Genomic DNA, 288,358 nt, shown 5'->3' on the forward strand with positions numbered 1-288,358 from the left:
GTATTTTACGATGTCACAACAGCACTGAGAGACCTCCTCATCCATCTGGGAATTACGCTGTTAGTGGTATTTGATGAATATAACATGAACCTAAGCCTCTAGCCCTGCCTTTTGGCCAGGTCATTCAAAACCTTCTAGGTTCAGGAGGACAGTTAGGGAACAGCAAGAAAACCTATGTCTTTTAAAAGAAAAGGGAAAAGACAAGAACCAAGTAAAATAATGAGATATTTTTAAATTCATATCAACTGCCAGGTTAATCTTTAAATGCAGTGGAGAAATTTAGTAGAATTTCTAGCATAAGAAGTGAACACTCTTTAGATTCTGAAATAACACTTACTTATTAAAAGTAATAAATAAATCAAAAACAAAAACAAACAAAAAAAAACAAACAACAAAAACAGGCAGACATGAGTCCAAAGGAAACGAAACCTTAATAAGATAAAAAAGCTTAGGAATATATCCCTGTTGTGACAGATTAGAAAATGGTAGCTAATATCAATTTTTGAACACGTTTTAAAACACTGAAAAAAAAATCCCATGATCTGTACCTAAATCTTCAGTTCTTGCTCTTGTGATGCCTTCACTTTGACAGAAAGCTCTTTAGGAATAAGATTAGTCCTTATCTGACAGGTACCAAATCTTAAAGAGCTGGAGATGTAGTAAAATATTTTCAGGTTTTCAAAATATAATCATCAGTACTGCATAAAACACGCTAAGAAGCAGATTTTAGTCCAATAAGCAGGTTTTAATCAATTTTTTCATGACTGACTGGGAACTGAGGATACCTCTAGATTGGTAAATATAAAAGAGATATCAGAGAGTTTTGAGTATTGAATCTCCTCTCCTCTGTCTTAATTCATACTTATCTTGCTTCCTGGCCCTGATTTGGACCACTCTCATTAGCTCACTCAAAGACAACACCCAGGTGTGATTCTGGCAATAGTTAATTCCAGAGATCTCTTTATCAATGAGCAAGACTTTAGAAAGGGGATTCCCTGATTCCCCTCACACAGAGCTTTACTATAGTCTTCAAGCAGGCTTTGCATCTTCAAACATGCACAAGTGTCTTCCTGCCATGCCCCAAGGCATAGTACATACATAATTATGATCTAATAATTAAGTCATTAAGGATAATGATGTTTAAAAAGTCATAAAAAGGGATAATTATGACTTAAAGCCACAAGAACATCACTTAGAGGATGTTGCACTTAGAGGAAATGTCTGGCCAAATACTACATAGCTCAGACTCAGCCAACCTGCTCATCAACAATAGCCTGATGGGTTGACCTGAAGAAAGATGGATATGTCTCTTGACATCAGGGAGAGGGCCCGTCTCTCTCTTATCCAACATTATACAAATAGTCCAGGGGACTACATGAGGTTTAGAAAATACATGCTATTAGGAATATTTTGTACAGATCTGCATCTTCAGTGTCCTTTGATGCAAGCAACCTTGACTTCCCTGATTTTAATTGTCTTCTGCTATTGAGGGACCAAAGCAAATACAGTAAACACATTTAAACAGATAATTACTTTTGAATCTTTCTGCCAAGCTGTACTCCACACTAAGACTATTTCTCTGGCATTCATACCACCTCACCTACCATTGTGCTTGAAAGAGGAAACAGAACACAGCAGATCAGATGAGACAGACAGAGGGTAAGAGGATCCCACCCATGATGTAGAGACATCAAGAGTCATAGTGACTTAGGGTGTCTACTTGTGCTTCCCCAAAGAGACACTCTGTCTCCCCATTGCAGTCTCACAGACGATCTCCAAGGTTGGAAAAGTAGGCAGTACACAATACAAACTCATCTGGAGAATAGTTAGCATGTTAAGTGTAACTACAGATCTATTATTGTTGTCCTGTTGTCCTATTTCAGGAAAAAAAAACAAAAACAAAAACAAAAACAAAAACAAAAACCAAAACCATTATTCTAGGCTAGTTAAATTTTTAGAATTTCAAAAAAGATTTAAAAGGAATGATCACTCCAGGTGAAACTGTTCCTGCTGATGTCAATGGAAAGGTCCCCTTTCCAATTCCATCTTTGCAATTAATGCAAAGGTTGAAGGATTGATGTGTATGATGAGAAAAAAAAATGACCAGTTAATAGATGCACAAACATTATGGAATATTTAGAAAGTTTCTGATCTAAAATTCTGAGAATATGTTTGTAAATTTGTACTTTGAAGGCTGCAGGGAGGCGTAAGAAAGGTAATGAGCCCACAGTTATGGTTTATGGCAACAGAGTCAACAGCTTTCATCTTAAGTCTTATCAAGAAGTGTCCTTCAGGTTGCAGTTATTAGGGTAGATGTACCTTGTTCTCAAACTTAACAGTCACCATCAGTCACTATACTGTGTGGTAAAGTTCTAGTTTTTCTTTAGCCTCATCATGATCTTTGAATAAAGCAGACATTTAAGTATTAATAGAAATTATAGGAACCGAGTTGTATATTCTTTCTAAATACTTCTGAAAATTATTTTGCTCATAAATATTTATGTTTCTTTTTAAATCAGTTTAAAAAGCCTTACAAAAATTGTTTTTTCTTGAATACGTTCAGATTCACTCTTTCTCAGTGTTGACCCAAAATATTTCTACCATGAAAGAAGGCCATTTTCCCTCTACTTTCAAGCTAAATATGTACAGCCAGACTTTTCTCAAACACTGGGTATGAAGGATGGCCCAAAATCTTTTTTTATTGCATGGACTATGGGTAGAAATGCCTGAAATACTCTGGTATGTATTTTAAAATGCAGGAGAAGATGATACAAATGAGAGGAGTCTGTAAAAAGTGGATAGTCTCATTCAAATAAGACCTCACATTCTTATGACATACGTTTAATTGTCTGCACAAAACTGCCCCACAAGGTCCTCACTGTCACTCTGTTTTCATTTAAGGCTTGAATACTGTTTTCCAAAGCAACGTATAGGATTTTTTATGAAGTAATCTGCAGAGTTTGGATGTATCAAGAGTGCCCTTTTAATAAAGGACACATAATATTTCCTGGAGAATTTATTTTCTCAGGTCCTTTCTGACAATTCTGATTTACATATCACTAGTACCACTTTGCTAAAATATTGAACTTCTGACTTTATATGAGACCACTTTTCCTCTCCTCAATTTTCTAAGGGAAGGATGGATACAGCAATGTTGTGATATAAAAGATCATTTAAAATTACATATAAGTATAGATGTAGCTCCTCTAACCTGTTCCTGGACTGTTAATTTCTGGCTTCATAGTTAAATGGCAGAGCTTTGAATACATCCCCAGACTTTGAAGTCTGTTTATAATATTGGAGAAAACTAGCTATATAAACCTAGATTATGTATGTAAAATATGTTGCTATTTATACATAAAATGCTTACAAAAGAGTTACAGAGTAGCATCAAAGACAACTACATAAATGTTCACAGGCAATTTTTCTGATACATTACAAACCCTGTTATATTTTGTAAATCAAAAAAAGTTTCAAAAGACAAAATACATTTTGCATGTCTTTCACTTATAAATACAGCCAAATCAGATAAGAAATGTTTTCCATTGCTAACCCGGGCCAAGAATGCAAACTAACAGTACAGTTCGCAAGGGTCTCACTGAAAATAGCTGTTCTAAATATGTGGTTAGATTAAGCTGTCTAAACATTTGTAAAAGCTCAAGGAAAGCTATCTGGAAAGGCTGTCTTTCTAATTGTAATATTTTCATGGAGTATGACTTTTATTGGCTACTGCATTTAATCCCCATTGGGTCTGCTTCCCTTCTTCCAGTGCTGAGGATTAGGCAATAATTCCCAGTATCTTGAGACATACAGGCCAGACCAATTAAAATAAAGCATATGTATTAAAATTCTGATTACTGCTTCTTCTTTTGTTTGGAAGTATTGAGCAGACTTACAGATTGTCCTAAACCTCTTAGGAAGGGAATTAGGACTGCAGACATGAACACGGAAAAACCATGTCCCTATGTTCTGACCATCCTAATCATCCATTTGCTACACAGCGAGGATAGAAGAGCTAAGCAGTCAGAGGCTGCGCTGCAAGATCTGGGTCACCCTGCTGGAACATGTTCTGTTTTGGGGCACAGCTTTTCCCCGCAGGTTGCACTCCGTGGGTGGCCCCTGCGCTCCCCCGGCAGCGTGCAGGCGTGCAGCCCCACTGAGATAAAAGGGTGGAGAGCATTGGGTCCTAAATCAGTTCCAGCAGGTGGCAAAACAGATCTGATAGATGACATTGAGCATGTAAATAATAATCTCGTAATATAAACCTGTTCTGTGGGCATTTTTCTTTAAAGCACGGTTGTGTCAGCAGTACTCGAGAGACAGAAGAGGAAATGAAAGCCGTGAGACCAGCACACTGTTCTGCTCAACCACAGACTCTTGTTGTTTTCATTAAGAGAAGTATCTCACATATTTGCAAATCTTGTCATCTTGTCATTCACCAGAATGCCATTTCTATAGAGCTGAACAAGAGCTTTAAGGAGAGTTGAATACAGATTTACCAGCATAACCACTGCCAGACTTGGTGTGAATAAAGGGTGTCAGCACTGAAATACAGTGAGACACAATAATCAAGGTCAGAGTACAGTTTTAAAAAACATATAAGAAGGATCACACTGAACTGGGCCGAGGGGTTTCACAGACTTGTACAGTGTGCAGTTCCAGCACAGATGCCTTGCTGGTTAACGTCCGTAAGCCTCAGGTGCAGTTGACATCTGAGGGACAGATAGTAAGAACACAGTTAGAAAGGTGTCTTTTCTCCTCGTTTCCAACCTCACAGGCACAAACGAGACAGTGTAACTGACTCAGGGTATTCTTAATGCTGCTTTACAACTCCCTTGCAGTCAGCAAGGTAATTTTGGACAACAACCAGCTTCACCCAGAGAGTCTAGCACCTCCTTCAAAGGCAGCATTAAGGGTACTTTCTGCGTGTATGTAAGCCCTACCAGAGAACTGCAGCTCTGTATATGTTACTTCTCAGTTTTGTGCGTATATATCCATGTGCACACATACACGTGTGATCTGAACAAACACACTGGTGTAAATATCAAAGCAGTATTTCCAGCTTTGGCAGTGGGGAATCTAGCAGTCTTGTACGTTGAAATCTGAAGCCTAACTTAACCTCTGAAACTCCTTGCACTGAACCAAACCACACAGTATACAAGGGAACTACTGGTACCTGTGACTGGATTCATTTTCTCTAGACTTTTAAAAACAAGTATACAGGTTTATAGGACCAAGCACACACACATGCTTTGAAATGAGGACTGTGTCCTAGCAAGCCTGTTTGTCTCCACTGACTCTACAGTGAGTCAGTCCAGCGTGACTAGCTCAGGTGCAAATGGATTCTGTCTACAGGGTTGCAAGCAACTCCTTCAGGTGTCCTTCAGCCATATAGTAAAATCAGAGTGTTTACCAGGTGCATTTTACTTCTGCTTCTCATATACCTCCTGGAAAATCTCAATTTTCTAGAGCCATTTTAAATTATTATGCCACATAAGTCAGTAACTTACCACTTACAGACTTCACAAAGTATCCCATCTTTTTGTTTCATCTGAATCAAAATATTTCAACTCTGTGTCCTTCATTTCTCGAGATGAAATGAGGTCTTCCAAAATTTTCTGAGGTCCCTTAGGCTTTAGACATGTTGTATGTTCCTTAAATAACTTTTAATAACCCCCCTTTCTACCTTAGTTGCTAACCTGTAGCATTAACCTCTATCAAAGGCTTTCCCTCTAGATCAGTTTACTCCTTATGTGATTCAATCTCTTTGTTTTGGCATAACATATTGCTTTCATCTTGAGAACCTTCCCTCCGTTATTAACTACATTTTTTTTTTTTTCACAATCACACCTTAACCATGCAGGTTGCAGCGGGGATTACTTACGAGTAAGGAAACAGCTTTTGTTCTGTACTGAACTATGCTGCACTACTGCTGGAAGAAGTACATGTAATAGAAGATGTGGTTTACTGAGATGTATAGTAGTCTCACTGCAGATGCTATACCAAATATTACATACACATCTGCTAAATTCCAATATTCCACAGCTGGTGTATATTTTCTAATGCTAGAAAGCTTTAGAGGGAATTTCTTTCCGATTATTAATCAAATTCTTAATTGTGGTGTGTCCTTTACACATTGTTCTATGCTTTACTCTTCAATGCAGCCAAGTTAATATTGCTATCAAATTATAAGTTTGTATTAGAAGGATTTTTGGTGTGTCAATTTTTCAATGAGTATCAGAGTGAGAAACTTTCATATGTTAATAATATACACACATTCACTAACAACCTAACAAACATCACATTTCCTTTTTGGGAGATGCTACTATATCAGGAATATATCTGCAGTAGAACAGCTGACAGGAATCCCACTAAATTGCACTGACTACGTTTTCTACACTCCCTTCACTTGCCATGTGCAAAGAAATAATTTGTTCTTGGTGATCACCTCTAACAGCAGGGAGAGAGGTGAAGTACTTAAGTTTTGAAATTCTCAAAAATGTCATCCCTTTTATTCTATACATTCTAAATCCCTATTTTTTTCTCTCTCATCCATTCTTTTATGCTTCCACTTAATCATTTATAAAAATTTTCCTTTTTTTTTTTTTTTTTTTTGAAAGCTCCCATACTTCTAAGGCTAGAAATACATAATTAGGGAAACCTTCGTGAACCTTTCAAAATAACTTATCTCCATCTGCAGTTAGCTCCTAAATCAAGGCCTGATTCCTAAACAGCACCAGAGATTCTAAATCCCTCATGCAATTCCTCATTTATGAACATCTATTTACACTGGGTCTAACCCACTTCTTTCATGCTTGCCTTACAAATTGATTTTGGATGCCACACAATCTGCAGACTGTTGGTTTTGGCTCAGTACAGTTGGTTGATACCGTTCTCTGCAGTGGCTGAAGAGTGTTAAGTCATCTCAGATCTTTAAGGATGGTATTACCCTAGAGAACAATACCACATCCTCTCAAAGGATTTATTCTTAGAAAGGTACTTCAGGTTAAAGAAATACCTTCCAACTTCCCTATCAAATGAACAGTGCAGTTGCTTATGAAAACTGAAAGGACTTGACATATTTGTTTTGCATGGAATTGCTTAATGATTTTGCATTTCTCTCACCTTGAGCAATGGTGCTAAATCAGCCTTATCTCGTTTTACTTATATTGGTGTTTTTGTTATCTGTAATTTTAAATCCACATAAGTTAACTGCAAGCTATGATATTTTGGCTGCAAAAGTCTTCCCACCATCATTTTTAAGATTTATGGGAGTATGTTCAGTGCTTTTAGGTATTTAAAGAAATTCTTTTTAAAATGCCTCAAATCATGGAACTAGATTTTACAGGATATTTTTTACTGAAAAGTGCTTGGGGCAAATGGCAAGCAAAATGCTCCTCCCCTTCGATACATCAGGTCCACCATCATAGTAACAAACATGCCAAAAGTACTGCAAGAGTGATTGAACACCCACAGAAAACTTCGATCAGATGTAAAAAAAAACAATCACTGTGCTGCAAAGTTGCAATATAAAGAACACTGGGATGCAATTTATTTTTAAGACATTGCAGCCAAAATAACAATAGTTTTATCTAGAATATGCAAGAGAATCTCATAAGAAACTGTCAACCAAATCAAACCTTATTCAGTTTTTAGGTTTCACTAAGATAAGACATTGCACCAATTCTCACTCGGTATTTTTAAGCAATTATCCTTTGTGGCTATGGTAATGTGCAGATACAGAAGCAACACAGGGCAACTATTTTAAAAGATGATGTGTATGTACATGTTATTAAATTCAAAATCCCCACGACACTGAACTTACATCAGAAACAACAGGTCAAAGATGACTTGTTTTATGGCAACTAGAATACTACTCAGCTACCTCCGCTTACTGCATATGTGCATTCAGAGAGGGTTGGGTTAGAAACTCCAGTGCTATGTACAAATGTTCATGGAAACTTCATCATGCAAGAAGAGATAAGTAAGTGTATTTGTGATTAAAGTGATCTGCTAAATCAGAGCCACCACCGCCCAACTCATTCATGACCACGAGGTCATTCATGGCTCGCTCTGTTACTCTGACCTTTTGCTAAATTTAACATATTTGCTCACTATGTTCCTGTTACTTCTCATGCCGTGAGCACCTCCAGTCATTCTCCTAGCCAGTCAAAGCCTAGATCTGGTATGCTGATTACAGAAATTGAATACAGTCCTGACCACTCAACTACGGGATTATTCACACACACTTGTATGATGCATATAATGTGTAATTTGTGGTGATTCACCAGGCCCAGCTTCCCATCTTTATTATTCTTCTAATATGTAAGTAATTTGTAACCTATGCTCGTAAAGACAGAAGAGTTCATTGGTGGTGTTACATGCTTGTAATGCTTGATGTTATCTTATTCCTCATCTGCCCTTTTTATGTGAAAGAAGATAACAACTCTATCTTGTACTGCAAATAAGATCAATTTCTGATGGAAATCAAATCCACTGCAGTAGGTAGTAGTGAATTCCCTTTTACACAGCTGAGCAGGAAGAAATGCATTACAAATGTGAAAGAATTATGCAGTGCTGAGATTCTGCTAATCTTGAGGGCAACCCTTGACTGCTGTGACTAGAACATGCTGTGGGGACAACTGTTCCCAATTGGAGGAGGCCTAATCAGATGAATAAGGGCTGCAGGATGTGGGCCCAGGTTCCCCCCAAGCCATGTGGGATGTAACGCTTTCAAACCCCAAGGCTGCCTTCTTCGTGCAGAAACATCTGTTTTCTGTGAGACCAAAATCACTCACTAGTTGCCTAACTCTTAGATGTGTCTAGTTTAAAGAAATCACCCAGGCAATTAAAACAACTAGTTTCCTGAAAACTCATCTGATGGATGTGTGTCGCCCTTTATGTAGTGTTTCCATTCACTCCCATGTGAATTCTCTGATGATGAGGGAGTTCAGATTCTGAGTGACATTATCCTTTTGGTTTTAAGGCACCTGCAACATGGTCTCTCATGGGTACAGTAAGAGTGGAGTTCATATTGCAGTCTCCCTCAGTAGAGGGCTCTTAATAGAGCTTCCATCCCTTCCTGTTTGCAGGAATTTTGCATTATCACTTGCATAACCGTTTGTGAGCAATCTCCTTCTATGCCTCTGAAACTGGCCAGTTCACTACTGTGAACTGACACCAAAGACACATTCCATGTAGTAAAGGTCTTCCCCTACTACCTAAAAGAAATGGTTTACATATATTATTAAGCACTTCAGACTGAAGTAAATACACATTGCAGTCTTACGCTGTTTCTCTTTCAAAGTCAGTCTGTAGTAGATTTATAAATGGAAATGCCTGATTACCATTAGAATCTGTAATTAATCTTTCAATTGCAACCTGACAACTAACAAATCTACAGAAGCCAAATAAAGAAGGAACAGTGAAATGACACATTTGAAGTACCACATGAAAAATGGTACCAAGTGCTTGAGCTGTTTGTGTTTAATTCTTTCTCCCAAATACCTGCTCATTCATCTGCCCTTACATTAATACAGTGGGTATGTAGGAAGGCATTTGGAATGCCTCCTCACACATTTATATAGCTGACAACTCCATTTTTGCTTCTTTTTTAAAATCCCACCAAGTGGAACTGTTAAGCTTCATTAGCATTAGTTAAGCAGCCTTCATTCACCAAAGCCACCAAAGGCCCAAACTCTCACTTAAGGCTTTTTTGAACGGTCAGGGAATCCAAATGTTATTCCTAGAAATAAAACAGCATGCTTTTCTATAAAGAAGACAAAGTTTCTTCTCTCATCTAGTTCATCACCAGTTGAGACAATGAACTTCAGTCCTCTTGATGGTATACTTTGATATTTCATTATCCAGAAAGCAATGAAGACCTTACAAAACCAGCTCCAGTGTTAATCCAAGGTTATCCTTCCAAGGGACCAAGTTGTTTCCAGACAAGTCACCTCTAGATGGTAATCAGTATCTTCCCATTCTCCAGTCCAACACCCCAAAGTCACACTTAACAGGCTGCGATTGTATCTTCCAATTCCTGACGATTTTCAGTCAGTGGAAGCTGAACTGCTCTTGAGTGATGTTTTAGATCAGCTGAGACATTCTGTTACCATATACAGGAGTGCAGCTCCCATCAAACACTGTGCTGCTCTGTCCTGGAAGCAGAATTTGGGAACAGGAAACTGCCTTTTTTGATATGTTTCCAAACACTTATGATGTAGAAGATTGCAAACTTAAGATGTTTTTCACCCCATAAAGGTGAAATACTTTACCTCGTTATGAATCACACTCAGTTCATTAAGTTCAGCTTCTTCTCTCATTTCCTCCTGCCCCCCAAAATAATGAGCTTCTTACCTTTAAGAAAGTGGTGTGTGCTTAACTTCTTTGTCCATCTTGAAACTCAGGTACAGATCTTGTACTTGCATGTGGCTAAAGAAGAAGGAAGGAAGAAAAATCTTGTTCAAACACTAAGCTGGTTTATAAGATATATAGGACCACTTATTCAAAACCAATTTGCTTTCCTTTGTTCCTTGGAAGTTATCTGTAATATCCTAGATAAGTGGAGTAGTAGTTGAGGAAGATTTCTACAATAGTAACATTATGGCTGGAGTAACAGAAGCTATAAAGGCAGCTCTATAAACATAATGTGGAAACAAAGAAAAAGTTAATTGTAACAAAACCAAGGTAGCAAACAGAAGAAGAAAAAAAAATATGGGAAATCTGGCAGAGGTAGAGCAGTTTGAGGTTAATATTTAGAACACTTCCTCGAGTACACTGAGCAGAATTATGTAACGTCCATCACAAAGGAAGAAGGTCACAGACAGTAGTGCATCTTCTTTCTGCTTGACAGCTCCAGCACAACATCATTTTTCTCTTTTTTCTCTAAGTATTTATGTACCTATGAACTCTTCAGAGAACAACAGGAAATTAAAAAAAAAAGAGAGAAATTAATAATATGTATGGAGACATGACTTGTTGCTATCACTATTCACATAGTGAAGCAAAATCGGGGAAATTTAGAAGAATTAAGACTTAAACCAGAATGAAATATTTAATTAAGATTTAAGATTGCCCTTCACTGGAAATGCAATGCTTCTCTTCATAGATTACAGGCAAACTAGGGAAATCGCCACCCTTGGACTGATATTCACTGGCAAATGCTGGTATTCAAAGCTTTACATCATAGTTTTATAATAAAAAAAAATTCTTTATAGAAACTAATAGCAATTATGAAATCTCATCCATGCGAGCGATGTGACTAGTACTTGAAATAATAAACCAATGAAAATATCACGAGGAACAGCAATGCAGTGAAATGAGTTTTCCAGTGGGTGTTTCCTTGGCTTAACATTATTTGGAAATATATATAGTTAAGAGGAAATTCCAGATGTACATAAGAAAAGCCTTTCATTTCTTTCCCTCTGCCAAATAAAAAGACAGTGTAAGTGCATTTAAGTTAGACATTTAAGTTTTCCAAAATATACATCAGTCCTCCCAGAAAGAAAAGCAATGTGGATTCTTGGGAACTTCCTGCAGTATTATATAACAGCCCCAAGGCGCTCCTGCGTTCATCTCTCTGCAGCTGAATAAAAGAAGTGCATCTAGTTACTGGGAGGGACAGTCGCATTATTAGACCATTCAGCTGTAATGAACAGGGTTAGGAGGTCAACAGAAGGCTGCCTATGTTTAAATGCTGACAGGCATTTCTCTATCACCTTTTCCTCAGTGGAATGCTGCAGTTGCATTTGATCCCCTTTCAATTCTGGTAGAGCTTTCTTCTTTTCAAAGTTAACAATTTAGGGATTATTCCTGAAAAAGTTGCTACTGAGCTCATGTCCGTTTTTGAAGGCCTACTGAATCTAATACACAGAGCAAAAGCGGAAGCAAATCCTTGAGACAAGTTCAACTGTCTTAGTAAAGACTTACATTTCTTCTTATGAGTTCTAAAAAAAAGGCTAAAAGCTATTCAAAGCTCATGCAACTTTTTGGGGATCCCTCAAGGCATTATTGTTTCATCTCCATGCTACCCCCACAATGTATTTTCCTCACAGACTGCAGGAGACTGCAGGAGGCTTCACAAGATGGTACTCTGTCCATTCACAGCAATGAGAAAAATCTGATACTGAACTGGTCACAAATGCCTGAATGATAACAAATCAGGAACATTTGTCTTCTTTGTGCTCGCAGAGACTATTCAAATATATACATATATATATCATAGACATGATTTTTCAAGGTCTCTGCTGACTGACTTCAGCTACTTATACATCTCTTTGACAGGAAAGTTAGCTGTCCATAAGCAAACCAAGTGGAGCTCCGTGGGTGCTAGGCTGCTCAGTGGTTATTGGATACGTGCAAGAAATCACCTTTTAGCAGAGACTCTGTGTTCTGCCTGGACAGGATGGCATGGACTCTCTAACCAGACAGTGACAAGATCCTGAGCTAAGTTATGCACTTGATCATATTGCAGTTACTTTGAGTTGGGCTTTTCATCAAAAATTTCATCAAAATACTGCAGCAATAATTTTACTGAAATCACAAAACCAAAATAACAGAGCACTTACTGTAGATAATTTCTTGTAGACCTTACCTGCAGTACACTATTTATACACACTGAATACCAATGAATTAAATTGAGTTTAAAATTCACAGTGGCAATGCTCTGTGAAACCTAGACTTAATCTAGTACTGCAAACATACAATAAATGTATGCAATGCATTCCAGTGCTATTAGGTAGGGTTTGTTGCATTTTGAAATGTGTAAACACCTGTATTATGCCTGTCTACTTTTTCCATGAAAAAAAAATGTGCCCACAAAAAATAGAGATTCCAGAAAGGTTCTGGGTGTCAAAGCTTCTAACTATGTGAACTTAATAAAAAAATAACACAGTGCTATTTCATTATTCTAATAACAAAATTGTGTATCCCATTCACCTGACTTTATCCGTGGATGAGGTTCAGACACTAATGTCAAGCAGAATTTAGAGTTGAAACTCTGGAAAAAGACTCTGCAAAAAACTCAATGAAACAACCTAAAGCATTCCAATAGCTTGAATTATCTGAAATAGTAACTTTTGGCTGCCTTTCTACCTGATGGCTAGACATCTCAAAGGGTTATTCATCTTCTCTTAAAATAAACAACAAAAATACACCTGTGATCATGACCCTAAAAATCTCTCAACATACTCTAAAGAGCATCTAGGATGACCAACTCTGCAGAATATGTCTCTGCTATGGACTTCTAAAACTGGGGGAGATAAATACCATCCTAATTTTAATGGGTGATTTACGTCTGAGCATAGCCTACATGCATTTAAAGGGAAGTTTCACAATGGAACACAAAAAATAAACTAGGAAAAAAACTGAAGAGGAATTAGATTGAACATCTGTTTTACAGCACAGACTAGATCACAGAATCGCAGAGTCTTTGAGGTTGGAAAGGACCTCTGGGTACTGCCTAAGCAGGAACAGCTACAGCAGTGCCCAGTGCCATGTCCAGTCAGGTTTCAAGTATCTCCAAGGATGGAGACTCCAACACACCTCTGGGCAAGCTGTTCATTCAGTGGTTATCTACAACAGAGCATCAAAATAAGACAAGACAGTATACGGAACAGTGCCTCACCCTGCAGAGAAAGGGCTTAGGGATTATCCAAAACTACTAAGTACGGAAAAATGTCAGAAGTTGTCTGACCTTTATTTTTACTGAGAATTTCTAGGTTTTGTCACATAATTAGTCTCTGTTTTCTGTCACACATGACAGTGATGAAAACAATATATCCTCATAATTCATATTTAAGATAAAAAAGGCCAATTCTGATATTATTTAATACACATGCAACCTAGTCAGCTCTAAATTGCTTGCTGGTTAACACATTTTATTACACACCCTAAGACTTAATTTTACACACAGACCAAGGAAAGGCAGACTTGTATTTTTTAAGAGTGAAAACACCAGAAAATTATGCTGTAGTCTAACAGGTCCACTTTTGTACAAAGAGGTTTGTTTCCTTATGTGGCTCATACAGACTTCCCAGACTTTTTATTTTGGGATGGGGATGACTGACGGACTTTTCACTACTGACAAATCGCCAGGTCTGCTTTGGTCTTGGGGCACCACTCCAAACTGAGGACTCTGCCAAGGAACAGAAGAGGGCACAGAGCACCCTGGGTCCAGGCAGATAGTGGGGGAGCTGCCTACCTCCTCAGCAAGTGTTCAATAATGTTAAAAATTGAAGCTCCTTGATGTTCCTTTCCTTCTTGTAATTTTACCAATACAATCTCTGTCACTACAAATAGATAGTTCCCTAATTAAGGACTAAACCAGTTAAGGAACTGGACCTTAGCAAGTCTCACCTTGTAACCAAATGCACTGTCTCAATACAGAAAACACACTGATCAGAATGAAACTAAACTTATAAGTTCCCTTTCTGAAATGAATAATTACCTATATTATATGCCCTTCAAAGAGTTTCCATTCAGAAGTCTTTAATTTTATCACCCTAACATTTTTTCCTTCCTTTCCTGGGTTTTATTTGTAAATGTGTTCTTAATTATAAGAAAAAAACATTGCCACACATAAGCTATGCACGCTATTGAAATCACGGCTGCTTCAACAGAGAAACACTGGAGTTTCTCACACAAGTATGAGAGGCAATAGTATGTATGTCCACACCACATTCTACTTTTACATATTAGAACTGATTTAAAAACATTTTTTAATAGGTCCATTTTATTACCAAACTGAACCAAAATATAAAAAGTGAAATAGAGAGGCTGAAACAGAGTGAGGTCTGCATACCAGAGCAGTCATAAATTTTTTGACATATGGCTTCAAATGTATCCATAACTATTTTACAATCATATTTTAAAAGATATTTTTATTTAATGTTTTTTTTTTTTTCAAGCTTGCTCCATTTTTTTAATTTCTACAGAGTATTATGTTTAATTTCTTGACCTAATTATAATTTGCACCCAAGGTATGAAATACCATGTCTTAAGCCATTATAAGAAACTAATTAGTCTTCCTCCCTGTTGTTTTTGTTTGTTTGTTTGTTTGTTTTTTTTTATTTCTTTCTAATAATAGTTGTTTCCTGACAGAATAAAGAAATCAAATAGTTTGCATCCACATACTGTATTAGGATCAGTTATTCATAATTCCAGAAACACTATAAGCGGTGCAGTTAAAGAGCTTTTTGGATGGGGACCAGCCAAGGTTTCCTCCAGTTTTGCTTCTTGAAATACTCTGTATCAGACAGACTCACTCTTCTAACAGCTGCTTCTACATGTCTCGTATCTAGTCAATGCATCTTCCAGAATAACTGCTGTTCATTAAGTAAGCTATATATTGATAATTGTCTGTGCTTTTGGTTTAATTCACATACTGCAGCACTGTATTTTACTTGACATGTTTCTTCACCTACCTTTGTTTTTCTGTTGTGTATTTCATCCACCCAGTCTTTCCCATCTCCCCTAAACATCAGTGAATTATAAACCAAAGATGCCTTTCCACAGTCATCTCTTTAATTCCTGTCTGCTCTCTCCCTAAATCCTTCAAGCCTCAGGCCCAACTTTACTCAAGCAGCTTTGCAGTGACATAACATCTAGGTCCTCAGGCACTGACCACATGAAACTCTGCCAAGTCCTGTACAAATACAAAACAAAAGGACTGCAAGTCCTAGAGAACTTATAGTATGGCTTCATCCTGCTTTAGGACAAAGATCAACACAGACAAAGGGTGCAGTAAAGGAACCAGTAAGGCAATCGGGTGATGGCAGGCAGTGGGATCAGCACAACCTCAAGTTATCATCAAGTATGCTGCAGACAACCTGGCAAAGCAAATTTTATGGAGAGAGTTAGAAATGCAGATTTCCCTAAATAACTATCATAATAAACAAAGATAAATTTTAAAATGGTGCACTGGAATGTATCTAAATGTATAGCAGATAAAGAAAGAAATGGGTTGAAGGCAATGATAGCCAATTCCTAGTTTTATCTATGTTAATTTTTACTTTTATTTTAAAATTTTTATTTTTACTTTTCTTAGGACAGATCACTGTAACCATTTTTTGCTATCAGTTTCCTATTTCCTTCTGCTCTCTGCTTTTGCAATGGCAAAATCTTTTCTGCCAAGATCACAGCCTACCACCAGTTGCATCCAAAAGATCAAAACCTCTTTTTGCACATAGAACTCCCTTCAGCTAAACATAATTGCACTCCAGTTCAAGATCTTTCCTTTGTAGGTACAAATGCAAAATTGTAGCCTCAGATTATAGACCGTTTCACATTTGTGTGATTCTATGAAGTGCAGAAAACACTTTGGACATCTAAAAAAACTTCTGCAATCAAGAAAAAATTTCGCATCGGAGACAGTATTTAAGGAAGGCAAGCCAATGGCATGACGGTAAGGAGAGTTAGAAGGATAAAATCTATGTCATTTTTAAGAGCAATAACAACATCCAAGTCAATAATTTCCTGGCAGTTAATGACCAGACAGATTAAGATCTCCTCCAGATGGCCATTAACTGCCAGGAAATAGCCAACTCATTGGCCATTAGTGCTTATAACACCATTAGGATACTGCTCTTCATTAGTCACATTCACATGATGTTACTATGCACTGAGGATGTGAATGTAGCAGAAAATCTTAGTTTGAAAAGACAACAGAATGGAACAAAACCAGCACTGAAACAGATGGATAGTTTCACTTATGCAGGGCTGAATTGCTGCTAGAACGGTAAGAATGCAATGCACATGGAAATCACTGTCAGCAATGTAAGCCTCGACACACTAATCCACTGAAGTGCATTCTCTTATGTCCTGAAGGGACCACCCCAAGGGGTGAAAGGTTAGTCTCCATGCCAAATCAACCGATGGTTTCCCTGCTAAAATGTCTAAAAAAGTATGTGACTGTTGAGATTAGGTTACCTGACCAGTATTAACAGGACTAAGACAAAAATTCCAAAGCATAGAAAGCACAACCATTTATCTTTAGGGCATGTACACACACACACACACACTTTAGCATCTTCAAAGAGAGACTAAAATTTCTTCCAAGCAAACTCTAAACATTCTAATTTACTACAATTTACATATAGTTTGCTCTCTATATGCTATACTATATTTTATATATAGTTTACTATGGTTTGTAATAGTATATTATAGAATTATAGTTTTTTGGATCATGTGTTGTGTGTATATATATATATAACTCCTTCTAGCTACAGCTAAAAAAAAAAAAAAAAGTAGTAAGACTAACTGGTGAATCCATAGTTAATTTGACCCTTATTGTTCATAAAATCTAAATCTAGATCCTTTATATTTGAACACATTTTTTATGATTCTTTTCATGTATATGAACAAACATATGAACATCTATGAACTGAAAAGGAAACAATTTGTGAAGTTATAAGTAAAATAATTGCAGAAAAATAACCTGCTAATGTCACCAGTGCGAGATAACTAAAGGGTAGCAGAATTAAGAACTGTCTGCAAAAGAACAGTGAGTGCACCTAAAACTGTATTAGTTTTACTAGTCTTAACAACAGATACAAATGCTCCTGCTTAGTCATCAACCAATCGTTTTCCAAAAGAGATAGGAAGTACAGTCTCACTGTGTCTCTCCCAACTCCAGATAGCATTTTTGCAATGTATTTTACACAAGGGGCATATTAAACCTTACCTTGGAAAGATAAAGCTCGTGAAGAACTCACAGGTTTTTCTGCAAAATTAAACATCACTGATTGCTCACTTGGTACTAGTGCTTCAAGGCTTTCCCACTGCAACCTACAAGGCTGACACTGCAGCCAAGCTTACCCATTTTGAGAGACATGCTAAATAATACTTTGAGAGCTAAAAATTATTAGAACACTCAGGTGAACATTAGAAGAGCTGCCAGCAAGGTCTTCTCACCAAGATCCTGCACACCATGTATTGCAGTTTCCTTGAGCTTTGTGTCCTGAGTATGCTAAAACTTGTTTCCACCAGATGCTGCAGACATGTTAAAAGCTTGGCGAGCGCTTGTCTGACTGGGTCAAAGCTGAATTCTTGAGAAAAGAGGATTTTTTATTACTTTTTTCCTTTTTTCTGCATTATTTTACTAGAGTAGATTATATTTGTAGTATGTTTGCTGGGGTCTTCATGGGGGGATATACAATTCAAAATAAGCCAATGCATTTAAAAAGATAAAAATTAAAGCTATTGAAATGAGTACCCCCAAAAATGCCAAAGATTCTCAGTTGCTTTCTGAAACACAGAAAACACAGACAGAAATCCCCCCAAATAAGTCATTCTAAAAGTGCCTGGAAACTGATGTTTTTTAAAGGAGAAGTGAAGGAAACTTTAGTAATGTGAATATGTGTAAATTAATAATTCTGGATACAACTATTGTGAGCTCTTATGATAATCCATCAATTAATGAGGAAGGCTATTGAAAGTGTATGTGAACAACTGGACCTGGCAAGCAGGCAGGGTAGTCACTAAGTCTAATCTTAACACCTTAAAATAGCTTATTCCTATCTTCACGTACATTCTGAAAACAAACAAACAAACAAAAAAGTTAATGCGGCCACTTGCACTGTTGTAGCTCAGTGGTGTAATGACTTAACATGGCATTGTCTGACACTCACCAATTTGTGGTGAACAACTGGAATGTAGGTTGCTTCTTCAATGCACATAGCAAGCTGCCCCTCAGCACACGAGTGTCAGTCCATAAGGGCAGGATTTCTTTTAATCCATTCACTCTGTATTGGTATGCTAATATGAAAATAATTTCAAACAAGCTCAGAGGAGACTTCTGAACGCCTTGTAAATCAATGACTTATCATGCCCAGATGTACTACATAATTTTTCATCTAGTTACTTGTTCTAGTGATTTATATGCTTTTCTTCTGTATGTGTCCTGCTAGGCCTGTTCTGGTGAGCAGTCAGCTGGTTTACTCACTACTTGATTACCTCATCCCTTTTTTAGAAAACAAAACTCCCTGCCAATTACAGGGTACAGATGTCTTACAGAGTTCAGTGCTGAAGAAGTAGAAAATACTTCTCTGTGCACTGGCAAAAGCAATGCCAGAAAGATACTTTTTATAATGATGAATCACAACTTAGGTTCCAACTTTGAACAAGTTAGACATAATGCAATCAGGTTGTCACCTACCTCAGGCAGACAATATACACAGAATTTTCTCTTCATCTGTTGATGGCAAAATATCTACTGACTTCAGAAGGGCCAGATTTTCACTCCAAAATTTTTCACGTATACTAATTTGTCTCATTAGAAATGTTAATATGGGAAAAATCTGACAGTGATATTTTCTCAATTGATTTTATTGACAATAACATAAAATATTGATTTGTGTATACTGTCACTGTGTGACTGAGTATCCCGTTAAGGAAGCTTAGGTGAGGATATTTTACAAAATAGCTAGCTGCAATGACAGTGCAATAGGAGGGTGGTTCTGAAGAGAGCACTGTGGACAGCAAATCAGGAGATCCGTTTCTATAGCCAGTCCTTCTGCCAATTATCTGGCTGGGTAAACACCTCCTTATCTATTAACAAACCTAATAATTGGTGCAGTGTCCCTCATTTTCCCCTTATTTTGTGATGTTTTCCAAGCATTTTTCCCCATTACTGGATAAAGATATGCAAAAGACAAACAAATGGTAAAAGAAAAAGAGAAGGTTTCCTCCCTTTTTTATTAGGGAGAGAAAAAAAAAAACAGAAAAAGAAAACCCTACCACATGGACCCACTATGTTCTTGCCAGAGGGCAGTAAATGTCAACACTGTAGTGTATTTCCTGCTTTGAAAATGAACCAGTTTAATTCAGAGCTATTAAACTGCACAGCAGTGGTAACCCCTTCCTGTGTGTTGTCTTTCTGTTAGGCCAGTCTCTTAAATCATTCAGCTCTGCTGCCTGCTAGAGACTGAATCCTCAGCAAACGAAACTACCCTTGCAGTCAGATTTCTGCAATAAGGCTATGCTTTGATCACAGCCTTCCTTCTTTCCCTAAGGATGAGTTAACCTCATAAAAATGCATATCCTGCCCAAATGTTTGTTTGCTCTCATTTATTCCTTCTTTAATACTAATAGCAAGATCACTGAACAAACAAACTACTGAGCCTGGGTATAAATACCTTCCCTTCAGTGGCCATTTGTCAAAGGTGATCAAGGCCATCCCACAAATCATGCTCGACTTGTAGGCTGGGCAGCTGCTGTTTTTCTTGTGTTGGTTCAAAGACACCCATTGAGAACAAGCATCTGGTCTTGGAGAGGGAGCAGGGACATGAAATCTGAACAGTATAAGCAAGACACAAGTCTGAGGGTTTTTTTTAAATCTATCTATAAATTCTTCTGTGCTCTACCCCAGTATAGATAGTAAAATCGTTACTGGTAATGTAGCCGTGTGTGTAACCGAAATTGCCTACCACTAAAGGCTTTGTTCAACACCACCTGAATTTAGACCTGATAGTGCAGCCTCCTGCCCTTATCTGTACCTCACTGAGCAGCATACAGGTAGTTGTGGAGCAAGACAGGGAAGGGTCATCTATAAAAGACCTTAGAGCAAAATCATGGCCTTATTCTCTATTTTATAATAAAATGTTATAGATTAAGTTGCATGGACCACGATCATCTGAGAGGTAGACAGCCAAAGTGTTTTTCCCCGAAGTTGAAACAAATAATTGAGTATACGACACAGGAGACAGCCCCTAAGTGTTCAACGTACTGCAGCTGCACCCAGACCCTGTCCCCTGATGAAAGACTGAGACTTAATGCTCCTTATAACTACCTTGGGGAAAAAAAAAAAAAAAAAAAAAAAAGACTAGAAAAGCAAAGATACAAAGCAAATATAATGCAGTCAAATTCATGTTACCTTTGCAACCTTATCCACTGTTATTTCCTCACTACTTTTACCCCTTTTAACACAGAGTTCATGTTTTCTTTGGATTTAGAGATTTTGAGTTGCATTGGCTCTGTCAATGACACCGGGTTTTGAGGGGATTTTCTGGGGGGTTAAGTAGAATTCTGTCACAGCAGAAAAGGTGCCAACATCATCCAGCCACTGTCACAACTGGAAATGTGCTGCCAGCTTGAACAGAAAGGTCAAGAAGACTGGGATGTTCCCACACCCAATGTGCCTTTCCCATAGATAAGGGGAAGTGTCACAGCTGCAAAACAATGAGAAGCTTGTGCTTAACCATCACACATAAGAGAACCCATGAAAAATTGAAAGGCATCTGATTACAATATTAGTAGTAGATAAGGAAATGTTATTTCAATATGCATCCATCTTCTCTTTCTCCCCTAAAGGTAATTCTTAATAAAGATAATAAAACCATAAAGCTGTATATCTCTGCAAAACAGATAAACAGACATAAAAATGAAGGAGCTACATATGACTGCTTTAATTCATGCAGCAAGGGTGCCTGGAATGCACTTATGTCAGAGGTAATGCGATGTTCAATTTTAGGGAGTTATTAACTGATGATGATTAGTTAATAAACATTAATTCAGCCCTTCCACTGGGACAACAGTCTAAATTGCAATGTCCTTATCACCTATGAAAAATACAAAAGGCCATGTGCACTTTTATAAACTGAGTCAAAGCAACAATTATCTCTGGCAAAGAAAGTCTCCCATGGCACTAGTACTGAAAATCTGGCTCCATTCTGTTGGTAACAAATAATTGACTCTTATCTTGATTTGATTAATTGTTTATAAGCGCCTGGACATGTCTCTGTGGCCCTTAAAATACTGGCAGAGCAGTTAGAAAGCAATAAGATTTTGTTTTGGATGGACAAAACAGCACCCGAAGTTTGCCTTTAAATGAAATAGCAAGTAGTCTACACCCTCATGTTAAGTCTTCAGGACCTGGCAACACAGAATAGATGGATCTGGGAGAAGGCAAAGATCTTCTTGGCGATGAGTCTTTCATTAAATTAATTTTTAGTGGCATCCAACAAATCAATGAAGAACAAGAGTTCCCAAGCTTCACCATTTGTCCATCCTCATGAGCAATATTTTTAATTATGTTCATAGTGGTAGCAACAGCAGCTCCAGTTCTGTGCCTGGGGCCTGTGAAAGTGTGTGGGGAAACAGTTTTCCAGCCCTATCTCACACTCTTATGTGAAGGAGGATGTGGCAGAGGTGGCAGTGGCAGCAGCAGACCCCCCCAGCCGCGCACCGCTCGCTAGCGCAGGAAGAGGCATTTGGGTGGCACTTTGAAGTAATACCACCAACAGCTATACCTAATGTGGAAAGTGACCTGCAGAAAGATAAGTCTTGGGCATAAGAAATGAGAGCTTTCCTGTTCCCTCTCTTCTGGCATAGCCCAGGGTAAAACAGGGAACGAAAGCTCCTCCTCTCTAATATCATCAGAAAGCAGTTTCATTTGATCCAAAGCGGCTGTATAACATGCCGACATCTGCATCCAAGCTACTTCCTGAGGTCAACAGGCCTGAATCAGCTTAAGCTAAAGTGGAAATCTAAGTTTCCCCAAAAATCCTTATCTTCTCCAGGGACAGTTGAGACCTTTAAAATCGGGTGAAATCATTCCACTTTCTGCGTTTCCAAAAAACCTGTCATAGAGCACCAAACCCAGAGTTCTGCTGTTCAACATCCATCTGTGACCTCTGAAACTTCAGTTACATCCTTTTCTTCCCCTTTCTGTAAACATATACTTGTTCCATCTGGCAAGGGGAACCATAAATCTCCCCTGTCCCTACTTGCTATTCTGGCATATCTGCCGTAGTTCACACAGACAGAGTGTATTTAGACAAATGGCAGAAGAAAAACACTTCTGCATGCGTATAAGCGGAAACCTCGGCTATGAACAGTGTTTCTACTGTATTACTCTGTGAGTTCCTGATGCCGCACATCTTGAACTCAGCTGCACCTTCTGTCTTTCAGCACTACGTTCATTGTTTCTTCATGACTGCTTTCTGTCAGAAATACAAGATTAGTGGATGAAAAAAATGCAGCAAATACCACCCTTGAATTATAGCAATCTGCCTTACAAAATCTCACTTACAAAATTAATGTGAGCCAGCTAGCATGAAAACAGTCTCGTGGACTGAAAAACTCCATGAACATAAGCAAAGGGTAATGATAAATAGCTAAGTACAGAGGTCAGGGAGACAGCTAATGGAAGATTTAGGGATCAGCGTAAATCTGTTTTTATTTAAAGAATGCATTTAGGATCAGGAAAAGTAAGGGGATACCACATAAATGTAATTTTTAGATGTTACTAAACTGGGAGGAATGTCAACCACCAGTGAGAAGGGAGAAATCATGCAAAGTGTCTTTGATCAAAAGCAGAGGGTGAGAGCTTGGTGAAACCGTGTCTGGGAGAAATATACATCTGGGGGAAAGGAAATAATCTGCAAAAAGGATGTGTACAACAAGGAGACACAGTAACAGGGGTGCTGAATGGCACAAACAGGTAATAGGAACAGTGAAGTAGAGAAGCCATCATATTACAGCATGGTACCCAAGATGACCCAAGGTTCAATTTGGAGTTTCATGACACACCTCCACACCCCCCCACACACATCCCCATCCCCCCCATTCCCAATACAGTTATGGTGGCACTGGTGGGGCACCAAAGGCCTGGGAGAGAGAGGCAGGCTAAGGAGATTGTTGTTTGTCCAGGTTCCTTTCCCTCCACATCCATGAGTGTAACAGCATCGTGTACGTTCTGTCTCTGGGGCAGCAGTCATGAGGATTTATGGCCTTGCTGTGAGCATACAGCTTCCACTGCCACAGACTGCCCTCGCTTCTGGGCTGCAGCTTTCTAGTGCTGCAAATCAGAGTGTTCAGGGAAAAAAAAAAAAAAAGGTCTCTGATAAAAAAGATTTGGGGAATCAAAGCAGACTGTACTGTGAGAAAGAGCATAGTCCAAAAACTGTTAAGGTTTTGTATATGTAACATAGGAAGAAATACTACTATTTGCTAGCAGGAACTACACCATTTCATTGTTGTTAAGTCTCATCATATTTACCGCTTTTTAAGTCCTGAAATATAGTTATGCAGAAATCCCCCCCCTTTTATTTTTTAAGTAAACTGTAACATTTATTAATTTTTAAAAATCTTCCTGAAGACCTGGTTCAAAATTTCACTTGATAATACTGTTATACAAGCTTTTAAAACAGCTATATGTACTGGAATGAGATCACAAAAGAAAAGAAATTGTAAGGGTATTGGGAAGGAGAGAAATAAGGTTATACTCCATTAAGGTTATCCGATCAAGGACCTTGTCAGGGCCAAAGGGGATGACACATGAGGGGGAAAGCAATAAACAAGAACTCACAGACACACAAACCCGGAAGACAAGGAATGACAGAGGCAATGTTGAAGACCAAAAATCTTCAGTCACTAATTGATGGGCCGTTAATAAATTACAGGCCTAGGTTTGGAAGAAGCCAGTCTGGGCTTTGTAACTGATAAGAAGATGAAAGCAAGAGGAACATAAGGTTTTGGGATATTCCAGGGGTGTCAGTGGGACTATGCCAAATTTAAGGAATGTTTAGGGAAGGGGGCTGGGAAGGAACAGAGAGGGACTTGGCAGAAAAGCGTATAAAAGGGGCCAGTTGCATGTTATACATCGTTGGTCAGTACGCTTGTAAGACTGAACCCTGTGCCTGATCCCTGCAGTCTGTCCTATCTGCTTATTAAATCCTTTCTTAATTATCTCTCTCCACAATGTCACCCTCTACCCGGTGTGAGCACTGTCAGGATGAGGTGCCCACAGCCAGTGCGGCACGCGTGGGCCGGTGTGGGTCCAGCTCCTGGATTCAGCCCAGGTGTAGGCCTCGGCGGCCAGCCACCGGGCGGGAATGGTGCGTGTCCCAGACACCGGCTGCTGGGAAGGACCGGAGCGAGGGAAGGGCTCAGCACCAGTGGCCCCAGTCCTGCAAATGGGAAAGCAGTAGCTGCATCCGTCGACCTGGAGCAGAGACCCCCAGGTCTCTAGGCAGGGGTCCGGTGGATGAGCAGGAGGAATCCCCCAGCCCCAAACATGCTGGAGGTGTGACTGCTTCTAATATCCCTTAACAGAAATCATGCAAAAATATTAGAATTCTAGAATACTAGAAATTCCTTGTCACATAAGGCATGCAAACAGAAGTGGCATATCCCATAACACTTGGGCTCATCAGCCTCATGAGTCAAAATAGTTTTTCTTTTCTGTCCTCCTGTTACAGGACTCCAGTCATGTAGACACTGATGGGTCTAGCATGGCCTTTTAAGACTTACTTTTGTGGGAGATACAGGTCAAGAGCCATAATAGCTCGTGACTGAAATGTAAGGCCAGAGAACACCCCTGAAGCATTACTCAGCTCGTGCTCCATACTAGGATTTTAACTGCTACATGGCTGCACTTGAAGGAAAGCCTGGGACACCCAATTTATCCCTTGCTGTATCCAGCATCCAGATTCTCTGCCCTGTGTAAGCACTCTGGTGTTGAACCAACAGCTGAGAGGGTAGGTGGCAGTGAAAGCAAGAAGAACACACCCTGCAAGAAAAGATGACATAGGAGTAGTGACGAGCTGCTGCAGATCACTTCAATAACTTGAAAAAAGACAGAAATTTAGGAACAAGCGACAGTGAGGTCTCCACAGTAGGGGCTGGAGGGAATTTCCCTGCAGTGACAGGCCTGGGAAAGAAGCCCTGGAGTAAAATTAGGGGAGGAGCCTGTCCAGGTAAGCATAATTCAGTTCCTGGAGGAACAAACAGAAGGATGAGTAGAAAAGAATAGACAGGCAATAACTTGTTTTATACTTTCAGTAAGCCAGAACTGATGAGGTCTAGTCTTAATTTGAAAAATGGGCCATGTATGATGCTGTTAACTACCCCATGGACACAGTGGAAACAGAGGCAGAAACAGGTTGTTTTTCAATTAGCAACAAACATTAGGTACTTCAGAGGAAAAGTAAGAAATCCTACATCAGACAAAGTGTTGTTCTGTTTTCTAACAGAGATTGTCTCAAATCCAGAAGGAAGTGGTTTGATAACATTCTGATTTTTTAGTATTTTTTTAAAACCAATAACCACCACAACCCTGAATGTTCTTATTAACCCTGTAATTCTGTTAAATGGTTTATGAATCTTGTCATATTCTCAACATCAACAACCTCCTATAGCATGAGTTCCAAATCCTAAATACATTTTTGGTCAAAAAAACATTAGTTTTCATCAGTCTTCAATTTGCAAACTTCACATCTGCATTGAATGTCCCCTTCTTCTCTCTTAATATTAGAAAACCTAGTGTTCCTGGATCTGCTTAAGTACCATAATCTATTTTGATAAACAAAATAGTTGTCACTATTAGCTCACTTCTAATGATTCTGTATATCATTTGTGAATCCTCTCTATATAAAAAATCCCAGAATACATTTTTCATTAACTACCTTCTGTTGAAGTAGAATGAAACATTTAGTGTGACATCTGGACCTTACCTGTGGTACTAAACAATAACCAAAATCTCTACCTCCACAATTCCCTTTACAAAAAATAATGTGACAATATAGTTAAAAATCATCATCAATTAATATGTAATTTAAACACAGTGGGTTTTTGTGTCCCAAACTACTGCCCTAAAGATAGATCATTCAGGGACATGCCCAGCAGCTGGATTTTCTGTTTTGTCAAAAGAGAGGTTTAGACAATCAAATGCTCATCTGTCCAGCATTCTGGATGTAGCAATAGACCCTGATCCTGTAATTTGTCCTTTTAGCTACCGTTTGTCTATTCTCACAGCTAATAAGGTGGTCGTTACATACTCACTGCATCTTTGCTAGAAGACATTTAGCTACCTATAATTTTAAGTCTGGCTAGTTAGTTTTGCTCCTTTAAAGAGAGGAGGCATCATGAAAAACCTTGACTTTTAAGCATGAAGACAGCAACGGCAAAACTTTTCTTGCAGAAACAGTACAGACACGGATTGGAAAAACTTCTTGGGGGACTATCCATTCCTAAAATCCTGGTCTTTTTTGAATGTATCTTTGTGGTTTAGTCTTCTGTGGTTAGAGGAATCCTCCCTAACTATCTGTCAGTAACACAGACGACATCACAAACATTCTCTAGCCAGCTTGTTTATTTCTAAAGGCATCATTTTTGCAAGAAATTCAATCAGCATTTCATATGACCTGCATATTTGCAAACCTGGGACTTGTTATACACCCAGATGAGGTTTTAAAGCTAAGAACCTTGTAACTTCAACCACCCTACCTAGACAATAAAGAAAAGGTACTTCTTAGTGTGATCAAGGCTGCACAACATCTTGAAGGTGCCTATTTCTCTTCATTGAGAAAGGCTATGATGAGTATAGGCATTGCTTAATAGAGGCAGTAAGGAACTAAAATTGGAACGAACCCAGGCCTATCTTTTATTTTTGTACATTTTCAGAGAAACTCTCAAACTCTTTCACTTAGAAGTAATCTAGCATCCACTCCTGTACTTCATCTCTTAAGAACAGTTCTGGACTCTGCTGTTTTTGTGGCATGACCTTACTTCAAATTTATATTTGCTGTAGTATCAGATTTGCAGCAGATAGGTCTATTTTCATTATCCCTAGTATTTCTAAATATGCTGCAGTCAGGTAATTACTCTATTTGGGATACAAGAAAAATATATTTACTGCAATACTGGCAAACCAGGACATAAATTCCAAATGAAAGATAAGCACCATCATACCTAGTAATTATTTTGTACATGGAGGAATTTATAGCTACTTTCAGAATGATGTGCATCAGTCTTATAAGTACTTTTCTTAGGCAAACTCGTTGAATGGCATCAGCTCTGTGCTATGAAGCAATGCTCTATCATTTTGAGTTTCTCTTTTTAGGCATGGCACTTATATGTTGTTGACTTGTTATGAAACAACTGGGCTTCAGGATAAAGGTATGTGTTGGGACAGCATCCACTAGGAATAGAAAGAAGTCTACAGAACAAATAAAACAATACAGCAACACTTTGTGAAAGATGACCCAGGAGACACCTCGTTCATAAAATGAATGCCTCTGATGGGATTCATAGTACTTCCTTTAAAGCCACTCCACAGAAGTCCCTTCTATCATCCATAACACTTTTGACATCCGGTGAAAAAAAGATAGTGTATTTTTTTTCTCTGTGTACACTCTTACTATGCTTCATAGACTGCTTGGAGAGGAAGAAATTTCCTGTGCCAGGCTACAGATTGCAACAAAAAAATTGGATCCCTTCTGATCCACAGTCCCTGGAACACTAATCCGTAACAGCCTGTGAGAAACAAATTAGAACAGCCAAAAAAAGCTAAACATTCCTGAAACAATAGATGCTTTTTCTTCTCTTCATTTATCTATCTGTAATTACAGATGGAACCTGTTACCACCCATTTCCTCAGTTAGGAAATGGTTCCTCTGTACACTTTGTACTGCTTCTCAGATGCTCTGGGTGCATTTATCCAGACAGTTATGAGTCAGTTCTCACCCCACTGCAAGCGAGTCAAACATAAGCCAGCTATGCAGCAGATCTCTTATGAATATTATGAATAAAGTCATGGATACCTGCAAATAAATCCAGTGAAAAATAGATTACCTGAGCCTGAGTGTAGCACCGAGCTGCATAGCACAGCTCCCCTGCTCCAGACCTGAACCGGCTCACACGTGCTATGGACAGAGAAGCTCACATCAGTCTGAAAACACTGTGGAGATGTGCCCTTCTATATCATCTGCTTGTAAGCGGAGACTTGCTAGATAAGATGGTCATGGTGCCCTGTTACTTACGTGTATACAGTTTATTTCTTTCAACACTGCATTATTTACATCCAGCCTAATGTTAGCCTCCAAAAAGCTACATGCCAGGCCATTCTGCATAAAAGTTTTTGCTGTCTAACTTTCTGTAAAGGCAGTGAAGAAAGAGAAGCACCTGGACAGTTAGTTTATCTGGTCTGAAGACCATGTGTAAAATAGAGATGCTTCTTTCCCATCAGTTACACACAATCTCCAGATGTTCAGCTACTTTCTGTAGAGTCCCACATGATTTACAGGAAACAGAAAACGGACAACCTTTCTGGCTGAAAAAGTTACAGCCTGGAGAGATCATTTATCTGACTAATGTCTCATTCATCCTCACTGAACTGGAGGCAGAACGGTAAGATACAGACAGTTATTCAGGGCACCAAAAGTTATCACAGAACATTTCATGTTCATGCAGTGGAAAGGGGAAAGGCAAAAAGATTCATTAGAGGGCATAATATGATGAGTACATTTCCTTACACATGCTGTTTATTTTGCACCGATCCTCTTTCTAATCTTTCTAAAGCCGTTGCTTGAATGGACACCTGGACTCAACTCCCTTTGGGTTGGGGACTGCCAAATAGACATGTACATCTGACAGAGACACCTGCATGCTCTTGACTTGCTACAGAGCTGGCTGAAAGTTGAAAAGGATGGGGTGAATGCAGAGGCCAAGCTCAGGGTTGAAGCTGGGAGCAGGAGGGTGGGCTCACCAGTGCCCTGCGTAGGCACCTGGAAGCTGCCCTGCAAGCTCTTGCTTTCCCTTCCCAAACTTTTCTGATAGTTCATCCTACTGCTTCACAGCAAAGACAAAAACTCAGTTTTATTTGACAAGACACATTCCTGTAGGGCACAAAGGCATTCTTTCTTACCTAAACCTTGTATCTGAAGAAACTGACTCTCTTTTCCATCTACTAGATCTGAGTGTAATCAAACCGTAATAACACATTACATTCTAATACCGGCATTATGACTGAAAATAAGCAGCTTGACTCATACACGTTCAAAATCTTTCACTCCAAAGACAGGAGAGATTGATTCTCAGAGAGATTTTAATAGCTCAGAAACAGGAATTAAAATATGAAACAAAAACTTCTAATTGTGCTTTCATACTTTTCACACAAGGCACACTTTGCTACCTTTGCTACAAGAAAATTACTAAGAAAGGAAATTACATAAGCAGGTGAACATAAAAAATACTAATTTTTTGCCATTATATAATTTTTTCCATTTCATATTACACTAATACTCCACAGAAATTATTCCAAGACAAGTTCCTATTTGACCAGACATTTGGAAAAAAATGTGCTGTTTTCTTTTTTTTTTTCTTTTAATGAGAAACAAATAAGGTCACTGTCTTTCTGATGCACATAACTTTCATTACCATGAGCTACAAGTCTGTATTAAGAAAATCTCTCCTGAAGCTCAGTGAAAGGGAATTTATACTTCTGAAATATATTTCATTTATACATCTTAAATACACTGCAGATATTCTACTCTAGACACTAATATGAATCTTTGCGTTGTCTATAAACAGCCCTTACACTTTTTAAGGAAAGCAAAACCATGTAAAGAAACATGAAGAATTGTTTGACACCAGATGATTGTGCTGCCATCCAGAGGGACATCAATGGGCGGGAGAAATGGGCTGACAGGAGCCTCATGAAGTTCAACACAGGGAAGTGCAAAGTCCTGCACCTGGGGAGGAACAACCCCAGGCACCAGTATGTGCTGGGGACCAACCTGCTGAAAAGCATCTTTGCAGCAAGCAGGCAATGAGCCAGCGATGTGCCCTCATGGAAACAAAAGCCAGTGATATCCTGGGATGCATTAAGATGACCATCATCCATGGGTTGAAGGAGGTGATCCTTCCCCTCTACTCAGCACTGGTGAGACACATCTGGAGAGCCGGGCCCGCTTCTGGGCTCCCCAGTAAGAGACGTAGACATACTGCAGTGAGTCCAGCAAAATGTGACAGAGATGATTAAGAAATTTGAGCTTCTGATGTAAAAGAAGAGGCTGAGAGAGCTGGGACCACCTAGCTAGAAGAGAAGGGTCAGGAGGGATCATATCAATGTATACAAATGCCTGATGACAGCACGCAAAGAAGAGCCAAACTCTTTTCAGTGGTATCCAGTAACAGGACAGGAGGCAACGGGCACAAATTGAGATGCAAGAAATTTTGTTTAGACATAAGAAAAAACCCTTATTTTACTGTAAATGTGGTAGCACACTGGAGCAGGTCCCCATCATTGGAGGTATTCAAAACTTCACTGGAACCAACCCTAGCGTCCTGCTTTGCGTGACCCTGCTTTGAGCAAGGACTTTGGTCTTAAACACCTTCAGTGGTGCCTTCCAACCTTAACCATTCTGTCATTCTGTTTCCGTAAGGGGTAGAGTACTGCCCTAATATTAATATCAAAATTACAAAGTCAAATACATCTGGATTTTGGTTAGTGTGAAACTATAGTAATCAGTTTTATCTTCACAAGCTGCAGGAATAGCTTGCTTACCAGAGAGCGAATATGTGCATGTTGAACTGAAGGGATTAAGGGCAATATGTCTTAAAGCAGATGAATTGTAATGCGTCTCTTCATGCAACTATGCCAGTAGACCAGAACCTTTGTTGTTGCGGTACCATCAGGAGATCGACTTCCTCTGGGCTTTCTAACAGTCTGTGCCATCAGTTCTAACAGGTGGAAAAGGACTGAAAGGCTGTCATTCTGTCCCCTTTTGCTTGAATTTAAGTGAAAACATAAAGAATAATGTCATTCAGAACCAGGCCTCTTTTTTCAGTGATCTTACTATGCTTCCCTGGTACCCTGCAACCAGTATTGTGCTCCTCCATGCCAGAGGAACCCAACCGCACCAGGATGGGAAATGCAGGCAAATATCCAGCTTAGCAGACATGTTCTGACACTTAATCCCTACAGCACAGATGTCCTAGGGATGAAACGTCAGGGTGGAGAGTGAATTTTGTAAGAACAAGAGCAGAGTAAAGACTTTTTCATGCCACCTGCCTTGACTTGGTTGTTCCTACTACTCTTCCCCCAAACTGTTAAGCCCATCCTACAAAAAGCTATATTGACAGGACCTTTTATCAGCAAGACTGGACACCTCAAACAGGATGAGTTTTTTCAAATAAATACTCTTATGCTTCTTTAAATATTATTCTTTAAGGATCTGCAATCTGGTGTTAACTAGCCCTTCTCAGACAAGCAGTCAGAATGGATTCAAACTATTTATGCAAGTCAGCATTGTACAGACAAGCCCTGTGCAAAGAAACATGGATGATATTCTTTCCCCTAACAACATGTATAGATAAGACTCCTTTTCATTCTGAGTGGAGAACTATGTCATAAATATGATTAATAGTGTATCATGTGAAGGAGTGATTGTAATAAACTGAGGCATTGCAAGAAACACATCTTGATAATTAGAAATGACAAGATGGAGCATTTACCACATAACTTCAACCCTCAAAAATTATTTATAAAATCCAGAGAACCTTTAGTCTTAAGGTATAAGGAAGCTGAGAAAATAGTTATGTTTAAACTTGTCTGCAGATGTATGATAAATAAAGCTCTACAGCACACAAATCACTTGTATATACCTACCAGCTGTCTCAATGTTCTAAGGAATTTACCTTTGCCCCCAGCATCTCTCCTGAAGTGATGGATGGGTTTACACCATTCTTGCAAAGTTTTGGCATTTCTTCATTTTCAATTCATGATAGTGAGGACTTACTCTGATCTGCTCAAATTGATTCAGATTTGCAGGCCATGGGCTAGTTTCTCTGAGTAAGAGATCTCTGTATGAAGATCTGTCTGTCTCATCCAGTAAAAAAAGAAAAGACCAGCAGATGACAAACAAAAAACAGAAGTCAGCCACTGAATTTTAGAACACATGACCATAGGAGCAGAGCAAAGCCACAAAACATTTTGCAACGCAAGGAAGATCCACAGCAAAATGCTAAAAACAAAGTACAGTCTGGTGACATAGAAAACGCAGTGTTAAATGCACCATAAACATCTTATGCTCCTTCAACAGGATAGACCATGCTAGAAGAAGCACAGATGGAGAAAAGTAAATACTAGAATTGCATTTTGTGGGACAAACTGATATGGCTGAGGCTTTCACCTGATTTGAAGGTAAGTTAGGTAAACAAACACTTCATATCTATTATCTGTTGATTTTTCTGTGTCGAAATAGTGCGTGGAAAAATACCACTAAAATGTTAATCAGCATTAGCAGATCAAGAAAGCATGACAATTCACTGCTGGTGGAGATTTAAGCAGCTGAAATCTAAAGATTCTCAGTAAAGCATGACATGTTGAGAATTCATCTGGAATGTAAATATGATACATTCATGAGGGCAGAGTACAATACTTTGGCTGACTTCAACAGCTGGTTGCAACATACCAGAGAGATGCAGTAACAAAGACGTGCAGTATTTTTAGGCTGCAAAGTCTTCATTAATTCACATAAGGAGGCAGATGGAGCCTCTTAAATATCAAGTACTCCTTTCTGTCAAGGATCCCTTACCTGTAAATAGCTTGACTTCAGTTTAGTCGCGTGTCTGCAGAAATTTTCATATGCCACAAAACCTCTAATGGTTAAGTTACCTTGAATAACTAGGGATACAGATTACCTCAACAAGTGCTAGCTGCATTCAAAATAATCACAAACCCAAATACTTTGCACTAAAACTAAAAATGCACACTATAATAGAATAGGCTCCACTGCAGCAAGCAGCTGAAGTCAATTTGTGTGGTTTCTATACCTGATATGAAAAATTACACTTTTTGGTTTTGTTCTCTTCATCCCTCTCCTTTCCTCCTTTCCTTGTTTCTTTTCTTTTTATTAGGCTTTTCCACCTTTTCTGCTTTCTCTATTCCTACACCTTTGAACTTTCCTCTTTTTTTTTTTTTTTTGTTGTTGTTTTGTTTCTAGGACAGGAGAAAGAACAGAAGAAATAAGCTAGGACCTTAAACATGCACATCACAGTTTTTATTACAAAAAAATCCACATTTTGCTAGGACTGTCTTCAATGAGGACAGTCAAAAAAAAAAAAAGAATGCAGGAGGAGAAGCACCACAGCACAAGCTATGGTCAATTTTTCCTGCAGTGACATATTGAGGAAAGCACTGCCAAGATTTCTGCAAAGGAGTGTGCAGGTCTGGCTATTGTTACAAGCATATAATTCTCACTCTGAGGTTTTCAAAGAACTGCAAATTAAATCTTGGTGAACCAGCTGCTGAACTCCTTGGTTATCTGGACTGTAACTGCTGAGGCAAGAAGGAATACCTTCTACTGGCCAAGCATCTCTGGGCCTCAGTTGGTTTCAGCTGCAAAAGGAGGGTGTAGGCTTATGCATTTCTCCACCTGCTTTTGTTCACCTCAGATAAGCCCCAACATCTGAAGCTACAAAATGGTGCTGTGCTATCTCTTCTCCAACTCAACTTCACATAAAGCAGTTGTAGTTTGAGAAAAACTTAAGTCACCATTAAACCAAATATGATCTCTCATACAGGGACTGACACAGACAGCGATTATCAAAAAGTCTCTGTCCCCCTATTCCAAGAAAAAGCCTCAGTACAGCCCATCCTAAGCATTTATAAACCACAAGTCAGGCCTCCAGAAATCAAGCTGCTCCAATATATGTATGCATATTTTTAGACATTGCCTACTGTTTCCATTCATTTTTCCAGGAAGCCTCAGAACTTCAGTATGTAAGTAAATAGTTTGATACTTACTGCAAAAGGGAAGCAGCAAATAACACTCCCTTGCTCTCCGTGTGAGGGAAGCTCCATCTATCATACCAAAATCCCCCACACCAGGCAGTGGGTATTTTAGCCAACCTCTCCTATCTCCTCTAGTCTCATCTGCACTATTTCATGGGCCTTCTCAAGCCTCCTCCCAGGCCATCTCTTTCATCTCCTCAGTCTGTCTACACACTCACATTACCCTATATCTCCCCCCACTGCATCCTACCCATCCAGGCCCTTCACATCTGCAGAATACAGATTTGGGGGTTTTTTGTTTTGTTTTGTTTTTTTGTTTTTTTGTTTTTTTTTTTTGGGGGGGGGGGGGGGGCGGGGCGGGTTGTTTTTTTTTTGGTTGTTTGTTTTTGTTTTTTAAATAAGTTGCAAGTGTCTTTAAATGAGTAAATTAAGAAAATGGCAGCCATTCTGCTGCACTCTGACTCCACTGAAAGTGATGGTAATTTGCAGTTGTTTTGAATGAGGAAATAAAATCCCCGGAGATGGAAGGCAGGAATAAGGAAATGACATGTAAATCAGGGACACGCCTCAGTATCATGAGACTAAACTCATACATACATGTCACAGAGAAGAATAGTGATATGTTCACTTATACCATGGGTGAATTTGGTCCAGAACACTTATTTTTATATTTATGAAGATGAAGAAAAGCTTTCTCAAAATATTAAAAAGCAGTTTTTGCAGGGTGTCTGCACAAATTATCACAACTTCAACAAAAATATCTGTATCATTTTGCAGCCATGGATTTCTTTACGTGCTGCAATGAGGCAGTATTTTATACAGTTATGACTTTGTTTCAGCATTTGCATAAAAAGGTTGATGAAAATCAAATTATAAGGACAGATAATCCATCTCCAGAATTATATCCACATTAATATTCTTACTCAACTCATGTATGAAGTTATAGTAAAACCCTGTCCCTTTTTCATCAAAAATCCTCAACTTTAATTATTTCTAACATTTATCTTGGATATATAACAAGTTACTTTAATGTATAACTCAGTTACAGGGGTATTGCTAACATTTTTAGCTCTCTAAAAACTATATTTTGTGGTTTATGGTGTTTGTAGTCCACAATGCATCAAGTGAAATGCAATCTTTGCAGGATATTTATTATTTTACATACAATCTGATAATTTCCATCTAATCCTTCTGCTGTTTTCAGTACACCCCAGTCCTTTACCTTGAACTTCTGGAATTATATAGTAAGACCTACAAGCAGTTTCAAAACAAAAATCAGTGGTTATCATTTCCCAGTTAAAACAATGATTTTCAATGTGAGTTGTAATCTTTAATATTGCATCTTTATTCAATGCCATCCTAGTAATCTAACAGCCTTATTTCTCTACTGATTTTCCACCTCTGTTCACTGAACTTTGGGTGCCTTGTCTTGCCCACTGTGTAAGAAAAAACTTATTTGCCCTTAAATTTACTGAAATATTTAGTTAATATATGCTTCCTGTGATGTTTGCATGGTTTAATCATCAGTAGTCAACAAAAATCTATATTTTATTATTCCCCCCAAAGCATGAGGAAAACTATTCTTTTTAAAAAAAGGGTAATTTACTACTACCACACTTAGTTTTATGCCACTGAAACTTCACAGTGATAAAAAGTCAGTGGTGTTACACCACTACAAAACTCACGTTGTATCAGGCCCTTGAATGGAGATCTACAAGAGGAAAGTTGTATGGATAAATCTGTGCCGAGTACTTTTGTACTAGTTATATTTCACCTTTTCATTCTGTTATATTATGAAAAGGTCCAGAAAAGTTAAAGCTGCTTTAGACTTTGTTACAACACCTTTACACAGCTTTTTCTTTAAAAGACTTAGCTTGATTTTTTTTCTAAACCTATCAATCTAGACATAATGTGCAGAAGTTCAAAAGAACTGACTGCCAGGTGTCTGAGCTATGGGAACTGGTAATGCAGCTACCCTTGGATCACCTCTTTAAGGTGAGTTTTAGAGAGCTGACACTGGCAGAGAGGCTGATCATCCAAGTGTGAATGCTACCAGAAGCCCAGAAAAAGAAAAGTCTCATGCCTCTGTACAGGTGACTCTGGATCTCTTGCTGAAATTAAATACTGCTTAGATAAAACAGTAGAGAAAATCAACAATAAGAGGCAAACTTTACCTCTGCTTTGCAGAAATCCTCAAAACTTTTCCCAAGGAGGAAGACATCAAGCACCCACTGCTCCTCCATAATTATGAACTTCACAGCATGGTTGCTGTTAGCCATGCTCAGGCAATTTAAAATGCAATACACAGCTAGAACAATTTACAGATGCATTATTCACCACTTACTCTTGTTAGTGAAGGATGTGTGAAGCATCTTCCAACTTTAAGGCAAATGCTATATAAAGTTCATCAGACAGAGCCACTTCTTCATCCTGAAACAGTGCCTGGTTTTAATTGTAGCATTTACTGCAATGAATGAGAGTTTAATCTTCAAAGGGAGACTACTATTCATGAAATAGTTGGAGAAAGTTTTACACATAAATTCTGTTTCATAATTTCCAGATCAGTTACACACATAGGATAAAAGTGTCCCAGCAGCTCAGAATGCTCTGCCCACAACATCTGTAGATTTAACCAGATCATAATTTTCTGTTTAGGAGATTCTGCCAGATTATAAAAGGTGGAGAAGGAGGAATAAAAATAACTTTAATAGTATCTAAAAAATGGAGAGTGGTTTTGACAATGGAACATATTTTTGGGGGGCAGTGTCGAGAGAAAAAGAAACCATGTCTTTGAACATAATTTGGAAACAGGTTCTCCTCAGAGGAATGGAAAGAAGAAAAGGAAAAAAAAAAAAAAGAAAAAGAAGCTGTTGTCCCAAGTCTAGGGATGAAGGCACACTGCAATATTTCTAACTAAAGGTCGCTGCCCCCACGAGCATCCTCCTACAGACACATACTGCTGCACTGAAACAACACAAGGCTCAGGGTACAAATGAAGCAAGACTACTTTGTTAGATTTATTTTCGCATAGAAGAATCCAATCAATGTGTCTAACACTAATTCTCCTTTGACAGTATTCCCTTTTAGAGAATGTGGATGGGAGGTGGAGGCAAAGAGCAGGAGCCATCAGGATTAGAGAAACTCCTCTGATGGGTAACATTAGGAAGGCCCCACCATCTCTAGATGAGGTTTTGAGCAGGAGAAAAAGGTGACCATGAAGCTCCACTGAAAAAAACGTACTAGAATAAATGCTTTCAGGGGAATACTTTTAACAAAATTGCTGATTCAAAATAATCAAAATTTTCACTGACAAGAGTGGGTTGAGACAGCAGTTGAACCAGGGCAATGAAGTTGGCTGGCACCTGGCAGAGATGGTTTTCTATCAGCCCAGAATCTCAGTTCTGCATTTCCCCAGTCCTTCAGTCCCTGATGCTTCCTATAAGGAAAAGAGAAGGGGCAGGCAAGCAGGCAGCAGCTAGATAAGAAGTTGCATTGCAATTCCCTCTAAAAGTGTTTTTTCTCTCTCTAAATGTTTGGTGGGTGTAGCTGCATTATTTGCCTTCCTTAGTGGCAACCCTGACATATAAAGGTCCTGTCTTATTCCCATCTCCTCCCTTCTCAGTTCCTTATTCCTAACCCTGCATCACAATTCCCAGCTCTCACCATGAAAATGCACTCTTTTTTAGCACATAACAATGATCTTATGGCAAAGACAACAAACAGTTATGTTAGTACAACTGAGAGGGTTTCAGGAATAGGAAGGAGGAGCCAGGAGATGAGAAAGGGCAAGAACTTCTTGTCTCCAAAGAAAACACACTGCAGAGCACCCTCCTGAGATCTCAGCCGGCTTCAGCCAGGCTCCTGGCTCTCCAGAACTAATCCCTAGGCCTTGGCGCGACACATCTGCTCCCTCTCAGCATCAGCTGCATTTGCCATACTAATGTGAATTTCGCAATACTAGCTGTTTTCTGGTAGCCCTTCTGCTTTGGAATTACAAAAATTTCATTTACATTAAAAAACAAACCAGAAAGAGCATTTGTGATTTGAAAGACAAGTTTGATAATGTGAACCCTGATGACTCAACACATCTAGAAGGAAAAAAGCTACATGAAATTAGTAATTTGTTAATGGCTTGATTTCATGTCTTAGTGGACTGACTCATCAGCATAAGGCTTAATATCTGCGGCACTCCCATCTGCACTTGACTAGGTAGGACACAGGGTTGCTTTCCTTCAGTTTGTATATATAATGTGAATACAACTCAAAACAGAGGTGCTTTTCTCTATATATACACACACATGCCCACAAAAAAAGCAAAATATTACAAAATTAAGAGAGAAGACATTGGCTTTATCCACTTCCAGATGGAATAAACACATCAACCATATCAATGAATTTGAGAGCACGTGCTCTTCTTTACTATGCTCTGCTGCCAGCACTATGGTGGAAGCAATTTCATGATGCGTGGTGGACTACCATAAGAGCTTGCTCTTGCCAGCTGCACACTCCCTGTTACCTTGGTTGTGCCAGCTTTTACGTTGTTCATCAGAGTTCTCTGTGAGCCAGTGTAACTTACGCAATGCACAGAAACAACCTGGCAAAAAATGAAGACACTTCTGCTGTTCTAGTGAGTCAAATCAGTTCAGCGGTGAGCCACTAAGCAACAGGCTCCACCAAGGAGAAAGTAATCTCAGTGATCTTACACAGATCATTTTCTCCTTTACCTCAGCTTCCTTTTTTGTAAACGAGGCTCATGCAGAAAAAGGTATGCTATTAGAAATGGTGTTTTTCTTCTGAATGTTCATGAACTTCATCCAGTTGTTTTAGACAGACTTGTTTCTGTTTTCCCAAGTTCTGAGTTTTCTGTAGTTAACCAGAAGCCAGTTACTTGGTAATTAGAGTCTAAAGAGAAAGAGGTAAGCAGTATCCTCCTAGCAGGGTGCCCACTGTCCGTGACTAGCAGTGAACTACGCCAGTATGCAAGGCTCTAGCTAGTATTGCATAGCCATGTGCTTTGAAGGCCTATCAGCCTTTGCACAGCTGACTGCTGTTCTTCCAACATAGAGCTACTTCTCTGCTGTAGCCTGCAAAAGGTTTGAGCACAACATGGCTTCAGGAGACAGGAGGCTATGAACCAACTCAGCATTCCTAGCCAGCTGAAATCCAGTGCCTTGATCTGGATTTTGAATGTAAGTAAACTTTGTTTACACGCTGCCAAGGTCTCAGACAGATGTTTCCTCCAGAACCAGCACTTTTACAAAGACAAATTTAAACCATAATTCAGATCTTTGGAGATGGTATTGGTAAGAAGAGTGGTAATTCAGCTCCTGGCCTTGTACTCAGCATCTTCTTCAGTGTCCCCTGATTTAAATTGTAAGCCTGATACACTAAAATAATCCCCACTGGAAACAATGGTTTAATGAAAAATATGAAACCTTTCAGATTCTAGGAAGTGTTATCAAAGCCATTAGTAGCCACAGCCAAGGGTATTCCCTCCTTCCACCAAAGCTATACATGTTCTCAGGAGGCATATGCATCAGGAAGTGTTTAGATCAGTCAATAACAAAGGCTTCTCTCTCCATAGACTCTTGTTTTCATCTTCTAAGTGTAAAATTTCCTTTTAAGTGAAGTCTGTAAACTTCGGATACAGAGGTATCAGACAGCTAGTATTTTTACTCTATAAAAATCACAATTTGAATAGTCATCAGTAAGTTATTCTTATGACAAGAAGAAATCAGAAAAGTCAACAGTTTCTACTAGTTAAGAATAAACCCAAGCAACCCTTTCTAGATTCTTTATTGCTATTATCTGAATCTTGAGATTTAACATTTAGCCTTACTGCAGCACTTTACATAAAGCAGTCATATCTAAATAACAAAGGATCTCTCCGATGCAAAGAATGCGTGGCTTGATATGTTAGTGATTGGCCCCTTGCTCAGTATATCTGTTCATAGATTCACTACTCTGAGTTGTCATGGCTCAAATTTGACTCAGAATAGGTCATAAAGGTCATTATTATCTTAAGCACTAATTCCATGTATTTCAACGTTTTGGTTGGAAGATCTGTAACACAGAATATGCCAGGATTCCTTTCAGAGGCTGACTGTACAAATGCAAACATTTTGGTTTGACAAAGCCATTACGCAACTTAGTCTCAACTCACATTCACAATTCAAGTTCAAATAAGCCAGATAGTGGGATGTTGCACTTTATTTCAAACCTCATCAACAATGTGCAGCACTGTGTAGTTTTCATTTGTGTGAGATTCAGAACATTTTCTTGTCTCACCTTTAGTTTGTACCTAATGAATCTCATTTAGAGTTTGAGCCTAACCACAGAATTGCTTCCTAAATTTGCTGCACAGGTCATGAAAGTTGAACCCCATATATTACACAAACACATAGAGAGTGACTGGGTGTGAGGAAGACTCATGAACTACCAATACAAACAAATGGCTACAAATAAACAAGAAGGAAGAATTAAATCTAGTTCTTTTAAAACATTTATAATCCTCTGTGAAATATTTGGCAATTTTTTAGAGAAAGGACATTGATGTAGTCCAGAGAGATTCAACAGGAGTGGTTAAATTTGATTGTTAACATGCACAGAATGTCTGGAAAGACATGAATACCATAAAGTGAAATCTAAGCTTTTAAAGTCTTCAAATGGTGTTTCATAAAGGAATAGAACAAAAACAGCAGTATCACTCCAGGAACAAAACAGTGCATTTTGAAGAGCAATAATGGAGCAATAATGTTCTTTGCTTGTGGTTTTAGGACTAAAAGCTCTGTTTGCCTACCTCTATGGTTATACCTCGCTTAACACTAAGGAACCCCAAGCCCAACTCTGAGCTCTTTGGGTATTTTTGCTTAGATATCTGCATCCCTTCATTTATACAGATGACGTCAGTATCCTGGCTGCACTGAACTCAGATCCAAATGTTCAATTCAGTAAACAGGGACCACATGCAAGCCCTTTCAATTATTGTGTCATTTCATATATTTTAAAGATCAAAAAAACACACGTAAGTGAAAGTACAGATCAAGGTTTTTTCTTCCACTAGAAAGTGCTGCTGTTGTGCACATGCGCTGCCATCTTTACATGAGCGTGGAAGGGTGGACACATATATCACAGGAAGAGTGTATGTATCCACAGTGAGTGTGTTCCCTGTACACTGCATTACATTTCTGAAGATGTATCCTATTTCCTCTCCTCCCCCTTTTCGGTTCTCACTTTGGGCCTTATTCAATGGCATTATTTTTACATTAAGGGGAATTTAGATTGAAAATAACCATATGTTACTCTGCATGACCCTTTACTATGGCTGGATCCTGGTGTTGGAGCTCTGATGTTATCAGACTGACAACAAACCTCCTGAAATTCCAACACTCCCAGGGCAAAGAGCTCCCAACTTCAGCACATGGTTGTAAGTGACCTGACAGACTCTACCCGCCTGATGAAGCTAGACTGAAATGTTCTGTCCTTCTCCATTTGGCCTTCATTTCTGGCCACTAGACAACCTCTGCTGCTGTAAATTTCCACCAACTCATTTAACTGACTCAATTTTGAAGCCCCACCTTGTCTGCTAAATTCAGTAAGCACTAAACATTAAGAGGAATGGGAGCAGTAATTTTTCAAAGTAAAAGCATGAGCGAGACATAAGGAAGACATTAAGATGACGGAGGACACCCTTACACTGTGCAGTGGAGTATGGCACAAAGATCCTCAGACTGTCATGCAACAAATCAGCTCCAGAACAAACAGCAACATAATTACACCAGAACCACAGTTTGTGGGCTCATTAGCCTTGCTGAGAAGCACCACATCAACACAGTTACAATGTTTCCAAGACTCAAGATCCCTGGTTTTGTGGTTAAATACAAATAAAATTCATTTCTGTTAATGCAAAACTTTGAAAAATTGTGATTTTGGCAAAAATAATATTAAAAACAAACAAACAAACAAAATCCAATCATTTTAAGATACTTATTGTGGGCATCGTTTATAATACACAAGGCTAAATTCATACAGACAGAGGAACAGCCCCAAAATGGCTCTAATGTCCTCCATAGCACAACTTGTCACCTTTGCAGAAGAGTGCAATTCATTCTTCTCTGCTTCACTGTGAGTAAAAGTTTGCACTAAAGCTTTGTCTCCTACTCTAAGCAAAAGTGGTTAACCATTACATTCATCCATTTCCACCATTTCCAGTACCCAGACAACTACTAGCCACAGAGAAGGAGACTGACACTGTGGTGGTGATTAATGAATTCTTTGGAGAGGTTTTGGTTTCAGCTCTTAATCCAGTACATATTTCAGAGAAGCAGTTTCAAAGACAAGAAGAAACCACCCTGAATCCCCTGCAGCCTACGGCAAAATGAGCTCCACAGGAAAGAAAAGACCACGTTTCAAATTCCACTCCCAAACCTGGCAAAGAAATAACTTAAGGAAAGGTGCTCTTTTTCCTTCCACGCTTCAAAATTAATACTTTGACCACTGTCTTACAAGGGTGGGCTACAAGGGTGGGCTTCCAGGGCTTAGCACTAAGTCCTTTGAATATTGTTTCTGAATTTATTTTAAACATGCATCACCAAATTCACCCCACTACCACCATTAATCAGTCAAATGCCACTTTTCCCAGCTCAGTTTGTCCCCCCTCAAACATTTATACAAATATATTGCTACTTCATCATATTAAGCATCTTCAAACTGCATCTTTGTCCTCTAATTATAAGCAACAGCACTTCAGTACTATAAAGTCCAATACTAAAAAGATAAATAAGCTTTTACTCTAAGAACTCGGCTAAAATTTCTAAACTGATAGTAATCACAAAGTCTTCAGATGCAAGTAGTCATCATCTTATAAAAAAACATTTATATTACACATCTGCTCATTTCCACGAACTCCTCTCCAAGATTAAGGTAATGCACACAAGGAAGCTGACAAGAGCTAGGGAAAACCTCCCAGCTGCAACATTCACTTGTGCCGGCTGTACCTGAATGTGGTACACTGTAATTACTCACGTTCTCATCCATATCTGTTTACTGAGGCAAATATTACTTAACCAGAAGTGTTTTGCATCAACTGAATTTGTTTGTCTTGTTACATTTATTTTGATATATTCATGGCTTGTATCAGAGTACAGTAACACGAACAGTATAATTAATCAACAATAAAAATAGACAGAGCCTAATCTTCTCTAACAACCATTTCTGTTCACACGAAGACAATCACACACAGAGTGCAGCCTGTTCCTTGTCTTTGTTTTTCCCAAAGACTCATCAGACACTCATCAGGAATGAGACATGGGCTAAACTGCTATCAGCAAGGTCCCAAATGCCTTCTCTCCTTAGAGTCCCATGTCCTGGTCCCACTGATGATTGGTGGTGCACCTTTCTGAGGACCAACCCGTAATGTCTCTGCTGTGTTGGAGGGCCCATGTCTTTCATCCACTCAACAATCTCATATACGTTCATGAGGCCATGACAATGGCTACCTATACGGCACGTATAAGGTGCTCCTTAACAGGTCAGATGGCCTTCCTGACAGAAAAGGAGAGACAGGGAAGATCACCATTAAGATACAGGGCTAACTCTATGCCAGGAATGCCTACCAGAATGGCGTCATGTTAGCTGGCTTGGGCACATGGAGATATAATACACCCTTGATACAAAATTTACCACAAAATAAACTTTTTTTTTTTTTTTTTTTTTTTTCCCAGATATGCTGAACACCACTCTCTGAAGTAGAAGTGGTTCTTATTAACCCCTTTTTTCCTAAATCAACATGTTTATTTTTAGGACTTATGTAGGTATGCAATACAACTTACTACCACTTGCAGATTTTTACGGCTGTTGAACCATGCCATCTGCTGGCTCTCCTGAGAAAGACAGACTGGTGAGAGCTCAAAACCACAAAGTGCTCCCGGGGCTGAAAGGGACCTCCAGAGAGCCTTCTGCCCAAATTTCTGTGGGAAAGGATGGCCCTGCATATGTCAGGCTGCATCTCGACTGTTTCCAGAAAGGAAATTCCACCATGACTTTGGGCAACTTATTTCAATATTAACTCTTCTCACAGTGAAGCATTTTTCCCTTACATCCAGACAGAATTTCCTGAGGCAACTTGTCTGTTGCCTCTTGACTTGTCATTGTGCATCTTTGTGAAGACTGCCTTCAGCCTCCCTAGAGATACCTTTTAACATATAATATTTGATTAATTTAATATCTGAAGAATGTAACTAGTTCCCCCCAAGCCTTGCCTTGCCTTGCCTTGCCTTGCCTTGCCTTGCCTTGCCTTCCTTTCATTTCCCTCCCCTTCATTTCCCTTCCCATTTCCCTCCCCTTCATTTCCCTTCTCTTCCCATTTCCCTCCCCTTCATTTTCCTCACTTTACTAATGGTCTGTAAGACAGGTCTGGCCCTCAGTTGCAGCTTTGTGCCACCAAATACAGACTTGATGAGACCTTAGAACAAGAAAGTAGATTTTCACTTATCCTGCAAGTTGTACTGTCTGTGTAACATTAGCAACAATCAAAAGCAGGCACGGAATAGTCCCGTTTGAAAGAGATCTTCAGGGGGTCATCCGATTGAAACTCCTACTCAAAGCATAGGTCTAGCTATGGGCAACTGCATCACAACCTGAACAAATAGGCATGCAATTTGTCACCCTATGGAACATATATCCTATTTCAATTAGAAGTCAGCTGCTACATTATAAACAAATGATTAATACTAGACCAGGATAAATGAAATGCATGTTTAAACACACTTCAGTGATAATATTTTAAGGGACTTGAGGCTAGACTCCACTAATATCCCCTTTATAAACAACAAATTCTAGTGGCATGCCCTGAAAAAGTAGTTTTGATTTTGTATCTTGACCCTAAGTAATTTTTAATTGCACAGAATAGAGATTGAGGGAACAAGAGAGCTCCTGGGGGGGGGAAAGATAAGTTTGCTGTATGCAGTGGCAGTGAAATTAGATTGCCACTTAACATGCAGAACAGTACCTATAATATTACAAGGATTTCACGTCTTGTGAGGAAAAATACACAACACCAAATTGATCATTTTCACTGAAAAGTGAGAGAAGAAATGCAGGATAATTTAAACAACCATTCTAAATTAAGTCTTAAAATTAGAAGACAGAAAAGCTTAAGACTACTAGGACTATTTTCTAAGTGTACTTGAGTTGTCTCCTTCACTGGTTTCAATTACATCAGGATCAGGAAAACAGTTCCATCCCTTAGTCTGATTAAGACTGGTTAAAATGAATACCAAGAGGATGCACCATAAATATCTATATTTAAATAACGTGGTTTAATGGAAATATGTTCAAATTTTTTCATGTTTACATTTTTATCATATTAAAATTAATTGCTTGTCTCATTTCCCATAACTTTTTATTCACTGTGTTAGAGTCACCTTAATCATAAATTGTAAACACCATGGTAGTACTTTGCAACTGGTTTAATTAACTAAAATGTATTTCAAGTGTGGTGGATCAGAAAATGGTCAATTTATCAGAACATTCAATCTTAAAAATTTTATGGTTCACTAGCAAAGGTAATATAATTTGTAAGTAACTAGAGGTGATTGGTTTTGCATATCTAACCACGCCTTGGAAGTTTTAGAATTAGTAGCTCTCACCTTCTACATCTACTTATTTGGAAGAGGAAAGAAATTTTGTGTTATTCCAAATTCTGGGTTGTTTCAGATCTCTGAATTAATAGCTTACTGAGCTGAAATAGTTCACCTGAAATGGAGGAAAAAGCTCTCTCTGTCCATACCAGCTGCCCAGGTCCATGGCTGCTGCCTCACCATCTCCACCATCTGACAAGACCCCTGCCTGATGTCCCCAGCCAGCTGCTGGGCCACCCTCCTCTCCTTGCCACCACACCACGGCTCTGCTCGCACCCCCACCAAGCCCTGTCTGCCACCACACCAGATGACACAGACCTTACTTCCCACCCCAACAACTACACCTTACTTTCTACACCGATAGATTCACAGAACCCTGCCAACGACCTCACTGCTGCCCAGGACCATGTTACTGTCCCCACCAGTTGCCCAAGCCTCTGCTCAGGGCTGCACAAGGTCCTGCCTTTGCCCTCCACAAATCCCTGCCTGCTGCAGGCAGCTAGTCCCGTGGCTACCTATTCTCCTGTTCCATCTCCATAACCCTACCCCACTCCCTGATGTCCTGCCTTCCCCACCAGACCTATCGCCATCCCTGCTCTGTCCCAGCCCACCCACCCCACCCCGTCACCCTGTCCTGGTCCCTCTACATCCACCCCCACCAAACCCAGCCTACCCCTGCTGGGTTGTGATGTTGAGGATATGGAGCCAAACCATAGTGGCAAGCACTTCCCGATAAGTTTGCTTACTTCATCTGGGTGGAGGACATGTTTCCACTTGGTTGGGAGTCAGGAGCCTCACCCTGTCAGCATTTCTGAGTCATGAGCCATGCTTCCAACATAGCTGCTTCCCCAGCCACCATAGCTTAGTCAGGTTGTTCTCCAAGCTTCTCCTGTCACAGCTGCTCTCCCTTTCCACCTTAGTTTAATAGCTTCTCACTCTTCTGAAGATAAAGGTTACTAAGAGGAAAGGAGTCAGACTACCCTGCAGCTTGTGTGCTGCATTACATCTTACCATGAGAAAATGCTTATCAGTGACCACCACATTCAAACCACTTTGCCAGAAAGGGAAGTGGAAGAAGCAGCTAATGCTAGAGAAAGCACCTCTAGCCTCCGGGATGTGCTGGCCCCTTTTGCTTGTTCCTTGATGAGTATGGTTCTGATAAACTGTCTCACAACAGCCCTTTCTGAAAGACAGGGTGGTTTCTAAGACTTTAAAAATCCGTCAGGGGAATAAACTTTTTATATTTCTCACGGTGTTATGGAAAACAAAGAAAATGTATATATCCTCAATGCAAGCACAACTGTTTGGAACACAAGACACAAATTTCAAGCATGGAAAAATAATCAGAGAACCCTAGATCCTTCATGACTCTTCAAATCATAGGGAACGAATGTTTACAGCTAATTCCTAATGTCTTTTTATTTTATTCCAGGGAAAAATCAGATTTCACAGTTGAAGTAATTGAGCTCCATCCAGCAAAGCAGGTGGACACCATACTTTGCAATTCCCTGGGTAGGCAGAAATTTGTACACAGCACAGGCCACTCTGCACTTTCTGTACCGAAGGATCACCCCTTCAGCACAACTGAGTGGTTAGTGCAAGCACGTTCTGACTTAGCACAAAAAGAGTCTGCTCACACAGGAAGGGCAGCCTGGGCAGTGAAAAGGCAGTACAACACAAACACATTTTTATCCTGGAACTGTAACCTAATTTAAGAAAACTAATAATAATAATAATAATTATTAAAAAAAAAAAAAAAAAAAACAAACAAAAAACACAGTTGAACATTTAATTTGGCATTAAATTTTTTTTTTTTTTTTTTTTTTTTTTTTTTTGTGATTTCTTTTCCACAAGCAGAGAAAGAGCATTGTGAGGTGGATCTGGACAAGAAGTAGTTTTACTGTAAAGGTTTTTTTTAGAGTTTGGAATTGTTTTCTATCTCAAATTGTAATGAGAAGTCAAAACCAAGAAAATATTTTTTTAAATTTGAGCCAGAGCACATCAGTTATGAAGTGGCTTATACATGCTGCAGTGTAAGCAGCTGCTCCCTCAAAGGCTGAATACACAGTATTCTGTTTCAGAGAAACCAAGGCATGTAATAATTTTATAGGCTTTTTCAAGTCTTACAAATGTTTCTCTTAACCTATACCTCTAACCCTCTATTGCACCCTTGGAATTAGGTCATGTGCCTGCCACAGGTCCACAGACAAGACAGAAGGTGATCCAGTATGTCATTTACTATGCAAGGACATATCCAGAGACATCAAGTTCCTACATTTAACAGAATATTGTTTTCAGCTAAATACGTTAGAAAGAAGAGTACGTGGGTTTTGTCATATCAAGAAAACAGAATTTTAACTATTATCAATATTTATAATTTTGTTTAATAAATTTTGTAGGAGTTTAGTATTTATTTCATAATTTCTATTTGACATATTTAATATCTCTTCATGTATTTTTAATACTGTTAATTAACAAATAGGTGTTACAAGATACAGTTTATACAACATAAGGTTCTAATATTTAAATGAAATGACAGATTGTGATAAAACATTTAGTCTCTAATCATTTCTTGGTGTGCATTCATAGCACAACTTTATCAAACCCAGAGGTTGTTTTGTTAGTGTTTCTACAAGTAATAATGGAAGTACTTGGACTTTTTTCTAAGCCACACTAAGTGTAAACTGCAGTCATTCTGTGTGGTTTGAGCTGATATTATCTGGGCTCTCCACAGTCACAGTGTTCAACTCCGAACTCTCGACCTCTTACTTACACCCATCCGGAGTCCCGTCTCAATCACCGTCAGAGCTGATGTGGATTAGAAAACTAGTCTCACATGAGCAATGTTATCAGTCTTGGCAGTTCGGGTAAGTGCTCAGGTTAATTCAAGCAGCAGTTAAGAAATTTTGTAAAGGTCACACAGTGATAACCTGTTCTGGTTTGAGCTCAGAGGGCAACTAAGCACCACACAGCTGCTCACTCCTCCCTTCCCTCCCAGCGATGAGAAGGGAAAAATAAACAAAGATTAGGATTCTCTATAGGACAGGGAGGGGCAAATCAACCATTTTGGTCATGGGCAAAAAGCAGACTTATTAGGGGAATTTAAAAAAAGAACATAGATTTATCACAGACACTAACAACAACACTTAACAGAGTAGGGAAGTGAGAAGCATTGCCACATCTTGCAAACACCTTCCCCCACCCTTCCCTTCTTCCTGGGCTCAGCCCTACTTCCAATAACTCTACCTTATCCTCCCAGTGCCACAGGGGGCAAGGAATGGGGGTGCAGTCAGTGCTGCCGCTTCTTCCAGCTTCGGTGAGTGGAGCCTCTGGAACTTCTCCCCCTGCTCCAGCATGGTCCTCCTCTCACAGGAGACAGTCCTCCACAGACTTTTTCTGGTGTGAGTCCCTCCCACGACCTGCAGCCCTTCCTGAGCTGCTCTGGCATGGGACACCCCTGCATGATGCAATCCTCCCAGCGCTGAACTACATCAATGGGGGCTGCTTCTTCCCACAAGATCCCAGCCTTCTTTGGGCTCAGTCACCTTGGTCATCCATGTGAAACCCCTCCCAGGCCATAAATCAGTGTCTGTTCCACCGTAGATCTCCATGGGTGGCAGGGGGGGTCCGCCCTGCCATCTCACCACAGGATACAGGGGGGTCTCTGCTCCGGCACACCTCCCCCCTCCTTTCTTCCTCCGTTCCTCCACTGACCTTGGTGTTCACACAGCTGCCACAACTCCTCCTCACCAGCCCCACTCCTCCTCACCACGTCCCTTCTTAAATATGTTATTGCAGAGGCTCAGCTGATTGGCTTGGCTTTGGTGCAGAGGTGGGGCTGACTTGGATCCAAGGCAGCTTCGAGTAGCTTCTCACATGGGCCACTGCTGTATTCCTCTCCCCTGCTACCAGGACATTGCCTCATAAAAAGGACCTGCAAATAATGCTTTAAAATAAAGTAGATGAAATTCCATCTCACCTATCGTTTTTTCCTGGCCTCCAGTACCTCTGTGATCTCTATGAACTTCAGTGGGTTGGAAATAAAGATTGGATGTTTCCCAGTGTAAGGAAACAAAACCACATGCTCTTACAAAAACAGAAGTTCTTACTGCTCTGCTGTGTGAATGAGAAAGTTTTTACATTTTCTATCAAACCTAATATTTTAATTGCAAAGACAGCTTCTCAAAGCTGTGTTGAACTAACTCCTAACTCCATTCTAGTTACTCCTACAGTCACTCAGTGCAAGTACCTACCTTGTAATGCCTGAAAAACTTCCTAAAGTGGAGTGGATACTCCTCCTTTCCTCCATATCAGACAGACATCTCAACTGAAAGATTTCAGCCCCAATTCTTCCTTTATCTACCCCAAGTTCATATGTCCTTCAGATGTCATGGCAAGATTGCCTTTAAGCTGAATCACCAGTGACACTAACATAGACTGGTCTGTCCAAAGGGGAGTTAGTGGAAGGCGTAAGTAGGCATCCTGTCCTCAGGAAGGGTAGCCAGATAGATACCCATGATGCAGTAATGGCTAGTAAAGCCCGTCTTTTCCTCTTCAGACTGTTCCTACTAGGTATTTGTTACTTTCTGGGTTCAGGCAGAATTCAGTGGATAGACCAAGTGGGTGTGATGAGCATCATGCAAATTTTCTTTTTCTGCTGGGCTCTCTGTAGTGAACAGGGTTGCTTAGCACACTTCCCTTTGGAGCTACAGAACATACAGGGCAAAGGACGTGTCCTACTTGCTTCACAACTGGGTAAGATAACCTGAAACCATACTAAACTTGTAGAAATATGATGAATCTCATCCTTCTTGTCATTTTCCACTGTATGATTATCAAGGCTAAGAAAAAATACATAGCTATGTGTATATAGGTCTAAATATGCAACGCAAGAACATTTTTATTTTTGATCTTTGCTATGTATCACTGTTTCACAAATACGCATACGTTTCAGTTGAAAGAAATAAATGGGAAATTTCCAGTTCAGGGAATACAATTGTCAGCACTAAGAATGTTTTTCTGGTCTGTAAATAGAAGGTTTTTCTTTTTTGTTGTCATTCTCTTTGCTGTAATGACTTCCATGTTGGGCTGCAGATATAATACATTTCTGCATAAAGCAGACTGTGCTCTTTGCCAGAAAGGGTGCATGGCTTTGAAAGGAGACATCCTCAGACAATAAAGTAACAGAGATGCCTTGTTTAGAACTACAGTATATCTGTAGCTTAAATTTTGTATATTAAGATTGATTTAACTGGGTGAATAAGCTGAACAGCCTCATTTGTTTAATCAGTATTAAACACATGCATTGTAACCATATATTACCATAAAATTTTATAAAACATATAGAGGACAATGACTCTTAATATATTCATTATTACAGCTTCTATACTTGGTGCTGTTATGATTATTAATAGTACTAATAAAAGTAACTATGATTTTCTCTTAGGGAAATACAATGGACAAGAAACAATTCTGGAAGAACTTCTTTTAAAGAAGTCACAACAGAAGAAAAAAATATCACCAATTCATTACAAGAAAAGGTTGTTTGTTCTGACAAAAGCAAACCTTTCTTACTATGAATATGACAAAGGGGTAAGAATTTTTTTAAGTAAACTGATCTAAGATTTTTTCCAGTGTCACCTTATTCCTCTGGTTTTCTTCTATGAAACTTGATTACACATTGTGTGTTATAATGCAAGGTGTACTTTGTTTTGAGTAGGATTGTAGAATATCAAATCGTAGTTTTAGTTCAGTTCAGGAAAACTCTTAGCTGCAGGCTTAAGAGTGTCTCTATTCAGAAAAACTCTTGCAGTTGTGCATACCACTGAGCATCTGTTTGTCCTTCCAAAGAGAATTTAAGCAAGTAATTAACATTGGCATATGTGTACACATTATCTGGAATAAGGACGTTTTCCTTGTTCAGGCTTCCCTCTGAACTGATGTAAATAACTGGCATCAGAAGTTACTTGTATGAGGCACAATTAGTTCAGAATCTCACCACTCAGCTGCACAAAGCAGATGGTTAAACTATCCTTGTTTCCTATGGAGTGACTGTATATCACAACAGGGTGGCTTTTCACTCAGATCATCTCCCATCAGGAATGCAAAAATATGTCCCAGGCAACTTATTTTAAAGTTTTTGCTCCTTTTGATACATTTGGACTCCTCCTGTGACTTACATCCTATTACAAAACTGCAGGGAAGCTCAGTGAGAATAAGCTCTGTTACCTTAACAAAATTACAAATGCCACAGCTAGGCTTCTGGTTTGCACTTAAGGTATTTTCCTTTTATTTCCCCCTAGCCTCCTCTTCTGCCCCGTACTCCTGCAGTTTCAGCAAATGCTCCCTCAGATGTAGGTCTGTGTCCTGTAATTCTTGTAACTGACTTAGAAAGGAATTTGATCAGTATATTAGATACAGATAGGTCACCAAGAAGTTTTTTTTACTACCTTTCTTTAAAGTTTAACAAACTTGAAGCTATGGCTTGTACAAAATTGTACAACAAATTTTGCTTGTGCAAAATCGTACAACATTGTCAAACTAGAATACTTTATATTGTGTTAACATTAGTTTACAGTCTGCTGTGGTTTCTTTTTTTTTTTTCTAGAAAAAAGGAAGTAAAAAGGGGTCAATTGAGATTGAGAAAATCCAATGTGTTGAGACAGTGAATCTTGAGGAATCAACACCTCCTGCAAGACAATATCCTTTTCAGGTTAGCCATGAAATCTGTTTCATTTACATTTCATGTGAGGTATGCCAATCATCCTAAGGTTACACTTAGTGTTCCTGTCCTAAATTGTGATACCTGATATTTCTGACTGCTACTGATATTTACAGCAAATAGAAAATCAGTCCCTGTTACTGAAGTTGTGACTTTGCTGAAATATTTTTAATTAACTGTGATAGAATCTAGATTAAGTCTTGTTTCTTTTCTGTTCAAAGGACTATCAGATATCTGCTTTAATATTATCTGGAATATAGAAATCACTCCACTATGTCATTATCACTTATTCTAAGTCAGAATTAAGCACTCAAAAATTCTTATTTTAATTCTCACTCTCTCTTTCTGCTTCTTTTTTTTGGCCTCAATACCAAGTGCAGGATTTGACCACTGACTGCCTGATTACTATTCAAATGTGCCACAGTCACAAAATCCAAGGCTGTGCCTTGTATCAGACGATGCAGCTGCACAAAGCACTGCACATATTCAAGAATTAAATGTGATGAGAAAACCATAACTTCAAATTTGCTGCCTTTCATGTTTCAGTTGTCCAGCTCAGGTTCCTCATAGAGCCTCCATCAATCTCAATTCTGTGGGCAGTGGGACATGCAGAAGTGGCCACAGATCCCCTTTGGGAGTGCCACTGCCAAACTGTGCAACTGCAAGCAGCCGGCTGCTAGAGTGAATAACTGGTTTTCTGAATACTGCCTTAATTCATGACCCTACAATAACTGCCATGCCTAAGGGCAACCTCATGAGAGCTACTTAGTATTTCACTGCCTGGATGATCCTAGGTGTCATTTTAGTCTTCCTTTCCCTTCTTCCTCCTGCAGTTTTGTGGCACTGAATGACACATTTATGTTAAATTAGTGTATTTTGTCAGGAATGCATAATTCAGTTAAGTGGGGAAAAGAGTGTATGCTATAGTTACAGGATGGAGGACTCTGTTCTGGTAAACAGTATCCATAAAAAGGACTTGAGGATCATGCCATCTAAACATGAATTCTCAGTGTGATGCTGTGGGCAAAGGAGCTAATGATATCCTTGGACATGGAAGCAGGCACATATTCAGTAAAAACATTCAATATGTTTTTACACTACTGTGATCACCAGGAGAATACTGTATCTAGTTCTGGTGACTATAAGTGAAGAAAGATGTTGTAAACTAAAGAGAAGTCAAAGGAGAGACTTGACAATGACTAATAGATTGGGCAGGTAACATGTTAAAGAGAAAATCTCACAGGGCTCCACCATTTCACTAAATAAGGAGACCAGAAGCAAATTGGTGTCATGTATACTTACCAGTGTGAGTATGCATTTAATAACAAGAGCTCTTTAGTCTAAGAAAGAAAAGCAATACAGTGGTATTTGAAATTCAGTGCAGATTACTGAAAAAACATGTACATGGGCAAGAGAAACCCTGATCTAACACAGACACACACACAGTCACCCCAGTACTAAAAATGATCCAAAAAGCAAAGCAGATGTTAGTAATTATTAGGTAGACATCAAACAAAGCTATCAGAAGATAGGTTAAAAACAAGCAAAAGAAGCTGACTGTTCATATTGTGTAGCTAAGTTGTAGGACTACGCACTGCAGGATGTTGTAGATACTAATTATTTGCTTAAAAGGCAACTGAATGTATTCACAGAAGAAAAATACCTTTAAAAATGTATTCAGTATAAATGCATCACCTTTGGATCAGGATTCCCTGATCACTGTACAGCTGCCTTGAGCATATAATCTGCTTCAGTATTTGTTATTGGATGCTGTCAGGGATGGGTTCCTGGCCTCTGTGAGCATTCGGTCTGGCCTTGTGTAACATGAATGTGGAAAAACTGAAGTGGAAAGAAAGAGTTTACATGTGGGCTATAAGGCTTTGTAGATAGAAGATGGGAATAACCAGAAATATTTGATTCTGTCCTTTGTTTCGGCAACTGTAATTTTGGACACAAGCCACTTTGGTTAACCATATTCATATTCATATTCATATTCATAGTCATAGTCATAGTCATAGTCATAGTCATAGTCATATTGTATGACATAAGACATATGACATGTGAAATGTATTAAATATGCTTGTATTAAATATACTTGTATGAAATACGTGAAATATATTAAATATATGAAATATGAAATATTTATATGAAATGGCAATAATATGAGTGACTTCTGAGAAACACTACTAACTTGTCGAGCTCAATGCGGGTCCACAAAGCCAATGTTTTTGTTTCCCATCCCCTTCTCCATTCCTCTCCTGCATAGTAAACACACTTTCAGGCAGGACACTCTTACTACACCAGCTTTCCCAACCTCTTCCAGGTTGTGTACAAGGGTGGACTCCTCTACATCTATGCCACTAATGAAGAGAGCCGGGAGCGGTGGCTTGCAGCTTTGCATAAGGGTAAGACTATTCCTTTGCGTACCAAAATATTCAATAACATGAGGAGAGATAGGAAAATACTCCTGCCTCATGATTTTGTGCCATTCTTTGTCATTTGTTTTTAGTCTCTTTCATACTTCAAGACTGACTGGTTGAAATGCATGGTCTTTTCAGGAATGGATTAGAAATTTTAAATGCTGAAGGTTTTAGTGAGAAATAAGCCAAATTAAGGTTTTTCTTTATTATTTTTCATGGCCATTTTTAAATCCTCATCATATGTTCAGCCTTTACTGATGGAGATTAATAGAGCACAGCCATTTCTGATGTGGCTAGTATAGCACTTACCTGCATGAATGCCATTTTGATAACCAATACTGCTAGTGGTTTTTTCTTTGTATTTTACTCCTTTTTTTTTTTTTTTTTTAAGGAAATTTCTCTTGTTTTCAATGAAACAAAGCCACAGTCATGCAAAGCTAAAGTTACAAGCAGAAAACTCTGTCCCTGCATAACTCCAGTGAAGGCAAAAAACTCACATTGAATAGGGCAGCCCACACACATGCTGGCCATTGTAGGAACAAAAATACATAATCTATAATGGGCTGTGAACAAATATCCTCCCCAGTTTTAATTGTAAGCTTGTATATGAGCTACCTCTCTGTGACTCCCTTTTCATACACCAAAATGAGGGTATGTCAATTAATTAAATGAAGTTATGAAGAATATGGACCAGAAGCACTTGGAAAATTACACTGAACCTTCTAGAAACCAAGATTTTCAGTAAGATCTTTTAAACAAAATTTGTGAAGAGTAAGGTTGCATGAGTGTTATATTTTGTAATGCTCGTGAGACAACTAATAGCACAAATATTCAACCACCTACAAGCCTTTTAAAAAGTGTATAAAAAACACTTGTCATGAAGGTATGTCCTGATCTTTTCGCAGCTCTCGCAAGTTCAGGAATCTTGGGTTTACACTGGCTCACTGCAGTCCAACTGAAAACCTGTCCTGACAGAACCCATTTTTAAAGTCTTACCTTACACTTCCTACATTTCTTCTAGATACCTTTTGGAACCAAAATTGCCGTTACAGTTTACAGAACTAATGTATCACTAGCTCAGTGATGCTACTGGTGCTATTTTTCTAGACTAAGGCAGTACTACAGATATAAAATAAGTATTTCTGTGATGGTGTTCCCTTTTGATGTGCTTTAATGAGAACTGTATTTTAACAGATAAACATTTGTTTGGATTTGCCATATGTTGTATTGAGTATCAGTGAATATAAGTTTCTTACAGTAGAGAGTTCTAGGAAAACAGCATATTCTGGTATATGAAAATGTTTTCTTTTAATTATTTTTATTATTGATAGTGAAATCTTCATAAGATCCATGATTTTGTATTATAGCTGTTGGATCCTGTTTTGTCTTCGGGTGTCTTGTTGGATTGCACTGTATCTATCTCCTTGACACCCAGGTTTCTTTCTCAAAGAAACAAGTAGCTGGGGGTATGGATTTCAGACTTGAGTTTGTGTAGAGGAATATGGTACAGAGATAAAAATGAGAGCAGGATATGTGTCTAGAGTCACTTTGGGGTCCCATGGCTTGGCGCTCTATTGATGATAAGCAACACTCCCATTTTGCAGCCTGTCGTGTTCTCTTTGGTTTCTTTGTGCTTTCCAGAAATTAAAGATAATTTAGATTTACTAAACAAGTACCATAAAGAATTCTTCATCAGTGGGAAGTTTCTCTGTTGCAACCAGACCTGTAAAGCAGCCCCTGGATGTATGATTTGGGAGAAATGCAATGAGTTTTTTTATTTGTTTGATTAGTCTCATTGATGTTTTTCACAATACTGCCAAATCACATGGACATTTAAGGCAGTGTAATCAATATTAAAGCTAATCTATTTACCCCTTTTCATGTATGTGCTAATCTCTTCTTAACATCAGAGCTGCTGTACGTTGTAGCTTATAGTACAACCGGGGGAAATACACTAAATTATATCTACTGTGTTTGATCAAAAAGTTAGTGACATTTTTACCTACAAAATAAACCAGATGGAATTATTTTTGTCCTTATTCTTAAGATATCTAGCTAAATTGTTGTATTATGCTGTAAGACCCTTGTAGTGGTGAGGTCCAATAACCTGGATGGGTAGGAACAACAGAAGTTCAGCACAGGAGTGTGTATGGATAAGTGTAAAATAATGCAGTTTCATTAAAAATAGAAGTAAAACTCTTATATTAATATATAATTATATTTATATGGATTTTCTTCTAAACAGTGTGATTTAATTTGCAGCATTTTTTTTTATTTTAACATGCTTGACTAAAGCTTTTTTTTTTTTTTTAGAAATTATTCGTCATTATTTATGTGGTTTAGTTTTTATCTGTAAAGACAGAGAGGAAAATTTGTAAAGCAGTACCTTCTTAGGTGTCACATTTTCAGAAGGGAATCTGCTCATATCTATGTACATAGTTAGCAATGGAAGGCCACGTTTGGGAGAGGGAACAGCAGTTTATGAGTATTTGGGCTTCAGCCTTTCGAAGCTCGATTGTTTGGAATTGTAGAACACTGGTAGATCCACTGATTTCAATTGTGACTGACCCTTGGTCTCGAGCATTTGCAGTCACAGTCGAAAAAGTATGAACCCGAAATGAAAAGTTAAATACAAAAATGCAGGTGTGAGCAGTTAGGAACCTGATTTAGATCTATGAGACTGCTTGTTACAGTCATTTGCTTTTGAAAATTGAAACTAGTGATATAGCCTTATTTACTATTGTTACACCACTATGGAACACTAGATAATGTAGAGTCATCAGCTGATTTGTAACAGTAATTTTAATAGCTTCATTTAGCTTCCTGTTACAAAAACAAATAGGACCATGAAACCACTGGTCAGTTTCAAGAACAAGGAAATACCTCATTACCAGTCATGGGTGGTTTAGCCAAGAGAAGAATTAAAACCAGAATTTTTGTATATTGAATGCTTTGTTTATGACTGAAATAATAATGCATGCAGGATAATCTTCTGTATCTACTCTAAATTTGTTCCTGAGGATGCTGAGATGTGCAGAACACAGGGAGACTGTGTGCATAGGGACGAGTCCAGACAACGTCAGTCTTGTAACCTCTGGGTAATTGAAAGCAGTATTTCTTAATCACTGCTTCATAGACTAAAAGTTTCAATGAAACAATTTGAAAAAAAAAAAAAAAAAACAAAAAAAAAAAAAACCAAAACAACCCAGAATAAAAATAAAGCATACGTGTGTTTACCTGTGTATGCAACCAAATGAGCTAATAGAACTGGGAAAACCACAGAGCTAAATACAACCACAAATTGCCCTGATTTGTATTTTAGCATAGATGAAAACAATGGTTGATGGTTTTTTTTAAAGATATTGAGATGGTGCTTGAATTAAGAGAAGGTTGGAAAATACAGACCTAAAGGATGATGATACCTCAGGGAGGTGAAATGTCAGCTGTCATGATGTTATTGTTGCCACTGTATAGATCTGCAAGTGAGAAAGCCTCAAGAGATAAAGCCTTAGTTAAATTCATGGTATTTTATTTAATTCTCTTTCTCTTCTAGATGTGACTCTGTGTTGCACAACTGGGTCTGTGAAACCACTGCCTCCAGTCCCTCAGATGTTGGTAGGTGAAAACTTTTGAGTATCTGGCTACAGGGAAAGACCCAGCATCCAGGTGGAAGGGAGGGAAGTGAGACGGCATGAAGAGTTGCAAACAGCCACTCACTGGAACCTGGTGTAGACCTCTAATCTGCAGTGCAGACTCAGCGTCCTTGTGTCCACCACTGTGTCAGAGGGGACTCATCTTCCTCCTCCCTGTGGCAAACTGGGAAAGTCTCAGCCATATTAAATTCATTGTAACATGCTGATGGCAATAGTGGCTACAGCCCTTGTAGGGATGTCTTTTATTTTATACACTTATTTCCAGTGGGACCAGGGAATGCCATCAAAATCAGCTCTCTAGTGTGCAGGAGGTGCCCATTCATAGAAATGCAAAAAACTGCCCTCCACCACCCTCCCCAGTGAAAATGGTGCTTATAGTACTTGGGGAAAACATTGTAACTGAAGATGCGAATGAATACAACTGATTTGGGTGGGTGAGAAATGGTGATGAAATGCATTTATCTCAGGCAAGTCTCAAGCTGTGCTCCTCTGAGGTTGGGTCAGGAGTACAGATGCCTCTTTAGGAATGTCTGTTTAGCACAACTTCACAGAGGCAGCCTCTAACTTAATGAATTGGGAAGTGCACCTGAGCTCTTTATGTGCTCTTACCCAAATCTTGACTTTATATCACAGAAACCCAAGAGTGTGGTGTCCCACCAGCAACCACTGGGCTTTACTGTCCATCTAAGAAAGGCAGGCTTTCACAGACCCAAAGAGACAAACAGGACACCAAAAAGTACTACTTGTGCTTGATTCAGCCTGAGTCCTCTAACACAGCAGCTGCTTGATGAAGAAAGTCAACAGTTGGCAGGATTAAGAATAAAAGTGAACTGGCAGATCTGCTTCTATGCTTCTTTCCTCATCTATCTCATCCTGTACAAATACAAGGGCAATCATGAGATCTTTGACCTTAGTTTTACCGCCCAACCTTTTAGGAGGTAACAAGGATAAAAGAATAGAAGAGACCAAAGTGGCTTAAGTTATGATGTTTTATGTCTTGGAAAAGGACTAACAGTATGGTCTGACTGTGTATACACACATAATTACACAGCCTCCTGCAAATTAAACCAGATTGGGTTTCAACTCATGGGATTTTAAAATCTGTATTTCCAGCTTTATTTTAATTTGTCTTTCTTTCTGTATCTTTAAAATACAGTCTCAGTCTATTTTCTACCTTCTGGTTGGTAGCCAACCACAATGCATCAGGTCTCTCTCCCTTCCCCTCCGGAAATGAGAAGGGACAGAGAGCCAGGCTTGGGGTTCGAGATAGGACTGGGATGGGGAAAAATACCCCTTTATGATCACGAGCAAAAGGCAGACTCGCTAGGGGAAGAAAAAAAAACCATACATTTATTACAGACACTAACAACACATAACAGAGTAGGACAGTGAGAGGCATTGCCACATCTTGAGAACACCTTCCCCCCACCCCTCCCTTCTTCCCGGGCTCAGCTCTGCTCCCGATATCTCTACCTCCTCCCCCAGTGGCGCAGGGGCAGGGAATGGGGGGTGCAGTCAGTGCTGCCACTTCCCTTATCTTCGGTGAGGGGAGTGTCTGGAACTTGTTCCTCCTGCTCCATCGTGGTCCCCCTCTCACAGGAGACAGTCCTCCACAAACTTTCTCCGACATGAATTCCTCCCATGGGCCGCAGTGTTCCCCACACTGCTCCGTCATGGGTCACTAACTTCCTCTGACTGGATTCTCTCCCACGGGCTGCAGCCCTTCCCGAGCTGCTCTGGCGTGGGACTCCCCCGCATGCTGCAATCCTCCCAGCACTGAATTACAGCAGCGAGGCTACCTTTTCCCATGAGACCCCGGCCTTCTTCAGGCACAGAACCTTGATCAGGCGAGCAGGACCAACAGGCCATAAATCAACGTCTGCTCCACCGTAGATCTCCATGGGTAGCAGGGGGGGCCACCCTGCCGTCTCACCACAGGATACAGGGGGGTCTCTTCTCTGGCACACCTCCCCCCTCCTTTCTTCCTCCGTTCCTCCACTGACCTTGGTGTTCATGCAGCTGCAGCAACTCCTCCTCACAAGTCCGACTGCCCGTCACCATGTCCCTTCTTAAATACGTTATCGCAGAGGTGCAGCTGATTGACTCAATTTCCCAAACAGAAGTGGAGCTGACGTGGAGCTGGGGGAGCTTCGAGAAGCTTCTCACAGGGGGCCGCCCCGATAGCCCCCTCCCCTGCCACCAAAAAACTCCACCACTCACTCAACCCAGGACACTGTTAATCAGAAAGTAGCTTAAAGAAAAAGAAAAAAATGCGGAATTTTTATGTATACAGTTGACATGAACAGTCAGGGCTTTAAGAAACACATAGATTATCAAGAGACGGAAGATAAAATCACAAGAGCTGTAAAATGGATCTTTAAGAAAAACTAATAATAAAGACTTGGAAAGAAGCTATGAACAAAGAATCTTTTGACATTTTTTCTGATAATGAGATTTGAAAGTAATAGCATTGTGAACATGCAGCAGCATAACTTCTTTTGAATACCGTGGTCTGTTTTGCCTGGCTTCCATCAGGAGATGCTTTGTCTATCTGGAGAGATCATCAGTCATGCAAATCTGCTGCTGAACATGCTGGCTTCTGCTAGGTCTTTATGATTTGTTTTTATTATCTGCTTGAGTTCAGAGAAGTTATTTTGAAAGGGAAATTTTAAAAGCAGGGACATGACAGATTTCAGATGGATACTTCTAAAACATGTTTAGTAAATGCAGATATAATAACTGCCACATCTGGTTAGAACAACTCAACTTAATTTTCCCAAGTTATATGATCTAGTCAGTTTAAGAAGGCTAATACTGGCTTCTCGTGGTGAGAAACAGTCTATATGTAGTCACAGAGCTACTTCTATAAGCCCTTTGCAGATTTTCATTATGTCCTTTTCATCTACTCAGTTTGATCTTCAGAGCACCACTGTACCCCAGCCTTCCTTCTGCCTACCTCCCAGTTCACGTCTCTCACCTCTCCAGCCTCTGCAAGTTTTGCTCCCTTGCTTTCTTCCCAACTGACCAAGGTCATTACATTTTGTACGAGATATTACTTTTGTATGCTTCAGCAACACTTTCAACTCTGCTGGTGCCTGGAACCCACTGTCTTTGTACTGGGAAACGGTTCAGGTAGGCCAGACCAATACTGCAGTAGGTCAGATAGAAGTCCACTGCGTGCACACACATATCTTCTTATCATTAGGTATTGGACAAGTTCTGTGGAAGCTGAAGTGATCTAGCACATGTTTCCAGCTGTACAGTAAGGGTGCAGTTCTGCAGATAGTAACCGTTCCCCATATGCACATTGCAGCTGAATCTCAGGTTGTCACCTCGATTCTTTCTAGATGACAGTGACACAGTCATCAATATGAAAACCCCAGTAGTATCATGGCCAGAATATTGGAAACAATAAGATCTACTCAACTACTGCTAGGAAATTATCTGGGGCTTTCAGCAAGTGTTGGGAATGGAAAACTGTATATATCAAACCAGAACATTAATCTGTACCAGGTTACAGATTAAGTCCATCCAGAATATTGCAATACATAAATACACATCTAGCAGTGAAACCCAAAGGGATGCAAATCTGATATTCTCATCTTTGGCTGATTCTTCTCCCTGGCAGGCTGGAAAAGCAAAACTCATTGCTGTGTTAATAATTCTCTATACCATTTAGTTTGGCCAATGCTTTGAAATTTCTTCTGTTCATACAAGGTGATGAAAGTTCTGCCAGAGGATAACGCTCTGATCATTCCACAAGCAAAACACAGTAAATCAAGAAAGAACAATTTAATCTCCAGAAATTACCAAGGCCAAATGTCATACGTGCACATCAGCTCATAAGCACCTGTACTGAATATCAAATGCTTTAAAGAGAAAACAGTTTAATCTCTGTAATTATCATTTTCTCCATCTTTTATGACAACTGCAGGAAACTCTAGTTCTGTCATTATTCCAGAAAGCAAATGGGCAGTCTAAAACTTGAATCCTGCCATACACAGGCCCTCAAGCTATAAGCTCCTTTCCACTGATCAGATATGACTTTGTGGGTTCAAGTAGCAGTACTTGATGAGTAACAGACCTACTTCTAGTCAAATTAAGAGTACTCTGATATGAGTGATACCTCTTTAAAGAATGAGTATCTTCACTGGACCTTAGTGAGATCAGATTGAGACTTTGTGTGTTTGCAGGAAGAGATCATGTGTGTCTTCTGGCTCAGTAGACTCAATCAGGCATTCATTTGGCTCTTTGGTTTCTCCTTGTTTAAATTAAGTAAAGAAATGTCAATAAAGAGAAAACAAACAAACATACAATGCCATGGGCACTTGGATTTAAAGGAATCACAGCCCGTTTTAGGCCACTTGGCATTCTTCCCCTGCATTGCATCACAGTGATTTTCAATAATAAATAGGTGGCAGTTGGAGCCTTTTCTCCCAAGTCTTTCTTATTTTCCCTCATCCTTTGCTTTCAGTGTTTAAAGTGTACTTTACTCTGCTTTTAAAGAACTGTGATGTCTGGATTTTCTCAGTTATGACATTTCCCCTATTTCTAAATGCATTTCAGTGCCTTAATTTTAGATGCTCTTTTGTCCGTGATTTGATTGATGTCACCTAACTTTAATGTCAGTCTTCTCATCCAAGTAATTCCTGTGATGAGGCAGACTCTTCTGTAGGATGACATATTTCACATGAAGACACAGGTCAAAGCTAGGTAAGATGAATCACATAGTTATGTACCTACACTTGTTTAACTCTGCACAGGGAAAGTTGGGCACCAAGGAATGGAATTCCTTATATCCAACATGCTTAGCAGAAAAACATCAATAAAACGAGGTAAAGAAAGTGCATGATTTAGAATTAACAAAGCTTTTTGCTTTCAGTGATTAGCAGTAACAATTGACTAATATTTGTTGGGCTTCATGTTAACACTATTGATCAAAAGTCATTCAAAAAAACAAAGTTATTTTATAATACTCTGATGGGACCTTTTGATACAACAGGACGTCATTGCACTTAGTTATGGTAAAGCACAATTTGGTCATGTGGTGCCCAAAGCAAATGAATTGCAACAGCTCATTAAGTAGTATCAGCTTCAGATAGGTGTCAAGCTTTTGATAAAAGTCAAGTCTATCACGTAATTCTAGTACCGAGAGCTTCCTATTACAGCCATGTCAGCCTCCACTCAGAGTTAATTGTTTCTGGTGTCATTATCATGGAATTTGGTTCTGTTCTCACCTGTCTCACAAATGTGAAAAACAGTATCTGGGCTGTGCTTCTAAATGGATGAGGTAAAGCTGCTTGTCTGTGCCCATCTTCTTAGCTTTGATTAATTTGCTTAATACCATTATACATGTTGAAGATATAAGTGATTATGTACATGTCATGTGTTATTTCTTACTGTACCCTGTGCTGCATCTCCTTATAATTTTATTCCCTCTGTCTTCAAAAGTGGAAGCGTAGAAGCCTGCCTCCGGTGATATCACCAAACAAGTCACTCCTGAATATGGCTGTGGCCCAATGCAACTATGAACCTGAAGGAAATTCAGCTATCCGGCTTGTCAGAAGCAATAAATACTATGTATTGCAAGATGAAGATTCTGACTGTTGGAAAGTAAGGGATTTGGAAGGGTAAGTACGCCCTGAAGAATACTTCTGTTCCACAGCCATGGTCTTCTGCATATCTCTTCTTCATAGAAAACAGGATCTATGTTAGAATTACCTTAGTAACTTTTAAGCTTTGCTCTAGAAGCCTCAATGTCTTCTGTACAACTCCATTTTCATTACCATCCTTGGCTGCCAGGTTGAGTAAGATTTACAACAGTCACTGCCTAGTATTCTAGCTAAGATAGTATCCAGTGGCCTTATTTTTGATATGTAAATGAAGAAGGGCCTGTGTAAATAGAAGCTATCTATTTTTTCCTAACTATTTAGTTTAAGTGAATAAAAAGATACAATCTCTCCTCACAAATGTTGCCTCTTTTGTGTACACAAACCATCTTTAAACCAACACCATTACTATTGCAATAGCAGTGACAACACTGGAGACCAGTGAGAACTGCTGAGGCACGTATCACTTCAGTCTCTCCCAGTTTAGCAATATTTTTCCACAAAGACAGGGCACCCCCCCATCCTGCACAGAGTTTAATTAGTCTCTTTGAGGTTCACAAGTGGAGGAATCCCCTTCAGCAACTTAAGATATTTTTCATTAATATCCAGCTGAGGCAGGAAAGAGCATCTCTTCCCAAAGTATTAAATGAGAAACAGCTTTAGTAGCACACTGGAGACAAAGGCAGTGAAACAGTCAGGAGCTGCCTGGAAGAGATAAGATTCCTTGTCTGTCTCATGATGGATATTAACTGAGTTTGATTTTATATACTTGATAGAAATGTGGAAGGGAGGAATTTTTGAGCTAGGGGATGCTCAAACTCATTTGGAACAGAATGAAAATACTTGAACCACTTATAATTCACTGATTAAGTTTACAACTCCAAGAAAACCAACAAATAAAGCAACCTTAACTTAAAGTAAAGGTAACTCACAGTATTGGCATACTGTTCTGGATAAAGAAAGCAGCACACAACCGCAGCAACTCAAAGACAATAATAAATTATTAAGCTGTGCTCTTAAATGCCTTCACTGGACTGTTTATGGCTATGTAAAAGCATATGATACAGATAGCTCTGTTTATAGAGCCTGAGTAGAGGGCTCTAAGACGAATGAAAGAGTGGAGAGAGATAAAGAGAAATGTGGGGCATTTACGGTTATTTCTTTGTCTTGAGACTCTAAGACTTTTGCAGTATTGATTCTGTAAGGACAAGTCACATATACTTCATAACAAAACCTTTAAATTCTGCTTGAGAAAAGATGGAGATCATGTTTTCTTGAATGTGGTAGGAACGAACATCAGGATTTACCTGTTTCACCTGTTTTCATGCACTCGAATTTTTATTCTCACTCTACTGAAATCTATGTTAAAGAAACTCTTCCTTTCTGCGTCCATCCATATTCAAATATACAATCTATTCCCCCTATTTATTTTTCTGATGGGCACAGCATTCAGCCCACTCCCTTACAACTACAGATGCCTGTTGGCCCCCATAACTTGGGTCCATTGTGCCATACTGCCAGCTGCTTTAAGTGGGAGCTCAGCTGTACATATTCACTTAGCTTAACTTCTCAATTTCATCTGGCATTGTGTCGGGAAAAGCACTGAGCCTTCCTACTGACTTTCTGCGTTCAATCTGGGATACTCCACTGGCACCCATCAATCACTGGCATCCTGCATCACAGAAACTGTGATGGCATGTAATGAAACTGTCGAACAGCTGTTCCAGTCTTCCATATGATGAAGCCAATTGTTGAGGAAGAAGCCATTTTAATGAATAGCGAAAAGAATGCTTTATTGAAATGTAATTTTCTAAAACAAATTACTTCTGTATTATTCTACGTGGTAAATAAAAGCATAAAAGTTTTAACCATAAGCATTTATGTTAGTGGCATTCTAAAAAGTGACTCTCTGATTAATCCCTTTTTCCCATTTTAAGTAACCAGATTTAAGATGCAGTCGTGTATGACAACTAAACTGTGAGCTGTTCATTTTGCAGGAATGAAGGTTTTGTACCGAGTACTTACTTGAGAAAGTTATCTCTGAATGATGATGAGCCAAGGTGAATAAATATGCAGCGTTCCACTGCTTAAATGTTTTCCTTACCACTCTAGTAAGGATAATACCATATTTCTGGAATATTTTTCATTTTAAATAAATAAATGAGTACTAAGCATAAACTTTCCTGAAAGGTGTAGAATCAGATACAATTTATTTTCTTGACTCATACATTAATGCAAAAAATATCAGTTGAAAATCTTGATTTCATTTAAATAAATAGGGTTTCGTCACTGACTTCAATGATGCTGGGATTTCAATCATCTTTGTACTCGTATTTCAGCATTAAATCAGCCTTTCTATCACTCTCATGCCACTGTATGTATGTACAGAGTAAAGGGGATCCAGGTCTGTCAAAGTGATACATTAGACCCATCTTTTCCTTTTTAGTAAAATGACATGACATTGTAAGCATTAAATGTATGCCCAAGTGTTTGAATGAAAATCTGACAGAAACATAGAAGATTGTGTCATAGTAAACCATGCTGATTCAGAGGTTCCATTAAACCCCTCCCCTACTCTTACAGTATCCTGTAAAAGGCAGGAAAAATAAGAATCATTACTATTTCTGTACAAGAGATTATTTTAGGGCCTCTTTTTCTGCCACATGAACTCCTTCTGTTGTCTGTCATGCTAAGAACATTTATTTGGAAAGTCTATGGTTGTGCAGTTTTGGAAATCTTCCATGTCAATTTTGAAAAGGTAGATGCAATCTCTTCATAAGGTCACTAAAGGGATATGTAGTTTCATTGCCTGTTACAGCACGCACAGAGAATATTTGGCTTTTCGACACATTACACAGTGCAGGTGGGAAGCTGTATAAGTGTTTACCAAATTGTAAAAATATCCAGACAATTAAATATGTCTCAACCTTTTGAAATATTCAGCTTAGACCATGGCATAACTACTCAAAAAAATGATGTAGTATGACTTTTAAACCAACACATGTATTTTTCATAGCTCGTTTTTCACAATTTCCACATGGCTTTTTGTCTTTGCAGCAAAAACTCCAGTGTCAGCGAACAGATGGCAGAAGAGCAGAGTATTGCTAAGCATGAGTGGGTATATAGACTGTGTCTTCATAAGAACTAAATGACTCTTTGGGCAGACACTGTCATTCCACTTCACATGTCCACTATACCCAAAGCAATGGTATTGTATGTATGGCTGTCATAATAATGTTAATAGATATTGTCATCAGCAACATCACTGCCCATAGATTTCCAAAGACTTTAATGTATTAGTTTTCAGACAAAAAAAAAAAAAAAAAAAAAGGCATTTAGACAAATCAGTATAGTATGTTAATAAAGGGATGCTTCACATAAGTGAACTGCTATTAAAAAGGCTTCATTAGAACTCCCTGAACTGACCTGACACAGCATGTTTGGCTTCTTTTCTCCATTTGGGATCTCTCAGTTTACTTAGATATTATGGCAACCAGAACATTCAAGATTAGAGGAGAATTAGGCACCTCTCAGCTTTTAGGGAGACAGCTGTGCCATGGTCTGCAGGAGATAGAGCAAACTGCCACAGCGTTAATGTTGCAGGATTCTCCTCCAAGGATTTTGTCTAAAATCAGTCACAGGGTGGGCCCAGATATTGCAGGAGGAGACCCACTGCATGGATGAGAGGAAGCAGGTTGGAACTGGTGGTTTACTTTTTATCTCATGGCCTAAAATAACACATGCAGGACAAGTCCCAAGTCTACTCTTTGGCTTTTAAAATCAGTTTTGAAAATATTTATGATGTCTGGCATTTTTCATGTGTCTGCTGTGCCTTATTCAGAAATCAGCCTGTGAATAATAAACCCAACATTTCTCTTTGCAGTTGGTATGCTGGCAATATCTCCCGTGTCCAGTCTGAGCAGCTGCTCCGTCAGAGGGTCCTACATACCCTTTATCGCTTGTATACGAACAGACATGGAAATGTTTCTGTGTCTGTTGTCTTTGCTATACTGTGTAGCTAGAGGATGCTGATGTTCTTCAAATAGCTGTAGTATTGCAGAGTGTTAGAAACTCCTGTGCTAACTTGGTATTGACAAGCATACCTTCAAAAATGCCTGGATGCATTAATGGCTCTTCCACATAAATGAAGAAACGATGCATCTCTAAAATACACTTAGAACAAAGCCACATGGTGCATTTTTCCTCAAGGCTCTGCTTTTTGGTTTTACATCTAGGCCTGTGTTGTTTGCTCCAGTGTGTCTTTTTCTGCAGGTCAGTCTAGAGGAGTCCTCTGTGATGGTTTTATGATATACAAGTGTGGAGAAAGAAGTTCACCCAGACAAGCAGACAACCCTGAGAAATCTCAGTGCTATGCCCACTGACCGTTGGCTGGATGCAGCTGACCAGGAGCAAGGGTGGAGGGCACGACAGGGCTAGTCAGGTGTACAAGCCTTTACAGCAGACAAATGCAGAAGGACTTGTCCATGCACCTTTCTGGAGGGGATCCAGCCTCAGCCATGTTTTGTGCTCGAGTGTGTTTTGTAAACAAGTTTTCATCTTGTGGCTAGCTACTTTCTCACAGCCAGTCTTATTGGTACTCAGCCACTAACAGCTTTGATATAATCCAAGCCTTTGGGAGCCTTGGCTCAGTGTCATTCCCCTTAGACCTGCAGCATAGGTTAAGGAATTAAATTCAAATGTGACAAATCACTGGAGAAAGGCAGTTATGTCCCAGTCCCAAAAGGTTCTGCATACTCCTGACTCCATTTAACTTTAAGGGAACATGAAGTTTCTGTTGAACTTCACAGAAATGAACCTTGGTCTGTATGTGAGGTTCTAGATGCCTTCTTTCCTCCCTGTAAGAGCCATTCCTGGCACATTAGAGGTGTGGCTGTTAAATGAACTCTGAAAACCAGAATTTCCAGCCCAGTATGGTAAACTGTTAACAGAAGTACACATGGATAGTGAAACTTAGGACTGGAGTATCACATAAAGACTAAAAGTAGTCCAAATACAATAGAGTGCAGTGAAAATCTTTCTACTTATTCATTAATTCAGAAATACTTTGACATTAGAAAATACATCAGTCTAATACATTATGTAAAGGAACTCTGTGTGGTGGATAAGAGCTCTTATTCAGGTGGGATGTATGTGGCAGTGTTTGGGTCTTATAACGTATACCACTTCTGGAGGGTACATGAGAAAGGATGGGGTTAACAGCTCTCCATCTCTCCATTTCTAAATATGTATCTGTGCACCAAAACAAAATTGCAGACTACTTGCTTCGTGTCTGGGCTAGGGTACAACTCACCTAATTTTAAACAATTACAGTGGGATACCATGACCAGTTGTTCTGGGTTGAGTGAGTGGTGGAGTTTTTTGGTGGCAGGGGAGGGGGCTATCGGGCCGGCCCCTGTGAGAAGCTTCTCGAAGCTCCCCCAGCTCCACGTCAGCTCCACTTCTGTTTGGGAAATTGAGCCAGTCAGCTGCGCCTCTGCGATAACGTATTTAAGAAGGGACGTGGTGACGAGCAGTGGGACTTGTGAGGAGGAGTTGCTGCAGCTGCATGAACACCAAGATCAGTGGAGGAACGGAGGAAGAAAGGAGGGGGGAGGTGTGCCGGAGCAGAGACCCCCCTGTATCCTGTGGTGAGACGGCAGGGCAGCCCCCCCTGCCACCCATGGAGATCTGCGGTAGAGCAGACATTGATGGCCTGTTGCTCCTGCTCGTCTGATCAAGGTTCTGTGCCCGAAGAAGGCCGGGGTCTCATGGGAAAAGGCAGCCCCGCTGCTGTAATTCAGTGCTGGGAGGATTGCAGCATGCGGGGGAGTCCCATGCCGGAGCAGCTCGGGAAGGGCTGCAGCCGTGGGAGAGAATCCAGTCGGAGGAAGTTAGTGACCCATGACGGAGCAGTGTGGGGAACGCTGAGGCCCGTGGGAGGAATTCATGTCGGAGAAAGTTTGTGGAGGACTGTCTCCTGTGAGAGGGGGACCACGATGGAGCAGGAGGAACAAGTTCCGGACACTCCCCTCACCGAAGATAAGGGAAGTGGCAGCGCTGACTGCACCCCCCGTTTCCCTGCCCTGCGCCACTGGGGGAGGAAGTAGAGATATCGGGAGCAGAGCTGAGCCCGGGAAGAAGGGAGGGGTGGGGAAGGTGTTCTCAAGATGTGGCAATGCTTCTCACTGTCCTACTCTGTTATGTGTTGTTAGTGTCTGTAATAAATGTATGGTTTTTTTTTTCTTCCTCTAACGAGTCTGCCTTTTGCTCGTGATCATAAAGGGGAATTTCTCCCCATCCCAGTCCTATCTTGAACCCCAAGCCTGGCTCTCTGTCCCTTCTCATTTCCGGAGGGGAAGGGAGAGAGAGGTGCTGCATTGTGGTTGGCTGCCAGCCAGGCCCAAACCATGACACCAGTACTTGACATTACACTTTAAAAGCCTGAAGTTCACTGAAATGCATCTCAACCTCATTGTTCCTTGTAACCTTTTTTTTTTTTTTTTTTTTTTTTTTTTAATTAGGGGAAAGAAGGTGCTTTTATGGTTCGGAAATCTAGCCAAGCAGGAATGTATACTGTGTCTGTATTGAACAAGGTTCCTGAGTAAGTATCCAAAGAATGTGTACCATTTCTATGAGCATGCTATGGGCATGCTGCTTGGTGTCACCAGTCAACAACAAAATCTCTACACCGTGCTAAAAGTAAACCTCGCGCCCGTTCACATCATATTAGTTATTTGAACTCGTACATGACAGTGGATCCCTGAACAGGGGAATGGAGGTCCAGAATTATCTCATCTAAACATAGGCTTGTAATAGGCACATACTCTAGGGGAATTCCAGGGTCTGAAGAGTGAAAGAGAAAGAGGGGAAAGGGAAGGGGAAAGGGAAGGGGATGTGAAAGTGAAGGGGAAGGGGAGGGGGACTGGGAAGGGGAAAGAAGGAAAGGTGTTCAAAATTAGATGTAGAACCATGGCAAGGTCAGTATATGAAAGTACAAGTACTAAACATCAGACTACATTACAGTATATAGCAGAAGTCTCCAATGAGCTAGGAGCCTGTACTGCAAAGCCAGAAGTTGTTAAGGGGGAAAAGCAGACTGAGGTAAATGTAACAGTCTTCCTGGTGACATCTACTACATATTTTGTTATCTGGCCAGTGGGAATGCTGTGGTTCATTCAGCAACTAACTAATTTATTAATGCATGGACTAGAATGCACTTTGCAAGGTTTTGACATGTACTGCACTTTGTGATGTTTTTCAGAAGTAAAAAAGGAGCAGACATTGACATGTGCATAAAACCCCTGAGAACAAGTATTACCTCGCTGAAAATTGTTATTTTGAATCAATTCCCAAGCTTATACACTACCATCAGCACAACTCAGCTGGTAATCCCATATTCTCTCTACTTGATTGGCTCTATCTGAGGCTTCTGGACTTCTCAGCATTATGGTGAATCTCTTCCAATATTGAATACTCTAAATCTTGAGACGTCTTTTGAGAGAATTTGGGTGGAACTTGATCTAACATATTCACAATCAATACAGTTGCTTTCCTTTGCTGTACAGTGCTTTTTGGTATTGTACTACCTCTTCTTAAAACACCTCTACTGGACTAGCCCTTAAGAAAAGAACATTTTCAATCTTGTGAAATGATGCAGCAGCTGCTGAATATTGACTATTGAATATATGTCATTACCTGGATGGTTGTAACATTGCAGACAAAGGGGAGTATTAGTTTCCCTGTATTTTCTTTGATTTTGGAAGACTCATGTGTATTGTGACCTTTAACAGTTTTTCTTTGTAGGTATGGTGACAAGGCTCTGGCATGCAGCATCTACGCAAGTAAATAAACTACCACCCACAGCTTCATTAGGAAATGGTATGGAGATAGCTTTCCTTTTTGAAACTGGTGTCAGTCTTGGACACCAAGAAAAAAAATAAGCAGAAAATTATGACTCTTACTTCTTTTAGGCTTGCAGGAGGTTGAAGAATCTTTGTTTGGTGGCCATTTCTGCTTGTCAAGGCAGGAGACAATGTGAGAATTTAGAAAGGATGGTCTTTAGGTCAATAGTTCCTTCTGTAGTTTCCTCTTGTCTGGTGTAGCATTGAAGCTTTATGGTTCTATGAAACAGGGTATCCCTTCCTACAAATGCATCTAGTCTACATCCAGGGCAACGTGAATGAAAAAGAATTTTAAATAAACTTTTATGTTGTGCCCTTTTTAAGTCATTTTATGTCAGGTCTTATATTAACTGTGCAAGACCTTGCCTGCTTCCTTCCACAGCACATCCGAGTCATGCCCATTCTTCACCTTTGCCACATTACCTGGCAGAGTAATACTTGTTCTCCAATCTCCTACATAAAAATATATCATCATCTGATGCATAAATCTTTCTCAAATCTATTTAGAAGGCTTAAACCTAAGCAGTAGCAAAAAACACTTGTAGGAAGTGCAGTCTCCTTCCATAACACAAAACAAGGCTGAGAGACAGATATGTTGCTTCAGTGCTGCATGGTTCTGCAACCCTCCAGAGAAAACAACAGCACTGCATGTGGGGGATATGTGTCTTAGTTTGGGCTGAAGTAGAGTTAATATTCCTTTTCAGGGACTAGATGAGTGCAGTGTTTTGGATTTAGCTTTGGGTTTGGTATGAGAAGAATGCTGATAGCACACTGATGTTTTCAGCTGCTGACGAGACTTCAAGGACTCTCCGACTCCCCATGTCCTGCCCATGCGCAAGGGCACAGGGAGCAGGGAGGGAGCACGGCCACAGCACCTGACCCTAACTGGCCAGTGAAATATTCCATATCATGGAACGTCATGCTCACTGTATAGAGGAGGGGTGGTTGGGAAGGAGCTCTCTCGCTTCCGGGATTGCGATTGTGGGATCTTGGTATCTCGGGGTCGCTGGCCGGGAACGGGCTGGGTATTGGTTAGCGGGTGATGAGCAATTACGCTGTACATCACCTGTTTATATATCTCTTTTTGTTTTCCCCCATCATCGTTATTGTTCTCATTTTATTGCCATTATTAAACTGTTCCTATCTCAGCCTGCGAGTCTCCCTTCAGCACTCTAATCCCTCCCCCATTCCCAGGTGGGGAGGGGGAAGGGAGAGTGATTAGCTGCGGTGGTTGGTTGCCGATCAGGCCCAAACCACAACAATATGACACTTGCATTTGTCCATTTTTTTTGCTCAAGAAATTTCTTTTGTCCCATTAGGAATGTGGGAGATGAAACAAGAAGAAATTGTCCTGTTGAGAGATCTAGAGAGTGGTCAGTTTGGAGTGGTGCATCTGGGAAAGTGGAAGGGACAATATGATGTGGCCGTAAAGATGATTAAAGAGGGAGCGATGTCAGAAGATGAATTCATAGAGGAAGCTCAGACCATGATGTAAGCTATGACATTTCTTAATTATTTGGAAATAATGATGTCTCCAAACATTAATCAGTAATGTATAGCACACACATGAAAGAGAATTTCCTCTTAAATATAGCCTTAATTAGCAGTGAGTACATCAGGCACAAGCTAAATAGATAGCCATATAGGATATTTGAAATATTATCAGAAGAACTTCACAAAGATCGATACAGTCATCTACAAAGCTTTCAATTAACATCTCTTCCACAACTTATGTCACTTAAAACTCTTTCACTAGCATTAGTACAGAAACAGTTAGAAAGCTGTTCCTGACATCCTGCAGGTAGGATTGAGAGACAGATCAATAACAGAAATGCCAGAAATACAAATATAAGACTTGAAGTTTTATTCTCTCTCTCCAAAGAGGTAAGGATGTTAGAATTTCCAGTGAAATTCCATGAGATGATAAACACAGCATATGAATTCAAAAATATTTCTTGTATCTTGTATCGTGAAGGAATGCACTACATTCCTGTCAGTTAACCATTTGATATGATCAAGTTTCTCAATGTGAAAATTTTGCAACATGCTTTTAGTAGAACCATTAAAGTAGACCTTATCATTTATTAGTCCTTAAGGTCTACAGTCCAGTCCACCAACTCAGATTTATTTTCTCCCACCAGTTAGGTTGCACGTCTACACTGCTAAATCCTATTTCGGGTTTTGACTATAAAGTTGTCATTTCTTCAATACTGAGTCTTCTTTTGATTGTCATCAATACTGAGTTTCAAAGTAGTCAGCAGAAGGACACTCAGTTCTTCTTGAAAAGGAATATTTGAAGCCTGAGATGGTACTTTATCCAGTCTCAATAATTACTTTCAGTATGCCGTATTAATATTTGAAGAACAAAACTTACAGAAATGCACAAGAATCTCCATTTATTCTTTGACTATTTTATTTTTATTTATTTCAGGAAACTTAATCATCCCAAACTTGTTAGACTGTATGGTGTATGCTCAAAATCATATCCCATCTATCTAGTGACAGAATACATGCCTAATGGCTGTTTGCTTAGCTACCTAAGGAGTCATGGGAAGGAACTACAAGCTCTTCAGCTTCTGGAAATATGTTATGATGTTTGTGATGCTATGGCATTTCTGGAGAGCTGCCAGTTCATACATAGAGATTTGGTAAGCAATCCCACGGGAGAAGTGGAACAGGGAAGGTAGGGGGACAAGTTAACACTAGGCAGTCCTGCCCCTCAGGATGACCCACAGCTCTGTAGGTGCTCATCCCAGAAAGCATCGAGGTCAGATGAACAGGAACACGCCGCTGGTTTGGTACAAGGCAGCTCTGGATGAGCAGCACTAAAGCCCCAGGTGAACAACGTGCTCTGCTTCAGAGCTGAGCTGACAAGTCCTCTACAGCACTGCATACTGTGCTGCTGGCATTTATGGGCTCTAGCCTCACGGATTTATGCACCACTTGGCAGCACAAACATCCAATTGTAAAATTACTCCACTGAAGTAAAGGGTTCTTTCCAATGATGCTGTAGTCCTCCAGGAGACTGTGGTACAACATTAAAGATTCGGGGCCCTTAGATTGTTTTCTGATGAGCTAGGGATTTATCTAACTGGGAAATATTTCTCTTATAAAACAAATGTGAACACTACTAGAAAAAACTGGAATTTACTCTGGTACACTGCAAGCAGGAGCAGAGCTTGGAAGTCTGCAACTACCTAGCTCTTTAAATATCTGCCAGTTTTCCAGCAAGTATTTCAAGTTGCTTTCAAGAAAGGGATTCGGCCTTTCAAGGACTTGGATCAAAAGTTTATACAAAACTTAGCTTTCAAAAATGCTGGCATTGGGGAAATAACTGTTATTTTACTGGTCTATTGAAAGTGAACATAGCCAAATTTCTGGTGCATTGTGCTTCAGAGTTAGTAGCAGTATTTTGCCTTCTAACTCCAGATGTTGGAAAATCTGTGTTAATGTTACAGCCTTGTTTAATTTTCCAAAAAGGGTGTAGTCTCCTCATGTAGCATTTTAAATGTCTTGTTGGTGCTCTCAAAGAATTGTCTTTACGTGTAAACAAATCTGTTAAATACATACCTCACCAACTTTCACACTCTGATTCAGAAACCAGGAGTATCAGACAACTTAAACAGCAGAATTCAAGTTGTAGATATAAAGTCAGTTTCCCAAAGACTGCCTGCGCACTATGGGAAAACAGAAATAAAACTTTGAGCTTGATTTCAGGTTGAAAACTGTAGATGCAAACTGTATCGCACAAATTAATAACCAGGCAGGCAGAGAATACAGCCTTAGATAAATGTTCTCAAGTGATCATTTGCAGAACTAGACTTATATTGAACGTCTCATAAATCAAGCTGTCCAAAACACCTTTCATTGCTCCACTCTGCTTATAGTGCATTGCAAATAATCCAATCAATGGTTTTCACTTTTTGATGTCTTGATGAATTCTGAGACTACTGAAGAGAACCCTGGAGTAGGATGCCATTTGAATGACAGGGTTTAGTTTCTGGCTCTGTTGCTGTTTTTCTAAGTGAACGTAGGTTTCTCACCTCTGTTTCCTCATCCCTCAGTGTCCTTAACTGTAAAGCTGGGATAATGGTAAAGGATGTTTTTCAATCAATAGTCAAAAAATGAAATAAGAGAGCTATTTACTGTTCCCTTATAGTTCCAAACTTAATTGCTTCAATCAATGAGTGTCATTATTCATGGATATGTTAGAGGACAGAAATTATTATTAGCAAATTATCAAGACATAACATTATTTGATGCTCCTCTTTGCATTATTCCCAGTCATCTCTTTTATCATATCTCTACTTAAAGGCTGCTAGGAACTGTTTGGTTGACAGCAATCTTACTGTGAAAGTATCTGACTTTGGGATGACTAGGTAAGTAAAAGAATTGAGACCCTTGTGAAACTATGATGTTAGTGTATATATAATTTACTGCCATTGATCATCCAGCAACTGGCTGTTAGGAAACTTAAGTTATAGGGTGTGATACAGCTATTTGTCTCTCCTTTCCATTAATGATCATAAACCATTATGAAGTTAGAATAAAGTCATTCTGCTATCTCAAAAAGTTAAGGCTTAAAAGCAAATCACAGCTGAGAGATTTCACTAGTAATGTTTGTTAGAGAAATCTGAATTTATTTCATGTACAAGATTTTCACCTAATTTGGGGGCCAAACATCTTAATCAGCAGCCTTAATGGAGAGAAGTTGGAGAGGATGAGCAACCTAAAGCACATGTCCTCTGAGAAGAGGCTGAGGGAGCAGGTTGTTTATTCTGGTGAAGAGGAGGCTAAGAGAGGATCTAAAAGCTGCCTGTAGCTACTTACAGTTACAAGCCTGATGGAGCCAAATAAGTCTTATCAGTGCCAGGTGATATAACATCAGACTTCAGCCACATACTGTAGCTTGGTAAGTTCAAGCTGGGCAGTAAGAGAAGTTGTTTCCTCAGGAGGGTGGTGGAACGGTGAAACATGCCAGCCAGGGAGACTACAACATTGCAATCTTTGGAGGCTTTTATGACTTGGCTACGCAGAGCCATGGCTGACATGATCTGATGTTGAGAGTAATCCTATTTGAGCAGGAGTCTGGGTTGGATAGCCTTACAACAGGCATGTCTATGATTCTGCATTATTTCACTAATAAGTTGATAGCAGTGATCTGTTCTATAGTTTGCAGCTGATGTTTCTATCAGGTAACCTTTGAAAATTTGGGATTCTACCCAGGCTTTTCTTAGGAACCTTGTGATGTACAAGGAAGAAGCAATAAATAGTACTTCTCTGAAACTTGGCCACAACCAAGTTTGGTTCTTTCCTTGTAGGTATGTTCTTGATGACTTGTATGTGAGTTCACTAGGAACCAAGTTTTCAGTGAAGTGGTCAGCACCAGAAGTTTTTCAGTACACCAAATTTAGCAGCAAGTCAGATGTATGGGCCTTTGGTATGTATGGAATTTGACATACAAATATGTATTCATATATGCCATTATATTTGAATTTCCTTTGCTTGTTAAGCAAAAATGCTAGACTTTTGCACAATGAAGGAATGTAAAAAGCCATTATAACTTATGCTCTTGTTTAATATTTTTATGTATCCAAGCCCTATCCTCTTTGGAATTTTAGCCCTACTGGTTTTCTTTTAGGTACATAGAAACTCTGCCTGCTCCCCATTTGCTATATATGTGTTTAATATGGCAAAGTAAACTGTTCACAGTTGAGATCAAACGATATCTTTGGCATATCTAGACCATAAATCAGTGCTGCCCAAGTCAAAAGAGCTTTTCTGTTAGTCGCAGAGGTCAGAGTGGACTCTCTGCATAAACCAGCTATGGAAGAGAGTCGGTGTGAGCTCGGACTCTGTATCTCAGCAAAAATAAGATGTGTTTGCAGATCACTTTCTATCCAGGAATTTCAAACATTTGAACTTTTACTTCAGTGGTTTTCAAGCTATGATTTACAAATCCCTGGAGACTGCTCAGTGTTTCCAAAAGTCTGAAAAAGGTGTCAAAGGAAAGGAAGCCTTTTGTGAATGGGCTTAAATTCCACTTATATGGATTTACTCATCCAGTAGGAAAACTTTGGCAGCTGTCAAGCTGATGAAAGATTGGCAACCCACTGTTTTTGACATTGAACTGTCTTGACATGAAGTGAATAAAACAGGTGAAAGTGTTTCAAAATGTTAGGCTGCTTCTTATCTTTAGCTTCAACTAGTCTCCCAATATTAACAACTCTGGTAGAGAAACAGCTCATTCATGCCCTTTATAGGTTGTTTATAATATACACGATTAAATCAGAAGTTGTTTTTTCTGCTGATAAGCTTTCTTTTTGCTCTTATCAATGAAATCCTGGCTCTAGATTTTATTGTCATCAACTTCAATATTTGAATTAACTTCAACAAGAAAGATTATTTTTCCTTAGAAGGTCTTTCCTCATTTTAACACTAACCACTGATGCAATGGAAGCAAGGGGAGAGCAGGATCCATCAGTTCTTGTTTGGTTGGTTTTAACCAATGAGTCTTTAAAGGGCAAAAAACTGGACTGATCTATTCATATCCCAAAAGCAGACATCAGAAAACAAACATTTTTTTAATGTTCTCATCAGAGAAAGCTGGGATTCAGGTACCATTTTATTCTGAACCTACTGTGTTGTTACAATGATCCAGTCTTCAAGATGAAGGGAAGTCATAGTTCCAATAAACTTCTTTTTCAAAAAAGAAATCACTCCTGTCAGTATTATATATCATTGTGAAATAAATATTTCACATTTTTTTTTTACTTAATGTTTGGCATGATTACCATATGTTTAGTTACAACAAAAATTGTTTATTGCAAAGCTATCATTATGAATTAGTGATTATGATATTATCCAGTGTTTCAATTGCTTCATTGTAATCCAATTTTTATTATGTATATTATTTTATTATTATTTATTATTATGCGTAACCGATACTATTAGGTATTTTTAAAACTTTCTGATACCAAAGGAGTGTATGTCCCACTCACTTAAAAAAATCAATAACATTTATCTTATTATTTTATGAAAACATAGATACCTATAGCTGCTATTTTGTTTTTCCTTCCCTCTTTGTGTACACACACATACATGTTTAAGAGGATGTTTGCATGCATTTTCTAAAAAACTCAGTCCATGGATAGCTGTCTTCAGTTTTCTCTATCATTGTCCACATTAAATATATTTTATAACTAACTTTATTATCTAACTTTACCTTCTTCTGCAGTAGAAGTTGTTTTATATCTGAGTACAGAATCAAACTTATGAGTCATCTCCATACTTTTCTTTGGACAATATTCTCTGTAAAGAGTCTGATTGGTTATATGTTACATGTGTGTCTTGTGCTGAGAAAAAGAGATTATCTTGCATTTCTTGACTTTCATTTCTTGAATTCTATTGCCATTAATATTTTTGCAGGTATCTTAATGTGGGAGGTGTTCACTTTGGGAAAGGAGCCCTATGAGCTTTATGATAACATGCAAGTGATTGAGAAAATTTCTCAGGATACAGACTTTATAGACCACAGCTGGTTTCAGACATCATCTACCAGATAATGTACAACTGCTGGCATGAGGTATGTATATCTGCACACACAAAATGGAGAAAACAAAGTAATCGGAGTTACCAGGAGTCTCTGTTGATAGCTGAACTAATGTTCATAGTGAAAAATATCCCTTATAAAAGCCATGGCTTGCATTGTAGTACATTCTATATAGCAGTCCAGTTCTGGACATTGTTAGTACAGGAAACGGGGCATAAAGGAAGATTGGATCCCTTCTTTTCAGAACCATATATTTAAGTAAATAGCAGCAAAATACCCTTCAACATCAACATAATATACAGGATGGGATTCTTTTCACCTAATTATAATGGTTTAAATTTTGGTGCTGAGCTAAGCTAATTGGCTAAACGTCTTCCTTGTTTCCATGACCATTACTGGCACCTTTCCATGGTCATTTGTCCTTTCTACAATAGCCACCACAGAATAAAAGATATCTGCTTTCCTATACAGAGATCTTAAACAGCAAATGTAGGTGAGACCTCTACCTTTTTAGATAGATAAAGTTATGTGAAATAGCCCCACCCTTTAGAATGAAAAAGATGTGTTACCCCATCTGTGAGTCTTCTAGAAGTTGTAAGTCAAATATTGCTCATGCTCATTTTATTTTGAGAGATCTGCATCTTCCCTGACAAGAATTATCCTGATTTATTGTTCCTCTTCATTTAAATTTTAGTCAACTGTCTGTGGACCATGACTTGTTTCTCACAAGCAACAAAGAACTGTTTGGCACATTGTTGGTGATAGTGTGAAATGACAGTGATGTTTTGAAGGGGGGGGGGGGGGGGGGGGGGTGGGGTGGTTAATATAATTGTCAGAAAAATTAGAAAACTTATATTTGAGGACGTGTTAATTCAAAGAAAGAAGATTAAACTACCACAACATAGATATAAAAAGTAACTTTATTTACCTCATAATCATCACTGTCTTTATGAATTTCTGCATGCTAAAATCAAGAAAAACTAATGCAAATTACAGTTCCTGAATTATTTCAAAATTAAATAACCATGCCCATCATCTTTGCTTCATTTAGCTACCAGAAAAGCGACCTACCTTTTATCAGCTCTTGCCATTTTTTGAGGCACTGAGAGAAGACAAAAGAGATTGAAAAAGAAGATTCAGAAACAGATGACTGTGCATACTGCTTGCATACCACCTGTCTCCTGTGCAAGAGCTAAATCTGAAATGTGTCTGACATTAGCCACCCCTATTATTCTGCATATTAGCGTTCTTCTCATTTAATCAGGGAGCTGACCAAGAAGAGTATGGAGAAAGCTTTTGTGGCACTCTGTGGGTGGCAAAATTTGGAAGGATAATGTGGAAGAATATAATTCATTTTGTTACCATTGTCTCAAAAGACTTCTCAGACACTGACATATATATACCCATTGTGTGCACTTCTTCAGTGTTTCCAAGCTGTCATTATTTGGCCTTAACTGGAAATGTAAACAGGGAAATATATGCTTGTTAGGTTTTCTGATTATCATAACTCTTCTGAATGTGTTTTTTCTTTGTAATCACTTGAAGCTGATGCCTGAAGTCAAATTTAGAACTGCTGAAAGTGACCGCAATCTAAATATAGTTTTGCTTTCAATTACTTAGAAATTACTACTGGTAAAATACTATATCAGTTTGCTTACCAGTACTACTGACTTCAGTTTCAGCCCTCAGAGTGTACATTTGATTTGGAATTTATTCTCAGCTACGTATCTATTTGCAACTTAGTAACAGCTGAGGTGTTTACTGGAGTGTTAATGCTTCCTGATACAGGTAAAAATAGAGAAAAAAATAAAGTTTTATGCAGAATTCTATGGTCATTGTGATAGTAAATGGTAAATTTCCTGATCTCTATAAAACCTGAAGAGCAAAAATTTTAAGAGAACTGAAAATGTTATTAATATAATTGCTTGGCCAAATATTTTACTACTGAGGAGGTGAAATTTGGCTCCTGATGTTAACACTTAAATAAGAGCATGCAACTTTCAAATGTGCATAGCACTACACAAATTAGTGCTAACTTCAGTAAGTCTAGAGATACCAAATACGTTCGAAACTACATAACTATAACAGAGGCGTCTAAACTTAGACACTGACATTTATAAAATGCTGATCTTATATGTATAAAATAAAGGGGGTTTAAAATAAAGTAAGCTCTGAAAAAAAAACTCTCCTCTCTCCTTATATTTGAGCTAGTTCAGCGTGTGATGCCTCTAAGAGTCCAAGTAGCGTCTGCTTGCCCTTTCCCTGCTGGAGCTGGCCCAGCCCTAGCAGGGACCCCTCTTCATATCCAGTCTGAGCTCACTAAGCTAAGTTTAGGTGAGAAATGCAGGGTGCATTCATGTGGGGAGAGGGGAGAAAGAAATTGAGGTCTCTGGCCAGCCAGAGTCTCCAGCACCTGTGCTTGCTGGCGTTGCCTGGTCCCAGCACTGGAAGCTGGCTAGCAGAGCGCACCCTGCCCACGCAGGCACCTGAGAGGTGTTTGAGGGAGAGCAGCATTTGAGGTCATGCACATGAAAAGAAATATTGGGAGGGACTCTTTTCAGGGGGTGTCATGATAGGACAAGGGGTAACAGTTTTAAACTGAAAGAGGGCAGATTTAGATTAGATATAAGGAAGGAATTCTTTCCTGCGAGGGTGGTGAGACACTGTCCCAGGGTGCCCAGAGCAGCTGTGGCTGCCCCCTCCCTGGAAGGGTTCCAGGCCAGGTTGGACGGGGCTGGGAGCACCCTGGGCTGGGGGAAGGTGTCCCTGCCCATGGCAAGGGGGTTGGAACTAGATGGTCTTTAAGGTCCCTTCCAACCCAAACTATCTGATGGTTATTTGATTCTATGGTATGACGTTGCTTGTGCATCAAGCTGGGCCAAGGAGTGCTGACCCAGAGAAAGGGTCAGGAAGGAGTGCTGACGCAAATAAAATATGAGAGTAGAGTGGGTCCCCCCAGCACAGAGGGTGTGAGGTATTGTTGGGGCTAATGCATGCAGCTGATTTTTATATATAAACATTGTCCTTTTATTTCTGTTCTTCCAACATCCTGCTGTAATTTTTTAGTGGCTTGATGTGTTAGCAATTCTGAATGCTGTTTTTTTGATTCATAGCACAGCTTTTAAAATTAATTGCTCTTAAAGGAAAGCTTTGCCTTAATAGAAGTGTTAATCTTAACAACAGAACTGAAGATGGCTGGTATGACTAATTACATTATTTGATTGTTTCCAGATTTGTCATTCCCTTTTTCTGGTACTGCACAATAAGTGGGAAGACCACATATAGTTGAATTATTTATCTTTAAAGTTCAGTTAATGTACTAAGGTTTGCAGATGTTATGTCAATGGGATATGTGGTGTAGGTAGGCAACTTAAAGAAAAATTATTTTTGTTCCTTTACATTCCTGTGTATTTTGCAGTTAATATCATCAGCCTACCATTTTGAACAGTCTCATTTAAGGGTCTTGTCTCTTAAATAGGAAATGAGTGTGGAACATTAGGATAGTGTTTTGTGAGCCCATAGTCTTCAGCTCTGTGTTTTCAGTTATATGTTTGACCACTTTCTAGAGTTTCTGATAATTTTGGAGGCCCGTGAGTTTAAGAGTCCACGCATTTGCTGAACATTTTTCATGCAGGCTCATGTTTGCTACTGGTTCTTTGTCAGAATTCAGGACTGAGTAGACACCTTGTGCCTTTCAGTGGCCCTGGTGTGTACGGAACAGCAGGTGCAGCACAGGACCTACAAGACACAGAATCATAGAAATGTTGGCTGGAAGGGACTTCTAGAGGTCATCTAGCCAAAATTCTCACTCAGAATTGGACTGTCCCCATGGCTCGATCAGCCATGCCTTTGTCTACCTGATCTCTGAACACACCTAAAGGTGCAGATCCCACAGCCTCTCCCAGAACATGGAATAGGCAACCTGTTCCAGTGCTGCGCTACCCTTCTTGTGAACAGCTTGTCTTTTTCAGGTGCAATCTGAAGCTCCCTAGCCTCAATCTACCGCTCCCCATCTGTAATAGTGTAATTTGTATTTGTAGTATGCAATATTTCTAATGCAGTATTTGTAACAGTGAAGACAACGGCTAAGGTGCTGGGAAAAAATCATTTAGTATTAAGGAAGTTTATTCAATTTTTCGATGACAATATAATACAGAGATCTTTCCTTTTTTTTTTTTTTTTTTTTTTTTTTTTTGAGGGAGCTTGGGCTATTTGGTCTCTACAACACTTATCAAGCAAACAGTTAGAAAAATAACTTATGTTACAACTTCCTAACAAAGTTCCAGTGCTTGTTAGTCTTCATCCAGTATCCATTTTACATTGACACAGATTTCCTGAAGGTGCAAAAATTGCAGTTATTTGATATCAAACTGAGTTCTTCATCACTAAGATTCTTCTGGTGGTCGGGTTTTTTTCTCACTGTCTATTAGATACACTTCTGAGGTCTCCATATGGAAAGATCAAGATGTTCCTCATGGGCATTAGGAGTGTATGAGTTATTCTTATGTCTGTCTTGATCTGTATACGACTGTATATTTTCAAGCTTTTGTATCTCATTACAGAGAAAGAGAAGCTGGATACAGCATACTTATGAAAAGCAGCACAAATAGTGTGCAATATTATGCTCATAATTCATAGAAAAGCCACAGGACACATATATCTTCAACTTTTGCATGTTTTCTATTTACCACATAAACAGTGGATTTAGTTGCTGTTGTCTATGAACCAGTAGCTTAATGGTCAAACAGAAGACATTATGTTTGATGACATCCATAGTGTTTTGGTCCTTGTTAGGCATTATTGCTAAAAATTAAATGAAAAACCCAGAAACCCTTAGTGTACCCAACCTCTTCTAGAATGACGTTTGTGTCTCTTCAGATGGTTTAAAACCCATGTTGCTTTTTCCCTCTTCTTTGTAAGGGTTCACATCTTCACAGTTTGATCCTGCTTCACTCCTACTTTCTCTTGCTCTCCTGCAATGAAAATTCATTTTATACTAGAAGCTCCTGTTCTGTTCAAATCCTTCTGGAGCCCCAGAATCCCCTACTGTAAAATATACTGTGTTCAACTGGAAGTATTTTATAAAAGGAATTGTGTTGGTTTTAAGGGGAACTGTAGAAAAACTACTACATTCTTAGAAAACCCAATAATGGAGAGACTTAGAAAACCCAATAATGGAGAGACTTAGAAAACCAACCCAGCTAGACTGATGTTAATGCGATAATATTTAAGGAAAAATACATTACTGGATGGCCTCCGACAAGATTATTGAAAACTGCAGGTGCTGATGACTGTAGGCAACGCTGCTGTTGGAGAAGACACTGTGTTCCCAGCAGGCCACTCCATCGACCTTGCAGCAGGGTTGGCAGAAGCCTGGCCACGCCACAGCTCTCTGTGGCCACAGCGTCCAGCTGCCTTGGTTAAACTGATGATGAGGGGGAAATTGCACCATGGTGCCAAAACTGCTGTGAACTGAAAGGCAGGGAGCTGAACCTTTAGATATCACTGTTGATGGGAGGGGGATAATAAGCTTTAATTCCTTAACTTGCCTCAGTTAGATTTGGCAGCTTATTTGTAAGCACTCTGATGGTTCAGTCATTGTGACACCTCCCAAGGCTCATGATCAGAATATCAAAAATATTACTCACTTTTTGCGATCTCTCTGCCCAGTGATGATCAAGACAACAACTCCAATGACAACCAGGCTGATGACCACCCCAAATACGATTAACCAGATGGTGACTGGTGGTTCATAAGGTGTGGCCAGGGTTGGAAGTATTCCCACAAACTCCAGCGTGTTATCATCCAGTCTGAAAGCCTCATTGATTCGTCCCCGAGACATCCTGCCATCAAGAACAAATTCAAAGTTTCACACATCTATTGGAAGGCAACCTACAGTTTTCAGTTTTTTTATAAATATCCAGTGTGCCAAGCTTCCCCTGAACTGCTCAGTTGAAAAGGTTGCACAGGAGGTACTGCTTAACCCCTGTTCCTTCTGGCACAGGGTGGTGAGTGACAACCACAGTAACATAACCTGTTGCAGCCTAACTGACATGCTCAGACACTGTTTGAACTCTAAAACTCAGTCTTAACGTGTATCAAAAGGAGGCAAACAGCCTTCTGATCTCTCTGTATTTTGCCCCTCTCTCGCTTTACCCTAAGTTTCTTGGCTATCCATAAGCTTCTTGGATATGCGACAGAAAACCACAGCTTTGACATCTTCTTACCTGTTTCTCTCCTACAATCTTTCATAGTTTTGATTCTCATGTGTTTCACTGCCCTGAAAACCCTTTCCCTAGTGTATTTTCTGTGCCTGCTATTCACCAGACAGTGGCTTTCATAGCCATATTCTTCTCCCTTGGTTCACCAACTTATCTCACTGCTTTTTCAACCCCATTTCATGTTGCTGCTGATTTTATATTTGTGCCCTCTTCATTTCCTACTGTACATTATCCATGACCATTTGCAGAGTTGCAGTTTTACTCATAATATTTACAGCAATGACTTACAGTGGTGTCATATGGTGCTATGAAGGAGCTCTTCATTGACCTGTAAGTGGGAACTAGCTCCTGCTCTGACCTCTTGTTTTCTGTATAATCAAATACATCTGGCTGGTTTTCTAAGACATCATTATTCTGGAGTTCTTGCTAACAATAATTCTTGCACTGAATTTTCACTAATGAGAGGAAGAAAACGTGTGCATGAACACATTGTTATTGTGCTCTGTATTTCAGAATATAAGATAGTTCCTGTTAAAGTTTGAGCAATGATTTCCTGGCAAGGTATGATGCAATAAGGTGTGTTACAGCAGTTTTACAAGCCCTCTGAAACATTTCACATTGGCTGTTGTCCAAGACACCATCAGATAGATGGACTGTTTTCTTTCTGTCATAACAGTTTCTCTCATCCCATTATTTCCATGCTAACTGCAGAACTGACTTTATCACCCTTTCTGCCTCAGCTTTCCCTTCCACTCTTTCACCTGGTGGTTATTTGTTCTTTTGTTTTGTTTTTTTCCTAGAGAGCAAAATCTCACCTGATGGCATTTTCCACGTCAGCTTTGGGCACAGTATCACTGATATTACCTGGCATGCTGACAGTAAGGTAGAAGGAGACCCTTTGTGTCTGCTCCCCAACATGAATGTCTGTAATCCTAAAAAGAAACAGAAGATAAAGGGTTTTTTAATTGTTGAGATATTAGCTTTAAATTCAGGCAAGCGAATAGTTGTGTTTGATCAGCAATGCCAGGGTGTTAGTTTATGCTGAATGAATGCTTCCTAGTGACTTTAACTGGGAAGTGAAATCAATTTTCCTGACATCATTTCTTTTTCTATGTGCTAATTCGTTACTTTAGATGGAGAGAATCTACCCTGTACCTAAGACAATCGTTGCTGTAATTTTCCAAAGCACATAATCAGCAGCAGAACAGAGTACTTGGGGCAGGTCTCATGAATGAGGTAGTAGTAACAAGTGAAAAAAAAAATTCTTTTTCCTTTTATTCTGCTGGGAGTAGATCCTGGATGTTACATGACTGATGTTCTGTAAAGTAATATCAAATAGCTTAAGTAGATAGCTTCTGAAAATTTTCTAACAGGCCTAATAAAAAGGGTTGTTTTTCTTACCAAAATCAATTTCAGATGATAGATTTTATGTTTGTAAGTGAACCTATATAAGATTAGTAAATCTGCACAGAATTCTAGTGCTTTATAATCCACAAGTTTATCTTTCATTGGCCCAAAACTTCTTGGATATTCAGTATCATACACACACATTGTTAGAAATTTTTATTTCTAATAAATGTAGCTTCCCTGACATTCCCATATAGTTGCCCGGCACAGATTCTCAAGGCTCAGTTCCACCACTGATAAGCTGTGGGAGACAAAGCCTTCTGCATCCCCTGAAGTTACCTATCTTTAGCACATTACTCCTAAACTTCAGACTCCTGAATGAAGACAAAAAACAGCATGTAACCAAGCTGGCATCTTGTCTTTTACAACCAGCTGATGTTTGACACTGTTTGTTGTCACCTTACATTTGACAGAGGGCACAATTAATTCCACCAAATCATGCTGCTAGTGAACCAGAAGCAATATAGACATATCTGGCACAATTAAGCAAGCCACTCACTGGAAGTTGACTTCCTGTTGCTTCACCTCTGCAAAGTATTTTCTCATGGCATAGGCAATGGATGACTTGAACAAGAAGAGCTCACTTCCATCCCATTCATACTGCAAAAACAGTGCAAGAGAAATTCATCAGAAATGGCAAGCTATCTGACACTAAGAAATCATTCTAAAGAAGAAATATCAATTGTAATGCTTGGCATACACTTTAGTATTATTTATTTGTGCCATGATAGCACTTCAGGAACCTACTCAAACCTTTTAACCCTGTTAATCTGGGCACTCTGCAGGAGAATAACCAAGTGGGTATCCCTGCTGCCAGATACTGCATCACGCTGTCCCTCTGCAATTTCTGGTACCTGGGAATTTCTGGTAATTTCTTTACATGGGGCTGCTGAAGATGCTGCAGTCTCAGCCCATCTCCCTGCCTTACAGGGAGCAAAGGCAGCAGGAGCAATATTGTTCTTACTGAATATTGTGCATTCTGTTTGAAGTCTAAAGGTTTCATAATTTAGATCTTGTTTTAATCACATAATTTTATTTTAAGACCTGTTCTTTTAAGGAGGAGAAACTTTAGGGTGGGGTTGTTGTGTGAAGATGGCTCGTTTATATGCTTGATGAGCTGGGACTTTTGTTTGGTGTATGTTTTGTTTCAGTAAATAACTCTTTGCATCAGTATTTCTGCAGCAGCCATATATTTGTTGTTTTTCCCTGAAGAATTGATAGGTGATATAAAAAATGCACTGCCTGTTTACAGCCTCATCTCAGCCTGCCTTATGAGTCCAAAGTTATTTGCAGTGGAAGTCAAAAATAGCTTCTCTGGGGTGGGAACTAACAGCTGTACAGGGGGCAAAAACCACCCCAGGAGCTGATAATGCAGCCTGGTCTGTTGTGCAACTGCGTGTGCACAAAAGGAAAATTCCTGTTTGAACTCTGTGGCATTTTTTTTTTATCCCCTGAAGGCCTAGATTTGATTGTGTTTATGGTACCTGAGTAGGAATGACTATAAATGCTGTCAGTGATAGTTTTACACAGTTCATGACTTTCTCGAGTGTCATTCAGGCAGGTGTGGTGGAAGGCAGCTCTGTTGTAACAGGCTATGTAAAACCCAGCTACGTCTTTCAAGCCTGTCCTCCTCTTGACACTGGTATAAAACAAACACAGAGAAATACCCGTGAGGAAAGGGCAGGAGAAGCCCGCTGTTGTCAGTCCGTGCAGGATCAGGCCCCAGGAAAGGGGCAGGTAACCCAAAGCCGCTGCAAGCGGGACAGCGTGCGGCTGGCAGGGGCTGTGTGGCTCCTGCTAGCAAGGGCTGAAGCCCTGAGGCACCTTCACCTTGGCAAATGCCTGCAGCTCCCTCCTGCTTGCCCAGTGGCAGGCAAAGCCCAGCGCCCAAGCACCGCTCCTTGTTACCGCCGCTGCCTCCGGCAGCTGGCAGCATTCACCGTCACAGCCTGCGATGCTATTGTGTGGGGTTTCTCAATTTTTCATTTATCCCCAACATCTTTAGGCTGAAGTGCTTGCTTTTTTTTTTTTTTTTTTTTTTTAAACCAGTAGCTAATTGAGCTTGATTCCTCTATTGCTGCTTTCTGTACTTAGCATCTTAGCTTTTTAATAATTTATTCATTTCCGCAGTGTATATTTTGTCTTTTTCAGTCTAATGTATTTTAATTGCCACTGTGCCTCTCAAGTGCCTTTATAAATACCATTACTGGCTGTGTGGATGGGAAGTACCTGGCTGGCTTCTGATCTCTGTTTGAGTAATGACTACCCACACGCCTTCCCTAGGCATCTCAGAAACCTACCTCGGTGCTCGCAGTTTGTTACAGAGGCTGCTTTGCTTTCAGAGCAAAATGAACTTTGCCAAGCACCTCTGCTCTGTTATAGCGTGTTCCCCCCAAGATCCCACATGTGACTTGAAAGTGTAAGTCTGGCCTCTGATTCAAAAAGGATTTTCCATTGTAAAATACATCTAACAGCTCTCCGTTCCCTAATGCCGACCTGTGCGCCAGCCTTTTACAATGTAACCACATTGACTGACCCGGTGGGGAATTTTGAATTAACGATTGAAGAGGGGTCCTGCTTTCAAGTGGTGGTCAGGGGACTGACACTTCTGGAACCTTTTATTTTAAATAAGACAGACCCCAAGTGATTCAGCGGGGGTCTTGTACAGTTTCCCTTGGGAGGGCACTTTCATCAGGCTCTGGCTGAAGCAAAGCTGTGGGTGTTTCAGCCCCATCAGCTACTCTGGTGATCCAGCAATCCAGCTGCAGCTTTAATCTCATCAGCCTGAAAACAATTAGCAGGGTAATTGCAGCAACACACGCTCTGGTACAGCTGGCGTAAGCTCATCCACGAGTCTGGGTGCTTAATTTGCCAGAACTTTGGGCTATTGAAACTTCCCAGCCAGTAAGAGCCAGGGTATGTAGCCGAGGGTGCAGGACTGCCTGCGTGAGCTGCAGCTGCCCCCGCTGCCCCCCAAACACAGATCTCCCTCAGCAGAGCAGGGGGACCTTTCCCTTTCTGCTCTAACCAGTGCTAAAAAGCAGAAATACAAAAAGATTTGCTGGCATACTCAGAACCCTTTCTGCTGTCCCAACGGGTCAAAGCAGCTCAAAATACATCTTAACCAAACCATTGCACCGCGTTCCCAAATTCTGTGCGCTGTGAGCCACGTAATGCAGCCAAAACATCGTGCTCTGTGTAGTTAGGCTGAGATTCCTGCCTGCCCGAGGTTCCCCCTGCCTCTTCTCTATGCCAGTTCATGCATGTACCATTACCTGCCACTGGCTACATACCAGCATTCAGTCACGTCCCCAGGAGCTCGGTGTCAGGGAAATTTGTGGGGAGGCACAAAGATACTAAACAAAAAAAGGTTTCTTGCAAGCTGGTGATGAGGGCTGGCTTTGAGCAGAAAATGCGTGGCTTGATCCTCAGAATTTAGGAACCTACTGTCCATACAATAATTCAAATTAAGTAATCTGTATGAGATTGTTTTACAGCTGCTCAATTGCACAACAAAAGACTATGATGGCAAAAGGCAGGCATAAAAATGATATTAAGCTAAACATTAACCATAATGACTAATAAATGTGTTGTAATAGGGAACCTTTTCATGCTGTTGATATCAGTTTTGAATTGTATCTAACTCGACTCAGCGGTCTAGGAAGCAATAAAACTCCAGTGGAGCTTGCATGTGAGAGAGTGATAGAAGTGAGAGCATCAATTCATATGAAAAATGAGCCCACCGTATTGCGTCCTTGCTAGTCCAATAGGTTCTGACATGCAGGTCTAAATGACCTGCCTGATGGCATACTCGTTCTTGGAAAATTACTAATGTTCTGCAAGGTGAAAATGGCTATTAACAGGAATGAAGTGTCTGCACTTAAGCCTTCTGTGCCGCCTCCATGAGATTAGCATAAAGAAGCACAGCTAGAATAAGGAGCACACTTGCAGCCTGGGTTAAGCAGATGGGCTAAGCCAATGCTCTGTTTAAAATCTTAAAAGCCATCTTAGGCTTTGATGAGTTTTTTCAGTTGCTGTAATATATTTTATTGTACCAGCTGGCATAACTGGGGAAAGCAGACAAGCACTCGGGAATTAAAGCCCTTCTCATCGGAAACAGAAGCAGCTGCACTGTCCCCTGCAATCCTAATAACAAAGCTGTCTCTGCATAAGGGTTGGAGGGCAGGGAGGCAGGTGAATATATCAGGGCCTGGAAAGATTACAGCAAACAAGCAAACAAAAATCTACAAAGGAATGCTGACAGAAGTGTTTCAATGTGAAATCAAAAGCATTTGAGAATAGAGAGTGGGATTCAACTCCTCTGCTTTAGCCCCACATTTAAAGGTGAAGTAGCTGCTCTAGTAACAACTTCTGAAGGCAGCCACCATAGCCATGGTAATGGAAATTAGAAGATATTAGGTAGAGGCTTTATTTAGACACTTCAGCATAGCTGGGAAAAATATAGCCATTTTCAGGTACATAGGTTCCCCTATGCTAGCCCTCCAGTTCTGTCCTGTAGCAGGTAAAAATAATCAGTACCTCCACAGAATAACTCAGCTCATCTGTCTTTCTTAAAACAGATGGGATCACTCCCTGTAGAGGTCCCTCCACTAACTGTAGAGGGAGTCTTGACCACAAACTCAAACGAGTCATCTTTTATGTGATAACCCTTCACCTGAGCTGATGCCACTCTTCAGATACAAAGATCAGCTACACCCTGCCTTATTTTCTGAGGGCCATCAGCACAACATCTCTGTTTCCCGAGCAACGGGAGGAGTGCCACAGTGCAAACACACTTACCGCCTGGTCCCCCAGTGCTGACTTCAGGCTGATGCGCACTTTGATGGCATTGCCAGAATCTGGTTTAAAAAGAAACAAGGGCCGTGTCAGAGCTGCAGCGACAGAAAGTCTGTCCCTGGGAAATACTGGGATGGCTAGTTTCCTCGCAGATTCCCCTGATCCCCCTGGTCAGCTGGGTGGGATTGGTCTTGGTTCCCTTCAGCCATCTCTACTGTAAACATCCCCATCTGAGCTGTCAGTCACCCAAGTCTGGTTTTGTAGTAGACAGAAAGAGCAAGCACAGTTAGAGAGCAGTCTTCTGGTCTTTTTTAGACATCTCCCAAAGGAAATGCCTCTTTCCTGCCACTGGGAATGAGCAGCTCAGATGTAGATGTTGGTGTCCTGTTAGATTAAACGCGCAATTAGAGACTGGCACAGCACTGAAAGAGTTATGGTGCTCTCCAGTACTGACATTGATTACACATATATAACCTGGGTGGTTCAACACTCAGTGTCACCACAACAGGCTGAAAACCATATTTTTTCCATGGTCTCTTCCTTTTCCTCCCCTTGAGCTCCCTTCTATTACTAGCACATAACAGCAAACAAAATAGTAGCAATTTTTCTGTACCGGTGTGCCCTTATGCCCCCAGCTCAGGGTCCTCTGGCTCCCAGGACTGGTGGCTCCCAGCCCTGCAGAACAGGAGCACCAGAGCACTGCTCTCAAGCAAGCACTGTGCAAGTGCAAGCCTCTGGTTTTTCTTGCCTCTGTGCAGCCATCCCACAACCTTAGTGCTGCCACTATTAAAAAAAAAAAAAAAAAAAAAAACAATAAAAAAACACCTCTATTTCTGAAAACTGGGTGAGGCTGTGACAAACTTCATGTGTGCTGATTTCTCCAGCTTTGGCCATGAGGAAGCCAGTCTGCCCTCCCATGAGTAAAACGTACTGCTCAGTGTGTATTTCCCATAACCCTGCTTCTCTAGGGAGAAGAACCTTCAGCAGCTACAAAAGAGAGGGACTTTGCCTATCAAGGGTTGTGAGGACTACCGAGTGTACTTAATTCACCCACAAGCCATACGTACATGGAGCCCAGTCTGTTTTCCAACCAACATATCTGCCAGAATTGTTTTTTTGCAGCCACTTATATAAAGGTTCGAAGTAGTGGAGCAAGGGCGCTGCATTCATGTATTTCTCTCCTGTTACACTTTCCAGTGCTTGAGTCCAGGGCTTGGATCTGCCTAATTCAAGCAATTGTCTGTGTATGTAGAAGGATAGGTAATATATGTTATTGTCATGTTCTATCTAAACATCTAGCAAAACAATCTGCAATTGCTATCAAAGTTTGCTCTTCTGCTTATGAATTCCCTCCTTCCTCCCATCACTCCTATTAATAAAAATAAACTATTTTCTCATTAACAGGCAATTAAACCTTTGATGTTTAGAACCTCTGTGGATATAAACTTAGTCAACTTATCAAAAGAAACTGAGAAGATATATGCTAAATTTTCAAGCCACGTTCATTCTTGATGCAACCTCATTGATTCCATAAGCTTTCAAGGATGAATTAGGCTTTGTTATACCCTGATTAATTAGGTGTGAGAAATTTGCTTTGTTACCTCAAATTCTGACCAGCTGCTCTGGAGTTGGTAATGTCACATGTGTGAAGAGGGCCGGTATGGTTAGCTGCCTTGCAAAGTGCCTCCTGAAACTGGAACTGATAGATGGTCCGGGTGTAATACCTAAAGGAAGGGCAAGGAGAAGTAAGGCACAGGTTTTCTTGGTCATCTGGCAAGGAAACCTGCAAACCCTTGGCCTTTGGAAAGCTCTGCTGTGTCAGGCAGCACTCCTACTTGGGAGGCTGCACTGCAAGGAAAGAGGCCAATGGATATTTATAGGTTACACTAACTCAGATTTAACGAAATGGCAACATCAAATGTAGCAGAAGAGTCCCAAATCTGTTCGCTGACACGTAAACCAGGAATGAGTAAGGTTTTTAAGGCCCAACTCCACCACAGCTGAGCCCTGTAAAATGAGATGGCTGGGACATGGGGGGACGTCCAGAATTTGGTGTGTCAGGGCTGCATGTGCATGGCCCAGGTGACAGTGGCACAGGGCATGCTGTCTCCCCAGGAGGCAAGCACCACATACAGTTGTGCTCCGACCGGTTTGATGGAAGCTCAGCAGCCTCCTCACTGCTCAGAGACTGGCTATGGAGCAGCCACTGATGTCCACAGAAGAACTTCCACTGAAATCAGGACTTTAAACGAAATAAGATTGTGTCCTGAGACTTTCCAGTAGATGTTTTAGGTAGTTGGGGCTTGTTCTGTACCCAGAATGTAAATCATGAATTATACACTGAGCTACCTTATGAATGAGTAATCATTGGCCACATGAAACAGCACCGCAGGGTCACAATAGGTTTCATCATGAGGGACTGGTTCAACAACACCAACTATTGCTCTCCTGGGGATGAAGGAAAAACGCAGGATTTCTGTTAATAGATAATAAGGAAAAATAATCTGACTCTGCTCTTCCTCTGTATTGTCTGATATGTATGGGCACCTCTCACTTCTAAACAGAAGTCCATACAGCTCCCAGTAATCCCAAACGAGTACGGCTCCACAGCTGGAGACCACACAGAAGAAGCTGCTTCAAAACTGATAGTGCAAGGAAAGGAACTGTATGATAGCATGGTGTGCAGGGAGTAATTAGTGGCATGAAATAATCTACAAAACATAAGCTTCACACACACACCTCTCATGCCCTGGTCCATCTGGAGTTTGAAGACTAACGTTTGCATTTTTATGCTGGGTCGGTGCATGCAGAGACTGGGTGACCCAAAAGGTGTATGGCCTGCTGTGCCACTGCGGTGGGGATGAGGTTTCTCTTTATTTTTCTCTCCCGAGAGCGTGTTTCCTGAGCAGTACTATGGAAACAAACCCATGTCCTAAATTCTGAAAATGGTAATAAGCTTACATGGAAATATTTTCCAATAAACCTCTATTTCAAGGTCTTGTTCCAGAAGAGAGCTTTGCAGTGCCACTACAGCAGATGCGATAAGCTTCCCTGAACAATTTGTCATTCTCCATTTCTCTGACATGTCTGCTACTTTTGAATAAATCGAAGCTGACTGATCTTTACAGTGGGTCAGGAGGCTTGCTAATATCAAGTTTTATTACAGATTTTGTTTGCTGATAGAAGCTCACTGTTTGCATTCATGTTAGAATGCAGACTATTTTCAGTGTGGGGTTTGTTTGGTTTCTTTGCATTTTCTGCCCCCATGTTAACCAACCCAGGAAATGACAGACTCCAATCTGAATCAAACCACTTATTAATCTTGAGCTCCAAGGTACTGAAAATAGATTGGCTGGTGGGCATAATCTGAAAAGACACCTCTGGATGTTATTTGCCAAGGCAACTGTATTTTCTTGACCAACAAAGGTGGTATCTTATTGCATAAGAAAGGAAAGAATCGGTCTGGAGTCTTTCAGACAATTTGCCTCCAAAACCACTCTAGAATGTGGAGGAAACGCAAAGCAGAGAAGTGTTCACAGATATTTGGTAGATTGAGACCTGTATACTTTTCAGGCTGGCAAGTAGGATGAATTTCATCTTCCACTTGCCCTTAAGGAGGTGGGGAGCAAACCAGAGCATGAACCCAATGACTTATGGAAGAGCTGTACTTTAGCTACAAAGATGTCTTGGGGGAATGGAAATGTTGATCCTGGGATCTGGAACATGCCATGCGAAGGCCATGGGCTGCCTTTATCAGATAAGATGATACTAGAAATGAGGAGAAAGTCTGCCAAGAAGCAGAGCAAATTGCCTGGGGCTGTACACAGTGTTAATGGGAATATATGGCTTGTGAGATGTCTGCACCACGTTGGGTGTTTCTATCTGGTATTCTACTGGGCTTTGTAGAAACTCCCTGAAAGACAGATCCTGCTCTATGGGGGCACAGGCACCTCCGTACGTTGAGTAACTATTAAGGGTTGATTTTGCAGGTTCATTTCAAAAATTCCTCTTCATTTCTCAAACTTACTTCATCTCCCACCAACGCTTTGTCCATTCCTGCTTTGTAATCTCACCCTTAAACACCATCCACCTCCACTTCTCCAGCATGTAAGTAAAAGGCATTGTTCCAACAATCGTTAGTGCTTGTTTGAGCAGAAAGTTGATTTCAGTTTCTGAAGAGAAAAGCAGTTAAGGTAATGGTTATGGTAGCAATTAGTATCTGATTAGACAGCTAAAGTTGCTTCCTTTTACAGCTAATGCTTACATCTGGTTTGAATTACAGATTTTCACTAAGGAAAAAGTGGAAGGAGGAATACTATTGAATAAAGAAAAAAAAAATGAAAAAAGATCACTTATGTATTATATTCAGTTTTGTCTCTCTTTCTTTTTCCCCTACCTCTTCAATAACCTAGCCCTTGGCATTTACATTTCATTGTCCTCCACTGAAAACCTTCCCAGGCTCTCGGGAATTTTGAGCTGAAGGCTTTGGTACATCTCCATCCTTATAAGGTAATACTCAGAAAAGCCAGACAACCTGCATTATAATGCCTACCTATTTGTCCACTCAATATTCACTTAAGTGGGAGATGTAAATCTCAAGGTTTCAGTTTCATTTGAACTGCTAAATACATACCTTGGTAGAGATATGTACGGATTTATGCAACAGAAATTTAAAAGACTATTGGAGGTTCATCTAAATGAACTATGAAGATTTTGGGATGAGTTGTTCAGTACTGAAGGTAAAGAAGTGCTAGCTATTTGTTTCTAAATTATGTAGCAGCATTATAAAGTAGCAATCCTTGCTTCATGATGTGATTTGGGGAAAAAAACAGTATTTCTGGTAAGTTAATGGGGTAAGATTTTCAGAGGCCTTTCAGTTGATCACTCAGTTTGCAGACACAATCTTCTGCTACAGAAAAAGGCCTGCAACTTAAATATATAATATTTATGCATTTATTTACCTTCATCCTCTTGGAAAGTTGGCTCTAGGAGGTCAAGAGATTTCAAGTGCTGAGGAGTGGCTGCAGAAAGTGACATAATTTCACCTACTGCTTCATGGAAGCCCTCGTTGGCACCGTCTCTCAGCAGGAAGGGCTGCACAGAGTATGCCATGTCATACTCGATGTGGCCCATCTCATGGTGCGCCGTCAGGAAGTCGTCCATGGTCACCTTGGTGCACATCCTGATCCTGTGCACCAGAGTCAAATGTTTGTGGTTAGAGAGATGGTGGCCTGGCCAGCTGCTACTCAAGCCCTGCTGGACACAACCATGGGCCAAAGCAGCTTCCAGAGCTTGTGAACACCCCTCGCCCCTCGCAAAACCCAAGCAGCCACAACATAGCATGGGATGCTGTTCCTCCTGCAAGAGAAAGGCTTGGAGGGGAACTTGGGAAAACACTTTCAGTCACCTTGAAGTTGTGCTGGAAGTAAGAAAAAATTGTTTTGTGAGAAGCAGCTGCTCTCTGAAACTTGGGAATAAACTCACTATGTGCAATGGAGTATCCACCATCAAACTTAGGCAGATGGTAGTATAAAAAATCTGTGTGTCAGTGCCTCCTGCTACTTCATCCTCATGTAGGTACTATTTAATAAAGGAATTTATTTCAAATAGGGTTTCCTTTCATCTTCCCCCAACTTCTGAGGTGTGAGGTGTGTGGCTGGCAGCTTTCACGAAGGCTCTTCTGGGGACCAGGCTCTTTCCCCAGTTAACCATGGATTCTGCAAGAAGGGACAGAATTTGCCCCAGGAGACTTCATTGTGTGGGAACTTGATGTCCCTCTACTTTCGCGAATATGGAAGAGATTGATGGATTTTCATGAAACTGGATATATCTGCTAAACATAGACAGTGGGTTCACAGGAGGTTTTCACTTGCTACCCAGGGACCCTGTGCCATTGCTGCAGAACACACTGATGTCCACAAATCTCACAGGTATCCGTAAGCACCCACGTTTCTGCTTATTCCCTAAGCCCTATAACACGGTAATTATTTCTCTAATTCATATAAATAATAGTCATTTCTTTGCTTAAATTTGAGAGTAGTCCCTAGGTCTTCACAGAAAAAGTTGCACAGAAGGGTTTACAGTCCCGCAGGGTCCCTACTCTCTTGTCTTCCTTCACCCTCTTATCATCCAGAAAAAAATTATAGATAAGGAAAAATTGTAATTTAAGCCAGCATGGTGCACCGTTAGTGAAAATATGAATGTTCCAGGTGATGGCATAAAAAGGGGTCATAGTAATTTCAGTACCTGTAGTCATTTTTCCCCAAATCCCATGCAGTAGGATGGCAAGCAACCTTCCTGTTGTCAGTTGGCTCTGTGAGCATAGAGTTATTCCAGAAGCCCTCAGTCATTTTGTCAAGGCCAATGGAGGTGAAGAAGGCCTCAGCAGCTTTGAATATTTTAATTGCATCCCATTTCTGAAAAAGACACCACCACCATTAACCACTGCTTCTGCACAGAGCCTGTTACTGACAGACAGTTTAACGCAGAGCAGCTGACTTCATATTTATCTCCCAGAGACTTCAGGTCAGCACCTGACTTACTGAGAGGAAGACAGTAGTGTCTGCCTTCAGCACTTCTGTAAATTCTGCTGAGATCTGGAATTAAGTGTTTTCCCCACAAACAAAATAGATTTCTGCACTCAGAGGTTCAGCAGATAGCACCTGACCCAGACCAGAGAAGCCCTCCATAAAAGAGAAGGCAGTGAAGATAAAAAATGCATTCCTGTCTGTAGCGTGTCAGATACGGGATCCAAACCTTCAGCCCCTTCAGTCAGGGTCAATTCATTATAGGAAGTGGAGCTGCATTCCCAGCAGCTGAGTATGAGAGGGGATCTCCGCCAGAACCATAAAACCTAGAAAATGTACCTATAGGAGTCGCTTATCAGCCTGTAACTGCATATTAATGTCTAGAATACTTCTGTCATTCAGCAGTTTTATTATTCTACATAGCAGGAGCTCTACATTTACCGGACTGAGTTTTCACAGAGATTTAGGTGGCAGACAGCTCAGTTGGATGAGAATCCTAAATTGGGCCCATCCACCAACAAGGATGAGTCCAGCCTTTGCCTCAAGGCTCTGTAAGTAATGCTTCCGTCCCCACAGTGGCACTTCAATATACAAAAATTTATGACTACAAGGGGGTCTGTACTGTAAAATATAGGTGAGATTAATGCAGACGAGTGAAAACTGCTTATGAATCAAATTTAGCTATTCCTTCTCTTGCCAGCACAACTTTTGAATGGAGTTCTGGTCTCTGTGAGAGGATGGTAGATTTCAGGTGAATAATCACATTTCAGAAATCAAATTCTACTGATCACCTTTTGTTTTATAAAAGGACTGAAGTTTAGGCAAGACTACAGAGCATTATCTTCACCCATGTTCTCAGTCTGGTAAAGATGCTGTCATGGCTGTTAGCATTACAGATCTAACACAGACCTTATGCAATTATCAAAAGATAACAGGCACCATTACAATTTCCTAGATGTATCCAAATAAAGAAGACTGGGAAAAAAATCCTGCAATACACAAACAATTTTATTATGGTAGTGGCTGGCAAAGGTCATATTTGATACTAGCTAATTCTATGAGTCCTGAAACATTTATATGTACAAAATATATCTCTTAATGGATAGGTGTCCCTGAGGAAAGTAGACTTGGAGACAAGATTAAGCCAGCTGAAGAGAGTGGAGAAGAAAGAGAGAACAGCTAAGGGAAAAGGTACAGTGGAAAATGCATGAACACATTAAGGTGAAGAGCAAAAAAGGATGTGGAAAGCAATGCTTTGCTGGTGGTGTGTCTGCCTTAGGGCAGCTATGATTTTCTAGAGAGCAGCTGACGTGGTGTATAATTTTTATACCATTTAGACTTGTTACATAATGCATATTGCATAAAGGCATGTCTTACCTTTTGAACCATTGAAGAAGTTACATCAATGTTTGGTTTGGCTGGATAGGGAACAGTCAAGGCATACAGATTTGTCCAAAATCTACCCCACATATCACCTTCAAAAAATAGAGAAACACAGAAATACTTTAAATGATTGATTATGTATTGTTCAGAAGCGACAGACAATTCTATAAATTGTGTAGTGTCATAAATAGGCACTCCTATACATCTAAACAGGTCTGATTCAGATGTGGAGGGGACCAGTTCTGGGAAGTCATGCATAGGTCAAACTCAGATCAAACATCCTTTTATTGCCCAAGATCAGCTATTCTTGAACAATACACTTTGAGGGCTGATCATCTTCTACTCACAACTGAACATCCATGTTGTTAGTCCATGTGATTGCCGCTGCTGTGTTCATGTATGTTAGAGTTACAGCAGCTTGATCTTGTATGCTCTGAAAGCAAGGTCATGAAGTGTTGGACCTTAGGATAAGATTTAAAAGGAAAACCAAGTCTCTCTGAAACTATCATTTCTAAGGAAGACAAGTGCTGCAGAAGGGAGGGTAATGTCCCAGCCCAGTGTTAGAGTTTGAGCTGGGTGTCACCAGCTCTAGTGAGGATGAGGACACCCGCCTTCCCTGCCTGCCTCTGCTGCTAAGCATCTCAGTCATCTCTGCCAGGGACAACTTCTCCATTTCTCCTCTCCCCTTCTCTTATCTGTAACCTGTTTGTTAATATCCTGATTAAACAGGCGTATTGCTCTGTTCCCTTGTGCCTTGAAGGTGACTGTCCTGTGTACGAAGTCAGGCTTGCGTGACAGAGCCGCACTGACGTACCCAGCAAGTGAGCAGGGAGGCATCCCGTGGAGCTGATGAGTTCAGGGCCGTAGACCTGCTCCAGCCGGTGCCTCACATAGGCATGCAGCTGCTGGTACAGAGGTTTTATCTGGAGGTAGAGGAGCAGAAGGAGACAAATTATTTTCTCTTTGCCCTACACCACTCATCCCTCCTAAACAGAGAGACTGAAGGTGTCTCTGATGAAATTCTCCTGGTAATTAAAAGCACCCCAAACCTGCATCTGAGCTTTCCGCCCTGCCTCTAGGCTCAAGCACTAAGTCTAGATCCTAGCCCCAGAACTCCTGATCAGGTACTTAGGTACTCAGTCCTGCTCCCACTGTGGACCCTACCTGGAGCAGAGACATGGATCTGCAGAGCTCCCTTTTTCCCAGCCTTTGGCACAGTGCAGCCTGAGGGGACCAAGCTGGTCCTAGAATGGCTACAGAGGTAAAAAAGTCATGTATGTCCCCCAATGTCTGTTAACCCCATGCAGACTGAGATTAGCCAGTTTAGAGCAGGTCTCATCTTCCTTCACAACATCAACAAGTGGGCCCACCATCACAAAACACAACCCTGCAGCCCAAGTGAGAGCTTTTTCCTGACTCTACCTGCTCAAATGTCTTCTCAACATCTTCAACCAGCTTGTCACGGCTGTATTTGTATTCTTCTGGATTCTTTGCTTCATAATTTGCTCTCCAGTAATCTCCATAGTCAGAATAACCTGTAAAGCACAGATGCATCACATCAGGACAGCACACATGGCACTGCTCAGGTCTGCAGGAACAGTGCAGCTCCCTGCTGATCCCATGCAGACCCACAGCCTTCCCCCCAAAGCAAAGAGGCAAAGCGCGAGATGCTCTGGGCCTAGCAAGGAGGTCAGTGCTCCCACGAAGCTCTGTGCCATGAACATGCAGGTACAGGAGATTTCCAAGAAATGCAAAAATTGCAGTCACAGCTATCTGCTGATTAGAGTCATCCCAGCTGGAGACGGAGGTCAAATGAAATTGTCATTCCTGACTGGAGCTCCTGCGGCTATGAGGGAGAGCAGCCTCTCTTCAGGATGGATACTAAGGGGTCCTCACAGAAGGTATAAGCTGGTGGACATTGAATATGGGCCCCTCCTACAGCAACAAAACCGCCAGGGCAGGTGTAGACACCAGGACTGAAATTCAGCTCCCAGTTCCACTAAGTCTTCCAGTCCACTAAGCTCCACCAAGCCTGGAGTAGAAATGGCTCATAGCTGAGGTCTCCTCCTTAGTGGTATGGAGAAAGATCATAATGACCATTTCTTAATGCTTGGGGTTTTTTCCTGTCTAACTATTTGGACTACAATTTCTTATTCCTGGTGCCTGGCTCCAGCTTGACAATTTTCACAAGACAAGGAGTAAAGGAGAGTGCGTGATACAGCTGCAGTTTTACCAAGAGACAGATGATGTATCTATTTCAGAAGCTATTTTAGAAGACCCCCAAAGAAAACTAGCAGCCACCTGCTATCATTCCTTGAAGAGACAGTTTGCTGTGATTTGTGTGGAGATCTCTGACTGGAAGCACACTTCCCCTAGTGCAAAATCTTTTTTAAGCACCTGGCTGCATCTGCTGGCCCAGGCCTACCAAATCTGATCATTCTGGTTGTAGTTTAATGCTTATAAATGTACCAATGCTAGTGGTTGATGCAAAAAAATCAAGACTGATAGAAAAGAAGAGATGTTACCAAGACTCAGCAGCACTCACAAGCTGTTTAAATTCAGCGTGCTTGCCCATAAGTCACAAGCAGTGCAGTCCTGGGTAAGGTAGTATGTAGTGAAAGGCACTGAAAAATTATGGTGTTTGGGAAAGGTGCCAACAAAGACATCTTTTTGTTCCAGGCTGGTGACAGACCTCTGATCTCTTCAATGGCACCTGTCTGCGTCGCCTCTCACTTTGCGATGTGCACACCAAGAGCAAATTATGTGCAAAGCGCTGCTCGTCAATGTGCAAAAAAGTATGTGCTTTGAATTCCTGCACAAATTGTGCAAGACTGTGGTATGTTTGCTAATTTCTGGAAGTCAGAAAAAAATAAGAGAAAATTATGACTTACTATTAAGCTTTGCCACCTCATTTTTAAGTTCAACATACTCTTCGTATAAGGGTCTCATCATCCTGCCAACATCAACTCTCCAGCCTTCCCAGGCCCACAGTCTCTCATGATAATCCATGCTGTTAGCCATAATAGCATCCAGACCTGTCAGAACAAGAAGATAAGTACTAGGCCTTGAAAAAGCAGAATATTTTTTTCCTTTCGCAGCAGGCAAATGAGCCAAAGTGAAAGAAATTTAATGAACTAAGAAGAAAACACTTTGTGTTTGATATACTGAAATATCCCATTATTTTATTGCCTCTTTTTCTGATTTAAGGTTTTCCCCTTCTTCTCTTTAAGAGACATGGAGCAATTCATGAGTCCCTTAAGTGCTCTCTCTACATTAGCTTCCCTTAAGTTTGTAGTGTTCTTGGGACTGGCCTCACTGCAATATTGAGTCCAACAAGACTTTGATGACAGGAAAATAAAACAGACTTTCTGTGATGTCAGGCAGGCTGTCACAAGCAGTCTGTTACACAAGCTGGGCAGCCCTCTCCAATTTTTGTCTACTACAAGTAGGAGACAGTATGTCTCGTGGGCAGTAGGCCTGCTGGAGGTCCTTGAACTTCAAGGTGCAATTAAATCACGACTAAGTTTTATATAGCAGGATATATCTATTGAAACTACAGCCTATTCTCTTGCAGCCAGGAGTCACCCATGGGCTTTTTCTTTTTGAATCCTCAATGTAAAGGACACAGCAGGGACAGTGGGTAGTACCGTACCTGGCTCCAGCACCAAACACTCAGATGGTTCGTTGATTTTACAAACGGTCCCGGTGCTGTAGATGGTACTCATTGTATTTAGCACAGTGCTCAGCTGCAAGTTAGATGCGACACAGCCCGTTAGAAACCCACTCTGTGCAAAATAACAGCCAATTATGCTAATTCCTTAAGAGCTGGATACAACACTTCACCCATCAGCTTAACATCTAAGCATATGTTTAAGCTCAGCAGAGATGAATGGAAGAATTTGCCTAAATGCGTTACTGAACCAGGACCTAGCTGGAAAAGACAGATAATCTCCCAAATATATGACGTAATCTACAGGTCCTTAATATCCAGACAGAGCTCAGGATGTAATGAGCACAGACTGTCACGAGAGACCTATCAATACAGAGTATCAATAAAACAATAAAGTTTAGCAATGCATTTCCATGAGTATGGACCCACCTAAACTTTCCAGGTAGGTCATGGTTTTGAATGGCAGCAAAAAGGGCCCCTTCTGCAGCTGCTGCCAGGCTGACTGTTGCTTCTGATTTTTAACATCACACTGATTGCATAGATCTGCTTATACTCCATTACAGAGAAGTTATGGCTCATGCCTTGGGTCAGCTGAAGGCCAAATACATATGAAATCATTCAGCTCTATCTCAAAAGTTATGCTACATAGCTCTGTTTGGGTTTTGTTTTGTTTTGGTTTTTTTTTTTTATGATTTCAGGTTTTCATACCTCAAAAAAAACATGCACCACTTTTAGCTTTTCCTTTAGGACTATGTTACTTCTCATTTAAAGCTATAAATCAGAACTATGTAGTGGGAGGGGTAGTTAATGACTAGCTCTAACTTTATCTCTGTCAGAATTAAAATAAGTGGGTGCCCAGGGAAATTTTTGTATTGGTGAAGAATATTTAAATATTCCTATGGAATCCCATCAGACTGTACAAAATGTCGCTTTTCAAGCAAGAATAAACAATTTCAGCCCCAAAGGACATTTATCTATTAAAGTGAAAGTGTCTAAACAGGGAGGATACTGAAGAAAATACCTCCTCAACAGAGACAGCATTACCATCAATGCACTGCTGTGCTCCAAAATAAATATAAGTTTGTATGAACTGTCAGCATTCCCACCAAGGTAATCTGTCTTTCCAGAAACACATCTCATTGGGATCAGACAGGAGATCCAGCCAGTCCACTGCTTTTCTTGTATGGTGGTTAACACTGCTGACCTTAGCAGAAAAATCTCAGGATCCTTCTATAATCAGGACTGTAGGAACCCCTAACTCAATGTTATGTTTCAATTTGATCTCCAGAAAAAAAGAAACTAATTTAACCCTCAAGTGTTTAGTTACAAATCCCTTTTGAGTCTGCATAGCTGCTCACTCCAATTCCACATATAGTTGTTATCCATATACATGCCTTTTACAGGAACTTGTCAGTGGAAATGCCAGATCTCGTTATAAATCTTGCTAAATCCTGCTGGCCTTCAGCAGCTTGCTGTGTAAGGAGGTCACCAACCCTCCCCAATTTCAAGCATCCCAGGGTTCCCACTGCATAGAAACATCCCTTCTTTTTCAGAGTTTGATAATGCAACATGTGCAGAGAAAGAAAAACTTCCTCCAACTTTTTGACTCATTGAATATTCTTTCACCCATCTCTTTCTGCTCATTGCCCCAGGCCTGGACTTAACCAAACACTTACCACAGGTCCCCTTTTCCTCTTATGACTAATCCATCCATTTGTGCAAGGACAACCCTGGGGGGTGTGTGTGTGTTTGAAATTCATTGCATGGATTACACGGCAAAACTGCTGACTTGAATGGGAACCAGCTACCTGAGCCAGACCACCCCTCCAGTCCTGTATTACGATGAGCACCTTGTACAGGTACATACTGATGCTGGGACACAGCACCATCCCAAGATGAGTGGGCTGGTGATACCACCGTGCCCTTGCTTAAGGGTGTTGGAAGCAGCTCAATTCACCCGACAAAAAGGAACTAAATTCAGCAACTTACTCTGCTGTATTTTTCCGGTGACAGCACAGATGATCCTCTGTCCTGGAGAGCCTGGATCTGGAGCCTGGTGAGAGCATCTTGGATGCTGGCTAACGGGAATCTGCTGGCGTTCCTGGAGGCCTCGTCATAAAAGCTGGACCACTTGGCACTCGCCTCATTCTGAAAGGGGTTCACACAAACCCTGAATCACTCTGACAAAAGAGCGAAGCAGCCTGATGTATTCAGTGGGCAAAAATATTACTTCTGGGGAGAACTTCACTTGTGGAGACTACCTGTGGATTGCATGTTGTGCACTTACACTGTGCAGTGAAATGGCTGGAGAACTTTTTGACTTTGCTTTATTCACACAACCAGACAATGACTTTTAGTTGGAAATAACAAAAAGTAGGACTGCCACCTCACACTATGCTTGTTATAACTGATCCAGCATCTCTTAGCTTTGTTCCCTGCTACTCTAAATCTCCACCTATTCTCCCTTAGTGCTTTTCTTCACCCACCTCTGTCTATCAGAAGCCAGATACAAGCCAGGGCACAAGAGGTCTGTGACGCAGATGTCACTCTCTATTTCTGCTTCAGTAGTGGTGACAGACAGCAGCCAAGATATTGATATTGAATCTTTTTGTGATGCAAATATTACTTTCTCCTGAAGTTTTGGTAAATAAAAGATTACACTTGGGCATAGGAAACTCTAAATAGGTGCCTAAACTGGGTGTGCAAAACCTCAGTGTTTTGCATGAGTTGCTACTTTTACCACTGCTGCAGTTACATACCATGACACTTGAAACTCCCAAATTTCAGTGCACAGTGTAACACCATAAGAATATTATTTGGATTTTGGATTGTCTTATTCACTTCTTTTTAATGTGTTTGTACATATTTTAGCACATCAGCACCCATCCCAAATGGCAACAAGAACAGTACTAATTAACATGAGTCCTTGGGACAGTTTTAATTAATTGTGCTCATGCCAGAGCTTCCAGGGTTGTGGAGAGAGCACCGGTTAATGCCTGTCCCTCCCTGCTGAGGCATCAGGAAATACAGATGTCATATTGTGCCCAAAGAGAACTTTCAGGCACACTGCACCTCTATGCAAACACACGGCGAGGGTTGTCCAGGCCAATGAATGATGGACCCTCTGGACCTGCCTCAGGCTCTGGCGGAAAGAGGTAGTGGCAGATGTAAGCCCTTGGCAGTCCCATCCCCACATCTCCCCCTGTCCGTGCAGCCCCTCTGCAGGAGAGCAGCCATCACCGGGAGGCTTTCCAACCTCTCCCCTTCACCAGAGCAGAGCAAACCACCCTGCCGCTGCTCGGCAGCTTGCAAAGCTCGGTGGGCAAGAGCTTGATAGGCAACCAGAGGAAGAGCATCAGTGTGAAAAATCTGTTCCTGAACTACTTGTCCTGAGCAGGGACAGAGAGGTGCCTTAGGAGTGGCAGGGCAGAAGAGGGGGCTCTTTGGCTACAAAAGCTGGGGGAAAGAAGTTAGCTTGCTGTCTGATTTTTCCCCAGCTAGAGGAACTGGTTGATAAGTCAGAGGAATAGTTGCAGGGTTTGTGGCCCAATTTACAAGGAAAATGGATGAGAAGGAGCCAGAAGACAGTATTCATTAACTCTGCTCCTCCAGCAGAAAGGGAGGAGGGGATGGGAGGAGGTTTATTACCAGTGCTACTGAAGAGATCAATCGAGAGAAAATGTTCTCTCTGAGCACTGGACTAATTGGTCCTTATTGCTGGTATCTCCTCATGTATTTTATTATCATCTCATTAATGCTGAAAGTACTATACGGGGCTTTCATTTTATGTGTTTGGAAATGTTACAGTTTAAGTACCTGGTGCCTCAGAAAACATTCCAGATTGACAATGATTAGTCATTAAGATTTCTTCCAGCAACTAGTCTCCTCATTTTAATTAAGAAATATGATAATTAAAACATGTTTTAATTAAGCTATAAGACCACAAAGTGGAAGACTAAAACCATTATGCAAAAGTAGATGTAGGATATTTAGTTAAATTTTATGCCCTGAATTGTTTTTCTCTAAAGCTTGAGTTAACTTTAAAATACACATAGCTACAAAATTCAGGGTGGTTTTGTTCATTTTTAAAGGCTCCAAGGTTACGGGATGCTAGGCTGAGGCATGGCGTTATCAATAACCAGCCAGATCATGGCTGATTGCTCTTGATAAACACAGTACTTGCCTAGAGACCCCATTGACTGGGACAGCTAGAGGCTGGTGTTGAGAAGCAGGGAGAACTGTGTTGCACGATAGCATAAATACAAACGCTGTGGTCTTCCCTACAGGTAGAAATTGATTTTCAAACCAACATACTGGACCACTATATTAGAAACTCCACTGCTGGCATTTGGAAATACATGATCTCACTTCATTTTTCCCTGTTTAATACCTCCAGGCAGTCTACCAACAGACCTGACAATGAAAAGAGTGATGGGGAGCAGGAGAGAAGGTCCTCCACTGGGTAAAGTGTGTGGACCACTATATAAAACCATCAGCAAACATTTAATAGAATGCCTACATTCAGAAAATGTTTGCACATTCGGTGAGAAGTAAACCAATTTCAGCAACAGAGGAGAGAGTGTTGGCCGTTTCAGTAAAAGCCCATTGCTACTTCAGTCTTACGAAAAGTGGGAGACCTGAGCTCACGTGGGTGCAAGATTCGAATCCAGCTCCCTCGCTCCGCAGGGCAGCACCTAGGCCAGGCCCTGAGAGAAGACCCTCTCCTCTGGGCTGTTCCCTCTCCAGGAGGAAAGGGGCCCTGCACAGAAATGCCACACCAGGAGGCACCGGTGCTGGTGGACCCCGAGCAGAAGAAGGTGTCTCTCTCCGTCCAGCTCAGATTTTGGGGCCAAACATGCAGCGTTCCTTTGCCTTCTCCCTCCTCTCTCCATGGTAACTTGAGGTGATGGCTGGGGACAAGGCCAGGCTCCGGCCATCCCCGCGCAGTGCAAGGGCAGCCCAGGCACCAACCCTAGGCTGTAGAGACTGATAGTGGCCCAGGCACCTCCACGGAGGCACTGCTACGTTAGAGCAAGCCCCTCTACCCTCCTGAAGTGAAACCACAGCTAGCAAAGAAGTAGCACTCTAACTTCAGCCAACCTTGGTGGAACCAAGATAAACGAGGAAGTAGCTATCAGATTCCTAAAACAACAGTAAAACTCAAAGGACCGTGCACTTACCATTTTCCTCGCAGTCTCCTCAGTGATGTTGGTGTTGTAGTTCCACGAGGCAAGGGAGCTCTCATAGCTGACATCTTCTGCCCTCCTGTTAAACTCTTCTAGAAACGTTTGGGCTTGTTGTGTGACATCCTGAGGTGTTACGACAGTGCTCAGACCACAGAGAAGCCAGAGGTGGACCAACATATTTCCAACTGGGCTGACAACTTTCCAACGAAATAGGTTTCCTCAGGTTAGTGTCTTTGTTGGGCTCTGTCCCATCAGCTTTCAAGCATGGCTACTGTGAAGAAAAAAGGCTGAATCCAATTTGCAAGCCTTTTATAGGTTTTATCCATCGTAGGAGAGAAAGGAAAAAGTTTTATATAAAAAGCCAAATAAACAAAAGTCAATGATTAACTTTGGAAAAACATAATTACTCCTTCCATTTTATGGCCTTCTTATAAAAGGCTTTTACTTTTGGTTAATGTTTCCCAAATGTGCTGTCAATGATACAGCTGGTCACTTTATCTATAGCCTGCTCATGTCTTTGGTAGCTCGGAATCTGTGAATCCTTTAACAGGTTGGTGATAAACTGTAAAAATATTTAGAAACTTCACTGAAACACCAAGCCATGAACCTTAACTCCCAAGCAGGAAGAAACTACAGATAGCCTGACACAGGGTACCTGGCTGAGTGTTTAGGCCCATGTTTTAAACGGCTTTGCAAAGCCCAAGTGATTTGGAGACTATAACTAATCTTCAAAGCAACTGGAGCATATAAAAACAGATTTTTAAACATGTTCAGTGAACTATCAAAAAGTAGCAAGAGATTTTGTGTGATCACAGCACCTTGAACAGAGACCTAATCTGAACTATAAATCAACTGGATTTAAGTACTAAGGTGACTAAGACTACTAAAATTACTCCAGTTTAATATCTAAATACCTTTGCTAATCTAGGTAGGAACCTAGCACTTACTGCAAATCAATTGAAATGCATTAATTAGTTCTGGAAATGTAGCTTGGGTTGAGTGTTATTGACCAGACAATACCTTAGTACTTTTTAAATTAGCCTATTTCTGGTCAGGATCACTAGGTTTGTTTGTTTTGGGTTTGTTTGCTTGCTTCTTGTTGGGTACTTTTTGAGATGCCACTCTGCAACCCAGTCCATGAAATTGGTTTCCAGTTCCTGGCACAGCTTCTTCAAAACCACGATGAGTCTGTCTACATGGAAGCAGCAGCAATCAGGCCATTCATTGCCAAACCCCAAGAAAGGAGTTCCAGCCCTCCCATCTGTGACTGGCTGAACACAGCACAGCCTCAGCAGGGCCACCAGCAACAGGCATTCCCAGCAAGCAGAGCTAGAAACCCGGGACCTTGAGGAAGCACCTTGCTTCAATATCTTCTGATACCTGTGCCCTGTGGACCAGGGACAAGTGATCTCTGTCATCCATGTGCAATCCTCTAACAATCTATTTTTTATCAAGGGAAAGACAACAACATTCACTCAACCCTTCCCCAGAGGTCACGTTTCCTAAATTGCATCTTACTCTTCTTGATGCCATCCAGACTTGCCACATTTTGTTCTTCCTCAGTGATGGTCTCCACATCTGATCATAACCAACACCTTATCAATGATCAGTAGCACACTCGCCGTCTGCATCTTACATGCTGTGCCTTGCTGATACACCCCTTCTTTCTGAGGCATTAGCTAACATTGACTCATACCCCAGTTGTGACCTTTCTAGTAGCATTGCTACTTGCTAAGCCATTCACTTTTTTGTCTCTGTACATCTGGTTCTAGGGTGGCACTAATTAGTGTATTTTTAATTTGTCTGGGCTGAAGTCCATCACACTGATTTCAGACCATTTTTCCAATTTTTTGTGATAATTCGGAATCAAAGGACTCCTGTTGTGGCAATGCCCACAAACCTGTTAATAGATAGGTTTTCTCTTCCCACATTCAGATCATATGGGATACAGCAAGGCCCAGGAGAGCTATCACTTAAAACAGCCCCTATTCTTGACTGGGAACCATGGAGCCTGTTTTTTAAGTAATTATGTGCCTTTTGTGATTCTTGTCTAGGTCATCATTCCTTAATTTGCCAGTGAGACTGTCACATGATGAGATGTTGAAAGGTTTTTCTGTTGTTGTTTTATCTGTTGTCTGTCAGAACAGAGAATTACGTCTATTATTACCTTGATATGATTACTTCTACAGTAGAGAACAGGGACTATGTTAACTATTTGCTTTAACTCTTTTATTTTCTCTTCTATGCTGGTAAGTTAAGAACAATCACTGGACCCAGTACTTTTTAGGGTACTGAAACAGGGCTGGCAGATCCAAAATTCCCTTTTTATGTGCAGGTGTTATTTTTTTTCCCTTTTACAGTGCTCTGGTGCCTTCCTCAGGGGCATCCCTGGTAGCTGTTGTCTCCCTGCCGTGGTATGGAAGTCACCTGCACTCCTCGCTTCAGCCCGTGGCTGCCACTTGCCCATGCACAGCCCTGAAACCCCCAAGGGTGTCTGCATGACCCAGGGGGCCCCAAGCAGTGGGATGCTTGGGCGATACCTGGAGGGGAGAGAAGGTTGTCACCTCATTTCGTATAGGGAGTGCATCTGCACCTGCATTTAAGCCTGTGTGCAAGCACTGTGGTGAGCTGACAATGCAGCAGGGAGAGTCACACTGTATTGTGCTGCATATTTCAGCCTTATTTCTAAGTTTTTTCCTATTTCATACCTAAATGCAATACTTGACTCATACCTGAGGAATAATACAAGAATTACACAGCATCTCTCTTGCCACTGCCTTAACACAAGGGAAAAACCTTGAAGTTGTGAGATGAATTAGCACAAACATGTTTTGGAAAACAGTGCTACAGCAGTGGGGAGCCACCGGGCTCCATGCACATCATACTTTCATGGATGGATTTGCTCCCATTTGAGCAGACACATGGGAGATGACTGAATACAGACTTGTTTGTGTCAGCCGTGCCACCACAGCAGGCTTTCTGCAGGGTGTCCGGGCTCTGAGCTGGGAGTGATTTGTGTAGCCTGAGACACTGACAGCAGGTCTACAGGGAGAGGATGCCATCCATTCTCAGCTGAGATGGTAGCATTCCTTGGGGTGGACCTTCAGGCTGGTCTGGAAAGCTGGTGAGGGCACGGAGATAGTTTGTGCCAGAGCAAAAAGGAAACAGCAAACTGAGAAAGGGAAGGACCTCAAGCCTTTTCGGGAAATCCAAACCTCCAGCAAGGGCAGCAAGGCACCAGCCATTGGATTTGGGTGATAGGAGAAGAGCAACTGGGAGTTAAAATCTGGTCTCAATCAAATACTTTGTTGCATGCGACGGTGGCCAGCCTGCTTGGCTCGGAGCAAAGACAACTATGTCAGTTTGCCACTGTTACAGTACAAAGGCTGCGGGTAACCCAACATAATAACACAGGTTCCTTCTCCTCCACTGTGCCAGTCCCCACCCTCCTCCCCTTGGGTCTGCAGCGTGAGCTGTGGTTCCCAGCTCCTACCTGATACTCCCAGTCCTGTAGTCCCCAGGGTTCGAGTTGTCTGACATCTGTTTAAATAGCTGCCCACCAATGCTCATCTGTACCCTGGCTCCGTCAGAGCAGTTTTCTGCCTCATCACTCATGTTGTTGGCTGAGCTGTGCTATGAAACCAGGACTGCAATAACAGAGAATTGCATTTTGGGCATGCCTCAATAAGAAACTACTGTGTTGCATATTGGGCACCACACACCCTTAAAATTGCTTAAAATACCATTATGAGGCCATTTTTCCAGGCAGGAGCACTGCTTAAACTCCCTGCTTCACTTTGCCGTTCTGCACAGTGCATAAAAGACGGACATAAGCATTACTCAGTGACCGATTTGCAGAGGGCTGTGGCTGCACGGCGCCGGGGATGCCTGGCCTGGAGCATCCCCAGGGAGGATGAGCTGCCACAGGACAGACAGCCACCCCACCGTCTGCACGGGGCTGCGGCTGCCCCACTCTCTGCCACTCCTCTGCTGCTTGCCAAAGAGCGGCTCACATCAGTTAAATACCTGGCAAATCCTTGCTCTGAGGACTCTCCGTAAAGTGGCTTTGTGGAGGCAGTGGACGGCCTGGGGTGGCTTCAGCCCCTCTCCACATCGCCCTGATACAGCAGCGGTGCTTGGAGAGGGGCTGTGCTGCCGCAGCCGTACCTGGGCATCACTGGGGGCCAACCTCAGATCCTCCCTCTCTTCCTTGTGCTTCAAACTGGGGGCTGGGCAAATAGTCCTTTTAATCCCCCAAGGAGCAGCCTTTTTCCCACATGACTAACTCTTCTGCATGCGTGACATCCGCCTTTTCTCGGATGAAAGCCCTCCCGCCGGTGCTGGGGCCAGGGCGCTGGCTCCCTGGCTCACCAGCTGCCCTCATCCCCTGCGACAGCGTTTTTCCCCACGCTGGGAACCCTCCTACAAGAGGGGGTTTTCGTGAGATCCTTGTGTCAGCTCTCTAGGTGGGGAGCAGAGCTGTGTGGTGGCGAGGAGGATGGACATCTCCGCTGCTCTGCAGGCAGGCACAGCCAGTCCTGCTCGACCTCCGAGCCACCCGGGACCAGCTCCTGTGCCAAAGACACGCACCAGTAGCCAGTCTCATCCCCAGCATCAGCAGTTTGGGCTTGGCTGGTTCTTCCTCTGCAGGAATGAGACAGGGCAGATCAGCAGCTGGTCAGATTAATTCCCCATTGCCCAACAGGAATGGAGATCAAGGCGATGAGTTCAGAGCACTGAGAATTCCCACCCACTGCCTCACACTCAGAACCTCTGTCTCACAGGGGAAGAAACAACGGGAGGCTGCTGCCTGGCTTGCACCCCCCTCCTGCAGCTGGCTCGGCCATGCGGCCATATCCTGGTGACCTCCTGGAGCAGGGAGAGGTTTGCACCTCACCAGCCCAAGGCTGGGGCCACTGCCTTGGATGACTAATCTGTATCCCTCCATAACCTCCTGTCCCAAGACAGGCTGCTTCTCCCCCTGGATTTTGGACTTAAAAGAGAGAAACTGTTGCCTCTGCACCACTCCTTTGTGCTCCAAGGGAGGTGCAGGCTGGTGGCTGTTCCCTGAACCAAAGCATGCTCAGCATCACCAAGGGGGAAAGTGCCCCATGGTCAGGGGCAAGCCCCAGATCTGAAGACAACATCAGGAGCTGTGTAAAGATGCTGTCAGTTGCTTGAAGCATCAGGAAACCAAAGTGGTTTTGCAAGGTTTAGGAGAAAGCTTTGAAGCTGCATGATTTTCAGGAAGGCAGGTGAGTGTACAAACCTGCAGGTTAACTTAGGATATCATAAAGTGTCATTGCTGAAAACCAAAATCAAGACCATATGTTAAGAAGGCAGAGGAGAGAGGAACCACTCAGGGGCACAGTAGTCTGTATTCCTTACACCTTGTCCATTACAAAAAGCCACCTCACCCCACAAATGAAGGTAAGGGTACTGATCCTGTGAAAAACAGCTTTTCATCTAGGCAATCTGTGTTTCTCATTTCAGTTTTACTAAGGCAGGAGTGAGTGGTTCCAGTTCGTTTTACAGTGACCATGTGTCAGCACATCAGCACCTACAATGTTGTTTAGATATAATATCACAGAGAACATTAGTCCAAAGTCTAAAATTCCTGTTGGTCCACAACTGATAAAAGCTACACACTGTAATTGGTAGCAATTAGAATATAAAAGATAGGAGAGAGGCAGAAGCTGATAGATATAATGCCAGAACACTCTCAACATTTCTCTAAAATCAAATGCTTCCATTTAGCTATTGCTGTGTGTAATGAGATGCTTTGATAGCTTCAGAATGCCACCTCTAAGGAAAAGGTAAACACAGTAGGAAGGAAGAGGACAGACTAGCAAAATCAAACTTTTCTTTTTGATCTTAATTCAAATTCAGTTCCTACTGAACCTGCTGACTTTACTGAGAACAAAGTTGAATCTGCGCTATCAAGGTGGAATTCCTGTCCTATAAAGGTGGATTGATGCAAACATCAATCCAGCCACAGGATATCCAGTTAAAATGCAGGTGCATTATGCTAAGTGCACTCACAGTGCTTAATGTATTCACAAAACAGAATATACTGACACATTTGTACTGGCAAGTGTGTATCAATCACCACTGTCAGTGTACTTTAGCTTTATGTGATCTGAAAACTATCAAGTTCAGTCCACCAAATAAGGCATATCTAACAGCACAAATTTTTCATTAGCAATTGTCCAGTAACATAGGAAGCTGTGGTATCACTCTGTTGCACACATCCCTTCTTGCACACCACACTAAGAGGAAATAAAACTCATGAGTTGCCAAAAGGAACTATTCACCAAAAACCAAGCACAGATCGCTCATTGCTAATGGATTGTGGACAGTCGGTCAATGAATTTTCTATCAAAACTTGCTGCATTTAAAACAGTTCATTTCATGAGTCATGGGTTACTGCACTGATGACCTGACAAAATTTCTGAGGACATCTGAACCATGTTTTTAACAGTATCTAGAAATACAGACTCCCGCTTTTCACTGGGAGTTATTTTAAGTCTTTGTTGCACTTCTGCCCTAAACTTTAAAGTAATTTATTTTGTTTTCCCACAGGTGGGAGGTTACATGTGAAAAACTCTTTCTGTCAAGATGTGATAATGCTCCTTGCTTGATCAAAACTGATGCCCGGTTCTTGGAACCAAATTATCAAACCGGAAGCTCTTGTGCTAATGTTGTGATTTGTAATAATTTGGTAATTTCATTCTCACAGTGATGAAGGAACAAGACTTGAATCCTGCCCTGAGGCTCCTTGTGCCCACTTCACCCTTCTGTTTTGTGAACAGCAGCAGAAACAGTGCACTGGCTTCAGTTATGTCTTCCCTCAAAATGCAGGACAAAGGTGTCCCTTACAAAGGCAGAGCAAGGAAATGGTTCTCCATGAAGGTCACAGTGACAGACAAGTGTCCTACCTGGACAGACAAACAGGAGCACATGGTCTGCAACAGGCCCATGAGGTCACCCCTCCAGGCTCTTCAGCACCAGCAGAGCCCCAGGGGAATACTGGGTCCAGTTGTGAGTACCAGACTTCAAGGTGGGCTAACAGGGAGATGTTTAGGGGTGAGTACCACAGGCAGACTCTCTCAAGACTTTGAACACTGTCCTGGAAGAGAAGGGACAAATGCTGATGTGACAGAAAAAGCTTCACTCTAGTTTTGTCCAACACAGAGTAAGCGTCAGCTTGCAGGACAGAGGGGGTTGGCTTTCCTTAAAGCAAGTGGCAGAATGGCTCGAGTAAGGACTTCAGCATCTGCTCACAGTTTGCAATCTTCCCTAAATAAACATTGATAAACAAGGACTACTAATTTAATTCACAAAACCAGTCTGTGGTCAATACTGTGCTGAAGGTTGTGCACAGCAAACAGTTGTGTCACAACCAGTGCGGTCCCTAATTTAAGGAGGGCACTGCAGACTTCCTGATCTCCAGCACACCAAATGTGTAGCTAATGACTGACAGCATGAACAACTTACTTATGCATGATTTGTGCTCATTCTAGCCTCGACTTCAATACACTCTCTCAAGTAAGCTGAACAGAACTGTAACGTCCTTCCTGAAATGTCGACTTGCTAGGGATGTGAAGCTAGCGATAAACGTCGCAGATTTTCTTCAAACACAACTTCCCTGACTTTATTGCTTCATTTAATTGGATTTTCTTTTCTCCTCTCTTTCCTCAAATGCGGCTCTTGAAAATGAAACAGTTCGGACTCAGGCACACCATGGTCCTTTGTCAAAATTCATTGGCACGGCACAAATGTAACTGAAAGCAGAACCAACTCATTGTTTCAGGAAGTAGTTTGCAGTATAGTCTATATTGCTTGTTACTCACTTCACTTTTTATTATCAGGTCGTTTGACAGCAGGTGGTTTAGAGAAAAAAAACAATGAAAGTTACATAAAACATCTGGGCCAGATCCTCAAGGGATATAAATTGTCATCGTACCATTTGCAGGCTCTGGAGGACAGGCTTTACCAAATCAAAGTGCTCTTTGTCTTCTAATACGATCCTGCTGCACAAAGAGACCAGAAAAGAGATTTATTTCTTCTGTAGCACTGTGCCCTTGATTAACCTAGTCTGTGGTAGCTATTTCGGTGAAAGAGCTAATACCAACAGTGACTTCAAAGTGTTGCTGTTCGTGTATCATTTGCTTCTCTCAAGCCATTTCCTGTCAGCAGAGAGGCAAGCAAGATGTATGCTCTGGGTGAATCCCATATCATCATTAGCAGAAAATTACACCAAACTGCTGTAAAGCAATTATGCGGCTAAGAGGTGAGCTGGGAGGATGTCAGTGATTAAATACTTACCTCCAGAGTCAGCCCACATCATGTAATGTTTTGTTCAGAGGCTTTCAACCTATTTTCAAATCGCTGGCCAGTGCCATGGACTGAACTGAACCTCCACTCAGGCCTTGAGAAGTATCTCAAATACATTTAGCCCTTTTTCATATCAGGTTAATTTTATTTTGATTATCATATAGTACAATACAGTAAGACTTAACTGGTAGCTCAAGGTTGCTCTTGCACCACCAAGCTATTCTCACCGAAATCTTTCATGAGTTCTTGCAGACATGCTGCAGTTACAGTAATCCATTGTGGTCACACTGAAGTGTAGCTATCTGTCATACAAAGAATGTGGAAAGTGTGAAGGTTTAGAAATGACGGGATCTGAATTACCTCAATAAAACTCTGCCTGAGTGAAAGACCGTGCAGCAATGGCTGAGGAAGCAATAATAACGCTGTACTCTATCTTCCCTCCAAATGATCTCAAATGCTGGTAAGCTTAATCTTTGACATTCCTGTGAGAAATACATCTCCATGTTGTGGATGGTAATTCTGAAGCACTGAGATATTATCACTAATAGCTGACTTTATTAATCCTTTTCCAGAATGCAGCAGCACACCCTCCCACACACAGAGAAGATGCAATCCATGTCTAGAGGGACCCACCAGCAGGACATCAAAGACAACAGGAGATCACATGAGGCAAATGATCAGTGGGTTCCACAGTTTTATTTTGAATTTAGCCCTCCTCTCCCCACCTCCTTTGGCCTTCGGCTTCTCCCGCTCAGCTTCCTCCCTTCAACCCACTGCTTCCTCTTCTCCTCCCCATTCCTTGTACTCAAGAGCCAGCGCTCAGTCAAATGGACAGCCAAAGGTGCTCCATACAGCCAAAATGCTGAAGGATTTGTTCCCTGGGAGACAAGAAATCTTTGTACCCTTCAGGAACCTGGATAGTCCTTTACAAGCAGCTTTTACCCTGTTCCTGTTGGTGAGTCTGATGGAATAACTCTAATAAGTAAATGGGTTCTCTAATATTGCCTCCGAACACTACACTGGAAACACGATGGCTAATGGTCAAATCCTGCCTCCAGTGATGTGGGCAGCTGCTTGGTGACTGCAGATGCCATATTTTGCTCCAACACACTTCCACTCTCTGTGTAGAGTTACCCACACATACAACTCCCCTTCGCTGGGGCCCAGTTCTTCTGAAATCAGTCAGAATTCTATCACTGATCTAAATGAGAACAAGATTAAGGCACAGACAGCACAGTCTGTATGTATGTCTGACTTCAAAGTAATCCAGCAGTGCAGTTTAGGGTCTGGCACCATTTGATGCCCTCAACCCACAGCCACACAAACAGGAAACACAGGTCTGAATCGTCTCTGGTGACTTGCCACCGCCTACATGTCCTCATTCGGGCCAGGTGCACCAAGCCCAGCAGCTGGTGTTTCAAGCATTGAATCTTTTCAAAAGCTACCCAGCTGTCACATGAACATTCATCTGACCCCGGGTTGGCTATGTCTTGGAAATATAGTCTAGTTTTATTACTAAAAAATGTAAGGAAGGTTTTTTCAAAGAGCTGCAAAATGCCCTCATAGATTTAATGAGAGCTGGGCCACTAACCACAGGTTGCACCTTCGGAAAATCTGCCCTTTGTTGCAACTTTTAATTTCAACAAATTTAAAACTTCTGCAACTTTCAATTTCCAGGTCATGTAATCTGTGACTTCGACTGCTAATTGAAAAACACTTTTAGTATCAGATCTAAAGCTGTAGATGACCCATCCGCTTTTTAAACCGCTCTTACAGAGGCTGTGAAAGCTTGCTTTTTTTTATCTCGATAAATGAAAACTTTCATGCACTGACCGCTATTCCATCCAAAGGCATATCAGCAAATAGAAGTCATTTTACAGAGAAACTTTTGCATATGGCTTGAAAGAAAGCCCAGCAAGAATTGACAATGATAGATGATCTCCCTAGCGACATTCTGGAATAATGCAGTTTCACATTTATATCAAGGAAAAACAAGCAACGGACATATTTAAATAATCATTAAAAATTAAATGCCTGACACAAGGCAGGTCTCAACCCTGTTCTGCGACACATCTTCTGGCAATCTTTAATGGGTATCATTTGAGGTCTTCTCATTTGCTTTGCTCATGAACAAAAGCTTTGTAATGGAGGTTCGAGTGTATCTGTTATCAGCAAAACGTTCCCTCGAGGGAAATTAAGTGAAAGGACATTTTTCTTGTCTTCATGTTTGACATTCAGGAGTAGTGATGAGATAAGGTAGGCACAGGAGTCTTTCAAAAAACCACCAGATAGAAATGGCAGCATTTCATAAGGACGTGAACCGTTCATCATCTGCTGCAAAGACGCCGTTAATGTGGCCTGCTTTTAAATCCAGCACTTCGCAAGGAATCCCATTTTCTACTGTTACTGTTACTTCGTCTTTCTCTTCTAAATTTTCTCTCTCTGTTGACTCTTTATTCTTTCTAAAAAACAAGAAAGAGAAAATAATCTTATTCTCTTGACCTGCAGAAGTCCTCCATGACTCCACAGACAGAAAACTGCACATTTAGTCAGAAGTTTATCATAGGTTATGTTCTGAAAGGCATAGTCTGGTGCACTTCTTTGCTGTTGTAAATATACCATGGAAGGTGAGAGGCCCACAAATTGGAAGACCTGGTTTAGTGGTTTGCAGTCAGGATTGGGAATCAGAAAACCTAGAGTAAACACGTTGTAAGTATGTTATAAATATTACTTCACCTTCTTATTCTGTAAAATGACTGGAGAGTGCATAAGGAAAAGCTGGTGAAAAGGAAAAACAGAAGAAATATCCAAATCTGGTTTTGCTTTATGTCAGGAAAGACTGGACTAAACATCTAGTCTGACCCTATTAGGTATGTCATAGATTCCACCCCATGAAGTAGACAAATTAAAGCATACTTTTTAGAAACAGATCAGCTTTAGACTATAGCCTCCAAATGTGGAGACTTGAGTGCTCTCACACTCCTTGATGATCTTCTCCAAAAGTTAGGTACTCCTAATGCTGTAAATCTGCATTTTTAGTTCAAACTTCATTAACAGCCACCTTCCTACTCAGTATTTTACTCTTTTGTTTTCTAGATCAAACAATTGCACAGCTTTTACTTTTCCATGCTCCAGTTCTCACCAAAAGCATATTAAAATAGCTGCTGAATAAAATTATCTAAAAATTCAACCACAAGATGACGTAATACAGAAGTATCAGTCAACATGTCATGATGTTCCTTTAATTCCAGATTTATTCTGACCTTGAGATCTACTAGTTCATAGTTGAAAAACCTGCTGTACTTTACAGCCTGCAGCATCAGCGGTTTCAGAGGATAAGAAACTCAAAGGTCAGCTCCACTGCTTCTTCCTATCCTGCAACATGTACTGTTAGAATCTGACTCAGGACAATCATAACAGCCTGACTCAGTGTAACTGCTAATAACATCCATATTAACAATAATAAAATTATATTGGCTTTGGGGAGATTCTTGGCATTACAGACTTGCTAAAAGTAAACACAGAGGGTAGTAGTGGAAACCTCTGACTGCTGCATCTGCTCTTACAATGATAAAAGGAGCGTTCTTTAATATCAAAACTGTGAGGGCAGAACATAAAAGAAGATACTAAGAAGCAGGTTCAAAAGAAATGAGAGGAGTTGGAGATATGTGGAATTTGTTGCCATAGGAATTCAGGGAAGCTAAAAATTCCTGTGAGTCGAAGGGGAGACTCAACAAGTTAAGGGAAGAGAAAACATTGTGGGTTACCCAGTACACAAAGACCAAATCCAGCTCAGGAAGGCCCCCAGCTGCAAATTAGATGCTAGGAGAGTAATAAAGGGAAACACTGTGTGTGCTTACTCTGTTTTCACTCTTCCCAAGGCAAATGTTTATGGCCTCTGCTGCAGACAGGATTTTGGGGGGTAGGGGTAGACATCAGTCTAGTTCAGCATAGCCAGTAGAGGATGGTCCTGCCCTGGATATGTGCCAAATCTATTATCGGAGAGGGAGGTGTCCTACTGCTGCAATGACAGGAGAACAAACATAAGGCTGGGAGACAGTGTGCCTGATCCAGCTCTCTGCAGAGTCAAAGGCTACAATCACATGGACCCCTTCAAGCCGCAGGCAGCTGCGGCTTCAAATTTTACGTGTTGGCAGTGATGTACAGTGAAGACCTAATTAAGAAAATCTTTCAGTTCAAGAAATGATGTGTGAGTCTAACTCATTACTGAAACTCCATTATGAGCCAATCATGTGCTTCCCTGCCGCCTTGAGTATGAACAGCCCGAAGCATGTGCTTTTGGGCTTATTTGAACTGAGGTATTTAACTGATACTTTAAAGGCCTATAAAGACAAACTGCCAGATTTCTGAAAAGTCAACACTGTCCTTGAGGCCAGACTTCCAACACAATTTACTAGGCAACAGAGCTGCCATTATGTCAGCTCTGCACAGGTTTCCAAGAAAACTCATTACTAAACATGCTGAAATCTTTGACAACCTGGTCACATACTTTCATGCCTGAAAGAGTTGAGCACTTTTGAAATTCTCTTCTCTGATGTCTGGCTCTTCTTTCAAGAAGCCAAATAACCCAGACCATCCCTTTTACCTCTCCAGTCTTTACAACAGTAGATGGAATAAATGTATGTTTGGTTTACCCTCTCCCTCACTCCCCTGCCCCTGCCTGAAGATGCCATTGATGTGAAAGAAGGGTTTGAGTTCAGTCACACATGAATCTGCACTAAGGAAAGGTTATACGTAAAGGCAGAGTAGGGAAACAGAGGGAGAAGTGAAAAGGAGCGTAAAAACTAAAAGGACAACAAAAGCCTCAAACAGAGAGGATGTCAAGTGTCTGTAGGCAGGCAACAACAATCCAGATTACCGGTAGCATGACAATAAGAACATGTAGTTCACACCATATTGAGGGGAACTGCTCAAGCTCAGCTGAGTTATTTTGAAAATAGAGGGGGGGGAATGCTGTCTTTCAGCATGATATGAAGCACAAATTATTATTTTAGCTAGAAAAATCATAGTTATTTAACACTACTTATATTACACTTATTTGAAATGTTCAAACACTCCCTTTAAGTTAGGCACTATATAGAAACATAGAGCCATAATACTACACAGAGGGCAGGTATGGGCTTCAGGTAGCAACATTATTCTCCAGTTTTACAAAAGAGGTTGCCTAGGTTCAATGAATGAAATAACTCAGCTCATACCACATGGAAGGTTGTGACAGGGCTTATATTATCCACAGATCCCAAGTACCTGTCCAGAATCTTTCCCCAACAGCATCTCTCATCTACTGTTTGTGGAATTTTGGGTTTTGAAAACAGAAAGGGGTTTATAAATCATGCAGCTCTTTTGAATGCAAAATATAACTGAAGGGATTCTGACTACACTACTGAGGGTTCTCTATGAGAGGCACTTATCCTTTGCAATAAGTGCTGTTTCTCTGAGGTCTTTAAACATTGTTCTTCAAGGTGATAATTAAGCAGAAAGGAAAAGTCTCTGCAACACACCACTTTTCATATTTGAATCCCTTGTTCTATCTGGGGATGCAGTATACCACCATACAATCAATAATTTTAACATTATCTAGTTGTCAGCAGAAATCTACCCTTTTTCAATTCTTCTGCTGTTCCTGCATGACTCTGTTGCTGAAGTCATAATTTTGTGTTAACCTAACGTCTGTGGCAGCCTAAGGCATGGCAGAAGCTGAACTTCTATGGTAGAATCTCAGCTCAGCTGAGAAATTTCTATTCTTTATGCCCAACTGTCAGCCAACAGAGAACGCAGGATCAAAACTCCACCTACTCTCTCTTGCTCCAACATGCTCTCACTATGGCAGCACGAATAGCCTTCTCTCTTTCACCACAGGGCAGAAACTGAGAGGAAAAGAAGGTATCTCTCTCCTACCCTACTGCCAAACACCAAACACCTAGGCTCATGGGCAGTTCTGGTCATGAACCTGTGAAGGGCTGGGTACTTTGGACTTGTCAGGTCATGAATGGTAGGTGACACCATGCAGCATTCCGTTGAGCAGGCCCTCTTCAGCCATTCATTAATCGTTATTGTGTCCTCTGATGAGGCTTCTCAAACTGGAGCAGCAAATTTTTTTTAACCTTGTCAGCTTTTGACACTGCCGTCCTGGAAGGGGCACAGTCACTGTGCCAGCCTTCTTCCTCTTGGTAGCTATTTGTGAGAAAGCTTCTGTGAGAAGAGGCTCACCTGTGGCACACTAAACCTTGAGAAGAATGACAGAAAATATCTTTGTAAATATATCCAGCTAGGTGGCCTCCAGGACCATATTCTTATAGTCCCTATTTCCTCATTGCACCCCAACATTACTAAGGCATCTATGCTTCACAGTTAAAAATGTTAACCCCTTTCCTTGGAAGAGAACACATGGGTTACTTTTACTTATGGAGGGGGGAGGGGGGAGGGGGGGGCTACAGATATAAGTTATCCGAGTTTGATCTGAAAAGCAAAACCAGCCCAGCTGACTTAACTCTCCAGTATTCAGTTAAAACAGGAGAAAAGCTAAGCTGCTTACTTCTTGCGTTGCTGAATCCCTGCAACAACGAGGAAAGCAATTCCAGCCACAATGAGACAAAGAACAACACCAAATACGATAAGCCAGACAGGCGTGGAGGGTTCAACAGGAGGTGATAAAGTTGAGGTTATCTTCAGGAACTGCAGTGTTTTGTCACTCAGTAGGAAGGCACTGTTGATTCTGTCCCGGTTCATCCTTGATAAAAACACAAAGAAAACCAAAACTCTTTATAAAGGTATTTTATAAATTAAAAAGATAGAAGAAAAAAAAAAGAATTTTCATATATGTGCTAGAAGTCTGTCAGGGCTGAATTTGATTCAGCATGATGTTGGTAGGATTACACAGACCCACATACAAGGTTTTGAACACCAGACTTCTGTACGCATTTATCTGAAAAATTGGGAAATACAGATGAGATCTGAAGTACAGTATTATTATTTATTTCTGTTTTGGACCATGTGCTGAAGACATAGCAGGCTGTAATCTGTAAGGGTGTCTCTGTTGTCTCGCTCATGCAGCATTCACGATTAGCATGGGAGTGGCAGATCTACCCTGCAATGTTCAGAGGATTCACTTCTCCATGCCCCTTGGTGCCTCAAACTGAACCACCCTGCATGTTATGGGCCGGTACATCTGCTCTTGCTGCTGTAGATTTTCTTAGGTCCATGAAGCACAGGGTACAATTTAGTCCAGAAGAATCAACCCCTATTGCCAACTTATGTCCTTCTTCCCTGCAGGACGCAGCTAAAGGGATTTGTACTTTGCACATTTTTTCCATTAGGAGAAACTGTAAGTCTGAGAAATGCACTTTTTTCATATATGTAGTAAAACTGTTACCCTTTAACAGATATCTTCACCCACACTCACTACTTCTAAGCATTTGAAGGTATTTCTGGATCTGAATCTAAGTAGCCTTAAGAGGCTTTAGCAGTATCTTTCATTAGTTTTTTCAAAATGATAAAATTTTGAGAAAATGTATTACATATATCGGTGTTGAGAGATTCTTTTTGATTGCAGTCATATGACTTACAGCAGCTCTTTCTTGTATACAATTCAATTTATTTACCATAGAGCAAGTATGTCCTAAGAACAGATATATGGGAAATACAGGTAAGATTTTGCAAATTTCTTTTCTTGGAAATCCTAACATTTGACTGTCCCTTAAACAGGAGTTTCTTAGCCTTAATGGAAAGCTAACATTCCTGGAGAGGATTGAAAGCCAAGGCATATTATAAGGCTCATTATACAGTAAGCTGTCTTTGATTCAGAAAAGATTTTCATCCTTACTGATATGAAAGGATCATTGTGAGCAGCTGAAATGAGCATTGTTCACCCTCATCTAACTGCTGGAGTTACAGAATTATGTGCTGAAACACATGCAGGCAACCACAGGTACATTTCGTGTTTGTATATGTATAAATATATCTTGTGTATATTTATGTAAGATCTTGGGTCTCATACAGAGATCTGAGGAGGTTTGCCTTCCCCTTTATTCTTACTTTGTAGAGAACCTCGTAAAATAAAATTCTAGTTCATGGGTAGTGCTCTTATGTGCTACTGTAGTATGAAGAATCAGAATAATGGTTTAGTATAGAAGCCTGCAATCAGAAGCAATTGAATAAAAAGTATTTTAGTATTACAGACTGTTTTATTTCTTGTTTCTAAGTTGGGTAGGAATTAAAACTTTTCATAAATAGTATATTATTTATTGGGTGACAGACAACAGTTAAAAAACAAACATACTATAATAGCATCTAATTTCTGTGGCAAACAGGGCACATAAAAGACTTAAATAAATCAGCTTATGCTACTGAATTTATCAAAGAATAACAGAAATGCAAAACCCCTGCATTCCAGCACTCTTACAGAGAGCTTCAGTGAATAAATAATCTGCTTCCTCCACTAATGCTATGAAGCCATTGTTTGGTGTCCCTGTAGGAAATAGTTTAATCTGCTCATAAGCTTAAAAGTTAATCTTTCCAAAAGAACACATACTCATTCATCAGGAATTAGGCATCACACCTCCACAGAGATAACATGAATTTTCAAGACAAAGTACAAAATGCCTAAAAACAAAGAGGTCTGTTTTCCACTCTGCTTGAGAAAAGTACGTGAGTTATGCTGCTTGTGGGAGTCATCCCTATAAAACCCTTTTGCAGGTTTGGTAGACCACTGAAGTCAGATTACCTACTTTTTCTTTTCCCCTCTTCAGCTCCACACTCTTGCTTTTATTGGCTACAGAATGTGATATTTAGGAAAAAGCAAATTGATTTGTACCACATGGTACTTTGTACAAGCAATGCTCAGCTATGATATTGACTGGCATTCTAGAAAGAGCTGGTATGAAAAGAATGTGAGTATAAAATTGTTTAAGCCAAACTGAAACAGAGCCAGCTCTGCTCACAAAGAGTTCACATGAGCTCTTCTCATGTGAAAGCTGATTTCTAAATTAAGTCAGATGAACTGTACTTGAGAAGCACTGAAAAGTAGCCTATGGTCACTAGTCCGGGTGTGGATGTGCATGTGGCATTCAATGAAAGTTAAATTATATAAATCCCACCCAGAAAACGTGCAACTCTGCCACCTGAGGGAGAAGGCTCTTGCATGGCAAATGTAGCAGCTGGATGTGAGCAGTGTATGTGCCACACACTGACAGCAAATTACAGGTAGGGCTCAAGGGACTAGAATTCTTCTGAGGCTCCAGCATTGAGAGACTCCATCCAAAGCTACAATCCAAAGGCTCACCCGCTTTGCATTCTGTGGGACTGTTCAAAATCCTATAATCTCACATACATGAAAGAGTAGTGACCCCCTGGTGTTTTAACTACTTGTATTAGTTCATTCTTAAAGAGGCACAAGCCTCATTCTTACAAGGCCCAGAAAGAGAAAGCATCCAGGAAGGAAAAAAAGGTTGCAGAAGCAGTGACTGTACCTGATGGCTGCCTCTACCTCACTTCCAGGAACAGTTGTCACATTTTTGGAAGAATCTGTGACCACAAACCAAAATGACACCCGATCTGTCACATTGCAGAGCAGCACGTTGGAAATTCTGCAGATAGTTAAAACAAAAATCATTAAAGAAGCAGGGAAGGAATTACTGAAATAATTTAGATTTTTTTAAAATATTGCTTTCATCTGAATGCGGAAAAAATCTTCTTTTTAAAAAAGTTAACAGTTAATGCTCAAGGAAGAAATATCACTCACAGCATTTCCCATTTCCCAATGTGATTAAAAAAAAATAAATAAATAAGCTTATTGAGACCAAACTTGAGCCTGCAAACAAATTTCTGAATCTATTACAAACTTGCATGGTCTTGGACATACATTTAGGTTAATCAAATGGAAAAATATATATTTAGATCTTAATCATCAGTACTATGACAAAGGCAATATAATGGGGCAAATGCATAGATGAACTAAGAATTTTGGTTTTGACAGCTAATAAATACCAAAGGAAACAAGCATTTGAGATTCCCCACATGATTTTCAAGTGAGTGCAGTCCTTCTACAGGATACAGTTGTTGTCAGGAAAAGCAATGAAACTGATGTTATTTTTTTTGACATCTTTATTCACAGAGTCAGGCATAGAATGGAGTCAACAGGCTAAATTTAGACATTCTACTGGCACTGGCTTATGTTCTTTAGCTTATGTTATGACAAATATCTGTTTTAAGAGGAGATTGCTGAGCTTTATTTGAAGTTAATAGTGGAAGGGCACAGGCATGCATACTATGTAAAAAGTGTGCAAAATATCTTTTAAATATCTTTTTTCAGATTCTTACAAATTTGTTTTCTACCACTAATACTAGTAAATGATGGAACTATCATTAGAAAAACCTCATGGAATAACATCAGCATGAGTATTTAAACTAAAGAAGTGAAGGCTAGTACATTAGTATCATAATAATAACTGAGGCTAGGTAGTATCCCTGTGTTCTTCTATCTGTTCCTAGTTTATTCACACAACCAAGAAAAAAAAAAACAGCCAAACTTGTGTAACAAACAGGAATTGTAGAAGGTGGCATTTATCACAGCATGGCAAGAAACAGTACGTATCATAAGAAGACAGCCAAAGCCTTTATGAATTCAATGACACCTGGAGAGATAAAAATGGAAAAAAATATTCAGCTCTCTACCATTAATAAATAACCCAAAGAATTTGGCTCAGGATTCAGATTTACTGGCCATGTCCAAGCAGCGAGCAGATATTTTGAAAATCCAGGATCAAGAATTAGGACTATTTTTACTTCCAGAGAGCAGCCCGGACTTAGGTCACTTTTGCACAAGGTCTACCTGGCCACAAGCACAACACAGCCGGCCTGTCTTGACAGACTCTGCTTGGGATGATCAGACTTCAGATACTACCTGATGTTCTGGAGACAGGAAACCTGCATTGAGCCAGCAAAGAAGAATGCAGCCCTCTTAATTAGCTGCAGTGATGTTCGTAATTCCCATTACTAACTACCATAATTGGTTTTAAGGCTTGGGCTGTCCATCATCAAAATGTAAGTTTTAACATTGCCTTTCCAGACTGTGCTCTTCCTCAGGGTGACAAATCCCTGGCTGCAAACAAGCTCCTCTGCCACAGACCTCTGTTTTGTAGTGCCATCTGCTGGGTAATTACAAATGTAATTAACAGACCTCTGTAGCCTGAGGAGCGGGAAGCATGAGGTAGGAAGGAACATAAGGGAGCCAAAATTGCCAATGAATGCGTAGTCTCCATCCAGAAAAGAATGAGTTTGCTTTTAAGGCAGGACAAGCATTGCCTTTATCACAGTAGTTCATTGTGGACATTTTGCAGAAATATTTTACTTGCTACTGGAAGCTTTTTTGGGTGGTCTTTTGGGTGTCTTCTGTAGTTCAACCTTTTATTTTACAGAGAAGTTATATCTTCCATAGAAATATGCAGTAAAATGGAAAGCAATGATTTTGCAGAGCTGAAATACCCACTTTTAGCTCTCTGAGACAATGTCAATTTTGCATATACACAGAATTTATATGGATAAAAGCAGAAAAGCCATCCTCTGGAATTTGAAAAGATGTTCACATCAGTTTGCTGGCAACAGTCAGATGAAAGCAGATTTATTCCTCCCCAAAAAAAAAAGCAAAGCACAAAATTTACAGGAGTTGGGGAAAAGAGTCTACTTTTGGCTGGTGGCTGACACTCTTGCTGACTTCACAGAATATCTAAAATTGTATCTGCAGAAGAAGTTTTCCATCAGGAGAATTTGTAAAAGTAGGACCTAGTTACTGCAGTTCTTAAAGCCGGAATTTCTGTGGCACAATCAAAAACTGGTTCAGGCAGAAAATCTGTGTTGCCCTACAGATGTTCTTGAAATGGGGTGAGGGAGGAAAGTTTGATTACCAAAGAGAAAGACAAATTTGGTAGATAAAGACTGGCAAAACACCTTGACTTTCTTATTCTCATTCAGAGACTCAAACAGACTCTTCAATCTGTGGTATTCCCTACAGTGCCAAGGTTTGCAGCACGAGATAGGGCAGCTGGTCATCATTAGGGGCAGCATCTCTCTCTCTAGAACAAACAGCACTGAATCAATTGGGCAGCAAGGCTTACACTAAGGATACGTAGATTTTTCCTCCTTTCTGCTCCCTGATGTATCTAAAATCCTCGCTTGATTATAACCATGCAAAACCTGGCTTCACTGCTGCCGTTTTTTCATCAGCAGAATGTGAGTGCTGTAAATCCTTCCGGGACTCAAAGAGAATAATACTGCTCATGAGAAGTTCAAAGGGGATTGACTAAACACTAAAACAGACTGGTTCAACAAGCAGCAGTGTGGCACTTTCTTTGCAGCAGGTATGCCTTTTTTTTTTCCCCGCACAGGTTTGATTCACAGCATGCAGAAGCATTACAAAACTATGCCTTTATACCATTTAGAAATGAGAAACCTGACTTCTCCACACACTATGCGAATTAAGTGTATTTGTAAACATATACGTGGGCATTTTTTTATTTCCTTAGCAGGTGAGAGACTTTTGTCATGGAGGTTATAGGAGATTGTTGTCATGAAATTGACAAGATTCTGGTTCTGCCTTATGGCACCATGGCAAAAGTCCAAAATTACATTTCCTTTAATATACGCAAGTGAACAGCAAGTGGAGTGCAGGAAAGCCTGACAGTTCCTTGGCCTGAAACATCGCCACTGTTCCTTACGGAGATTTATAGCCTAATGTTTAGGGCTAAGAAAGAGCTGCCAGAGACTCAAAGGGAGCTAGGTGCCTACAGTGCCCAAGCCCTAAGTGCCTATCTCCATCTCTCCTGAGAGCATCAGGCCTCTTCCAACCAAGTGCTGGGCAGCTGCTCCTGCAAAGGACCGTTATTTTCTTCCTTTTTGTGAACTGCAGCCATAGGATCACCTTGATGTAACAGCCTCAACTCTAGAAGCTTATTTTGTTGTTCTAAATAGTCACAATATTTTTAGTTTCAAAGTAGCCTGTCTTAGGAAGATGGATCATGACGATGAAATTTTTTCTAGTCACTTCATGGAGAAAACTGCAGCTTTTTAAATCTATAAATGGGGGGAAGATATACCAAAAGTAGATTCTGCTACTTGAATTAAAGTAAATGTGATGACATTCTTTCTGCTCTAAAGGTTAACTAGTCTCAGGCCCAAAAGAGATGCATATTATTTCAAATTAGTCACAGATTAGAGAAACCAGGGCTACTAACACAGATTACAGACAATCATTTGAGAGATCAAAGGTTGGCTTACATAGTTCATGAATGTATGCATTGAGAATTAATTGAAAAGCCATATATAGAACAGAAAATAAAGGGGTTTTATTTCTCCACTGAAAAAGAAGTAATTCTTTTACCTGTATTAATAATACTGAGTAATTTGATGGATTCTGTCTTTCTTCTGTTTCACACAAACTGGAAAATTTGACAAACCTTTCAAACATTAAACACAGCTCCATGATTTATTAAATTTTAGTTTAGAAATTAACTTTAGAGAACCCAAGATGTAATCCCAATATGCAATCCTGTCCATTCTGCATTCGGTCACTCAGTGGTTACACAAGAGCAACAACAGCATCAACTGCCGTGTCCAGCACCCCACTCAAATGCTTGTCATTACAAGTTGGCTTCTATCCAGCTTCAGAAGCCTAACAAAAGGTGACTCTGAATCTCAAAAATGGTGGGACAAACTGCAACAATGGTTATGCTGATCCACCAGATAAATTATTTCAGGGCCTGATCCAGTGTGCTGAAGTTAATGGCATTTGGTCTCATGTGGGAGCTAGTTGTGGCTGTGAGTTACTGCTGGGATGTGGGTGTGTTAGAAATTAATGGGATGGTAAAGGAGAGGTTTGTCACATCCCGATTATGACCCTGTGCAGAATTTATACCCTGGCAGAACCACTATTTGGTTATGCAAAACACTGGTAAATTTTTCAGAAGTCTTTATTTTAACAAAAATCTTTAATTAACCACATGCAAACTTTGGGTAAATTTAGATGCTACCAGAATGCAGTCACTGTTTGATTTTTCTTTTATGACAGGATAATTGATCATTGATCTTTTGTAGCTCCTGAAGAAAACCTGTTGACATTTATTTGTAAAAGCTCCTATAGTGTAATGTAACTTATTTGCCACAAGTTCCTCTTCCTGCTGCCTCCCTCTTCACCAAACTGCAAGCCCCTGCCACTATCCTTTCCAGCCATGTAAAAGTGCATTATTTCCAGGACTTCTAATAGGATGGAGGAGGCTTTCATAGCTTTCCTTCTCCCATACAGCAGGCAGGTTATTTGGGGTGTATTGGGAGCTTCATCTAGCTCTCCATCACTGAACACTGACTCTGAGGTCCCTTGGGATTTGAGAGAGATCTATGGATAGGAAACTTCTCGGCCTGTTGACTAGTAAGTTGCACCAGGTCTCAGAGCTGCACAGCCATCCTTCGGTTAACATGCTGACTACACATGACCTCAAAGGTATCTAGAAGTCCTAGAAGAGTTATCAGTTATACCTCCAAGGTACACCCCAACAAGTTATACCCCATGAAGAAGTCCTACACCATCGTAAAAATAAGTAAAGATGCCCACACCTAGCTATTTCCCAATACTATCCTGACTTCTCCTCTGACAACCATAGTGGCAGGAAATTATTGATGTGTGCATCTCCAAACTGGAGTAACACTGACATTATCATATTCATCCATAGGAAGAACTGTCTTGGTAGGAAACTGAATAAAGTGAGCATAAATTCTGTGATTTCCCAGAGTGGTTAGAGATAACTTCCATTAAAATCTTAACTCCTTTCATACTGGCTTGATTTTTTCCCATTCCTGCACCAAGTTTTCTACTATTACTTGAGTCTGTAGAGAGCCACGGTGCTTGAAGAGGAAGATCATCACTGGCTTTTGACACAGGATTTTTTGCTTCGTGAAAGCACCAATGACTTTGAATGAAGACAATGATTTTTAAAAAAAGGACCTGGGACTAAAATAAGTATACAAAAGCAAATCTTTATGGATCAGATACTGCATGAAAACTCTGTTAATTTGAAAACATGAGAAAAAGCCCTGCATAATCACTTTTAATTAGCTTGTATCTTGAACTCATTTTTTTCAGTGTCATTTTAATTGGGTGCAGTAGCATACTTGGCTATTTTTGTTAAGCTTGGTGTAATGGCTCTCTTGCTCAAAGGAGACAACTTCTGATGAATAAAAATGAAACAGCAAGGAACCAAGCACTCCTATTACATAAAAGGGGAAGTTACCTTCTATTTAAGACAAAGTGCAGCAGCCACCACAATCATCAGGTGACTAAAGTTAACCAATACCTTTGCAAATGTGGAATATGTTTCATTTACTGCAATAACAGCCTGAAGCAGGTTTGTTTTGTTTTGTTTTGGTTTTTTAAGTAAATTGAGAACCTTATCCTCATTAGCCTACCAGAACTATAAATCTTTCCTTTAAGATTGAAAAGCAATGGAAAAATAATAGGCCTATACAAACACACAAGGTTTCTCATTTAGGAAAAATAAGAACACACTGAAAATACAGTTTGCTAAATGGTCTGTCTAATCTGGTATCTAATTTCATTAGTAGCAAGGATCAGAAACCTGAGAAGAATATACAATACCTCAGTGTAGATTTAATCCCCGAACCAATTAAAGGCTGATTTATGTCTGAACTGCAACATCTGAAACTTCCTGATGCTAGGTAACTCAACCGCTCCAATATTAGGGATAGGTACCCCCAGCAGAACACAGCACTAGCATAGCTACCTACCTTCCAGTTCTCTGAGTCAGGTCATCTTCAGCATACTGCTCAAGCTGTGCTCTAAGAAAATGTGCAACAAAGCTGTTTATTCAAGGATCTGTAGTGCATTTATTGACCTTGCCAGTGTGTCCCTTCGCCTCCCCTCAGTATGGCCTCCAGAAGGTATTACGTCTTACTGCCAGATTCTGCTAGAGTGAATTGGCACAACTGAGTTCCACAGCTGTGTCACTTCACATCAACAGGGATACTGGTCCAAAGATTGAACATTGCTTAAGACAGAGAGAGTTTGATGTTTAACATGTATCTGGGTGTCAGAGAAATATACTGGAATGGTCTGTTTTCAGAAGCTGTGTATAATGGTTTCTAAAGCTCAGTACAGCAGAGAATGGAACACTACATTCAGCACTGTTAATATGTATAAGGCAAATGAGAGTGGATGCTTACTGAGTTGTGCTTTTGCTGGAATATCTTCTCATTGCAAAAGCCACCATTGCTTTGAAGAGGTACTCCTCGTTAGCATCCCAGGCATACTGTAAAGGAAGGTGGAAAATAATCAGTTTCAGCACTAGTGCTGGCATTAAAGAGATGGAAAAGAGTCACTGAACTTTAAATACTATATTGATCAAGAAAATTAATAAATTCTCTGGTTGGCCTATGAAAATAAATTCCTGCCCATTATTTTGTGTGCACAAAGGACTTTTTCTAATGGCTGTTATAAAGTGCAATATAAAGTGCAAAAAATGTTTCCAAAAGCTGACCAAACTGGAAATGTAAAGTTTCTTGTACCAAAGACCAGGCATATTACTAGAATTCTCCCCACACAGCTGCACCCATGGCCTTGCCTCTTTTGCTGGATAAACCCTGTTAAAGTAGAAAGTTTAAATCTACTCTCAAAGGCCATTTAACTCTGTCCAAAAGTAAAAAAAAAAATCTAATGTTGGAGGTAGTCTCTGGGAGTTGCATGTCAGGATGCCAGGAAATAAAATGAGATTATGGCCTTATTGCTGCACATCATCCTTGCAACAAGAAGACAGACTCAACTACAGTACAAATTACTACGTCGCACATGAGACAAAAGAAAGAAAATAGCATCCTTACTACTTCAATAAAAAGTATTATAAAGGCTCAAAAAACTCTTCTCTGTGGTCTTGAAAAACCATTCTTCCATAATTTTGGTTTTCTGAGATAGCTTCACTAGGTTCCCCTGGGCTTTCATTCACATATGCAATTCTAATGACCTGTAAGAACTGCATCTATTATATTTTAATAACAAGAGGCATGACTGAGGCATACTGATTGAATTTCACCTTTCAGCAGATTACAAAGATTAATAGTTTCTTGGAATTATATTAACGGAGGTTAGAGGCAGCTTTCTTCAGTCAATCAGAACACAAATCTAATCTTTAACTTCCAGCGTTAAAAAAATCTGCAGTTATCCAAACCAGAAACCCAATGGTGTGGATACCTAACCCTGTCGACAACTTGGACCTACATTTTCATGGGCCTTTATAACACATTCAAAAACCAGCAATGTACATCAAAAAACAGTAAACAGCATTGAAAATGTCAAATCTTTATTCTGGTTTTTAAATTCTGATTTTGGCTGCATGGAACTGCAATCTCTCCACAGAAAGAATCCAACTTCCAGGCATCAGCTCTCATTTTGCTCTGACATCATGCGGACCGAGAACCTAAGCAGGGCAGAAAGTCACACTCATCATATTTATCATTCCCAGACAAATGATGAGTTGTGAAATGGGCTCTCCGAGATGCTGTAGGACATGGGCAACAAAGCTGAGCAACAGACAACTTGAGTAGCGTTAAAATCCAGATGCAGTGCTGAGAATCTATGTTCTGACTCACCACTTGCCTTGTGAATGAAGAGAAGTGTAAGCATACTGTGATAATGCATGCCAGTCTGGGAACTTAAACTAGAAAAAAAAAAAAAAAAAAAAAAAAAAGGCAAAACAAAAGGGACTCTTTCAAAAGAAACTATAAAAGCCTGTATTTTGATCCCACTGCACTGATGAAAACGTGACAGCAATGACAGTGACTAGTACTAAAAAAGGTAATATAGTAGAGGAATTAATATAGATGAGAGCCATAAAACTATTTATTGTAATTTTAAAGACATCTGTATTTAAACAATTTGCACAATTTGCAGCACTAAAAGGGAAAATCTTCCTTTTCCTGTGTGTGGTACTATTGACTGAATCCCTACATGCCATCTGCAGTCTTTGAGAACAGGTCCAAAAGGACAGAAAAAAAATCGTTTGTTATCCAGTGGATTAAACCAGCTGCAGAGCTAATTTAATCAGCTGTCTTGAAAACAGATAATAATGAAGCACACTTCATTTCATGCTTACGTGGACACAAATGCAATGCAGCATTACCAACTATAGGTACTTGATATGTTTAGTGCAGTACCTGTATATGCGTACAGTTCATCACTATCCAGTATTCAGTTTTCATAAATAGTGCAGTAGCCTAGAACTTCTGTAAGTCAGAGTAACAAAAAGGGTATCTCAAAATAGGCAATATAATTCATAGTGACGAACTCCAGCCCCAGCTGAAAGAGTAAGCACTTTAAAACAGACAGAATAAACAAAAAGCTGCAAGAAATGGAGGAGGAGACCAGCAGAGAAAGCTCAGCAGAAATCAGGGGTCTGCTTGAGTGAGAAGATGCTGCAGACAGCCTTCTGGGCAGAAGGGCAAGAAGCCCCAAGAAAACACTGATCAGACAGGAGGTAGAAGAGATGGAGATGACTGTGGGCTCTATAGGAACAAGAACCTCTGTACACAACTGCATGCAGGAATATGCGGGAGGGCAACATAACGAGGAGGAAAACTATGGCAAGAATACCTTTAAGCTAATAAACTGAATGAACTCAGGACAAGTGGGCACAAATTGCCAGAAGCCAATTTCTAATCATCAGCTTTCTCCAGTCAGAGGAACAGGCTCAAAGAAACCTGAATCATTCTGCTATGGGGCTTTATCAGTGTCATCCTCATCCTCCAATTGCAAAGGCCCAGACTGCAGCTGATGACTGAGGATGTTGCTTCTGTTGTTACATTCCCATGAAGTGCAGCTATTGATACACATTTTGTGCTGATATAGAGGAAATGTATTGAAGATCATTTGCAACCACACACCATAAACCTAAGGTAACTCGTGAAAACTTACATGATGGTATCAGAACTATTAATGTTTACCATCTTTGCTCTACAGAGGAACAAAGACTTTAGCTCAGTTGGACCTGGCATCCTTTATGTTAAGGAGGAGCAGAATTAGACACAGCTGACTGCGAAAGCCAGTCTTAAGTAAATTCCTGCTAGTGAAAGAGGTTGATAATGGGTAAAAGATGATGAGCGTAAGTTGTTGCTGGGGTGAAATGCTATAATAGTGCTCCAAGAAAGACAAAATTCAAGCTAGTAGAATGAGATTATAATATTACAGGTTTGCCCAGAGCAACCTGATCTAATTTCAGTGTTGACCTGTCTTTGAGCAGCAGGGGGCTAGGGACCTTCCAAGGTCCCTTCCCTCCTGAATGGTTCTGTGTTTTAACTAGACAGCCATTCGGACTGCAGTGTGGCTACAGGCACATAAACCCACTTCTGGGTCCCATTTGGTGGCAAAATACGAGGTGCACGTCAGTCTTTCTCACTTTCACCCTATACCCTGGAAACAGCCTGAGTACATGAGCCAGAAGGAAAGTGTATCTTCTGCTTCACCTGGCTGCAGCCCCTGAGCTGCCAGCTCTTTGACTCTTACAGTTGAACTGAGTGGTGACACAGTTACATAGACTGCACATCACTTCTGCTCACTCCCTAGTTGTCCCTGACCCTTATGAATTAACTCTCTACCACTTTGCTAACTCCAACTAGTGACTAGCAGCTATTCCAGAAGCCACCATCCTCAGACTCATAAATCACCTTCCTTTCATTTATGCTTACAGACACCATGTTTCCTCCCACCCATTAGCAAACAATGTCTCTGTCAAGTACACCCATTATTTGCAAATCAAATGATAACAGGTAAATACTTACTGTATCTTAGCTGCTCTTTCCAGCTCCATTGTGATAAGAACTATATAAATACACTAAATGGAACTCCCTGCCTCAAAGCACAGCCTATCTTGTGAACAAATTAAAAAAATGCTGTCCTGTCTTTATCGGCCTCACACAAAGTGGACGGCATGCACTAAACCATGTGGAAAACTACACTAACCTATATCCTATGCCCCTAAATGTACATTGGAGTTACCCAGCCAGTTCTAGAGCAAAATGCCCACAGTATCAGGGGTTTCTGTTATCTAGCTTGAAGTGACTTAGAAATGAGTGAAATGGAATTCAGTAGCAGAGCGTCATACCAAGATATTCTAAGCTGGTTGTGTCCTACTGTGATACAATGACAGCATTATGCTTTTCTTTGCTAAAATAAATAAATACAAAAGTAAAGTGTCCCAAATTCTTCAACCAAAATAAATTTCAGTTTGATAGTAGTTTCAGTTTTCAATTTCAGTCATTTGCTGAGAAGACTGTAATAGATATGAAAAGGAACTACTACCTGTGCACTTAATAAATTTTTCATTATTTGTGGGTAACTTTGTATGGCATCATACCACTTCCAGCATGTTGTTGTCCTAAAACGCTGTTCTAGACTGTCCCATTCTTAGGGCTTTCACACACTTTGTTATATGAAATAAACTACTATCTATCTACAAAAAACACTAGATTCCTCAGTTAGTACTTTTTTCTTGTAATATAAAGCGCCTCTAAGATTAATGATTTGTATCATACCCTTTTTAGATGAAAAATACAAAAATCAAAATGATCAGACAAAATCCCCTTATTTTACTATAGTTGGAGAAGCAAATAGCACTAAGAGCATTACTGGGAACTGCACTTTTCATTCTTTGCTACTATTTTGGACCAAGATTAAATCAAAATATTAGCAGTTATCATCAAGAGCAGCTTCAATAATGACTTTGACATATTTTCAGCCATAGGATTACACTATTTTAAATGAATTTTTAAACAAACCAGGCTCGCACTACTGTTTAATTGAAGTCTAACCCAAGAGAATTTACTTCAATATGAATTTCCACAGACAAATACTTTAGCACATATCTTGAATATTTCTTCCCAATTTGTCTGGTTTATGAAGTTACCAGTGGAATTAGGTCCCTGAAAATGTTAGTTTAAATTACCTGATATTTCACGGTAATTTTAGAATGGCTTCTACGGTCATAGGGAAATTCTCATATCTCCAGTCTCTTATAACATGTAACTTACTGCCTTCTGTTTCCCAAGGCTCCTAACATAATCAGACACCAGAATTACAGTGGAGATGACAGTCTAAGACATTTCATATCTAATCTTATGCTAAGCCCTGTAACGCACTGTAGATTTGCCCTAAGCATTCAAAACTGCAAATGAAGTACTGGGCTCTGCCGTATTTCATAGCACCTTAGATCAGGAAGGACGATTTGGTCATCAAATGTCCCAATCTTTTACGTATCACAGACCCTTTTTACTCACACCAGTACTTTCTCATTAAGACCAAGGACTTGAATTAAGCCAAAGCATTTCAGTCCTCATGAGACTAGCCTGTGTACCACAGGCAGAGAAGAAAGGCCACTATCCAAAGCTCTACATTAGTAGGGGACTGATGAGATATGCTTGAATGATCTCTACAGATCATGCTTGTCTGAGAGCCTGACATAAAGTCCCATTTCATAAGCACCTAACAATATTTTCCTCCTCTTCCCAGACATGCTTGACTCTACAATTAGCACTCTCAAGCAGAAGTGCTTTTCCCAAAATACAGGCTTAGATTTATGTAGCACCTCTCATGCATAAAGTGCAACATCTCTACTTTTTTTCCAGGAAAAAAAAAATCTTTGACAGAAAATTATCTTTATGAAAAGGCAAGCTTTATACTTTTCTTAAAGGATGCCATTTCAAGCAGCAGGCCATTCAAATGTCAAGAAATGGATGCCTGGATCATGACTTGAGCAAGCTATTACAATTAACACTTCAGAACAAATTGCTTCTGCTGCCTTCTGAAATTTTACAGTATTTATTACTTCTCTTTTGGTAGATATTTAGTTAGGAAGAATATGTGAAGACAGATACTTTACTTACTGCATTATCTCCCAAAGCTGTTTTGATACTAAGCCGTACTTTGAAAGCATTCTGTGCATCTGGCACAAAGAGAAAAAAAAAGAAAACATGTATTGATAGTCAGCCAAAATAGCATTTTTAATCATTTACTTCTCTAAATATTTCACAGACGACAGCTTCTAAATGTGTCTTAACAGATCACCTGGTTAAGAGAACAGAAGTTACTAGCATGAAAAAAGCCGCAGCCCTAGAGAGTCTCAGTGAGGTTTACCATGGCCTCTTTAAGTGAGATTAACTTCCATACATAATTTACAAACTCATAAAAGCGAATGCTTAGTATTTCAATCTTCAAACTGGAGACAACCAGTTAAAATAAAAATCTGGAAAGCTGGCAGCTTTGTAGGCCTAAACTCATAGCTACATTTACCTGGGGAAGGATGGGAATCAGCTCCAAAACATACCTGGCTTGCAGAGCTCAGCATAAGCAACGGCAACTACAGAGAGAGTAAGCAGCAAAACCCGTAACATCCCGTCAGTGTGGAAAGGTTGAGGCAAAAAGAAGTGAGTCTCCCCTGCAAAGCACTCTTAAACTTTCTGTGACCCAGGATTAAAGCATCAGCAGCACAAGTGAGCAACCAAGTGAAAGGTTTAATCATTAACCCCCGTTATTTTAGCTAAAACAGGCACTAGAAACAACTGTCTTCTGTTAGTTATTTACTCCCTTCCACTGTAGTAAAAAAAAAAAAAAAAAAAAACAACAAAAAAAAACCATAAGTTTTCAATTTTCCTTCTTCCTTTTTAGAGTAATACAAAACTTCACACAGTGCTCCAGGCCAACCTTTTTTCCCCGAAGATGGGATGTCAGACAGGCACACAAAATGCCTGAGGGACGTTGCACCAGAGCAGCCGGCAGCTGGGCTTCTGGGAAACTGGCTGGCCCCACAGAGGGCCCCTGAGGATAAAGGCAGACTGGGCACTCTTTTCATCCCTCCAGAAGAAATATGTGACGAACATATAAGCCCTGGCCTCAAAAAACAGGGCTCCAGATTTGCTCCTCATTTGCCTTCAAACTCACGGCACTTCTGAAGGGCCGGTCTGGTGGCCCCAGTACCATGTGTGTGTCATCCCCCCCCTTCCCCAACCCAGTATCTCCCGCATCCTGTCTCAGGAGCTTGTCTGAGCCCTGTAGAGCCAACACCTCATTCCACACAAAAATCCCCACATCCGAGGCATTGCTTTGCAGGAAAAGAACAGTTTTAAAGGTGGTGAAAGACTTTCTTGCTGTTGGAGGATCGTTACGGTAGCAACTGGAATAAGAAGAGCTGCAATAAAAGGACTTCATAGGAAGCACGCTGAATAAGGACATACTCTCGTTTTGTAGACATGACACACTGGGTATACATATATGCATACACATATGGAAATATTTTAATGATGCACTCTATTAGTCAAATATTTACCAAGATAAATAAATAAATGCAGAGGAGAAAGAAATCAGGAACTGGAATGTATTACAAGTACTTGAACAGTCTTTGCAATCTGGGCAGCAAACCAGGATTATTTTATTCCACTCTGCTGCTGTAATTCCCCTGTAGCCACTCCGATTAATGGTTAGTTCATAAATTGAATATCGCCTCACGATGACTTTCAGTTGGTCCTTTAGCACTGAGAAGTGTGTCTTGAGGCTGCAAACCCAAAGACCTTCACAAAAATGATTACCAGTGAGAAAATTTTACTCTACTGTGGGACTCAATTTATGGAAAACAATAACCAGTATTTACTACCTGAGAATACTTGGACTTTCAGGTAACAGAGACCTTACTGCTTCATTAATTTAATCTTATTTTTAGAAGCCACTGTTAAAGGGCTTGATATCCCATCTTTAAAAGTCATTAAATCAAGCTAATTCCTGGGCATCTGTTTACTCTCACTAGGCAACCAGTTCTGAGTACAAAACTATTGGATATGTTATCTGCTTAGATGTTCAATCTTCACCTATGAAAACAAAAAAGTGATATATTCATTTGTAATGACACCTTAAATTAACATGCTCTATGTACATGCATTAAAAAGAGAACACTAAAAAGTGTACAGATGTAGGAAAGACTATCAATTCTCTGTAAAACTTGTAATTTAAAAAAATCTTAAAAGAACGTGAATGTAATCAGTTTAATGCTAAATTCGTGTGTGTTGCTTCAGTAACAAACATTTTAACTTTTTTGTTCCTTTGGGGAAAATACTGGAGAATTTAGGAAGAGAGTGGAAAAGCCAAGTGTTGTTTCCCTGCTGCCAGAAGGCAAATGGAACTAAGCATCGATACGTGGCATCACCACTTCTGCCTGCTGTAAACCCCTGTAAATCAGTTCTTTCCCTCAGAATCACATGGAGCCAGTGTCAAAGTACATCAAAGGCACACGACGCCCAGCAGGAACAACCTCAGAGGACATGACTGGGTTCCCTGATCAGGGCTGCTGACTTCCAGCCAGGATGGCTGATTTTCCCCAATTTGTCTTGCTGGCAAGCAGCAAGACAAATTATTTTTTCCAGCGAAGAGGGGAGGAGGCCAGGAGAAGAAGCAGTGTGATAAACACCCCAGCTCAGAGCTCACAGGGAGAGCATCGTGCAGTTGATATATACGTGCATGGCAACTTGGATGCGTGCCAAAGGCATCCAGCTGACTGCCCGTGTGTTTATCCGGTTGTATATGCACAGGGCTCTGCACATAAGCAACCGATTGCTGCACATCTATAAATCTTCTTCCAAAGCCAGCATGTTTTTTAAATGAGCCGGGTAGACACACAAGCCTAGACCAGGCGTTAGTAGAAAGCTCTTTTCTTCAAAGCAGTGACATTTTTAAACACCATCTTAAAAAATACTGTAACTTTTCAGGTTACAAATGGAGTATATCAGCACAATCTAAAAAGACAGGCATTCTGGAACTTCATATCTCTGTAATAAATCTACACGTGTGGAAAACATTCTGCCCAGCCTCTTTTCTCCCGGTTTGGCCAGGTATGTAGCACTGTTTAAGCATGTCTGCATTTGTTTGCCACTGATTAATCACTCACACATCAATTTGCTTGAACAAATTACAATCTACATGTACATATGTGAGGTATGTTTTTAATTCAGTAGTTCGTGAGGTATTAAATTTTTAAATAGTTCCTCTTTCACAATAACTTCTTCCTAACAGCTATTGAACTACAGGTCATAGCCATGCAAAATCTCACGCATGATCTGCACCCGAGAAGTATCATTGAACTAGTGCAAAGAACTATTTATTTTCTTGTACTAAATGGATTTGTCTCCCCAGTTGAAAATGACAGTATCTCTATAATTTTTCCTCTATTTTTTTTCAGTGCTTGTGACCTCCAGAAATTCATGTATTATCTGTATGTATATACTTAACAGTATACCATAATTTGGACTTCCAAACAAAGCAAGAGGACTGAAATTTCAAGAAAGCATATGACTTGGTAAAGCAAACAAAACCCTTCCATCTTCTCAGTGTGATTAGCAATGAACTCTTCCGCTCCTTTCAATGTCTTTGAAATGGAAAATCCCAGGAAAGTAAAATATTGATAGCTATCATATAAGTTAATTAACAGCTATGGCCAAACTTAACCTCAGTTTTCAAATTTGACAAATTAACAGTTTTAAACTCTGAGTAAGTTAATCTTTAGTCTTAAATAGTTCTGTTCAACTCTTATGAGCAAAGAGTCAATGTGCTACTGTCAGCATTAGTCACTCATGGAAATGTACCTGGAGAACTGCAGATCTAATTGTACACCACACTTTGCAGTTCCCTGGGGGCAGTGGAAACGATGAACACTGCACATCTCCTGCAGACTTGGTGAGATTAGGATCTAAGCCAATGTCAGTATCACCCTATAGACCAGGCTGGCTGATACAGGTCCAGCTTAAGTCTCATTAAATGGGAATTTTTCCAGTAACTTTTGGTGGAACAGAGTGTTGAATGAGAACTGCCACCGCTGCCATCATTGTAATAATGCAAAAGTGACTTACATTGCCACAGCGTTTTTATCAGTGCTCACAGAAGTAGACAGCATGTGAGAAATGTTTTACCCCTGGAGGCAGCAGTGTAGCCACTTGGCAGCATGTGGGGGAAGGATGCGCTTCCTCAAGTTCGCACACGCTGCCTTGAAATGCACACTTTGCGACAGAAAGCACCCAGGGCTGCCCACAACAGAGCTAGCACTGCAAATGAACAAAGAGAAACTCCCAGCGCACAGAGGAAGGTGAAGGATGGTGCTGCTGCCGCCACTTCGCTATGAAGTTTATAGCGCAATCTACAGCCCTGAAACATCAATGAAAACTGACCCCTTCCCGTGTCACACCCACGCTTCCTAAACGCCTCCTGGTCAACATATAATTTCTGAGTGGACCAGATCCATGCTAGCGATTCACTGCCATATCCCACACATTCTCTTATGTCCATTTCCTTCAGGCAGGAAAATAAAGCTGTACAATTCCATGAGGAAAGGTACCACTCTTGTACTGGAGCGTATGGCAGAAATTACAATAAGGACAACTTTTAAATAATCTGCTTGCTTACAAAATGTATCTTCTGGGTTTTTTTTGTTCCCCCACATGGGGCTTGGGCATACAACCAAGAGAGCGAACACTTCCTATCTACTGATGTCAGTCCACAATGGTAGGAAATACGAAATGGAAACTAGAAGAACCACGTGGAAACAAAGTGCAAATGTGTGCCAAACCGAGTACCCGTACTCTTGCTCAGAGAGGCCTGCTGCACATGCGTGGTTCTGTGCATAGATCTTAAGAGACATGCAGAGATTTACAATGCAATATGGTACGTAACTTCAAGTGGCAGGGTAAAAGTTTCTCTGTTCTGTGCTATCATGTGAAGTATAATCAGTGCACCCAGTATTGACGTTCTCATGATAGGGCTCACATAGCACCATACAGTGCTGGTGTATTTTTCTTCAGGAAACTTTGAAGAGTGAGTTCCACAAACTTTTTGAAGGTTTCCACAAAAATAAATTGTGCTTGAAAAGGCCTGTGGTCTATAATCCCAGTGTAAGGGCTAACAGATACTGACCAGAATGCTACATTACTTTGGGTATGTGAACGGCTCTTGCCTGGAATGGCTGTATTTGTTTCTTTCTGACACTGTATCTATGAAATTGTATGTAATTCTGCACCTGTACTCGAGTATCAAGCTGCTGTTATGTGTATAAATAAGAATAAACAAAATCGAGAAAAGTGCAATTATTTCTTTCAAACAGGCACGATTGCTTCTTCCAGAATAATTATGAATATCCGTAATAGCTGATGTATTTTGTGTTTTCTTACAAAGAGATCCTCCCTTTCACTACTGAAATGTATAAGCTTAAGATGGTTCTTTACCCAAGTGTATTGGGAAAATGCCGTAACGAAAAGTAACATACTAATGAAAAAAATGATTGAATTTCTCAATTTTGACTTATAGAAAGTTTAAAGGAAGGTTATTGTTACAGCACTTACTCTGCTGAAAGGATGATGAAAGTTATAGTTGTAACTCCTCAATGAAATAAGATTTATGAAACACATTTGGTTCCGTTTTTTCAAGACTTTCATGGGTGTCAATGATTCATCAGTTGTAAAATGCACAATACTGCCATCTTCTGTATCTAAGCAGCAGCAATTTACGTGCTATTTTACATGTATGTTCTGCACAAACAGTAAAAGCAATAGTGATGTCAACTCCTCCATTTTAAAGGGCAATCTAGAATCTGAAACATGGTTATGTAATAGCAGTGAAGTCATGGTCTGAATATTCATTGGTCAAATAGCAAATGTATCTGCTGACTACAGCAGTCACATGCTTGCTTTGAATAACTTCACTGAACTTCAAAATAAATAAGAGGACGCTAATTATGCTGTTAAGAAACAGCACAATGAGTCGGATTTTGACAAAGCCTACTCTGGTATGCTTTGCTGCCAGCAGCTCAAACTACTTACGCGATATACTACCTCTAGGATATATGAAGTAAGCTCCCCACGTTGTGGTTTATGACAATAACTTAGATCTTAATCAACAATGTATGTTATTAATAGCTATGCAAAACATGCCCAAATAAAACATATGAATTCATTGACTCTGAAGGCTGCAATCTACAATGCACGTCACTGAGGAACTCATTACTGACAACGTACATATTTCAACCCACCGTATCCATGACAGTCTGTGCATTTTAACTCATTTTCTGCCATGAAATACGTTTATAATCAAGACAAGTATTATGCCTCAGAGATGGTAGTGAAAATATATCATCAGTGTCAGTTAAATTCATCAAAATACCAGTCTGGTGTGCCCCTGCCACACTGGAGCTGTGACTTCTCTCAACTCCGAGAGGCTGCAGCCCACAGCAGCCATCCATCACACCTTCATAGCAGCCAAATCACACTAGAAGCTCAACTTGTAGCAGGCATCGCACACCTCCTGCTTCCACACGTATTTCACAAAGTAACCGACACAACTTGCAGAGCACAAACTGTCAGCTGCAAGTTACTGCAGCCTGGGAGCGTCCACACAGCACCGACACTGCGACCTGCGTAAGAAACCCAGGCTAGCTGCTGCACCGTGCACCACACGCACTGCTTTACTCAAACAAGGCTGGGAAAATTACAGATAACCACAGTGAAAGCCTCAGGGGACTGAATCTTTTCTGGCCTTTGAACAGTTTAGTAAACTGGAATTTCAAGCGCTACTTCTCCATGCATTCACTGAACCCCTAAGTGCTTTCGACAGAAGGAATAACGCAAGATGTGAAAATAGGTCTGCTCTTGTTTTCTGACTTTTGCAGGGGCAGCTCTGACAGTGCACGCCGAAAGCAGCTGTACTAGTCCGTGGTAAGTAATCGCTCTGAGCTGCTTCTCCTTCCCCCCCGCACTCCCTTCCCGGCTGGTTGAGGCTGTTGCCTTCAGACGGCTACCACAACCGGCTGAAAAACGGCTGAAAACCGGCTGGAAATCCGCGGCCGCCAGCCCCCGTGCCCGCCAGCCCGCCCCTCAGCCCCCGCCGCCCCCAGACCGGTAACGGCCCCGCCCGCCTCTGGGGGCCGGAACCCCAGCGGCTGCCAAGCACGCGCTGGCACCGCCCCCTCACCGCGCCCCGCTCAGGCGGCCGGAAGGGATTTTGCGCCCTTCCGCCGCGGGGTCACGTGACATCCCCTTGGTAACGCAAGATGGCGGCGCCCATGTTGCTGCCCGAGTCCCCTCTGGGGAAGCTGAGGTGAGGCCGAGGCCGGTGCCACTGCCGGGCCCCTCCGCCGCTTCCAGGGGGGAGGGGAAGGGCCGGGGGGGTCCCCGAGGAGAGTCACGGCCCAGCCCTGGCCGAGGCCGCCCGGCCGCATACAGCGGCCGCGGCTGAGGCCGCCTCGCGGCCGGGCCTGGGAGTGGCGCAGCTACTACGTGCGGCGGCGACGGCCATGGCCGACCGGCCGCCGCCGCGCGTGCGGGGGAGGGGGAGGAGGAGGAGGAGGAGGAGAGGGGGGGTAACCGGCGCTCGCGAGGGGCGGCGGTTGGGCGCGCGGCGTGGCGCTGGGGGTGGGAGGGAGCGTCGGGGTGGGGTGGGGGGAACCGGCATGTGCGTTCCCGGGCTGCGCCCCCGCCAGCCCCACCGCCCGTGACGGGGCCGCCGGTCCAGGCTGCCTCCGGGAGTTCGCAGACACCCCCGCTCCGCGCCTGCTGGGGCGGCCTCGCTCGCCAGGGCTGGGGGCCGGGAGCCGGGCCGGGCCGAGCCCCAGCCCTCCGGCAGCGGCGGCGCCGCCGCTCCGTGCGCCTCGACCGCTTGCCCGCCTCCTCCTGTGCTGCTGCGGCCCTGCTGAGCTCCCCTCGCTGCTCTCTCTCTCCCTTCCTTGGGGCTTCAGGAGCACCTCGCGGAGGCCGGCAGCGGGGAAGGAGGTATCCTCGCTTGCCTGCCTCGGGCACCTGCTGAGCGGAGGAGACTGGTTCCAGGCGGGTGGCGTTACAGGAGGAGTCGCTAGGCTTGCCTGAGGGAAGGTAGCCGGCTCAGGTGTGGCCATCGCACGCAGCCAGACACTGGCCTTTGAGGGCAGGCGCTCAGCCGCGGGGATCACCACCGTGGAGTTACTGATGGCATGCACGGCTGGCGAGGCCGTGAGTAACCCTGCACGGAAGCCTCTGGTTAGAGATGTGGGTGAGGTTTTTGCTCTCTGAGTTAGACCTATGGAATCTTTTAAAATCACATACTCTGAAATGGGAGGATTTTGATCCTCCGTCAGTATTTGGCGTGGCAGAATGACAAGAGTTGAAGATCACCCCACTTTCCTATTTTTCCATTATGAACCTGCTAGAAAGAAGACAGCTAGAATAAAAAATGACAGAAAATGGGTTGATGTGAAAAGGCTTTCAGATGCTTAGAGGGTTTTTAACCATAATGAAAGCAATGTGCTGTTTTTAGGCAGCCTTGCAGAGCTGTTAGAAGAGCATGGATGAGTCTGGCTATGCTTCAGTAGCAGAAGAGTAGACCTGAGCATTATCTGTGGCGGTTAAGTGTGATTTTTGTTATCTATATATTAAGTCTGTTGCCTGTAGAGAATACTAAAGGAGAAGGAAAGGGATGTGACTTAACATTTCATACCTAGTAAAAGAGATGAAGGCTAGAATGTGCTGAAAGGCATGCCAAAATTATAGGATAGGAGATCCCAAAATTTTTCTCTCTAATCTTACCTAGTGACCAAGTTTCAGGAACTGAGAGAGATTTCATGGAGTGGGTGATAATTCCGAGTACTGCAGAGCTCAAGAAGGATGACATTCCGTGTGTTATGTCCAAATGTGGTCGTTGCTGCTGCCCATGTGCAGCTCCAACAGCATAGCTACTGATTTCCTTGTCATGTCAGATGTCCCTGTAGAATTGCTGGTTCATATGAATAGCTGTTAATTTTGCCATTTATGGGATTTTGGACTGCTGATATAAACTGAGTGCATGTATGACAGTAAAAGTCTTTTGTTTGGATGTTTTGACATAAATAATATTCTCTCATCTTCAGCCATCAAAAATACAGAGCTATTCTGAAGAAAGAAAAGCGAAAAAAAAAGCGTCAGGCGCTTGCCAAACTAAGAGATTCAGGTAACTGTGAAGTGTTTTGTACTGTCAGTGAAACTAGTAGTGATTTTTTCTTTTCTTTTTTAAAAGGATATAATTTTGTGTATCTTTGTTGACTATAACATCCAGTTATTTAGATGCATTGTTTTGTGTTTTTTCTCAGAAGCTACAGAAAAAGATGAATCGGTGTCTGAGGAGGAAGAGGAGGAACTGGAAGAAGAGGAGGAAGAGGAAGAGGAAGAAAAAAAACTTGAGGCAGAAAGGTGAAAAATCAAAGGAATGGCATATACTCAGTAGATACATTTGTAGGCAATTCTATTTTGGTACTTTGGAAAGTTTCAATATAGTCTGTAAAATAGAATTATTTTTATATATTTCAGGCTAAACAGTTTTTCTCTAAAGCCTGAATGATTCCTATGGAATTTTCTCTTAAAGAAGATTAGATAAGCTGTAGTTATTGCTGAACTAGTAAATTTGGATTGTATGCATGACAGTTGCATGAGTTGTGGGTAGTCATTACATTTTGTCTGAAATGGTATGTGGTTTCCTTGGTAGACAAAAACTACATGAACAGTGGTTGCTGAGAGAAGAAAAGGCCCAAGAGGAATTCAAGCTTAAGAAAGAAAAAGAAGAGGCTGCAAGAAAACGTCAAGAAGAAGAAGAGGTGATGTATAAACTGAGTCTTACAGTTGTGTCTGGCAATAAGGTAGACTTAGTGTAAGATCTTTTACTGTTCTGTAGTGGATCCAGTTTTCTTGATGTTGGTAAGCTTGAAAGCATAAGCCCTTCTTTCTTCCATTCTAGAAAAGCAAAACTAAAAAGGGGAAAAAAAAAAGACTTGTTAAAAGAGTTTCTGTCAAGAGATTTAGTTGCTTAAGGCTGGATGAAAACTTAATGTTCAAGGAGTTGTATTACAATATGATAGTTTTGAATTTGACTGATTATAAAGCATTTGTTTCCTTAAATAATTTTTATTTTTATTTTTTTAATCATAAAGAGGAAGATCAAAGAAGAATGGGAAGAGCAGCAAAGAAAAGAGAGAGAAGTGGCACAGCAGAAGCAACAAGAGAGGAGAGAAAGAGAGGTGATTCCTGGCAGTGGGAGGATAAACGTGTTTACATATCCTCTTACATTATCAGATGCAACAGTCTATGCATGCTGAAGAGGGATTTTATTCTAATTGGCAAACGTATAAATTTGTTAGTTACTTCTCTCCGTTCTGTCCTAAAACTACTATTCACTGTTAAAGAGGATCTAGTGAATCTATGTACCTAGAAGGGTAACTAGTATTAACGCGTCTGGTTGTTCACAGTATGTAATTTTTTACATCAGTTAAATACAAAGGCACGCTGTGAATGCAGGTTCTGATATGTGCACTTTTTGCATCGTGCACTAAAGATAATCCTTATTTAATGTCACAGCTGAACACAGTCAGTGTTGAAGAAAAAGCCCAGTGAGGATATGGAATATGGAATTACATTGCTGCTGTTCCTTAACACAGTTCTTAATCAAAAGATATATTACAGCTCTTCTTTACCTGACTCCTCCAACAGGATGTATCTTTTTTTCAGAGCTCCTTCGGTAGAGAAAAAAATGATACTGAAGATACCAGTCATTGATAACATTTTTGTTAACGATACATTCTTCTTAAGTTTTAGAAGTAGAATGACCTGGATATAAGATGTCCTGTACAGAAATCCAGCGTGAAGACTGGCCTATCGCCAGTAAAGGGTGATTGCAGCTTTCTAGGATTCGGTCATTTTAGCTTCTCCATAATCGCAAGATTCCTGTCATTTCACTGGGAGGTGTCTTGCTACTGTGTCTGGTAGCCACAGCAGGAGAAGAGAGATGAGCAAACAGTATTGTCTCCTGCATTTAATAGTCGGTCGTGTCACTGATTACGTAACACTTGCACGAGGAATGAAAAAGAACAGCAGTTGTTGTATTTCCTATCTTACTTCCTCTTGTGTTAAGTGTCCATTTGACCCTTTGCAGAGTAGGGACAGAAAGTAACGGTTGTGCCCTTTATTTAAGGTTGAGATACACTTCCAAGAGAGCTGAACAATGGTAGCAGCAGGATTTTGTTCCTTCCCTCTCCTTGTGTCTGGGTTTGCCCAAGCCCTCAGTGAGCTAATCTGGTTCCTCGAACTAGATGGAAGCTGCTTTCTTCTTTGGTTGTTGGTTTGGTTTGGTTTTTTCTGGGTTACCATTTTACTGGTTTAGTGAGGGCATTGGCAGGTGCCCAGAGGGAAACTGAGTACCCAGCTGGGCGCAGAGCTGCCCATTTCAGCAGCAGAAAGTTGTTCAATTGATTTGGCCTGTCTCTTGAAACAGCAGTTTATTCAAATTCTGACTTACTGATTAAAAAAAAACGTTTTCTAAAATTAATTAATTCTCTTCAAAATTATAACAGTGCTACTGTATTTTCTTGTGTTGTTTATGTTTAAACATTTTTTTGGAACTTGCTAGAATAATTTGTCAGAACTAATTTCTAGCCAGTTTTGGAGAGTGACTATTGATTTGCTCAGCCCACTTAGAAAAAGGAAGGGAAAGAATGTTCTCATTGTTTTCCTGTATCTGGAAGGCTAGATACAGTGAGCTTATGATATTAAAGTTTCTCAACAGTTACATGTTTTGCTTTAACAGATGGTCACCAAGCAATTTGTTTTTTCTGTGTGTTACGTAGAATGTTCTAAGTTTAAAAGTTTAGTGCAACTAAAGGATTATGAACTTAACTATCCAGACTGAGTACTAGAGCAGGAGATATATTCAAGTATTCCATAGTTCAACAGTAGTTTTTAAAAAGAAGAAAATTGATCTTTTTAAGTTGTCAAGCATTTAGATTAGAAAATGATCTGCATGAGGGTCTTGTCTGATGTATCCTTTAACAGCTCTTTAGTACATCAGTTGCTACAGAGCAAAAGTAAAACTTCCATTTTTAAAACAAACCTCATCAAACTTTTATTATGCATAATCATTGAGTATTGTAAATTAGGTTCTTAACTAAAGAAACCAGATGTTTTGCGTGTCCTCAGGGTTTTCACTAGTCCTGTGTTTGCACCATTTATAGGCAGCTGTGCAGAGGATGCTGGATCAAGCTGAAAGCCAGGTATGCTCAGAGACTTTTTGAGAAAGAACTGAAAAGTAATTTAATTGCCATCCGGTGTTTGCCTTCTAGCACATTGTCCATCTGCTCTCAAGAACCTAATGGCCTGAATAAATTTAATATGTAGTGGCTTGCATGAGCTGTAAACAATTATTTACTGGGTGGAACATAATTAAGCATATTTCTGGCTGGTTGGTGGCAGTGCAGTTGTGCATGCTTATTTCTGTTCAGGAGATCTGAGTCAAAATGAATCTGGAAATACTGCTGTGTGCTGTTGAAAAAAACACTGTGTGATGGCTTATTTGTGAATTAGAATTCTAAATAAATATGTCATTCCTTCTGGGTGGCAAGACAGACTTGTCTTTTTAAGCAGATGGCAGGCTCTAAATAAAAGGATTCTGCAGTAGAGGAGAGCATAGATCCTAAAGGGGGGGGGTGGGGAAGGTGGGGGAGGGAGAAGCTGACTGCTTGGCTGCCTGGAAGAGCATGGATTTCAAGCTGACAGTGTATAGTAAAGAAGACTGCAGTTTTCATTTGAACCTTAGAGGGGATGAATTCAATCTTTCCTATTAAAGAATAATTTGGCTTTTTACTCCTGTCATATGGTTAAACTTACGAAGATTCTTGCTCTGCTTAAACCACTGCATGAATCTGAAAATTAAGTTTTAACCTAGTTAACGCATTGTATGTTGATTGCCATAGCTACATTGGAGTTGCATTCAGTTCCAAATTATGCTTAAACAGTTCTTCAGGTAGTGAATCTAACTCTGTTTCATAATATGGGTAGAAAAATGCTCTGAACTACTACCTGCCCAGAGCTCAAGATGCATTAGCAGGCATTTCTGCAAAGGAATAGGCAGAAATGTGGCATGTTAGAGACTTCATTAAAGTATAAGTTCAGGGTTCAGTTACTGTTGAAGTGACAGTGCTGTTCAGTTGAAAGAAGATTATGGCTGAGTCATGAACAGAGCTGGTAATAGGGTCAAATGCTGCTTGTAAATAAACAGAGTTTACAGTTGATTTAAAACAAGAACTTAGGTATGTCAGCTTTACAGATCTTTCAGTTAACAAAACAAAAATTCCCTTTTTAAAATATGTGTTTTGTTTGTAGTCAGTCAAGGCTTGCAATTTGATAATCCCATTTTGAATTATGTAAAGCCTAATGGCCCAAGATGATCAGTGTGGAGGCTTTTACTTCCAGTGGTAAATCTGAATTGATTTTTTTTTTTTTTTAATTCTGGCCTTTGGCAGGTTATTTCTATTTTAGCCTTTTCTAGTTGCATAAAAAGCGGTAATTATAACCTTACTAAGTTTTGAGCTGTTGCAGAGACAAATAACTAAATAGTCCTAGCTTTATATCTGCCAGATATATAAAGTGTTGCTCAGCGGGTCCTGCAGTGAAGTGGGTAATGGGCTTAGCTGAATGGAAAGAACCTGTCCCAATATTTGTAATTCTCATGGATAACAGATTAAATTGCTGTTTGAGGAGTAAATATATTGCAACTCTTTTGGTTTTAAAATCTTAAGAAGCTTTCCCTTTAGCAAAAGAAAACATCCAGTTTTATTTTTTGTTGTTAAAAAAAAGTCATGAATACAGATTTGTTCTTAAAACTGAACAATTACCAAGAAAAGAAGTTCCTGTCACCGAAGACCCCAGACACTGGGCAGCTTTGTAAAACAATGCTTAAAATAGCTTGCCTTGTATTCATAATTGCATGTGGATTTAATTGATAGTTTTATTTTGACATTACTCTTCTTTATTATTTCATGACTTTTGTGTATTTTAATGTTTATTCCACAGCTGGAGAATGGTGTGACCTGGCATAATCCAGAGCCCCCTGAGAATATAGGAACAGAGAAGGATAGAGCAAATTGCCCATTCTATATTAAAACAGGTTCCTGCCGATTTGGAGACAGGTAATCAATTGAGTATTTCCCAGCATAGAAGCGTTTTGGAGAGGTGAAAGGGAAGCAGCTTCATTAGATCATATGCAAACTGAAGAAAAACTGCTATATAAATTACTGTATGTGGTTCTGTTACTCATGATGTAACTAGACATTGAGAGCAAAAGCATTGTCTGACTGGAATTGAACTGTTTATTGTTATGGCATATTATTGATGGTGCATTCTGGTTACATAGGTCAAGCTGACTTTTCCTTAGCTCTGACACATGCACAGATATATTCAGACAGAATATATTTGGTTTCTGTTATTAGTACAGGCCTGATATGTCAGATGATGGGTTTTTTATCTTGTTTAATTTGCATATGCTACATTGTCTGAAAAATAGAATAAAATTTCAAATGGACTAGAGCAAGTTAAGGTACATCTGCACCGTTTGGAAAGCTGTTGTGTAGCTTCCAGAATTTTCCTGTTTATATACTGTTGAAATGTGTTTAAATTTAATGCTTGATTCTTGTATACTGTTACGGGTGCCCCGTATCGAAAGGGAAGTATAGAAAGAGGCAAGAACAGAGGACAAGAAGATGATCAGAGATGGGGAGCAGCTTCTGTAGGAGTGGCGGCTAACTAGTCTAGACTTTACTTTCAAGGAGATGATGGAAGAGGCCTGTGGAAGATGAACATTGAATTCATGAGTAGAATGGGAAGGATTATTTGCTTTCATTATGAAACAGTTTAATTAGGTATCCCTGAGTGTTTACCAGCTTTTTTAAGAAAAAAAAAAAATACTTTCTCCTGTGGAACTTGTTGCTAGAGGACATAGAGGAAGCCAAAAGTATAGATGGGTTCATGAAGTACAGGTTTGTCGGTGGCCATTAAAGATGATGACCTAAATGCAGCATCTGTCTAGAAAATCGTTGAATTTTTGTGTGTGATAAGGAAGAGCCAGTAGCTCAGCAGGGAAGGACTCTGATACTTAGTACGTGAATCTTCAGCATAAACTAATAAGGCTATTTTATAAACTTGTATCACCGAAACACGTGGTCCAGCTATAGTAGTTTATCCTAGAACTAATTTGTTTTAGTGTGATGGATATTGTGGATAATTATGTGGTAATCCAACTCGATGGAAGCTTCAATTCCACATCTTTTTTCTGTTCTGTGTGTTGAATTCCTAAATAAAACTTTGGCCAGATTTTTCACTGCAGACAGCATTTTTACTTTTCAAATGTTTAGTTCTTTGTAATCTTTGCAGTATTTTTGTTTCAGTGGTATTTAATGGAGGCAGCCTCCTTGGGTTAATTATGGATTGTATAAAAATCAGTTTTGCTTTGAACTATGCATAGGGTTGGTAAATAAATACTGAGAAGCATCATATTCTGCCCTTCTTCTCTCACCTATAGTTGTTTATCTCAGCTACCTCTCCTTCATCTTCCTTCTTCCTCCTCACAAACCCGCTTCCTTCACATTCTGGTCATTTTAACCTCTGGTGACTGTAACTTGAAGGATTGAGATACAGCTAGGATAAGAATGGGTTGGAAGCTGAAATGGACCACGATGGTGAAAAATTGAGAGCCAGTGTTATCAATAAAATAATTGTTGAATCTTGTCAAAGCTCACTGTGTCTTGCAGAAGCTAATACTGGCTAAGTTCAGTTATGAGTTTCCCCAGTAATTCAAACCCTAATGTTTTGTAGTAATACTGGGCTTTGGGCCGTGCATTTTCCATGGGGTTCCTTTTCTGTCATGTGCTATATTAATTTTGTGTACAGACAATATTGGTTGGGTATAATATTTTGAGTTCTATCATTCAAATAGAACAGTGAAAGGTGGCAGCTTCTAAAATGTTTTAAAAAAATAAATTAATTGTCTCGGGTTTTAGTTTTGAGTTCTGTTGTTTGTTTTTTGAAGTCTTAAGGTCTCAACCAGAAAGTGAGAGTCAATCTCCGACTGACTGAATGTGGAAAGAAACTTCCTTTCTGAAGTCTAGGTTGTAATTACCCATTTTGAGACCTGACCTCCCTCCAATTTTTCTGTGCTTTGTCACTGCTAGATAAGAGAGTAGACTAGTCTGACTGCTTTTCTGATCATGTCATAAAAAGGAGAAATGTGTTGGAAAGTGCATGACCCAGTTGCTCGGGGAAGTGTTTGAAATGGAGATGATAAATCACAGGGAAATAAACATGGAGGCTAACATCTGTGTTCTTACTGAATCTAAAGGTTTGTAGGGGAGAACCATATTGCAGCGTATGAGGGAAGTAGCTGAATGTGACGGATGGTGAGGGAGATCTAATACTTATGGCTGCCAAGAAGATACAGATTAAGATAAGACTTACTGAGAAGAATAATTTTTTACAAGTAGAAAATACCAATCTTGTACTCATCCAACTTCAGATCTAAATGTGCTTTCCTTCCCTCACTCCCTTCCCCTACCCCTCATATGATGATGACAACTTCAGCAGAAGTTGTTCAGTTTGCAAAAAGAAAAGCACGGTCTTGCTTTAAAGCGTCTCAAAAGATTGTCAGCAGTCTTTCTATAAAGCCCCACAGAAATGGGGCCCCACAGAAATGTAACCCTAGTAGCCCTAGAAGAAACTGCTTTAGCTCTTACCCTGTTACTGGTATCTACAGCTTTTGCAGACATGCTTTTTAAAGCAAGAATGTATTTGTGCATGGCAGAAAGCATTAAGGTTATACACAAACTCATTTCCGAAAGATTCGTTTTAATAATTGAAATACGTTGATCTTCCACTAATGGATTTTCTTTTGTAATAACTGTTACTCAAAATGGCAAGTGTTTGAAGTTTCAACAAGTGTATATTCTGCTGAAAGTGCTGATCTTTTCACTTTCTTTCTTCACTACAAATGTCCAGGTGTTCTCGCAAGCATAACTATCCAACATCTAGTAAGACACTACTCGTCCGGGGGATGTTCATTACTTTTGGCATGGAGCAGTGCCGGAGAGATGACTATGACACAGATGCGAGTCTCGAGTACAGTGATGAGGAGACCTACCAGCAGTTTCTGGAGTTCTACGAGGACGTGCTCCCCGAGTTCCAGAACGTGGGGAAGGTTGTTCAATTCAAGGTACGTACCTAAGTGTAATAGCTTGTTAAATATGTAACGTATACCACGTAAGTTGTGTTTTACCAGCCTTAACAGGAATTCTGTCCAGCATGCCCTAGCTAAATCCCATGTACATTAGAGAACTATAGTGTCCTTACAACAAACTGTGCATCTCTCCTGTCACCTGTAAACTCGCCGCTGCTGTTACAGAGCATTGTCTTGCTCCGAGTGAATCTTTTCTCCCGTTCCCCCAAACTGTTATAAAAGTTTGTACTTTTATATTGCAAATTATTCATACTGTTCCACAGTGCCTTCTCTACTTAGCCCGTGCTAAGATCCAGAGGGTCCCCTAAGATTGTTAGACGATATAAATATATGTGGGCTATTGTATTTGTGCCTAAGGAATGAAATAGTGGGGTTTAAAATGTATTTGGACCATAAACCCAAACAAATGTAATTTTAGGACTGTTTGGATAAAATAAAATCAAATTACAGTGAACTGAAAAGGTAGTAGATATTTCAGTAGGAGGAATTATAAAAAGGTAAGTTATGTAAATAGAGTTGAGATTTGTCATCCATCTTTCATTTGTGCATTTGGTTTGCTGAACGTTCTGCACTGCATTTTTCCCATTTATATTATGATTTCTTAATGGGGGGAAAAAAGAGGGACCTCTCAATGGAGACCTCGGAGACAAATGATGTGTGTTAACAGTCCCATGTTGCCCCAAAATATGCAGCTTGGATGGTGAAATCTCATTGTAGCAGAATCTATTGCAGCATCCCTTTCTGCTTGCCATTCCTGAGTGGTTTCCTGCAGTCACCAGGAGGCATGCAGTGCCTTTTCTCCTTTTGTTTCCATCTACTGATAGCTGCCTCAGAACTGAGACTGTATTAGCATTTCAAGCCAAGAGGAAAGTAGAAAAAGTGAATTTGCAATAGTTGTATAATGAGCTTTATGGGTGAGAAACTTTCACTTGGTTAGAGGAGTATCCCCCCCATGTTTTGACTCACGGGAGATATTAGCAAGCTGTGCTCCATCCTAGAAGACGGGATGTAGATTCCCAGTGGAGCGTGGGTTGTAATGCTGTCCTACCATCAAACTCCGATCCTTGACTTTGTTTCATTGTTATATGCAGCTGTGCTAAATTGTACATACTTGGGTCCCTATGACTAATAACGGGGTAAGAGCTTTTAGCGTAGCATTTTCTTAGCTTCTGAAGCAATTGTGCAACTGTAATATGATTCTCATGGGCATTTCCATTATATTAGAGATGCTTAGAAATGACGTGTTGGCTGCAGGGATCTTAACTGCGATCAAGCTGAGTCTCTGCTATCATTTAGAATCGGATTATACGCACCCCTCTTCAGCTGACTTCCCTTTCCAGTGTAGCGCAAGGTTTTATTCTTGCTGTTCTTTCTGGGAAGCCACTCCAGAATCTGGCAGATCCTGACAAACACACTTCTTTTCCCACCCAAAAATGTCCATGGCAAAATCATTCTCGCTTGTTTTTCTGTTGGCGTTCTTCATCTCAAACATTTGGACTGCTTATTCTGTAATATTTAACTGTACAGCTGCTTCTTGTTGTGTCTGAAGTCCTTGCCTTACCAGAGCACAGAGCCGTTCTCTGAGGGTCCACCAGTGCCGACGTGGGAAGAGGCCTGGGGGCAAAAGAGGCTGGGCTCACTGTTCTGCCCTGGAGAACTGGGTTGTAGCCTGCTTGGGCCTGCCCATCTCAGAATCTTTTGTAACTAGCAACAAGCTTTTTTGGAAGTTAAATTGTGTATTTTTGAGGGCTTTAGATATATTTTGAATGCTAAATCATGATGAAAAAAGGTGTTTTGGAATTGCACAGTGAAAGCTAGTGACTTCAGATTTTCTAACTCGTCTCACAGGGATGCTGTGAAGGTAAATTGCTCTAAAGATTCTCTTGCTATAATGAATTTCCACATGAGGATACTGTTTTCAGAGCAGGCTTTGGCTATTGCACAATAGGATTGGCCCAGACAAGTGCTAGACAATTGAGTACAAGCTGTCTTCTGGACCAAGTGAAGCAGAGGTCCGAGAGTTAAAGCATAATGCTGGAAACAGTCACAACATAAGCCAGAAGGGCTGGGTTTGGTTTTGTTGTGGTTTTTTTGTTTGGTTTTTTTGTTTGTTTGGGGGTTTTTTGTTTGTTTGTTGTTTTTTTGTTGTGTTTTTTTTTTGTGGTTTTTGTTTTTTTCGGGGGGGCTGAAACTAAGCGTTCTGAAGGAAATCATATAGAAGTTCATAGTGATGAGTTGTCATAAACTGGAAGGGCAGCCATCTCCGCATGTGTGCGCTGCTGTATAGCATAAACCTTCTGCTGAGCTTACTTAACGTTTCCATCCCCTTAGGTCAGTTGCAACTATGAGCCTCACCTGCGAGGAAATGTGTATGTCCAGTATCAGACGTAAGTACTTGCAATCTTCCTAAGTTTTAGAACTAAACTCCAAAGTCCAGTAATGAACGCTTTGTCGAGTCCAAGTGATTCATTCCCCTGTTGTAATGGGAGCCTAAGTTTGGTAAGTAACATCTTAAATGATTGTATGATGGTAATGCCGTGTGTCATTTTCACTTTTTAAAGGGAGAAGGACTGTCAGGCAGCTCTTGCTCTATTCAGTGGACGATGGTATGCAGGCCGACAGCTTCATTGTGAATTTTGTCCCGTGACAAGGTGGAAAACTGCTATATGTGGTGAGTCACACAAACATTTGGAGAAGAGAGCGTGTGTTATTGGAAGAGTACTTAATGGCAGTGAAAAAGAGGGAATTAACCTGTAGCTTTCAGATCTGCCTAACGCTGTAGTTAGTTTCTGTTTTGAAGACAAATACACTAGCTGGCTTGTGTGGATCTAGGAAAGAAAAGGAATATTCATACCATGTCACCTAAGTGTCTGAATCGTTCTAGTGGATTTACCTTGGACTGGAAAAGAAAGTTTGGATCCTGGCTTTGGAAATAAAAATCTTAAGGTGAAACTACAGGAAGTACTAATTTATCTCTTCAAAAAGCAGTGGCAGTTTCTGAACCACCAGCAGTTCTAGCAGTAACTATCGCATTTGACTTATCTGTATTTACATTCTTAGATTAAGGTAGTAAAATTATTTATGAAAATTGTTTTAAGCTAAAACCTTCATACCAGTTAAAAAGTTAATTCCGAGGAAAGTACATATTGCAAATTAATCTTGTGTGAATGGAACTGGTAGGTGGTCAGATGCATGTTTTTCTGTTTGGAGAAGCAAAATTCAGTTGATTAAGTTTCTTTCCAGTAGGTACATAATGAAGAAAGAGACTTAACAGGTCCGGTTCATAAAAAAGCAAACCCTAATTTGTTGCAGGCTTATTTGAAAGGCAGAAGTGTCCAAGAGGGAAACACTGCAACTTCCTTCATGTATTCAAAAATCCAAACAATGAGTTTTGGGAGGCCAACAGAGACATACGTATTTCTCCTGAACGGACTAATCAGTTGTCTAAAAACTCTGAAAGGAGAAACAGAACGAGCCATCGTGATGACTATTACAGCCGGTCAAGGAGAAGGGGCAGCCCAAGCCCAGATCATTCTTACCGGAGAAACGGAGAATCCGAGAGAAAAAAGAATCGCCGCAAAAACAAGAGAAGGCGCCGATCTGGAAGGTCAAGAAGCCGAGAGAGGAGGAGATCTCGCAGCAGGGGGAGAAAGAGGAGAGGCCGCAGTCGCAGCAGAAGTCATAGTCGAACACGCAGCAGGAGCAAGAGTCGGAGTTCCTCTCGATCCAGGAGCAGGGGTAAAAAGAGATCGAGCAGCAGAGGAAAAAATAGTGAAACTCCCAAAACAAAGTGAGAATTACTTTTTGAAATTGCTAATTGATCAAACATAGAGCTGACAAAGAAATCTTTCCAGTAGGGCACCAGATACATTTGAGTTTCAAATAAAGTGTTCTTGCACATTAAAATGTTTCTTCCTAATAAAGGAACTTAGTTTATTGTGTGCTAAGCTTCAGAAAATATATAAGGTGTGAATGTCAAGTACTCTAGCTACTCTGTCCCTCTGAACTGCTGCAACACCTGGACGCATACCAAGTACAAATAGAAAGAGAAGTAAAGCTTATTTGGTATATGCTTATTTCTGTGTTACGTGTGTGTTAAGTGTTTACTGTCCTTGTAAGGAGTTAGTACAGAACAGCCAGCGTGCTGTAAATTCACACCACAGCATACTGCAAATTGAAGTCTGTGTAGAAGACTGCCATTTATAGTTTCCATCTGTTTATGGGAAGTCTCTTTCTAGACTGAGTAAATATAATCATGTTACGAGTTGGAGAAAAGGGATCTAAAAGACATCACTGTTTGTACAATACTTGCCCAGTAGGAGCTTTGTGGTCATAAGTGTTGGATTTTTCTCTCTCCCCTGACTGAGCTGCTGAGCTAATTGCCTGTGGGGATTGCGGTAGGCTAAAGCCCAGTAGGAAGTACACAGAAAAACAATCAATTTATTCAGTACCTTAATCCCCAAGTAAGAGTGGAGACCGTGCACTTGTAATCCTCGAGTGAGGATAGAAAATACTTTGCATACCATTTGTAGTTGAAAACCGCGTGCCTCAGTTGCGATGGAGTGGTGGAAAAGCGAACCCCTGGTAACCGAAGATGCGCGTGTGGCTGTGAAGGCTCAGGATGGTCGCGGAGTGGCTAAAGAAACCAAAGGGTTTGTACCTGAAACAATACTTGAGGTTTCGGGGAGAGGAGGGCTTAAGGCCTTCTTAGGCTTATTTTGCAAACGGTTTAAGGCACCTTACTGCTTAGCTCCCCTGTGGTCAAGGTGGAGGGTAGGGTACATAAAAATGACGTTATCAGGAAGAAACCTTTTTATGATGACAGCTGTATTAGCAAAGTACCTGCGATTAGATAAATCCTTACCAATATTTCTTCACTTTAATTTAAAAGACCTGTGCTGTTAAATGGACTGTACTTCACAGTGCCTGACTTCAGGTGTTTGACTTGGGCTCCGAGGTGTCCTTAGGCGCCTGGAGAGACCAGTTTGTGGCACTGAAGGTGCAGGTGCCCAGGACAGCCTGCAGAGATGCCTCCCTTTGCTGAGCCTCTCCTTGGGCTCCTCAGGCCTTCAGAGTGCAGTTCAGGCCACCCGTGAGAAGCCTCGAGTAGACATGACGTGCTCCCAAATAGGTAATCGTTACGGCTCCAACAATGTAACATAAAGTCCCGTAGAAAATCTGGATTTCCAAACTTTACGATAGCATTCTTTACAGCAAGAATGGGTTTTTTTTCCCCAGGATAGTTAAGAGTGAATGAACATTGCTTCTGGATATAAAATATATATTTTTGCTTTTCTAAATGCATACTGCACCTAGCATGCTGATTATACATTCTCCTTCCTTCATGTGTAACTGTTGTCCAATATGGAGTAATACAACAAAAGTGCTATATATTGATGTTCAGTTCAAACCCGACTTTCACTATATAGTGTCATAACTGTAGGCAGAATTGTAGCTTAGTTAATTTGATTAAATGTTTTAGTTATTAACAGATGTAGGAATTGTAATTTAATAGCATAACTTTTGAAATAGTAACTTGGTTTGAAAGGCGTTATTCAAAGGATAGACAGCACTAAGTTTTAAATTATATTTGAGAAATTTGTGACCACCAGTCTCCCGTCACGTATGCTTTTCCGACTGGACCTTACAGACAGATTTTCCCCGAGATTTCTATTTTTTCATTGGCGCTCCCTCGTCTAGTTGGGTTACTGGCGTGGAGCGTGGCAAACTGGGGTTCATTTCCCCGGAGCAGAACTGAACGGGCATTTCCTACTCGCCGGGGCGCCCCCGGGGCAGGCCAGTGCCACCTTCCTGGGGCCGGGGAAGGCTCTGCCCGGGAGGGGCTGGCTGGGGCCGGCGGTAGCGCCTCGCACGCCCGGCGCCACCCGGCACTTGGCGCTGAGCCTTGCCCCGGCGCAGGCACGTAGCCAGCCCAGATGGAAGCAGTGGGGAAGGGGGTGGTGGGAACCCCCGGTCAGGGGGGTGAAAAGAGCAAAGCAAAGCCTCGGTAGGGTTAGGAACCAAGTGCCAACTGAGACCCGTGTGAGAATTCCACAGGTAATTAGGCTCCTTGTCCCCACAGTTTTGTAATGGGATCTGGGAAGCTGAGCTGCTGTATTTTTTTAAAAAAAAGTTCTTATAATTAAAAAAAAAACAAAAAAAAAAAACCACAACCTTGCTCAGAGATGCATGTAAAAATTTTAAAATACTTTATTTCTGCTACTATAATGGCTGAGGCTTCAGCTTTTTTTTTCTTGAGGTCTGGACCCAAAGTTACTGGGCATACCTGTGCAGTGCAGGGCTGGTAGCTGTAATTATCATTCACTTTCACAAGCAGTCTGTTTATTACACAGAAATTGAGTGCTGTAGATCTGACATTTAGTTTGCATTTGTTAGCATGAAACCTGGAATTCAACCAGTTTTCTAACTTCAGCGTTCATGTATTTCAGTACTGTTTCCCTACTTCATAATCTTAAGTAGTGTTATGCATGGTTTTGTGTTTATTAGACAAGTGAGCTATTTATTCTGAAGAGACAAAGAGACTAGAAGTTTTGTCATGTTAAGCTTAATTATTCTCTTTTTCCAAAGGGGAAAAGCCCCAGAAGAACACAGAAAGGATTTAAATTTGCAAGGAATAGCTTGTTCTCGCTGCGCGTTGCTCTGCGTATTCCACATAACAGGACCTTATAAAGTGAATTAATATTGGCCAACTTTTGTTTTGTTTTGCTTATAACGACCACTTAAAAGCGGTGGCTTTCCAAATTCTCTCTTTTTCCAGCTGTGACTTCTGCCAGGATCGCTGTGGGGCTTCAGAGTGACTCCGAAGGCCGGGGCTAACCCTGTCGCACGCGGTTGGTGGGTGAGGGCCGGCCGACCAGCTCGTTTCAGAGCCGGGGTGCGGAGCGGGGGTGGCCCCGGGCAGCGGGGGGAGCACTGGGGGTGCAGCGGGGGGGCACAGCTCCCCATGCTCGGGCCCCGAGTGCCTGCCCAGCTTTAGCACCTTCAGGGACAGCGTGGCTTTCCCGGATTCAGTTTTGCGTTCCCACGATCAGAAATTGCCCCGGAGTTTACCAGTGACGTTCCTGGGGGCTAAATAACAGTTTGGGGTTGCTTTTTTTTTTTTTTTTTTTTTGTCTTGTTCTGTTGGTTTGTTTGGTTTTGGTTTATGTTTTTAAAAAAAAAAAAAAATGTAGGAGTCTGCTTAAAGATGCAATTGCTGCCTGTCCTGGATCAGCACTTCTAACAAAATATGAAAGTCTGTGCTAGTGAGCAACTTAAAAGCTTCATTTACTTTCTTACATCATCTAAAGAGCGCAGCTGATTTTGCTGTCACCGTAAGTCGGTTGTAATTAAAATAAGCCCTGATGATTCCACATCTCCTTCTATTCAGCACTGATGTATCAGCTGAATTCAGAATTTAAAAATAAAAGATAGAACATTGACAAGTTACGCTCGGTTAAGCTAGGAGAGGGATGACCAAGCCAGCCGTGCAGGCGTGGCCGACGGCAGGCGGGCACTGAACAAAGGCAGCCAGGGGTGCCCCTGGTCCTGGCCTTAACCCCGGGGGCAGAGCAGGCGCTTAGAGCGGCCTCTTCGGGTGAGAGACTGAGAGTTAGTGATGAAGTTGAAGGTGCTCTAAGCCAACAATCGCTTGCCTAAACAATCCAGAAATTCTAATTGGTTCTGTAGCTTCCCCCCGCCCCTCCCCTGTAAGACAGGAAACTTGAGGAAACAAAAACATTATATTAAAGAAATGCCCTAAAAAGGGTAAGTTTTCCCCCTGCTTTTGTTGATAGTCAAACAGTTCAGTTCTTTGCAAAAGCTGGAGAACAAATTAATCTGAGGAATTTGGGGTTGAAACTAGGATTGTGAACGTTGCATTGACTTGCTCGTAATTTCATGTAAGGAACTGAACATTCCATCTGTATTACCCAGAACCCTCTCTCAACATGTGGTTTGTTTTAATCTTCAGATGAAGTGGCACTACCGCATCAGTTTAACATCCACTTTAATAGATTTCATGTTTAATGTGGTAAGCCTTCCAAAAACTTGCTAATTTATTGCTTTCTGTACAATTTAAACAGATGTAAATAACTAATCTTGGACACAGGATACTCACACATTTTTTAATAAAGTGCTCAAGAACAGGTTAAGCACTGTAATAAAATTTCCCTTTTTTTTAAGCTAGCACCGAGTAGCCTCTTCTTTCCTCTGCACACACCAGAACTAATCACATACAAACACACAGCAATGGTGTAAAAATGGACATTTATTACAACTCAACCAATGTGACAGACGGAGGTCAAACAGTTTATTTGTCACAATCACAACAAAGCTTAATCCAGCCAAGCACATACAAGTGACAGTGTAAACCTCAAAAACATGTTTAATACATATAAAATTGCTTCGTGTTTGACTTAAGGTAATTTTACCCCTTCAATCTCACACGCACGGTCATTCTGCTGCCACTTTATCCGCCTCTATCCCTACACCTTGCACACTGAGGAGGCGCAAAGCCCCGGTTTTGCGTGCCCTAGGATGAAGACTGGCTCCAGCCATCCGCTCTGTTTAAATCCCAGACAGGGCCTAAATAGACAAATTCTACCCCGGTGCGTTCGCAGGCTGCCCCAGCACTGCCCCAGGTGGTCACACCAGGATCTGGGGCCGGGGACTTACAAGGGGCAAGGCTGAGCCTCTCCCGGCTGCTTAAATTTAACCCAGATGGCAGCAAGCCCCGGTCCAGCTCTGCAGCTGGCTGTGTAAACGTTTACAGCAGCTGGGCACCTCCGGCAGCACCCCCGAAACAACGGTTTGGAACAAGGGGTGGTGACAAGGTGGTGCTACGCAAGTGACCGAGCCCCAACCCAGACTCTTGCAGTGAAGGGGGGGGAAGAGCCCAGCGCCTGCTGGGGGGGTTGCACAGACCCCCAGCACAACTCGGCTACTGCGGCGTGGGGCACTGCCTCCTCCCAACTCAAAAGCCTACAGCAATTTTCTGAAGTGAAAGGGGTTTAGTTTATAATTACTGAAAGTCTGCTAGAAGTGTCAAAATACTACTTGGTATCGCTTTCTGTGGCCTGCAGTGCATCTACTGCACCAATCTAATATTTAGAAGCTCTCACTGCAAAGTAGTTGGTTCAAACGCACACAGTGCAGGAGGTTCATAAGGGATGGGTCACACCTTAAGGGTGTAAGTCAAGAAAAGCAGTTAAAATGACATTGACAATTTGTGTGGTTTGGGTTTTTTTTTCAAGGTACCTATACACCCATTAAAGCATAACTATAAAACACCAATAAATACAAATTAATCTGTAGAGTTTGGAAGAAAATTTTTAAAAAAGTCCCTTTTGGAAGGCTCCTTCTTTTCCATCTTCAAACGTATCCAATTCTCATTACGCACCTCTCTACACAGTCAGAAAGCCTACCTCCTTTCTTGTGGTTATGGTCAGAGCAAGCGAGTATCAGATCTAAAAAGTTTCCTTATTTGGAATTATTTTTATTAACTACATGCATTCCCTTTTTAGTATAGTAACTTGCACAGTTTTGCTCAAGGTAGCTACACATAAATACACCTTAAGTTCTAGTGAGTTGATCAGTTTAACTGCTTTTTGCAAGAAAACTGCATCACCGTAACAGTTTTTACCAGTTTGATATGCAGATCCGAACAGGATTCTTTGGTATAATGACAAATTCAGTAGTAAACAGGTACTTCCAATCTTTATGCATCAACTGAAATAAGCAGAATTATCACAAGCGGTGACTAAAATGTAGATGAGCAAAAGTCTTTGGTTGCATAAACACAATTTCTACACCATGACATTTCATATTTGGAGTTGTCTGTGTTGTGTTTTTTCATTTAGATATGCTATGTCATAATGATACATTTATTTCCTGAAGTCAAGTTTGCTTATAAAAAACAGTACACTTACTGAAGTCAAATGCAATTTTCCTATAAATGCAGTGAAGGGAGACACTGAGTCAATTTAAATCTAATTCCCTTTCATTTATGACTTTTGGACTTTAGTTTCTCATTCCCTTTTCAAAGGAGTATTTTTCTCGTAGGCCTGAATGAAGCAGCTTAGCAAAACAGTAATACTGACAAACAGCATCTTACACCATTAGCTAAACATTACAATGAAGGCAGTGAACATTTACAGTATGAAACACTGAGATGTCAGCAGCTGAAGTGAAGATTTATGTCAATCCAATTTCTTCAAGTACACTACGTGGGGTCTCTGCTTCCTATGGAGGGAAAATTTGAGACAGTGGTAAATGGACCCTGTGCTTCTATGGAACAGTACCGTACATGAGTTAGTATGAAAGATGCTTAATTAAAAAAGGGAAGCTGATCGACATGAAAATATAAGAGTACTGCAGTTTGCAAACATGGTATTAGCTGCACTTTTCAAAGAGCTGTTCATTAGCGTGTCATGGTTCACAGGAAGAGCTGGTAGATTTTATTGCCCTTAAGCGTAATAAAAATAAAGCAATTCAGATGTACCAGCAGGGAAAAAAATCTTAACCCAGTAGCAGAGATATGAACCGGGGAGGGATGGGGAAGCATTTTGTAATGGAGCCAGTGATTTTTGTGGTGAATTGTTTCATGGGTCTCAAAAACTGTTAGAGAAGAATGCATAAGTGGACAATCAAATGAAATGACCAATGGCAACTAAGATACAGTATCCCTTATGCTCTCTATAAAGAGTCAAGAGTTTTTACGCCAGTCCCACACTTTTCATAAAACCAGGTCAAGGTACCCTGGTACTCCTGGTGTCGATGAATTGACCTCTACAGAAATGGAGGGAGTGCCAGGATTGGAATTGTATTATTCCACACCAGGCAAAGTTTTAAAGTTAATTCTAATATTAAAAAGTTTTGTTTAGGTGGAGAGCAAGTTGTTTAATACAAAATTCCAAAGGGCTATAATCAGTTTTGTATTCAGTATTCCTATGGCATCTGAAATGATAGTTTAATTAGAAACATCAGGCTGTCCTTTTCCATAATTATTATTAACAATATCATAGTAGATAAAAAGGGATACTGTGTCCTTATGGAAACAGTTTTAGTATCCAGAGTATGAATAAACTTACTTTAGCATCCTAAAACAAGACATGCCATGAAGCAGAAAAAAAGGCAGACAATAGTTAAGGCAGCAAACAATTTTTTTTTTTTTCAACTGCTTTCTAAATATTTATTTAAAAAAAAATTGTCAGTAAAATACATAAACATCTCAAAGCTTGCAAATAACACCAGAATATTGTCTCTATCAACCTTGACTACATAGCACAAAATTATCATGTTTACAAGCCTCGTTCGGTTCATGTGTAAGGTGATGTAGTATTGAAGGAACAAGCTATCATATTTTAAAGGCAACTTCATTTGAAAGTAAGTCAGTGCTTGGAACAGGCCACCTCTGAGCACTTCCAGATGGCTTCCAAAAATCCAGCAGCAAATAAGAAATTGCAAGAAAAAAGCAAGTTAAAACTGGAAGCAAGACAGTCGGTGTATTAAAGATGTAGCATTTTTTTTTCTTACTTATGCAATATTTAGATACTCTTAGAACTGCAGTGACCTTGATAAAGCCAGACAGGATGGCAGGATTAAAGATTTACATGTGCATTTTAACACAAATCCCCCAAAAGGAGACACTGATTGAAGAAACGGCTATGTAGCATTTTTAATATAACCTGTTTTATTATATTCCCAGATTACTTTGTTGCATTCATTTTAGAGGATGGGCATCTCCCTTATCTACCAATTTAAAGCATTTTTACTCCAAAAAAATCCTACATTAACTATGGCAACAGAACTCAAGAGTATTCTACCAGAATATAACTTCTCAAGCATTTCAAGGTCTTGAAAATATTTGTAATAAAACAACTTTTCACAGTTTAAGTTGATTAGGCAGCAGTGGACACGGTTACTCAGTGGTGAAACAGGATATTTACTAAATTACCTGAAAAAAAAAGTTGCTCAATAGCCATGAAGAAATACATTGCACTGCTGCTACTGTCTTTAGAGCAATTTAGTATTATTGTCTCCGCTGCCAATTCAAAGTTGTGGGTAATTTTCAATAGGCATATACTTAGATAAAGATTAAATTTATTCAAGCAATTCTAGACCATTGGCTAACAAGGAATTTAAAGCAATGCATTTCGAGGACAGTGGCTAGTCATCCACAGGCACCTCACCAGTAAAACTCCGTAAGATTTTAATACTGGAGCAGTAACACTGAGGCAGACATGCCTCCTTATGTGCACATCAACAATGTAATCTCGAAAGGAACACCTAAAGGCTAATGCGTTTCACTAGAGGAATAATTTCATCAATTAAGACTTTCACGAAACAAAGAGAATTAATTATATTTTGTTCATATTATTTGTTTTAGGAAGTGTCCAACATTTTATCCAATTGTTACAGAAAACATTCTGCAGTATTATACACTACCTGCAGCTCAGAATCACCCAAGGCAAACAATGCGAATTTGAAATATATCAGAACACAGATGAGGAAAAAGAGTCATTCACATGAGACAAAAGTGCATGCAATACTTTATTTCAAACATGCCAGGAAAGCTAATTCATTACCTAGTCATTTAGAAGCAAGCAGCTGTATACAGATAACAGGAAAAACAGCATCTCATTACAGCTCAATGCACAGCATTTTAAGCCAACAGGCATGAAATAATGCAGGCTAAAGCAGCATTAACCAGACATTCAAACACACTGTTAATGTCTTACAGAAAAAAGGCAAACTTGGAAATGGAAAACCACTCCTATGATCTTATTTTCTAAGATTTCAGAATGCTGCAATTCCAATCCAAATCTTCTGTCTAACCCCCTACATGTCCCATTTTTATGTCAGTTTAACATTTAAAAGGTAGTGCATTACCACATATAGTACGTGGAACTAGCTGTTTGTGATTACTCACAGTAACCACCTCCTTGCTAATTACATTTAAACAATTTTCAAAACCAGCACTGGTTCTAGGTTATGAATTATTCTCTTCTACTAGGCAGAGAAGGCAAAACATGCCCTCTCACTCTGCCTACAGTTTTAAATTGAAAGGTACTTATTTTTGTCCTCGTGGCAGTTCTCTGATACAGAAGGTAGTCTGCATTTAAAACTGGAAATGCCAGTTGAAGAAAACATATTTGAAGTATGCTGTTGGCTTTAAAAAAAAAAAAAAAAAAAAAATCTTTCCACCACTATTAATTTGTAAAGCGATGAACTTAATCTCTCTTTCAGTAGCAGCAATTGTTCAATAACTCACAAAAGCATTTTGAACATTTAAATACAAATATTGTGACTTCGGATTTATGTAAGTCATTCTCTTTGCCTTAATCAATTCTGCCTTCCTCCTCTTTATAAGGTAAGTCACACTGTCATGCCAGTCTCAGAAAAGGATACTGGTATGTGCATCTTTAAGACGCAAGGTCTGTGTAAAATCGTGTGTAACATCATTTAATACTAGTGTGTATACACATTTCACATACTACTACTCCTTCACTAGTTTCTCTGTAAACATTAACTTCACCTACAGGTTTTAAGTGTATATTTAAATACCACCACAACTTTTTTGAAAGATAAGCACAGGTCAAGTAACATTACGGTATAGGTGTTGCAGTATATAGATGTTTAGCTCAGAAAATTCTACAGCTCTCTTAAGCATAAGACTTCAAACTTACACACAATAAAAAAGTTAAACCATATGCCAACAAGCACAAGTTTTGTTGAAATGAGACATGTGAAGAGACAACACTTGTAAAACAGAGGGGGAAGAGGAAAGTACAACAGTAGAGAATGGTTGTGGTATTCTATTAGATTCAAGATGACTGGATTCACCAAGCTGATGATAATGTTCTGTCATGAGTAAGTCACAGGTCTATCTCCTCTGAATTTCTGCATGCATGATGAATGAAGCCATTTAGTACACTGGGACATTAAAGTATTCATGACGTGGCTACAAAAGAAATGTACATATTCTTATACATAATAAAGGTGGACAGATATGCAAGAAAACAAAAATATTATCTCACTATTGTATCTCTGACATGAAAAGGACATTTGATACAAAAATACAATATTGTATTTCTGACTACTCTAATCCTTGGGGGGTAGGAGGTGGGGGGTGCAGGGGGAACTGTCATTTTACCCCCCCCATACTTGCACGTTGGGTCCAACAACATACAGGACAACTTCACACCATAATTACCGTGTCACGTAAGCTCAGAGTTTCTTCTCAGCCAAAAATTACTTGAAGCTGAGATCCTGTTCCAGAGAGGGAGCACCCTCTGTATCTGCCCCATTCTAGCCTGCTCACTAGACACCAGCTATTGGCTACTGTCAGAGACAAGGCACTGGGCCAAGTGAACTCCTGACATCACCTACCACATCTGCTCTGATAAACACACAGTGCTAACAGGCCACTGGAACACGGCTGTGAGCAGCACCGTGCCAGGGCAGTACAGCAGTGACATTACTTGCAACAAAAGTTATTTATCAAAGAGTGCCTGTTTAAAAAATGGTAGGTACCTGAGAGACCTCTCACAGCAGGCAAAGTTTTATTTCCTTTTGAATTAAAACTTTGGGTTTGCCACCAAACCCAATACTCGTATATTACTAGCATGAACATTAGCATACAATTTGCTGAAAGATGAGTTAGAAAGCAAGCATTACTCAATTTTTTGTATTAAAATGAGTGCCCTGAAGACAGATGACATTTTTAATGGAGTAATAGCCATTTAGGAGTATCAGCCCCACATATGCCCATTACACATCTTCTGGGAGGAACAAATAAAAGGCAGAAAATGCAACTCTCTGCATTTCAGTTACCATCTTTCATGACGTACCAATTAAAATCTTCAACCTATTTTAGTATCCCACTCCCCAAAACTATGGAAGTATTGCAACAGAACAGAGGAAGTTCCCATGACTTCTAAACCTAACAATTTTTTCTGTGCCATCTGTTTATTCACATGTTCAAGATTGTATATTTTTAATTATAATCTCCAGTTACAAAAAAGCACAACCAAAAGATCCTAGAAGCTTTACAGGATTTATACTGCTTTTGAGTATTAGTAATCTGAACTTTATTTCATAGTACTTAAAATTTTTCTGAACAAGACAACTACAAATACAGTTGATCTCAAAATAATAGCACCTACAGCTCAGTGACAGTCTCAAATAAGTTGTATGAAGCCTGCTGTGATTTTTGGTAGAACTCAGACTTTGGTATATAATAGATTACAAATGTGGATTTTAAGCAGCAAGAGAGATGTTAGGAGTTAAGTCAAGTGTCAGCCTACATTAAAAACAAAATGCCAAGGCATATTCCTAACTGGAAAAGGAACTGCATGATGGCAGTGTACAGCGGGAGTAGGAGCTCCGACTAAAAAGAAAATATTAACTCTAGAACTGCTGGAGCCTCCACAAAAAAATCCCCAGAGGTACTTATGGAAAACTTCTGCTTTACTTACACTGTTGGTGTAACACAGATTCATGAAGACAATTGAAAATTGGGCATATTGTGACAAATCTCAAATGCCCAATTTTTATGGTTTCATAATTTCAGTTTTTACCTGGAACATATATGCACACATGTCATTGATTCTCCTCCTCCTTGAAAAAAACCTCGTTTCTTTCAGTGTTTCACCCTTAGAAACCTGGAGCCATCAAAGGTGGTGTCTTCACCGAAAGGCCTGTCAAATCTCGTAACAGATTTCTCCTTAATTTTACAATCGCTCTCTGGACAGCGAGAAGCATGAGCAGCTCATTTGCTAGCACTCTTATGAGGCTGATTACCATTCACTGTTACTGTGTTCTAAGATTATCCCAGGCTGTGAACATTCTTTAGCGCACTCTTTAGCCTGGAAGCGCTGCCATGTTACCTTTTACACAACTGGTATCAACAAATAAGGACATGAAAGTGTTCATTTCATGTTTATCCACTTGTTACCTTTCATTACTTTCAAAGTTTCTACTCTTCTCCCAGATCCCCAGGCTATTCCCCACTCTGTTCATATTTTCAATGGTTTATAACTTGAGGAATTAACTGTCTTTGATGCAAAAATCCTGGTACACAAAATTAAGATGATTGATTCAAATTACTGTTGTGGGATTAGTGTCTCATCTTGACAGAAATTTATTATCTACTGATAAAGCAAGATAGATTGTCAGGTAACAATATGAAGAAAGTAGTTATTTCGCTCCTGGCAGCTTTTTAGCTTACAGAACGTGTAAACACCACCTGCAACTAGACTAGCAATAAACTGACATTGCAGAAGTGAATCTAAAAGATTAAATGGAAGACAACAGGAACTTAGATACAAAGCGATAAACCAGCAAAATTGTGAGATAGAAAACACTGCAGTTTCAGTGAGACCCCTGTACCGCACTGAGGACGTCCCAGACCATCACACACAGAGGTTCTGGCACTGTGGGCAGCCTGACAAACAGCAGAAAGGAAAATAAGGTTTAGCTAACTATCATGATCTAATGAGTTTATAAATTAGTTGATCCAGCACCTAGGGGAGAGGCAGTGGTATCCCTACAGCACAATACGATGGCAAACTAACATGAAATACTACCTCTGGAAAATCATCCCTTATTTAAAAATGTGGATGTAAACCGTTTATCTGGCTTTAACACATAAGTCTTAGATCCTAGTTTTGCCAAAGCAGTAATAGCTCTACAATACAAGCTCCACATTGCAATTCCACAATGTTTTAAAGTTACTGAAATCCATCTTTTTCAAACTAACATCTGTGTTTACAACCCATTTTAAAAAGCTAATAATACTCTCTGAAATTGTCAGCCTGAGTCATTAGAGATTTTTTAATTATAAAAATGGTAGAGTTGATTTGAGTCAACAGAACTATTTAGCTAGCCCGGCCCAACCAACATTTTTCTCAGCCAACTTTGTCATGACCCAACCTAATTAAAAATCATAATCAAACTAAAATTAGAAGGGATTTCATTTAATCCAGTCCCCCAAAGAGCATACCTGTAACATTCCTGAGAGATATTTAATCTGTTAGAGGCATCCAGTGATGGAAACTTTTTAATGCCCCCCAGGCAATCTATTTAAATGCTTCATTATCATCACCACTAGAAAATCTGCCTAGCATCTACTTTGAAATTACTTTCCTGATGCAATTTAAGCTATTTTATGTCTGCAGTGGACAAGAAAACAGTCAATTTCCTCAGGCAAGAGAGAGACAAGAAATTATTTATACCTATACCAAACTGACTCAAGATCATCATTTTGCAGTGCTGATATTTTACTAACAACATCACACAGCAGTGACACAGAATTATGAATACTTAGCACCCCTTTTTTTTTCAGGGAAAGTTTGCTTAAATTTTTGTTTTAACTTCTTTCCCACCAAAACCAGCACAAAGCCTATGAAGGCAAGCCATGTTAAACTGCAGGCAAAAAATTACAACTGGTACCTTTTGATAAAGGCTCAGCTTTTTTTACCCCTGCATCTAAACAAACACCAAACTAGAATGACAGACAAGATGCAGGACCATGAAGTACACAGCAGTTTGGGAACAATTCTACAGAAACAGGCTGTGGGGAAAATAAAGAAGGGATGAGGGTTTCTGTTTAGAAACATGAAGTTCTTACAGGAGGAAGAGATTAACATTTAACAAGCACTTCTTCAGCAATGCTTCAGAAGTAATTACTTTTATATTCTACTTCTGAATCTTTATTAGGAAATATTTCTAATGAAAGACTGCTTTAGGAAATTGCTACTGCTCATTTGCCTATTCAAGGATTTCAAAACAGTAGAGTATCTGTTTACCAATCTTTGGTTAACTAACTATTCAGAAACTCCAATTACACAGTTATTGGCAAAATTCTACTTCACTTTCAAAGGAGAGCAAAGCGCTTTCTCAGAGAACCTAGAAACACCTATGAGGTCTTGAACACGTTCAAATACAAATATTAACTATGATTCTTCTCACCACCAAAGAACAATCCTACGGTGTCAGTCCCAACTCTTAAGTCAAGACCGTGTCTGCAGCTTCCGATACAGAGGACAAAAAGACAAAATCGTCAAGATTGGTGCAAATTAGTCAACACAATACTCAGAGTCTGAAACAGCAACAATAATGTGTCATCATGTGTTATTCAGCAAAACATCCTAGCATATATACACACTTTGGCTCTGAAACATCCCCTCAAGAGACCAGAGCAGGAGGGCATGACGCAAGATCAGCAGTGGCCTGCCTGCCTCCCCTCTCAAAAGCAGAATAAAAAATGTCAGTAGAAACTTCCTGTACTGTAAACTGGTTAATAGTGGGTGCCTTCCTGCTTCTTAGTTACTATTCTGATCTGCTGGATCAGAGGTAATAATAGCTCCAGGAGGCAATGCTTTACAGCTGTCAATCAGTTGCTACGCAGTGAGCTATGAAGAATTGACAGCCTAATCTTTAAGTGTAAGGATGGTTCTAAGCATCCACTGGAGATTCCACTTCCTCACCACAAAACCACAAATGCTTTAAGCAAATACTATGGCTGAATACTTTTTGCATTGTTAAGCTAGAGCCAAAATTATTGCAAATCACCAAATTCTCTATCAGATAATCCCACAGTTTATGTTTGGCATTTTGACAAATTACGCATGTAAGGATTCATTAATGTTTTCTTCCATTTGCTTCCAGCACTGCAGCTACAGGTTTGCATTACCTATTTCCCTCTGCTTAAGGAACCATTTCTTAAACTGCATGGCTGTATCTTTGAAGGGATAACCAGCATATACTGCTGTAACAAGCCATGTCACATCCAATATCAGTCAGCTTCCATGGCAATGGCATTTCAGCATTCACCTTCCTTCCTGTTCCTGCAGCACTTTGCCTTCTTATAGTTGTTTGGACAAATGTTTGCAGGGCCACATTGTAGACACAGGAAAGCTGCTGACTATATGTTTTTAGAAACAAGCAATTTAAATTGGATCAGTTTAAATGGATCCGAAATCCTGTTCTAGAATGCTCATATAAATAGTTTCTCTGACACAAAGGAAAGAGGGAGGGAAAGGACAACTGAAAACTCCGCAAGCCAGTACTGCTGCTGAAGCTCCTTGCCACATTCCTCAGGCCAAAAGCAGGGTTGCAGCATGAGACAGGTAAATTAGAATTTACCTAACTATGCTAGCTGACTTGGAGCTTCACAGCAGATGGGAGTCAAGTCAAGATACATGGACAACACTGGCTTTTTAAATCACTTAGATACACTGGGAATTTTAAAAATTAAAGCAGAATTTAAATTGTACTGTTAGCTTTATCAAAAGTCCTGACTGTAACCAGAAGCAGCTGCCTGTAACCAGAAGCAGCTGCCTGTTACTTCCCTTTATAATGCCACCGCTTTCCTCCTCCTGGTACTTCCCTCATGCTCCCCTGCATATTCTCAGATTTTAACTAACAAGCTATGGAGCCACATAATCACAGGGCAAGTGGATCAACGCAAGTGCCACCATAAAGGTGTCAGCAGGAATGGATCTGGCCTTCTCAGCAAGAGTCACTGTCAGCATGGTTTTAGGTGATGAGGAAACTGCACCCTGACTCAAGACCCTGACTTCACCACCTGTAAACTGTTCTTGATAGAAAGCGTAAATTCTATTCAGTAGAACTTGAGTGTACAAAAAATAGATTTCACCCTGTCCAGTTGTATACCACTCAGGTTTTTCAACATTATACAAGGCTTACCTTAAATTTAACCAAGTTCTGTATGGCATAGACTACTTCTGAGCATATGGCTTATTACACTTGCCATACAGCACATGTAGAACTCAGCACCCTACTTTGCAAGGAAATCTCTCTGAAACAGTCCTCAAAGAGCCAAATTCTACTCACGTAGTGCTTTTTCATGCTTGATAGAGTAACCTAGGTTAAGTAATATGAAGCTGTATAACCTAGTAGTTATCAGGTTAATCCAAGCACAGAAGCTGGATGAGTCAAACTCCTCCCCTTGCCCAGAGACAACCTTTTTCACCTCAGGAGATCTTTACCACAGATGATCTTCACTCCTATACACAAGTTCCTTCCTGCAGGCAAAGTATCCCCACCTCTTACTATGTACAACCATCTATCTGTCCCTCTCCACTCACTCCAGCAGATGCCATCTCCTTTTCTCCATATTCTGTGGAGTCATGGCAACCATGTAAACTAAGCTCTGCACACTGCAACTATTCTTCCACTCCTTCCAGGGAACAGTACAGGTGAGGAAGAAGCATCCCATGGGTATCTGATAATGCCACTGTGTTTAAAGGAATGGGGACGAAGCACATTCCTTCAACTAAACTGTGCCCATACATAGAATTCATCAGGGACTGTAGACAAGTAAACTGGAGTCACACAAAATTCTCTAAGCCTGAGCTTGCAAGTTCCAGAATTGGTCTTTGTAGCCATCTAAGACAACAAAAAAGATTAGGACCCCTAAGTGAAAGCTCTATGCTTACTTAGCCTAGGTCCCAAACAAAATAAATACTTTCACAAGTTTTAATCACAAGGAAGCTTCTATAGTCGCAGTATTAACACTAACCTCACCATGAGAATCATGCTCTTTGTACATGAACTTGTCATGAAGAAGAGAGAAAAAGCAATAAACATGGAGAAAAAAAATGTGGAAAAAAAAATCTAGCTTGAGCATTTAGGTTTTCTTATTGTGTTGGCTGCCCTACTCCTACAGGTCTAATACACAAGCAGGTCATTAGCTACTCCCCACTCCCCAAAACATATCAACAGCTGTATCATATACTAGGTAACTTTCAAATGGTAAAAATACCCATACACCAATAATGAATTTGATTTTGAACATCTTATGAAATATTTTTGTCTATTATAATAATTTTCTTTTGTCTGGAAACTAAATCCTAACATTTATAAAGCTGCATATGGAATTAGATCTATTACTGCGGTTGCACATTACAAAAGCCGATTTGTTTACTGAACTACTTGTTTATCTTGGTATCAAATAAGCAGCAGACTAATTAAGTTTTCTCCAGCTAATCATTTTCATGTGTGTTTTAAAATTGCCTTATGTAAAATAAAATCTTACCTTTATTAGTAGGACTGCCACAATGTATTCCACTTATGCTTTGGACAAAAATATGTTGCAATGCACTATATATGCAAATAAGCTTGTTCTGTCATGCAGCATCCGGCACTTGATATACAGTCAATTGCAGCAGCACCCAGTTTTTTTAAGGCCCATTTTCTTTGCACAGCAGATGTAAACAGCTCATTTCCCAGTAAATACACATTTACATGGGTTGATTGTAAGTAAACAAAGCCAAACATCTGTTTAGTTATTAGTTTTGGTATCCATTTCTCTAACTTGCATTATCCCACTTAATTATCAACACCAAAGAAAGCTAGTAGAAGTCAGACACTTCAAGTTGATGCGGTTAGTACAAAAAAGGAAAATAAAAGGGAACACTCAAAGCACTCTTCAAAGACCATCATGCAAGTGTTGCAGAAAGTTAAGCCCATCACCCATTTTCTGGTTACCCTTGCAAGGACTTAATTACACGTGCAGCCGTCTTTGCATAGCACCCATTTAATCCATGCCACCAAAATGGTAAACTTGGTAGTTACCAATCATTTAGATGGGGGTCAAAAGGGCTAATGCCTTAGATTGCTCTTAATCATAAGATATCCTCAGACAAACCTCCCCAGTCTTCATTCTGGCTCTACAAACACAAAATCAAGCAGCAGTGAAAATGTAATACCAACTACTTAATTAAAAACAAAACAAAAACAAATGCCAACACCCACCCAATTATTTACAACTTATTTCAATTTAAAACAAAAGTTAGAAAATATTCTAAGCTATATACAAAAATAAATTCAGTTATTTCACTTAAATGTATTTCAGCTATTGTTACTCTTTAAGTTAATACAAATTTACTAGGTCTCACAAGTCCACTGTTAAGAAAGAAAACAACAGAAATACAGCAGTAAAAAACATCTGTTCGAAGACTGCAAGTAGACCTCTTATTTTTAATTTCTTAACAAGATAAAGTATATTAGTACCTTAAAATAGTAAGTTCTAGAGAGTTGTTTAGAAAGCCTCACCTGTGCTTGAGGGAACATTAATTCGAGTTGTTTTTTTTTAAAGATAACTTAAAATCAGTTATTCATTACTACAACAGATTGAGAACATAATAAACCAGAATGATACCAAATTTACATATTTAATTCAGTGACTAAGTTTCACACAGTATTGTTACTAATATTGATACTAAAGTAAGGTTAATTCTATGAAGGGAAGAATTTTATTTAACTTATCTACCTACCATCCCTGAAGTAATTTAAACACTAATTCAAGAGCTAATCATATTTACGATGAAGTCATCATTACTTGAGCTGTATGTGATAAAGCAAAAAAAAGTATCCATCCGTTAACTAAACGAACCTACATTTCTCACAGAATTGTGAACAAGAGGTCTTCTCAGACTTTTTTTCTTTGTATTTTTAAAATAAAATTTTCAGTGTAAAGTTTAAAATATATACACTTTTAATTCATCTTGATATCCATCACCAGAACTACTACTGTTGCTAGATAGCTTGGCAACATAAAAATATAGCTTCTCCCTTAAAAATAATAAATAAAAGCCCCAAAACACATACCAGCAACGTGCCTGACATCTGTACAACGCACAGATAAGACCACAAAGAAATGAGAATCTAAGACCTGAACACAATGGGATGCCTCCTGGGGACATTCATATTCTTTTCACCTACTATTCTGTGGCGCTCTAAAACCATCTTCACAGGTAGTGAGAATTTTAGGAAAGGGTTGTAGCACTGCAACATGACGCATCATCTCAGGCAATTCTCAGACCCCAGAGTAAAAATGGAATTTTCTGCTCACTATCTCACAGTCCAAACATTAACATTGCTCTTTTCAGCATTCAGCCAAATTCAGGGAACATGTTCTATTAAAATGCAGATTAATGTGCTCATTCAGAAAGAGCATATAATGTTGAAGATAAGATACTCCTTACTGTCAAGCAGTCTTCTGCAATTGTTCATTGAATTTATTACGTTTATTGACCAAAAGCACATGATCAAGCTCCTGAAAACAGCTATGGCATATGCAGCAGTGCTAATATTTTCATTGTATCACCCTGACACTGTGCTTCTACAAACAGCAACAGAAGAATATCACTGGAGAAAAATCTATCAGTTCTGTGTACGGATGATAAATATACCCTTAACAGAAAAATAATCTCTGAGGAATTTGGTGTACTGTTAATATACCCTTAGCAGTTCTACAAGAATTGCTGGTATCAACGAATGATCAACTTCATAAGTAGTTTTGCATAGTGGATGTTGTTTGGTATTGGAATTCACATCAGAGAGAGCACTGAATAGTTATCAGACAGCAAGGACTTCGCTTATGCTAGTTTGTCTTATAACTGAAACTTCCTAATGTTTCAATTTGCAAAGCTGACTGAATGCATACTTAATACTTATATGGAAGACTCCTTCCTCACAACTTACTGAATCTTAAGAACTTCTAATCAGCATTTTGATTTCTTTAATAGAATAAGATTACTCACATCTTACATGCATACACACAGAGCAGGAAAAAAACAATATTATGGAGACAGATTTACTAAAATGGTATTTTAAAGGGCTGAATGAACACTGATGAGGTAAAAAGTGGACTGCTTTCTATCATCTTCAATTCATAAAGCCAAGAATAGATTAAGATTTGACATCATGTTCCTGGAAAGGCAACTGGATTTCTAAAGCATTTAGAAATCACAGCCTGCAAATCTATGGTTAAGTCCTAAGCATCATGACATATCCAGAAAAGCAAGAAACTTCACAAAGAGCATTAGGATACTGATCTGCATTTTTCCAAAAAGAATCGGAAGACTCACATACAGACCAGTAAAATATTTACGTTACCAGAAAAAAAAAAAAAAAAAAGGCATTCTGAGACTAGGAAAGGGGTGAAGTATCATACAGGAACTTCCTGGATATTCAATGCCACTTTTTCAAGATGACATTTAAATCTAAAAAGGTTAGCTTCCCCTCCCCCCACTCCTACTTGAGAGTAAAACAAAGATTGAGGTTCTACTATTAATTTTCTGGACCAATTTATATTGCTTTAAACAGAAGACTATGATTTGGTAAGTATTTGCGGGAGCGCCTACTCCACAGTACAAGGAGGACAGTTCAAAAATATCTATTAAAAATATGGAAACACCTTTGATATTAAGGTTTACAGACCTGTCTACTATTAAATTTACAGCTAGTTGTCTTCAGAGGTTTGTCCCAAAGCTGAAGTAACGTTACTACGATTCCTGATTAAGTGTATTCTTACAGCTCATTCCATCTAAAATCCAGCTGAATTTGTATTAGGTATTTATGAAGCTATGATGACTTCTTAGAAAACCATTGGCAGGTCTAATCAGTGACTTTATAAACTCAATAGTCTACAGTACAATCAATAACAGGCAAGACAGCCATATATTTATATATATTAAGTCAGAAATGCAGTTCTATAAATATTTTAAGTCACTTTTTACTTGAACAGAATGCTACAAAGTGCAAAGTAATTAACACAAACATACACAAAGAATAGACGATAGCATGACAAGGCTTCAAACTGACACATTTGGAAATACCCTATTTGCACAGTTCCACACAACCAAATACTTAGTAACTTTAGTAATCTCCTTGCTCCCCACTCGAATGCTTAATGTAAGCAGCAGTGTAACTTTTATAACCACAAGAATAACCCATATCATAACTGAACAACAAATTTTCCTAAGACAAGGTGCAAATAAAGTCTTCCAAAGTGAAGCATATTACATACAATGTTATATAGCACCACTGTTGTCAAGCAAGTATACAAGGCCTACTTCATTCAAAAATAACCATCTGTTCAACTAATATGGAAAAATTAACACAAAAGCAACTGACCTCTTCTCTTAGGCCCAATATGCTTTATCTTGGTTTTGAGTAATATGTTTTGTGACAAACTATGCCAGTCTAAGAACAAGCAATTCAACTTTTTATTCCCAAGATCGGGGAAGGGGGGGGGGCGGGAACCTCACACTCAAAGTATCTTACAAAAAGACATTTCTACATGCATGCGTTCTCACCTACTACTTAAAAAGCACCTACACAATTAAGAAAGCATGCAACACCTCCAAAATAAAGTAATTATGTTGAATGCATGTTCCCAAATTGGACTTACTTATTCTGCATTTGTATAGACTCTACCTATCCCATAAAACCAGAAATAGATTCATTCTGGCTTCTTAAATAATGTCTAGAGCCAATGCGCTAAAGAAGTTCACTTTATTTTTGATCAGTGTAGAGTCAATACCTTCAATATAAATGGACAAGGCATACACTTCATACTTGAATCAAAAGATCAAACAATCTAACTGCATTATAACCTCTATCCTGCTACAAATACAACATCCTTCAGGGACTGAAGTCTGAAATGCATTTTACAAAAGCAGCAGTTACCAAAACACTACCACAACTTACTATATCTTCTACAAATTGGGAGGGATTCCAAATCCACAAAGATCGAAGTTATTTCCTAATCCTTAAATAATGAACTGACAACACACCCCTTTTTCATTCACAGTAACTCTCAAAGCTCCCCATACATACCTTTAAATTGTAACTACAGATCATTATGTGTGCCTGAAATCAGCACATACTCGTTTTAAGAAGTGCATTCTTAAACCGACCAACTAAACTGACTACCTGAAACTGAGTCAGAAGTACAGACAGCAATCAAGTCAGATCTCCATTACAATGAAGACCTCATTATTCATTCTTGTTTCACAGCGAGAGGAATACAGGTATAGCCAAGGCAAATAATGTCACTGCCAACTTAGGAAGGCAGTCTGTTTCAGTAGTCTGTATTTAAGAGCTAACATTAATTGAAGACTGAATTAATTGCATTAATTAGGTAAGTTTCTTCGGACACTAGTAAGAAACAGGTGCTAAACCAGACAAAACCCCTTATACTTCCACCCACTCCAGGCTGCAGGGATTTTCTTTTGTCATTGCTAATGCTAACATTCCTTTATTTTGTCATATCTCAAGGACAGCCTAATACCATCTCTCCACTATTACGCATACCTTCAGCCTACAGTTTCCAATCAGCACATTTCATCTCCAAGAAAAAAAATGTCATGGCACATGCAGGAAATTCACCAAATTTTCATTTCCAGCCAAAGATGCTCATTCGAGAACTAAAGGCTTAATTCTACAAGTCAACTGACAGCAACAATTTAAGCACCCTTCTGGATATAAGAACAGATGAGGGCTTGAAATAGCGAGGAAAATAAGGTTAATTGATAGCATGTCTGTTATTCTTCACGGGGAAGGACTAGTAAATACTACCTGAGGCCAAATTGCAAGAGCCTAAGAAAAAAACATTCACATAGCTTTTAGATTTTTGATCATTACTACAATAGAGATGAAACCAAACAAGTGTGATTTGTCAGTAGATCCACTGGCCTTTTTATTGAGATACCTCTTTTAAAAAATATATATTTTAAAGTATTTTAGATATTCTGCAATCAACTACTAAAATATATACATACCCTACAAAAGAATAATGGTGGACAAAATGGGCATAATTTCCAAAATACTTTTATAAAAGTTACATAGGATAGATAACAAAAGGAATTTTCACTCGAAGCCAATGTTTAAGAGCTTTGTTCTACTTCAAATGAAGATAAGCAAGTCTGTATAGATTTGCTTGTAAATATATACCTAACTGCCTGTTTTAAATATTAGAATTATCTCCTTGATTTTAGTGTTTTAGCACAGTAAATGACCATGAACTTCCAAGCACCATACTGAATTACCTGGACCATGAAATAAAAACATATCAGTTAGACTTCAGTGAAAAAAATCAGATCCTCTCTTTTGCATAGAACATCTTTTGGTGCTAGTTTCATGCATTAAAAAATTTAAGTATCATGAAATCATGCACAGGATTTTTAGCTGTTCCACACACCACATAACTCATGCAACAACATACTGCATCTGCCAACTTTCTTCTCTCAGTATAATTGAGTTGTTCATACAAGCAAAAAAGCACCTTTTCAGAAATTCATGCCTTTGTAATCACTAGTTAAGTATTTACAATTTCTATAACATACAAGATACAAAATTATCAAACAAAACACATGACAGCATTCTTTTGAATAGAAGTCTTTCTAGCAATAGATTTACAAGGAAGCATGGAAGCGCTGGAATAATTAAATTTTACTACCATTCATATGGTTAACACAGCCTGGATTGACAACTGACTATTGGTAATTTATCAGCTGGTAATAAATGGTGGTGGTGGTGTAGGGAATGAATATTTGAACCGAGGACATTATTGAAGAGCTAACAAGAAAGTGAAGGTGAAAAAGGCTTAAAAAGTTCACATAGGTAGACTGCACAGCACCAAGAAATTAATGACAAACTGAAGTAGGTGCTCAGAAACAGAAGCACATCCTGGAAAACTGCCACTGAAAATACAAGTAGGCAAGACTATTAAGAACTATTTCACTATTCAGCAATTTATGCCTCTGCATATTTTAACATCACACAAATAGCCCCTGAATGTATTTGTAATGATTTTCCTTTGTACAAGTATTCTGCGCAGCTTTTAATCTTTAAGGCACTTCATACATTAATGTATGTAACATTACTAATTAATAATGTTGTGTATTCAACGCTGATTAATAATTTTTAAATTAGGCAATATGAGTATTCAGGGCCAAATAAAAGTCCCTTTGTTGTACATAATTAGAATCTGACATGGTCAAAAACAAACACACAACCCTGTTATAAATGGTTTGCATTTGGAACCACACGACATTTCATTCCAGTATCTTTGAAGTATTCCGGGAAGCAGAAATTAACTAGAAGTATCAAAAAGTATCCAGTTGTGACAAACTATTATTTTAACAACCTCTTCATCAGACTCAGCATGCATATAGCAGCAGTTGATACAGAAACAAACCTCTGCGGAAAGAGTCCAACTTTATTGAAAGCTCAATTTAAATATGAATAAGACTTCTCTAGGTTTTATAAACTAAAAATCAGATATATGGAGTAGTTTTATGCTTGATCAACAGTCAATATAACTAAGAATGAAAAACAAAAATCAAACATAAGACTTAAGTGGTGCGGTGATAAACTGTTACATTCCAATTTAATGAGAAAAGATTTAATAAACCTTGACAGAACAGAAAATCTCATGGAGATGGGGAAAGAAACAGTAACCAGAGCAAAGCTATCAGGACAAGGGTAGAATCTCCCATTGAAAAAGTGATACTTCCTTTTGCATAAAATTTTTTACTTGAAATTATAGTAAGTGTAAAAGAGAATGCTAATTGTTTAGATAGAAAATCAGTAATTCCTAGAGGTAGAATGCATTTTTGCTTTAGAAGAGCCCCAAGAAAATGGTGAAAATAAAATTCGAAACCAGTGAAAACGAGAAAAAAAAAACAGTAATCGTCTTTTATGTATAATTAACAGCATTTGCAGGAGATAGACTGGAATAGATAATTAGTCTGTTAGATCTGTTTTCGTATAAAGAGGAACTAAAGATTTTAGGAGAATAACCGGTTTATTTCTCCCCTCCAACCCTTCTCCCTCCTTTGTGAACAGGACTTCTGGTTAAAATAACTGCTAAGAGTAATAGAGGGCTCAACAAAAACTGCATCAGAACACAAGCAGTAAATATGTACCTGTATTTCCTTCCTAGAAAAACAGGGTAGCAAATCTGGGTGTAATGGCTGACCTTGTTCATGACACTAACTAGCTGCTGACAGACAAGAACTTTAATGTGGTGTGGATTTGCCTGTACTCAAAGGATTACAAACACAGCTATAAGGGTGAAGAATATTATGTGTTTCCCCATCCTATTACGACCACATTCAATAAAAAAAAAGGGCACCAAGTGCAAAACAGAATGCTTATGAGAATTAAGCAATTAACTCACAGGATGAAATCACAAATTGAAGGTTCACAAGGGGAAAAAAAAAATAGAAGAGCTTACACGTATATAGAAACTTACTAGTGAACTTCATTAAATTTAAAAAAAATTAAGCTTCATCATCCCTGTTAAACCATACGTTCTACTGACTTGCACACAAGACAGATGACTCCCCTCCAGCACACTGGAATTTTGTGACTTCCATTTAGACATTCAAGGACCTTAACAGTGACCTCAAGACTACAGCAATTCAGTAAAAAAGAACAAAAACCCACAAACAGTGGGCACCCGCACCCCCCCCCAAAAAAAAAAAAAAAAACACAACCAAACACAAACCCAAAACAACAGCTTAGGATGGAGAAACATGGGGAAATTATACTAAGTTTTTCTATACCATTGAACCCCTCCCCATCAAATGTTTTCCAAAGAAAAATAGTAGAGATGCAATCTGTCTTCAAAGTTAGTAACTAACAACAAAAGCATTCAAAGTTAAAAAACAAATGTTCTTATATTTGATTAGGTATGTTTCTAAGATACTACTATTACTGCTTTGTCAACTCAAAAGACAGAAATGTTCCAGAGTAACCTATAGCAGAAAGGCAGGTCTTTAGAATAAGAACTCTACCTGAATGAATCTCAGAGAGTCAAGCTTCTGGATTTGAGCAATGAAACAGTAAAGAAGTGAACATGCATCAAGTATGGCAAAAAACTAATGTTGATTAGTAGAAGAAATGAAAGACACGTGAACAAATCTAAGTTAAACCAGCATGAACTATAATTAAGTATACACATAAACAGCCACTTGCATTTCTAGCAAAATGCAAAATCACAGTAGGTTACAATATATACATGCCAAACAAAATGAAAGAGAAGATATCATATTGCACAATTAGGACAACTAACTAGAAACTATATGCAAAGCATGCCAAAAAGCACCTTCTGAAAGCTTAGAGAAATAGAAGCTTTTTAGAGTCACAGCCTACCATGCTGATACTTTGGCCAGAGAAGTTGAATTTGCTTACCTCCTGTAAAAGATCTGCCTGTTCAATGGCTTTGAGAACATTTTTCTTGGAAGTCTCCTGAACTTCCCCTCCTAAAAGGAACTCATCCAGAATGAAATAGGCTTTTTCAAAATTGAAGATGATATCAAGTTCACATACCTAAAAAGAACATCAAACATTATTGCAAAAAGGGAGAATACTATCTGTTGAGGTATATCCTCTCACAAAACTTAACTTGCTAACAGCTTCAGCAAACCTCACCAAATCAAGATGTTTGCCTCAGGCTATAACGTTCTAAGAAATTGGGCAAGAAAAAAATCAAGCCCTCCGAGGAAAAAAATAAGTTAATTTTTTTTTTTGGAGTTAAACAGTTACAGCAACCTCTTTGAAAAATATTCTCATTGTTAGAAAGAGTTCAATTCACAAGTGTCAGTATGGTGTGGCTCTTCATAAGGCAAGAGAATATCCCTGTAGAAGTTTTGCTCTTGCCTGCAGTATCCAAAAGCAGATCATGCAATCTTGTAGAAAAATGTTGAAACACAATCATCTCAAACGTCTTATTCATCCTGTGCATTTCCTAGTCAGAAGGACTAGGAAGGTAAAAGGAAGAGCAGCAGTTTTTCCAAGAGTGCTAATGTACATTACTACAGTTTGTGTTTGCTATCTGGGTAAGCAGATGTCTGTCTTTTCTTTCCTTACCACTTCTGCTAGTTCACAACCAACTGCCTCCTTCAGAAACAGATGTAAGAAGTGCTCACATGCTAGTGCAGTGTCAGGGAGAAAGAAAGCTGAGTGCCTGGACAGAAAGCTAAGGATAAGAGACCTCAAGTGAGACTACTACAAAATGAAATAAATGCAGGCAATTAACACCAGATTAATAACAGTTCTTCTCCCAAATTAATAATTTATTTTTGTATTTTAACAGTTATGTAGGCAAACATCAGTTTAGTTTGGCCAAGCAAGAAACATAAAATGTGCTAGATGCACCTTTACAACAGCTAGTTGATTATGTTTTTTAAAAGTGACATAATATAAAGAGACTGTGAATCTATAAAAATTAAAAAGAAATTACTAACTTACACTGCCAAAATACTTGTCAAGAAGTTCTACATAGCGATGAATGATTTCCAGAGTTATTAGTTCATTGTCCTGATCTTCAATAGCACAGCAGAAATAGAGGCTTGCATACCTGTAGTAACAAAATAATCCTGATGTTAGCATAAGAACATAAGCAAAATTAATGCACTTGAGATGTACTACGTTCCCAGTAGTCCTTCATGCTCAGGTTTAGCATACTGTTACTCTAAATCAACATCCATGCAAGTTCTGCCAAAGAATGGCTGAAAGACCACTAGACATATGCAAGTACCATAGGGATCTGCCTCCTTGAGTCAACGAAGACTTCAGTCTTTACCATCATTTAGCTGACAGAATTAAATTAGCCTAAGAGATGGCTGGAAAACAAAATGTATTTCATTTTTTGGCCTCCTGGCAGAGTACTGAGGCAAGGTATTTTACCTACTATCTGTAACACCCAAACACTGGTCTACTAATCAACAGATTCCATCTTAAATTTTTATCACATGAGCTACACACACAGAGTTTAAAAAATTATAGAAAATGCTTTGGGGAAGATGCATTGAATTAGCAATTAGGATTTGGTCTTTATAGAGAATTTAACAAATGCCAAAAAAACCTCCAAAACTAACTATACTGTCATATACCCCAATTGCTATTAAGTCAGCAACTCACTACCAACTGTCCTGGTATCAGACTAATGAGAGGCCATCAGCTAGCAATCCACTTCCATTGTGGAAGACAGGGAATTCTGATATGATCTTGAGTTCCAATTTAACAAAAAGACCATCCAATTCTACCATGCTTTACCTTATACTTGTTCAAGTCATGTTTTGAAAAGCTGATGCAAAAACAAAACAGGAATGAAAGCTGAAAAACCCATTTAGTCTTTTCTAAAGTGCCAAAGCCATACGCTATACAGACACACATAGCACAAATGAGATTTCAAGTAACACCTGTTGTAACTGATTATTTATATGAACCAGAAACAGCTTTTGTTTGCCTGTTTAGAGAGGACAACTGGCCACATTAAACACTGAGTAACCAGCCTTATTTAAAAAAAGAAGTCATTCAGATGTGAACGCCAACTTTAAGATGCATATTTGTTTCCCATACACTGAAACAATACACCTTTTAAGTGTTACGCATATTTTATCAGCTGGGTCTTTGTAAGCCCCCAAAGAAACTGTCAGGGTTTTTGGCTAGAAGTCCTGAAAAAAAAAAAAAAGGTTGTATTTTGTAGTATGTTCAAATTTGTCTCCCAACCACTCACTTGGCATCATTTATGACCTAAAAGTTCCCCTACTCTGCTCTAGCTAAGTCAAATTGCTATGGCTTCAGCATGAACAATTAATCAGAATAACTGGTATGCAAGTTTTAAACTATTATATAAAAAACATCCTACCAGAAAATTATTGGGGGGTGGGGGGGCAGGGGGAAGAGGAAAATGCCTCTGTTGAAGCACTTAACACTTTAATTCCCTTGCTCTTTCATCTCTACCACTTGTCAGCTCGTCAGAAGTCCTATCTGAGCACAGGTCTTTCGATTTTACACTGTTATGTCTGTGCCTCCCTAATTTTTCAAGGACATTTGCAGTCATTGTAGCAGCCTGCAAGACTCAATCTGTATAAGGCATCTTTTGGATAAAATTATTTCAAAAAAAATACTGGAAAGTGATACTATAAAGAAACAACATGTTTTCAAATCTACTGAGAAATTTCTAAATCAAACTCCATGTTTCCGTATTTCACCGTAGAAAAAAAGAGCTTTGGCACATTAGTTCACATTTACACTAATTACCAGCACTCAGGCCAAATCCATCTAAACAAACGTTTCATCATATTCAGATGAGCAGCACTGATTTTGAAGTGTAGTTAAACTGTTCCGTTACAGTGCTTAAACACATGTTGAATCACATACTAGCAGACCTTATCAAAGCAAGTTTGACTCATATTTTAAATGTACCCACATGGGACAGTCCTTTTGTTCTTCCCTATTACTTAAGGGTCTCTTGATGCACAGAGCTTTTTATGCAAATACCCACTAAGGGAAGGCGGGGTGGGGCCAGAGGAGATAAGGAGACTACCTAACAAAATACTTTCCCAGAAGGTGGTCTGGTCTCAGGGTCCTGATTTTAAAATAAAACCTAACGTTCTTGTCAAAGACTTTATTTGGCAGCTAGTGAGTAACTACACACTAAGCTCTGCCAACTGCAGTACTGGAAAAAGAATACCAAGAAACAAACACTACTCAGCAGCATCTTAAAACAAAATGGAGGCCTGGGTATCTATTGTTATATGCAGAGAATATTTTAAGTATTTTTTAAGTAGCAGTAGTGACTAAATGGATCACTACTCAAAAGAAAACAAATGTAGATTCAATAAGCCTACATGGCAAATAGTGGAAGAGTATACACAAATCAGTCATCATTGCAAAGGGCATGATTATACAAAGGTACACTTTTCTTCAGACCCAAATTCACAAAGACAATAGTTCATTGTAATTTTTTTTTTCTCTGCAGCCCAGGGCTTCAGAACAGTCTCCACATATAGTCTACGGAAGATAAACAAAAGGTTTTGCCAAGTGTAAAAGCTTACACACAGAATGTCCATATAAAGATGAGTAGATTACTGTACTTTGCTGAAAAAGATTTCTGCTTTGCAGCAGCATTGTTTCTTCCTAATGAGCCTGACAGAAGCCTGTCTTTCATATGTATCCAATGAAAAGGCAAATCCTGATAGTAAAGTATTCCACACCACACAAAAGCAAACGGTAGTGCAGGGTGTAAGAAACAATCTGCCCTTTTTATTCCTATTGCAATTGTGTGTGTGGAGGTTTATCAGTAGACATTATTTGCAGAATCTTCAGACACAACTCAGCTGCTTATACTCATTTATGCGAGTATTTTATGATAAATATCCTCCACTTATCAAAAAGGGGACCAAAACCAGAGAGACCAAAAACATTTTGGAAAAATCACCTGAAAATGTAATATGGAATAAAAGATCACAAAAAGAAACACAGGTGGTATAAATACTTATACAAATGCCTGCCTTCAGATAGATGACCTTAGGGGGTTTTTTGATAGGAAATAAATTAATGAACCTCCTCCTCAAGCAGTTGCAATAGTTCAGCACTGGGAAGCCTCACAACCGGCAGGCAACGCTTCAGCAGAGTTCTCTACTACTCTGCTCACAGCCAGGTTCAGTAACTGCTGGGAGATCCCAGCGCTGCGGGCAGAGCGTAACTTGCAAACCCTACCAGTTCAATGGTGTTCTCCTACTAGACGACCAAACATCTGCTTGAGGGCATCCCTGGAAGTCTAGCATCAGGTAAAGCTGCAAGCAAGCCATAAGTCTATCTGCATCCAAGTCAATTTGCATGAAGATCCTAATTGCAGAAATTTAAACCTTACAGAGTTTGGCAGGAGCAGACTTGAACTGCAAATGACAACCAAGCTGCCTTTAAGAGACAAATGGGTGCTTAAGGTAGCCCAAGAATCTATGGTTTGGTGATAGCTGACCCAGTGAAAACCAGGATCTCTAAAAAGCTGTGCTTGGAAAAAGATTTTTTTTTTCTCCTCCAAAAAACTTGCACATTTCTTTAATAAAACAAGAAGTTCTGAGACTCTAGGACAGGCTGATCAATCACTATTCAGTCAAGGATACAGAAATCAACAAAAATAACACATTCAACTTAAGTTAAGCATTTCTTTTATAGTTTCTGATTTCAGCAAGGGTATGCCCCCTTTTCCTCCCCCAGTAGTTTTAGAAATGAACAAAAGCTTGGTACTGGTAATCCTCTAAGAAAAATCTGCTGCTTCTTGATGCTGAGGTCCTCCCAGTGCCACATGAAAGAGTCCTGTATAAAGGTTAAAATAATCAAACCCAAGTACCCAATTCACTATAATCACTGCATTCAGTCAGTTTTACAGAGACACCTAATCAACACCATAGTAACATTTTTAACAGATACAACTTGCAGCTAAGATGTACATAAAGACAGTAATCATGTCAACTGCTGGGCACACATTACTAGCCACATGACTTCACCTTAGGTTCACAATACTTTGAGCTAAGGGGCACACTACATGCAGAATGGGCTTTCATTGTTTCTTGGGGGGGGGGGGGATGGTAAAAAAAGTTTTAAAACTTTTTTTTTGTAAGTCTTTAACATTAACATAAAATAAGCATAATCATAGGTTAAGTAAAATATGATTGCCACAACATTAAGGGCAGCACAAGCTATGACAATTTTATAACTTTATACTATAAATACAGTTCCAAACTTACACATAAAAGCAAAGCCACGATCCTTAATTAAATTACCAATCAACAATAACCAAATCCCATGATCTCAGTTAATCAAATTCTAACAAAGTAAAATTTAGATAAAAATCAGTTATTCTGCAATTTCTGATTTTGACTGCAATATACTACACAATGAAAATAACTCATACTGCTAGAAGCTAAAACAGTAAGCAGGCTGAGATCTTAAAAAAAGAAATAATCATCACATCCTATCTTAAGTTCCTTTTTCTAGTGAAATTAGAAATGTTAACATTTAAAACACCTCTGCCACAAGGTGAAAGGTACATGAACCTCTACCCTATTTGCTCCAATACCACTACATTTAGTTTTTAAAAATGACAAAACATGAAGAGCGATCATTGTGTTTGCTAAGTTTCTCATCAGCCGTCTGCAGAGGACTCCCTCCCTATTTTCATAAAGTGCAATTGTTGTTCGCTTCCTGTATTTAAATACTTTTATTTCCAGCAAGTCATTTCAAATCTCTATTTGTCTCAAAATTAGAAGCTCACATCCTTTTGATCTTCTGGTATCTACCAGCCTAAAAAACTCTCTTCCAAACCAGCTACAGAATACATACACCCCAATTCATGAACCATGGCAAAAGCAGGGCACATTTCCACCTGTGTTGTGTAGCACTAAAGAAAAAATACAGCAGCAACAGCTGACCCTATTTTGCAACGATTATCAATGCTACATGTATGAAACCAAGGAAAATAGAAGTTAGTCACACACGTTCATACAGATTTCAAAATACTTAGTTCTGCTTTCTTGAAGTTTCATTCAGAAAGCATCTTATAAGGATGAAATGCTACACAGCTAAGGAGGCTAATCAAAATAGTCCAGCTTTCTTGATATATGTTAAGTATCAGAAGGAAGCAAAAAATACTGGCTTGCCAATTCTGCATTTGAGTTCATTCTGTTCTTGCAAAAAAGGTACATCAAGAAGACCCTTGAGTATACGTCCACTAATGGCAACCATTTTTTGAGGTGCAATATCTAGGTCAATTCTCTCTTACATGTTGACAGTAAATGCACTCTTAAAAACAAGCACAGCATATCAATTTCAGCAATTTAAGACTCGTAATAGCAATATGCACACACAACATGTACAATAGCACTATGCACACACTTTTATAGCTTATATTGAAAAACATTTGCACCAGGAGGTTCAGATCCTTCCCAGCAATAGATCAGAAAAGAACCGATCTTAGTAGAGATGCCGAAGAGCATTTTGTCTGTGAGCAACTGAGAGCGCCTTTTGCAATTTCACAAATGATGCAAAGTTCCTGCAGGTGTATTTCTCTTTTAGCCACTCACCTTTCAGAAAGTATTTAACTTCAACTGTTGTGGTTGTCATTTTGGGATTATCTACTTTTGAGCTATAACAGATTTCCCATTTCAAAGAAATCACACTAGTTGGTACTCATCAACTTTAATTACAGTGTGATGATTGGAAAAAGTCCCACAAACCTAAAAGCTGTTACTGTTATCAGAGACAGTAATTTAAACTACCACCTCTTATACCCAGTCATTCCAGTGATGTTTTAATCTAACGGAACATTGCAAAAGAGCAAAAGAAAACAAGATTTGAGATGTTCATTAGCTTGATACAAGCTAATCTTAAACAAAATTTCATAGGCTAACTGTGCCAGATTGGTTTGCAGACAGTGAAATAAGCTACTGCAGTCAGCTGTGCACACCAGCAGTCTAGCAGATGGGCTGCAGTCTACATCCAGCCCAAAATGGTCTAGATACATCTCCCAGCAAATTTCTTCATTCTCTTTGATCACAGGAGCCACCGCACACTAATGAGATGCATGAACACCACAACTTTCAGCAACTCAAAGAGACATACCCAAATATCCACCATTTCCCTAGACAGAAAATGACACAGCAAGTAGTTGTTAACAGCAATAAACAGACACAGAAGGAACACAGCCATGTGGAATCCACTCACCCCCAGCTGAGCTACTGTTGTTCAAGACCAGACTAGGAAGGGAACAGACTGGCCTACTCATGCCTGAGTTTTCTGATGTAGTCCCATAAAAGCCCAGCTAAAATAGCACTTGCAGGCATTATCACTTGAGGGAGCACACAAAGCATTTGAGCAAGCTCATCTACATGTACGTACAAGAAGTTTTGAGAGGAAATTGAGAGGCAGAAGGAAAAAGGGTGCATGCTTTCTTTAAGCACAGCCTTACACATAGTTCCTTCTCTTTCCTCCTCCCTGTGCTAAAGAACTGGATGCATTAAACTGGTAACAATCATGTACATGATGTTACATGTGATGATGTATGCAAGAAAACAGGACTTAAAACATCTAAAGCTTGTTGATTCTACCCATTTGGTACACTGGGAAAGAGTTACAGACTCTTAATTTCAGCTCCAGTTCTCTCTGTCCTACCTGCAGAGAGACTATAACAGTATTTATTGTAGGGCACAAATTCTTTACCATCTCAAAGAGAAAATAACCATGCATAAACCTTCTGAAGTTCAAAACTAACCAGAGAAGGGAGACAACTCAAGGTTTCACAGCACCAGCTTTAGCTGGAAGAGACACAGCCTACCAAAGCAGGACTAGGATTACTGTTATTTGTGGAGAAAATTATGTCCACACCGTTACATTGTAATACATTCTAAAGATCAGCACAAAGCTAAACTAGGGAACAACTAAGAAATTAAACTATTGCAAAGAAAATTATACAGTTACTTCCCCCAAAAGAAAGCTAGCCATGGTTTCTTCAATTAGGAAAAAAAAATCTTTTGTATTCATAGCAAAAAAAAAAAAAAGCCCAACAAAACACCGAACTAGGCATTCTAGGTATTCTGAGAAATTATTTCCTTATTTCTATGAGCCTTTAAAAGCAAGTTACATTTTCAGGAGATTTAAGTCACTGCCTGAGGTAAACGTTTATAAAATTTAGTTTTTCTTTATCACCTATTAAATCTTGCATGCTTCATATTTGTACTCATTTATGTACTGTGTGACTCTAAACATAAAACCAAGAACCACCACCACTCCTTATGAAAGTAGAAGGAAACCTCATTTCTTTTCTTCAGCATATTTCTAAACGCATGAGTGATTTTCCACACATGAATGATTCCTACTTGGTTATCAAATTAGATTCAAGGGAAAAGTCAGTCTTCTCCATAACCAGCAGAGGGAAAAAGGGGAAGGAAAACATAATAATCAGCCTTCATTATTTTCCTGCTACTTATTACACTGTTTGGGATGTATGGCAATTATGAGGTTAGTGAGACAGAACAACCTTTTGTAGACAATCTTCAGGTCTCTCCATTCCAGGAAGCTGCACATTTTCGGTTTGCGGGCTAATACTGTTTGAACAAGTTCCCTTGTGATTTTCTTCTTTTCTTTGTCAGATAATGGGACATACCACTTCTGGAGTCTCAGTTTCCCCTGGCGACTAAAAAGCAACATAAACTGCATCTGTTGAATTAGAAGAAGGGGGGAAAAAAAAAAAAAAAAAAAAAAAGAATATCAGTCTCTCATTTCCAAAAAGACTTCCATGAGGAGAACCAAACAGGAAGCAAGACAGCCATGCCAAACCATATTTCTATAGCAGCAGCAGATGTTACACAAGATTTGGAAGTACTAGTAATACAAAGGATTCTGCCAAACAAGGTCAGTCAAAGCAAAGATAGTAGAAAGCGCACACAAGTTTCAGAAACAGATGTCAGAACCACCAGGTAGCAAGTGAATACACCCAAATTTCAAACAAACCATGTCCAGCACGGGTATGGTTGCATTTGCGTTTACTACAGAAAATGACAAAAGAACAGCACAGCAGTCTCCTCAAATACCCGAACTCATTTCCAATTCACCGGATTAGAGCCTTACAGCAGGAGCAATTTGCACTTAAGATCTTTCTGAAAAACCTCAGAATACTTTAAAAGGCATTAAATCTCCCAACGGAGAGTCCTACGGCATAGGAAAGCCTCGTCTTTTCTCACGTTACACAAAAGGAGTAGAGATTAAGTGCTTTCCCTGCGGTCCTCTGTTCCCGGTCTCGCTTCCTCTAAAGGAGTGATGTTGCAATTATATTTTAAGAGGAACTTGTCGACCGTCTTTTCCAGCAGCTCTAACATTGAAGGAAATGGCTTCCCCCCCCCCCCCCCCCCCCCTCCTTTTTGCTCAAAGTTGTATTGAGCTGAGGAAGTTTCCCAGGCAATATGACAGACGTGAAATACGATGAGAAAGCCCAGCCTGGTCCCGGGTGACAAGCACGACCAGCGCCAGCACAGACAAGAGGCGGCGGCGGCTCCGAAGCCCGGCGGTGCCGGGGCGCTCCCTCCGTTGGGGGCAGCCCTCCGAGCCGTCCCCACCGCCACGACACCCGCTGCTCCCGGCCGCCCGCCGCGGCTCCTCCCCACGGGGGAGCGGTCGCGGGCGACCCGAGACGCGCCGCCGGCTGCGCGGACGAGGGGCGGCCGCGGAGGCGCGGGCCCGCCGCGACCGCTCCCTCCCCTTCCCTCCGCCGGGCGAGGGGCAGCCGCCGCCCGTCCCAGCCCGGGGTGCGGAGCGGGAAGCGCTGCCGCCGGGGCTGCGTCCAGTTCGCCGCGGCCGGTCTGTACGCCGCCGGCCGCTCCCAGGGGCGGGCTGCAAGAGGAAGGGTCCTGCAACCCGGGGCGGGGGGAACACCTCCCCGCGTCCCGGCGCGCCCCACGGCGGAGCTCCGCGCCCCGGCGCGGTGAGGGAAGCGAGCCCGTCTCCACGCGGCTGTGCTCACCGTGCCCCGTGGGGGTGAGGAGGGAGAACGAAGAGGAGGAGGAAGAAGAAGAAGAAGAAGAGGAGGAGGAGGAGGCGGCGGCTCCGCTACCCAGGCGGCTGCTGCTGCTGCCGCCGCGGCTGCCGAACGGGACTGAGGGGAGGGGAGCTGCCGCCGGCTCGAGCTCGGCGCGAGCGCGCGCGCGCGCCTTAACGGCCACCACCGCCTTCCCCCCCCGCCTCGTCTCGGGCAGGTCGGGGCGGGGCGGGGCGGGGCGGGGCGGGGCGGGGCTCGCGGACGCCGCTCCCGGGCGGGGCAGTGAAGGGGGCGGGGCCCGCTGGCGCCGCCGTTTCCACCCCAACTCCCTCCACCCCTCCCAACCAAAACTTTATTAGCTCGTCGGGGGGGGCGGCCGCCTGATGAGCGCGTGCGCAGTGGCGCGAAATGGGGGGGGGGGGGGAGGGACCCGAAGGAGCTGTTCGCTACCTAATCGGGGAGCTCAGCGCAGCGGCGTGTGGGAGGAGCGAAGCGCGGTGCTAACCAATGGGTGGGAGAAAAGGGCGGCGGGGGCGGAGCTGGAGGCAGCGGTGGGAGGGGCTGAAGCAGGGGGCGGGGTTATCGGGCCTAATCCGCGTGGCTCCAATTAGGATAGGGCAGCAACCGGCGCGGCAACAGCCAACCAGGGAGCGCAAGGCAGCTAGCGGTCCCGCAAGCAGCCAATGGGCCGGCTCGGCAAGGAGTTGGGGAAATGACATCAGTCAATCAGGCGCCCGGAGATCGAAACTCCTCCTGCGACCTCCCGGGCCCCGAGGCGGGGCGGCCGGGCGGGGCCGCGCCTGCGCCGTGCGGTGTTGCCTTCGAGCACGTGCGCGCCCCGCGTGGGGGGCGAGGGGCGGGGTTGGGGTGTGGAGGCAGCGGGGCGCGGGGGGCGGCCGTTGGGCGGGAGGGAGGGTGTCCCCCTGAGGGGAGCTGGGACGGGCGGCAGGCACCGCGCTTCCCCGGGGAGTTTTTCCCCCTGAGTCACCTTGGTTGCGAGCGGTGATTAGATTCGCGGGATGAGCCGCCGCTGCCGCTGTGTCCTCAGCGGCGTTGCGCTTCGCAAATGCTTTGTTGTCACTCGTGTGCGGCTGAAGTTTCCTGTGCCACAATAGGGATTTCGGTGGGTTTTGTTTTGGTTTGGTTTTCTGTGTGTTTTTTGTTTGTTTGGTTTTGTTTTTTTTTTTAGTTCTAATGGAGGTAGACTGAAAATACATGGTGAAATTTTGGTTGAAAGAAATTTAGGGACGTGTCTCTTCAAGCAGAAGTTGGAGCACCTTAAAAGAATCTTTTAAGGACCCGGTGGTCTCTACATCATCCCCCCCCACCAGCACTGAAGGTGGCAGTAATTGGAAAAGATTAACCAGCTGATCTTTTAATGATGTAACACAGTGATTGACAGGGCGAGGGGAAAAAAGAATGTGCTCCCCTCCATACCTCTCCATAAGGAGTAGCTCCAAGCACTTTGGGATGTATATCACTTTTATTACTTTTTATTACTGTCACTTAAAAAAAAAAAAAAAAAAAAAAGCCTATTCTTCTGGCTACAAAATAGCTGTGGCAGCAGAAACCAGTGCTGGAAATGCTTTTGTGTAAAAATGGGGATGGTCTGAAAGGAAAGCCAATTTTCTGGCATTTCAAGGAATGCTATAATCAATTGTACTTGAGGAAAACTGCAGATATATTTCCCATTGTTATAATTGTAAATGAAAAGTGACTCGAGAACAAGGAGATGTGCATGAAACCGAAGTAAATAGATAAGGCAATTGCAATATTAGAGGTCATGTAGAAAGTGAGAACTGCTGTTCTTAGGGGCTTGTTCCTGTCATAGATCATGTTTGTTTAGCAGCCATCCTGTTCTCATTTGAACCTGCCTTTCATCAAACACAGGAACAGATGTGTATGGATCTGTTATCTCATAGGGTCTTTCCTTCTACCAGTGGAGTATTTTGCCCTCAGTAGTTGCCAGGAACTGCAGCACTGCTTGTTTCTTGTGAGGCTATTTCATGGTCTAAAACACCCTCTTGTTCAGAAAGCTTTCATAAACGATCTATTTCCTAGTCTACACTTTGCTGTTCTTGAATTTAGCATCCTGTATCCCATGAGTTCTCTGTTACGAGTGCATGCACATTTCAGGTGCTTCCAGATCTTCCAAATCATTATTTAATCCAGCAACCAACTTTTATTTCTCCTTGTGGGATCTACTTCCAGTATATTAGCATCATTATGGTAATGAGAGCTCAGAAAGGAATTTCTGAAGGAGTCGCACCAGACCTGTGTTATGATTTGTCACTTCCCAGCTCAGTGAAATATTTCTGCATGTGGATTAAACCACACATTCTACAAATGCTTAGCTGATTGAAATGAGGCAAACTACACAGATGGTTCAACAAACTTACGTATTTTAGTATCATAAAGACAAAGTCTCAAATCTCCACTGACTTTTTTTTTTTTTTTTTAATTTTGGATCCTGTATCTGTTTTAATTTTTTTTTGTCAGATTTCCAGCTTGGTTTCAGTTTATGGTTTCATCCAGTGATACAGGGACATTGTTCCACTGGTTTTCTCCCTCCTGTCCGTTACTTGGCTGGATTTCTTCAGACCTTAACCTGGAGTTTCTTAATTAAATCTCCTCCTGGTCGGAATCACTCTGCTGTATGCAGTTTCAGGTGGTATGTCAGGCGTGGTGGGAACTGTGTCTAGCCAGGTCTAGCTCAGCTGAAGCTTTCTGTCTTCCTCAGCCTCTCTCTGCCTCCACATCTCTGTTCCAGACGGAGGATGCAATTTTCTCAAGCCTGCCCGGATTGCCACTCATAGGATCATTCTTTAACTCATTTCGCTCAAAATGAGCCTGCTTATTTTAAGCAGTGTAGGGTACGATTCCATGGCAGTTTCAGATGATCTAAATCCCGACTTGTCCCGCCCCCTCCTCCCATTCCAGCTCTGTGTTCCCGTCTCTTTTCCTGTGCTGGCACTTTGCTGCGTCTCGCACAGGGCATTGCCAGCGAGGCTGCTTTGGGCTGTACAGGTGAGGATACGATAACCGAGTGAGTTGGTTTCAGGATCGAGTACCTCCGCTGGGAATGCAGCGACAAACAGAGGGAATGCTGTCCTTTCTGTCTGTGCTATTTGTTTCAGGGACTTCAGAAGACTTGCTGTTTGCATTTTTTTTTCAGTGTTTCAGTATTTATTAATTACCCCTCTTTATGCCAACTCCATAATCTGTTCCTGTAAGAAACTATCCTGTCACCCATTGAATTAACAATATACCGAACAAGCTGTAATTATCAAATTGATAAAGATACATATGATGCTTAAAACCGTAATATAATAGCCTTTGAGTATTCCACAAACCCATGACAATGCGAATGTCATGCAGTCTAATTTTAGACATGACACAATGAGGCTTCTGTTCATTAGCCTCTGTTTATTGTCTTATAACCAGCTTTAACAAGACGGATTTTAAAGAATGAGCTCAGTATTTTGATTTCTAAGCTATGAATGATAGCCCCCTGGTTTATTATGGATGGATTTTTTTTAACTGCTGTAGTTGTAAGATCCTTGGTATTACATTTTAGATGCAAGGCAAGTCTTCAGGGGATATATCCATTGACCATAAGACATTTGGGGTCCCCAGCCAAGAGTTTGCTCTCTATGTTATTTCCAGCATGACTTGAGACACAGAAGATAACTGCTTGGAGCTGGGGAGAGAGATAGGGTGGGATGAACGAAGCTTACATCAAAGAAGATTAAATTTGCTTGTGTTTGCCTGCTATGGTTTATGTCAATTCTGGAGGTTTTTGGTTGGTTTGTCGGTTGCTAGGGGTTTTTTGCCTGTTTGTTTTTTTAATTAGACTATAGTAGGTTTTTCTGGAATATTGGGTCTTGTAGCAAAATTAATAAGGCAAACACCCTGGAATTTGGCACTTCATGCATGGCGTTAGTGCCAAATCTGAAGCCCCTAAAATAATTTTGTTGTGTTTTTACTGATAGCCAAAATGATGGTTAAATCAAAAGTCCTTTATAACATGAACTCTTTATTAATTCCCATGAAAAAATTGTTTACTAAATTTTAACAGCGTATTTTGTGTTGTTTTGGTTTTTTGTTTTTTTTCTTCAGAAAAGCAACCTAGTATTTTGTAAAGAAAAGCTTTGCTCCTGCCTCTCATTCAACCATCTCAGCACCTTCAAGAGGAGGGCAACATACTTTCAAAGTGCACACTGTATCTTTGGAGGCCTCCACTAAAGTAGGCAGTGGATGTACGAGTGAGACTCATTTTATTGTTAATTTATCTTCTTGATGCTCAATATCAGACTCCATTTTCATTGACTGAATAACTGTGGAGTCATTATGAAGGCAATAAGAACTGAGTTACTAGCCTTGGAAGTGATTACTGCTAGATTTTTGCCTCTTAAGCCTCCAAACACGATGTTGCGTTATTATATGCAATTCTCTTCCCTGATGTACTGTCTGAGCATTGGCTAAACTATCAGTGTGCCACTGTGATTCATGCAGAACACTTAATCTCAGTGGAGCCAAAGTAAGTATACATGAGACTGTAAATGACAGTTTTCATTGCTGCGTTCCTTTTTTTTCACATGGAGCGCTCTTTCTTGATGAAATACTACTTAGTGCAATCTAGTAGCCTGATTGCTAGATGCTAGCAAATCATCAGATCATGCCTGGAACCTTTACATGCCTGTCTTTTCTGTGTAGAGGTTACAGGTTTGCCTGTGGAAGACTTCTGGACGTTGAAATTCTTTTAAAAACAATTGGTTTCTAACAGTCACATATATCTTTCCCTCAGGGACACGGATGTCAGGCCCACACGTGTGATAGGTACAGCTACAAAATGAGCATCACGGATGTTCACATTTGAGGTTGAATTTTCAGAGCTGAAGGAATAGTTTGAAGCTGAAGTGTAGTCTTACAGCCTGGATATGAGAATTACAGGGCCTGAACCATGGCTTACACATGTCATTTGCTTTGGAAAATAAAAACCTGCTTTTAAAAGTATCTGAATGTGCAGAAATGAAGGGAGTGTGCTAGTTGCCAGTCAGTGAGGGCTTCCTTTTATTTACCATGTTCATTAGCCTGAGCCTGATGCAAGGCACAGCAGCTGTTTGCGTAAGACAGTTGGTAGCATTGTGTGTGTTGGGCTGGTGAGCAGCAGATTTCTCTGTTTTACTTAGGTGTTCCTCTTCTCTTTCATTTTTCAGTGTTTATATTGGAGTAGTGCTCCAGGGCCCCAGAAATGAAGAAATTAACTGCTCTGCAGACATTTATGAAGAAATTGTCACACCACCGTAGTGCTCCTTCCTGCTCCACTGCTACAAGCTGTACCACAGTGCAGCAAAGAATTTAATGGTTTCTGAAGGAAGTGTGTGAGGAAACCTGGCTCTTCAGCCTCACCAGGTAGCTGTTGGGAAGAAGGGAGAGAGGGGAGGAAAGAGAGGAGGCTGGGATTTCTGAGATTGCATCCGTACTTTAAGGAGTTGTTGAATACAGCATCTCACATGTATCTTGCTCATCCTCTGGCACTCCTGAGAAAGCAGTAGCTGCCACTGCGGTTTGTGAAGTGGCTGATGCTGCAGGCTAAGCAGTATGTACTGGCTGGATCCATCCCCTCAGATGAAGAAGAACTTGGACAGGCTTGTGCAAAGCTGCTCAATTTTGCCTAGGACGAGGAATTTTTTTTTTAACATACCAGAACACAACTCTGGATGGGATGCCTGTGAAGTCAGACACATTCAGAGTAAAATAGCTTGTAGGTCTGACCACCCTAAATCCACCGAAGTCCTCACGTAGGCATACGTGTCCCCATCCGCCCTTGCCGTGAGACGTGCCTGGGGCAGGCACACCCACTGGGGCTTTCCAGCCACTGAAATGCAGCGGCCGCCAGTTCTTTTTGTGCCCTTAATTTTGTACCTTTATGGTGACTGGGGCCCTCAGCCAGTGGGAGCTGGTGTGACCATGTGTGACCACAGGCCAGGTTCAGCTGGGGTGCAGAGGGAGCCCCGCTGATGGATGGGTTGAGCCGGTCCTCTCCGGAGCAGCGAGGCTGCAGGCGGGGACCCTCCGCTTGGGTCAGGACACTGCCAAGGTCACTCCTCAAGCTTGAGAGCCCTCGCCATGTTGGGTGAGTGATTCTGCATTTTGGGTCATCGTTCTCAAGTTTAGCGATTCTGAAGTTGGCTGTGCGGTAATAGTAGTAGTTCCATTTGGCAGACACCTGAACCTGGAGTTTACTAACATTTGTCAGGGTGCTAAGCAATTTTTATTAGACTAAATCTCATCTCGAAGACCTGCCTCATCTATTTTGAGGGCCTCTGTGACAATGCCCGACTGATGATCCTGTGAAGCCTCTTGATCCAGCTGTGTGCAGAGCCTGGTCTAACATAACTCAGCAGGTGCTGCCTTTTGCACCAAGGAGATAATCCAGTTTCCTACTTCTGACTTTTGTAGATCGGCACGATGCTTTGCAAACCAGGACAGAAGATACAAACTTACATAGCGTGTGTCTTAATTTTCAGCAGATAGAAACTTTTCATGGAAACTTGGAAACTGATCTGAATATGAAATGGTAACCCAAAACTAAAATGTTCCATCTTATAATCAGACTCCTAAATCTCCCAAGCTTCCACACTGATCCTACAGTATTACACTAAGCTTTCATTTCATATCCTTCTGGAAAACTCAGTACAACTTCCTCTGTTTTTTAAAGAAAATTTATTACAAGATCTGCTTAGTTCTTTCCACTACCATAAAGGGACGACGCAGTCAGTAAAGCCTTCATTTATTGCCATTTTCTTTTCGGCTAAGTGTTTGAAAAGGATGAAACTGGGGCAGACGAAGGCCTGTAAACCATTTACTCCCTAATTTTAAAGGCTCAAGAAGAATTTATGTGATGCGTAGGTTTTATGCTGGCTGTGTCCACATGTGAGAAAATTCTATCCATATGGATTCTCGTTCAAGCTGTCTAGACCTCCTCTGTTGCCATTACTTTGTAAAACCTCTCTTTGCAGTGTCACCTTCGTCCTAACTTAAAGCTGCTAAACAGCGATTACAGCAAACATCTTTGCCAGGGGGGTGTGTACATCAGTTGGAAGAGTGTGTACCTGCAATCTCTAGGTTTTGAAGGATTTTGAAGAACTAAAGACCATGGGAAATGAGTGTGATAAGGCTCACTGTGAGATCTTATGGAAGAGGAATGAGATTTTATAAACAAAATCTCTGTAAAGAGCTGACTGTCTCCCTTTATGTTTTCACACTCATATACTCAGAAGCACCAAAATGTGTGTGTTCAGATGGTCTGGCCAAGATCACGTGTGTGATCGTACAGAGGATAAGGGTGCTGCTTAAGTCTTCCTTGTGCCTCTGGGTTTCTTGATTGACAGCTGGTTTTGGACTTGCTTTTTATACTTTCTAGGAGGGAATGATATTTGGGATACTCTGCACCACTATTTTGTTTCACCCTTCATGAATTCATGTATGTCTTGCCTTTGGGTGTTTTATGGCTCTGGACTTGTTCTTTGTCTTGTTTGATACCTTCTCTGAACATTTTGTTCCTATCAAATATAGTTAGAAGCCTGACCCAGTAAGCAGACCCCATTTACTCTCTGACTTTAGGATTCTGCCCTGTTTCACAGAGTCATTAGTGGAACAAAGCCAAAAGGACATTCAGTTACTTGCTGAAGTCTGAAAGGCCAGTATTTCAAAACTGCAGTGTGTGCTATTAACAAGGATGAATCCTTTGGCAATGTATCCTTTCTACTGCAAAATACTTGCCATGTGGAACTTAAGACCCTTATTACAAATTCATGAATGATTTTAATGCATCCTGGCAGCTTTCATAAGCATTGCAGTCATCTGGAAGCAAAAAAGATCATTGGCTTGTGCAAAATAATACAGCTATGCTCATATTTGATCTAGCTCTCTAGTGGGAAAGGAATACTTAAACTTTTTTAAAAAAAATAATCAGGAAACATTTCTACTATATTATATCTCACCAATCTATTTAGAAGTCATGTTCAATAAGAGATAATAACTCAATGCAGAGCATCAATAGAAGAAAAAAAGATGTCCAAAAGTGCACAGTCCTTGATGTGTTGGAGGAGTTGTAAAAACATGTTGTAAAATTTAACTACCAGTCATCAGAAAATAACAATCTAATAGGAAAATCTGACTATCAAGAAGTCCTTTCATTTCTTCATAATATTTTAAACACTTTCCCCAAAATGTGAGTTTCCCTTTGAGCACTCTTAACTTAAAGGTACTGTTGCAGAGACAAAGCTGTGGGAAAGGAAATCGGATATGAGAGTGAGCAGCTTTTATTTCCCTGGGGCACTGTGGTGCAAAATGATGTCAACAGGTAACTTCTACTGTGGTAGATGTTTGAAGGAATACCCAATAGCTGATTTTTAGTACAATTTTCATAATGTTATTTTTCCTAGTAAGCAGCTGTTCTGGAAATAAAAGAGATTACAAGACAGAGAAGCAGCATGCATGGGAGAGGATGCACTGAAGTGAGTCGTGTTCCAGAGCTGCAGTGTATAATACAGTCAACTCTGATGTAAGGCCAAAACTAAAGATTCAAACTTTCAAAATTCTGTCTCGTATTTCTATAGAGCCAAACACGGCCAAGCTTTGGGTAGGGCTCCTAAATGCTATCCAATCTCTTCCTTCTGTAGGTCGAACAGGTTTGTCCCACTTGCTCAGGTTTGCAAAAGGAACTCATGTAAAGAAAGCTTATAGTTAGTCTCTTCCCAGTTTGCCATGCAGAAGTTACAGTTTTACAGCTTGCTTTGCCACTGATAAATAATATCAATAAGAAGTAATAATAATCAGAATTAGGCATCCTCCCTCTCTGTTCAGTCATGAGTAATTTGCATTGAGGGGTACCAAAGAACAGCATAATGAAATCACCCTCAGGCAGCTAATAGTCTGAAGAAATCAAGTCTGTGCATAAACGACAAAAACAAACAAAACCAAAAAAAGACACCCATGCCTGAAACAGAGCAACAAACTGGGAAATATTTAGGTTGGTTTATATTTATTTACAAATGTTGGTAGCAGATGGTTACCAACATTTCATCAGTATGGCTGTTAAAGCAACTTAAAAGCTGTAGCAAACGGCACAATTTATGTAGCAGCTCGCCTTCTTTAGCCCACTCTTACTTGTGTTACTCAGAACAGCTGCCATTGCAATTTATCACACAGCTAAATAGCTAAAAAAGGAAATACATGCAAGTGCAAAACCAGGAAAGCAGCATGACTGTCCAAAACTAGGGATTGGTGGTTTCTCCATCACAGGTGCCTGTTTTGAGTGATAGTTCTGTGCACAAACAGTCATTTTCAGAAGATTTCTTCCTCTTCTAAGCACAGAGTGAACCTTGCTTATTAAAGTTTGTAGAGGCCACAGATGCAGACACGACCTTAGCTGCTAGGTAGGCATCATTTATCTCACCGTTCTCTTTTTAAGAGAGTATATTTAGCAGATGAACTAAACTAGTCTGCTTTTTTTTCCCCTCATTGGCATTTTATTTTCATGCAACATCCAAGCTGGCTAAGACAAGTTGATGACTGACAGATGAAGGTGGCTAGTCAAATAGATGACTACGATACATATTTTTTAAAAAATACTGTCTAAAAAAAATAAATAAATACAAATGGGGGTCTCCACTGAATTTTCCAAAAAGAAGGCCTCACACCTGAGAATGTCGCATCTAGAGTTGCCATACAGGATATACAGTTTTTGTACACCTGTCACTGAAACAGTTTAATTCAACTGGGCTCCTCTCTCTTGGATACCCAATTCTCTCACAAATTCAAGAAGAAAGTTGATGGCTTCATGGGCAGCTGGATGGAGCTATGTGTGATACCGAAGTGGAGATAGAAGAAAACATCAATTATCTCACCATAAAGGGGCTGGGCAATACAATGAGCCGTGATTTAAAAATGGAAACGCAAATGCTTGCTTTGTAAATATTTATCACAAATCAGACTTTCCTGTTTGAGCAAGTGATAAGGGACAGGGTAGTCTCTTGTTAAGGAGAATATTGGTGTAGATGGTCCAGAGAAGACGCTTCCACCACCACCATTTCACTGCCTGACTTGGCCTCACAGCCTGACCGGTGTCAGAAACCTCCAGCCAGCCAGAGTTCAAAGTGTGTGGGTGTGCGCGTTTGTGCCTGAGAAGGCATTACTGACTGTACGCTTGCAAGCTGAAAGAAGTACTGACTACATTCATTTGTTCCTTGCTGGGAAAATTCTGTGTACAGTGGCGATGCGACGGCATAAAAAACAGGTGGAGTCTGAACTGGAAACGGGTGTAGTTTCTGCTGATTTAATTGATTATATTAAAAATACTAAGAGACTGAGAAAAAATTCTTTTTTCCTTTCATATCTTTCATTTATATATAGTAAATGCTGAAAACAGCTTTAATGAGAGTGAGAATCTCCTTAGTTAGGAATTGTGTGCTTTTAAAAGATTCTTTCTGTGTAACTTGACGTGTTCCACAGCAAGTTTTATTTAAGACCAGGCTGTGCATGTTTAGATCCGATGCTTGCAGGGTATGCGCCCGCTGCCCGTTCCGCTGAGGTCCTCTCTCAGAGGTGAGCAGCTCTGAGCTTACACATTAGCCAAAGTGGGAGCGTTTCCATGCCACAGCGTGATGGATGCTCCCATTGCCTCATTGTTTCTGTACCCGCTCGTGTGTAGCGGAGCACGGAGCCGGTAGCTCTCTGCGGGCTGGGACCTGCCCTTGTGCCACCGGCGGGAGCCCTGGCATGGCCGGGGGTGACAGGGCTGGGGCCGGGGGTGCAGGGCTGGGGCCAGGGGTGACAGGGCTGGGGCCGGGGGTGACAGGGCTGGGGCCGGGGGTGCAGGGCTGGGGCCAGGGGTGACAGGGCTGGGGCCGGGGGTGACAGGGCTGGGGCCGGGGGTGCAGGGCTGGGGCCAGGGGTGACAGGGCTGGGGCCGGGGGTGACAGGGCTGGGGCCGGGGGTGCAGGGCTGGGGCCGGGGGTGCAGGGCTGGGTCCAGGGGTGACAGGGCTGGGGCCGGGGGTGACAGGGCTGGGGCCGGGGGTGCAGGGCTGGGGCCGGGGGTGCAGGGCTACTGGTGCTCCGGCTTGCACGGACCCTCGCTGCAGATCCGTCCAGTCCTCGAAACAGACAGGCGCTAAGTCGGTTTTGGGCCTTAAAGCAGCTCCAGACTGAAGTCACCAGACTGAGGAGTGGATGATGGATGGGTACAGGCTAAAAACTGGCTGAGAGCCCTGAATAACTCTCCGGTTTAGACATCACCATACTGGAGGAGACTTTGGCAGCATCTACGCTTGTCTTCCACCGAGCGCTGAATCATCCTGCTCAGCTGGGGTGAGCAGCACCTGGCCAGGGAAGGGATGCCAGGGAAGGATCCGCTGTGCCAGGGGGCTGCGCCTGGCTGGGGAGAGCTCTGGGACTCGAGGAGAGTTTTGGGGCTCGGGGCGCTCCTAGTTCTGGGCGCAGGCACAGCCACCCTCCCACCCGCGCAGGCCAGACGCCTCCGGAGCCAGACAGAGCCAGTCGTGCGGGGTCTGTCTGTGGGAAAAGGCAGATTTATGTGGTTGCTCTTTTCTCCCTGTGCTGCAGAGTGGAGCCAGTGCCTCACCATCTCTCGGGAAGCAGAAGCTGTGGGCCTTGCTGGTGGTGTATGCAACCGGTGCCGTTAGACTAGTCTTAGAAGTCGCTGGTAATGACATATTTAGGTTAGAGCAGATCACATTTTCATTAGCGGTGCTGCTTCTGGAGAGGAGCGCTGAGTAGTAATCATTATTATTGCTTTAGCAGATTGTATCTGTGCACAGCTGCCACCTGCCTCTCTCAATACTGCGCCGTGGAGGCAGCCCTGGTTTTAAATCCTAGTGGGTGACCTTATTATCAGTTCCATGTTTTCAAAGCCCACAGAAGCCTGGCCCCAAATTATACAATTTAGAAATAAATGCATTGGAGGGTTCCTTTTCCTTGCTGTTTGGCTTCTGTGTCTTTAGCATCCATACAGGTCTTTTTTATTTTTCTGTCTACAGCAGGCTGATTTTAGGTGCAGGAAAAAGGGAAGGAAGGGGGGAAAAGGACATGGAAGGATGGAAGAGAGGAAGGAAAAGCTGGAAGGAGGGGAAGAAGAAGGGAGAGAAGGGAAGGGGAAATGGGAAGAACAGCAAACAAGAAGAAGAAAAGAAAAATAATTTCTACAAAACAACACCAGGAACTGTGCCTTTAAGAAGAGTAACAGGTAAAATAAGTTTCACATAAAACCAGAGACTCTGTCAAGACTTGGCTCACTGAACAAGAGTGAAAGGCAAAGTCAATGAATATATTTTATCCAGCAATAGCTTGTCAGCTCAAAATTAACCATGCCAGCACAGGCATTAACAGGCTTGTAAAGCCACCCCATTCCCTCCTCATAAATTCTCTGGCTTGAATTAGTGAACTTGAGATTTCCTGTCCCCTCAGTACTCGTGATTCTTCGTACCCTAACCCACAGAAGTCCAGGTAATGGATTACCTCGGTGCTGAATTTTATTTTATTTGCTGAAGTAAGAGGTCTGGGATTTCAGTCTTTTACATTTGAGTGCTACCTTTACTTTCTGGGCTATTGGGTATGCAAGTGCAGACGGACAGAGTAACTCAGGATCTCTGGTTTCTCTAGCTGGCTGAGGGTCACAGAGGTGATATTTCAGAAAAGGAGTCAAGACAGTGGGGGATCCAGTAATAATTGTTTGGATGATGCTACAGAAATACAAAATGATTTTGGGGAAAACACAGTGCTCTGACCTTTATCTAGAGGACCAACCTCCCTAAGACCTGTCCAGACAGCCACTTGGATTGGCATGAAATATGGCATTGATTGTTTGGAAAGTGTGACTTTGGATCCTTGTGCTGTCTAAATCCCTACATCCACCAATTTAATAGAGATATACAAGTTTACACCACTGGCAAGTTTGTCCATGACTTTAATTTATAATCCAAAGCCTTTGTCACAAAACTGCAGAAAATTGCTCCAAAATGTGATCCTTGACACCAGGAACAGTGTCATTTAAATTCAAACTGTGGATTGTCTGCTGTCAAAGGTTTGTGGTATGCATTGCTTCCGTTTTAGACGTGTGTAGAAAGAATGGATTTTGTAGTTGAAAGCCTGATAATGCTGTTATCCTTGTTCAAGTTTTTTAGCACCATCTGTTCTTCCCAAGTAGAAATTCCTGACAAATCATTTGAGCAAAAACTTACTTTATTTCTCCATGCAGCAGATGAACCATTAGAATTACGGAAATCTGGTTGGGCAAAGAAATATGTTTATAAAATGATTGGTTTAAGTCTTTGTTGTCTGAGAAAATGACTTTTTAATGTACTGACAGCTGTCTCCCTCTGGCATGTTTTCAGATTAACAGTTTATGTTGGAGCCAGATCATTTGTTTCATAACTGGCTGTAGCATAACAAAGAGCACTTTTAAATCTCCAATCAGCCCACATATCACATAAATGTTATCTGCCCCAATTGGGATATTTTTCCAATCACTGTGTTTTCTTAATCGTGCATGAAAAATACATAAATAATATGGTCACACAATAATCCTTTTTTAAGTCACATAGATAAAAAAGTGAGTCGACTGAAGCATTTGGATATTTTTATTGGGTCATTTTCATTCAGAGTCAAGGGAGCTACACAGCACATTAATGCACTTATTTATTTGCTCAAATAATTCGATAGTGCTTATTTAAATCCTACCTAGAAAACAGGCATTATTGTTTTCTGATCTCTAGAGCTCCCAAAGCCCAGTGTGCTGGGCACTGTGCAAATACAGTCTGGATGCTTACAAGCTAAATCAGGGACTCATTTAAATGTCTTCATATCTCGCTTTCAGATATGAGAGCACTGGGTTTCATGGTCCGATCCCTCCATCTGTATCCAGTGGTGTCCAGCTGGGCCCAGGCTGATTTTGTGTGGGTGAGTGCAGAAGTCTGCACACCATTTGCTGTGAGCACTCCCCTCCCTTAAGCACCACACAGGACACCCTCACCACCACTTTGGAGCAGCACCAGCACCTTGGGTTGAAAACTGCAGTCTGAACACAGAAATCAAGTCGTAGCAGGGGCAGCTGGAAGTGAAACCGAGGGAAGTTCTCTTCATTTCCATCTAAAGTGCTCTTTTGACATAATTTTATCTCCTTAATGATACGTTGTAGACATAACGCAGAAACGGCAATATCAGACTATTATCTTTATTATTGGCAGTGTGGTGCTACCTTTCCTCGTTTCATAGTGAAAAGAGAAGATTACAGGCCAATTGATCAGTAACATATTCTGTGTACTGTAATGCCAGCAATATGCATTTGATAAGGACTCCTTAACATCGTTTTGAAGAGATGTTACTGATTTTACTAATTGATTAGATCCACTCAGTGTGGAACCAAAGCAATGCTCAACCATCTCTTCAAGGCTTAAATATGTTGTTTGTTACCAAACAAGAGCATTTGTACCCTCTCCTAAATCCCATTCTTCAAATAAATTTTGCAACCAAGGTGGGAAGGATCTACTGTAAGTAGAAGATTTTCTTGCTAACCAAATAGTGAATGTTACCAGTCTCTGGAGTATTTCTGAGACACATCTGTGTCTGTGATCTATCCCAAAGCTGTATAAATTCTGAACGGAAACATTTATTTTGTGTCACAATAATGTGCTTATGGACCATGTAAAACCAGAACAAACATAAAAACCTTTGCAAGCCTCATACCACAAATGAATAGATGCATAAGGAAGGAAAAACACAAGTTCTCTGTAGAAATAAGCATCTGGAAAAAACATCTGTAAGGGAAAATGTGTCTGGAGGATGGCTATCTGAGTAGTAGTCCATTCTGGTGAGCTCTGCTGGCACAGTGGCATTCAGTGTGGGCTTTTCTCCAAGTGTCAGGGGTTTGATGTAGCACAGGATGGAGCAATAGCTCTCCTGGGTGAAAACAGTGCAGAGGAGAAAAGCTGAAATTAAGCCATGGTAGTAGAAATAAAATAGTAATAATTCTGAGTGCAAATTTCTCAATAAATTTTATCTAAAAACCCCTCTTGATTCTGTGTTTTAAATTGTGGAAGCTCTTGCAAGATGCACTCAGCTCTGAAGTGTATCCTAAAGTATATTTTTTTGCAGCTACTCAGATGGCAATGGAGTGTCAGGAATGTCACATTAGGTGTGTGCAGATATGTAGTAGCATTCATGAGCTTCCATGATGACACAGGCTTTGTTGAAGCTCTCTGACTATAACAGAACTCAAATAAGTGATTGTTCTGAATAAATTGTCTACACTATTGTTTTCCCACTACAAACAAAACAGAGCCATTTTTAAACAGGCAGGATAAAAATGACACAGAATTCAATGTGTGAAAGAAAAGGACAATTTCAATTATATTTTCCCTGATATTTTCGGAACACTTCTCATAATGGTTTTTTTTTTTTTTTTTTTTTAATTGCATGGTTCTTTTGGTTCAAGAGCAGACAAGGCTTGGGAAAGTGTTGCCTCCCACTAATAAACATGGGAGTAGCGCACAATCATTCACTTCATGTTTTGGAACAAGGAGTCTCTTACGCAGCTACAAAAGGGGCAGAGCTTGGGAAAACTTTACTGTGGCATTTCTCCAAGCCACAGCTGAAGAGAACTGTGCTTTTGTTTATTAGACCTTGGATGTTAATTGCAGCAGGATACTTGTCCAATGCATTAGTGAAAGCCTTCAGTAAGACAAAGGTGCTGCAGCAGTCAATATTCACGGTTCAGCGGATGAGCTGAAGCCTCGGTATTTTACTGGGAACCATGGTGCTGTCTTCCTGATGAGCCATTGTGGTGGGTTCATGACCTCTCAGGGTCATTACAGATCCCACGTCAAATTTTGTGAAGAGGTGCTGTCAATCCAATACAGATGATAGCAGCCTGACTCCTGAAACTCTCCCTGCAGTTTCAGCCGGATGCAGCATTTTTGCTGTCTTAGCTTGTGATTTACAGAACATTTACAAGATATTTCACTTCAGAGCAAGCAAAACAGCAGCAGCAAGCAGGGCAGCGTGCCTGAGCAAGGAGTGATGTACTATGCGCCCTTAGAGGAACAGCCTTCAGGACTGTGGTTTACAAGACACTGTCTCGTCCAAATAGACCGATTTTTTGGGGCAATTTCACGGGCCACTCCACCCGCCTTGTAACACATCTGCTTTCTGCCCGTTTGCCCCCGCTCCCCTGCTCCCAGGGCTGCCTGTAATCCCGGCTGCCCCTGGCGTGGAGAGGCATGACTCGGGCCAGGAGGGAGATTTCAGGCAGCTCCTAGCCAGTGGGCAACCAGTTCTTCCCTGCTGCCTCCCTCATCACATGGCTCCTGCTTAAACCCCAGCCAAAACCAGAGGGTGGTGCATGCGCTGATGATGATGGTGGTGATGATCCCATGAAACAGAGGGCAGCCTGGAGCCCTACTGCCTCTCCTCTCCCTCTGCTCTGGGGACACGTCCCCTGGGGCACCGGGGTCCCCGGGCCACTGCTCGGGGAGAGGAAATGTCTGAGGCTGCAGAGGATCCACGCTCATTGAGTCCTTAATTAATACAGTGCTCTGAGACTGGAGATGTACTGCTTAATAGGGTACATAAGAAACAAAAGACATTTATGTTTGAAAGCCTCCTGTTTTAAACAGCAGCGTCAGCTAAAATGTGTGTGTTTTTAAATTTAGCTTTCGTACTGTGTCAGTTCCAGAGCCAGTCACATTTTCCCCATGGATATATTACTAAAGTAATTCTCAGCTGAACCCATAGCCTTATTTTGTGTCTCATCACTCTTTGGTAACTGGAAACATACCACAGATATTAGGTGTGTACTAGAAACGAAAAATTACAGAAAACGGTTGTCTCATCCTTGAGAATGACAAAGTATTTTGCTGTCAAGAAAATCAGCCACAGATTGTTTTTCAGAGTAACTCCCAATCAAAAGGTTCTCAAATCTGTTTTAATGATCAACCTTGTCTATAAAAGTCTCAAAGTGCCTGCATTATATTAATGTTGGATTCAGACAGATTTTTTGCAGCATTTTATTTTTAATTGCAGCAATTAAAAACATTAGATCAAAATGTTTATTGGGACCCATGAGTGGAGAAAACCGCAGTTTGGGTGGGGTGAGAGGAAGAGATGCTCGCTGCTCCGTGTTTTGTTACTCCAATCCTGTGCCATGCTGGGCAGCGTTATGAGCAAATGCCCTGTCTAAAATGGTTTTGGTTTACTGAAATGCCCATCACCGTTTCATTTTCTTTTCAGAAATGTTCTTGTCCATTACTGAATGTTACTGTGAGAACGAGATGCCATCTTGTGGTCAGATTTTCATCTCGCAAACCTGAGTTTGTTCTGAGAAACTAGTTAAATTATCCTTCCAGCTTGGGGATGCAAAATAATTAAACAAGCATTTTCAGCTTTCATTATAAACCCAAGTCCTCTACTAAGACCTACGGGCTTTTACAGTAAAAACTGGAGAGTTTTGAAGTAAAATTGTCTGCCGTTAATCAAAACCTAGAAATTGGCATTTGGAGATAATAATAATTTTTTAAGTTATCAAAACGAAATGCTGATATGTGCATTTTTTTTTTCCAAAGTCAAGCAAACATATTAATTTTGCAAAGTGTAATGATTTTGTGCAGCTGCTTGGAAAAAGGTGGTGCAAGCATTATTCAAGGGAAAGCTTATGTTTTCTGTAATTTAGTGTGATATAAATAGCTGTTAGGACTACCTCATATTTTCCACATTTCCTCACTTCTCAACCCTGGGTACAAAGCTGAGCAGTAAGAATACCAAAATGCAAAATCTGCCTGGAGTATAAAGCTTTTAGACTTTGGGAGCACTTAAATGTAGATTTTTGTCCAGTTGGTTATTCAAAAATTACCCATGAAGATACAATCTATTGCTTTTGATACGCTATTCCAAATGCTCTGGTATGTTTTGTGCAATATAAAGATCCACTTTCTTATAATAGCCTCTTCAGTAAATGAAGGAAACGCCAAGGTTATGATTGCAGAAATCTTTTAGCAATAGAGGATAACTGCCATCAAAATTTGTTCACAAGGGCTGTACCACAAGCTCTGGTGCAGGGCACTTTATAGGCAGAGCAATAGAGCCCTAATTGTGTCAGAGACAACTCCAGTCTCTGGAACAGCTGAGAAATGAAAGCAATAAAATGGATATGAAGCTGCTTTACCTCCAAACTCCTTTTGGGCTATGAGTTCAGTCCAGCTTGGTTTTAAAAAACAGTATTTGCATCTGTTGGACCCGCTCTCTGGGTACGGCTGTGCCCCGTCTACGTACAGACAGTGGCTGTGTTGCGGCTGTGTGGACTCACGGACATGCTGACTGTGCCCCTGTGTCTACACTCGTAAATGAAGCAGGCCCAGAAGCTCCCCTGGGCACCAGGACCGACGGCGGTGGGACAGCCCGTGTCAGTGCCAGTTCACCATCTGGCTTGTAGATGGAGGCGGCTGCTGTAGGCAGCGATGGGCACCCCGCTGCCTCCACTGCCAGGCTGTGCCTGGAAGCTGCTCCGGGGGAGCTCTAGCTCAGCCAAAATGGGGGGGCGAGGAGCAATTGGGGGTAGACATTCATGGTCCTGTGCTCAGGAACCTGCTTGGAGTGACTAGGATGGATGAGCATTGAGTAACAGAGGTGCTATGTATGTGGCTGGGGGAGGAACGGACCAACACAGGCTGTTGTTACAGGTTATTTATTTGTTATTTGACATAATACTGTATATTGCCCAGCAAAAGAAAGGAGCTGAGAAGCTTGCAAGATGAGGGAGGGAAGGAAAGCAAAGTCTCAGTGACGAGTAATGCCTGGCCAAAGCTGCCGAGCCAGCCCAGAGCAGTGCTGTGACCAAACCCCACCTTTGGGAAGGGGAACCCACAGCCGGGTCTCGGTGGTGCCGCTGGCCCGGTCAGCGCCCAGCCTTGCACCCCAACCAAGCGGAGGGATGCAGGGAGGTCTTGCCACCTCTGTGCTGTATCTGCCTCCCTGTGGGAAGGCGGGTGACCAGGGTGAGTTAGGAGAAGAGAGGAGCGAGGAGCTCTCCCAGGCCAGCCATGTAATAGCTCCAGCTGAAGCGTGCTGCCACGTCTTAACTGGTGTCAATTTGTGGAGGAACATAACGGAGTAAAGGTGCGAGAGTAAGCAGGGGATACAGTGAACAGAGAGACATACCGCTGCCAATTGATTTTTCTTTGGCAGCAAAGAGGCTTTTATTCTCACTGCATCACAATGAGGGCTTCAAAGCCCATTTAAGTGCCTGTTTGCCTTTCCTTTTACTCTGCATTGCAGCTGGCATGCCCAAGAAAAACAGCTTGTTCTGAATGCACATTAAGGCTTGGCCAGCGCGTGTGTGAAGCAGAAGGGATACACCACCATTTCACAGCCAGCAGGCATCGGGATCGGAGAAGGCAGTGGAGGGCACGACGGCGTTTCCCTTCCTCCCGGGCACGTCCTCATCTGTGTCAGCCGAAGCGCATCCATCAGCCCTGTGGGCTTTGCTCAGGCATGCAGCACCGAAAGGGATGGAGCTGCAATGCAATGCAAACTGCCAGAGCTGGTTATTGAGATCCGAGTGACCTGTTTCTGTATGGGTACTTCTGCTTACAAAGGTAGAATTTCTCTACATCCACATATTTATTTTAAAAATTTGACCAAGGAGGCATGAAATTTTGTACTGGATGTTGGTTCTTTTCTCTCTGCCCCCATTTATTTTTTTTTTTTTTTTTATTATTAACTGCTACACTGATTAACAATTAGGAAAAAAAAAATATGAAAGAGCATTTTTTCTTTCTTCGCAGGTGATCCATTTCCCTCCTCCCTGTATCTGCCAAACCTGACAAATAGCAGATAGAGCAGCACCGCATCCTGCCTCAGGTCAGCTTGGGAGCGCACACTGTGGCAAAGTCAATACAATCAGGAACCAAAGTATCTATAAACATCAGGGGTATGTTTGGTAGATTGTGGAGGTGAAAGGAACCCCTGTGTTCACGTGCTCTGGACTTCTGCATAAAGAGGATGTAGAGCTGTTCTCTGCAACCCGGATGACAGCCAGTTTAGAAAGACATTTAATTTAATTTTAAGAGCCTGTGCATTTCCCCTGATGAATCATTCCAGCTGATAATTTCCTTACTTCAAGGAAATTGTGTCCTATTTCAAGGCAGAGTTCAGCTTCTAGCTGCTGAATCCTGGTAAGATCCTGTCTGCAGGATGGAAGAGCCAGGGATGGAGTTGCTGTGCAGCTTTCCAGAGGAGGAAGAGGGAATGTGTGTCTGTTGTTCATGTATCACTAACAAAGCAAATACACAGGCCTGGCCAGTGCCGACAGAAGATTGCAACCCTATTAAGGTCCTCCTCCTCCCTCTTTCCCATGAATTCATGCCTGTAAAAGTAACCCCCCAAACCAGTGTCCTTTTCATGTGGAAATACCCATCTAAAATAATTGTAAGACCTCTTACCCTTTCTTGAACAATTTGAGTAACTCAATCCTTCTGCATCCTAAGAATACCCTCCCCATTCTGGGTCATCTTCTGTGTCCTTCCTTTGAATTCCTCCCTTCTGATACCCTCTCTGATGACAGACTATTCTAGCAGCAGTCTTACAATCACTGCATATGGAGGCAAGATCACTTTCCAGCTCTAGCCTGATATTTCTTCATATGTATTGATTTTCCTGTGTTACAGTGATTGCTAAACCCTTTCCTGACTCATTGCTTTCTGTGAGAAGCTGACATGGGTGCATGGACATATCTCTAGCAGGGTGGGTGAAAAGTCTCTCCAAAGACAGACTTGCTTTCAGCAGGACGATTGTCCCCAGGCCAGGTCTGGAGCTCATCTCATGCTGTGACATCCCCTGTCCTCCTTTGCCTGGTCACCCAGAGCAGTCAACGCAGGTTTTGGTCCCAGGTGGTCTATCCTACAGGTTGAGCTTATCAGATGTTTCTGCTGAAGTTTACATTTCTGCTTATCTCTGAATCCTGATAATCCTTCACTATGAGCTCAAACTTACATATTTATATTAGGAAGAAATTATTTTACGATGAGGGTGGTGAGACACTGGAACAGGCTGCCCAGGGAGGCTGTGAATGCTCCATCATTGGAAGTGTTCAAGGCCAGGTTGGACGGGGCTTTGAGCAACCATCTCTAGTTGAAGATATCCCTGCCCATGGCAGGGGAGTCAGACTACATGATGTTCGAAGATCCCCTCCAACCCAAACCATTCTGTGATTCTATGACATATGAAAAAATTGCATCAGCTATACTTAGTCACCTAGGAAGATTTTAGCAGTCCAAAAATGGAGAGAAATACTTAAATCTGAGTGCCACCAGCACATAGCAGCCTGAAGAACCAGCAGCCTCTTGTACTCAGGCACCAACCACGGCTGCTACGGAGGATTCCTGTGGCAAAATAACCTGTCTGAATACAGTCACTGAGCTTTTACCAGATTCAGCCCTGCTTACAGTTTAGTTTGTAGAAACTGGTCAGGACTATTTTGCAACTCTAACAGCATGGATGATACTAACAGGATGCTGCTGCAGCATCTCGGTAACTGTCTGAAATGACACTCATGGAAAGATCAAACAGCAGACAAAGATTGATTGAAAACTCACAAGGCCATCACCATCTGCCCCTATGCTAGAACCTACTTCTTGTTCCCACTAGTTAGATTTCCTGGGTAAAAAGCCATTACAAACTAGTTTTCATATTTTTTTGCCAAATAAAATTAAGAAAGTTGTTTGGTTTGTTTGGTATTTTTTTTTTTTTTTTAGATATGTTCAATAATGTGTATCTACAATGTTTTATAACTGCCAAATGTGGGAACAGTGCTAAGAACTGGGAAAGTTCCTCTTAATTCCACTTACTTTATGTTCTGACAAAAAAAAAAATCTGTCCATTTAGAATATTAAATAGGCATCCATTTTCCTGCTTTCACCTCAGAGGTATCGAAAAATATTGCACTGTCAGTTCTACTCAGACCCAGCATGAACGCCTCGCGTCTCACCATACCTGCTCACAGCCCAAGCTAATCCTTTCATAACACTTGTCTGTTAATATTTAACAGGCTCCAACACACACAGATTCAGTGACTAAAAATGTTGCTTATAAAGTAGTCCTGTAGTCAGATTCTTTTTTAGTTTCTAACACTTAATCATTGCCTTTGTGAAATATTTTTGATTACATAGAAATTCTGACATGACCTTAATACATCTTTCATAAAGAATTACTGCAGAAGCGACAAGTTAATTTTGTAGTGCAATATATGAAGACAGCAGTGATATATTATTGACAAAATTTAGTCACAAATAGGAGATAATTTTTCTACTAATATAATTTTATCTCCTCAGTTATTATTAATTTCTTTACTTCACAGTTATTCAGATATTTTATGCATATTTAATTATTGCTCTCCCCTAACTCCTGAATAAACATAATATATCTTTATCTATAAATAAAATATTATCTATATTCAGCAATTAAAGGAAAGCAACACCATTATGATTGTAAATAATTGAACAGTAGAATTTATTTCTTACAATAAGCCATGACCTAAAACCTAGGTAAAGAAAGTCTCAGACTCCTTTTCAAAATTTAAATAGACTTAAATAGTATATTTCTGTCAAGCACATAATTTAAATGCATCATCCTTATTAATTTTTTGGTCATCCATTGTAAAAGTGGTAATCTCAGTAAATTTGCTTGGTAATGCTGTAGACACTCCCATGTAGCTGCAGTGTAGGAATTGCACAATGTCCAAAATCTGACAATGCAAGCAGAATCACTCTGCTCTTCAGTGCATTTTTGCAAAAACAAAAGGCATTTTAGTTTATCTGCTTGTCATTTATGTGTCCCATTCAGTCCTTGAATCTGTAATGGGGCCTTTCTCTTTCTCCTATCTTGGAAGTGAGTGAACTGAAGAGTGGATACCTAAATTGCCTAAAAGTAATATGACAAACAAAGAGTGCAAGAATACATTTCTCCCACCTGCTGTTAGTGGGGAGGGTGAGTTATCACTCTAGCCCTTAAGATGAAGGACATACACAATACTGATGCATCCTCCTTTCTTCCACCCCCAGTATGTATGGACCCCATCCAATGCCTGGGTGGGAGAGGTGGGGTTCCCACTGTAGGACAGTTGGGCAAGAGATGGCTTCGTTTTTGGAGCCTTCCTGACTCCTCTGGCTGCCAGGTACTGCCATAGGCTGCTGTCCTGGGTTTGAGTGAATTATGGGTTGGTTTTTTTTGGTAGCAGGGGAGGGGGCTATAGGGGTGGCCCCCTGTGAGAAGCTTCTCAAGGCTCCCCAAGCTCCAAGTCAGCTCCACCTCTGCAGCAAGGCCAAGCCAATCAGCTACGCCTCTGCGATAACGTATTTAAGAAGGGACGTGGTGAGGAGGAGTTGGACTTGTGAGGAGGAGTTGCTGCAGCTGCATGAACACCAAGGTCAGTGGAGGAACGGAGGAAGAAAGGAGGGGGGAGGTGTGCCGGAGCAGAGACCCCCCTGTATCCTGTGGTGAGACGGCAGGGCGGCCCCCCCTGCCACCCATGGAGATCTACGGTGGAGCAGTGTCGTGATTTGAGCCTGGTCAGCAACCCTAACACCACGCAGCCACTCTCTCCCCCTTCTCTTCCAGCAATAAGAAGGGACAGAGAGCCAGGCCTGGGGTTCGAGATAGGACTGGGATGGGGAAAAATCACTCTTTATGGTCACGAGCAAAAGGCAGACTCATTAGGGGAAGAAAAAAAAAAAAAAAAGAACATAGATTTATTACAGACACTAACTACATGTAACAGAGTAGGACAGTGAGAAGCATTGCCACATCTTGAGAACACCTTCCCCCCCCCCCCCCCCCCTTCTTCCTGGGCTCCATTTTGCTCCTGATATCTCTACCTCCTCCCTCAGCGGCACAGGGGCAGGGAATGAGGGTTGCAGCCAGTGCTTCTGCTTCTTCCATCTTCGGTGGGGGGAGCTTCTGAAACTTCTTCGTCCTGCTCCATCGTGGTTCCCCTCTCACAGGAGACAGTCCTCCACAAACCCTCTCCGACATGAGTCCCCCCCATAGGCCACAGTATTCCCCACACTGCTCCAGTGTGGGACACCAACTTTCTCCAACTGGAGTCCCTCCCATGGCTGCATCCCTTCCCAAGCTGCCTTTTGCCCATGACCATAATGGGTGATTTGTCCCTCCCTGTCCTATCTCAAATCTGAAATCTGGCTTATTTTTCCCTTCTCATTGCTGGGAGGGAAGGGAGGAGTGAGCAGCTATGTGGTGCTCAGTTGTTCTCTGAGCTCAAACCACAATAGCTGCACTGTGTCACTTGGAGATCTGGTTTGAAAGCTATGCAGATCAAGAAGGACTACTTTTGACCATGATAAGCAAGATGTGAGGAGCCTTCTGGAAGCTGTGTGATAAAATCAAGAGGAGGAAAACTTGTGAAAAGTTTAAATTGATCAATGTCTACCTGATTCTACAGCTAGTGCAGCTGAGATGCTTGAGAGGCCACTGGTGGCCCTGTACCCAAGCCCAGGAGGCCACTAGCATGGATAGAGCAGTGTTATGACTGGGCTGGGAGTCACTCTGGCTGTGCTCACATCCATCCTGCTGCCAGCAGATGAGACTGAATGGTGCTATGGCAGTGCTGCAGGGGGCACCCACGTTTGTGCATTAGTTCAGCTCAGGGGTGAGCTTTTAAAGCAAATATCCCAGCCCAACACACTCCCCCTGCACATCGGTTCAGTGATCACAGAGCACTCTTGGGTTCCAGGGACTGGATTTTGTTGGGAAAACTGAAGGGGTGGAGATGCTTTAGGAGCACAGGAATGCGTTGCAGCCACAGATGGACATTTGGTTTACAAGGCTGGACTAGAGCTGGATATATGTGCCATGCAGGATGGGTATGGCATAGGCATCAGGTCTGCAGCACGACTGTTTCACTCTAGACACCTGCTCCTATTGACTCATGTTACCTGCTAATACAAAATCTCATTCAGCTTTCTGCCTGCCCACCCAAGCCCTTGCTGTCCCTGTGTTTGTTCCTCTCAGCTCTGCCAACCAAGGTCTTTGTCAGGGCTGAGCACTGGCTGAATCACCAAAACCACCTGGGTCAAGAATGAGAAGGAGGGCTATATTTTGCCTTGAGCTGAACTTCTTGTTTGGCACAACCGGCAATGCAGCATGCTGCCGTGGGAGAGAGCAGACCAACTCTGGAGAAAGGTGACCACCACATCAGTGTTGCTGAAAGCTTGCAGAAACATCATTTTCCTGTCAGCCTGACAAGAAGCTGTAAACCACTTCCAGAACACCTTTCCCACATCAGCCTCTCTTCCCTTACTTAGCCCAATTATTAAGAGTTTTTGAGGTCAAGTCAGTCAGTTTAGGAAAAATACAAGCACCATTGACAGCTGACACTTGAAACTCAATAGCTGTGCAAAGGTTGCTCAGTAAGAGTAGATATTATATTGCTCATTATTCTTCTGTGCCCTGGCCCCATGATCCATTCATGAGGGCAAAAGTATTCTAATACATTAACTGGAACCTCTGCCAGCTTTTGGACCGATATAATTTGTGTCCAATGAACTCATGTAGTCCATCATTAAATTCCCTAATAGGTTATTTCACAGGCTGCTGTTGAGGAAAGCTTGCCAAGTCTGAATGATTTTTGCTCAGGGATTTTCCATATGCTTCCAAACCCCTGGATGAAGCCTGAGAGGTTAACAGAGACACCTCAGGAAATACTTCTTATTTCTCAATGGTCACCTTCTGCATAGCATCTTCCTGAGTTACTCAGTGAAACTATTGAAGTCATAAGGTCCAGTTGTTTTAGAATATCTACTAATAGAAGATTCTATACACTATAATTATGAACTAAGATTAAAAAAGCTGTCTGTTACAGTGATGAACTTACCTAGTTGACTGAAGCTACTTATTTTCTTTTAAATTATTGTTTGATTATTAAATATGCTTGATGTGGAAATCAGGATTGAAATACTTTTCTATCCACTTTCTGAAAATCAGGCAAACTTGCATCTTGCCAGCATAGCTGGAGACAAAATAGGGATGATATGAAAAATTACAAAAGTAAAGGATTTTCTAGAAAAGTTTTGTATAAATAAAGGGCTACTCACCAGGTGATATTTGTCTAGAAGTCCTACTAGAAATATCAGCAATGATAATTAGAGGACACCGAGGTTTCTAAGAGCTTCACTCATTTGTAGATACACGTGCAATCTTTCTATGTCTGCTTCTCCCCCTAAGAAACAGCATGAAGGTTTCTTTCATGTTGGGTTCCTGAAGCTGTGGCTTACTGGTTGGTCACTGCCTAATGTCTGTCAAGAGGGACTTAATCTTGATAACAGATAAGTTTAAAAACAAAACAGAAGGTTTGTTCTAGAAAAGAAAACTATTTTGTCACTTGATTATAGAAATTGGAATTAGTAACACATAAAGGATAAAGATAAATCTATGAAATGCAGTTCTCTATGGTGTATAGCAATTAGAGCTGCTCCCACATCTCAGATAACATGAAGGCCTGACAGTCTAGTCCCCCCCACACCAAGGAGTATTCTTTGTGACTGTATTTTCTCTTTTTATCTAACGTGGAGTCTTCGCTCTACCTATCTTGTCAGCCTGCGGGATGCCCTTCACACCTTTTCTTCAATTCTTCAGCACAGCTTTAGCATCAGTGAGCTCTTCTGTCCCACCTGCCTGTGATCATTGATGGATCTTCCCTCCTGATCAGAGGTACCCATCCTTCTCTCCCCTCCCCTGGAACTGGGTTCTGATGTTCAAGCTACAAAGTCTTTAAATGGGACATGTCCCAGTCCTGGCAGCTCCTCTGCACGTGCACTGATGTTGCAGTCATTACCAAGCAGATCTTTTATAGCTTAAAGAACCTTCCTGCTTTTCATATAATTTCAGGATTGCTACGGAGCTTTGTAAAGCCTGTACTATGAGAAAAGATTCACAATGCTGATACCTGATTATATCCATGATCTCTGGCTCGGTGATAGCACGTTGACAAGACTACAGGTGACAAATTACTGACTGGGGTGACAGACCTGGAACTATCCAGCTTTTCCAGCATGTCCCCTTTCCCCCTTCACCTTTTACTGGTTTTAAGAGTTCTAGTTATGTTTTATAGTTGGACAATGCAAGGTCAGCTTCAGTGGCTGGGCAGAGCAGGACTCAGGCTCTGGGGCACTGGAGATCTGTTTAAGTGCTGAAACTACTGCCTGCCGGCAAAACTGCTGTTGATCAGCAGCTTCTTGGAGATGCAGAACCCTGGATTGTGAGGAAGGGGGTTGTGATCACCCCAAGCAGGAGCTGCATAAGAGCAGAGACTCAGGAGTGCCAAATCCTGCAGCCGGGAAACCCTGCCACCCCTGGGGGGAAGGATGCGGGCACCTTCCCCTGCAAAACCCTGCCACCAGTCTTGGCCCTACATGGGGAGGTTTTGTGCCCTGCAGAGCTTTGCACAAGGTGTACTCAAGGAACCGAGCCCCAACAGAGGGAAGGTACCAGGGGCTCTGCGCTTGGTGATATCCTGCTGCTGCAAGAAGCAGAGACTTCTTGGCCACTTTTGCTCCATGGCACTTGCAAGAAGTTGGGTTGACCAGCAGAGTTGCTGGAGGCTTCCTGAAAATTAGAGGTGTCATTATGGTAACCATTTAAAAAAAAAAGTGTGGCTATGGATATTGTCTATTCAGGTTACAGCTTACACCCTTAGCTTACATACAGCACATACTAGATGCCTTGAATATTTCTCAACCTGTGCCACTGTGTGTCCACCTTACTTGCTTTCAGCTCTAACTGGTGCTCTGGGGAGAGGTTGGCACCTGTGTCCTGTTTGAGTTTGTTTGGTTCACAAAGATTAATAAGCGCGAATGATGCTATACCTAGTGGCAGTCTGGGTAAAGCTGATGACAAGTTGAGCAGATCGGTTGTCTCCTAGGAAATGCAGATGAGCCAAGAGAATAGCAGCTGGAAAATCAGTTGGCCTCATGCTGCCAAGATTGTCCTGGCAAGATCTATCAAGGAACGCAGCGGCTGCAGAGCACCATTCCAACCTCATTCAGTGTGGAGGAGAGTGCCGTGACCAAAGAAAATACATCCTTGATGGGAGTTAGAAAATCACTTCTCAGAGGAGAAAAGAATTCACTCTGTCCTCAGTGAATAATTCAGCTGAGGAGTTTTGCTTTGGGCAACTTGTGAAAATAGCAGAGCTTCATGTATAAAATGGTATTTCTGAGAGCTTTACCCATTAACTTAATATGGCATAGCTTAATTCCAGCCTTCCTGATACAGTACAGTTCATCTTCTGCTTTGCTAGTCAGGACTGATGTATTCCTCTGTGGTGTGAACTGAACCAGCTGCTTGCAGATTTCAGTAACTCGTTTCCACGGCAAAGCAAAGGAGGAGCTTTAGAACAGCAAAGGAAGTCTACAGAATTTCCAGTATACTCAGCAATTTCTTATTCATTCTGTGCTGTGCAATATTCATTTATGGATAAAGATGTTATAAGAGCGATTTAAATACCTGATTGTAATAAATATTCATAACTCCTTTTGCAAGATTTTTTTAGAAATGTACAGAAAGCCAGCAAAGGTATTTTAGGGATTCCTTTCTCTGTACAGTTCTAGAGATATTAACTCTTGCGAAAAGCAGGGGGCAAAGGGGACTGCGTAATCATGAGTGACAGTCATGCAATATAATGCTAGTTCAAATTGTACTTTGTAGCTAGTATACTAGAATGCAGAACACGTGCACAGATATATCAAGTAAACTGGGGCTTGTATTTAAAGAAATACAAGCTGGGTTTTTTTTAGCTAAGTTCCAATTATAATTGGAAAATATACATTAAATATAATACCTTAACTCCACTGACTAATTTTGAGATGTTCACTACCCAAATAAAATGAGACATATAGGAATCTAATGTAAGAGTCATTCTAGGAAAAAGGTAATGGATAGTGCAAAATCAGGGCCTATTGGAGCTTTAGGACTGTCATGGGTGTTATGTTGTTGCCCTGCCGCTCCTTATGTATAACTTCAATGTACCTGCTGAAATTTTGTAGATTTATTAGGTGTTTAGGCTTGTTATTTTTGTCAGGGGCAGGGAGTGGGGTAGAGAGTCAGGGAAAAAGAAAGTTTCAGTAAAAGTGGTCTGGCCATTTTCAGGAATTAAATTAGAAGAGAACAAATCGCTCTACTAAGTTGAAACAGTTTTACAAGTGATTTCTTTCATCAGTGTCAGCTGGCATCTTCCCTCTTTGGATCCAGAACTCGGACCTTTTCAAGAGCAGAGAGCTCACCCTGGGTTTGGAGGCATACCTTTTTCTTTCTCTGAAAAATGACCCACATTTGACAAGTTGCAACATTTAAACTAGTATAAATTTGCAAATGTTGAAGCCTTTTCAACTCTGTCCTCTGAAAGCTGTTCAGCCCAAGAGTGCTCCAGCTGCTCAGAGCTGGAATTGGCCTGGGATCACAGGAACAGTCATCCTCAATTCATCCAGTATCAGAAACAGAATTTACCTCATATTTTTTTCTCACACCAAAGAGACTTTTGGGAGCAAGAAGATGTAGCAAGGGAGACTGGAGGACAGAAGAGAAAGGAAAAGAGGGAAGTTTTGAGGGTCTGGAGAAAATCTGGTATAATGAGAGCCTGAAATCTCTCAGCCTATTTATCTTCTCTAAAAGCAAGTTCATGGGTGATGTGATTTCTAAGAGTATTTTCACAAGAGGAAAATGCTAGGTACTAAAGCGGTCTTTGATCCTTGAGAGAAAGATTCAACGGTATACTGTAACAACAGCTGAGGAAGCTGGATTCAAATAAAAAATTAGGCAACGGTGTTCAGAAAGGAAGTGAAAACAGTGGAGCAAATTCCTAAAGGAAGCAATCAGTTTACTACTTTTGGTATCTTACCCAGCCTTGCTGTCTTTAAAGAGTGTGCTTTGACCACTAAAGCATTTTGTGCTTACTATATTTTTTTTTTCAAGTGACAGTCTACAGCTAGTTTTACACGATAAGTAAGGTTAGGTGAAGAATTGGTACTTCTTAGTCTTGAGTTCTTTGAACATACCAAGTGGAGAAGTGGCAGGGACAGGATGAAGATAGGAGCTGAGCAAGAAGAAAGGAGGAAGAGGAAAAGAAATGGATGAAGAAGATGGATGATTAAGGTGAAGGACAATATGGGAAAGAGGGACCATGAGCTCATCTGTGCAGTTGGTTTATTAGATCATAAACCAAAGGGCACCCATCTAGACTGCACATCCTGAGACTTCTCAGAAACTATCACTATTTAAGCTAGTGCTTCTTGGTTTAGGAAAATAAATACCCCACAATTTTTTTTTTTTTTTTTTTTTACATTGCCAGAAATTGAGTAGCACCACATCTGCTTGCAGATGTTATTATGGCTGAGGACAATTGTTAAAAGCAAAGAATATAGTTTTTCATCAAAAGGGCTTAACCACTTGTTATATGATGTAAAAAAGCACAGAGACATTATCTGAACAAATGATAAATGAAATGTTACATTTTCAGTCTATTTGCTAAGTTATTCTATTTTCTTATCTAAAGCCTTCTTTTATGATGTAGTGAATCGATGAATACTTAAACAATAGTGAACCTTAACTTCAGTTTTACTGCTTCAAGCTTTCCAGTAAAAGAAAATCAGCAGGAGTTTCTTCAGTTTCCTCAAAGCATGTTTCTCCTTCCCAATGGTCTGTTTCTGTGAGGACTTTTTTCACATTCTTTCTCACATTTGAAGACCCTTTTAAAGAAATAGCCTAAGAGATTCAGTTTCTCAGCACTTCATTTGCAAACATTCTCATTTTTTGGCAATTAAGCACATGACATTTCATCCTACCAGTAATGATCTCCAAATCTGTCTTTCCTCTAGAATACAATTTGCACTGCCAGCAAATTGCAAATAAAGGATGAGACAAATGGTAGACAAATCAGGTTTGAAACATCACATTTAGGGATGATATCAGCAAAGGACAATAAATAGACACCGGCCTTGACAGCCAGCTCTTCAACAGCCTGGAGGCTGGAAGCTCAAGGCCTGTTGTCCATTGGTTTTGAAAAACAGTTTTAGACTCCTTCAATAAATTACAAGGGGAAGAGTCAAAAGTGGTTTTCCTTCACAAAATCTGTTTAGCTGTCACACAGTTGTTTGATAAAAAACACTAAGTACTCATAACCAGCCATAATAAAGAAAAGTAATTAATAATAAATGGAATGAAAGTTATAAACCATAGCGTGCCTGGTTGAAGACACTCACACAGCCAGCCTGTGTCTGGGCAGTGAAGTAGGTGCTCCATCTACAGCTCGAGAAAAGCTACTTGTTAACTTGATTTACAGCATCTCCTTTTCCTTTAATAATAGGAAATACAGTATTAGAAACTATGCAACAAACAGAAATGGATGCTGAACAAAACTTTGTAATTGCCATCCATGGAGATACAAAGCTCTTCATGGCCTTCAGCATGTTTTCTTTAAAATATTAATGTCTAAGCTGAAATGTCTTTTTGTGTACACAGCATATGCGGGTTTTACTCTTTTTTATTTCAGTATGATCATGTCAAGGGACCATAAAGCAGTTTTTAATTTCCATCTTGCACATGTTATTGTTTGTTGAGGAGATGTGTGCTGAAATAGGAGAAAAATTTTATTTCTGTCCTAATGAGGCAGAAAACACTATTGGAATTCCCTAGGAATCCTGTTAGATAATTAAGTCCCTTAGGCCTATTCAGCATCACCAAACTTTTCAGCACTTAAATTATTTACAGGTAGTTAAGACCAAATGTTTCACTCACCGTCAATGGGGATGCTCTGCTCCTCAAGGCTCTTTTAAGGCAGATTCATTAATCTAGGAAGTCTTGCAAACAGAAAAAAAAAAAATTACAGCTTTTTTCCATTCTGGCTGATTCCAACTTGCATAATGCAGATCAGACCCAAGGCTGATATGTAAGGATGTGAGATGATAGAAAAATAATTCTGCTCTAAGCATATCCCATGAAAATATTATCCTAAAACTGGTGTTTTACCAGTGCATTTTATTTCAATAACCTGTATTTTGGCAGTAGCAATAGTTCTGGCAGCTGTGGCTGAATAGCTTTATTGTGTCTTCATTTGGAAGTTATGCAAGTTAAATAACTTTTGAATTGTTATGCCTCCCATAACCTTGCTATTGCTCATCAGCATTAGTTCTTTTTTTCTTTTAATTGCTACAGTTGTACCCATTAGATGAAAATCTAAACCCATTCTTAGAACATTCTTGTTTAATGACTGTACTAAAAACACATACATGAAATTAAACAGCAGTTTATCCTCCCTCTGCAACAGCTACCTCTGCTACTGAATACACATCTGCCCCAGTGACCCTACCAGACAGGTATGTTTCCCTCAGCACTTGCTTTTCTCCAACAGCCCTTGCAAATAGCTACATTTTAGAGCCTGTCGTCAAGGTCGAAAGGAAAACAAAATTGGCCAGGTAACTACATAGCTCAAGGGGAATGTGCTGCGGGCCTGTCCCCATGTCATGGGTGTGTGTCAGGGCCCTCCTGCTCCAGCTTCTCTAAGGTAACGCAGGCACCCTGCCCAGCCCTACGAATTGACACTGGTGATGTGAAGAATGAGACATCTTGTGAGTGAAACAGAAAACATTCCCCACAACCCCCAGAGGCCATGCGACCTGGTGCAAGGTACACGGCTTGGACCAAACTGTTGACCTACTAGAACACTGGGAAGCCCTCCAGGGTTCAAGCAGGAGAAAAAACAAAATCTCCATTTCCAGAAAAATAAAATGAGCCTCACATACTCCCCCAGTCTTCCCCAAAACAGGACAAAGAGTGTAGGCAAGGCCCAGGACTGTCAAACTGAGATGCCTTTCCACTCTCACATCTGCTGTTTTGCATGAGGAAGGAGAGTTTTCCAGGGGTCCAGATGGTTTGCTGTCAGTCCCTGGCCATCAGCAGATCTGTTCCCCACAGCCGGGGTGGACGGAGGTCCTCAACAGCACTGATTTAGCAGTGATGTTTAATTCCATGTAGGAATTGGACTCTGGGAAATTAAATGTATATGCATGTTCCTTAGGAAAAAAATAATCTGCAGTTATTTTCAGTAGCACTATCAAGGGCACGCATGAGTTGCCAAGGTCATTTCTAAGGGCCGTAGCAGTGGGGTTGTATTCGGTTGAACCCTCAGTCTGTCTAATCCAGTGTTTTGGAGCTAGAAATAGCCAACTAATTCTCTCTATGCTCTAAAAATACTGAGACAGGGTATGATAGACTTACCTATAACAAACGCAGTTGTTTAGGGTGAAAAATGAAAGATATTTTCCTCCTGACACCTAAGTTTATGTATATCCCAACAGGTTACAAAAAGTGGGAGAGACAGGGAAAGGATGTCCTAGCAGGTTAGTAGTGTTCAGCTCTCTCTGAGGTTGAAGGAAGTATTAACCCCATCACCCCATCTCCCTCTCAAAAGGATCATGCACAGTACTCCAAGCCCATACACATGCAGGGAATAAGGGCTCTCAAGGTAGAACCATTCTACCTCCTGCTTTAAAGATAAAAGAAACCACATCATTTGCAAAAAGAAAAAAAAAAAAAAAAAACAAAAAACAAACAAACATAAAAAACAAAACAAAACAAAACAAAACAAAACAAAAATTTTGGACACCTAAACAAAATACTGATTTTCATTTCAAAATGGAGTTTTGTTTTCAACTTCACCTAAATGTAATTTTAAAATAGCTAAAGCACCCTCACAAGTAATTTGATGATTATTTTAAAAATAACAATTTTTAAAATAATTTTTTCTTTCTTTCTTTCTTCTGGGTCCTGCAGATTGGAAGTTCTTTGACTATAGGCAGGACAATGCATATTTTGGCAGCTTCTTCCTTTGTAGTCACAGTCTAAAGAGTACTTAAGTTTTGGTATTTGACAGCTCTCTTCATGCTTTGTCCCAGAGAGAAACCAGGTGACAGAAGAAGTAGAAAAGGCAGAGAATCTGTGAAGCAACTCCAGGTCTTTCTTTGAATTCAGAGTTCAGGACTTTTAAAGTTCAAGAAGTGTAGGAATTGCCTTTTTCACCAGCAGCAAAAGTCTACAGCAGTCAACAGTAGGATAGGTCTGCCTGTGTGACAGATTTAGTCTCACATAAGGAACACAATGCAATGTTAGGAAAACCTCATCATCTCAGAGCTTACGTGACCCTTCCCTGCCTTCATAGGTAAATATGAAGAAGTATAAAGCAGACTGTAATAACAGTACTAATCTCAGAAGAATGGTACAGATGATAACAAATCTTTCCAGAAAAGCATTGTAATGAGTGTTCAGTTTTTATAATGTGTTGCTCATTGTTACAGTACCTCTTAGGATTTAGCACTATTAAATGTTTCCAGCAGAATATTGTTCTAAATTGGAAATGTAAGCACCTTCCTGCACCAGGCTCTAGCCATCATCAGCCAACGCAACACTGCTCTTCCAAGGCTGCAGCGTGCTGCAGAGTCATTTTAGCGTGCTGTTAGCTGATGTGGCTCTTCGTAGTGGTGCCCTGTTACAGCCAAGAGCGGTAGCAGGGCTGAAGCCATGGGGATGTGGTGGCACAGCCCGGGCAGCCCAGTGCTGCCTGCTGCCCTGCCCAGGCAGCAAACACACGTTTCTTCCTTAAACCAGGATTTGGGGCTTGGCTCTCAATCAGGGACAAGTCTGCTCTGTTTATACTGTCAGTCTTTTCATGCTGTGAGCCTGCTCTGTAGGAAATAATCACCTTGCTGCCAATAAGAGTGATACATTCAGCTTATTAATGGTCGCAAAGCTCTTTCTGTGCAAGGTTTCCCAGTGACTGCTGTGCTGGCAAAGGTTTAGATCAGCTATCAATTTATATTATGCATTCATAGTTAACTTCAAGTGTGAGATTTTCAGAGACAAATTAATGAGATCTTGGCATCACACATACTTCTGAAATGCTCAAGAAAGGCTGCTTCTTGCTCTTAGGTATCGACAAGCCTTTAACAATCTCATTGTAGGATGTTACTGTATGCCTTTGTATCTCCTTCTCTTTTTTTTCCAGGCATGTCATTTATCTTTTTATTTCCGTATGAATGTTTTTAACTTCTGCTTCCAGTCCTGGTAGCTCGTTATATCCTACAGGTCTGAGAGCTCTTTAAGCTTTGTTCTCATGGGGGTTATTAAAAATTTTGTTCAAACCCTCTTTTGTATAAGCAATATGAACTGATACCTCTGTTTTGCATTAGGAAAGCACATTTTCCACTTTTCTGATTTTCTTTTTTGTTCCTCTTTGACACCTGCTTTGTTTTACCATCACCCTATGGAGCCAGGGTCAGGCCAAACAGGGGGCAGTGATCTCTTCTTATAGCTGGTGGTTTGTGTCTCCTGGGGCCATGTTGATGCTTTTGACTCTATGGTTTCACTGGGTGCTCAAGTTCAGGTGATTAAAAAAGATACACAAGAAGCAGTCACAGCTTCTCAGGACAGAGTCCCTGATGCTGTGGGAATTCCGATGTTCCTACATACATATATTGTGTGGTGTTATAACAACATATGCCTTTAAATTTCTCCACTTTACCAAACAATTCAGATTATACTGTGACAGTGACCTAACACTTTATATTATTTAGCCCTGTCTGAACTTTCCTGTCACCTGCAAACTCCATTAGCAATGTATCATAAATGGGTATTTTGATTCCTTTTTCCTGCTAACTGACTTATCAGTCTTTATGAAAGACATGTTGTCAGTGTAATGTATTTCAAATACTTTAGTCTTAAATATTTAAAATCAAGGCAGGAGGAATTTGTCATGTTTCCAGACAAAAGAGGTGGCTCACAAACCCTGAATCTTTTCCCACTCAGAGAGATGGGGGAAGGAAGGGAGTAGGAGAAAGGGAAGAGAGGAAGGAAGGGGAAGGATTTCACTAGTGGCAAAAATCCCGTTTATCCTTAAAGCAATTTGGGGCCCAGTTCTGCTTTTATCTGCACCACTTCCCATAACATGTTGGACTTTGGTAGGATAACTGTTTTCCATCTACTAAAAATAAGAGGACAACCAGGGGCTCACAAGGAAAGAAGAAAGCTAAGTGACTATATTCCAGTGGATGACACTGATCATGGGCCTCTGCGGTAGCGAGATATATGCACCCTTAGAAAGCATCTCATTTTGACCTGAAGGAGGCCAAGAAAATGACTATAAAGGACGCTAACATAAAATAGGTGTGAGAAGACCTGCGGGACCAAAGTCGAGTAAGGTGGATACTATAACGATCAACATATTTCTATACATTTATTTGTGGTGAGCAGTGCCTCATATTGCAGGTGGTACCAAGGAGCTTCGCTCACGTTTAGCGTGCCACTTGGCAAAACGCCAGCGCGCAAAACGTGGAGGCGCCCTGTTTAATCCAAAGTAAGTATATTCCGCTTCTTGCTTTAATTTTGGTTGGGCACCCTTCCTCAGTGGCTGCGGCTGCAGCTGTCTGCCACCAGCAAGCTGCCGAGCGTGGCCCGGGGCTGAGTGGCACTAGGGCTGTGTGGCACGGGGGGCTGCGTGGAACTGGGGCTGTGTGACACTGGGGCTGCGTGGCACTGGGGCTGCGTGGCACTGGGGCTGCATGGTACCACGGCTGCACAGCACCACGACTGCACAGCTCCAGGGCTGCATGACACCAGGGATGAATGGCACCAGGGCTGCATGGCACCAGGGATGAATGTCACCAGGGCTGCATGGCACTAGGGCTGAGTGGCACTAGGGCTGAGTGGCACTAAAGCTGTGTGGCACCAGGACTGCGTGGCACCGGGGCTGAGTGGCATCGGGGCCTGTCTGAGGACAAGTGCGTGGCACCAGCGTGGCCAGGAGAGGGCCACCAAGCCCTGGCAGTTTCATGTCGCTTCGCTCTTTCACCAAACAAACAAGCTTTGTAAAAGATTAATGGCTAAAATGTTGGAGTTTGTAGGCATCTAACCACAGGGAAACAATGGCACGCCTTCTTGTAGGAGAGGACTGGAAGAGAGATTTTCTTCCAGAGCTGCTGTAAACCTTAATTTTAACATTAAAAAGAAAAAAAAAAAATTAAAAGTGCTATTAAAAGCGTAGGGAATCCTTGCTTTTCATCCTGGCATCCTCTGTCTGATAAATGTCCCACAAGCCACAAGGTCACTAATCTATGCACAACTCCAGGTGTCCCCCAGATCAAGTGGAATCACTCCGTACCTCTTGCTCTGTTAGGAGTGGGTGGCCCAGCCATATGTAGTCCCTTTGCTAACCTGTCTTGCTCTGTTAGGACTAAGACAGGTTAGCAAAGAGGCTACCTATTCCAGCCCATCCCAGACTCTCTGCACATGCCTTAACTGAGAGAAAAATCACTTAAAATGACTGAATAGGAGCTAACTAACTACTTGAGGCTGATTACATGGGACATTTAGGGGAGGTGCATGCCTCACACAAATGTTTACAAGAGGTGTCCACAGAGGGTGGAAGGTGGATGTGCTGCAGCCCCTCGGCACGGAACACGGGCAGCCCACATGCACACACACTCCTCTAACCTAATTTTAAGTACCTGCAGGATGAGCATGGATCTAGCCTTTCCTTCTGAGCTGGCTGGAGTTTATAGGGTATGCGTAGCACATTTCCAGTGCTCTAACAAGTGGAGTGTCTTGGGCCTTCTTGCTTCTCTTCATGCTCACAAGTACACATAGTCCTCTCTCAACCCCATCTCACATTACTGAGTTTGGGAGTTGCTGCTATTTTTATCCAACAATCACATTAATAAACATATTTGGTCTCTGTGGAAAGTAGATGGGACCAGAAATGTCAGGTCATAGGAAGCAAGGTGAAAAGGGAGGTCCAGTGGGCACAGACTTCAGCTTTAGGAATCTCCTCTGTGCAGTCTGATTAAACAGGGGGCCAAGCAAGATCTATCTAGAGCTGGGAGAGCCAGTGAAATGCAGACTCTGCTCCGTTTTCTCATGTGTTGAGGTATTCTCACTGCTATGCTACTTTTTTCAGTTATTTAGCAGGGTTGATGAGAGACATGGGCAGCCTGGTGTGGAGCTCCCTGCAGCCCACGTGAAACGTCCCTGCTGTTGTGTTTCCACGCACAGGCCATTTCCCAGCCCAGCCATGGCAGGTCAGTGCTGAGACAGGAGAAGACACAGAGCAGAACTGAAGTCCTGGGGGTCCATAAACATGTGGCTCAACCAGGGTTTTCCTTGGGTGAGCCCATCATAAAGAGGTCCCTGGTAAAAAAAAAAAAAAAAAAAAAACAAAACACTGCTGAACCCTTGCATGTGGCATAGTTAGTCATGGTGGGCTCGTGCAAGTCGAGCCGGGGCCTCATGTGCAGGAAAAGTTATTCAGGGACCCTACCCAGGCAGGGCCCAAACTCTACAGCTTGAACCCTTGAATGTTAGTGTCCTTAAGAGACTGCTCCAATGGCAGAGGACACACTGTCAGTTCTGCTGCTGGTGACAGTTGCTGGTACCATCAGGTACCCTTTTTATTACGTTACTATACAATTGTTCTCACTCTGAGGAGAGACTGGCACTGAGATGTAGACATCTCCCTCAGTCCAAGCAGGACTGAGAAAAATCTGATAAGCAGGGAGCAATACTTTGAGGGACTTCCTTTTTCTCCCACAGAAAGAAAGCTCCACTTTCTGCTTCCTTCTCAAGATGATACATCTAACTTACAAGTCAGATGTAAACAATACTTCCTTCCAGCATTTTTTCCCAGTATTTGCTTTATCTTCTTTGAGTTTCTCATGTATTAATCCTATTGTTTAATGAAGTTTCTAATTTATGAATTTTGTAGCTTGTATGAGATTTGCTTCTTTAAACAGTCAAACAAAATTTGTGATAACCATTTTTACTGCTAAAATCCAAGACAGCTTTACCAAACCAGAGAAACTTCTCCATACTTACACCCTCAGTGTGGTAGAAATGAGATAAATGTTAGCCATGATGACATCGTCTTGAGGAATCATTCCAAAAAGCAATTCTTTGACACATTCTTTATCCTCAGCCTGCCTAATATACATGTTTATTAATTAACTAGAGATGATATATATCACCCAGCAATAAACTTAGTGTCTTATGTTGTTTTGGTTTAATTTCATTTGCATTTACCTCATGATAGCATATCTTACACATATATCAAATATTTTAAAATGAAAACAACTTGTGTCATTAAATGTCTTACCCATTTTAAGAATTAAAGCAACTTTTCTTTCCACTTAGTCAAAACACATACCAGCTCTAACAAATTAACATGTCACAAAGCTTACTGCCCTATTCCCTAATTAGAAAAAAAAAAAAAACAAACCAAAACAAAAAACACGTTGTCCACATCAAGTGTAAATCTCTCTTTCCTCTGTGTACCCCAATGAGGCTTCAATTCATTAGGCCTTTCAATGCCAAAATTCTTTTCATACTAATAAGTTAAGATGGTACATAGTAGGATTACTATATACACAGGCAAAACTTCAACCATAGGTCACTGTTGCACTACAATGGAGAATGAGCAGTTTACCTTCTCGGGGGCATAGTCCACTGTTACTACGCTATCCTTGGGCTCAATTTTTTTCATCCATGTTCTCAATCATTTAGAAATATTAGTTCTGGTTTCAAAGACTACTAGTCACTGCTCTGGGTAAGGTTGTATTACTGGTCTCGTCATTACTCATGACTCATTCATGACTTTACTAGAGCAGTTCCTGTAGCCCAGCACAAGGAGTCTGAATTATAGACACTGTTTCTGAGCTATAAACTAAACTTTCAGAGGGTATTACCAGGCTCTGGATTAGCCTTCTTTACAGAGTATCTTGCAAAACCATTCTCTTTACTAAGACTTATGTATTGCCATAAGTTAATATAGCAGAAAGAAAAGGAGAGAACAACGACTGTGCCAAGCAATGCCTGCTTCTCCAACAGAGCATCAAAAGATCCTGATGTCCACCAGAAAACTTTATAGACCTAATTTACCCATGAAATCTTTTGATACCATTCTGGCAAGTGCCATAAAAGCATATAGACACAATCTACCACACTGTAATTAGACTGGAACCATGGTCAGTTCTGCTTATATCAAAGGTGGGCTGCATCAACTGTCTCCTACAGGAGCTCAGGCAGGTCACAAAAGACAAAGAAGAAGATGCTAAAATGCTCCCTTCCCCTCCTGTAAGAGTATTCTCCATCTCCTCAGGCTCGGCTTTCACCACACCTGGGATTTAGGGATTTACACGTATTCTACATAGCAGTACCTTTTCACTCAGATACTGTTAAGACTTTCCAGAAATGAGTCAAGAAATCTTAAAGTTGCCTCTTTTGTCTAAATCAAAAGAAAGTAGGGATCTAAAGGTGCTACTTTAATTTAAAATTACATATCATATTTCTACACCTCCAATAAGCACCATCTGCAGTCAGGAAAGACACTGGAATGAGGACATCATAACTGAAACCTGAAAAAAATCCGATGTCAAATATTTTCAGAGCTCTTCAATTTTTTCTTTTATGTGTTAAGAAACAAAGCTTTCTGAGACTAAGGAAAATATACAGACAGATCAATTGAGTCTGCAATATGATTTTAGGAGATTGGAATATAATAACAGTGAATCAGAAAGTTATTATTTTGAGTATAAAGAAGTGGAGGTGGGAAATGTGAAGGGAAGATGCTCAGGAATGACATGCATTGCCACAAGTATATCCTGCATGCCATTTGGTAACACCAAGTTAAATATAGTGCAAGGCAGACTGATGCCAGTATCTCTCTAACCAACTAGTTCAACAACAGGACTTTTTTCTAATTTTGAAAATGTGGAAAAAGGAATAAACCTAGCTCTTTCCAGTCACAATCAATAACGTGTTGATGTCAGGTTTTGTCCTGAGTGCTGCAAAGGCTGAAGTTGTCATTTAAATTCATGTTTGCCACCATCTTATCTCATCCCTGCACGGACAAGTGCTCTGGCTCACAAAGCTCCTGAATACTTGGCCCACATGGCTTTGGCTTCAGGACTATGAACATAGTGAACATTTGCTGAGTCCTACTGTAGTTTTTTTAAGACTCAGATAATGCTTTCATATATTTTGATTTCTTTTTTATTTAATTCTCTGCTTACATCTTAGGGGCTAACTACACCCCAGGGCAAAAGATATCCTGCCACAGAGATGGATCGTGCTGCCTCCATGGGTGTTGTATCATGTGCAGCACACATCAGAAGCTTTTGGCACTATCAGACCATGCTGCCAAAACTGCCAGATTAAAGATTCCCCATCTGCAGAGTATGTGTAAAATGGAGGGAAAATACATACTTTCCATAAGTTTGTGAAATAATTATTTGCAATACAGAAACACCTGAAGTCCCCTTTGAAGGTTGGGTTTGGCTGCATTTGTTAGGACATGTAAACATAGCACATGCCAAAGTCTTCTGAAGTGACAGCAGAGACAAGCACCAGAAAAAGGGTTTGTGAAGTTTTCTTTCCCTTCAGTGAGTGGACAGGCAGAGGGCAGCCTGGGATGCCTTTGTAGAAGCTGTTTTAAGATTATCACAGTATCATCCTGAGACCCTGGGACAGAGCTGTGGATTGAATTCAGATTTCTCAAAACACAGTCAATAACTTCAATCCAAAGCAATTTCCTTCTGTCTTGCTGACAGGCAAATTGGAAATGTGACAGATGACAGACAAGCTGGTGGGGTGACAGGAAGCTTTCAGATGCAGTCTGCAAAAAGGGCAAGAACATCCATTTTTCTTCCACACCAAATACTCACTCCTACATTTCCCTCAGCTCCTGTTTATACCCTGCTTTGCCAGAAAAGGCAGTTTCATTTATTTCATGGAAGTCCTTTCAGAGCCAGTCATCTAGGACAATTGAGCATAGGCATTAAGATAATTACAGAGAAAAGTTATTATATCCTGGCCAAGTCTTGTGCTGTGCCTGCTTGATTTTTCTGAATACGAATTTCTTGCAAAATTAATCCCCAGACCACACTATAAATACTCACCTGTGGTGAAGCTTCCCAGAGCTTTGATGTGGCTCTGCATGAATCTTTTCCCTAAAGTAAGAAATTCCAGGAAAAAAAAAAAAAAATCAAATATGAAAGCTAGATTTGTGAAAGCTAGATTTATGAAAACAAAATAGTCTAACTAACAAAAATGCAGAACTCAGAAAAACGTAAATTAAAAGGGCTTGTAAACAAATCATTGTCTTCCTGCTCCATTCTTAGAGGGACCGATCTCACACTCTTGTTGTTAATTCAGCATCTTTCAGTAATAAAAGTCACACAGTCCCATCCGGGTCCTTAAGAAGAGTCTTTCTTACTGTCCCATCTGAGGCTCGACTGTTTGCTTTCTGTTCTTCTCAGTAAACTGTCTCTGCTCTTGTCCTACTTATGTTAGATGTAATATAACCCAAGTACGGACCTCAGGAACAGTGTGCAATAGGAAATAATATGATAGAGGCCAGTAGCTGGTAACAGCCTGGCATCTTGATAAGGAGGAGGAAAAGAGGAACCCCAGAAAAGTGGGGAAAGAGGTCAAGAAAACATTGGGCCCACTGTGAAACAGCATGGGCAGCACAGAACAGAAAAAATGTGCACCAAGCATTTTCTGTGCTGAGCCTTGTCTGGAAGCAGCTTGTAGCTGTGAGTGAAGAAATAGCCACCTTCTGTTGGATTGCTGTTGTGCAGGAAAACTGGGTTGCACACACTGCTCCTAGGGCACTGGACTCTACCATCCATGTCTTTGCCCAAGACAAATAATGTGGAAGACCCCATAGCTTTGTTAACCAACGGGATCCAAAAGGAGTAATAATATGCATAATGTAGCAATTAGGTTTTGGCAGTATTTAATATATTCACTCTGGGAAAGGTTTGGATAATAGTTCTAATTAATACAAATGAATCAAATTTTAAGGAAGTTGACAGCTGTCCTCCCCCTAAAAAGCAGAATGATTAAGGATAGCAAAATTATAACAAGAAGGTAGTAATAGCTTGCACTTAACTTTTTAAATTGTAAGGAACTTTACAAACATTCACTAATTGATTTAAAGCCTCTTTATCTGGCAGTGTGAACATTGGAAGTGAAAGACAAATATATTAACTGGAGAGATAATGAAATTCATCATGCTCCCCACAGAAATCAGTGTCCACTTCTCCATTAGAAAGGAGAAGTATTAGAGTCTTAAGCAGCTGGTATTAGAGAGCAGATCTTTTAGCTGCCATGGACCCAGATAAAACCACACTGTTTATACCAAAGCTGATACACTCCTAGTGATGTTTCCTACTGTGTGCAACAAAGAGGGCTTCCAGCAGCTTGTGTGCCTTTAAAGCATACTTAGGTGTGGAGGAACTGGACTCCCATAAAGTACAATAATGCCATTGACACTGATGGCTAGCACACTTCTAGTGTCCTCACTCAGTTGTGAGGCCACCTCTGAAGTGAAATATTAGTCCCTCTGTGCAGGAGTGTGAGATTTAAACTCAGCCTTCACTTGCTAAAAGCATTGATTTTCTGCAAGACAAGCCTAGCTGTTCTCAACAAAGCTTCCTCACAGTGAAGGGAAGGAGGTAGCAGCTTGGCTTAAGGGAAGCTCCATTTTAAGATCTGAAAGTAATTGCTACACTTGAATAGTCTAAGTGTGGATACATGTCCTTTTGATCTTCAACTCCGTAAATTAGCATTACAGTTTGTTTTTCATAGAGAGGTATTAGCACTGTCGGACTTCTTGGCAGCTCTTGCTCCACTTGTGTTTATCTTTTGTAAAGGTCATGTTCCTGCTTGCAGTAGAACTGGCAACAGAGGTTGCTAGCAAAAAGGCTTTTTTGTACAGAATTGTAAAGGGCTTTAGAAAGGAACATAACCCTAAAATAACCACTGCAGACATTTCACAGGGATTGCATGCTTAAAATTGTTCTTGGCCACAAAGCAATGGTTTTGGATCCTCTTTTGAATGGTTTTCTTATACCATGCTTAACATCACGGTAACAGAAGAGAAAGTAACTACAAATATTTCTTCAACTGACAAATGAGGTAACCTTGAAAAGTGGAGCACTGGCAAACACAGCGCAGAGGCACTTGAACTGCTCCGGCAGGGAGCCGGCAGGTGCCAGAAGCGGGGCAGCTGCCTCGCACCCCTGGGCTGAGCTGCAGGAACCTGCTGAGCAATGCCAGGTCTGGTGCTGCAGCCCCCCCGCCGGTACCCCTGCCCAGCGCGGCGCGGCGCCATGGGAACTGCCTGGCTGTGGTGAGGTTGGAGATCTCTGCTCAGCAGACAGCCTCTGTGGTGAGCGTGGAGGTCTATGCGGTGTGAGAGCCAGGTGGGATGAGCTTTTGTGGCACGTGAAGCCAGTGTAGATAGAGAGATAGAAAAATGTGCTGTATTTGGGCACATACCCTCAAAGACATGTTGCCACATGGGGTACTAAATGACATTTATTAAACTAGGCAAGCTTCACGCCCAGATGACTGTAAGGCCTTGAGTGAGCAGCATCACTTTGGTTTTGTCCATTTGTGTAATCCAGCTGATTATCTTCTGTGAACTCAATCCCTCCAGTGGCAGCGCGGCTGCAGGGGAAGGAAGAGAGCTGTGTGCTGTTTGTATAAGAGTGCTGATATGAAATCAGTACTTCATGCTTAGACTGGCACTCGAGTCAATGTCTTCTGACCATTTCAACTTACAGTTCAGGTGCAAATACTGACAAAACAGTAGAAAGCTGATATGTTCATGTGATGCTCCAAGAGAGCAAGCAGAACAGGGGAGGTGGTGCAGTTTTCCTTCATAACTTTTTTCTGGTATTTTATCTGTGAAAGAAAGACTGTAGTGACTACCTTAGTGTGAAGTGCTGACTACTGAAAAAAAAAAAAAAAAGTAAAAAAGTCCAGGAGAGCATGGATAGACAGATGCCAGCTTTCTGAATGATGGGTTTAACTGTCTGGGCAGAATCTTGCACTAGTTCAGGCATGCTTCCTCTGGGACCCCCGTTTAGCAACCACCATCCCCACATGGGATAAGCTTAGCAATCATTATCTCCAGATCTGCTCTGGGACCAGAGACACTTCTGCGTGGTGTGAACATGCTGTTAGTTGGTTTTAGGTGGGCATTGCCTGCAGCAGAAATGAACGTATGGTACAAATGGCTGACATTCTTCCTTGGCACACAGGAGGCCTTTTCAGATCTGCTCTGCTGGTACATGGTAACTCGTAAACTGCACGAGCTCTGAGGAACGTGTGAATCCACCACTCCTGTGGAAGGGTGGATGGAGTATCCTCCCTCAGCAGGTCCATGGTGGTGTCACAGGCAAATTCCTGCCTCTCAGGAACACCTTGGGGCTGATTTGTGACATAACAAGTCATTCCCCTACTAGGTGGTCCTTCAGAATGTCACTAGCATCCTGCCTTTTCCAACCCTAATACTAACAACTTTCTTCAGCAACTCAGAGCATTTTCTGTTGCTGCACTTCATCCTACCTGACTATCTTCAGACTGCTGCCAAAATCCAGTACTGCTCCTGAACATAAATAAATCCAGTCTTTTTTTTTTCAAGTGTTTTCTCCCCTGGTCTTCTGCAACAAATACAGAACATGACACTTAAACTTAAAGTTCATATTTACTTTACTTCAACTCCTTGAATAACAACATTTAAAAATGTGTTTAACAAAAGAAGCAAGAATTATCCCCAAAAGATGTGGAGCTAGGGACAGCTGAACAGGAAAACTTCACTTTTCAGCAGTTGAGATTCTGTAGCGTTTTTCAGAAGAAAAGATCCCTCTCAGCCTCCAATTCATCTGCTTTTGAAACACCCAATCTAAATAGGCAGGACCAAGGTTTGACTTTCTCCACTTAAAGAAAAATGAGGAACAGGCAAATTAAGTGGAGCATTAGGATGCAAGAAAAAGACAGGAACAGGACACAAATTGAAATGCAAATCAAATGTCTTGATCACAAGGCTGTCCTCTCTTTTCATACTGAAGACTTAACTATTTAAACATGCTCTTGAAAAAATGAACTGAGTGTAGAGAAAAACTATGGTGGATTATGTGGGACTGTCACCACTAGCCTTTCTGCTTACTAACCATTTGGTTAACATTGTTCTTTCAGATGTCACAACTATGTCATATGGAATTGAGGCAGTTGTGCCCACTAAATCTGCCACTGGCTCATAAGGTACTTAATGGGATATTTTTATCCAAAGGTATCTGAATCATTCTAATCTCAGGAAAATAGTCCTGCAGGAAAATAATTTCTCGTTTATCTAAATATTGATTTCAACTGATGAGAGTCAGAGGACCATAAAATTAAACTCTTAGTCCTGAGTAAACTGAATTTGAAATCCAGGTTTTTTAAAAAAAAAATGTTTAAAGAAATGCTTAGCATTTGGAGGAAACAAGGAGAAGGCATTTGTGTTACCTGTTGCAGAAGCAAAGCTTATCCTAGTTTTCAGCCAGCTCTACCAATCAGATTTCCCTTTCAGAAGGCCTCAAGACCAAGCTGCTTGAGGTACCATGCTTGATACACAGCTTTCTTACACACAGTTCAAAGTTAAACACCACACTGAGAGCTTGACAGAAACAGTTTGTACAAAAATCACATTACTGAAAACAAGCCTCAAAGTGCTGGTGATATGTCAGGGGGCTTATGTACAAAGCACTCAGATAAAATACACTTTATAAAAATGTGTAAATATCTTATGTCTCCTTAATCGAGGCTCTTTGAGGGTATTTTTGGACCTCTGAATCAACAAGCATTTGTCTTCCTCCTTAAAATGTCTTGCTTCTCTCTTCTAGCCAGCCTCCTTCTTCATTCCCCTGGATAGGTGTTTTTCTAAATGACCTCCACTCTAAGTCTTCCTTCATTTCAATTACTTTAAGATGGAGTCCTGAATGTTAATGATGCTTCAATATATTAAATCTGTGAATAATTAAGGTGGAGTTTTCTGCCTCACTCTTTTAGTGAGAAAGATTTTAATGCTTGACTGTTGAAGCTTAATATTTTTTCATAGTTTCAGATACTGAAAGTTTCTATTTATTTAGACAGTCATTGAAAAAAAATCTCAAAATCATAGTATAAAGAACTGAAGACCATATTCAGTAAAAACATCCACAGAGGAAAATCATGTTCTTCAGTGTATTTATGCACAAATTTACCGTTAATCTTATTTTAAATTCTCTGATGTTTTTTCTGTGGTTTTTGTCAAACCTGTGCCTTAGTGCTTCCTAAGCGACTATCTTTGAAACCATGGACACCTTTCTGCTGGTTTAGGCAATTTAAAATGAAGCTGCTTCACTAGCAGCCTGGTAGCAGTGCTAAATGTGCATTTCCCTTGCCATCACTTTTAATGTTCTACCCAGCTTTATTCAAAGTGAGAGGAAGTTTTACAGCTATTACAAATAAAATTGACTGGAAATGATTTCTTAAGCCTTTATCCACTCAGCATGTTCAATTCTTTCTCGACTGACTAGAAATCCATGATAAAACACACTATTCAAGATATTTTCTCTTGAGTTTAAGTCCTATTTCCATGAAGGAGCTTACTGACCCTTAGCATTACAGCATTTTGACTCAGTCTTACACCTGCTGCCTTTAAAAGCATTTCTGCCTTTACAGTATGTCACTTAATAGCAGCGAATGAAAACACAATCACTTAGAGACGAAAATTCAAAGTATATCTCAAAAAAGTAAACACCAAAAAAGTTTTGACCCCATCTTATACATAATGCTTTAAATATGCTTTCTTGCTCTTCTGTATGTGTCATTCGTTATTGATGAACAAGAGCACTACAACTTTGAAAACAAAATTTAAGTAAGTCTCTAAAATACTAAGCTAGAAAAATGAAGATGGAATATCTCAGAGGTACTAATTACTGAGACTGATTAGGGTCTGGAAGTATGGCTCAGAAGTGTTTGGAATTTTCCATGGTAGAAGTCAGAGAAAACATTGCCAACTGGAAGAATTATAAAGCAATGAAAGAAGGCTCCTTTCAAATGAATTCTTTTATTTGAGTATGAGGATGCTCTGAGAAAACAAATTGCATACACCAGGACCTCTTGGGTACCTTAGTTTCATCAAAACAACCGTGTAAACTTTTCATAAAGTGTCTCTTAAGAGATATGTATGCAATTAAAGCCTATCACTGGATTCAGATGTTTGTATGATAGGACCACCACTACTCAGCACTGCCCTCAGAGCTGAGTGTAATCAGTTTTTGCCTGTAATACCTTATTATTGACTGTAGGCTGTTTTAGGACAGGGACCTTTTTTGTGCTTGTACTTACGTTGAGAAAAATGTGGGACTGATGCCTCTTTTGGTTCCAACAACATAAATAGCTCTTGACACTGCTTTCAACAATGTGGTTTAACTGAGAATCCACAGATGGGTTACAAGCATTTCTGCTTATATTCTTGAGGACAGAGTTTGAAAGGTAGGTTATGCAGTAGCATGTGGGGAAAGATAAGTTAAGACAGCAAAATGGTGCTATCCAGTGCAGTCTCAGCACTGCAGCACCTACCTAAAATTATTTAAATACATATAAAACAAGGGGAAATCTGGTTTTACTGGACCCTGTTAGTTTTGCAAATACATGGAGTTTTTAGCATGAACTAGGCAAGAAGAACTGGCCTTGGGGAGGTATACTGAGCAGTAAGAAGTGAAGTAATACTGTTTGTTAACTTTCTCCACCTCTCAGCCCCTCCTCCTGAGAGTCCTTGTGAACATTGAAGTAGTCACCTAATCTTCCACTGAATTATTTGTGTGTTACATCAATGTTTGAAGGTTGAGGGCTTAATGGACAAAGTCTGTACCTGTTATTAATTTGTCTCAACAGCTGAGAGCTAATGATGAAGATTTTGCCAGAAGTCTGTATAGATTGATTTATTTTCACGATTCGTTCCAAAACAAGTTGTAACAAAACTTCTTCTGTAATGCATAACAGATGTAGGACATTTTTATGTTGTCAACAATAAATCAAAATAAGTCTTACGACCTTATATTTCTATAGAAAGCAGTCAGATTACTGACCACATTTGCCAAGTGTGTCCTAGAGTGCCCTGCCAACATACCACTTCTGCAGGAATGACAAGCTGGTTACATTCAATAATTTGGAATCAGATGAGGAGAATATTACATAGGAAAAAAGGTTAGGAAGGACAGAGAAGGATGAAAACCAGACATGTCAGGTCTTATAATTCTAATACTTGAGATGAGGCCGGTGGATGGTCATTGCCTGACCATGATACAAGCAGTAGCAGCAGAAAGGTATCAGCAGATGCTTGATGTCAGGCCTGATTGAGGAGCTGTTGTCCAGTGTTCCTGGAACATCTCCTTCCAAGAGTAGCTGAACTATGATATTAGCCCTGGAAAGAGAAAGTAACAAGAAAATAGCAAGTGAAATATTTAGGCCTCAGGAAAAAAATACTTGCTTTGGGTGAAGGCTTGGAAACTGACAGTTTACCTTCTGTGCTCTGTTGTCTGAATTTGGTTTTATTCAGTTTCAGGGAATTGAGTAGTTTTAATTAAAAATTTAAAATTACAAAGCATTCTCGGCCAGAGACCCAAAGTACTTGGTACCTGCTCTTATTTGGGATTTAGCGCACCTGGGAAGTTCCAGCTGACAGAGCTTTTGACTACACAAGAGATTTAAAGAAGTATGAGTGCAAATAAATGAACAGATGCTCTTATTGGATGATCTCATGCCTGAAAACAAAGCTAACATAAAAAAAAAATGGTTTGGGTTTAAGTCTATTTACTGAATATTACTTATACAAATCTTTACAAAAGTATATATCTCAAATATCTTGAGAACTTGCCCTGCTTTGCAAACTTAATTTTTGGGCAGCAACTGCTTCTTCTGGCTTCTGGGTTAGATACGTGAGTTCTTTCAGAGCTCTAAAAAGAAATCTTGTCACCTGGAACAAAGTATTTCTCCTAGAAAAGGCTGTCAGGGAAACTAAACTGAACTGTTACAGTTGTTGGTGGGTTGGTTTGACTGTTCAGGACCTGGTCCATAGCCTTTGGAAAGATTTATCTCAGCTTTATGAGTTACTCCAAACTCCATCACTGCAAGTGTAGTCACTTTGCAGGAAATGAAAAGGGGACAGTGACCCCCTAGTCCGAGACTGGTTCCATTACATAAGGATGAGAAATTCTTGATAGATACAGGTACCCGTGGAGATTTCTGTTAGAAGAAATAGATTAACAAGTGTCAACCCTCCACACTTCGAGATACGAGAGATATTTAAGCCATTGTGGGTGGATAGAAATAACAAGCATGAAAATCCACTTGTGATATTTTTTGATTGGCTAATTACACATCTACTGGTCTAGTGCCTAATTTACACTTCAAATACTGTAATTTGGCTTGTCAGGTGTTTCTTTATATTGTGCATTTCACTGTGTTAAGAAAATTACCATCATATACTTCTAAGGGAGATTACTGTTGTTGGACCTAAAATTTTCATGAGGTCTTTTCAGTCAGTCACCACAGACACTCCCATTGCCCCTTTCACTGTGATACACTTGCAGGAACAGGAAAAAACAGGAAAGATCAGCCAATCTCTGAGGTACCCTTTAGACACATACAATAGTTTTTTTCTGTCCAAAATATTGCCACTCCTGACAACAGATCAGCAGTAAAACTGCTTGAAATATTTTCTCCCCAGACAATTTCTGGAGCAGTGAGTCACTCTTACAGTCACACTTTAGATAATTTCATAAATGAGGTGGCTATCCCATGGTTTTTTACTGCCCTTCTGCACAATGCCCATTTTAGACCCACAATAGTGATCTGGAATGTCCCACTGTTACTTCGAAAACTTTCCTTTGCACACCCTGTTGGTATCAGTCCAACATGGAGAAGATTGCACAGGAATAAATGCTTATCAAGAAAGATCTCAGCTGTTTTATCCAGTGCTATATTGCTATACAGTGTTACACTGTGTGACTTAGGCTTTTACACTGTCATATGCAACTGAACTTCATTCTCTAACTGTTTGCTCCTGGTCTACCACTACACTTACTTTTAGGAGGTATCATGCCACAGCTGCCAACCAGAGAGAGAGGCAGAAGGCTGAACCAAACCACAAGCAATGTTTCAATCTCTTGCTGTTGTTATTATTGTTATTGTACAGCATCCACTTCTATCCCTTGGTCTGAAATAGCGTAGGTGGCTCTGCAGTTTTAGCAGTTTCTGCCTCAAAGGAATGATGCTGTAACTGTTGACCTCAAATGGAAAACAGTACTGAGAGTTCACACCCAACCCACCAAGTTCCCCCAGGGTATCATTCACCTCAGCGTGCAGCCTCCGTGCTCTTGAAACCCACCAAAACTCTAGTAAATGTAAAAAGGCTTGTCTTTGCCCATCCTGAAGGCTGTGGAGATCTTTCTGACAATCTGATGGCTGCACCAGAAATTCACCTTCTGTGGCCAGTTTGGATAGTTTGGATATGTCAACATAATAATTTGGTCTCTCACCCCTGACTGACTTGTTCCTTGGAATGATTTGTTGTATATACATCTGTTTACCTCTGTTGTCTGAATAAAATACCTCTGCAAACACAATTTATAACAGAGAAGCTATGTCTTCCAAAACTGTTAGCAAGAAAAGAGAGCAGGAACGAACTGCTCAAAATAGCTAGCCTGTGATCTGGAGTTATTCCACTTAACAGTGGTGCACCTTTTACTGAACAGTAAGAATGGGCCACCCTGTTGAGTCAAACCAATGGTCCTTCTAGACTCTTTTGTATAATAGTCTGCAACAGAAAAAATGGCTAAATTTTAAGAATGGGGAAACATTTCCCTAATTCAATCTCCCAGCTTCACAGCAGTTCATGATTGTCCTGAAACACAGGTTCTAGCTTCACCTTCATGCTGAGCTACTGACAACAGGTTGTTTTTCCTTCACCTGAATCGGTTTTGACTTCACCCAAGGTTTTGGCCTTCAAAATTACCTCTAACATTAAGTTTTCCAGTTTCATTAAATTTTCCAGTTTAATGATTCATGATTTGGGGAAAACACTTCTGCCCATTTGATTGTTTTAAACTCTTGCTAGTTCTTGAATTACGTCATTTTCTCTGTTCAACTCCTCTATGCCACCGTGATTTTATGAAGTTCATAATATCATTGCTGAGATCTCTTTTCTGGAATTGAAGGGTACATTTTTATTTGCAACACATTTCATGGGCTTTTATTTGCAAAGGCTTTCTTGAGATGCTAAAACTGAAGTGAAGAATTTTGATAAAAAAAATTTGTTTTATCCTGTGCTTATACCAGAAAAGATCTTTTATTATAAGATGGTAGTACAATTCTAAAATACAGATTCTAAAGTATCTTTTAACAGCAGAATTAAACTATTTCAAGAGTCTGTCCCTGAACTCCAATATGAATATCACAATGCAGAAGAATGGGCACTTCAGCTGTTTCAGCTGTTTTAATATATTTGCCTCTACTGGAGCAGTGTTTCTTCAAATGTATCTATCTCAGAAAGGATTTTCTAAATTAATTGTCAGTTTACATAAATTTAAATATGAAATATTAAGACAAATCATAAAATTCAGTATTAGATGGCATTTTAATTACACGTTTTTCAGCATTTTTTTCTGAAGGTTATAGAGTTAAGTGCTCAACAACCCTTCGAAAATACTATCAATGAGATGTGCAACATCTGAGACTATAACTTATTATTTATGCAGGCCTGAATCAATTTGTATTATTATTTAACATCTTAGAAAAGCCTTTGTTTTCTTAGAAAAACTCATATATATATATATATATATATATATATATATATCAGTAAACTGATAAGCCTGCTGTTTTCCCCTGGGTACATTGCTATGTGTTGTTAATTGTCAGAGCGAGCTGTCAATGGACTTAACATCTGTGGGTATATCATTATGTATGATATACTCACAGTCCTTTGTAATTAAATTCCACTATTTGGTAGAAATGAGATCAGATTTACCAGACGATGCAGCAGAACCTTGTAGTCAGGATTCAAGGGTTTAAATAACATAGCACTCTTTTCTGCAAACGTGTCTTGAAGAATAATTCGCTAGTTTGCAGTACTCTATAGACCTTCTCTTAATGGAGACCATTTAGAAATGGTTGAATAATAAATAATTATCTCTGACCAAATATATTATAATTAGCAATTAACATTATGCACCTCACCCACTTCTAAAACCAGTTTGGGGCTTGTTGCATATTTCTGTAGCTATAAGAATAAAAGCAACTGAGCTCTGCATTATTTGATTCTGTTGTCTATGCCAGAAACGTAAAACAGGGAACAAAAGCCAGAAACATCTGAATTCTAACCCCAGCATTTCCACAAGGACTCTGGCCATTTATTTTAAGAGGTTTGTGAATTTTGCATGTCCCATTTGCTGTATGACCAAAATGAAATTATTTTGGACCCAGTTAAATATTCAATGAAAACATAGCTGGCTTCAGTGAACTTCTCTCCAGACCTTTGTTTAGATGTCAAAAGATGGATTAAGTCCTAATTTAACACAACAACATTTGAAATGTCAGCTTTTCTGCCTGTATTTCAATGCTGCTACCTGTAAAATTAGGAGAATATATTTAACCATTCCCATAGGATTTGGGGAGGATTCATGAGGATGTTCTTGTAAAACTGAAAAGCACCAGTCATACAAACATCGTCATCAGAAGTGTTTATCTTGGCTGTTACTTAGCTCCAAAGAAATGAAATATTGATTGTCTTCCTAGATTGCTTTCTCTACTTTCACTGCAGTAAGTGAAGTTCATAGAGCAGAAACCACTTAATTAAAATGTCACCGGACGTGGTGATGTTACTACTCAGTTGTGGGGTTTTTTAACAAATTCTTAATGGTTGGTGCTTTTTTAACAAACTCTTAATGTTTGTTTGTTTGTTTGTTTGTTTGTTTGTTTTTCATTTAAATAGAAAAACTCTGAAAACAGCCCTATTTATTTTAGTGGGAACCCTTAATTTGCATGGAAATGGCATGCCATAATCCCAGGGAGAAAACTGCAAGGGAGACTTAAGTTTATCAGTATGTAGGAAGACTACATTGCTTAGGTTTTCTATAAATTTGGGGTTGGAAAGAGCTACATCAGTTTGCTTGTTCTCCTGCTAGCTCAAGATTTCTTCTCTGTGATTTATTCATAAAGGGACTTATTAATGGGATGCTCAAGATCAATGCATCTGCAGGCTGGTGAGCACCTTTGGTGCACTACTGAGCAAACCCGTGTCCTTTGAATGCGGTGATGTTTAGAAGCACAGACTGGCTTCTGTACCTTTAAAGCTTCAAAAACATTAATTTCCTGCAGTTTAATGTCACTGAGAGAGTGCTCTTCATATCTTCAGAATGACAGTCTCGTGGATGCTTGCCTTGTGCTTTCCTTTCCCCAGCTGTAATTGTTATGATCGGAACTTTATGTGATATTTCTTTCTAATTTTAAGAGTAAATTCCATACATAACTTACAATTAAACAAAATAACTAGGTCCTGAAAGAAAAATCTAATGCTTTGCATCTGACAAGGACTATTAATCTTTCCCAGTAAGGGCTGCAGATACACTGGACTTCAGCAGTTAAGATGGACTGCCAAGCCTGTAAAAACCAAGATAAATTACTATTTTGCTTAAACCTGTCTGCTGTTGATGGGCCTTAGAGGCTTAGCTTCTGGTTATTTTAGAGACCGTACCTGCCCACAACACTTTAATTTGGACTCATTTTCCCACATTTTGAAGTAGTTCTGTTAGCACTCTGTTTCATGAATATTGTTTTTAAAAAATATTCATTAATGTGTTACATCAATCATGTTCATAATGGTGTTTGTGCCCTTTGTGGTGCATAAAGGCAACTTAATCATTCCAAATACCACATCACATCCTAGCTTTCTGCTGAGAAATTTGGAAGTCTTTGGAGGCTTGGTAATGTGACATTACAGGCACTTAAACCTCAACTGTGGCTCTTTCACAGGCTGGCTGAAAAGGGAGGGGGGAAGGGGAAAGGCATTTTTAATGTATGGCTCAATGTATAGACCTAAGATGGGGTAAAAATAGGAGGATCCATTAAGAAGAGTAATGATCTGCAGAGACACCCAATATAACACACACACCCCTCCTGCTTTGCACGAAAGGGGTTCTACATTTCTCTGAGTTGCTCTGGCTGGTCAGTTTTGGAGGCTCAAGCAATACCTTAAGATGGCACAGCCCAGGCAAGCTAATCCTTGGCAAATTTGCCGTGACAGATGCCCAGGTTTCCATTTTGAGCCAGTAGTCTTATGCTGTTATGATCGTTTGGGCAAGAAGAGTAAAATTGATGTGCCACTTCCCCTCATGAAGCAGCTCGGGCAGCTGTGGTCAATGAGGAGAAGATCATCTTGTGACGACTTTGCATCTCGTCCGCAGACAGGCAGCCGCAGCCGTGGCCCCCGGGACTCTGTGCAGCAGGGCAATGCTGGACATTGTGGTTTGCCCATCTTCCGTTACCAAAATGCAACCGTAATTATGAAGGAAACAAACCGAATGTAAGGTTGCTTTATATCCCCAAACCTAGCTATTATAATCATCAAGTGATCACTTCTAATGCTTCCTCATCTCTGGTGTACCCCACTGGTCTTTGCCCCTCAGCTACTGCATTTTTTCCGAGAAGAGCATTACTTGATTCTGCTGCTCCATGAGTCATCATGAGGGTGCCATTCCCTGGGGTAAAATGCAGTTATCTTGGTGAATCTGATTTACACTCCCATTTGGTAATTTTGTTCTTTCCAGCTACAAGAAGGGTCATAATTGGTGACTGAAGAGCTTCCTTAGAGCAAAGCATCATTTAGGAGAAAAGCATTTTAACAGAAAACTTGCCTCACCATCAATAAAACAGCCTGCAATCCTACCTGCTCACAAGGTAATTAGTGGTTTTCCATGTAAGGGCCCTGCAAGGACCCGCTGCCCATTTACTCTTCTCCCTGCCCTGCCCCACAGATGCAGGGGCCCTTTCAAGGCCCTTCCTACCTGCTGGAAGCCGTCTGACAAGGCAAACTCCAAACCTGCATAATCAACATTCGCACATCACATTAGGCACAAGCTCTTTCAAGCGACAGGCTTGATCTGCTGGGGTTCTGGTCCCTGCGCATCGCGCATCCCTCCCCTGCTCGCTGCCCCTGCCCCTCCTGCATCTCGGTACAGCGAAGCAGCAGCAGAGCACTCCAGGGACTGGCAGCTTGGGGCAGCTTCCCTCCCTCACCGTGACTGGGAAATGGATGATGCATGGATGGCTTTTCCTCATGCTCCATTCCTACTCCACATGCCGGCATTTGATGTGCAACTGCTGTTCTGTTACGAGAAAAAAAAAAATAAGAGATTAATTTATTTAGGTGTGTTGCTGTTTTACGCTTTGTTACCTTACTCCTTTCAGTTTCTGTTAAAATGACAATATGGAATCCTAACTTCCTAACTCATAAGATGTATTTAAGTTATAGGCACGATGAGTGTGGGCTATTTGTTTGTTTTGTTTTGGTTTTTTTTTACGATGGTTTTTATGGAAGGATCATTTCAGGGCATTTTAGTAAAGTTCAGAAATATAAATTTAAAATGTATAACTGGGAAGCAACAAGAAGACAATGCAGAATAAGAGGCAGAGACAAGACCTAACTCTTAACAATATATGAACTAAGGTGAACAGTAATCAGTTCAAGTATTACAGTTGAAGTGAGATTTAGAGTATACTACAGCTATGCAGGATCTAGTATCTGCTTACACAGACATAGGAAGAATTGAAATGCTCTTAAATTTTCTCTCTAGTAAGCCATGTAGTGTTGGATATACGTTAATAAGTTGCTTAACCATAGTTATCTTGGTACTGACTCAATGCTATTATTTGTTATTTGAAATACATAAAATAAAAAATTAATTATGTAATAATTAAACAAGAAAAGAAAACATGGTCTCCTGGAAATTAATGACATACATCCTTTGACTGTCTCTTATCTATGCAGCACAGGATATTGGGAATACTACCCTATTGAAATTTAGTCAGGAAAATACACATACAATATGAGATCTTCTGAGCTTAAACCCATTATTGCTGATAGTAATCACGTGTTATAAAACACTTTGAGTCACAGATAGTCACCAGATGAAATACAAATTTGATCTATGCAGCAACATTTCAAAAAGCTTAAGTGCCTAACAATACAAAAGGAAACTTCAAAGTGTTTGAGGTTTTTTCCTTATCCAATGAATCTTGGTTTTACCATGAAGTAAGGAAGTGGTGAAGAAGGGAGGGCAGCAAGTACTAGACAAGAACTAGAACAAATCAAAGCAAGTTACAAAGAACTTTCCCAGATCTGTACATGTCCCACTACACAATCCTGTGATGCTGAAATCACCCTGACCTTTCCTGTACCCTCCCCCCTGTTGTTTTGCCTGTTGTTAAGTGTTATTCTTGTGTTGTGTGCTGTATGTTAGTTATGTGCTCACGCATACCTAAAGTGTATGTTCCTTGCATTCAAGGCAGGGAAATTAGATTAGATTCATGGTGTGTTTTGTCCAGTAGTTCCTTTGGAGAACCAGGTAATTTAGAGAGTATTTGGCAAAGGAAGCTATTGCTTGCATAATACCCTTCTGTCAAAGCATTTGCTGGAGAATGGGAGAGCGGGATCCAAGGCAGACTGGGGCTGAAGATATTGCTCATGCTTTCTTGATGAGAGACAAGGTGGAAGGAGGATGAGGAAGAGGGAAGAGGTGATAAAATTCACAGGGAATAAATGTGTGGGAGCAGGGCTCTGTAGTCAGGGATTTGGGTGTTCAACGTGGACAGAAAATTCCCATGTTCAGGTCTCTTCATGGGCACTGCACCAATCTATGCATGAAGTAAAATACATCTAGGCTTGGAGTAATATACAGAAGCAGTGATGAGAGTGGTCACCACACCTAGACCATCTTCTCCTTTGTAGGGCTCCCTCACTACACCTTCCCTGCTCCTCACCAAGTGGTGTTGGTCTGCTGCAGTGCCGTGGAGGGGCCCATAGCCATATGCTCACGGCCGTGACTTACCCACAACCTTGAGTCCACCGAGGTGGATTTAAAAAGGCGCCACTCTTGCTAAACGGTTTGTGAGGGTAGATAGGAAGAGGGAAAAAGATACTTTGGGCATTAAAAAAGGGCAAGCTGTTGGGTTCCTTATGGAACCTGGCTGGATAAAAAACATCTGTGCAACACTTATATTTGTACAAATATAAACATGGGAAGTGTATGCTTTAGGATGTGGAAATGGGTATGATTGATTATCAAGACAGCTTGTTAGAAAGAAGGAGCTTAAACTTTTAAAGTTTGAAATAGCTTGCTGTTTAATGACATAAACATAAAGGGGGAAGAAGGGGGAAAAGATCTTTTCACAGGAGTTAGCAGAGTTCATTGAAAGAGCTTTAAACTAGATTTGAAGGGGGAAAGGGATAAAACCAGGCTCACTAGAGATAAGCCTGAGGGCAGCATGCCAATGTGTGAGGGATAGTGCGATAGTGGGGTCCTTCAGTTTGCTGTCTCAGTGGAAGTAGGGGGTGGAGATCCATGCATCAGCAAAGACACAAGGGTTATTGATAGGTTAGAAACCATGGAAGTACCTGAGAATGGTCACATAGGAATTAGGGCTTCTCTCCCAAAAAAGATGGCAGGATCAGTAACCCAACTGAAGTGCATCTACATTAATGCACGCAGCAGGGACAACAAATAGGAGGAGCTGGAAGCCCTTGTGCAGCAGGAAAACTATGATATAGTTGCCATCACAGAAACATGGTGGGATGACTTGCACAACTGGAGTGTTGCAATGAATGGCCATAAACTCTTCAGAAGGCAAGGAAGGAGAGGTACTGGGGTAGCCCTGTATGTTAGGGAGTGGTTTGATTGTCTACAGCTTCATGATGGCGATGGTAGGGTCGAGTGTCTATGGGTAAGAATCAGGGGGAAGACAACAAGGTAGATAATATGGTGAGAGTCTGTGACAGGATGAAGAGGCAAACGAAATAGTCTATAAGCAGCTGGGCAAAGTCTCACAATCATTAGCCCTTGTTCTCGTGGGAGACTTCAACTTACCAGATGTCTCCTGGAAATACAATACAGCAGAGAGGAAATGGTCCAGCAGGTACCTGGAGTGTGTGGAAGGTAGCTTCCTGACACAGCTGGTGAGGGACCCAACTACGGAAGGTGCCCTGCTGGACCTGCTGTTTGTGAACAGAGAAGGACTTGTGAGTGATGGAGGGCCGAAAGCTGTCCTGAGCAACAACACTTAACAGTGTCAGACAATGAGTAGCATTGACACATCTTGAGAACACCTTCCCCCCACCCCTCCCTTCTTCCCGGGCTCAGTTCTGCTCCCGATATCTCTACCTCCTCCCCACAGTGGCGCAGGGTCAGGGAATGGGGGTGCAGTCAGTGCTGCTGCTTCTTCCGTCTTTGGTGGGGGGAGCTTCTGGAACTTCTCCCCCTGCTCCATTGTGGTCTCCCTCTTACAGGAGACAGTCCTCCACAAACCCTCTCTGACATGAGTCCCCTCCATGGGCCGCAGCATTCCCCACACTGCTCCAAGGTGGGACACCAACTTTCTCCAACTGGAGTCCCTCCCATGGGCCGCAGCCCTTCCCGAGCTGCTCCAGCGTGGGACACTACCACATGCTGCAATCCTCCCAGTGTCGAAGTACAGGAGCAGGGGCTGCTTCTTCACACGGAATCCTGGCCTTCTTCAGTCACAATCACCTCGATCATCCATGCAAAGCTCCTCACAGGCCATAAATCAATGTCTGCTCCACCATAGATCTTCATGGGTGGCAGGGGGGGTGCTGCCCTGGCATCTCACCACAGGATACAGGGGGGTCTCTGCTCCAGAACACCTCCCTCCTCTTTTCCTCTTCTGTTCCTCCACTGACCTTGGTGTTCATGCAGCTGCCACAACTCCTCCTCACAAGTCCAACTCCTCCTCACCACGTCCCTTCTTAAATACGTTATTGCAGAGGTGCAGATAATTGGCTCAGTTTTGGTACAGAGGTGGAGCTGACTTGGAGCTGGGGGAGCTTTGAGAAGCTTCTCACAGGGGGCCACACCTATAGCCCCTTCCCCTGCTACGAAAAAACCCCCACCACTCACTCAAAGCCAGGAGCAGATATGTAGATGTGGCATTTAGGGACATGGTTTTGTGGTGGACTTGGCAGTGCTAGGTTAATAGTTGGACTCAATGATCTTAAGGGTCTTTTCCAACCTAAACAAGTCTATGATATAAAGGAAGATTAGTAATTTAATTTGATAAAATAATGATAAGGTCAAATTACTCATCATATTTGAAAAAAAAAAAAAAAAAGAAGTAAAAAGATAAACATTTAATTGAGGATTAATGTTTTATATTTTTTAAAAAAAGACAAATGTTAAATATTTGCAATTTTGCAAAAAGATGCTTATAGAAAACTTTTGTAGGGAGGGCTACACTTCATCTCATCTATGATATTTATTTTCCCTATGTTTCTTCACTCATAACAGTTATACCATACACAGCCTACATACAATATTTTTACATAATGGATGAGTGCATATTCTATAGGTTACCTTCAAACTACATATGCAAGGAACATGTGCAAGTGCAGTACTTGACCTCTGCTATGTACACAAAGAAAATTAGATTCTCTGCAAACAATATGATTCTAACCTGGACCTCAACTGATATTTAGTAGGCTGAGTCTAAGCTGGCATTTATTATCTGTGGTTAAAAAACAGCTAATTATCAGGGAAAATACATTATTCCTGGTCCAGTTCTCATGGTGTGGCCCTTAAACTCTTCCAGAAAAATCCTCTCATGGAGAAATTTACCTAGAATAAACTCTCTAGCTTTCCCTTTATCTTTCCTTCCTTCCTTCCTTCCTTCCTTCCTTCCTTCCTTCCTTCCTTCCTTCCTTCCTTCCTTCCTTCCTTCCTTCCTTCCTTCCTTCCTTCCTTCCTTCCTTCCTTCCTTCCTTCCTTCCTTCCTTCCTTCCTTCCTTCCTTCCTTCCTTCCTTCCTTCCTTCCTTCCTTCCTTCCTTCCTTCCTTCCTTCCTTCCTTCCTTCCTTCCTTCCTTCCTTCCTTCCTTCCTTCCTTCCTTCCTTCCTTCCTTCCTTCCTTCCTTCCTTCCTTCCTTCCTTCCTTCCTTCCTTCCTTCCTTCCTTCCTTCCTTCCTTCCTTCCTTCCTTCCTTCCTTCCTTCCTTCCTTCCTTCCTTCCTTCCTTCCTTCCTTCCTTCCTTCCTTCCTTCCTTCCTTCCTTCCTTCCTTCCTTCCTTCCTTCCTTCCTTCCTTCCTTCCTTCCTTCCTTCCTTCCTTCCTTCCTTCCTTCCTTCCTTCCTTCCTTCCTTCCTTCCTTCCTTCCTTCCTTCCTTCCTTCCTTCCTTCCTTCCTTCCTTCCTTCCTTCCTTCCTTCCTTCCTTCCTTCCTTCCTTCCTTCCTTCCTTCCTTCCTTCCTTCCTTCCTTCCTTCCTTCCTTCCTTCCTTCCTTCCTTCCTTCCTTCCTTCCTTCCTTCCTTCCTTCCGCCCTTCCGCCCTTCCGCCCTTCCGCCCTTCCGCCCTTCCGCCCTTCCGCCCTTCCTTCCGCCCTTCCTTCCGCCCTTCCTTCCTTCCTTCCTTCCTTCCTTCCTTCCTTCCTTCCTTCCTTCCTTCCGCCCTTCCTTCCTTCCTTCCGCCCTTCCTTCCTTCCGCCCTTCCTTCCTTCCGCCCTTCCTTCCTTCCTTCCTTCCGCCCTTCCTTCCGCCCTTCCTTCCGCCCTTCCGCCCTTCCGCCCTTCCTTCCGCCCTTCCTTCCGCCCTTCCTTCCGCCCTTCCGCCCTTCCTTCCGCCCTTCCTTCCTTCCGCCCTTCCTTCCTTCCTTCCGCCCTTCCTTCCGCCCTTCCTTCCTTCCTTCCTTCCTTCCGCCCTTCCGCCCTTCCGCCCTTCCGCCCTTCCTTCCGCCCTTCCTTCCGCCCTTCCTTCCGCCCTTCCGCCCTTCCTTCCGCCCTTCCTTCCTTCCTTCCGCCCTTCCTTCCTTCCTTCCGCCCTTCCTTCCTTCCTTCCGCCCTTCCTTCCTTCCGCCCTTCCTTCCTTCCGCCCTTCCTTCCGCCCTTCCTTCCTTCCGCCCTTCCTTCCGCCCTTCCTACCCTTCCTTCCTTCCTTCCTTCCTTCCTTCCTTCCTTCCTTCCTTCCTTCCTTCCTTCCTTCCTTCCTTCCTTCCTTCCTTCCTTCCTTCCTTCCTTCCGCCCTTCCTTCCTTCCTTCCTTCCTTCCTTCCTTCCTTCCTTCCTTCCTTCCTTCCTTCCTTCCTTCCTTCCTTCCTTCCTTCCTTCCTTCCTTCCTTCCGCCCTTCCTTCCTTCCTTCCTTCCTTCCGCCCTTCCTTCCTTCCGCCCTTCCTTCCGCCCTTCCTTCCGCCCTTCCTTCCGCCCTTCCTTCCGCCCTTCCTTCCGCCCTTCCTTCCTTCCGCCCTTCCGCCCTTCCTTCCTTCCGCCCTCCCTCCCTCCCTCCCTTCCTTCCGCCCTTCCTTCCTTCCACCCTTCCTTCTGCCCTTCCTCCTTCCTTCCTTCCTTCCTTCCTTCCTTCCTTCCTTCCTTCCTTCCTTCCTTCCTTCCTTCCTTCCTTCCTTCCTTCCTTCCTTCCTTCCTTCCTTCCTTCCTTCCTTCCTTCCTTCCTTCCTTCCTTCCTTCCTTCCTTCCTTCCTTCCTTCCTTCCTTCCTTCCTTCCTTCCTTCCTTCCTTCCTTCCTTCCTTCCTTCCTTCCTTCCTTCCTTCCTTCCTTCCTTCCTTCCTTCCTTCCTTCCTTCCTTCCTTCCTTCCTTCCTTCCTTCCTTCCTTCCTTCCTTCCTTCCTTCCTTCCTTCCTTCCTTCCGCCCTTCCGCCCTTCCTTCCCTCTCTCTCCTCCCCTCCTTTTATGTTTCCTCTCTCTCTTTCCCCTTCCTTTCTTTCTTAACAACTCATACAGATTTTGGGGTATATTTTATTATTATACTTTACATATAAGAGGGGGAGCTAGCTGAATGAGAAGATATTTATCAGTAGAACTTGATATTGATATAGGTTAAACCAATTGTACATTGACAGGGTTTGTCAGTATAATCCCAAAGTTGTTGTCTCCAGGTTTGGAAATTTAGTTTCAACAGTTTAATTTGAACAGTGTAATTTGAACAATTCTATGCGGAAATACAGTTCTGAGAAAAGTTTGTTTTAAATAAGGAGAATTAATTTTGGATATTATGGATCAGAATGCAGTTCTGTTACCCAGAAGGTGAAGAATGACCTTAGATTAGAAAGGAAAACAAAGAAATGTTGAGTTACAATGTTTGTGGTGTTTGCTGCAATTGTTTTTGATTAATTAGAGTACAAGGTTAAATTGTAATAATAATAGTATAACCGTTGGTAACATGATAATAAGTATTGATGTAAGTTTGATAAAACAGAGTGATTTGTGTTGCCAATAATAATTAGATACTCTAATGTTTTAATCAATAGGATTAAGAAATGCTTGGAAACCAATATGTAATATAGATAAAATGAAGCTTAAAAGGCAGGTTTAAAAGGTTGTTTCTTGGCACTGTCCCCAAGGTGATACTTCTGCAGTGTCATTCTCCTCTGCCAGATGGTGCTAAAGATAAACAAGGTGAAAAACTGAGCAGGCTGAAGCTTTGTTGGAAAATAGAACTGTTTAATTTCAGCAATAGAATGCTCACTTTTCTTTTTGACTCCTGCTTTTCTAAGGCTGTAGGTTTTTATAAGGATGTCAGTGTGATTAATCAGAGATGATCCTACCACAGGTCACAGGTACTACCCAGTCTGCCTGGCCTGAGGAGGAGCAAGACTTGAGCTGAGGTCTTATCTTCCCCATCAGCAGCTTCTGTAGCTTCCCAGCACTGCATTTTTTTCTCCTGTTCAAAGGCCAGCACAACCCTGAGCCGTCCACAGCTCATCACATTCAAGCTTTCTTTTTCATCTGCTTATTTCTGCAATTAACAGGAATGCCAAACTAGAATGGATCTGGTCCCTTCTGCACATTTGCTTATGGATACAGCTGAAGAGAATAATATACCGAACATAGCCAGTTGGAGGTACCAGAGTTTTACACCTGATTGAATACATTTCAGTGTGTGTGTCTTAGGCTCTGCATACAGATCTTGTTAACAAAGCTCTCTTAAATGTGTTGTCAACTGAGAGAAATCCGGTAAGAGTTTTTGAAAATTATTACTCCCAGGAATACTTCTAAACCACGAGTGGTCCTGTGAGTTTGGAGTTCAGATGATAAGAGACACATCTTAGTTTGTTTAAATCAGGAAAAACATGTTTACTATTCTGCATCCTTCAGATTGTATCTATTTTTCCCTCTAGTTTCCATCTCTCATTTAGAGAGAGGAGAACTAAGCACAATCACTGAAGTGCAATAATTTTTCTCCAACAGAGCAACATTTTTGTTACAAGTCAAAAGATGCTTGGCAGAGCTAGCACAGTCCAAGAGGTTCTCCTTTGGACATGATCAGATGTGGACGAAATGCCACACAGAGTTAATTAAAAGAGCGCATTCCAAATTGGGTGATGGTTGTAGTTAATCACATAGATGCTTGCCAATGGCCTATAGATAGCAGAACTTCTTGGCCTCAGATAATAGAACAGATGATTGCTGAGCTACAGAGAGCATATGTCTTTCACTGCACATGATTTAATTATACTGGACAAGGTTCCCTATGAGAAGCTTTCTGTTTGCATGTTCTCCTACAGCTATGTGGTTCATCCAGTCTCCTGCAAGGGGAAAACATGCCCTTCAAGGCCCAAAAAACCTATTACTAACACTAGAGAAAATACCCCATTTCACCTTCGGACTTTCCCTTTAATTTACTTTTTTAACCAATACAGCTCAATATCCCATTCACACTGGATCTAGGACTTCAGGTTTCTACCTCTCTTTTCCCTGTCTCCATTCTGGTTTTCTGCCTTTTCTCTCCCCCATATTATTTCTTCCTTCTTATCTGTAGAGATGACACCTGCATGTTCTGAATACCTCTGAGCCCAGGGTTGCAGTGCCCAAGAGCTACAAACTCTGATGCAGCAGAATCCTGCAACTGACTTTAGATGTCTAAGACTTTTCAGCAGTCCCTGGTGAGAGTCGAGTTCCTTCAAGGATCTCAACTTCTCATCAAAGAGCTGCCATGAAATTTGCTTGGTACGATGTGATTCTTGATCCCTCTCCTCCTGAAGTCATCTTACCCAAGCATTTAGCCTTACTTAGAGTTGCAGGTACTTAGGTCTTGCTCACGGACACCTTCCTGATGTGAGGTACCTACCTAGGAAGGTCTGACTCATTTTGTGCACAGTTTTCTCAAGGTTGGAGTTATGTAAACAAGAACCCATGCTCAATTCCTCTTCAGCCAGAGGGGATTCAAACCAAGATTGGTAAGTCATATCTGGTATTCAAGTTACTAATACATGCTAATTACTTTTAAATCGGCAAAACCAGTTATTGAGAAGACTGATGGGAATAATACCTTGTGCCTTGCAGAGATGGGAGAACAGAGTCTTGTGGCTGGGGGAAATAGGGGAGAGGAACAATGAAGTGAGAGCAGAAATGTAGAGGGAAGTAGTGTCTGGATAAAGTGAGGAGACTGTCTGAAGTAAATTTGTTAATTCTGACTTGTTTTTCTGTTTTTTTGTTTTTTTTTTTTTTTTTTTTCTTTCCCCCTACTTGACTACTAATTGCGATGAAAAACTCGCACAAATCAGCTTGGCAATTGAGACCCATGCATTTCACTTCTAAGAAAAGTGTTATATATATACCCAGTAATGTGAACAGACCTTGGGAGTGGATCAGAGACCAGGAAATTTCATAACCGCTGTCTTAGACTCCCTCTGGCTTGCTGAATCTTGCACCTCTGCTTGTGCTCTGGTTTCATCAGGGGGTGTGACAAGAGCTTCCCTCCCAGCATATTCTCACTAGGCTACTGTGAAAAGTGGGACCTTCCTTCAAGGAAGTGTCTGAAAGAAGGCCACCATGGCAGCCATGGTTTCTGATATTCATGCTATTCATGCCTATTAGGCGTTTTTAAAGCACAATTACTGGACAAGATCTCCCAGGAGTGAGATGGATTTCAGTGACTCACTAATTCTTCTCCAGATCACGAGAGACCTTCGGCAGGATCTGGCACTAGTCTGGTGTGTTTCTGTGTGTTCCCAAATACCCCAAGGACTTTGCTATTAAAAACAGAGATATCTCTGGGTGATATCTGGACAAGCAGATTTCTGCAACACTTCATTAGGATTCGGTACCTAAACTCCCTGAGTCCCACTCCCAGGAGAGGTAATAGTGTCTGATCTCACCCTCTTTTAGGATTTCCTCCATCAGGCAAGGCAGTCATGGCTAGGGCTGCATGTGCATGGATTTGCTCATGCAAATATGAATCACATAGTCAGACTTGGGCAGACCACTCTGTGCCATCAGTGTTTTTTAGCTGCGGTTGCAGGAATTGTTGCACAGATTGGTACTGCATGAATGCTCTCTGCAGCAACATCCTCTCCACTCTGCTGTTTGCCTTGCAGCCACTTCACTGATTTTTTTTTATAGTGCTTTTCATTCTCCCTTCCCCTATAAATTTCACTACTGTGGGATGGGGTTTTAACTATAATGAGTCTTTTACATCTAGCTAACTTAACTATAGCCAGTCTTTTGCACTCAGAGCTGTTCAGTACATTAACTTTTTAAGACCTGCTATTGAATATAGCTATGCACTGCATTTATAGACTACAGTTAGGCTAAATTCAACCATTTCCACCCATTCCTGGGAATGCAGTGAATGTTTTTGTTCCAGAGGCTGGAGGTAACACTAGAATTCTCCCCCGAGAAACCAGCAGGGTCTTCTGTCTGCGTATATGAGTGAAAATCAGGTCTTCCCTGCAATGCCTCTCTCAGGACTGCTAGTGACTCATAGCTTTCTATACCATTGTCTGCTCTCTCCATCCATCCATCCATCCATCCATCCATCCATCCATCCATCCATCCATCCATCCATCCATCCATCCATCCATCCATCCATCCATCCATCCATCTATCTCAGACAACTCTTTTCCTAAATCTTTACTTCCCATTAATAACCCAAGGCTCTTCCCAGGGCACGTTTAGTGAATACTGCTCTGGTTACCACATGGTCCTGAAACTGCCTATTAAATTTGTCCTCTTCATATATAATACATTATTTTTCAGTAGATGACCGGAATGAAAAAGTAACCTGGAGTTTAATTTTAGAGAAGAATAAAGACAAGGGGACAAAAGGTGATAGAGCCACAGAGTGCAAAAGCAATGATAATTTGAGCTAGCCAGTTTAGAGATGGATGTAAATGATGAAAAGGTGTCATCTGAAACAACTCAGGTTTGACCAGCTTCTGCTGAAGGTCTAGCAGTATTCCAGCAGATCCCTGCCCCAGCTGCCAGGCCCAACACATGTCCAAGCAGGCCTAGTCTGGACCTGGGGTTCTGGAAGCAAAGTTCCTCAGCCTTCTGGTAATATCTTGTCATGTTTATCTGGAAGTAGGGACAATTTCTTCTCTCTCAGCTTCTTTGATTGGCCTCAAGGTCCACCCAGATTCTGACTTGCAGGAAATTTTGGACTTTTTTTCCAATTCAAATGGAATTTGAGTAATAAGTACATGAAAATTAAGTGCCTGATGATGAAGAAATGTTCAGCTTCAGAAGGAGGAACAGAAATGATCTGTGGCTAAAAAATTGACAGGATTTAGCCATTTTGGGCTGAGATGTGTGTGTCTCACTTTAGTTGTTGGTGGCTATTGGGGGACAGGAATGAATCAAAGCTTTCCTAGCTTGCATGCATAGCTGTCTTCCAGCACTGCTTGCAAAAACACTTTTCTTCCATCCAAGAGGCTTCACCAACTTTCAGAGAGATGATAGGGCCCACGCTAAAGCAGGTGATCTAAGAAATACTCAAGCTGTTTAATTTCTAAGTGCTTAAGGACTTCTGAAGGATGGAGAAAATAAAACAGACCACGTTACCAAAAAAGAATAGAGCTTCCTAATACAGGGATCAGTGATTAAAATGCTCTGAAGATTGTTGTATTGTGATAAGAAGATGTCCCTGTGTAGCTATTTCAAGCTAAAACTTTTAGAAAAAGAGAAGATATATCCCCAGGTAAGGGAGAACATAATGCTGAAAAAAATGTCATTGGGTATTTTTTGCAGATGACAAATACAGATTCTCTGCAGAATTTAGGTAGTCACCACACCTTGTCAGTGACAGGTCCAGTGGAATAGGGTATGAAAACAGAACTAATTTTCTGCTGCAGATAAAGTCATCATTCAACTCTTCACCCTGGAAACTCTTGGCCAAGAATCTAACAGGCCTGCTTGTTACAGAATATATTTACATTTTAACTACGGTAATAAAATTGCCATCGCAAGACTTCAGTGTAAGCACAGTTCTGCTTTAGATCCTGTATGATATCAGATTCTGTGGCCAGATTTGAGGCACTGTTCACATAGCATGTACCTGAGCATGTGCCAGGGCACACAAATTGGTGTACAGAAACAAATCTACATGCTTTGCACTCTATTACATTTTTTTGCTTTGAGAGACAGAACACTTAATGAAAAGTAACTTGCTTTTATGGTAACACATATGTAAAGGAATAAAAAGCAATTTATATTCTATTTAATTTTCTTTCTTGCCAGACTCTATTTTATCTACTGTGTATTTGTCTGCTACCTCCTACTAAAATCAGATTTAATTATGCTACTGTTAGTGGCTATGATGTTAAATTCCAACTGACTTTCATCACAGTCTATGGCTTATCATCTGAGGGAAGAAAGAAGTGACTCACCTTTATTCACTAGGATGAATAAACTCATCTCCAGAAGATAAAAGTTGACCTGGACTATTTCCCATCCTTGAACAAAATCTAATGCATTTTCAAGTAAAGACAAGCAAAGTCTAAAACTTTTCTTCCCTGAATAACCTGATTGATTTCAGCACGATCAAGTCCGCCTGAGACAGGGAACTGTGACTCGATGTAAAAACATATTTTAACTAAGAGAAAAGTCACAGGAACCATTTTAGTTATGCATGTTGGGTGATCACATTGAGCAGGCACAAAAGGCATGCATGCTCCAGAGTACCAGCTGTCTGCATATAGATTTTATGACTCTTCTTCCCTTTCAATTCCTCACAGACTGAGAGGAATAATTGCACTCGTATCGTGGTACCAAATTGTAACAAATCTCTGTCCTTTCTTTGCCTTTCCTTGCCTTGTCTTTTGCCTTGCTCTACCTTGCTTTTGCCTTTCCTTATCACAATTCAATTTTATGGTTCTTGTAAAATTGTTGTTAAAAAAGTTTTAATTTAAGAGTGATTATTTAATAAAAATAATACCTGGAGGTTCTGTTTGCTCTGTCTGAGAGCTCCTCTAAGAAATTGTCCTGGGTTGAGTGGTGGAATTTTTTGGTGGCAGGGGAGGGGGCTATTGGGGCACCCCCTGTGAGAAGCGTCTCGAAGCTCCCCCAGCTCCACTTCAGCTCCACTTCTGTTTGGGAAATTGAGCCAATCGGCTGCGCCTCTGCGATAACATATTTAAGAAGGGACGTGGTGACGGGCAGTCGGACTTGTGAGGAGGAGTTGCTGCAGCTGCATGAACACCAAGATCAGTGGAGGAACGGAGGAAGAAAGGAGGGGGGAGGTGTCCTGGAGCAGAGACCCCCCTGTATCCTGTGGTGAGACGGCAGGGCGCCCCCCCCCCGCCACCCATGAAGATCTATGGTGGAGCAGACATTGATTTCTGGCCTGTTGTTCCTGCTCATCTGATCAAGGTTCTGTGCCCGGAGAAGGCCGGGGTCTCATGGGAAAAGGTAGCCCCACTGCTGTAATTCAGCGCTGGGAGGATTGCAGCATGTGGGGGAGTCCCACGCCGGAGCAGCTCGGGAAGGGCTGCAGCCGTGGGAGGGAATCCAGTCGGAGGAAGTTAGTGACCCATGACGGAGCAGTGTGGGGAACGCTGCGGCCCATGGGAGGAATTCAAGTCGGAGAAAGTTTGTGGAGGACTGTCTCCTGTGAGAGGGGGACCATGATGGAACGGGAGGAAAAAGTTTCGGACACTCCCCTCACCGAAGATAAGGGAAGTGGCAGCGCTGCCTGCACCCCCCATTCCCTGCCCCTGCGCCACTGGGGGAGGAGATAGAGATATCGGGAGCAGAGCTGAGCCCGGGAAGAAGGGAGGGGTGGGGGGAAGGTGTTCTCAAGATGTGGCAATGCTTCTCACTGTCCTACTCTGTTATGTGTTGCTAGTGTCTGTAATAAATGTATGGTTTTTTTTTTCTTCCCCTAAAGAGTCTGCCTTTTGCTCGTGATCATAAAAGGGGGATTTTCCCCCATCCCAGTCCTATCTTGAACCCCAAGCCTGGCTCTCTGTCCCTTCTCATTGCTGGTGGGGAAGGGAGAGAGAGCTGCTGCATTGTGGTTGGCTGCCAATCAGGCCTAAACCACAACAGAAATTAACTCAAACTACAAGCAGAACTCTTGTGTTTTGCTAGCAGTCAGCCCTCTAAGTACTTTCCTTGTTTCCAAAAATTGTGATGCATTTTCCCTGGTTTGTCCATTTTCATTAGTGTTTAATAAAATCTCCACAGACTGAGTGCAGCTGCTGTTTGCATCATGCAGTTCTGGTACCTTAAGTGATTTTGCGTTTATTTAAAGCAATCCAGAAATTGAAAATGATGGAGGCTTTGTGGGTCATACTCACCCTGGAAATCAATTAATGTTCCTTCCCATACATTTGCTTCCAGAGCTGTATGAATTTTGCATGTTCAACATGACCAAAATATAATCAGAAAAGCAGAAAGATGACCAGGGCTGATAAATGAATGTACAGCTAGAAAGAACCTGCTGGGTCATGAAATGTTGTAGCTATAGTTTTTGAAGGAGATGTTTTTCTTTTGTCAGGGGTGAGTCCTGGCTGGCAATAGGAGGTCTGGGATGGGACTTACCCTCTTCCTGAGCATGCCTGGAAAGAGGTGGGATGTGTCCCAGGGCACTGCTGGCTGTGGCCATCTGCCTGCCCCGGGAAGGTGCCCCCACGGGGCCACGCACAGCCCCGAGCAACAGCCACCCTGAGCTGCCCTGGGCACAGCCGGGTGGGACGAGGAGAGACCCGACCCTGTTCCCAGCAGGCTGCCAAAGCCTTGCAGGGCACCTCAGCCCCTCCTCAGTGGATTTCTTCCTTCTGTCCATGGCAGACCAGCCTGGCTGTGTGCAGGGTGCCAGTGGTGTAACGCCTGCTCGGCGAATGGATCCCAGGGTATGGGCACATGGAAGTGTGGTAATAATTCCCTCCTTGTGAACTGCACTAAGGTAATACGTGTGAAGGATCTTCGTACAGCAGAACACAGAGATAATCAGTCCCCAAAGCAATAAACAACTGCCAAAGAATAAAAGTCTGTAGGCATCATTTGCTCTTTTTTTTAAGGACTGACGTACAAAAGGGAATACAGAATAATCTGCAGTTACATCGGATTTGTGGAAGCTAAAAAGTAGCAGGCTTAAAGACAAGTCAAGTAAACAAGGTGACTTAAGCTTTGTTAATAGTGCAGGCAGTGTGAAGGAGCAAGCTGGCACCACACTGGAAAAGTGAGTAAGAAGATTTCTTGGCCCCAGAGAGACTGATCCCTGGGCACCTCCTGCTAAAATGTTGATGTTGCAAGTGTCTCCTCCTTGAGGGGGGGGATGGCAGTGCACAGTGATGCCGGCACACCCCCAGTAAATGGCACTCAGCATCCACACCTTGTCCTGAAGAAGCTGAGGGTGGCCTGGTGCACAGTTCCCTAGCAATGGTCTTTTGGTCCCTGGTACAGCAAAGCTAAAGGAAAGCTCTTTTACAAAAAGCACTTATTTTTTCCTGTGTTTTGTGGGACACTGCTCCAAACCCAGACTTCCTTAGACGGGAAAAAATGGGCTTTTGCGAAAGTGAATGCCAAGAGAAGCTATAATCCTAAGCACTTTGCTGGCAGTACACAATGCAGCCAGATGAAGTCTGCAGTTGTCATTATAGGCTGTAGCCTACAGTGGGTAAATAACCTGCTACGACCTGTTACAAAGACTGGCATGAAGTGACCTGCCAAGACTTGCGTGCCAGCCAGTGTGCAGATGCCTCTGCCTTTGTTTTCTCCTGACAGTTTTTATTCTGTGCCTAAAAAGGATTTTAGCCTGTGCTCTGAGCTGCTGATCCTCCTCCTGCTGGGTTTGCTCTGATGCCCGTGCCCAGCAGCTGTGGCCCTCCAGGTCTCAGATCCTTGAGAAATGTTTTAGTTCCCCAAACCTGCAACTTTCCATGTGACAGTCAAAGAGAAAAGGTAGCTAGATGAGGAGGTCAAAACGGAACAAGCTTTTTACTGTGAGACAGTGAAAAGTGTTGTTGAATGAGTCCTTTATAACATGGGTAAAACACTGGCAGATATGCTGAAGAGAACCTGCCCTGCTGGTGGGGAACCTTGAGAAGTCTTCCTAAAACTTTCTGCTGCCTCCAAGCTGCTCTACAGCTTGTTCAGGTGAAGTTAATCAGTGATTTATACACTGAATTATATTTATTTGGAAAACTAGTGGGTTCAACTTTCAGTGGAAACTCTCATTATCTATTCACAATAATGCAAGTCAGAGTTTTGTTTAGAATAGTAATGTTGAGTTTAGTTATGTCACTCCTATATATTTTCTCTCTTTTATCTATTTATAATTTAAAAATCCTGAGAATGTCACATTTCTCTACAAGTCAACATACCTTGTTATTTGCAATTACTGAAAATAATATTTTGGTTACAATTAAAATGGCAGCAATCTGCTCTTCTTGTTAATTGAAATGGAGTGATTCAGATCTAGAGAGTGAGAATTCATAGCTCTGAAGAAAGAAAGAGATCTGTCATCCCACAGTAGTAAACAAAACGAAATTTAGTTTCAACTGTTTACAAGGAGAAGTTTAGAGGCTTAATTGGAACATTTTACTGTTGTTTCATGGGGATTTTTACTTTTACTTTTAGTAGTTTCTGTCACTTTTCTTGTCCTGTTTTGCACTGTCTTTCTGATTAATATTTTTGTATGGGCTGAATTCTGTCTTCCTTCAAATAGGAAGAGACCCATTGAATGATATTTCCACTAATCAGATCTGGATTTCTTCTTTTCCTCTTTTCACATTGCCTCAGATGCTTAGAGATAAGGATGAAAATAAATGGTTTGACATAATTTCTAACAAGACAGAGGAGACAGGCTCTGGCTGTCAAGTGAAGTGACAGCCACAGACAAGATATATATCGCTTTGTTCTTCCCTTCAAAGCTTTTGGTTAATTTCCAGCATTTCACTCTTGATTACATACCAGATAACTGTCTCACGGGGGTGGGGGGTGTGTGGTTTGGACAAGGAGGTCTCTTAGTAGACTGGCTTTTTTCTTTATGTATGAGAGTCATGTTGTCTAGGTACGAAAGCAGCGGGCTGGCACTCACTTTTCAGGTTTGCTCCTGTTTGGTCCCAGGCTTTCTGTACGCTCTTCGATATTGTCACTCAGAAGAGGAATCATCTCTTTTAAGCCTAAACATTTGAAATTTAGCTGGTGCACCTGGACTTCCTTCCAGAGCACATGGAGATAGGATGGGACCCCCAGAGGTGTCTGCCCTGGGGGAATTACCCTCCAAGTGCCTGTGGGTCTCACTGAGCCACACTGTGACTGCACAGCTAGTGCGATATTCAAACGTCTGGTTTTGTGCCCTGGATCCCATCTTCAGTCCCACCATTTCTCACCTGTAATACTACATAATAGCAGTTCCTTTTCTCAGTGAAAAGGTGCAAGCCTGTAGATTGGTGAGGGATCCAGAGGACAAGTTGATGGACTGTAGGCAGGTTTTTCCAACTTTGGCCTTGAACCACGGAGGAGGAAGATTACTCTGAACTCAACATTTCAGCTGTGGAGAGCACTGCGATATGCCTCCAGTGTAATCTGGATTTTCTGGGCACATAGTCTATTTTGCAGTTGCTAATGCAACTCACCAGTGTCTGGGCGTACATTTCTGCAGCAGCCACCAACCCAGATGCCTTTTTTTCTTGTGTTTTGTCCGTGTTGTTAGGTTTTCTTTGGCTAGGACTGCTGGCAGCATCTGAACTGCTATTTCTTGAAGCCAGAGGCAGAGCATGACCAGGAGAACAGATCTCACATCAGACACCCTTGTCTTGGGAAAACTCTCTTGAGCACTCTTACTCACATAATAACACCCTATTTCCCCATTTATTTATTTGTCCTGGTTTTCCTAGAGGAAAACTGTTTCCCACGTGTATTAATGATGCTTAGATATTTTAACATAGAATATAATGTTAACAAAAAGAAAACTAAAATATGTCCAAAGTTGAATGTGCTTGGGCTTGCAAGAACACATGTGTTCTGCCTAAATCCTATTTCTTTCAGTGATGCTGAATTTCTTCTTTCCAGGCTGACAAGACTGTTATGCAGATTTTTATGTTAGAGTAGCTCCAAGGTAAGTTCCAGTCTTCTAGTCACTCTTCATCTCAAGGCAAAGTCTAAGAGTTTGGAATAACCTACCCAGAGCACTGGCCATCTGCCTCAGTGCAAATAATCTTTTTTCCTAATGATATCAAGACATATGACCTACTAATCATGTTTTAAATAGGTAAAACAATGGCACAGAAAAGTTACATAAATCACCCAAGCTGGTGTTTGATTGTTATTCAGCAGCTGATTGAAATGCCTTCATCCTCTAGTTCAGAATTAATTACTTTCTTCCTCCTAAGTGTAGATTTGTGTGGTTTGTTCCTTGGTGACATTTTTAGAAATCAGGGTGTTTGATTTGGGTACTAGACTGGTTTCATTTAGAAGGCACGAGGATATAGTAATGAAAAGCTATTTCCTTAGGAGAACTGGTAGCTGAATAAAGAGAAGTCTTGAAAGGAGAGAAAGTGCTTAATATTCATGGACATATTTGAGTTGTCTTTTATGTTCTGCCAAACAGAAGCCTATTCTTCTTGCCTTAATGGCATTTAGATTTCCAAGTAGATTGCCCACTTAATTATCCAGGTACCATTTATTAGGCCAGGAAAACACATTAACAAAATATATTTGTAAAGTCTCGTGGACTATGATTACTTTGAAATTAATTCTGAATGAGATTTTCTCATCTAGTTTTATTTAACTGTTTTAAGAATCATTTTATTTTGAAAGAAAAGCTCACTTATTACAAGCAAAATGAGCAGAAGTACCATATTTTGTAACATTTAAAAGTACTAATATTTTGAGCTTTCAAGCCATGCAGCGATACGGAAATAGCAGCTCTGCTGTGAAAAGTGCTAGTGAAGTGTTAATATGAGGCTGCCAAATAAGAGCTTAAATTTTGAAATTAATTGGCTTAAATGTCCTTTTGGTTGACTGCATTTCACCTGGTGATTTAGTGGGCTAGATTATTACTGTTATATAATTAACACCAAAAAAAATATTTTTTTTTTTAGACACTTTCATCCAAAAAGTAAAGGAACAAGCCTATTGTTTAGTAGTTTTAATTCTAAATATAAGAGTGACCTTAATCCCTGAGCCAGAGATGATGGAAGATGGAAGGAAAGCTGTTGTTGCAATAGGACTGACAGGTTTCTCATGAAGGCGTAGCTCCATATGCAGCCAGGGCTCTGTGCAGGAGAGTTGGGGAGCTCATCCCCATAAGGTGAAGCAGCAGCTCCTGGAAGAAATGGCCTCTGGGACACAACTCAAGTATTACCAGGACATTCCTATTTCACCTGGGACAGGGAGAGGAAAGTGTTAATCTCTCATTGCCTTTCCTGATGTTTGAAAATCTCCTGAATCCTCTCTGCCATGACTATTGCTCGCCTCATTCACCACCTAACCTGGAGACAGCATCAGGCCTTTCAGCCTTGCTCTCTCCCCTTGTTTGCAAGGGGGGCAGAGTTGTGGTTCAATCACACTTGCTGCATGTGTTTGGGGTAGAAAAGTCTGCATCTGGCGTCTGCACTGAAATCCAGGTTGTCCTACTGTGACTACACCTGGGAGTCCTAACTCGATATGGCTGCTTAGCCAGTTAGTCCTCATTACACATCCTACATCATATGAAGTGTTGCTGTACAAATTCCAACAGTCACTTCTCATAGATAATGACGGCTATACTACTTTATGGTTTTAAAGACGGGCTATTATTTGAGGGCAGATGAGGCAAAATGTGCCTGACAGTAGATTTTATCCTTAATCTAGTGGAAAAAAACATAGTGAAATCCCACAGCTGAAATAAAACAGAAATTTTCAAGATGCAGTAGGTGCTCAAGCACTGGAATAGTTTTCCTGGAATTGCAATGGATTTTCTGCCACTTGACAATGAGGATGGGACCCAGCTGATCAAATCCTGACAGTGCTGACAGGTAAATTGAGCCAGTCACCTTCTTTTCTCTGGACAAGCAATGTGGAGACAGAGACATACTGGGGACATAGTATATGTGTCAATCCAAATTGGACAGTGAAAATAGTAATATGAACTGTAAGATGAAAGTGCCCATTTTGCCCCACTGACTGTAAAGGCAGTTTTGGCCAACTGATTCATCTGTGAACTTTTGTTCTGTAGGTATCACAAGGCAGATAAAATGAATTACACCCTAAATTCCTTCTTACCATACTGCCATAACTCAAGCTTGATTCATGAGCTTAGTGTGCAAAGCATAGCGCAAAGCTCTGATCGCGCTGTCATGCAGGAGCTCAGATCGGATGATGGTCGTCCACTGTCACAACCATCTGCAAGAGAAAAATCTGCACCAGGAAGACCTTGAGATTTGTAGGAGCTGCGAAAGCGTCACCAGTGCTGCTAGAAAAATGGACTAGTTACCACCATACTGGTCAGAAACAGAAACCTCAGTCTTCAGACACCAAACATGCTGGAAACTCTGAGTTTAACTGAATTCTCCTCCCAAATTAGGTTGTACTAGGGAGAAGGGTTAACAACAACTATGGAGCAGGGTAAGATGTTAGCAAGAGGAAAGATGACAAAAAGGGTGTTGATTTAGTGCAGTGTCTAGAAAGTGAAATTATGACAGAATCCTAAATTGATACAAGAGTAAACAAATTATTTAGGAAGCACTCCAACTGAAAAAAAAATCTCAGATCAAAATGTTTTGTTTGGTAAATAGAAATAGTAAATAAATAGCTAGATTCGGACAAAGCATTTCCCATAAAACCCTAGGATGGATTAATGCACAAACATCTTGTTCTGTGAACTATGTGAATTTGTAATGTTGTTATTTGTGTCAAGAGAAGCCATGTCTGGGTTCACCTTTATGTGTGTTCCCTGCTTTCAGAATAATGTTTACTGAACTGAGGAAAAAACCCAAGGCAGTTCTGCACGTCATTTCCAGCAATTATCCTGCAGATCCTCATTTAAGTAGCCCTTGTTGAACACTATTGCCGGCACATACTTTATTCAAAATGTTTACATAACGTCAGAGGATAGCAGGTCTGATTAACAAGCTTCTGAAGAGCACAACCATTCATGTAACTATTCAGTTTGCTGGTCAAAAACTTCCAGTGTGCAGCCAGTAATGCAAATAGGAACTTGCTATATTTTTACTTATATATTTCCAAGGGTATTTTTAAAATTATATTGTAGGAGTCTTGACTGTTACATGTTATTTCTCCATACTGCATAGAAAGAATCTCCCAGGGACTTTTACAGTAATTTGTCAGATGAGGTCTGCAATATAACTAGATCTCTCAAAAGACTGAATAATTTTTCCCTGTTATTGGTTCTTAATTTTCGTTTCAGAGGAAATAAAATTCATAGTGAAAAACATTCTTTATTAAATGACATTTGTAATAAACTGGGACACAGAAAATGAGATCGAATCAAAAACTCTCTTTTTTTGTTGTTGTTACAAATTGCTTATTAGCATTCAGTCCTCTGCAAATAGTAAGGATATGTACATGGTCTTTACTATTCCTCATTTCTTACCAGTCTGCCCAGGGCTGAGGCAAAGGAATAACTCTTACTCATTTCTCCCTTCTATTCGCTTTTGCTGAGAGGATTATAATGTGTCCTCCAAGAGGAAATGGAGTTTCTGGACTGTTAATATCATAAGGGAAAAAAAGAAAATAATGAAAAAGACAGACACAAAGTGAGAAGGAAAATTATGCTCCCAAGGAAAACCTCTAGAAGCATCGTAAGCACCAAAAGCTTATATTGTTATGTGGGAAAAAACACCTAGGACTTTATGCAGACCTCTGGAGTTTTTCTGAGTTGTAGCTGTCACAGTGAGGGCATAAGGAGAAGAAGTGTGCTTGGCAGGCCTAGATCAGGGTCCCCTCTAGTGCTGCTGTCCGCCTCACTGCACATGACCCTTTTAGAGCACCTGATCTCATCTTCTTCAGGGTATTCCCTTCTACTCCCAGCACCCAGAAGGGTTGGATTGGGGATGCTGGAAGTTCCATCACTGTCTATTCCATTTATCACCTGCTTATAGGCCTATTTTCCAAATTTGTCCAAACTATTTTAGAGCCTGCTGATGCTGCTTGCCTCCTTTCCAGGGCAGCATATTCTAGAAGTTCACTACCCATTGCTTAAAAACATACTTCCTGTTGTCCCATTCAGGCTGGTCTACTCATTTCCTTAGTAACCTCTCCTAGGATTGCAGGCTTTGGTGAGTAACGATTCCTGCATTCACCTCATTCATCACCCTGATGTTTTTGTGAACCCCCACCACATCTCCTCTCAGCCTTTCCCTCTGCTGACACCAGGAACACACCAGCCCTGCGGGCACAGCAGCTCAGTGCTCTTTGCACCCTGCTGAGCCCTGCCTGAACGGGCCAGTACAGATAGAGCTGTGCCCGATCACTGGCAGCTTTGTGAAGGTGTCATCTGTGAAGGCGGCCCAGGTCCTCTTGTCCCCTTGCAGTCAGTTAAATGTAGGGGTGTCACAACGTCTATGCTGTCCTCCTGCCCCCCCCACAGATCTATAGGCTTCTGCATTGCCACCTTTCTTGGTGGCAGTTCTTTTCCTTCCTGAGCAGCAGTTTGGGCTAAGATCGTAATTTTCAACAGGACTGACTTTAAAGCAACACATAGCTCATGTCAGCATCAGACCAGTGAGCAGTTGCAGCAGAGCTCAGTTATAGCCATCTAGAACAACAGCTCCACGGGATAAAACAGTTGTTTCAAATGAGCAGCAGAGCCCCCCTGCTTTTGCTCCTCTTGCAGCAATGCTACCCCTTTAGCTCTCCCTTCTCCCCCAATTCTACTCCCTGTAGGATGCCCACACCAAGGAGGAGGTGACGGCACTGGGACTGGTCCAGGGGGATGGGGGCCCCCCCAGCGGGTCAGTAGGCAGGCACTGCCGGGCCGGCCACATGCTGCCTGGCAGCACGGGTCCAGGCTGTGTGCTGTCATGGGGGACACAAATATGATATTCCCTCTACCTGGCTGCAGGTTTTCCAGAAGCACTTTGTGTTCCTGAGAGTCCCACTCTTTCAAACTTCACTCCTGTTGAGCAAGTTCAGGAGATACTGGGTTATTTTGTGAGGTACAGTATTCTACTTCATCGCCACATTTTCTAGCTGTATCAGCCTGGATCAAAGACCAGGAGCTCCTGAGTAGGAAAACCATAAGACCTACAATATCAGATGTTACTTATATGCAGGTAGTGTTAGTAAGAGATCCCGACTCTAACAGACTATAAAATCTAAGAATAGCTGTGCTGACCCAAGGTCGAGCTACCTCCAAATCCTGTCTCTGACAGTGGCGACATGTGCTTGCCTAGAAAAGACTATGAGGATAGGCCAAGCATGTAACAGCAGTCCCCTGATGTGTTCTTCAGCCTCCAGAAGTCTGTGGTTCAGCATAAGCAGTATCTTTGTATTTAACAGCCCTTTTCTTCCATTAATTTGTCTTACTGTGTTTTCAATCCACTTAAGCCTTTATGATCCTCAACATTATAAGGCAATAAACATGGTAGTATAATTATGCAATGTGTGAAGAATTTCCTTTTGCATCAGCATCACACTGAGCTCATTTCATGCTTCTTTCTTTTTACACTAGGGAACACGGTACAGTCACTTCCTAGACACAACATTAGTGTTACTTATATTTTTATAAAAAACTGTTTCATCCACATCAGTCACCTCTTTTGGACATGGAAGACTCCTAACTTGCTTGATTCTCCTTATACAAAAGCTGGTCTGTAACTTCGATCATCTTTGTTGTTGTCGTGGTTTAGGCCTGATTGACAGCCAACCACAATGCAGCAGCTCTCTCTCCCTTCCCCTCTGGCAATGAGAAGGGACAGAGAGCCAGGCTTGGGGTTCAAGACAGGACTGGGATGGGGGAAAATCCCCCTTTTATGATCACGAGCAAAAGGCAGACTCTTTAGGGGAAGAAAAAAAAGAACATACATTTATTACAGACACTAAAAACACATAACAGAGTAGGACAGTGAGAAGCATTGCCACATCTTGAGAACACCTTCCCCCCACCCCTCCCTTCTTCCCGGGCTCAGTTCTGCTCCCGATATCTCTACCTCCTCCCCTCAGTGGCGCAGGGGCAGGGAATGGGGGGTGCAGTCAGTGCTGCCACTTCCTTCATGTTCGGTGAGGGGAGTGTCCAAAACTTGTTCCCCCCTGCTCCATCGTGGTCCCCCTCTCACAGGAGACAGCCCTCCACAAACTTTCTCCGACTTGAATTCCTCCCATGGGCCGCAGCGTTTCCCACACTGCTCCGTCATGGGTCACTAACTTCCTCCAAATGGATTCCCTCCCACAGCTGCAGCCCTTCCCGAGCTGCTCCGGCGTGGGACTCCCCCGCATGCTGCAATCCTCCCAGCACTGAATTACAGCAGTGGGGCTACCTTTTCCCATGAGACCCCGGCCTTCTCCGGGCACAGAACCTTGATTATCCAAGCAGGAACGACAGGCCACAAATCAATGTCTGCTCCACCGTAGATCTTCATGGGTGGCGGTGGGGGGCCAACCTGCCGTCTCCCCACAGGATACAGGGGGGTCTCTTCTCTGGCACACCTCCCCCCTCCTTTCTTCCTCCGTTCCTCCACTGACCTTGGTGTTCATGCAGCTGCAGCAACTCCTCCTCACAAGTCCCACTGCCCGTCACCACGTCCCTTCTTAAATATGTTATCGCAGAGGCGCAGCCGATTGGCTCAATTTCCCAAACAGAAGTGGAGCTGACGTGGAGCTGGGGGAGCTTCGAGAAGCTTCTCACAGGGGGCCGCCCCGATAGCCCCCTCCCCTGCCACCAAAAAACTCCACCACTCACTCAACCCAGGACAGTTGTCCATCTCTAAACTTTGGCAGATTTTATATCTGAGGTGAGCAGTTGATCATATTATGGGTTTCATGGGTTGATTTTTGAAGATATGTTAATTTATGCCACTTATCTGATAAATTGAAAATGCTATCTTTCTGACAGAACACCACTATAAAAATTCAGGTAATATGCTCTTTCAAGATAGAGAACAAAGGTGCTAGCAGTCAAATTGCAACATCAGTTCATTTAAAAATTCTTAATTTAATAAGATAAGGAAAGTATCTATGAGCTACTCTTTCACATAATTTTCTGACAGAAATGTAGTGTCTAATCTATAAAACAGGACTATTTTGTTAGAAAATTAATTTAGCAGTAAGCATTCAGCTTAATTATTGCAAATAATTAATGTTTACACTGCTACACCTGATTCAGCTCTTGTTAAACTATCATCTGTGGTTGGGGCTTGAGCAAGCCATTTACAAATGGTGTGTAAATTTGTAGAGATGGTATTTGGCTCATGAGAAAATTTTCTCCTAGTGAGACTTCTAAAATATCAGACACAAAATGTATAACTTCAGTATTGAAGAGTTATTCTCTTCTCTGTTTTACCAGAAAACATGTAACCAAAGCAAATCTTTTAAAAGTACCTCAATTAAGGGTTCTTCAGGGCTATTGGCACTCAACGTTCAAGTTCACTTGAAGTGAGATCGTTTCTTTCAGGTAAGCTGAAGGTAATGCTACTTTCACAGAAAGAGTGTGAGGAGTACTTTACTGAAGCTTGTGCAGTTAAGGAAATTATAGCAATTCTTAAAAACAGCCCTGAGGTTCATACTATTATTTTAGCACATTGAGCAGCTGTGTCTTGAGTCAATTTAATCAAGGAATTGTATGTCCTCTGGCTCGATCATGACCCAAACTCTTTTAATTAATTAGCCTGATTCTGTTCTTCAAAGCTGTGGAAATGAGGCACGTCTTGACTGAAGTAATTGTTATTACCTGTTGGGTCCCACTAGAAATACTCCTGATTTCAGGTAGGACAGGGAAACCAAGGAACTCTTCTTTTTTGCACAGGCTTTGAAGCTGAGTGCCCTGCTGCAAGTGTGCCCCACCGGGGGACAGCCGCTCTCACCCCTTTAGGTCGGGTTAGATATAGGGCACTTACTGCTTGTGGCCACTGCCTTTTTCCCTTCCTTGCATTTCTCAGCCTCCCAAAGCAACGGCAAGAGGGAAACAGAAACTTCACATCTTCTGGGCTGTGCAATGGGTAAAGATGCCTAGCTAGTGGGTCTGCGGTTCTCTCACCGCAGGCAAGCGCGTAGCTCGCGGGTGGGGGAACTTGTGCATTTCATTACTGCCCTCTAACAGAGCATGCTGTACAGTCTTTCATTTCATAAACAGTGATGTGATACTTCTGTAGCTCTAACTTTCTCCCATCTCTGGGAGAACTTTTTTTTCCACAAATCAGAAAAACAACTGCGTTTCAGCCACTGAACTTTCCATCACTTTCACACACTCAGGAGTTCCCATCGAGTTTGAAACAGGATTTCTGACCTTCTGATGAAGACTCACAATGGCAGATCTATCTGGAAAGGTGGCTCGAACTACGCCTTCTAGTCTTGCTTTTAAACATACCTTGCACTCTGTTTTCCAGGATCAATTATGTCAAAGTTGTGCAAAAAGCATGAGTGAGGGTCCCTTTGGCTCTGTCACTGCATTGAAGAAGCCTCTGATTCTGAAAATTATGGTGAAATATTCTGATGAGATCCTTGCTTAAAGCAAGAGGAAAACAGTAATGTGGAATAGTAATTTTGGATAGAAATGGTTCATGATTTTGAACAGCATTAGACAAACCTGATAATAGGAAGTGGATTTACTGGCCCCTGTTTGTGATAGTAATACCTGTTTTCAGACATTGATGCTGAGGCCCTGACATCTACTCCATCGTCAGTCTGATGAATCTACTTTGGCGTATTGTACTAAGGCCTATTGATCCTGATCCCCCCCAACGTGGGTCAGAGCCGGGACCATTTTCTGATTCAGACTTTCATGTTCCCATTAGGGACTGGAGCTCAGCTCCAGATGGCTGCCTGGAGCAGAGGCACCAATCTAGTTTTTGTGGACCAAAACCACTTTGAAGACTGAAGCAACACGTATCATAAGTGGTCACGATCAGGAGATTTGCCCCGGAATGGCTCCACTGCTCCAGCCCACAAAGTGAACGTAGACTTGGCCTTTCTTTCCCTGCAGGTGCCTTCTCCATACCCATTCAGTGCTTCTAACCAGATGCTCTTTGCTTGTACCCTCACCAGTCTACACTCCACCTTTCCTCTGACACATCTCTGACATGGTTCCCATGGGAGGGGAGGAGGGTGTCATTTCTGCAAACAGACCAGATCATGCTCATCAGCCTCTACATGGGTTAAAAAAGGGTTGAAAACACAACCTCAGATTATAACAAAGTGGAAAATGAGAGGAATGATTCATTTAACACCCAGCAATGAAAGCAATGACTCAACTGAGAGGGAACAATGAGAGTTTGTCCGCAGTTCTCCAGCATCGGAATGAACTGGTATTTGCTCTCTTAACTATGGCAGTACTGCCATTTTCCAACCCCATATTCAGTTGATGTTTCTGGCTTAATTCTCAGCTGAGGCACTCTTTTTTTTTGTTTGTTTTTGTTTCTTCCTTCCTTTCAGTAGCCTCCAGTTAGCTAATAAAAGAGAGCCACCTACACTGAGCTGTTTATTGTTGTCTGCTCCCTGTACCGGCGGGATGGCGGTAAGCAGGGGACCGGTGATTCAGTGTTAATTAGACCTTTCCTACACAGCAGGTTTCCTGAGTGCTGCAGTTATGAGTGACACTCTCAAATAAAAGCCCAGACTGGGGCTGCAGCTACAAAATAGTCACAGAATAGGAATCCTTTAATCCTGCCTTTTTGCTTTTCTCTTCCTAGAGCATCCCCATGCTGGGACAGTCTCTCAGGGTAGCAGTACTTCTCTAATAGAGCTCCCCCACACCAGGGAGCCCTGCTCTGGGCTGTCAATGTACTCTCCTCCTTCCCTGACCCCTCCACAATGATTTCTGCTTTCTGCCTTTTTTTTTTTTTTTTTTTCTTCCCAGCAGCCATTCCTTAAATAAGGATAAGTACGGTACAGTGTTCCTGCATCTCTCTTCATATGCTCTCTTCATAACAACAAATGTGTTGTTAGCACATTTGGATGGGACACCGTGACCACATTGCAAAACCAATCACCTCTTCCCATTCATTGACCATGAGGAAAAATGAGGTTAAACCTTTTTCTGAGGAGTCTGAGATATATTTAGAAAAGCTTCTGACAGTGCAAATTCTGGCTTGCACAAGGAAACAAGTTTGTCTAGCTGTCCGGTTTCATCAGATGAGTGAGATTTGTTTTCTCACCCAATAACAATACTGCTCAGAGATCACTGGGTCAAACCTTCAGAGAATCCAAACCAGACTTTACTGCTGGTGACAGCTTGTGACCTACCTGGACAGTAGCAACAAGACTGAGACTGCTTCAGATTCTTTCCTTTTTTTTTTGCTCTGTACAATGGTCCTTGCTTTACCTATACTATGCCAAAAAAAAGCACCCTCCATAATTCTTGGGTGATGGTTTTGACAGTTCAATGTTTAGTAAAGGTGAAATCCTTAATCCTACCTGTCAGGATTTAGTAAAATATTTATTCATGTTTAATGCTTTGTTGAGGTCCAAAAACTCTGTTCTCACCATCATACATATTGATCATGAAATTAAAGGTAAATTTATGCCTTGATACATTGTCATATATAAGGGCCTGATTATTTAAGCTGCAATTGTCCAAAGGAAAACAGTGGCTCCAAGGGCCATAACAGGTATCTTTCAGAACTTTATTTTTTTGCAGACCCTTTGTGCTAATCTCTATCTTCTCAAGGGACACCTGTGATGAAAGAAAGATCTTTAGGATAAGGTATATGGACCTTGCATTCACTAGCTACTTGCCCAGAAAATGTATCCTAGACCTTTAGATCTCCTAAAAGAACAGATAAAGACTATTTTTCCTTTCCACATTCACTGAGTTATTTTGTATAGTAGCTTTAACAGCTCCGCCTGGAACATGCAGGGCATAGAATTCTGAATACTGTATTTACTCCATGTTTGCCTTAACTCATTGATGAAGGAAATCTGAATGTGATGGATGAGATAAGTTGAGAAGAGCCTGGCTTTTAAACTGGGCCTGGGAACAGGACCCGTTCTCCTAAAATGAATGAAGCCAGATGATAATGATGAAGAACAGGGTTCTCCCAGTATCTTCACAGCCCTCTGCTCAGGCCAGACTCATCACTTTTGTGGGTTAAAATGCCCATGTCTCCTCTCCCAACCACAGGTGCGAGCATCTTGGAAGCACAGCAGGGAGCTGCGTAAAGGTTGTATCATTTTTAGTTTGTTTTGACCTTCTCTGTCAGTTATCAGAGTCCTCCATGAGGAGAATATGATAGGGGAGGAGAGTGTGGTGTGTTGACCTTGGCTGGCCACCAGATGCCCACCAAGCCTCTCTATCAGTCCCCCAACACAGCAGGACAGAGGAGAACATAAGATGAAAAGCTCATTGGTTGGAATAAAGACAGTTTAAGGAAAAAAGCAAAGATCATATGCAGAGACGCCTTAGGAGCCAGCTTCGTCCCAGGGGTCTCCGAATCTGTGGGGCCCAGACCTTTTGAGCTGGTGGTCTCAAAATTGTTCAGGGTGCCCCACGCTGCTTTGTGCCCTGCCTTCTGGAAGGGAAGGGGGACTCTGGTTTCTGAAGCCACCCCTAGCACCTGGCCTGGGGCTGGGTGCTCCCAGACCTGCCCTTGCTGGTGAGGTTGGTGCCCATGGTGCCGCATGGCAAGAGAGTGAGCAAGAAATGTAAATGGCAGATATGTCCCCTTACACTCTCCTGTTTTGCAGGTGCCACACCAAATCTGCCTTCCATTTAGCAAATGCACCTCCTGAGCTTTGAAATGAACCCGGTCGAGCCTTAATTGTGTAAAACTACTGAATTTCTTTTGAATATATTCCTTTCTAGTCATCATGAAAGATTACTTTAAATGACACTGTTTCCACAAGTTTGAATATATATATATTTAAAAAGCACAAAAAAGAACGCTATTATAATTGTGATGCAGTTCCCAGACTGCATCACAATTTCACTTTATTGCTATTAACTTTCAAATAAGTCTTCCAGCAAGAGCAAATAGTCTTGGTTTTGCAGAAACGGATCCCAGCTGAATGCATCATAATCACAAATGCTTTTTCATGTAAGCAGAATATATATCATCTCAGTGGATCTCCAGCTTCAACTTGAAAAGAAAAATAGATAGTCTGATCCCAAGCTGTGTTCAAAGAAGGATATGTGAGCAGGCTGTGGCAAAGACATTAAAGAGAAATGCTATCATTCTGAGATTTGTCAGTGCATCTTTCACTTATGCATGGTGTCATTTATCACCCATTTTCATAAGAAGCTGCTATGTATTAATCTGTCATAAAGCAATATTTCATGTTATCTGTCACTCAGTAAACACTGAAAATAAACACTGCTTTAAAAAAAAAAAAAAAGTGTCAGATCTTTCAAGGGAAACAAAGCAGTAATTGGATAAATGCAACATGAAAACTAAGCACAGATAATAATGGACAAAAGTCCTCAGATTTTATTTTAATAAATATAAAATAAAAAATAAGAATTTAATAAAAAATCAGATTTATTTCTAAGACACACTAAGAACCAAGGTTACTCCATAGTACAGTGCTGAGATTACTGTGGTCATGGAGGGCACCTGTGTGTGCAGGGAAGTATTTAGGAGGTGGTGGTTGTGGGTGAGGCTCCTTAGAAGAGGTCACTGAAACAAGCTGCCTCCTGGGCAGGAACAGAGCAGCACAGGCAACAGAACTGCATATTAAACATTCACTCCCCAAAACTGCTGGCACTTTTTACTCTACTTTTTCACTCACAATCCTGACTCTGCTGTCCTGTTCCTGGTTCATTCTGTCTCTTCTTGTTTGCTTTTTTCCCTTTGTGTGCTTGATGCCTTCCCTGCTGCCTCTCTTCCTTCTCTTTGAAAAAGAGCTATTCCCATTTCTCACTCCTGTTCTCCTGGATTTCTGCTGGGACACTTGTTTCTCTTTCTGTACTTTGTCTCACACGAAAATAAAAGGGTTCACAAAGAGCACTAAATATTAAGGGCGACAACTAACGAGCTAGCTTGTTCATTTATTTAAGTATTTTTAATCCCAGGGCAGTGAAGAATAAAGCCAGAGGACAATCCAAAAAGCCATAAGGCAGGGATGGGCAACTAGATATAACAAGCAGTGATGAGCAATGTCTGCATCTGGACACACATATGGACTCATCAGTTATTAAGGGCATTTGGTGGTCACATAATGTGGAAAATTCATAAAATAACTAAAGAAGTCTCAGAAGAACTGCAAGAATAACAACATCAGTGATGGTTAGTTAACCTCTGTTTTAGTTAAAGCTTATTCTCAAAGAGTAGGAAAATAACAACTGGGGCATGAAATAGATATATTTTATAGAAATAGATATATTTTCACAGTGATGGGAAGGCAACTGCATTTCCTTCAGACTATTTCAGAAATGTCAAACCTCAATCTGGGAAGTTGCAGTAGAGTCTGGGCCAAGGAGTGCATAGTGCTCACTGGTGTGAGCATATCAGCTGCATAATTTACTTCATACTGTATTTCTCCTCATTTCTTGTACTGACACGGCGATGGTGAACATGTGCAGCATGTGATGCTAGTGCCAGTGGCCCACAGCCAGTGCTGAGGATGTGGCAAAGATTGGAAGAGGCCATGGGAACAGCCCATGCTGACTGCATGTCCAGCCCCATTGGAAACAGTGCCAAGGAATGCGCCAAAATACTGTTGCCAGATAGGGTTAGGAAGACTCAGATCAGTTATTGTCTGCATCCAATGCTAAAATGCCTACATACCTTTTCATCGAAATATTTGGTTGAAATGATATATATATTAGCATAGGATGATAATGTGGTTCAGGAAATAAGGTATTTATTGGGGTGTCAAGACACATATTCAGCCTCAGAGTTGTAAAGAGCCACAGGGACAGGGAGCCCTGGGGGAGGGCTGGAAGGACAGCTATGAAGGTTTATAAATTCTTTTAATAATCTGTTTCAGGGTGTATCTACATCAGTGTTTCAATTCAAAACAGGTGTGCACTTTGGAAACAAATCTCCTGATCAGCCCTACTTTATCTTCGGTTTGCATTGTGGGGTGCACCTTGGAGGGTGTGAATTAAATTAATTGCAGGTGAGATTAAATCAAAAGTTGTCATTCAGGAAGTACATACAATATGCTTCAAGCACTAGTAGCTAATTGGGGACCAGAGTAGAGCTACTCATAAGTAAAACTACTGAAAATTGTGTAGTGTGGATGTTGAGTCCTCACTAGCACTAGGTGTTTCACTCCGCAGACCTGAAGATCCAACTACTCTGTAATGTCTGCTAATGTGGACATACTGCAGGGGAAGTAAAATCTGCTATTTTGCACTCTGCACAGGAGGCCAGTCCCAGAAGTCACAAAAATATGAAGGTAAACCCCATTTGTAACAAATGAAAAATCACAGCTACACTGCTTCAAGGTCAGAAGTATAGGAAGTGCTCTTCTGTCATTTGAATCTGAGGTTGCCTCTGTAATCACAAGTAAAATGTTCCTGGGACCTTCTTCTGTCATTTAGACCAGCTGGCACAAAATGACAAAAATGTTTACAAAAATCTTTTCCCCCTTTCAGGTAAGGTGACCACATCACAACTGCTTTTTGGGAATGGCTTATCCTAACTCCCAAACCATGCCTGGGAATTGTTTGGGGAGTGCTAGGTGGCTCAGGGCAAAAGCACAACAGAAACAGCTCTTACAATTTATAAATTATTTAGGTTTTGATAGTTACTTTACTTTGAATATTTTTTTAATATATATGTATTTATTTTACTAGAGTAAACACAGCCTGAGAGCTCCAGAGATCTAGGTGGACCTAAATCTGTAGATAACAAGAAGTGCAAGATCTGAGCATGCATTACTTTCAGTTTATGATTTTATCATAAGTTGACTGTGTGAGACAAGGCATTCCTCTTAGATGCCCAGCTCTCAGCCACCAACTCCTGTGCCAGAATCTCAGCTTTCAGTATCAAAAAAATATTTCAAGATTCATAGGTGTTAGAAAAGGCCTGAAAGATTGAGTGTGTCTGAAGGATACTAGAGAGCAGGAAAGAAAGAAAACTAAATTTGCTTTTAAAAGTCTCCTGATCTGGAGGAAATTAACTCACTGCTATAAAGTATTTGATGTTAGCAATGATCTTATTTGGAATCAAATGTAATTAAATGAGTGGAAAAAAAATTACTCTTAATAGTCTGATATTTTGAAGTTGTTTATTCCATTTATTAAAGTCCTGTGATGTGAAAGGATGCTCATGAAGTCAGATCTAGAGGACTTGGCACATCTCAGCTGGGTCCATCTTCAGAAATGAAAAAACAAAGACGCATGCCCAGTAACACTGGTGTGGTTCTCACCACTGCTTCACTCCCGCTATGAATCACCCTTCCAGCTGCAGTCAGGAAAAATAATATGTTTATTTAACCCTCTGTCATAACTGGTTTTTATATTTTGTCCTATTAATCTGAGACTGAGTAGTTCATAGTTGAATTAAGGTATCATTACAAGATAGCATAAAACACTTTTGTGATTTATTCCTTGACAATGGACTCCCTCAACTAGGAAAGAGCATCATTTTAGGGACCCCAATATAAATCTGACACAGCTTTCCATTAGATTTGAGGGACGGTTCTTGCATCACCTTTCCAGTGCAGACTCCAGAGCAGGATGACATGATTTGCTGCCCACAGAAATCTCGCCATCATTAAGACACTGAAAGCTGGAGTCATCTCTCCTACTGCAGCTGATCAAGCAGCAATTAAAGATTTCTCACGAGTCCCAAGCTGCTACCTGACTGTGATTTAGCTCCCTGGGAAGGAGGCCAGTCTCCCACAGGGAAAGCACCCATCAGCCCAGCTGGTGCCCTTGTTCCAGCCCCTTTCACATCTCTGCTTAGCTGCTGTCATAAATAACTACATAACACTCACCTGAGGACCACAATCTGAAAATAGATCCCTTTGGCAACTGTCACTTTTGTAAGTGTAAAATAGATCGCCTCCATTAAGACAAATATTTACAGTTTTAAATGTGAAATATTAAGGTAACAATTGGTAATTTGCTAATGCCTAATGTTTATGTGTTGCATATACAATTGTCAATTTGTTGCCTGTTTTGTTCAATGAATTAGACGCTAATTAAGGTTACAAGGTTAGAAGAGACCTCCCTTCCCCTAACTGATAGCTCTACTTCAATTTGTTCAAAGGCTTTGTTCAAAAGGAGAGAGAAAAAAGGATAGAAAGCAGAACTGCAAACAGACTGTGAGATTTATAAAACATGACATTTTATTCTAAGTAATAAAGTCAACCTACAAAGCAAAGATAAATGTTAAGTGATATAGTTACACATCTGGTTATCTGGGCAAATGTTTTTAACTGTATTAGTTTTGGTTGTCTATGCAACTTCTGGCTGACCACCTCCCTGAGACAGAGAAGATATTTCTTCTGCTCATAAGCACCACTTTTCACGTGGGTTATCTCACAATCATACTTCCAGCCGTTTCCTTTAATGCATTTAGTTACAACTCTCTCAATACATCAGGAGTCTTTTGCTTATTGGTGCATTATATTGCTGTTAAGCTATGCACATCGGTTACTGGGATTTTTTTCTTTCAATTCTGTATTTTAATCAGCATTCCACACATGTAATGTCAGTCTTTCAGCTCATACCAAAAACATTCCCAAGGTATGTTTTCTTTTCACTATCTGTCAATCTTAGACCTAAAATTTCCATTTAAGCCTTACCAATATTCAAGTGATGTATGACTCTGTGGGTATGTAAGTATATATAGATATATAAAAATGAATATAAAACATTTCTAAATTCATAATCTGTAACCGTTTGGATTCATTCTCTAGCCTAATTCCCTATATCAAAGTAAATGTAATTCTAGGCTTTATCTACAGTAAGGCTAAAGTCTAAATGTTTGACTTTGCAGCTGCCTTGCTTCACTGATACATTTTAAAAATTATGAACGTAGC

The 288,358-nt window shown here is 41.0% G+C and overlaps 5 protein-coding genes and 2 long non-coding RNA genes across 17 annotated transcripts; 4 read left to right on the forward strand and 3 right to left on the reverse strand.

The window, feature by feature from the left end:
• Nucleotides 1–48,991: 48,991 nt before the first annotated feature.
• Nucleotides 48,992–81,137, forward strand: BMX (BMX non-receptor tyrosine kinase). Its single transcript, XM_042788263.1, is given in 19 exon segments — nucleotides 48,992–49,022; nucleotides 51,602–51,747; nucleotides 52,763–52,867; nucleotides 55,200–55,281; nucleotides 56,938–57,057; nucleotides 58,850–58,911; nucleotides 64,401–64,579; nucleotides 67,616–67,672; nucleotides 68,442–68,496; nucleotides 71,080–71,163; nucleotides 71,820–71,943; nucleotides 72,362–72,436; nucleotides 73,779–73,950; nucleotides 74,891–75,107; nucleotides 76,774–76,838; nucleotides 77,781–77,899; nucleotides 79,888–79,968; nucleotides 79,971–80,044; nucleotides 81,063–81,137. Coding segments are annotated over 19 exon segments (1,923 nt in total).
• A 3,040-nt stretch (nucleotides 81,138–84,177) lies between these two features.
• On the reverse strand, nucleotides 84,178–113,338 carry ACE2 (angiotensin converting enzyme 2). Its single transcript, XM_042788706.1, has 19 exons — nucleotides 113,229–113,338; nucleotides 109,197–109,473; nucleotides 106,006–106,164; nucleotides 103,999–104,092; nucleotides 103,238–103,381; nucleotides 101,769–101,881; nucleotides 101,161–101,269; nucleotides 100,341–100,438; nucleotides 98,683–98,852; nucleotides 97,398–97,624; nucleotides 96,464–96,608; nucleotides 94,786–94,884; nucleotides 94,038–94,160; nucleotides 93,504–93,676; nucleotides 92,440–92,498; nucleotides 88,139–88,239; nucleotides 87,048–87,164; nucleotides 85,660–85,854; nucleotides 84,178–84,984 (listed from the first exon to the last, which is right to left on the reverse strand). Exons 2-19 carry the CDS (start codon nucleotides 109,377–109,379, stop codon nucleotides 84,864–84,866), a joined length of 2,430 nt encoding a protein of 809 aa, XP_042644640.1. The 5' UTR covers nucleotides 109,380–109,473; nucleotides 113,229–113,338; the 3' UTR covers nucleotides 84,178–84,863.
• A 4,882-nt stretch (nucleotides 113,339–118,220) lies between these two features.
• On the reverse strand, nucleotides 118,221–140,546 carry CLTRN (collectrin, amino acid transport regulator). Of its 5 annotated transcripts, none has more exons than XR_004409542.2 (7): nucleotides 140,305–140,546; nucleotides 139,488–139,546; nucleotides 133,785–133,870; nucleotides 127,028–127,144; nucleotides 124,096–124,290; nucleotides 121,400–121,560; nucleotides 119,896–120,001 (listed from the first exon to the last, which is right to left on the reverse strand). XR_004409542.2 is itself a non-coding variant. In XM_033010024.2 (6 exons), exons 1-6 carry the CDS (start codon nucleotides 140,450–140,452, stop codon nucleotides 119,845–119,847), a joined length of 762 nt encoding a protein of 253 aa, XP_032865915.1. In that variant the 5' UTR covers nucleotides 140,453–140,543; the 3' UTR covers nucleotides 118,221–119,844. The 5 variants fall into 5 exon arrangements, 3 of the variants coding, with proteins under 3 accessions (XP_032865915.1, XP_009969208.1, XP_032865916.1); XR_004409543.2 differs by lacking the exon at nucleotides 140,305–140,546 and adding an exon at nucleotides 139,928–140,035; XM_033010024.2 differs by lacking the exon at nucleotides 121,400–121,560 and having other exon boundaries at nucleotides 118,221–120,001; nucleotides 140,305–140,543.
• A 6,101-nt stretch (nucleotides 140,547–146,647) lies between these two features.
• Nucleotides 146,648–163,388, forward strand: ZRSR2 (zinc finger CCCH-type, RNA binding motif and serine/arginine rich 2). Its single transcript, XM_042788216.1, has 11 exons — nucleotides 146,648–146,724; nucleotides 148,505–148,584; nucleotides 148,724–148,823; nucleotides 149,116–149,224; nucleotides 149,558–149,644; nucleotides 151,631–151,669; nucleotides 153,468–153,583; nucleotides 156,441–156,654; nucleotides 159,010–159,065; nucleotides 159,240–159,349; nucleotides 159,991–163,388. The coding sequence occupies exons 1-11, from the start codon at nucleotides 146,678–146,680 to the stop codon at nucleotides 160,470–160,472; spliced, it is 1,440 nt and encodes a 479-aa protein (XP_042644150.1). The 5' UTR covers nucleotides 146,648–146,677; the 3' UTR covers nucleotides 160,473–163,388.
• Nucleotides 163,389–164,929: 1,541 nt separating this feature from the next.
• AP1S2 (adaptor related protein complex 1 subunit sigma 2) lies at nucleotides 164,930–197,055 on the reverse strand. 7 transcript variants are annotated; one of them, XR_004409564.2, is made up of 7 exons: nucleotides 196,808–197,055; nucleotides 195,329–195,507; nucleotides 187,753–187,861; nucleotides 186,694–186,831; nucleotides 178,282–178,376; nucleotides 167,769–167,777; nucleotides 166,812–166,920 (listed from the first exon to the last, which is right to left on the reverse strand). XR_004409564.2 is itself a non-coding variant. In XM_033010119.2 (6 exons), the coding sequence occupies exons 2-6, from the start codon at nucleotides 195,505–195,507 to the stop codon at nucleotides 166,873–166,875; spliced, it is 483 nt and encodes a 160-aa protein (XP_032866010.1). In that variant the 5' UTR covers nucleotides 196,808–197,055; the 3' UTR covers nucleotides 164,930–166,872. The 7 variants fall into 7 exon arrangements, 4 of the variants coding, with proteins under 4 accessions (XP_032866010.1, XP_032866011.1, XP_032866012.1 ...); XM_033010119.2 differs by lacking the exon at nucleotides 178,282–178,376 and having other exon boundaries at nucleotides 164,930–166,920; XM_033010120.2 differs by lacking the exons at nucleotides 178,282–178,376; nucleotides 196,808–197,055 and adding an exon at nucleotides 196,260–196,417 and having other exon boundaries at nucleotides 164,930–166,920.
• Nucleotides 197,056–199,514: 2,459 nt separating this feature from the next.
• Nucleotides 199,515–207,208, forward strand: LOC116965690. Its single transcript, XR_006164969.1, has 2 exons — nucleotides 199,515–199,849; nucleotides 202,042–207,208. It is a non-coding gene; the product is annotated as an uncharacterized LOC116965690 (long non-coding RNA).
• Nucleotides 207,209–213,369: 6,161 nt separating this feature from the next.
• LOC116965676 lies at nucleotides 213,370–216,905 on the forward strand. The gene is made up of 3 exons (XR_004409545.1): nucleotides 213,370–213,469; nucleotides 216,175–216,494; nucleotides 216,684–216,905. It is a non-coding gene; the product is annotated as an uncharacterized LOC116965676 (long non-coding RNA).
• Nucleotides 216,906–288,358: the final 71,453 nt, after the last annotated feature.

This window comes from Tyto alba, unplaced genomic scaffold (assembly GCF_018691265.1).
Source record: "Tyto alba isolate M040663 unplaced genomic scaffold, T.alba_DEE_v4.0 Super-Scaffold_14, whole genome shotgun sequence".
NCBI lineage: Eukaryota > Metazoa > Chordata > Aves > Strigiformes > Tytonidae > Tyto > Tyto alba.

What these genes read in the sequence shown, in the direction of transcription:
- AP1S2 (XM_033010119.2), bottom strand. Translation starts at nt 195,507, where the DNA reads ATGCAGTTTATGTTGCTTTTTAGTCGCCAGGGGAAACTGAGACTCCAG. An exon ending in CTGAAGATTGTCTACAAAAG is followed by an intron (nt 187,862 to 195,328) that starts GTTGTTCTGTCT and finishes TTGTTACTACAG; the next exon opens with GTATGCAAGCCTCTATTTCT. An exon ending in TTGACAAGTATTTTGGCAGT is followed by an intron (nt 186,832 to 187,752) that starts GTAAGTTAGTAA and finishes TGTTCTTTTTAG; the next exon opens with GTATGTGAACTTGATATCAT.
- ZRSR2 (XM_042788216.1), top strand. Translation starts at nt 146,678, where the DNA reads ATGGCGGCGCCCATGTTGCTGCCCGAGTCCCCTCTGGGGAAGCTGAG. An exon ending in TGCCAAACTAAGAGATTCAG is followed by an intron (nt 148,585 to 148,723) that starts GTAACTGTGAAG and finishes GTTTTTTCTCAG; the next exon opens with AAGCTACAGAAAAAGATGAA. An exon ending in TGGATCAAGCTGAAAGCCAG is followed by an intron (nt 151,670 to 153,467) that starts GTATGCTCAGAG and finishes TTTATTCCACAG; the next exon opens with CTGGAGAATGGTGTGACCTG.
- ACE2 (XM_042788706.1), bottom strand. Translation starts at nt 109,379, where the DNA reads ATGTTGGTCCACCTCTGGCTTCTCTGTGGTCTGAGCACTGTCGTAACA. An exon ending in AACTTTCCAAGAGGATGAAG is followed by an intron (nt 96,609 to 97,397) that starts GTAAATAAATGC and finishes TTTTCTCTTCAG; the next exon opens with AAACTGAAATCAACTTTCTG. An exon ending in CAGCACTGGGGGACCAGGCG is followed by an intron (nt 88,240 to 92,439) that starts GTAAGTGTGTTT and finishes CTGTTTTTGCAG; the next exon opens with TATGAATGGGATGGAAGTGA.
- CLTRN (XM_033010024.2), bottom strand. Translation starts at nt 140,452, where the DNA reads ATGAAAAGAGTGCCCAGTCTGCCTTTATCCTCAGGGGCCCTCTGTGGG. An exon ending in TCCAGCAAAAGCACAACTCA is followed by an intron (nt 127,145 to 133,784) that starts GTAAGCATCCAC and finishes AACTATCTGCAG; the next exon opens with AATTTCCAACGTGCTGCTCT. An exon ending in GGGATTCAGCAACGCAAGAA is followed by an intron (nt 120,002 to 124,095) that starts GTAAGCAGCTTA and finishes CTTGTTTTTTAG; the next exon opens with AAAGAATAAAGAGTCAACAG.